The sequence below is a fragment of the Crotalus tigris genome, unplaced genomic scaffold (assembly GCF_016545835.1).
Source record: "Crotalus tigris isolate CLP2741 ecotype Arizona unplaced genomic scaffold, ASM1654583v1 scf7180000020032.448945, whole genome shotgun sequence".
NCBI classification, from domain to species: domain Eukaryota; kingdom Metazoa; phylum Chordata; class Lepidosauria; order Squamata; family Viperidae; genus Crotalus; species Crotalus tigris.
This window is the reverse complement of record NW_024097827.1, coordinates 192,222-448,945: the sequence shown is the minus strand read 5'-3', so window position 1 is coordinate 448,945 and position 256,724 is coordinate 192,222. Positions and strand designations below refer to the sequence as shown.

At 37.1% G+C, this 256,724-nt stretch overlaps 3 protein-coding genes across 8 annotated transcripts; 2 read left to right on the top strand and 1 right to left on the bottom strand.

Moving 5' to 3' along the window:
• Positions 1-16,305: 16,305 nt before the first annotated feature.
• On the bottom strand, positions 16,306-130,526 carry TMEM232 (transmembrane protein 232). 4 transcript variants are annotated; one of them, XR_005559400.1, is made up of 15 exons: positions 129,746-130,526; positions 124,932-125,082; positions 119,582-119,693; positions 118,598-118,703; positions 114,482-114,639; positions 108,853-108,952; positions 106,190-106,359; positions 99,413-99,591; positions 81,651-81,774; positions 81,248-81,467; positions 69,311-69,489; positions 55,444-55,685; positions 28,035-28,128; positions 21,365-21,537; positions 17,203-17,331 (listed from the first exon to the last, which is right to left on the bottom strand). XR_005559400.1 is itself a non-coding variant. In XM_039365309.1 (14 exons), exons 2-14 carry the CDS (start codon positions 125,063-125,065, stop codon positions 17,113-17,115), a joined length of 2,037 nt encoding a protein of 678 aa, XP_039221243.1. In that variant the 5' UTR covers positions 125,066-125,082; positions 129,746-130,524; the 3' UTR covers positions 16,306-17,112. The 4 variants fall into 4 exon arrangements, 3 of the variants coding, with proteins under 3 accessions (XP_039221243.1, XP_039221244.1, XP_039221245.1); XM_039365309.1 differs by lacking the exon at positions 21,365-21,537 and having other exon boundaries at positions 16,306-17,331; positions 129,746-130,524; XM_039365310.1 differs by lacking the exons at positions 21,365-21,537; positions 129,746-130,526 and adding an exon at positions 127,265-127,281 and having other exon boundaries at positions 16,306-17,331.
• Positions 130,527-131,706: 1,180 nt separating this feature from the next.
• SLC25A46 (solute carrier family 25 member 46) lies at positions 131,707-145,353 on the top strand. Of its 2 annotated transcripts, none has more exons than XM_039365312.1 (8): positions 131,707-132,062; positions 132,510-132,552; positions 135,999-136,056; positions 137,627-137,704; positions 137,921-138,021; positions 139,003-139,059; positions 139,891-139,948; positions 142,672-145,353. In XM_039365312.1, exons 1-8 carry the CDS (start codon positions 131,825-131,827, stop codon positions 143,248-143,250), a joined length of 1,212 nt encoding a protein of 403 aa, XP_039221246.1. In that variant the 5' UTR covers positions 131,707-131,824; the 3' UTR covers positions 143,251-145,353. The 2 variants fall into 2 exon arrangements, with proteins under 2 accessions (XP_039221246.1, XP_039221247.1); XM_039365313.1 differs by having other exon boundaries at positions 131,939-132,078.
• Positions 145,354-209,451: 64,098 nt separating this feature from the next.
• WDR36 (WD repeat domain 36) lies at positions 209,452-253,629 on the top strand. 2 transcript variants are annotated; one of them, XM_039365314.1, is made up of 23 exons: positions 209,452-209,708; positions 212,018-212,045; positions 213,301-213,401; positions 214,802-214,919; positions 215,013-215,145; positions 215,749-215,803; positions 216,771-216,903; positions 219,597-219,772; positions 220,629-220,749; positions 222,705-222,770; positions 223,614-223,697; positions 230,816-230,970; positions 231,269-231,383; positions 231,721-231,886; positions 233,291-233,399; positions 236,498-236,577; positions 245,688-245,795; positions 246,465-246,562; positions 247,439-247,581; positions 248,212-248,331; positions 249,015-249,096; positions 250,669-250,856; positions 252,778-253,629. In XM_039365314.1, the coding sequence occupies exons 1-23, from the start codon at positions 209,532-209,534 to the stop codon at positions 252,925-252,927; spliced, it is 2,706 nt and encodes a 901-aa protein (XP_039221248.1). In that variant the 5' UTR covers positions 209,452-209,531; the 3' UTR covers positions 252,928-253,629. The 2 variants fall into 2 exon arrangements, with proteins under 2 accessions (XP_039221248.1, XP_039221249.1); XM_039365315.1 differs by having other exon boundaries at positions 209,573-209,727.
• Positions 253,630-256,724: the final 3,095 nt, after the last annotated feature.

Genomic DNA, 256,724 nt, shown 5'->3' with positions numbered 1-256,724 from the left:
AAGTCTTGGAGCTTACCCACACAACAGGCACTCACGCCTACTCCAGCCAGGGAGTTACCCCGGGGGCATACTCACTTTCCACACACAGCACACAGCACTCCAGCAACGGCGGATACCCGGGGGCATCCCAACAAATCATTCCCCGCAAGAGAGCTGGCACACAATGCCCAAGGTTGGCCTGACCTTACCCCAAATCCTACCGGGGGTCAAACATACACAGAGCTAGTCGAGGAACCAAGTCCCGACTACAACAACCCTAGCACAAATCAGGGAACACCTGAGTTTTGGGAAAGTACAGAAACCCACACGAGCCCGAACACAGAATGGGGTTCAGGGAATGGACAGCCTCCTGACAGGTCTTGGACTGACCTAGGAGGTTCTACAGAGACGCCCAGCAGTGGCTATCACTTCAAGGGGCCTGAGGGTCTACAGCTAGGTAGGACAACCAGGTCACAAAGCAACAGAAGCCCTGGCCTGACGAGCCCGGTGGGCAAGCAAGCAGGCCAGGCATCGGGGCACAGTCCTTGGAAGACACCAGGGCACAATAGAGAGAACAGGCTCACGCCTCCCTCCAGTCAGGGGACTTATGCCAGTAACCCAGAGCTAAGAAGGTCACAGAGAGCAAAGAAATCTCCTAAGTATCTAGAAGATTACATAACATTGCTGGCAAGGCAAAAAAGCCAGTAATCAGTGGGAGCACTAGGGAGCAAAATGTCATATAAAATAAATGTTGTATGTTGGTAGTAGTTTTAGCCCGGGGGAAAGGGGTGTTATGTCCCGAGCCTTGCAAACGGCTCGGGCGTTTGCAGGCAGTCCCGGGCAGGTGCAAAGCTGCCCGGGACCAGACAGGCTGTCGCCAGCGCCGTGCGCATGCGCGGGTGCTGGCGCGGGAAAAGTAACCCATTTACCCGGGAGTTGCCTATATAAGAGGCTGCGAGGCGTTTGGGCGAGGCTGAAGCCATCTTCCTGTAAGCTGAACGCTGAATAAATGAAACTGAGAACTCCAGCTGCTTCTCGTGTCTGTTTTCCCGCCACGGACTCAACAGTTTGGATCCTCTTTTTTCTAAGAACATTCCATGGCTTGATATGGTTGACAGAAATGAAGGCCTTTTTATAGGCACTCAAGCACATATTGACTTGTTTTTGGTATCCTTTGGCCTTCTCAATTATCTGCCATGTGTCAACAATAATGTTTTATGATCCTTAGCCTTTTCTAAAATCAGCTGAACATCTTGTTTCCATTTCCGTATAGGTCTCTAATCTGTATTGGATGATCATAAGCATTATTTGCTAATGTGTAAAATTAAGGATATTAGCTATGTCGCCAACCTCATTAGTATTCTGAAGATCCTCAGCTCTTTCTCAGTATCATATTAGGTATTTTCTGACCTGAGGGATCCATCATTCAGCATTAAACTAACAATCACTTTATCTTGTCTGTCCATGCACTTTTATTGATAAAAGGAAGGAAAGGTTTAACATTGCTTTCTTTTATACATCAAATGATCCTTTGTTGTTGTCACTAAAGTGATCTTCTGCATTCTCCTATATTGCTGCTGCCCAGGATAGATGCTTACTTCCTTTAGTTGGGCAGCTAGGGTGACAATAAATAGATGACAATTAAGGAAGATTATTTTGAAAGTAATATGCAAGCTCCATTACTAAAGCAATGCGGGGTTAAACATGTATTAAGTTCACAACAGACATAATATATACAGAAGTGGCTCAGACAGATACCGCTCTAACTGATAGGTTAGAAGATTAAGTGAAAATATTTGAGATAAAACATATCTGTCTTTAATTTTTTTTAAAAAAAAATTTAAATTACAATATGCTTACAAATATTAAAACATACTTTTATTTTTTAAAAGTATAAGGTTGAAATAAACATATAGGGGAAAATACATGCATCACTCAATTGTGAAAGTAACTCCACGTCAAATTATGAAGAGCTAAAATATCTGATCCAGGATATGCCATGTAATAATTCTTTTCCGATTATCTTGCTACAATATGATGGCTCCTTCCATTTCATATAGAGGAACAAATCTGAAGACACAGCTGGAGTTTGGTCTAAACTGATAAAAGCTAAGCTCTCATACCAGATTTGAACACTAAAAAACAGTTTAAGAAATACAAACCCATGTATATAATATGGCAGAGCACTGTTCTCTAAAACAAAATAATGGCAGAAAAATAAGTGGACTCTTCCATTACTAACCTCAGTACTTCCCCCCTGACTAGTTGCCTTGCTCAGACTTATTTCCTTACTCCTGGCTTCAGTTTGGGCTCTACAACTGGCAGCAAAATGTCTTGAGATTATATTAGTCAATAATTTTTCTCACATATGCTTCCTAAACCTGCTTGCTAAACCTGAATAGATAGAGCTGTGGAACAGAGTTAGTTCTGTATACCTAGATAATTTTAATATAATCCAGAGTAATAAGACTATACTGTTCCCTGGATTGAGTGCCCAGATAAATTCACTATTTTTTTCTACAATTTATTATTTTAATTATCATTTGTTTAAAATAATGTATTGGTCTTCAGCTCTTCTACCCCCGCTTCTCTTCTGTCTTCTTGAATGGGGAATATACTGTATATAAGGAAATCATCAGATATTTTATTTCAGGCAATAAAATTATAAAAGAAATGGAGTAGCCATTATCATTAACAAAAGGATGACAAAGTTAATACTTGGGACACGACGCAAAAATTGATAGAATAATTTCCATTTGCGCACATAGGAAACCAATCAATATTGTAATGATCTAGTATATGCCTCAATCACAGTGACAACTTCCAACAATTTATCAGTGAAAATAATAACAATAACAACAACAATAATAATGTGATTATCATTGTCTGAGATGCTAAAGTGAATAGCATACAACTAATGGAAAATTTGAAGCATGGTCTAAAAACAAAGCAGAGGACACTTAATAACATTCTGCAAAGATAATTCAATGTTTATAGCAAACATCTTGACCCAACAACTCAAAGATGACTCAATACATGGACATAGTCAAATGTGCAATACTGTAATCAAAATTATGAACTCTGCAAGCAAAGTTGGAGAAGCTCTTTCAATCAGAAAAATAAGACCTTAGAGCACAAGCTGCTTTTTGCTGAATTACAATTCTTGAAGAATTACCAGCTAAAGAATACAAGCAAAATAATCAGACCATCAAAACATAATTACCCAAATTCATGGGTCAGGTGCAGGACCACACATACTAACTGATTGCAATGGTGAACATATGACTGAAAGAGAAGGTCATAAATGTGAATACTGATTTTCAAAGTTACTTTTTCATCATATTATAACTGCAAACAGTCACTGTTTGAAGCAGTTGCTAAGTGAGGATAACCTGCTTGAACAAAGCCTCAATCAGTGAACAGTTTCAAACATTCTAGAAACTGTAATTAAGTGCTCTAAAAAATATTGCTAACAATAAAGCTGCAGGAGTTGATGAAATACCAGCCAAACTATTTAAAACCTTGCAAGATGATGCAGTCAAAGGACCACCTGTGGTTGCTAAGCAGACAGGAAAAGCATAGCAGTGGACAAGAGACTGGAAAATACGAATTTAGTTTCCACAACTAAAAAAAGTGCAATGCTAAAAATGTTCGCATCTATGAAAAACAGCATTTATCAAACCAACTTATTAGTGTCATGGAAGGTGAAAAATGGAGCAGAAATCTGAGGAGAAAGATAACGAATTTACTGGGAAATTTGTTGGGTAATTATTACAGAAGGAGGGGAACATAGAACAAAAGAAAAGGAAGGCCTTTAAGAATTTTGAATTGTAGAGTGAGAAATTCTACGGCTGTAATTCGTTGTCAGGATTTTATAACCTTAGGAGATAAACTAGATAAATTTTGATTGTGTACTGAAAGTTGTTTTACTGTTAGGGTCAATCACACTTTTTAAAGGTGGCAATAGTGCTAGAAATAGCCATTGTCTCTTAACAAGCAGAGAAACATTGATGGATTAGGTGTGTCTGCAGTTCTGCCTAGTTATACTGTATTGTTGCCTTTTCTTTATTAGCTTTGCCTTAGATAATTGCACAGCCTGGATCTCCACTACCTCTAGTCGATTTCATTTCACCTTTATTAAGGAGAAAATTTATTTAAGCAAGGAAAGGATGGGGATTTTCTGGGAAGGAGTAATTTCCTTAGTTATGATGGTTTTATACAAATATAAAGCTGAACCTGGTCTCTGTTACATCTATAGGGATAGAGGGAGATTTCCTAAAATTGTATTCTGTTTTTATTTCTGCCACAACATTAGGAAATACTTAAGAATTTGCAATTCAGATTTCAGCATTCCAGATTTTGACAGGACAAAAAATGCCAGTTATATAAACTAGATTTAGAAGAGGCAGAGACACCCAAGATCCTATTCTAATGATGAATGAAAAAAGGCACAGGAAATCCAAAATGGCATATATACAGTATTTTTACTTTGTAGAACATAACACATTGTGAATAGCTCTTAAAAGCATGGTCATGGAGGACAACTTCACTTGCCCCTTGAAGAATTCAAATGATGACTGGGAAGCAACAAATGGGACATAAAGCGATGAAATGGTTCAAAATTGGGAAAGCAGACATCTTATTTTTATAACATGGATAACATATCAAAAGAATGCATAGCTTATTGAGAGAACTGTTGGTTCAAAACAAATAAAATTTGGGATTAAAATTTTCAGACATGCTGATGGTCGAGGTGAGGAAGACTTAAGGAACCTTGTTGTAGAAGGCGAAATAAAAGAGTATAAAAACCAATCTTTTGCTTTGCACTTAAAAAAGCCTTATAGAATTAAATCAACAGTTGATGTCAACCAAATAGAAGTCAGTGAAGAAGTTGAAGTAATAATAAACTTTATCTTCTTAAGTTCAAATGTTCACTGATGATTACATAGCCATAAAACATAGCCCTTAATTTGTAACTGTGAAAACCAGGTTTTCAGAAGGAATGAAAGAAGATAAATTCACATTTTTGAATTGTAGTGCTGGAGAAAATTCAGTTACAGGAAAGTACAATAATGGATATAACATTCCGAGTTTTTTCCAAAGCAGGACATTTTTATTCTCTTGGTCAATTTAAATTTTACAGGGCTCAAAATCCATGAATGAATCCATGTATAAATTTATATATTTAAACATAAATAAATATTATTTTAATGTTTAACATTATTTAATATTTTATTTAATATATTTGTAAGCCACCCAGAGTCAGCTCTGATGAGATGGGAGGCACATCAATTAAATAAATAGATAGATAGATAGATAGATAGATAGATAGATAGATAGATAGATAGATAGATAGATAGATAGATAGATAATACTGTAATGTATTTATTTAATATGTCATTGTAATTAATATTAATATATCACCCAATGCATTGAATATAATATTTCACATTTATATTGTTGAAAGAAAAATCATGTCCACTTCCAAGTTGGGAATAAAATGGAGGCTGTTTGGAAAGGTTAGTTTACTGAAGAACAGAACCAACAGCAGCTTGTGGTTCTGGACAGCTGACAAAATGGAGTTGGGATGGGTAGGCTTTTATACCTTCTTGGGCTTTGTATTTGAGGTTGTTCCTGTTCCTATGCAATGTACTTTGACCTGAGCTTGAGTTTGCCCTTTCGGTTTCTAATGGTGTTGGGTTAATCCTCTTATGCCCTAAAGTTCATGTTCCTGTCTTTGGAGTTTTTCTTTTTCTAATCCCCTCAGCTGTGGAGGCTGAAGGTGTTTTGCTTATGGATGGTGTGCCTGAAATCTGCATTTCTAAAAGCTGGCCTGCTCAGTTTCTGCCTGGGGAAACTTGGGTTGATTTCTACCTCCTCTAAGACTTTTTTTTCTCCATTATTCCTTTGGGGAAATATAATATTCTGCCTTTTTAATACCCCCCCAAAATATTTCCTTTTCTAGGAGAGTGGATGGGTGCTGACTTCCAACAATATATTTTAACAAATGCTTAATAAATCTTGTTTATTGTTGTTACTGTTGTTATTGTACAGGTAATTGGTTTTACATCTAGTGACAAGGTGCTCATCTTTTGAATTCAAGACTTATTGTACAGTTTTAGTGTTTGCTGTAAATATGAAAACAATCAAAAAACAATTGTGCACTGAAGGCAAGGGGTACATTTCATAAATAATGAAATAGCAGTCTCTGCTACTTTCCTCTGTTATCAGCCACATTGAAAATCCTTGAAACAAATGCTGGAGTTTAATAGATTTTGCCTAGATAATTCTTCCCCTCCACCCCTGCTCTCGGTGGAATATTTGCTATGCAAATGTTTGCATTTTGCTATTCCCCCTCCTGATCCAGAAACAAACAGAAGCCAAATGGGAATATAGTAGAAGCATCAATAGGTATGCTTGACATTGCCTTGCTCTGGGTGTTCTCCAACAGCATCTTGAACACAATGGTCCAAATTCAATCAGTGGCACTCTCTCTGTGGTTTTGAACAGAAAGCCTGTTTTGCAAATATCAGACACCTTATAGGATGTCCCAGGCTCAGCACTGCATGTTCCTTTTGTTTGTACTGACAAGAACAAATCACTGTTCTTTCGGAAGAGATGTTTGTTTCTAGCCGTTTGCCTAAAGCATTCAGTGTTTTGTAACTAAAGCATGCTACAGACAGTTGGGAACCTGCAGGGAATTGAGAAGGAAGAGGAGACAAAAGGCTATTTATATTCTTTTGTCCCCTCCATTCCCTTCTTTCAGAATAGATCAATCATTTAAATTTAAATTAGGTTCCAGGGGGGAAAAAAATCCACCAACCTTTCTCCATTCCCATTCCCCCCCCCTTTTTTTTTCCTGGGGATTTTCTAACAGTTACTTTGCACTCAAACTAAATCTCTCATGCACTCTTACTCTGTTTCACAATCTCTTCCACCACAGCAAATATTTCATAACTAACATTGTTCCAGAGAATAATCTACATCACAGATAATATGTGGCCTTCAACCATGAAGACTACACCATGGGAAGCTCTATAGATTTTTCCTACTAGCTATCATTCTGATCAGCTGGCTGGTATATAAAAGAATTTTGGCTTTCTGTTACTAATCATAGCGGGAAGCCATCAATCTTTTTCCTCTCAGAGACCGCAGTCAGCATTGCAATGGAGACCTAAAAATGCCAGGAGACCATTACGATAATGGTTTCTCATTCTTCTGTTCTGTTTTTTTCAGGAAGATGCAGGGCAATGGTTGAGGCTGTAATTAAATACTTCTAGAGTTATTACTTTGTGGGGCTGATCATATAATTTTATATGGAATTGCTTTTACTCTTCTTTTTATTCTTCCTCTTTGTAGTTGTTCTGATTTTAGCAACAATTGTGGCATTTAGTTACCTAATAAAATTATGGAAAGCGGAGGGAGTGGACCTATGCAAGTTCTTTCTTTTGTTCTTACTTTATGTTTATTTTCTATATTTTTATCTTTTATTTTTTTAAATCTTTTATTTTGTTATTCCCCTAAGTATATATATTAGAAGAATTAGAATAGGTAGAACTTTTTATATTTATGGTGGTTATATATCTACTCCTATCAAGGAAGCTTTCACTATGGCATATATTTCTTCTTTTTATTTTGCTTTTTATTATAGCTTATTATTAAGTTATTCACTTGGAATGTTAAAGGCATGCATAATCATATAAAGTATAGGCACTTGTTTCAAACTCTATATATGGACAATCTGGATATATTACAGCTTGTCATATATTAGTATTAATACTAAGGGAGCTGAAGTTATGATTTTATTTAATAAATCCATAAATATAGCTACAGTTCAAAAATATTTGGATAATGAATCCTATTTTATTACTCTGTGAAGAAATATAACTTTCATATTGTTATATTAATTTTTATGGCCTCACAAGAAATTGTCCAGAAGAATTTCTTTGAAAAATAATTCTCAAAATTATTTATCTTTTTATTATTTAATTGTTGCCGGAGATCTTGTAATGGATTTTCAATTGGACAAAAACAATTCCTCCTAAGAATATATTTTTAATTAAAAATAGAAGTGGTGCTAGCTTACATGAACAATGTAATTTAAAGTTGAGATGGGCTGCTCTACAAATTGTTTAAATAAATGACTTGTATAAATGGATAAGTCATTATTTATGCCTTTGAAAAAAAGAAATCTTAGGTGCCAATAAGTGAAAAATTGAATAAGAAATATTTACTGGCATGTGCAAAAAACCCCACAGTGCAGTTATACATTTATCTAGTGAAAAGAGGAAAATTGAAACAACTGAAACAACAAAACATAATACTTAAAATGTTTATAAGTGATTGACTAGGAATTTGAGATGATGAATATAATAGTATAGAAAAGAAATTTGATGATATAATAGATAAACAGAAAATAGATATTTGAGTGAGATTGATATTCAATTATCATCAGCGGATTGCTAAGCACTTTAAAACTATAAGAGATATTAGATACAACTCAATTGATGAAAAACTAAAAGGCCCCAGGCAAAATAGTTTTCCTATTGAATGATATAAATATGCTACAGATTTCTTGATAGAGATCTGCAATGAATTGGTTAAGTCTAGCAAATGGCTTTAACAATCAGTATAGATACTAATAGATCTACTGCTTGTTGGCTAAACAATTGTCAAGGGTGTTATTATATATTATCCATCTTAGTCTAGATTTATTACAAATAGACAAGTATTAATCATATAATTAATAGATATTTTGATATAGATCAAAATCTGACATTTCTATATTCACGTTGCTATTTATAAATAAAATCCCAAGAATGCATATATATCAATTAAGACAGTTGGATTTACTGTAGTATAATCAATCTTCCAAATGTTTCTGATTTCAGGCAACCAAGCTATAGTTTAGATACAGGAGAGAGCTGGATCCATAAGGCACTCCTTTCCGCTTCTGCAGTATGGATATATTTTCCATCTTTCTTTTCCTTTTCTGTAATAGCTGATTATTAAGCATATCATAGCCAGCACAGTATTTTGATATTCAAAATTTAATATATGTACTTCCGTCTGTTTTGAACAGATGGCAGTGGGTTCATAAATGAATAATTGGAGAAATATGTTCTGTGGCTTTGGTTGCTTTTCATGTTTCAAAGAAAGGGGAGAGTACATTCTCAATTTGAAGACAATGTACCACATGCACATCTTCTCATTGGCATATATGTAAAGCCAAGCATATTGGGGACATAAGCATAAAATATTAAGACACATGGTTTCCCCCAGGAAACTGAATGATAGTAATACCAAAAAGGAACAGATCACAGCAGGAAATATATGTTCATCTCATGCGTGGTAATCTTTTAGGTTATTTTTTAATGGAAATGTGTTTAAAGTCACCATTCTACAAGTCTTGATGGAATGAGTTCCATATAATCATTATACTTAGTGACTATATTTGCACATGACATTAAACCTGATTACCTATTTAACCCTTTTAGGGGTTTTCACTACACTTTGAATCAGAATCTTACTGAATGAGCAACATTCCAAATCATAACAAATGAAATAAAGTTAAAACTAACTACCCCTTTATGGATTACTGCCTTGTCGTGGCGAAGGGGCTTGTGTAACTCAATGAAGCTATAAGCTATGCCATGCAGGGCCACCCAAGACGGACAGGTCATAGCAGAGAGTTCTGACAAAATGTGATCCACTGGAGAAGGAAATGGCAAACCACTCCAGTATCTTTAAAAGGCAAAAAGATATGACGCTGGAAGATGAGCCCCTCAGGTCGGAAGGTGTATGGCTATGAAAGTTGGACCATAAGAAAGGCTGAGCGCCAAAGAATTGAGGCCTTTGAACTATGGTGCTGGAGAAGACTCCTGTGAGTCCCTTGGACTGCAAGGCGTTCAAACCAGTCAGTCCTAGAAGAGATCAACCCCAACTGCTCTTTAGAAGGCCAGATCTTGAAGTTGAAACTCAAAATACTTTGGCCACCTAATGAGAAGGAAGGACTCACTGGAGAAGGGCCTAATGCTGGGAAAGATTGAGGGCAATAGAAGAAAGGGACGACAGAGAATGAGATGGCTGGATGGAGTCACTGAAGCAGTAGGTGTGAACTTAAATGGACTCCAGAAGATGGTAGAGGACAGGAAGACCTGGAGGAACATTGTCCATGGGGTCCCGATGGGTCGGACACAACTTTGCAATTAACAACAACAAAACTAACTAACCTAAGCATGTTGTACAAGCGTACTCAGTAGATTTTAAATGATCAGGTTAAAGATACAGTGTAATCTCAATCAAAGTGACTCATCAGTCCTGCAAAGCTCTTTACACAGAGAATATTAGTCAATATGAATTTAAAGGCATGTGTCTTATTCACCAAAGCCCCAAAGTTTTTCCAGAAAAACAAAGTCCAGTTTCCTTTTGAAAAAGCATCTTTGGGACAAGCATGACCTAGATGACTAAGAATCTCCATAGACATATTCATTGAAGCATAAGATTAAAGGAGCCTAATGGATAGAAAAAGAACGTTTCTCTGACCAAACCTATCTGAATCAAATCCCAGGTGGATTTTCCCATGGATTTACCTTATGCTGAACAGTCCCTTTTGGAATTACTCAGAAGACCTGGAATGAGGTAGCCTAAGGCATTAATTGGTTTGTTTGAATTTTTATCCTTGGAAGCTATTTCATCTACTTAGAACCCCATTCCCATACGGTGAACCTGCCTTGTCTTCAAGAGGCTGTTTATAAACAATAGCTAAATCTGGCTAAAAGCTCCTAGGCGATTTACATTTTTATAATATTTATAAAATTATTGTAACTATCTTTGATAAATTAGCACAGCTTAGTTATAGCTGACTGCCTCTGAAGGCAATCTTCTGGAAGACTATTGTGCTTCCTTGTGCAGTTGGTTGAGCACTGTGAGAACAAATGCTGGACTAGATGGGTCAGTAGTTTATTCCAGCAAGGCCCTGCTTATATTGTTATGTTATGGGAAATTTCTGATATTATATTTCCTGCTATTTTAAATAGTAACTGTCCATTTATCTATTCTTTGATCAATTATTTTAAAAATGTACTCAACTGAGAAGAGGAATCATTTTTAGTCTTTTTGATTAGCTTTGGGAGTGGTCTTATCAATGTGACAGCCTGATACATACAGAATACATACATACGGAGAGCAAAAGAAAATTCTGCAAAAGGACTCTAAAGATTTTAACATTTGGCTCTAGATGTTGAAGTGTCCATGCTAATTTATTGTTGTGCCTGTTTTGGAATACATAACAAAGAAGTACAGGAGTGGCAGTAAGGCATACCAGCATTCAACTCTAACATTTCTCCAAATATTTCCTTTCCCCACATACTTTAATAGAAAATGTGTAATGGTAATCATAATGGTGAAGTTCTTATTAAATAAGCCTGTCACAACTTAGCTGAAACTAATTGCTTTAGTATCAGTCAAAAATGTAATCATCAGAAATAACAGTAAAGCTAATCATGTGAAAAATTACAGTGAATCTCAGCTACTTTCTAGAGTACAATAACATTTGTTTTGTCCAGTGGAAAGTATCAGAACTCTACTAGTCCTTTCATACAATTTTATTCTATAGCAATTTTATTAAGCAAATTCCTACATATTAAATACACTTAAAATGTAAGTTCCTTGTATGCATATTTTTTACCAGTTGACATAACCAGATATTGAACATGTAAAAAGCAGCCCTCTATTTCAATCAGGATGAGTACCTGGTTTTACATAGCATGTCAAAGGGCCAAGTGGGTCTTTTCTACTTTCTTGTGGGCCAAGACTCAGTGTTTGGTATGAGGAGATTCAGGGTTTTCAGGTTTTGCAGTACTTAAGCAATAGCAATAGTGCTTAGATGTATATATCGCTTCACAGTGCTCTATAGCCCTCTCTAAGCAATTTATAGAGTCAGCATATTGCCTCCAACAATCTGACTTCATTTTACTGACCTGGGAAGAATGGAAGGCTGAGTCAATCTTGAGACAGTAAGAATCGAACTGCTGAACTGGCGGTAGTCAGCAGAAGTGGCCTGCAGTACTGCATTCTAATCATTGCACCACTACTGCTCTTAAAGCAGCTAAACCATATCCAATCCCCAAATATGTAAACAAGGAGCTTGCATTTTTAGATTTCCCAATTCTTCAGGGTTCTGTGGGTCACAAAAAGAATGCTGATTGACCCTCTTTTTTGCAATCCTGTCTTCAGCTAAGCTTGGTCCAAATGGTCCAAATCAGGAGTTTCCCAAACTTTACAGCATCATGCTTGCTTTTCAATTTTTTGAAACTTTCACTCTAAACTTCCATTTAAGCCAATCCCCTTTTAATACCCAAAATCCATTTACAATTACAAATAGAAATAAACACACAAACATGATACATTTATTTTATTGTTAAAAGTAAATATAAGTATTTTTTATCAAAAATATAAATATAACATTTAAAAATATCAGGAATAGAATAAATACAATGAGAAAGGTTTTCAATCTTTATGAACTGAAAAATTCTAGGCTGGAGAAAGTAGACAACACAGATCCGGATATCTGTTGAATTCCTTTAAGTTTTCTTTTAAAACAAAGTTTTTTTATAAAATAAAATAACAAAACATACTATTTTCATCCAAATTGGGAAATACTTTATCCAAAATTCCTCCAAGCTTAATTTTTCCCAAATTATCTTTTTCAGTCAAATTATGATTTATACTAAGTAGTTCTTCTAGTAATATCTTTGGCAATGCATTGACATCAACACTGAAGAGATTGCATACTAATTTATGAACAGTGTTGCCAGAAAAGCTATTTGGAAAATAGTGGATGAATGCAACTGGGAGATAGTTGAATTGAAATGCAATATTGTACTTCATATTCCCTTTACAATGTTCAATAAGTGATTAAAATGTTGAAAAAGATAAATAGTTAGGCATCTCAGTTTATTTCCAATGTTTCAGAGAGCATTTCTTTTTCTGTGACTGCTTTAATGGAATGGTGATATAATTGCTTTTTGGCAGCTTTAAACTGAGGTTGTTCAGAGAATCAAAACTGTCCACTAAATGTGCCAATGAAAATTGGCACTTTTGGATTGCAAATGCAAAATATAACCCCAATTTCTTAGGTTGCTTGAGAACAAATACTATTTCATTCTTTAGCTCAACTAATCCCAAAAGTGTTCCTTTGGAAAGCTAGTATATGAAACAAAAGTAGTTTATGATCTGCTTCCAAATCCAGATGCAAAAAAAGGCTTATATTTAAAATTCTACTCACAAAATGTATAACTTTGATGGCCAAATTTAATGTATCACACAGATCATCTGGAAGGGTTTTAGCAACCAATACTGTATATGTATATGGTGCAATGAATTATAACACACACACACACACATTTCCCAGCAAAATTGGGAAATAGACACATATCTGTTCTTATGTTGGCAGATGATATTGTGCTTTCTCAGAACACATTGGCCTGAAACAGGCTCTTTATATACTTGCTGAGTATTGTCAAGAAATCTGACTAGAAATTAATTACTCCAAAACTAAGGTCATGGTTTTTGCTAAGTGTCCTAAGGCGCATATCTGGCAGCTAAATAATCACTCAATAGAGCAAGTCAAGACCTTTAAATATCTGGGAATGCTTTCAATGCTATGGACAACCGAAAATTTCATGCTGTTTATGTTAACCTAAATGCACAAAACCCAGCATGGGCTTTACAATCTTTCTACTTCTCCAAAGAAGCTCAGCAAATACTTGCAGCCACTGAAGTCTTCTTGACTAGGATCCAAGCCCAGCTTCTTTTTGGAATTCAGGTGGGCCCCTACTGATCATTTTTTTCTCTTGAAAGAGTTCAATTCAAGTTCTTGAGATCAATTTTTCAAGTGACTGTTCCAAATATGGGGTTTTGCAATGAAGCGGGCTACTTAAAATAGCAATTTCTGTATTTTCATTTCTCCTATTGGCTTAAGGAATTTGATTTTTTTCAGTGTGCTTAAACCCTCTTAATATGACAATAGCTTTCAGCCTTCCTGGTACAAAACAATACATGCCAATCTGCAGCTTTGTGCCTTTTTGTGGCCAGCCATCATCCTGATGGGCTATGAATAGTGGGCCATTGATTTACAGCTGTAAGCAGATTTACCAGTTCTACCTAGAAACGTCTTCCTAAGCTAATCTGCATATCAACAGCCAGATATCTTAAGTCACATAAGAATTCCAAAATTTAGAAGGACCCTATCCTTGACCAGATTCAATGCCCTCCCAACAATGAAGGGAACTACTGAACAAAGACTGTGTCCATGTGGTGGAGAAATAATTGTAACAATGAAGCACATTATTTTGTATTGTCCCCTCTATGCAGATACTTGCCAGGATTTATCTCCATTCCATACTATACAGTACATCCTGGTCATTCTGATTTGTTCCTATTTTCAGATCAATCTGATTTTACTTCTTGGGCCATAACTAAGTACTGTTCTATAGTTGGCACAGTATGCCATAATATTTCTTCTAGGTATTTTTTTCTTTTTCATCCTAAAGAATAACTTTCTTTTCTATTTGCTAGTCAATAACGGAATAACAATTGTGCCAAGTCCATAGTTGTGTCCTGCCATTCTGTTGGGGGGGATGTTGGCATTTCTGGGATGTTTTTGCTTTGTTGAAGCGCTTGGGAATTAGGGAGGGGGATTGTTTTCGGAGATGGAGCAGACTCCCTTCTAGCCAGTTTCAGCCTGGGTCCAAGGCTGTCATGCCCTGAGAGTGACAATACCTAGCACCTCAGCATTCTCAAAATATCTTCATGGCATCACATTGGCTGCCAGTGGACTGGTCAGAGGTTGGGATGAAGGAATTGTTTTGTGTTTTGCGCAGTATCTTCAGATTCCATCTGACTCTTCTGTAACCACTTTCTCTGAGTAAAGGTTATTTTGATTCAAGTCAATAGATTCAAGAGTTTTACTTTTCTGAGGGACCAATTAGGGTAGGTCTTTACAAATTGATTGATACCTAGGTCATGGAATTTGACAATCAGACAACATAAATGAATTCACTGTGCAGATAAGCCTAGATGTGGATAAGCCCTCCCTCAAAATGTTTCTATGTTTTAATTTTCACAATTGACTTATACAGGATTAATCCACAATTGTCCATTTTTCATGGTTAAAAACTTAAGGATCAGCAGATGGGTTTATCCATAAGTATATGCAAGAAATGCAGGTCTTTAAAAAATATTACTGTATATATTTGTGGATAAGCCTATCCACATTCAAGCCAAACCCAGTTCTGGGTGTATATTTTGGCACCTAATATTCTTGGCTTATACATAAGTATATGGTGTACTATAACATCATTCATGTGGATGGAAGAAGAATATTACATCTGCCCATTCAAGATACCTTATTTCAGTAGTAAGGACCATATTGATAGAATACCGTAGATTTAATGGAAATGTATATGGAACAACTGTATGGCTATTATTCTTGTCATACTCAGGATTGTTTTTTGACACGTATTTATCATGATAAAGCTGCCAAATTCAGTTGAGGAAAACAAGGACAATATGATATTTTTCAAGAGGTATGGCAGGTTTTCCTATTCTGCCTCAGTCTTCTTCTGTAAAGACCACTCTACATATTTCTGAATATGTGAAACAGGATTGACAGGATTCTTTTGCACAGATACACTCAAGGAGAAACAAGATACAAAAACTTTGTGTGCTTTCAGATACATGTGCTGGTACTTCAGGTTTTTGTTCTAAGCATGATCCCACAATGGCATGTACTATGCCTAAAATACCTAGAACAGTGGTTCTCAACCTTTTTAATGCCGCGACCCCCAACCGGTCGTAAGTTGAGGACTACTCAACTGGTGCAGCACTGTTTGCAGAATGGGACTTTTGGTGGGCTCAGCAGGGCAGAAGACAGCCTGGACAATTCCTATTGGCTTTTGAAAGCCAATAGAATTAGACTCTATTCAAGAGAGTCTATTCTATTGGCTTTCAAAAGCCAATAAAATAAAAGGGAGTAGCACAGCTAAGGAAAAGGGGGAAAAATGGCGGACTGCATTGTTTGGTGACCCTCGTGAAATGGTTGTTCGACCCCAAATGTGGTCCCGACCCACAGGTTGAGAACCACTGACCTAGAAGAAACTATGGCATACTGTGGCTATTGTAATTTTTAGTGTAGTACTATAAGTTATCAGAAGCTTTAGAGCAACATAATTTGTCCAAAAATCACCTCAAATGTGTGCACAGAAATTAAGTGTAAAAAATAATTCTTTAAAAATGAACACCAGAAGACATGGTATTGCTTTCAGCTGGTTTACTGTATACATTAGACAATATGTCTTGAGTTGCTTGAACAGGCAGCATACTAATATGAATAAATATTAAAACATCCACAAATAAAAAGAAAGCAGTATGGCAAAATTGGTAACACAATTAAGTAGAAAGGAAGGAAAGGGGAGGTAAAAAGTAATGAGAGGAAAACATAAGATTAGGAAGGATTTAATGGCAACAGAGAGACATTAGATAAAGATACTAAGCAACTTTCAGTTGGTTTTCTTGACCTTGTTTAGAATATCTGACTATGCCAAAACAGTAACAAAAACATAAGTGTGAGGTAATCCAGAAACACAAGTTTCAGAAATGTATTATTCCAGAAAAAGATTCCCCATAAACACTGTATTTCATGGGAGACAATTCAATTAATCATTACATATCAGTGTTATGAAACTGAAGGTTGTGAGTATTTTTATTGAAAAGCAGCCCCTGAAAGCTGTCTTGCTGAGCTGCCTTGCTAAGATGAGAGGTAGTGCCTCACCTTTTCCTCATCTTCTGTGTTTATACACAAAAACATTCTCAAGCTGGTCTGATCTCCCTCATAGGATTTCTGATGTATTTTTATTCTTATAAACATATATGTGGAACATCACAATGAAAAACAGTTGGAGAAGCAACTGCAATCAGCAATACAGCAGCAATTATGGCTTTTGCACTTTCTTATCCACATTTCATTACTCAATATGCAGAGCTTTAACTCTAAAAAAGAGGAGGTGAGAAGCTTTAATACATACATTTTCCTTTATCTTCTTACACAGCTGGTTTCCATGTTTCTGACAGTTACACATTTGACAGCTGAATACTGCTGCTTGCTTCTATTGCTTTTTGGTCTTCGTGTTTAAAGGGCAGTTCATATGGCTTGGTTGTCTTGTGCAGCTTTTCTAAGCGCCATATCATTATTTGCCTGAAGTGTTCTTCTTCCAATTTTTGCTTTGCCTGAAGCTCTAGTTCTTGGAGTTTCTCTTCAAGCTGAAGCCTGACTTGCAATTCTCTTTCCCACTATTACAAATAAATAAACAAATACAACATTACTTAATAGAGATTTTGGTATTACATAAAAACACAAAACTTTGATTTAAAATTCATCAGGTAGTGCAGATAATAGATGAAAAATTACAAAATTGGAAACGTATTTCCAATATTTCTTAAGATATTACTTAATTGACGGACAACTTGTGAATAAAATGTTTGAAAAACAGATAAAAGCACCAAATATATATACTACATTTCCAAATATGATTTCACATCATCTTCATCGGCATTTTATTTTAAAACTGAAATCCCTGGAACCAACAATACCAAACATCTGGAAAATTGGGCTGTTGGTTTGATTTCCGAGCTTGGCGATTTGGGGGGGACATCTTCAATGCACTTTGAATTGTGCTCATCAGAGCACTGACCTTTAAATAACTTTTTGTGTGATGTAAATTGGTGTGGGTGTTATTTGTCTGGATGTTTCTGAGTTTCAGGCTGTTTGATTGGCTGGTTGTTGTTGCTGGGCCATAGCCTTCGGTGTTCAATTTACATCACACAAAAACAGTATTTAAAGGCTCTGACAGATGAGCACAATTCAAAGTGCACTGAAGAGGTCTCCCCAAATGGAGATGAAACATTTGCAACCAAATCTCCAAGCTTGGAGATCAAACCAACAGCCCAACTACCAAATTGAGCTACTAATATTCAAACACATCTCAATTTGGAAAATTGTTGAAATAGAAGAACTGTTCTACTTCCCCAGTATGCCTGCCATTATTACCTGAAAGGGAAAGACGTACACAGCTTGCATGCTGTCAACTTCACAGAAGAAATGTAACACATTTACCCCCTATGAACTAGCAAGCATGCTATTTTCCAGCTCATGATTCCTCAATGAGCTACTCAATAATTAATTCTTTTTGAATGCATTATTTTATCATACTCGAGACTAAATGGGCTACTTGGGGGGGGGAGTAAATGTTTGCTGAGAAACAATCACTGTTTTAATGTCCCCTTGTCATTAACTTAAATATTAGAAATGACCAAGGCATAGCTGCAGTACATTTCAAACTTTAGAATACATTACTAAATGAGAACAGGTTTATATAATTTATTGATGGTGACATTAAAAATATTCAGAAAGCAGGGAAAAGATAATAGTTAATTTGAGAAGAGCACACATTTTCTGTGAAATAATTAATAATATATATTGTAATAATAGCTTTTCTCTGGTAGGGCCTGGAATCAGTAATAATCTCTACAGGTCTAAAAAAAAAATCCAATTCTTATTTTGTTATACCAACTGAGAAACATTCATTAGACAGTGAGAGCCAGCAACTTTCCCAAAGATGCTTTAATTCGATAACTTCCAGGGCTTACATAGAAGGCACCTATCATTTGTTATTATCAAGCATCATGATCAAATATGTGTTTCCCTGTGTGCATTATAGTTCAAGGTAGAGAATGAAACTCTCATATCATTCCACTGCTAATATATAAAAATCTCACAAATTGGCTCTGAGTAGGGCAAGTCACTTAATAGGGTTAGTTATATGTATGTAAACATAACAAAATTATGTTTACCTACATGTGTCCCTTTGCTTCTCCATCTCCTTCCTGGTAAAATGACCATGAAGATAAAGCAAGGTACTAAACATTAGACTTTCCTGAATGGCATAATCAATTTCTAAACAAATACAAAAGTATTAGCATGTAAATTAGTATGATAAAATATTTCACAAAGCCATCTTTATGAGAGTAGAAAACGTTAAAATGCAAATGGTGGCAGAAGATCCAAAAAGGCATGTATTCAGCACTTGAGACTGAAGTGAAAGCTAACAACTACGAGTCTTATGTAGGGCATGAGGTGAAACCATAAGAGAGAGAAAAAGAAGCAAAGACATCTTCAAGTTGCCAGGTTTGAAGAACATTGATGTAGACTATTTCTATAAAACTGTACTATTTCATTGATCTTTCCAACCAAGTGTGTCTATGTATGAGTGCCCAATATAGTTTTACAAATAGCACCAATCATGTCTAGTGTATATGTAAGAAAATAAAAGTGTTGAGAGCTACAGTCAAGGAAAAACCCATATAATCAATATTACTGTTGTATTATTGGCAGCCCTAAAGATAGGGTCAGGTGTAAAAACTGAAACTCATAATGATTTCATTATTAAGAGAAAAGTACAGATTAGATTCAAATAGAATAAAGGATTAATACAAAGATTTTTTTTAAAAAGGAAGTAAAATTCTTTGAAAATGTATAAAGAGAGATTTTACATTCAGAGAAAACTATTGTTGGGATACAATTTAATTTTCTGGGATACCCTCCAATTATTTTGTGGACAAACTAATCTTAAATAATAAAATGATCTCTTACTGAAGTATTGTAACTGAACAGGAAGCTTTTAGGCATTTTGCTCTGGTTATCATGGGGTTATAAAATACATTTCAATGCACTTAGTTGTTTGGTGAATTAATGTGTCAGCTTGTTTAGCGTATCAGGAAAAGTATATTTCCTTCTTTCAGTCCTGAAATAGGATGAAAATTAATGGATTTTAAACAGTATTGAAAGATGGGAAGCCCTGCACAGTTCTTCAAAAGATGGCAAGAGTGAAGGCAATGTTTATTGATATTGTGCCTCCATACCGCCACCATCTCAACACTCCATCCCTCCAGAACAATCTGAAATTATCCAATTACTCTTGCAAATCTCAAAATACAGTAAACAGCATTACTGCTTTGTCCCTAGAGAATCAATACAGAAACACAAAGAATGCCCCAGCTGCTCTACATTTTCAGCTCCTATTGTATTTGCTTCTCTGATGATTCCCCACACACAACAAAGCCAGCAAGCCCCTGTCCTTTGGTTGAGTTTAAACTTGATACAAAACTTGATGACTGAACTTCTGCAGAGAAGTTAGAGGATCTGGCTTGAGAACAAGTGTCAGAGTGAAGCAAAAAGTGGAAATGGTCCTTTACTCAGCTGAATTTCAGTGTTCCTAATGGAAAATAACCTTCAATGTAATCCTGGATATGCTACAGCTAAACTGGAAATAAATCAGCTCAGTTGTCAAATACAGAATATATTGTGGGATTGCATAAATAATGGAACTGATTTTGGGAAATATGCAATGACAAAGAGTGGATGTGCCTATATTCATGCTACTCATACCTAGGACTGCATTTCCCTCCACAATTAGGATGATTGAATTGGCCATTTTTGTTTCTAAAGGAATCCAACACATGAGAGGTCAGTTAGTATGCATGTTACTAATGGGGAAGATGCATTGATACATTATGTGCCATCAAATCATGAAACGGTTCATCTAATTTATCACTGAAATCTATTTCATGTATAAACCAGGTTTCTGAAACATTACGAAGATATGAAAAAGAAATAATTTACTATGGCATGCAGGAAAGCACAAGCACACATACAAACTTTTTATTTATCACACATTTGTCATAGTTCAAATAAACGTGAAACTATAAAATGAACGGAAGGTGTTGTGTATAGTATGAAAAGTTAAAATAAGTCTCTTTAATAATGCATATATTTGTTATTCTTAATTAGCCCTTCATCTCTCCTGTTTCCATGGTTCTAAAAAAAAAAGATAATTTTCATGGATCCCAAAATAATATGCAATACGTTTTTTACAATAAAACATATGTAAAAATCAATAATTACCATTCTGAAATTGGGAAGGCAAATAAAACTATAACAAATATTTAAAGTATTTTCAAATCCAATTGTTTAAATTTCCTGTCATGTTGCTATAAGAATTTGGCAATGAAAATATAATAGTTAAGTTCAAATATTTCACTTGGAAATAATATAATATTTTTAGATGCGATGACATTCATCAGTTGTTGTCTTATATTGATGACCATATAGTAAGTACTTTCAGATGCCAATTCCATACCAGATATTGACTACTATAAGCATTGTAGTCTAAAATATTTGAATATAAAATGCTAGCTTCAAATGATGGCACTATATAAAATATATCTATTGTCTCCAATAAACAAAAGAGAAGGGACGTTGTCTTACCTGAATGCCTTTTCTCAGCATGATGATGGAGAATCCACAGTGGGTTGTCTTAGCCTTCTTGCCCAGATGAGACTGTCAGAAAGTTGCCACGCCTCCTGCTGGGCTGGATTGTACCCAGTTTTCAACCAAGGTGAAGTAACCAACAAAGTCCAACGCATTGGTTCCTAATATCCCTGAAACAGAACCAGACGGCCCCTAAAGGGTGGGTGTGGATTCTCCATCATCATGCTGAGAAAAGGCGTTCAGGTAAGACAACGCACCTTCTCCCACATGATGAGTAGAGAATCCACCGGTGGGACATACCAAAGCCGCTCATGTCCCTACAAGGGGGAAACAGTCTGGGCTTGTGTCCCACTAGAGGAAACCACTTGCTGCAACACCCTCCAGCCAAACAAAGCATCCGAAGAGGCAAACTTGTCCAACTTATAGTGCCTGATGAAGGAGGAAGGGGAGGACCAAGTTGCCGCCTTGCAGATTTCTTCAATGGACGTCTGTATAGACCAGGCCACAGACGTAGCCGCACTGCGAGTGGACAGTGATGTAGCCAGGAACCGGTAGGGATTGAGACAGATAAGCGCGGGCGATGCATGCCCTGATCCACCTCCCAATGGTCGAAGAAGAGACCTTCTGGCCCATGGAAGAGGGCTGAAAGGATACGAACAGGGCCTCAGACTTGCAAAAGGCAGAAGTCCATTTGATATAATGTTGCAGGGCCCTGCGCACATCCAGCTTATGCCACCGCTGTTCCAGCCTATAGGATGGATTGGGACTAAAATTGGGAAGTACTACCTCCTGAGCCCTATGAAACCAGGTATTGATCTTGGGAATGAAGGATGGATCTAAATGAAGGACCACCCTGTCCTCATGGAAGATACACAGGTCACTCCTAACTGAAAGGGCAGCCAACTCAGAAATGCGTCTGGCTGACATGACCGCAATCAGGAAGGCTACTTTCGATGAAAGGAGTCGTAAAGAGCAAGACTGGATGGGTTCAAATGGCATTGAAATTAGAGCCTGTAGACAGGTCCCAAGAGGGGTATCGACATATCACCAGTGGCCTGCCATTAGTCGCCCCCTTGAGGAAGGAGCTTACCACTGAGTGCTGGGCTAACGGGACAAGATTGTCACATGTAAGCACCATGGATAAGGCCGCTATCTGCCTGAGGATAGTGCTAGGAGTTAACCCCTTATTTAGACCCTCCAACAAATAGTCCAGAATATTTGGAATGGTCACAGAAAGAGGTTGGAGGTGGTGTTTAGTGCACCACAGGCAGAGGTTTCTCCATGTCGCATCATAAATCCTATTTGTAGAGGGGCGCCTGGAAGCTTGTACCATAGAGATCACCCTCGACGAATATGATTGTCTGGTTAGATTCCGCCACTCAAGTGCCAGGCAGCCAACTGGAGCCACTGGGGATCCGGTGTTGAAGGGCCTCTTGGCTGAGGGAGATGCGTTCTGGAGGGATCCTCTATGGCAGCGAGATAGAAAGGTCCACGAGGTTGGCAAACCACGGGCGTCTCGGCCAATGTGGAGCAACCAATATGATGTCTGCTCGTTCCTGAAGCACCTTGAAGATGGTCTCCGGAATCAGGGGGAAGGGAGGAAAGGCGTACAGCAACTCCTGGGGCCATCTGCTGCGGAGAGCGTCCATTCCCTCTGCACCTGGGGATGGGAACCTGAAGAAGAACCTCGGGAGTTGAGAGTTGTTTGAAGAGGCAAACAGGTCCAACTGGGGCTGACCAAATCTGTCTGAGATCTCCCTGAACAGAGCTGGGTCCAGGTGCCACTCAGAGTAGTTCACCGGAGATCTGCTCAGAGAGTCCACTTGACAGTTTGCCTCCCCCGAAATATGCTCTGCCTTCAGAGAGCCAAAGTTGACCTCTGCCCAAGCATTCAAGTGGCGGGCCTCGCTCATGAGGGACTTGAATTGGGTCCCTCCCTGTTTGTTTATGTGGGCCTTTGCTGCTACTTTGTCGGTGAGTACCAGAACGTGCTGTCCCACTACCCTGTCAACGAAGTGGCGTAAGGCCAGATGTATGGCCCTGAGCTCCAGCCAGTTGATGCTGTGCTTTAAGTCCGAATGGGACCACCAACCCTGAGCTAAATGGGATTGGAGGTGAGCCCCCCAGCCAAACAGGCTTGCATCCATGGTCAAGGTGAACCTGGCTGGCTCCTTGAAGAGCAAGCCCTTGGCCATGGCTGGGGAGGTCCACCACTGTAGGAAACACAAGGTCTGGCGTGGAACTTTTACTCTTCTGTTGGAAGAGCTGCTGCCCAACTTCTGGAAGGGAAGAAGCAACCACTGTAAATCTCTGGAGTGTGACCTGGCTCACGGGATGATCCCCATACAGGAGACCATTTTCCCCAACAACTGTGATAGCACGACTAGAGGGACCACTTTCTCCCTTCGGACCCAGTGTACGAGGATCTGGATGCTGTCCCGACGCTCCTGGGAGAGAAAAACCATGCAGAGCTCCGAGTCTATGACTGCCCCCAGGTGAAGGAGATGAGTTGCAGGGACTGTGTGACTCTTCTGGAAGTTCACGGAAAATCCGTGTTCCTGAAGAGTCCTGATGGTGAATGCCAGGTCTGATTGGGCCAAATGGAAGGAATGGGACTGGATGAGAATATCATCCAGATAATGTTGCACATGCACCAGAATCATTCTCAGGCAGGCTGCTAGGATCTTTGTGAATACCCGTAGGGCCGAAGAAAGGCCAAACAGAAGTGCCTTGTACTGAAAATGCCGGTGGGCATAGCAAAATCGGAGGAATTTACGGTGCTTGGGATGGATTGGAACATGCAGATAAGCTTCCGTCAAGGACAGAAGGAAATCCCCCCTCCTGACACTGGCCAGGATAGACTTGAGAGTCTGCAGCTTGAACCACTTGTAGGTCAAGTGGTAATTTAGTCCTTTCAAGTCCAATATGGCCCTCCAGCCCCCCCCAGGCGTTCGGGACCACGAACAGAATGGAGTAAAAACCCTTTCCCTTCTGTTCCGTGGGCACTGGTTCTATGGCCTCTATCTGCAGTAGATGGGAGATGGCCATGGACATGAGTCTTGCCTTGGTAGCATTCCTTGAGTTGGGACAAGCGAGGAAGCGGCCTGGAGGTATGGTTAAAAACTCCAGGGTCAGACCGTGTTGGATGGTGTCTAACACCCAGTAGTCCGTGGTGGTGGCATCCCATCTGCTGGCAAAGAGAGAAAGCCGACCACCTATAGGGGAGCTGTCCCTGGAGTCACGGATGGCTTCTGGATCCCCAAAAGGGCCGTTTAGACTGGTATTGTGGCCTAGCTCTGGGAGCTTGGCAGTCCTGTTTGGCGATCCTGCCTGGGAGGAAAGGTGCGAGCTGCTCGCACCTGGTCTGGGGGAATCAGCGCCTGAAGCTCACGAAGCCAGATGATGGAAGACCTGGCGAAGAAAGACGACAATGTCGCTGCCCTTACTGACCACGTCGAGGCTTGATGAGCCATAAGGAGGGAAAATTCAAACCACCTTTCCTCTGCTTTCAAGGCCTCGGCCATGTCCCCTGGTACCGTGGAAGAAGAAAATAAAGAGGTTAATGGTGTATCCACAAGTGGCATTTCCAGGAGCGAAGAGAAGGAGGAAGAGACATTGAATAGTTTTTTCTCTGTCCCGCTGGGAGTGGGGAGAGTGCCAAGGGAGGACCATTGTTTTTCCACCGTGCTGCAAAAGAAGGGCAGGCAGGGAATCTGCTTCTCCTCGATCACTAGCTCTGAGAACAGAGGGTTCGAATTCTGGGTGGTGGGAGGAATCGGCTTAGGCTCCTGTTTGGAAGCGATGTTGGCTGAGGTGCACGCTTTCAGGAGCAGCGACCTAAACAGAGAAGGATCGAAGAGGTGACGGATCTGGAGCTGCTTCCTTGTCGTCTGACATAGGCATGCCAGAAGTCTCGTAATTCACGGAATCATCCTCTCCCACCTGAGAGGATCTGTCTGAGTAGACAGAGCTGGGAAACAACTCAGGCTCTGCCAGGGGTAAAGCTGTTGGAGGAGGCACAGGTACCTGAGAAGGTTGTTGACCCATGGAGGAGGTCATGTACTGTGCAAAGGCTTGAGCCATAATGGCCTGAAATTGGTCTGGCCACGCCCCTGTTGCTCTGTCGGGCGAATGCTGGCCGCCATAGGCGTATATGTGACCTCTGGACCTTGCTGAGATATGTGGGAAGGGGAAGCGCCCCGACTACCTGTAAGGGAGGAGAGAGGGAGATCCACCTGTCCAGTTTTCCCCTGAGGAGACCATGCTTTCAGGGCAGTGTTTAATGGTGCATATTGAGGCTCAAAGGGTGAGCGGTCCAGTGGAACAGGGGAAACCAATTCTGCTCCACAGGAGGTGAGCCTCTGAGCTCTGGAGAACTCTCTTTCTAGTGCCTGATGTCTCCTCGAGGCCTCTCTCTCAGCAGCTTTGGAGGGCTTCTTGGTGGACATGGCCTTTGCCTTGGCTTTTATCCTCCACGCAGCCTCCAATTTGGAGGATCTACGCTTCTTCTTGGCGAGGGAAACAGAAGAGCCCTGCGTTGGCTGAGGAGTTGCACTGTCTGCCATTGTAACCAAGATATTCCAGACAGGAGATATCCGGGGTAGGAGCGGATTACAAGTCTGGGTTGTCGGAGAGGGAAGCCCCGGGCTCTGAACAACTACAATGGCTGACAGCCAGATAGTTATCTAAAACTATCTGCTAGGCCCTGCGGCACAGTGCCTGCGGCTAATAAGGACAGGTGGTAGCTGATAAAAATCTCCCTGTAATGAATGTCTAGTTGGTGGGCTCCCCCCCAAGAGGATTGGGCCCACTGATACGCAAGGAAATATAATACCTCTCCCTAACACTTAAGGTCATAAAGGGGAAAGCCCCTGAAGAGCCTGCTGGTGTCTCAAGGAAAAGGCCCAAAGGTCTGTCAGCCAATACAGAGAGTAAGGCTGAGGAGCTTTTGTGCGGTGCCCAAACAGCAGCTTTAAATAAATGAAATTTGGGATAAGCCAATTGACTTAGCCAATTCAGAATGGTGAGTGGAAAGTCCACCAGTTCTCAACCTGATAGCTAAGTCAGAGGAGCCTTAAATTAATGCGTCCTGCTGCGCGAAGACTAAGTCGAAAACTGGGTACAGTCCAGCCCAGCGGGAGGCGTGGCAACTTTCTGACTTAGTCTCATCTGGGCAAGAAAGCTAAGACAACCCACCGGTGGATTCTCCACTCATCATGCTAGAGAACATTCAGAATAATAATTTGTAGGGGGCACTTTATAAGATGATTTTCATTTTTGTATAAATATGCAAAAACTATCGTTCACATATTAACTGGCTGTGTAAAACAATTGAATGTCTGTATGTTGAATTGGGCTACCTTGATGTTGTGAGTTAAAGTTGTATATCGGTTGAACTTGCTAATATTTGCTAATATTTCATTAAAAATGAAGAGAATAATGTTCAAATTTTCCATTGGTTATGAGGTAGTTTCTAAAATATGGGGCAGCAAAGTCAGATAGACTGATTCCAGAGTCAGAATAATAATTTGTAGGGGGCACTTTTTAAGATGATTTTCATTTTTGTATAAATATGCAAAAACTATCGTTCACATATTAACTGGCTGTGTAAAACAATTGAATGTCTGTATCTTGAATTGAGCTACCTTGATGTTGTGAATTAAAGTTGTATATCAGTTGAACTTGCTAATATTTGCTAATATTTCATTAAAAATGAAGAGAATAATGTTCAAATTTTCCATTGGTTATGAGGTAGTTTCTAAAATATGGGGCAGCAAAGTCACACAGACTGATTCCAGAGTCAGACTGCACCCTAAAGTAGCACCTGCAGTCACTCAACATTTTTCCCCCATGGGGAAAACTGTGTGTAATGTAAATAGCTTAAGTAAAGAACGTATATTTAAACAATGTTTTCTATTGCTCATTCATAGTACATCTATTCATTTTAAATTGCTTCTGTTGTGATATGAATAGTGTATATCCATAAGAAAATCTATGTGTTTAAGAGTCATTACCAATTTGATATATATAACCAAAGAAATAATTAATTCATAAGAAGGGAAGTATAGATTTTTTCGTAATCTATTTTATAATATTCTCTTTAGCCTTCTCTTTTCCAAGCATCTGGCAGACAGAGCCCATACAGAGGGCCAAAAAATAAATGGCCTTGAGAATAGTTATATTAGACTTAATGGGCTTGAAACCCTCACTATTATGCTCTATAACGATGGCCCCCAAACTTTTGGGCGCCAGGGACTGCTTTTGTGGAGAGGTTTTTCCATGGACTGGCGGAAGCGTGGTTTCATGTGCTGCCTGCACTACGTGGATGGGGCTTCGCTTGTTTGCATGCCGTGGACCAGTGCCAGTCCACAGACCGGGGTTGGTGACCTCTACTCTATAACCTGTAAAAGATAGTATTTTAGTGTTTTCCTGATGGTTGAGAGTACAACAACTTTTTCCAATTCTTAAAAATATGCATAAATATATCAAAATTTCATATATATGTGAAGTAGTAATGACAAAGTTAAACTTGGTTAAAATACATTATTTCCAAAAAATATCAAGTTTATTTCCCAAAATTCAGGAGTTCCCGAAACTTACTGATAGTGGTAAATTATCAGTTTATGGCTGCATTAATGCAAATATACATTTCAGTTCCCAATCTTACCTGAGCATTTATGATTCTCCTTAGTTCCATATCAGTACGTGTAAGGTAATCGGGATATGGATATTTTGGTACACCAGCTTGCAAAAGTTCTTCCCTTAGAAAAAAAAGAGGGAAAAATGTTATCATCTAAGAGATATCAAGTTTTTCAGTGTTTTGATATATTGCAAAGACTAGTTAGACAGACATCATTACATGCTAATTTTTACATATCTAAAGAAAAGTTATGAATTGGGGCAATATTCTAAATCTGTGTTATATCTCCAGTGCAGTACTGTTTTATGTGCAATCTATTTAGTAGATATAGTATTTTTAAAAAACCCACATTTATAACCTGTATCTCATATATTTTATTTCTGTACTTATGTCTGGCTATATAATTACTCTGAGTTTAAGTTATAATTATAATCATAAAAATTATTAGTTGCTGCAGTTTTGTGACTAAAATATAACACGTGTTCATTACTGACACATTTCCATAATTTCATCCCATCAAAATATGCTGTTTTTCCTTTTCCAAAAGAAAAAAAACTAAACACTAAAACAAACTAAAAAGTGAATACTCAAAATTAACCAATATGCAGATAAAACGTTTGTTCAAATGAACTTAAGTAAATAACAATATGCAGGCAGGAAGTTCCTGAAATTAGATGTCACAGCTAAGAAATCCCTCTCATATATTCTAATCAATTACAGAGTACTATCCCTGCTTTTTTTTTTTTTTAATAAGCAGACAAAATTCCATATGAAAGTCTCTTTAGGTATCCTAAGCCTAAGATGTTTAGGGCTTTAAAACACAGCTTGCTCATCCATCTTCTAGAAAACTATACGAGATGGCTCTGATGTTTATGGGATTTAGGAGAAATTACCAAATTTATCCTCTGCCTATAGGAGCAGCCAGTTGACAATAGGGGAATTTCAAGTGGAACTGATTCATTTCTGCTGTCATAACCTCAGAAATGAATTATAGAAAAGTATAACAGACAAATTGCTATTATAGCTGTTTTATCACCTGTTTTAACAAATAATCAGGTTCTGCTGACAAAATGTTTTTGTTCAGTTTCCTTTTTTTTCACTTCTCATATTTTTGCCTACCTGGTTTATTAGATTCCATTCAGCCCCTTTATACCAATTCTCTAAAAGTTTTGGTTGTATTATTACAGCAGGAGAAATTTGACATATTTTTATTTTGATACTAATTCAATGGCACCTGCCATGCAATTGATCATTATGCACAAAAATGGCTTTGAATTAATTTAAGATGAATCTTGCAAGCCCAGTGTTCATAATTCATGAGTAGAAATAAAGAAAATTACAATATTTCCAATTAAATTGAAAGTAGATATGGACTCTTCAATCAGCTCTTTTAGAGGACTATACTATGAAACAATGAGAGTGAAAGATAGAAACTCATTAGAAATAACCATGATAGAGCTTTTCTTCAATTATTTCATACAACGTATAAGGATTCCAAATTAATGAGAATCTAAGAAAAAAATAGCTACTTCTGGTATCCCTCATCTATTCTGTGATTAAATAGATGGAAGTGCTTTAGTTATGCTTTCTATGAACTTTTGGAGGATTTTGTGCTTTTTGCTGATTCAGCTTTTCTCACACCCACATTAAGAAACTTCCACCCAGTTTGCCAACCATCAAGTTAAAATTCAGTAGTTACTAAATAATTATTCTGAAAAGGTTTAGTGACCCCTTTGTACAAGACACTATTGGACTGAGGTTCAATTGTCTTTTTACGTAGTTTGTAAGTTCATTAATTCATGGTTCAGTAATCAAATTCTGCCAGTTGGCTCTCTTGACATATGTAGGCATGTAATAAACAAACAAACAAAATCCCTTTCAGTCCCTAATCAATATCAGGTTCTTTACCAAAGGCCTAGAAGTTTGAGGGTTCTGCACAGTATCTTAGCTATTTCCACCACTGTCCTCTTCTGGACCGAGAGTTCTTTTGCTGTTCCTGGGATCTGTTGGAGTCGCTCTCCCAGCTTAGGAGTCACAGGCTGAGTCTCCTACCATCACTTTGACCTTTGCTTTCCACATTCTTTCTAGTTCCTCCTCCAGGCCTAGGTACTTCACCAGATTCTCATGCTTTTTCCTCCTGAAGTTGCTGTCATTTGGCACCACTATATTTATCACAACAACTGTCATCTAGTCCTTGTCTACTATCATGATATCTGGGTGTTGGTGAGTACCTGTCTGTCTGGATCTGGAAGTCCCACAAGATCTTAGCCCTGTTATTCTCCATGACCTTCTGTGGAATCTCCCATCTGGACTTTGGAGGGTCTAAGCATATACTGTACAGATACACTTGTACATAATGCCAGCTATTTAGTTGTGCCATTCAGTGAGTGCTGTTCCTGCCAGAATCTTATACTCTGCCACTATGTGTTGGACTGTTTCTGAGGCTCTCTATGTAGTCTGCACCTTGAGTTCGGTCTACTATAGTAGACCGCTATTTCTGTGGATCTAGTACATAGTGCTTAATGATCAGTGCTTCAGTACTGTCTTTTACTCCAACCTTTTCCAGCCACTAGTTGGATTTACCAATATCAGCCACCTCACCTATCTATTGATAGACCATCCCAAGATCAAGGGTATTGTCTTGCCATGGTACTTCCTCTGCTTCATCTTTTTCCCATATCAGGCAGTCTCTCAACAGTTCATCTTTTGGTATCATCTTACTGATTATTCCTGAATGTTCTGAATTTCATCCAGGACAGTTGGCTTTGACACTTATCAGATTCCACCCATCCTCTTTCCAGCTTTATTGTCTTGGGGTGTTGGAATCAGGGTGGAAACTTCTGTACTGTATATTGTGAGGAGTTTTTGAATCAGCAGCCTCCGTGACCTCCTTTGGTCAGCTCACTATACCAGCCATTGACTATCTTACCATACATACCTTTGCATACATACAAATACATACATAGAAATACACAAACAGATATACATACAGATACACATACGGATACACACAAACATACATGCATACCCATCATACAATTCCATTTTGGTATAAGCAGGGTTATAGAATACACAGAAAAGATGTAAGTAAAAGAATGGAGGAAGCAAAAGAAATTGAATATATAAAATCAGGAAAGGAAATATAGCTTCTATAGTGAAACTGGCATACACACACAAATTGGAAGATGACTAGCAAGCAAGTCTGGATGTCTTAAAAGAGATCCTAGACTAGCAGAGATGTGGGTATTTTTAAAGTACCTTTTCCATGATCCTCTGACTCAGCAAAATTTGGGCAACATCAAAAAAAAGAATATTTAAAATGCTGTCGACATACAAACTCAACTGCTATGCCTTTATTACTTATATTGAATGTGAAAGAAATAATCTTAAAATTCTGGAGTAATCTGTAATTCAAATTTCCAAATCTATGCAGCCTTGCAAAAGTGAAGATCTTTAATTAGGATGATAATTAGCAGATCTATCACTGTTCATTTTGCTAAAGAATCTCTGTATTTTTCCCCTCCTTTCAACACAGAAAGGGGAAAGCAGATTGGGCATTTTTTCTGTCTACTTGACAATTTATTATTTCCTGAAATCTTAAAGTAAGAATTTGATTTTGTCCTTTTATTTGCTCATTTCTGCCAAAATATAGAAAAATATGTATTAAATTGCCCCCCAATCATTCAGCAGGTTGGAACACTGGTTTCTGTTCAATTAAGGAAATTCCTCCTCCTCCTCCTCCTCCTCCTCCTCCCAACCTCTTTTACATACAGGAACATACACTTGTTTTCTTTTACATTCTTTTTCCCCAAGAACTATTCCAGGCCCAAACAAAAATGATCTGTCCTACATTTAAGATTTCCATTTATTAATTTACTCAATATTTCATCAACAATGAAATCAGCCATAATCTTAGATTTAAAATCATTCCATTGCCATAAGAATAGCTTTATGCTTAAACAAGATATTAAAAACAGACTTTTTAAACCACTCACCGTCATTCATGTATGTGCGCATACAACACACACACACACACACACACAAATATATATTGATAAACAGCCAGCCTCCTAAAATAAGGAATGTCCCCAGCCTCCAAGCATTGAAAAGGGATTTAAAGATTTTTTTTTTTTTTTTAGCACTATGAACATAGGGATGCTGATGTTACTTCAGCTGCCTTAGTTTGACTTGCTGATCATTTAAATAGTTGTTTTGCCTTGCATTATAAATCAATTCAAGTTGTTTTGGAAGTGGACAATGAATAAATAATTTTATTAATTAATTAATTAATTAAAATAAATATATTTGACATTTGAGAAAGATTGCTGTATTAATGTTGATATTATCAGTAAAAAATGTGACTGACGTGAGTTGTGAATAATTAAGAAAATACCAGATTAAACCCTCATGGAGTTTAGCATAAAAATGAAAAAAATGAGTATGATTTATGATTTTTATGATTAGACAAGATTGGCTATAGAAAGAAGACAATAATGATGAAACTTTAGAGACAGAAGTTAAAATATAATTGTATTTGTAACAGTTGTGAAGATCAGAAGCCATTTCTTTATATCTTTTTTATATTTTATTTTTTCTAATTTTATTCTTTTTCTTCTTTATCTTCCTCTTACTTTTTTGTACTTTTAGCTTCTTCTTTTATTTCTCCCTTTCTCTTTTTCCTATCTCATTCTACTGTAGTTCATATTGTTCTTATTATTATGACACTCAATATATATATTTTAGAAAGGAAATATCAGGCTATACACAAAATGGAAAATAATAATAATGATATATTAAACTTCCAATATGCTCCATTTACCCAAAATTTGGTTCTTTCTTGCTTGCATATATTTCAGGTAGATTTTTTTAAACAAATCCTTGTGTATTGAAATACATAGAGATGTGTGTGTGAGAGAGAGATGATATACGAAAGATATATGAGAGAGAGATGATAGATATGACAAAGATAGAGGGACTTAGTATGATTGTTTACAGAAGTTTAACATTATACTTCAAACGCTCAAGGTATGCCTATTAACTATTAATTTAACTCTTTAACTAACACAAGAAACATAGCAGGAGATATTTTAAAACAATAAAATAATTGGTCACAATCCTATACTTTCCATTAATATATATATATATATATACATATATATATATATATATATATATATATATATATATATGTGTGTGTGTGTGTGTGTGGTGTGTGTGTGTGTGTGTGTGTGTGTGTTTTCTGAGGTTTTCGCGGGTATTTGTATGTAGGTCTTTGGTTGTTCTGGTTTTCTCCCGCGTAAAGTTGGAAGTGTCTTGGCGACGTTTCGACGAAACGTCGCCAAGACACTTCCAACTTTATGCGGGAGAAAACCCGAACAACCAAAGACCTATATATATATATCCATACAATTCTTATACAGTGAAATCAGATACATATATACAAAAAAGAATCTACTGTTAGCAACAGTTGCCTATTTCCTTTTTGTTTTCTGTGAAACCTGTCATCTCAGATATACTTAGCATTTTATTTGTGTTTAGGATATTTGTTGTTTTTCTTCTAATGATAAACTCTCTTAATTATATCCTTTCAATTAAATGACTATAATTACAGTCCACCAGAGTGTGTCTGTGCACATAAAATATTCTTCTAGGGTTTTTTTTCTCATTTCTGGATTTAAATGCTTGATTGTTTCATCTGGGTTCATGATTATAAATTAATGCTCCCCTGAATCTTTTTTGATTGCTTGTCATTGGAACCTAGTATAAAAAGTGTTTTCCTTTTTTTAAAATATAAAGAGATGTGCTGAATTGTAATTTTTTAATTTAAGGAGGGACTTCACATTGACCTCCTGCTAGACTGGTAATTGAAGTCATTTTATTTATGTCAAACATGTCAGATAATAACTCCTTCAATATGTATTATACTACTATGCGCACACAGTATGAGGTTAATGTAAATTAAATAATATGAGGGTGATGAGGCTTAACATCAAGTAGTGAAAAATATGTGTACCTCAGTACAAATGTCTCAATTCTTAAAAGTGAGTGCACAGTTTGCTTTAAATGGACAGGAGTTGATAGCTGCAAACTATGGCATTTTGCCAATAAACCCTCTATAAAATGGCATAATAAATAATAAGCAACTGAAGCACTGCCAACTTTTTCAGCACTTTTGTGCACAGTTGACTACTGGGAAAATGTTATTTAAGTCACAATGCCTGACATCAGCAGTGTCATGTCTATCTCAGCCTTAATTGCAGGTTCAATTGTTCCCTGGCTGTACCTTAGCCATTAAGGGAGTCTGATTAGTTAAAAGCCTCACTTTTATGGACAGGCACTGAGGAGGTTTATGTTTGCTTGAGGAAGAATAGCTCAGTTGTGTTGGCAATGAAAGACGATACAAAATTGGCTCTCTTGCTCTCAAGAGTTTATCATGCAGTGGTTTTCTGAACCCTTATGTTTAACACAGCAGATCTGATCCATCCAGAATGCCAGCATATCATTATGTCTGTTATTTAGAGCCTGGGGCAGTGGGAGGGAAACTCACCGGTATAATGATTTCAATGGTAAGATCAGAATGCTTAAGAGAGGTTGCTTATTCACAGCATGGTCATTTTGCTATCAATTTATTTTAAGGTTTGGTTCACCTAAGCATGATATGTGCTAAATATATTCAATGGAATTTCTAACAGCCTCAGTCTTAAAGTCCATCTTTATACATTTGGACTAATACAAGTAGGAACCAACTCAAATTATAAGAGGCAATAGCAGTGGTATTAAGCAATTATCCAACCACAACTGTGGTACAACTGGCATGTAGAACATATAATGTAATTCTGGTCACGTGATTTGATGATCCAATCCCATTAAAACTACAGTCCTACTGATTTCAAAGGGATCTTCTTCTACCCAATAAAAATTAGCAAATCCTTCTAGAAATTTTGTGTTCAAAATATTCATAATTTCTTAGTATAAAGTAAAAGCTTTTGTGGGCAAGTTATTATTGTTGTTATTTTCATAAATCAACTATTATACAACTTATTATTAGTATGATTTTTTCTTTATTTCCAGCTATTTAGTTAGCAAATTATACAACTTCCTAATTGTTCTCAAGTCATGAATATCAGTTAGTAAGAATTAATTTTTATCCAGCTTTGTTTTGTAGACTAAGAGGTCCTATTGATGCTTGAAAAGTATTATCTCTTCATAGTATTTTCCCTGAGCAGCAGTTTGGTGATATACTGACTGAGAGAATGAATTCTTGGGGTCTTGCACTCACTTTAGAGAAGACCAGTCTTATCAAAACTGTATTCTTACTTTCTACAAAACCATTTAATCTTTCTGTACAAAAACATGAATGTTTAATGTTTTGTAATCCATGAGAAATATGTTCAAATCTTATAATACAATCCTATCCCCAAATTACTCTAGCCTAGCTGGACAAAGTCAAGGGCAGGATATGCCAAGCACAGGTGTAATACTAAGATACTCATATAGTGAATTTATGATGGTGTAGTGATGCTATTATAGTTATAGTATAATTTATGTTACTGTCACTTTGTAATTATTTCACCAAGATCATTCAACTATAAAATTATAATTGATAAGGTTGCTATTATCTACTAACAATAATAATTATATATCAGGGATAGACAACCATTTTGGGTCAATGGGCTCATTTGGAATTTTATCTAATATATTAAGAAAATCTGCTACTTTTCATTATGCCCTTATTATAAGTGCGCCTATGAACCAGCTGCCTATCACAAAATATCCATAGAAGAAAAAGCAAAAGGGGAAGCTTTTAAATGATGAGACATTTCATGGGGTCCTGGTACTTATAATTACATAGCTCTGCTACATACATGCCTACATATGTGCTGTGCTATGCTACATATACTACCTGTGAAATCCAAGGCTACATGCCTCTAATTTTCAGTCATGGGGTGGGGGCAGAATGCTATATCTGTCAGACTGTGTGAGTGATTGAATATATATATGTATATATATGTTCCTTAATTATACCAAAAATGTGAATTCTGGGTAAATCCATATAATAGAAATAAAATAGTCCATGCACCAGGATAATATTAAAACAAAAACTGTTTAATACAAAAGCTAAAGCTAAGCTTTCGTCAGCCAACACTGCTGACATCATCAGAGCACAATACAAGATTACTGGGAGTCCTTTTTATATTGCCGGACTGCTCTGCACCCGGCTTCTCGATCTAGTCATCGGTCCATCCGTTTTCTCTACTTGGTTTCTTCTTAAAGGACACACGACTCTTGCTATGTTGGTATCTTCCGAGGTTACTATTTTCTCTTTCCTGGGTTCAATCTCTTTCTTTCTGCTAGCATACGCCGATTGCTTTCGCTTGCTTACATTTATCCCCTTTTTGGGTTCTATTCCGGGATCCATCTGATCTTCCTTGATGGGGTTGTGCGCATGTGTGCTCGGGGCATTGGGTTTTTCAGTCCCCCTTCATCATTTGCTAGTTCTTTTGCCCTTCTTGCACACATGCAGGGTCCCATGGCACGGCTTTCCATCATTTGCTCATGGATCTCTTTTTTGTAGTCATCAGTGGAGTCTCTCGTCCCCCCCTCTTGTTAGCAGGGGTCGTGGTGCAGGTGCCCCGTGGGTTGTCATCCAGCCGTCCATGTCGTTTGCACCCGTCATTATTTCTCCTTGTTGTGGGGTGGATTGGGGTATGCATATTTGGGGTATCTACGGGGAGGTGTTTTTTGTCTCTTTTCTGTTACCCTTGTAGGATATGTTGTGAGTTTGTTATCGCACAAATGGGCGAGTAATCCCCAAACACTTCTAGTATCAACTGAAAGTTAATTTAATACCTCTATAAATAATCAGATTTCAAGTTAACTTCATTGTTTTATTAATATAATAATAAAGAAATTCAAATATATAATATGATGAATACTTGGTCACAAAGAAATATGATTAGCTGATACTGATTTTATTCTGAGTACTGTACTGATTAATGAGCCAAAATGTGATAAATAAAATGCTTAAAGAATAACCTAATTTTCAGCTTTGTTGGGCAGAAATAATAAATAATAGTTCTGCATAATACCAAAAAGCACAACTAAACTAGCACTGTTGGTTTTCAGCTCCATTCATTAATAAGGCTTGCAGTGAATAGGATTTGGGCTACAGCATTACAGCACTGCCTGACAGATTGCTCTTTAATGCTGCAATTCATTACTCAAGAATATCATGTAGATTTATAGGCTCTCCAAATATGCATGCTTTTATGCTGTAAAAAAAAGTTAAACCACACATGAGACAGGAAAGATTTTTCATTTATATTTAAGTGTTTTTCATGCTTTTTCTTCTTAATTTAGGAAACAAATTAGCTTAATATTATAAGCCATATTTGTGCATCCTGTGGTTTACAATATGGAATATGTAGTTTTCTCCAAGTTTTCCTTTGAAAGTTCTTATTGCAGAACTTTTACTAATTAGAAACAAGTTGAGAAGGATCAGTTAAAATTCACAAATATTACAGGGCAAAACTTAGGTACAACAGACAATTTGAAATACGCTCTTATCATACAGCTTTTCCTACTGAGCTATTATTCTATGGACACAGTTTTTCTTGGAAACTCAAAGAATAAAAATTGGCTTGGTATCTACTAAGAAACACAGGATGGAGGAAACAGGGACTCATTTGCAAACATGCTTGAACAACTATTATTATAACTTCTGCATTATTCTAGGACTGCTTTCTTTCAAATGTTCTTGGGAAAATTGATATATTTGTCTTCAAAAGATAGATATGAGGTTTTCTGCTTTAACATCATTGTTATGCACTATCTACTTAAACATGTATTTGTATATAATTCCTATAACTATTCATGAACAGCCTCAACGGTATCTAAAGGATTATTGGCAAATGAGTAGTTTCAGGTTTCCTTTGACAGTGAATACATTTTTATAACAGCTTACTGGAAAAATGGCTTAAAAGAAGCATATTGAATAGATATATCTGTTTGGGATATATATATCCTTGGGACAGTTTTTCTAATGCAAATTCTCTCTCTCTCTCTCTCTCTCTCTCTCTCTCTCTCTCTCTCTTTATGTGTGTTTGTGTGTTTGTGTGTGTGTGTGTGTACACACCCACAGATGTACACTTAGGATTCAAAGCTATAGCTCAATGCCACTTATTGCTGAGTAAAGATGCATACAATGAACTCTCAAGCTGCTTTTTGAAAATCAGGACTGCACAACCTCATCTCTTTTCTTGTAATGCCAACTTAATATGCTAGAAGAATAACTGATTCTTTAAAATTGAACTCTACAGTGAATAGGAAATAAAAAGCCTTCTTCAACTTACTAAGGAAGAGGAAAATAGGAAACATTCTTCAGCTACATGAAACAGTGAAGCTAAAAAGATTTTGTCCTTTTTACTTCTTAGTAGGATTTATCCCCAAACTTGGTGAAGAACCAAGTGAGCCTAAGATGGAAACAGGCCTAATTAGAGACTGTCAAAGAGTGTGATTCCCTGGAGGTTAAGCTGAAAGAGGCCCTCTCATAAAGAAAAAATGTATATACATATTGAACTTCTGTTAAAATGTAAATACTTGCACTTGTCTGCGATAGAAATAAGATACATATATATATATATACATAAAAAACTTCATCACTACTTTGTTCCACTAGCTTTAATAAGAACATATATTTGAAATATAAATGGAACAGATTTCCCTTTTGGTGCTTGTGATAAAATAAACAGCAGAATTCATTATTATTCACATGCTAACATAAACACAGTAAGCTATGAAAGAGTATATATGGGAATGGATTGTTACTCAGTACAAACTATGTGTGCAAATAAAGACTTAATATAGGTTCAATTCCCTGCACATCCAGCTACAGCTGGAAGAGAGTACAATTATGAAAGTTGTATTGAATCGTTCTTTTCCTACATTGAGAAAATGGATGTGGAAAGCCCATATAGTAGATGTGAATGTAAAAATATCCTCATTCATAGTTTCCCAAAGCAAAAGACAATACAAGATAACAGATAGAAATGACAAGACTTGGATAGAAAACTAGCCTTTAGTGATAAAGTTAAGATTTGGGTTTTTTTCCTTTATGTCAGAGGTGTCAAACGTGCAACGTCATGTGACGTGTCGTGACGTATCATGACTTTTTTGCCATTGCCAGCAATGGGGTGGGCACAGTTTTGCGATGATGCATCTGGCCCGTGGGCCAGCAGTTTGACACCCCTGCTTTATGTAATACTTTTCCTCAAAAAGAGAAAATACAAAATCATACCATATTAACCCAAGATGGTGGTGCTTTATTCTTTCACCTCTGGCATGTACTTATTATCATATTTAAATGATCGCTCAGCATTATATAATTCATATTTATTTATTTATTTATTAAATGTATGTGCCACCCATTTTACTTCAAAAACAACTATAAGACAACAGTACCATGACAACAGTGCCATGAAAAGATATTGATGTATTCATTTCTAGTTAGAATTAAAAATATGACATAAAAATGGACTAAGATAAGATCCCACCTCCTCCCCATGTGCATCTTGTTCCCTTCCTTCCCATCTTGTCAAATTTAAACTAATGTTAGCATCAATATTGTTTTAAGGTTTTATCTTTATAATTGTAAGCTACCTAAAGTCACCCAAAATGGGCAGCATATAAATTTAATAAATAAACAACATTAATTTTGCTAATATTTTCCATTTTGATTATCATCATCATACACGCATGACTGTATGGACAATATGGAATCTCAAGGTCATAGGAGAATTGTACCAGAAATCATTTTATTTTACTACATCACATAATTTTCAACCAAAACCAAAACTATAGCAAGGTAGAGGATTCAAATCTTTACTCAGTTATCTGAGACATCTTGAATCAACCACAATCTCTCAATATAGTCTTTATTATATTGTCCTCTGAAGGGACCATATGGGTGGAGTTATAATCAATACGATACCTTGAATTCTTTAGAGGAAGGAGGTAAATCTAGCAGTTAAGACAGCAGGCTAGTAGCCAGAGACCATGACTTCTAGTCCCACCTTAGGCATGAAAAGCAGACTGAGTCACTTTGGGCCAATGACTCTCATTCAACCCAACTCATCTCACAGGATGGTTGTTGTGGAGAAAATAGGGGATGGAAGGACTATTAGGTATGCTCACCACCTTGAATTATTTATGAAAATAATAAAGGTGGGATAAAATATTTTGAAAAATAATGATTGCCTTTTCTGACAATGAGGTTATGCTTAGCACTGTAGGTAAAACAACTGTGTCAAGCATCTCAACAATTATCTTTGGAATGCCCTGAGTCACATGACTTCACCTTCCTGAGCTGCCATCCTGAACTGCCATTTTCCACGACATCTGGCAAGATCTGAAAGTAATTGCATTTAAAATTGCCAAGAGCAATTAGAATATGCCTGCCATTCAAAGGAACAAAAAGTCAAATATGGGCTTAAGTATGTTGTTGGACAAACTTAAAGTACTCTTTGGATTTCAACAACTGTATCAGAGCATAATATTTCTTACTCGTACAGATGATTTAGAACAGTGGTCCCCAGCCTTTCTGCCTCTGAGGATCGGTGGTGGCTGGGGGGAGAGGGGATGGTTTCACATGTGTGTTTCCCACTACTTGCATGGCCTGGTTTCCCTCTCCCACCACCACCACTGCCCCCACCGCCGCCAGTCCGCAGAGCCAGAAAGGTTGGAGACCACTGCTCTAAATCATTTGTATGAATAAGAAACATTACATTCAGGTACAGTTGTTGAAATCCAAAAAGTACTTTCAGTATGCTCAAGTATGCCTGGCATCAGACTGGGAGTTGGGGAAGATAGTGATTGGAAATACCAAAAGTAAACATGGAGATGATTTGCCAGGCTTTCTGTTTAGGTTGTTATAGATCATGACATGGTGGAATGTAGTATGGATTCCCAGGAAGGAGGGGCTGCATTCCAGAGGGAAAAGAGGCAGCAAAACTTACATAGTTTGGTTGGGAAAAAGAAAGTTAAGAAAATTTGTCCCTAGCAATTTTTCAGAGTATATCTATGGTGATGCAAATGGTTATTTTAGTTTGGCAACATTTCTGTCTATAGATAAGGAACAATAAAAGAAACTGGGCAGAAGTAATTCCACCTGTCTTTTTTTGTTCTTAGGGCCTGACACATTAATAGGTTTTGAACTCGTTATTTTCTCTTAAAACTTTCCTCCCTTTTTAAGAGTCCAATACTATACTCTGATCTCCAAACTAGTTCCAATTCTATTCCCACCAATGAAATTCTGCAGAAACAGGATTGCAACGTTTTCTTTTGGCAGGACATCTTTGCTATAATCAACATAGAGAGATGGATATTGCTCCCACAAACAACATGAATAATATAGTGGCAATCTTCACAATGAATTCCATTCATGAAGGGGAAGAATAGTATTCACATTTGAATAGTGTAGTATTGCTGTGCTCAATTCATAAAGAGCTTATTTTGTAGTGATAATTTAGTTCTGAAAAATGTGCAGAATGAGGCATTATTATATTTTTGAAAATTAGTAATGCCATATGCTGACTATGATAGAACAGAACAAAATTCAATCTGCAGATTAACTTGTCTAAACAATATTCAAATAGGCTGCAAGTTAAATTAATGACAATAGTGCTTTTGTCATTCCACTTCAATCGTTTTGATCTTAGACGTATAATTTGATTTCTATTTTATCTAGTCTGCCTCATTTGAAAATGTGATTTGTGATGTTTATCCATTCTATAAAGCCATTCACAGAATTAATGTGATGAGATAAGCATATGATTGCAGAGTATTCTTTTCTGTTAACAACTGCTTGTTCTTAATTTAAAAAAAATTACATATATTAAGCACATGCAGTGGTTAATTATCCTGGTTAGTTATCCTGACCAATAAAAAATCCTTAATATGATTTTGGAAATCATGCACATGATGTAAAATCCCATTACTATAATGGTTTTTTACTTATAATTCACTGCATTTGACATTGGTTTTATTGATGTTTTGGCATCTAGCATAAATGCATTTATTTTCCTATGTATTTATGTGTAGTGGCTGCTGAAACAAACACAGTGCAACTTGTTGGCAGTTTACTGATTTATTTCTAAATAGAGAGCTCAATCATATATATATCTAGATGCTTCATAATTGAAGTAGAAAAATTTAAAAAGTGGTTAATTAATATTGGTACCTTAGCAAAAAAAAAACCCGAACTCATAAATACAGGTATAAAACAGCCAACTGAAAAAAAATATCTGCTTAGCCTAACAGGCAAAGAAGGGGCTTGCTCCTCCACATTCTAGCACAGTGGTTCTCAACCTTCCTAATGCCGCAACCCTTTAATACAGTTTCTCATGTTGTGGTGACCCCCAACCATAAAATTATTTTTGTTGCTACTTCATAACTGTGATTTTGCTACTGTTATGAATCGTAATGTAAATATCTGATATGCAGGATGTATTTTCATTGTTACAAATTGAACATAATTAAAGCATAGTGATTAATCACAAAAACAAACTGGGTTTGAAGATAAGCAGTAAGATGGAAAGAAAATTAAGCAATGAAACAGAGAGTTCCTGGATTAGAATTTATTACACCATCACATTAAAAATAAAAGTATTTCCAATCTTGTTGAAAAAACAGTGGATTCACTCCTACTGATAATATTATTTAGATCAGGGCTTTTCAACCTTTTCACCGATTGCACCACTTTTAGAATATGGCAACATTCGCGTACCACCAGTCACCTAGCGAGGTGTCAAAAAATTGACCAAAAAAATGGAAAAAAGTGATAAAGTACAGGTAGTCCTTGACTTACAACAGTTTGCTTAGTGACTGTTCAAAGTTACAACAGCACTGAAAAAAGTGACTTATGACCATTTTTCACACTTATGACCATTGCAACATCCCCAGGGTCATGTGATTTACATTTCGATGCTTGGCAACTGATTCATATTTATGATGGTCACATTGTTCCAGGATCATGTGATCACCTTTTGCAACCTTCTGACAAGCAAAGTTAGTTGGGAAACCAGATTCATTTAACAACCATATTACTAATTTAATCTCTCTCTTCCTCTTTCTCTCTCCCTCTCTGTCTCCCTCTTTCTTTCTTTCTTTCTTTCTTTCTTTCTTTCTCTCCCTCTCTCTCTCCCTCTCTCTCCCTTTCTCTCCCCTTCTATTTCTCTCTTCCACTCTCTCTTTCTCTCTCCCTCTCTCCTTTTCTTTCTCTCTCTCCCTTTCTCTCTCTCCCTCTTTCCCTCCCTCTTTCCTCTCTCCCTCTCTCCCTTTCTCTCTCCCTCTCCCTTTCTCTCTCTCTCTATTTCTCTCTCCCTCTCTTTCTCTCTCTCTCCCTATCTCTCCCTCCCCCTCTCTCCCTCCCTCTCTCCCTTTCTCTCTTTCTCTTTCTTTCCCTCTTCCTCTCTGTATTTCTCTCTCCCTCTCTCTTCCTCTCTTTCTTTCTCCTTCTTTGTCTTTCTCTCCCTCCCTCTCTCCCTTTCTCTCTCTCCCTATTTATCTCTCCCTCTCTTTCTCCCTCTTTCTCTCTCTTTCTCCCTCCCTCTCTTCCTCCTTCCCTTCCTCACTCCCTCCCTCCCTCTCTCTCTCTCCAATTGGGGATCGATTTGGAGGCACAGAGGGGAGGGGAGCGGCCAAGGGCTGCCCGTGTGACTTTGAAGTGGCCACCTTTGGAAGCACCAAGGCTGCTCCAGCCAGGCTTGAGCCGGGCAGAGTGAGCAATGGGAGAGGAGTGGGTCGATCATCTTACCAGCAGCCGGAACTCCGGTGCGCCTTCCCGGCTAGCGGAGCCTACAGTATCAGGAGCCCCGCGAGGGGGCAGGCCGGCATGAAGAGCCAAACCCATGTATTGGACTCAATTTCTTTTCTAGACATCCCCACTCCTGCCAAATATTTTTCATAGTTTGGCTTTAAAACCATAGGCTAGGGATTTAAGATTAAAGCTTGGGTGTAGGGATTACTACAATATCTAATCCTCCCTTGTCAAGAGACAATCATGAAGATATAATGCAGGAATTTAGAAAGCTGTTTTCCACCAACTCAGTGCTGGTTCATTCTGGTTTAGGGTTGTCAACAGTTCCCTGAGTTTTCAGACAAGATTTTTTTTTCTTAGAATAACTCAGTCACAATCATCCCTAAGCTTGCAAAGACAAAATAAATGCTAAGCTTAGTACTGTATATGCCGGCGTATTAGGCGACCCGGCATATAAGACGACCCCCGTCTTTATAGCCGGGCTGCATTCCTAGAACCTCGTCTTATACGCCGGAAACTACCAGTATTTCTGGCGTATAAGACGACTCGGCGTATAAGACGACCCCCGTCTTTGGCGCCGATTTCAGCGCTCACGGAAGTCGTCTTATACGCCGGCATTTATGGTAGATAACTTTTATATCCAAAATCAGTTTAGCTATATTGGGGACTTCAAGTTAAAGTGGACAGCATTACTATGCTTATGTGAAAAGGTAATTTGGATACTAACTCATCTTTCTTACAGAAGAGGGGAAATATTAACAATCTTTCCTCATTATATTACAAAGATTTCTATCACTGATTAGCCTGTTACATATATTTCCTTAATCAATGCAGCATGGTTGTTTGGTCTCCCATTGCTAATTAAAGTAACTTGCTATGTATTTCCTCTTCTTAAGATTCCTGGGACTGGAATCTTTTTTATGTGGTCCAGAAATCAATTTAATGATAAAAGATTTTAAATTACATAAAAAAATAGCTTCACTGAACGTAATGGGGCTTATTTTTAAGTGGACATGCAGACATTATATCAATGTTTCTCAAACTTAGCAAGTTCAAGATTGGGGACTTCAACTTCCAGAATTCCACAGCAAGCACGGAATTGGAATCCACACATCTTAAAATTGCACTGTACTACACTGTTAGTTATAAAGTTCAAAATGCTAAAATGAACAGAATAGCTGTTACCTCTTGGCCCAGAAAACTCTACCCAGATTTTTCTGGAAACTTTTTTTTTTCAAAAATAATATCAGTGAAGAAATATATAATTCTAAAACTAAGGAACTTTTCTATATTGGCACAGCTACTTCCCAATAGAGATACTAAAGTCAATTGGAGTGGGGCAGCTAATAAATTCAAATAAATAAATACACCTTTATTTATATGAAATAATGCTTTTGACCCAAGAATCTTTCATTTCCATTTCTAAATGACTGATCTGTTTACCTCATTTATTTGCATTATTTTCACACCATTTGCTTGTTTGTATTGAAATGAAATGTATCATGTTAAATATTCTGTCCTGGTATCTCTTATGGATGGAGAAAGATGGTAAAACTTAAATTAGCTAAACCAAAGTAAGCTAAAACAATTTCATTTAAGCTACAATTATTGCCCGGTTCAGATCTCACTAGACCACTTTTTATTCACCATGCATTAGATGGCCTTATCTCTGTATGTGATTTGTTTCTTTTTGCATATTTATTTCTCTCTGCTATCGTGTACAGGTTGCTTCCTCACTTAGTAAAAACATGGGGGATTCTGTTAAACACTTTTATCTGTGCTTTCTCATCCACAAACATCAACTAAGACACAAAAGAAAGTGACAAGCTCCAGTTACTGTTCTTTGGTCAAGAGTTAAGTGGGTAAGGACAATTCTCTTTATGTATGATGGATGTTAAACAATTACTAATCTTAAATTGCAGAAACACAGCTGGAAAGGGACATGTAAGCTGTTCAGGAAGATAAATGAATATGACAGTTTATTAAATATACATGGTTAGTGTTTGATACTGCTGTGCTGTCTTAGAAAAAAGCATTGGATTAAAATTGCTTAGAGGCAAGTCATAGAGTACCAAAGTGCCGGAGAAAATTTATAGTGTGCAGAATATTTCAGCTACAAATGGATAATGCTGACAGGACAGTGCAACATTTTGAAATGATGTTGCACTTTAGAGAGAATATGACTATCTCCTATTTTTTAACTGGTAAGTTTCGTAATATAAATGAGAGAATGTAGTTTAGGAATGGATTCAGTTGAAAACCTGGAATATTTAGACTGCAATACTTTCCTGGCTCCCGAAAATATATGGATATGATTGCACTTGTTTATGCTGTTATAGGCCATTATCAAGCTCTTATTTAATCATAAGTAAAAGTAGTTTAAGCCTAAAGGTAAATAAGGTAGAAATCTTACATTGATTACTGAAGTCAATAATACTTATTTTTAGTAGAAATATCTTAGTGTCTAATATAATTCTGCCTTACAGAAGATAACAGTAGTAAAACCACTAAATTTAATAAAAGTCATCAAGAAAAGCAGACCTTTGCTTTAGGAAATAAAAGAAAGCAATGGTCATATCCAGAGTGTTGTTGCTTATAATGATGTCAGAGTCCTTCAGGATACATGGATTTCCCAAACAATCCTCTGAATTAATCAAGGCCCATGTAGGAAAAGCCTGAGAATCAATACCGGAGATATCCACAGAGTCCAATGAGGGCAAATGAAGAAAACACCACCTCACCATTGCAAAATAAGCTTCGCCTTATTTTTATGTCTGGCATTGATGTCACACACATCTTCAAAAGGGATAGGTTTGCATCATGATGGCACAACACTGAAAGCATCAGATCGTGCAGGTTTCTGTGATCCAGACCATATAATGGCTTAATGTGGAGTCAAATTTTTGGAAGAGCCTTTCATCAAACATAATGAATGGTAAGAGCTGTAAAAACGCAAGCTTTAGGTTGGGGGTCTTCAAACTTGGCCCTTTTATGATTTGTGGACTTCATCACTAGAATTCCTCAGCCAGGCACATTGGCTGAGGAATTCTGGGAGTTGAAATCCACAAGTCATAAAAAGGCCAAATTTGAAGACCCCTGCTTAAGGTGTTGTTTTAATACAACTGTTGATACAGCTGAAAAACAATGAACAATCTGACAAAATAATCCAAACGTTAATGGAAATTATTCATCTAATCAATATAATTTAGTGTTATATTCCTAAATGCTATTGTTTTTCTCTAAGACACTTTTCAGCTGCATTTTCAGTTATCTATGTATTTCAAAGACAAAACATATCTCAAACAAGCTGTCCACTTAAACCAGGCATGTCAAACTCACGATGTCACGTGACATCACGTGGCGTATCGCGACTTTTTCCCAGCAATGGGGTGGGCGAGGTTTCAGCTTGATGCATCCAGCCCATGGGCTGGCAGTTTGACATGCCTGACTTAAACAAACTCTCTAGCAGGCATTCATATACAAGTAATCCTGTGCTCAATTGGATGGCAATTGAGTCCAAAATTTCCATTGCTAAGTGAAACATTAATTAAGTGAGCTTTGCCCCATTTTACAACCTTTCTTGCTACAGTTGTTAACTAAATCACTGCAATTAGTAACATAGTTGTTAAGTGAATCTTGCTTCCCCATTGACTTTGCTTGTAAGAAGGCCGTAAAAAGTGATCACATGACCCCAGAACACTGCAAGCATCATAAATATGAGACAATTGCCAAGTTCTAATTCTAATCATGTGACCATGGCAATGCTGTAATGATCATAAGTGTGAAAAACGGTCATAGGTCCTGTTGTAACTTCAAACAGTCATTAAACGAATGGTTGTAAGTCAAGGACTTACTGAGGAATGGAAGCAAAATCATGTATTAATGGTACTAGAGAATACTTCTACATAGATTTCTGACTCATCCTGTACCATTTTAGGAATAGCTTTGGATTTCATTGTTTTGGGAGCTGATTCCATTTGATATAAAAAAAATATAGCAAAATATAGCAAAAGTGGTACTTTTCTTTCAATTAGATTTTCAAATTGATTTGTTTTTCCAGTACTGGGAATGCTTATCTTATATGTTCAAGTTCTTGTGTCAACCCAACCATTAAATTGGCCTTCAAAACCGTATTTTTATGTATTGTCTAGATCTCTTCCTTTCCCCAATCCAGCCACCATTGCAACATGTAACAATGGCTACACCAACTGAGAAAAATACTTTTCTGCAAATGTGTTAAAATGCTGGCATTAAGTTCAGAATTCAAGAGCTCTTTTAGAAGATTTTGGTGCTTTTGTTATATTTTTTCCAAGTTGCTATTTCCCTGCACAGTTATCTTCTCAGGAATTCATTTTGCAAAACACTCATGAAATGCACAAAATATTAAGAAAAACATGGAGGGGAGGCACTAGCAACTTAGTAGGGGTGAGGGGATACATGTTACTCCAAAATTTACCGTAGCTAGGAAGACTGGAACAATCAGCTGGAGAGAAAGAATGAGAACAATAATTAGTTCAAGATGTTTTTCACAGATCTTTAACTACCGGTATTGATGGAGTAGTGTTTACTCAGACACAATTTGGCAGTTTTCTTAAATTCATGGTTCCTGTTCTTTACAGCCAAGATCAACATCATCTTATGTGCCAATTGTACAAACTCTTGGATAGTGGCATCCTGCTCAAGGCTGTTCATGACAGAGTCATTTCCTATATGGACTACTGTAATGCACTTTATATGGAACTGCACTTGAAAACTACCCAGAAATTTCAACTGGTCCAAAATGTGACAGTGTATGAAGTTCTGGACACATCACTTGCTTGCAAACAAGCAAGATGTCTAAAGATTAGATTAAGCAGTTTTGATATACACTGTTGGCAATCTCACTTAGTCACTTCACTTTGCTTTTAAAAGTGAGGGGAGCACATTGCTTCACAAATCAACTTAAGTGCCTTACTTCATGCAAAACTTCTTCAAAGCTAAGCATTCCTTTGAAGCTTCCCGCAGCCTTAGTTTATATGTCTTTCAGTTCACTGAGAGCCAAAGACCAAGAAATGCATCAATTTTTGTTCCTTTCAATATTCCCAAGTATGACTTTTATAATTTGAAATAAAATGTAAAGTGCATGCCACCATTGTCAGTACTGGAGTACTGATGTCAAATTTTAATTTACAGTTACTCCTTGCCTTACAATCATACATTTAGCAACCATTTGAAGTTACAATGGAACTGAAAAAACTGACTTATGACCAGTCCTCGCACTTACAACTGTTGTAGCAATTCCAAAGTCTTAAGAACAAAAGTCAGGCACTTGGCAAACAGCATTTATTTATGGTGATTGCAGCATCTCAGGATCATTTGTGTGGGGAAAAATGCATGCGCAGCAAACTGCCGTGCTTTCTCCCCCCACACACAAACCTCATAACCTTTTGATACCCTTTGTCCCAATGAAGCAGCCAGAAGGTCATCCCCTTTTGGCTTAATGACTCACCTAAATAAATAATATGCTTAAGTTACTTCCTATCTCTTCCTGCCTTTGTCAGTTCTTTCTCCTTCTGATCTATCTGTATTTGTTCTTACCTGGTCTTTGATCAGGTAATGTGTTACTAGAAAATAGTTGCTTATATGAAGACATTTTCCAATGAAGAAACCTTTGTCAGCATTTAATGGTAAAGCCTATGTATGTAACAAGTATATAAGAAGCAATAAGAGTTTGTCAAGCTGTGTTCTGCAGCTTCAAACCTCTGCTCAAGACATGCCTGTGTCTTTTTCTTAGCTCTTACACATTTGATTACCATTTGCGATCTTCCCAGGTGGCTTCGTGAAAACAAAGTCAATGGGGAAAGCTGGATTTGCTTAACGGTCATATGATTCACTTAATAACTGCAGTGATTTGGTTAAGCATGGCAAAAAAAGATCATAACATTGGGAATGACTTACTGAACAACTACTTTGCTTCACAAAGGAACTTCTGGTCCCAACTGCTGTCGTAAATCGAGGACCTGTATGTAAATAAGTAGCAGTCTGGTGTCTTCCCTATAGAGCTTCCCTATATAGTTTATTTACTTGCAGAACTTTCAGAACTTCTATTTGGCATGTAAACATGATTATGCCTGAAAGGGAACATAGATCCAGCATATAATATATAAATCAAAAACCCCTTGAAATTTAATAATTTTTTTAAAGGATTAGCTAAAATAAACTTTTAAAAGGTGTAAAGTTCCACACACATGGCTGAGAAAATGAAAATATTTATATGCATCCCATTTATTCATATTCTACTTGCTGACCTGTATTATTTATTTGACATCAGTAGAAAAAAAATATTTTATACTTAACTTTCTTTTCTCCCCCCCTTCTCTTCTCTCCTATTATTTTCTTTTAGTCTGCCAGAAATTTTCCAAAAAAACAGTAGCAACTATCAAGAACATTTATAGTTATGAGAACATTTTTTGTAAAAAAAAAAAAAAAAAAAAAAGGTTTTCAGGTCATATTCCACTATTCTGTCTGATGTTACTCATCATTTATTTTTCATTCAATTCTTTCACAACACAAAGGCCATGATGCAACAACAAATGCAAAATGTGTAATTTCAGAGATGGCATTATAAATACTTGACAGCCTAATATGCAGTCTCAGCTTCTAATTCTACTTCTGCCTTGATGTGATTAGAGTAGTTATCAGCCCTCAGTTTCAGTCTATCACTTGCAATATTAAAATAATAATAATAATGGCATATCTTTACCAGGTTGTTTCAAATGTACTTTGCATGATAAATCCTAGTTCACTAAAGGCTAGCAAGAATATGAAGCTTAATACTTATAGTTTTCAACCTATATGGCAGGATGGACAAGAGGAACATGAAGCCCCCCCCCCAACTCTCAAGGAAAGTGGGTTTTAATGGAAAAACAGGTTTTGCAGAGCACCCCGTAGCACCTTTTAAAACCTTGGATTTCTCCAGTGTGCCATTATCTGAAGAATGCCTGTAAAAGGAGGAGGGGGGAATACTGAAATAAAGACTAATTAGATAATTAATGTTCTTTATTTTCCTTAAAGATTGCAATGATTAAAAATCTTAAAGGGATCTATGAGCTGTGCCTGCATATTTCATGAGTGTTTGGGAAGAGATTTGTTAAGGTCTTTGAAACATTGAATATTCAGTCCATTCCTACAGAGTATTGAAGAATATTTTCACAAAATTATGCTGATGGGAAAGAAAGCAGGACTATTATTATTATTATTATTATTTTCACTTAATGGCTCATATTTTCTGTGAATTTTCAGGCAAAGTTATTTACTAATTTTTTTTAATTGTTTTTTTCTGCTGAGGAAAGGGGCTTTTGCTCATGAATAGAGGACTTGTCTGAATAGTGAAACTGAATAGATCCCAATTGAACCAAACTTCTTTGAATCTTGGGATCAACTATTAGATTCCTTTCAAGTTGTTTGGCGATACTGGTAATAATGTTCTGCAGAACACAGTTTGAGAAATACTGCTATGAGACATAAAGCAACCTTCCCATTACCCATCCTCTCTTCTATGTGCTATTCCATGCATACATTTTATGGATTTACTGAATCAAACAGAGTGTTTTATAAAGATGGATACTATTTAATCTGAGCTTCTAGAATAGGATTTCCTATTTAGAACAAAGGCAATTTGGCAAGGAAATCCACAGAGAACATGTTTACAGTCTGCACAGGGTGGGGGGAAGAGAAATCAGGTATTTCTTTTAAGAACCATACAAAAGAACTAGGAAGCTTCTGGTTGAATCTTTGGATTCAAGGGGGCATTATTGTATTTTGGATTAATTACAACTTGCTATGTTTGCTCCTACTTTGCAATAATGCTTGTTAAGTTCCCTAAGTATAATTAACAGAAATCTCTTCTCAATTACCCTCTATCCAAATAAAATCAATATTGTAATGTTCTTCAGGAATTCCAAGTCAAATTACATGGCATGGTGAGTAATGTTGTACGTTACTACTAGTGTTCTTATTATTCCAACAAAATGCTGTCCCAGAGGCAGAAAATTTGAAGCAAAATATTTTAATAACTTCATTCTTAGAAAAAAAGAAACATAGCTTATTGTAATGTTTTGCTTTTAAATAGGGGAATGAACGATTTCACAACAAAAGCTCTGCCTACAGTTTTCCACTCTGGGCTTTTAAATTGTATTAGGGGTAACTCTGCAGCAAATATGCATCAGATATGACATGATCCTGAACCTTAAGTGGAGAGAAAACGGGACATAAAGCAAACTTACTTGCATATAGGGTTCCCTGCCTGAGCAGGGGGTTGGACTAGATGACCTCCAAGGTCCCTTCCAACATTATTATTAGTTCTAGTACTAGTATTAGTACTAGTATTAGTATTGAATCACTATCCCAAATAAAGCTGATTTCCCAGTACTCACACATATGCACACACCCACCAATGCCCTCCTTCCCTGGCCTTCCTAAACTCACTCCACACAGCACCCTTCTCCCCCAATCACATGCAGCCTGCACTGGGCTTCTGCAATGGTCTCAAAGCCAGGCTTCAACACGCAAATGGATCAGGTCCCACTGGGTCCTGCACCTAGTGATTTAACAGCAACTAAATCCAATATTGATATCCTCTCAGGCCCTTCCTCAGCTAGTACTAATCTTTCTTTTGGCCAACATGGGTGCCAAAAGAAAGGCAAACTTTCTAGCCTGGGAATCTTGCACCCTGGCAAAGTGCCATGCAAACAAACACAAAATGCTGACTTCAAGCAAGCCCAGTTCCTAATTATTGGAAATCACTGGGCAAGAAAGCCTCACCTGTGCATGTTAAGCCGTGAGAGGATGTAAACTGCAGAGTCTATCTCCCACAATAGAAGCAACTTGGGCATCCGGCTTTGTGAATTCTTGTTCTTGACTTCTGCTTCATGTTGATGTTGAAGTGTTACTGACCACTTCAAGTCTCTAGCTCATTTCTTGGTACTTTCAAGCTCTTGTGAGGTATTGGATTATAGAATGTCTAGTTGGATTATACCTTCTCCTTAGCCACTAGTAAGTTGTGCACAGGTGCATGCTTTCTCTTGTTTCTACAACTCCTCTTCAGTTGACTCCACTCTGTCACCAGACAAGTCTTCCTGATGTTCTTACAAGCCTCGCTGTAAACATCTCTCCAGACAAGTCTTCCTGATGTTCTTACAAGCCTCGCTGCAAACATATTGTTCCCAAAATGCTACTGTCTCCCAAGCACCTGTATTATGCCTGCAATTAGCTTGCCAATTGCATGAATGTTTTTCCTATTTGCTAAAGCCAGAACACGAAATCCTTTCCCGTCCCTTCTGCAGCACCCCTGCTCTTTACCTGAAACTTTCTCCACTTCCTGCTTAATAGCTCACATGTCTTGGGTTAAAAGAACAACCTGAATTGCCATCACTAACCAATGTGATCATGTGGCATCATGCTTTATGACCTCATCACTTTGCAATGGTAATCTCAATCCCATTTGCAGTCATAGCTCAAGGACTACCTGTATAGAATGACAATAGAATTGCTTTACCATCAACAAAATTTGTACCTCAGACCATTTTGACTATAGCATAATGTTATCTAATCAACATTTGGACAGTATTAGTATCATTTCAATTGATTTGATTTATATTCACATGAAGAACTACTTAATTGCAAGCAAAATTTAGTCTAGAATACTTTCATATTTACAGTACGATACAATACAATAACACAGTTGGAAGGGATCTTGGAAGTCTTCTAGTCCAACCCCCTGCTCAGGCAGGAAATCCTATACTGTTTCAGACAAATGGTTGTCCATTCTCTTTTTTGAAACTTCCAGTGTAGGAGCATTCACAACTTCTGGAGACAGGTAGTTCCACTGATCAATTGTTCTAACTGTCAGGAAATTTCTCCTTAGTTGTAGGTTGCTTCTCTCTTTTTTGATTAGTTTCCATCCGTTGCTTCTTGTCCTGCCTTCAGGTGCTTTGGAGAATAGTTTGACTCCCTCTTCTTTATGGCAACCCCTAAACATTGGAACACTGCTATTTGTCCTGTAATAAGTGGTCTTCATTTCAAAGATATGTGAGACTTCAAAATATTGCAAAACACTAGTGATGTTCTTACCATAGGATTATCAATTTAATCAGAGATGAACAAATATAGTTTACAGGCTGTTTGTGTACCCTAATAATGTAATACAGGTGTCCAGGCTCTCTCCTAAGCTGTCACCAAAATTCTTAGCATAGTCACTGCCAAAATCATGTAACAAACTGTCTCTTTAAATCACTTTCAATTGTGTATTGATTCACATTTTTGCTGACTAGTTTTCACATTCCTCTATCCAATTTTCTCATGTGGTCATCATCAGATTTGTAATATGTTCTTAAGCACACTCTTCTAAGATCAAATGTAAAAGTAATCCACCTTGAAATCGGCAGGCTATATCTGTGGGCAAGTATAACCTATACTCATTACTAAGCTAATTCCTGAATCTATTTTTACGGTTTCTAAAGACATCAGAAATACTGTCATTAAAAACTAAAGGGATTTCCATATTCAAGCAAGAATTTTTTTTTTTACAAATGTACAAGACAACTATAGGAACAAAAATCACAAAACCATACAACTCCGAAATCTCACCCCTGTCCCCTTTAAATGACATCACCCCTGTCCCCTTTAAATGACATATATTTTACATTTTGCATGTATACTTTGTATTTTTTATTGTTATTTTTTTTCTTTTTTAATTATTTATTTGTTTATGTTGTCTGCTACCAAAAGTTTGGCAGTCTTATAAATCTTAAAAATAAATAAATACAATATTGGTCCATCAACTGCTGTCCTTGTTTCTATAAAATACAGACCCTGCCGCCAAATTGTTTGCTCTGATTACTAATTTAGGGAGAGCCAATAAATCTGACTAAAAAGATAGACAGGTCTACATCCTTCAAGGGCTTCAGTTTGAATGTCAATACTTAATGAAAAGTAAAGGAGATGAAAGAAAGATGAGCATAGAGGATGAATGTGAACAAATTAGTTAGTATGATCAAATAATTAAATGCAAGTTTTCCAAGAAAAAAATGTGTTCTGAACCACAAGAATGTTCTGGGAGAATGTTCCTGAGATAGTCAGGAAGAATAAATACATTCATTAACATAATCATCCTTGAGATGAAAACATACATTTTAATCCTTGGATTAAAATCGTGTATTTGAATCTCTTCTACAGATATGGTCAGAATTAGGCCATAAATATATTATTAATATACTGTATCTCATTTATTTTTCTCGGATTATCACTACCTTTTATCAAACTGTCTTGCTTGAATGAATTCTCAAAAGAAATTTAAAAAGCTTTAATCTTAGATATTGCCATGTCTGATGTTTTTTTTTATTCAAAGACCAGTTTTAAATTTCGTTATCATGCAGAAAGGTGAAACAAGAGAGAGAGAAAAGAGCCTTTATTCAAAGTAGACAAATCTCTACTTCGTCCAGAGTTCTGATCAATATCTATTAATTAATTTCCAGATATTCCTTCCAAAACCTTATAAGCTATGAGGAAGATGAAAATGAGAAGCATTAAAAGGATATCAAAACACATTAAATACTTAAATAAGTAGGTCCAGGAAATTCATACCTTAAAGACAAGCGTTTGTTTTTCTTCTCTGTAACTACTGGCTCCAATTTTTGATGTGGCAATAATACTGGCTTCCTCTTAGGCAGATGAGACAAAGGGATATTAGGCCCAATGGGTGGCAGGAAGTGATGGCACATGGCAGTAGTGACTCTCCAACCAATGCACTGGGGTGACAAGAGATAGATAAAATTTGATGGCTCTTTTGATGAAAGGAAAGTCTTTATTTGACCTTTGGTTTCAACCTAGAGGGGAAAAAAACATACCATTTATTGCCTGAAACAAGAAATTATTGGGCAAGTTGAGCTATATACCTAATACCAAAGGAGATTTTGAATTTTTTTTTAATGCCTTTGAGTCGCTGTTGACTCCTGGCAACTGCCTGCAATTTTCCTAGTAAGATTTCAAAAGTAGCTTACCAATGCCTTCTTTCTAAGGCTGAAAGAGAGTGAGTGGCCCAAGATTACCCAGATGGCTTTGTGTCTAAAGCAGGACCAGAGCTCATGGTCTCACAATTTCTACCTAATGCCTTCACCACTATACTGGCTTTCCTAAAGGAAACACATCATTTTAATTTACTAATGATGCTTTATTCAGGAAGGATGCAAAAGATGTCATGTAGTAGGTGATAAGTACAATATTATTTCTTATTTTGGTTCTTTGAAGCCCAAGCAGATTTAGCTTAATTTGAAATACTAATGTTGATATCATTTATAAACTTATAGAAATATTAAGAGGTTTAGCACAAATCAACAATTTCCCAAAAATATTTCTAAAATAACCTATTTTGAGATATTTTGTCAATATTGCAATTCATATTTCTCATCCTATGTGCTGGTGGCAGCACACATTTTAGGATGTTGCTATGCTTCTATGTTTATCCATATATTTGATTTATTTGTTTTGTTTCTGTTCTGACTAGTACCAAGGTAGTTAACAAAAATATATAGAATATAAAAGGTTAGCAATATATGAAAATTCACATCAAAATAGGCACTAAAGTAGTTCAGAGATTAACACTGTGGCATTTTTTTTATATGCTGAGTGGTCAGTTCCAGTCTTCCATTAAGCTCTGTATTAGGATTCATTTCTATCTGCCACAGTTTTTTTCCTATGAAGTTTGCACTTTGGTCATATTTGGGGAATCCAGGAAAAGGGAGATTTATGTGTCTAAATAGAACCATGTGGAGAGTTTATGTCTCATTAGAATGAATTGAGAAGTGGACATGGATTGTGTGGCACAGTTGTTTTTCTACACTGTCTATGCACTCATTTGGATGCAATTATTTATCTACTCCTTGGAATTACTACTTCCATTTCCAGAGACTGGGCATGCTAACAGTTATATGCAAAAGTGCTTAACCTCTCAAGAATTAAGGAAGCTTAATCAAGCTGCTGTTAGGATACATTATAGCCATACAACGTTCTTCTCAGAGCATAGACCACCATTTAAGGGACTGCCAGACCCAGTTTAAGTATGGAGAATTAGAAGAAGAGAGAATATGGGCTTTCCAATTTTCTTTCAACAATCTGCATCTGAACAAGCCACAGAGCAGGCAAGCAGGTGATCTCATCATGCTCTTAACTATACTGTGATGAAATGGGTTTTTTTCCTTAAAGTACAGAGAGAGAGAGAGAGAGAGAGAGAGAAGGAGGGAGGGAGGGAGAAATGCATATGTACAATGTGCTGTTTTTTGTGAAATATTTCTTTTTTTGAAGTCAAGATGTAAGTGGGCATACACAGAATTCAATAAAATCGCTTTGATTTACTTTACAGAGGGGGAAAAAAAGACACTCCGTCAACCAAGTGCATAAAGGGAACTTCTCTGTATTTATCTGGAATTACTGTCTGGATTCACTGTAGTAATCTGGACAATATTTTTTCTAAATAAAATCCATAGAGATTTAATTATTTTATTTACTCACTGTTATATACTATTTATTTATTATACTATTTACTTATTATACTATTTGCTTATTATACATTATTTAATTATTTACTATTGTATGCTATTTACTTATTTATTTTATACCTTATTTTTAAATAAGATGCTTTTACTTTTTGGACAAAACCCTATTAGGTTACAATAGCTGAACATTTTAACTTCAAAGTGTATGCAGTGTTTTAACCAGCTCCATTGTTATTCTTATAAGGACAATGGATTTTTCTTCCAAGCTGAGTTTAAAATACTAGAAATAACTGATGACTATACTAATACATTAAAAAAAAACCTTTATGAGTCAGTTAGGCTTCCTTTTAAATCTTTTAGCCCTTATAACAGTACACAGGTGGAACAGGAAATGCTTTAAAAAAAACTTCAAGTATCTTTAAATACAAAATATCTCTATTTTGGTATAACATACTTATTATTACAGTTATGTTATGCTACTATTTCAGATTTCAATACTTTTCAAATATAGGAGGATTAGTTTGGGATGGGTTGGTTATCTTGCAATAGCATGATAACCAACTCAATAATAAATCTTGCACAAGAGAAATGTTGAACATCAGAGATTGTATTTTCTGGAATCCACTTTCTCTTAGCACTAGATAATCCTATTTGATTTGTCTTCTATTCTTTTTAGTAGAGCATTTAAAATTGCTTCTGGGTTTGTTAATAGAAAAACGGTCTCTTTTATCTCCTTTTTGTTTTCTCTCCAAATGTTATGTGATTAGCCTAAAAATAGAAATAAGCTTGACATAATTCTTGGTACTTATTCATACTTCCAAACTGGATATCTAAAAATAGTTCATTTCTTTATTTCCAGAAGCTGAGAAAGTCTGTAATCTACATCATGTTCCATTTAAGGTGGACAACCTTGCTCAATTCAAATCCCAGGTACATTCCTCTTCTCTCGTTTTTCAAATTTTCAGACTGTATTCATACATGTTGCACAGCTATCATAAAATATATACCACTGTCAGAGCTTCTGCCAGATGACATTTGACACAATGTTTTACAAAAAAAAAAAAAAAAACAAGTGATAAGACATCACTTACTATAAAAATAGGCAAATTAGTCCTTGGTGGCTAATTCATATTCTTGTTCTTCAGAATAAGAAACAAAAAAATAAACAAAGTCATATTTTATAAAGAAACTCTTGTCTTATTGAACAGTTTATGGTGTGATGAATGTCCAGTTGTTCCTCATTTATTACTTTGGATCCAGCTGTCTTCCCTGCTCCAGGCTCAAACAATATGCTATCACTGGGAAAAATATGAGTATAACTAACATGATTTCTGTGACTGGAAATTTAAGTTATGATTCTAGAAATTTAAGTTATGAAACTAGTTATACTCTGGATTTAGGATTCAACTCTAGATGACTCCATTTCCCCAGAAGGCTCAGTGTATGAGAAATCAGTCATGCTGTCCCATCTCCCAAATCATTTAAGAGTCAGAATTTCTTCCACACTATAAGTGACAATACTGTAACTGGGACAATACCCATATGAAAGAGTTCTCTCAGAAAGAGAAAAATGCACTTCATTTAACTTTTTTTTTACAGTTCTTCACATTTTAACTTAGACAGCCAAGGCTTTCGAATATCCACTCCAAAGAATGGCATATGGCATTCTAACATTAGAGAGAATGAAGCTTATAGTCACAAATAAGGCTCCAAACAATGAGAACATGGCATCATTTCTGCACATAGAAAATAGATAGAATTGTTGTGAGAATAGAAAATTCACAGATGGTGTTCTAGAGAAGTAGGCAAAAACATGGCAACTAGAGACATTCCTTATGTAAAGAAACTAGGCCAGAATGCTTCTGCTGTCTGCTCTGTGGCCAAAATAAACTCCACTGTACCATGCGGTAACCCCCAAGAGTGAATCCAAGAGTGAAAATGGCATACAATACTATTGGCATCAAAGCTGTGACTGAGGGAAGCAGCATCTGCCATTGAGTATTATTCTATAATGATAGGATTTCTTGAACAGCCACTCTCAAATTATGGGAAAAATCACTTGGGGGGAAAAAAAATCCTTGAGATGAGCTCATTTTCCACCAGTATTCATTATAGCTTTTGTTCTTTTGTGCTCAATTCAGCAGTGACCACACCAAGAGAGAGAATGAGAAATAGGCAGGGGGAATAAAAGTAAAAGGATTTACTTAAAAAGGAGTCTCTCTATAATAACCAGAAAGAGAAGGTCAAAAAAGAACTGTCACAGATAAGAAGTGAGAGATCTTTTTTGAAAAAAAAAAACCCAACACTTTATCTCAGTGTTTTGTATATTGTGAGGTAGATGACAGAAAGCACTTAGACATGATTCTTCTTCAGTTTCCACCAGATGCTTTAGGACTGCTCACAAAAGCCAAGTTGTTATTCCAAGTTTCCCAGGAATCATTACTAACTCAAACTATTGTGACTAAGTTCAAAATAGATAGTAATGTTCCTCGCTTCTCCCCCCCAAATATGTTCAAAAACCGGTAAGTGACAACCCTAACTACCCAAACTAAGACCCTAATTTGTTTTTCTTATTCAAAAGTCAGTTGCACTTTGAAGACCTTGAAGTTTGAAAATTGAAATTTGAAGACATTGAAATTGAAAAAAAAAACATAGAAAGACATTGACTTGAAGACATGTTAGAAATTTTTACAGATCCTAAAATGCACTGAAAGTATGTTAATGAAATTTAATGGCAAATTGCCAAAACAATCAAGGTATAATTTTCTGACACATTCAAGAAGAAAACAAATTAAACATCATAAAGATGTTTAATAGCAGTATTTCTCAAACTATAATCCAAGAACCATTAGGGTTTCCCAAGACCCCCTTAGGAGTCTACTGAAAAATAACTGTATTAAAATGCTATTATTCAGATCTAAATAATCTGTAGCAGAGGTTCTCAAACTTTATCAATTTTTAGCACCCTATTTTTACCTGGTGCCCCTAGGTCAGCTTTGTGAACCACCTCAAACAAGTAGTTCATACAGTACCAACAAGTGTCAAATATTGCTGTGTCTTTGCTTAAAAAGTTTGAAATATCCTGCAGCCTCCTGCAAGTTTGCTGCAGTACCCCCAATAGCAAGCACAGTTTGGAAACTATGGATCTATAGGAAAAAGTATGGGTGATCTTAGCAATTACAGTGGAATATATAGGAAGAAAAATAGCACGAAGAGTCTTTATATAATGTTTTCAGAGTTTTATAAGCAGCTTAAGAAAGAAAAGCAACATCTTCAAGAGACATGGCACATTATAAGAAACCAAGGAAAGCCTTAAATATCTAGCATAATGTGTTCCCAGTACATGCTATACCAGTCTCAGCCTTCTAATTGTGCAAAATATTATGGCAACAATAACAGTCTGTCCATAAGAATGATTAGAATTTAAAAAATGCAATATATTTAGTTGTGATAAGATTGGTGTATTTGCATTTTAAGTGATCCAATGTACTGGATTATTCTTTGGGGAAAGGCCTAATTTTTACACAGAGCACTACCACACTTGTTATTTTATTCTTTGCTAACCTTCATTTCTCTGTGATTAGCTCAGCCAGAATCAACTCAAAGATAATCCATCCTGACTCATTCCCACTTCTATAGCTGGATTCAGGCAAACAGAGCATTATGCTTGTTCAGAGGATTGTCCTTCTGGTATTTAAAAGGAAAAATCTAAATCCCTCTCAGTAACATTTTTTCCATTATTTTTTAATTGAGAAAGTGACCAAATGCCAGTTTCTATGAAGCAGAATATATTTTTCTCCCACTATCTCAGATGGCCAACCTCCAAGATTTTCTCTAGACTGGAGTTTTGTATCAACAGATTCATGCCTAAGATTGCATGATCATGAAAGTTCTACAATATTTCAGGTTTCTAAGCAAAGGTAGAATAGATAACTAGTTGTGTAAGGAGAACATGAAAGGTAACATTCTACAGCTTTCTTTTTATAGTCTCTCAACCATCCTTCAGATGGAAGCGGTCCCAGCCTCTTCCAAGCCAGACAGCATACTTTAAGCATGATCCTACATGGTATTTCATACTGCTTGCTCAGATCGTTTCTGGAGTAATTCCAAAGTTTCCAATAATCCCTTGTACTTAACTAGTGTGAAATTAGTCATATCTTTACAGCTAAACTTCTGAGAGACCCTGTATCCATTATCTATCTATTACATCTCTATTTTTTTTTACAAATGAGTGATGCTGAAGCACATATTGTTCTCTCTTTTCAGAGCTTATTGCTATACTACTTAGGGGTGTAGTTCTGTGGTATTCAGAATTATTTGATTCTATATGGTAAGGTACTACTATTTATGGTTTCACAACATTAGAATGGGATGGTATTAAATAGGATAGAGTTTCTATGTTACTACATGTTTATGAATTATCAGTTTATACAAATCTGAGTTTGCTTTAACGATTATCTCAAAGCCAAGATATTTTCTTCTGGATATCAATATCAAAATATAAAATACAAATCTTCCTCTTAACATTTGCAAGTAACATATATATACATGTATTTAAATGTTCTTTGAGGTCAACATTCAAGGAATCATATCCTCCAATCAGAGGACAAATTGATATTTTAAATATGCCAATGTCATTTACATCTTCCCAACAATAAAATATTCAGTTATAAATGAGCCCATAGCGATGATGACAACAGCCATATTTTATATCCCATGTATGCCTATGGCCCCTGATCCTGTTTCTAAGGCACTCTTAGAGAGAATAAACTATATCAAAAAATAAACAGCCATTAGAAAAATTAGCAAGGAAAAATTATATTCATGTTATTATTTAAGAGCCATTTCACTACATGTCAAAGAATTTACAGACCTGATTTTAGTCTTGGCTCATGTCTCAGGCAAATTGACCAATAAGAAATCATATTTCTTTATTAAGTCTTCCAGTGTGCTGAGAGGAAAGGATTCATTAAAAGACCGGATGCATCTATGTTGTCTTAGCTCACAAAAAGCCTTTCCAAATGTCATGTCATGGCTGCAGGGAAAATTAGGCTTCTACAAGAGGATCATTTTACTTAAGAAATAGCTGTCTATATTCCTTACAGGAAATGAGTCACAACCGCTCCCTTATTCTCTTATAAACTGATTGTATGAAAGGACCTTGGTTCACAAATTATATTTTCAGATTTTACATTTTTCATGAATTACAGCTAATCTGATCAAAAACATTAAGAAAACTCAATCAGCAATCCAGTAATAAAGTTACTCTCTACTGTGCAAAATTTTAAAGATGTAGTTCATTGGGATGTAAAAGAAACCAAGCACAGATTTTTTGAAAAAGTAAAATGGCCTGTTGTGTCCCTGTGTACTTTACCAAAGCATCAGTAACAGGAACTCCTGAAATGTAATGGCACCTATAATTCTGACCTTTTATTTTCTTTTGTATGCAGAAAGCAGAAGAAATAAATGGGACTGAGAGTGGTAGCAGCAAGAATACAGAGGCAACAATGGAAAAAAAAACAATAGGTGGCAGACAGTAACAGTGAAAGAAAAGAGGAAACTGTATGTTTTAAAAAAAAATACTGGCAAAGATACAAGCAGGCAGCCAGAAGACATTGTTCCCCACTCCAATCAACCTTGTCTCTTCATACTTAGTGGTCCTGACTGTATTTAACAATCAGATAAAGATGTGTTTATAGACAACTCACTCCAATAATTAACAATCTTAGTTTGCGGTTTCTGAGTTTGAGTTCAATAACACAACACTTAAAACAGGCTGAAATCCTAAAGTAATTTTCAGGCTGCTTTCAGTCAAACCTTTTAATATGCAATGTGCATGGTTGATGATGGTAATTTCATGGAGCGTTAAGAAGATGCCATCCTCTTAGTGCTTCTTCCAAGCTTAATAGTGACTTTGGATGCAGTAATTCCACTATATTCTACATGCAAAGTATTATGTTTAATTCTGGGGGTCACATTTTGAAGAAACTCAAAGAAAGTGGTTCAAATGAGTACAAAAAAGATGAATCAGAGGCTGGAAAATAAGCTTTATAAAATGAAAAAGAGAAAATGTGATATGTCAGCTTCAAAAAAAGACAACTTTTTTGAGAAAGTTTTCAGGTACTTTCATCTGTGTTACATGAAAGGCAATCAAGATCTGTTCTGTATTAATTAGGATGTAATTAAAGCCCATTTCAACTATATTCTATAGATGCTAGTAATACATTTTCTAGGTCAGAGTTTCTCAACTTCAGCAACTTTAAGCTGTGTGAACCAACTTCAGCTTGTTGGCTGGGAAATTTTGGGAGTTGTCATAGCTTATGTCAACACATAACTTAAGGTTGCTGAGGCCGAGAAACACTGTTCTAGTTAGTTCTAGACCAGACATGTTAAACTCGTGACATCACGTGACGTTGTGCGACATATTGGGACTGTTTTGCCATTGCCAGCAATGGGGTGGGCGCAGCTTCCGTGTGGCGCATCCAACCCACAGGCCGGCAGTTTGACACCCCTGTTCTAGACTAAGAAGTCTCAAATAAAACTTGAAAAGAAAATTTAAAAAATTTAAAAAATTTTAAAAAATAGTTATTGTATACATATACTATGCAATAGTATATACAATATGCAATATGATCCCATATTGGATTGCCCTGCAGAGAGAAAACACTGCTTCTTTCCACTCTTATTAAGATAGTGATTTGGAAAAATTAGAAGAACACTTCTAGTTTTTCTGGGTTTATAATTCCCCCAAATCCCAGCCACAATGTATTAAAAGAGCCTGTTTTTTCCAATTTAAAAAAAAATCTGGGAGGCATGGTGAAATAAACATGTCTCTGCAGAGAGTAGAGAAAAAGATCAAGGCAAAGACTGAAGAACTGGAGAATAGACAAGACTCTAGACTCTTCAGACAAGAAAAGAACAGAAGATCACCCATTTGTGCTCCTGGCGGCTGTTTCTCACAAAGGACCACAGGACACAGTCTCTTGTTGGTTTAAGCACTGGGAAACAAAGGGTTAAACATCATACTCATAAGAGCTCTGAAGCCTTTTAAAAGACATTGAGTTACTTTCTAATCACTTTCAGAAATTGCTTATTTACTATTCTAAGGCTGTTAGAGATCTTCGGAGTGACATATTTGAAAAGCCACCTGGTGAGTCTACCTTCCTTCTTAAACAAAAGAAACATTAATTATAAGAATTTAAAGAATTTGAAATAAACAGCAAAAGGCTGAATATGATTTTGATAAGAGAGTTATGCATGAATTAAGAGTCCAGACAAATTGGGAACCCTTAGATGTTTACTATAGGATTTTGAAATGTTATGATTTCAGAAATTGGACAGTAGAGCGGATGAAAAATTCCAAACAGACCTTGCCTTTGTTTTATGGTTAGTATAAAGATTTACAAAATGACACAAAATATTAGAACTTTTAAAATACTTAATGAAATTTTCAAAGAATAGGGCAGTGGTGGCAAACCTATGGCACAGGTGCCAGAGGCAGCACTCAGAGCCCTCTCTGTGGGCACGCGCACCATTGCCCCAGTCCTAGGTCTTCAGCTGGGTTTTATAAAACCTTTTCGCTTTAGGCCTCTGCCGCCGTGTGCAAAAAAGAAAAAGAGGTTCAATCAATCAATTTCAACTTCTCGTGGGGGAAAAAAAAGATCTTGCAAGGTTGGAATTGATTGATTGAACTTTTTAGTCCCACCCAGTCTGCCATTCCCACTGCAGCCATGCCCACCCAATTGGCCACGGCCACCCAATGGGCCACACCCACCTGGCACTCGATGATGCATAAGTGGGTTTTGGGTTGCAGTTTGGGCACTCAGTCTCTAAAAGGTTTGCAATCACTGGAATAGGGCAAGGCATTAACATCTATAATGTCAGAAATGTGAGTAATGGTATCTGCTTTTATGGACAGACTATGTCCAAAAGAGGTTAAATCTGATGCAGATTTAAATTGGTTAAAGTATTGAAAATCAAAGTAGAAATGCAAATGATAGATGAGAAGAATGACTTAAACAATAACTTTTACTGGATTTACAAAAGAAACTAGTTAAAGCCTCAAAAATCCTTTGTAATGGAAAAAAGAAAAATTGAAGAAAGGCCAAATCCTACAACATCTGAATGAATGAAAAGTGAAGATTGTTAGAAATAAAAGGAAAGAATGTAAGTTGGTTGATTTTATCAAGGTTAAATAAAATATGTTTTATGAAGCTCTGGTAGATCTTTTATAGATCTTTTGTTGACATAAGGCTTGAAAAGTTTATGATTTATGGCTGAGCATATAGATATTGTGGGAAGAAAAGATATTTGTAACCTTATAGAGATAAAGAGTTTTCAAATTTGTTTTCACTTGTTGTGATGAAGATCTAAAATGACATTTACATATTTTTCTTTATCTTACATCATTTTTAATTGTTTTAAAGTTTTTTATTTTTTCTATTTTTGCTTTCCTAGTTACAAATACAAAAACCTATTTGGTTTTACCATTGTAACTAAAATAACAATAAATGAAATTTCAAATCACATTGAGGGACAAAGAAAAATCCAGTTAGTGCAACTTACCGGCATATAGAAAAGTGTGTTCTCTGCTGCCACGCCTTAGTAGTGACTTTTACCATGGAAGATTGTTTTTTCAAGCATTCCCATTCTTGGATGCCTAGCCATGTAAGGCTAATTGGCTGGATTAAGTGTTTCACAGTATGTCTGACTGGATAAAATGAATTTAACCCTATGCATGGCTGGATCTATTGTGCTAAATTTAACTTGCTAGAGCTTAAGTGGCTGAAGGTTAATTGCCCCACTGACCCAAATAAGCTATTCCCTTCTTTTTCAGAGATGAGCCCAATGGTGGGATTCAGCCACTTCGCACCAGTTTGGCAGAACCGGAATGGACTTCCGGAAGCAGCATCCACACAGAGAACCAGTTGTTCACATATTTGAATCCCACCACTGGATGAGCCTACATTGTATAAATAGAATTTTGGTTCATAGTTTGCATTTATTCAAATATACAGACAGGGTGCTTATATAGGAATATCTACGGTAGAGTGATCAGCAGGCAAACATCTCTATGATCTCTAAAGCTACATTTAAATATCCTGTTTCCCTTCTGTCAAAGTAAATCAGACTTTCTTATCTAATTTCCTAAAATAATAAGAAGAGGCAGAATGTTTAATGTATAATTACATTTTGCTGATTATAACAAATTTATCTTCCTTATCTGTTGGAATTGTAAATTGCTTTTCTCCAATGTCATTTAATTCTATGAAAAATAAGGTCTGCTTTCAAAAGGAAACACATTCTTTCAAGCTGCCTGACATTTAATGCCCAGATACATTATATACAACATTTTTTGTCCTTGTGAGAGAGAAATATTGCTCTGTTTGGAAATGATATGCTACTCCCACAGCCTTTACATAAGTATTGTGTTACCCTTACATGACATTTTGTGAAATGCTAACATATATTTTATTTCTGCCTGTTTCTTCTCAACTACTCTGACCTAGCTTTAAGATATAGATATATTTGTTGTTGTTGTTGTTGTTAATTGCGAAGTCGTGTCCGACCCATCGCAACCCCATGGACAATGTTCCTCCAGGTCTTCCTGTCCTCTACCATCTTCTGGAGTCCATTTAAGTTCACACCTACTGCTTCAGTGACTCCATCCAGCCATCTCATTCTCTGTCATCCCATTCTTCTATTGCCCTCAATCTTTCCCAGCATTAGGCCCTTCTCCAGTGAGTATATAGATATATAGATATAATCTTTTATAGATAGCAAACAATAAGCAATATATAGTAGGTCAATTATGCTTGTCTTTTTTCACATGCCTATTTTTTAATATTTCAAACGGCATACACTTGTTTGTTTGTTCAATTATATGGCTATACACCTATCAGGTGACTTGATTGTTCAAAACAATTTAACCATTGCTGATTCCAGTGACTAAAAAGTACTGAGAAAGCTCATGGAAAAAGTCCAGATATGCATACTTTTGTATGTAACATACTTCCCCATTCTTTTTATACTCTGAAATATTTTTAGACAATGCTTACATTGTTCATAGCCCAGTATTCATTCCATATGAATGCTGTGTACTGCTTTGGATATTTTTAAAATGTACACTTCACTGTTTGTATGCTCTTTTGTTTGTTTACTTGCCTTCTCTTTATTTCTTCACTAAGAAAAACCAAAGGTAGGAAAAATAATAATTAAAATATTTTGATTATCCTTTAATATCTCATCTCAGCTTTACTATTCAGACTTTGGATACATACATCTATCTGTATTTTATGAAAAAGGTCACCGCTTTGGGGCGAAATAAATGATTTGCAAATACTCCGTTCTTCAACCTTTTCAGAGCAGTCACAATTGCCATTTGGAATGGCATGAAATAGCCTCTGCTGCTCCCAGAAATGGAGGCCTGCTCCTGGGAAGGAGGAAGGCCACACAGAAGATTGGCTGCTTCTCTTTCCCAAAGGCAATCTTTGGAAAAGATAAGTGGCCCAATGTGTGACAGGAGCGGAGGAAGTCCAAGGTGGGGGACCCAGCCAGCAGGAAGCAAAGCACAGGATATCTTCAGGGGGAGAGCTAGGCCCTGGGAGATCCGGGACAAGGCACATGTGTGCTGAATAGGTGCTGCGGTTGCAGGTCTGAATCTGTGCCAGGCCATCCAAGGTCTCTCCCATCCCTGAGGTATTCCATGTTCCACTTCACAAGTGTAATGGGGAGAGCAGGGATTGTGCTAATCAAGCAGGGCAACTACATAGTGCCTCGTTTAATGACTACTACAACTCGTAACCAAAATGATCAGGTTCTATTACAGTCATAAGTCAAGAATGCCTGTATAATATGCTCATTCTAGTTTATACCTGTTATATCCTGGTGGTCTTCAGTCCAAATTCACTAAATCCAACTCTGCTCAAGTGCTGCCACTTGCTAAAATATTTAAATCAAAGCTACATTTGCACTATAAGCTTTTATGTTTATGAGCAGTTTAAAAACTATTGTCGCTTTCCTGAAACTATAGGACACAGGAATGTGATTTATACTGGGGGTCAGGAGAGAGAGATATGTAATTATGGAAAGTGATATGTTATCCAGTGCTTTTTTTGTATGACTCACACACATCATACAATCCACCTTGCCTACCCTACAAGGTTCCATCCCAAAAAGGTGCCAGAACTCCCTTCTGAGCGTTCTATGACAAAAAAAAGCCCTGTGCCTATCTCACAGAAGGAAACATAGCCCAATCAAAAGATGAGAACTGGTTATTTTCATAGCAGCTAATCCAGAAATTTTAGAAAACAGGAATACAGTGATAACATTTCCCTATATTCTCACACTTTCACCTTCTTGTTATAGTAGGGGCTGTTTTTGTAGCTACATCCTATTCCAGTGAAAAGCAAAGTAGGAAATCACTCTTAGCCATGTGCCCTATAAAACAAATACAAAATTCAAAAAGAAGTTAGGGACATTGGCTGAAAAAATAAAAAGACATTTAATAGAAATAAGTGAAAGCTACGTTTAGGAAAGGAAATCAAACATTTTTGCTTTGTTGCATTCTGTTGAGAATGTACAGATTGGGGTGAGTTACGAAAGCTGTGAAACAAGTAAATAAGCAGCCTTAAAAGCTGCTGAGATATGAAGGAATGCCAGCTAAGTTTGGTGTAGTAGTTAAGGGGTTGATCTAGAAACAAGACGACTGTGAGTTCTCAGCCTCCCTTAGACATGAAAGCCAGCTGGGTGACTTTGAGCCAGACTCCTGTCAGCGTAATCCAATTCACAAGATTGTGGTATGGAAAGTAGGAGACAGTAGTATTACATGGAAAATCTAATAATAATGACAAGTTGGTTATGGTTGTTTCTGTAATATTTCTTGAATCCTAAAAGAGCTGTTAAAAGTAATAACATTATTTGAACAATGATTTAAATCATCTATTAAATTTCAAGCTTACCTCTGCTACTTTTGCTGCATCCAGGACTCGACTATCCTTTTCAGCACCCTTTTGTTTTTGTAAAGTTCGCCAGACAGCATTTCTTAATCCTTCTCGATTCACATCTCCTGAGAGTTCACTACGCAGGATAACAAGATTGTAGATCACACCATAACGTATAACCCAGAAGGGATCGTTATCTGAAATAATGGTAGACCAGGGTACCATAACATGACTGCTCAAAATATGAGAAATGTTTTCCTGATCAAATCAAGAGATCCACATAGTCTAGAATTCTGCTTCAAAGGCAGAACGCTGACACCTCTACAAGCCTCAGGCCAAATTTAGGCTTGTCACAGTCCTTTAAACAATTATGGAAAACATTTTACCATGTATGTAATTCAGTTAGGCTGCTAATGTTTTTAAAAGGTACTTCTGTAGGCACCGAGCCTTTGGTATTAGCATCCTAGCAACCATCTTCCTAGACCACAAATGGTTGTATTCTGCTAACAAAGAATAGTTCAGTGAATGTTACAATTTTTGAAAGAGTTGCCAGCAAAGGTAAGCCTCAGCCAGAGGCATTTACAGGCTTTTGTCAAAAGCAACATCTCAACATGTTAAACCCAAAATGGGTTCTAGCCTGGCACCAAAGTCAATAAAGACCACCAGACACGAGAAATGGCATTTTTAGCTTCTTTTATTGGAGTACTCCAGGAAAAGGGTCTCAGCAGCTAAAGGAGCCAAGACCCCGAACAATGGACAAATACAAATTTTATATAGCTATGATTAAGGAAGTTAACACCCTAAGAATCAGTCATTGGTTCCTTGACACATGTTTCTTTTGATTGGTTGCTTCTACTTTACCCTCCTCCTTCATACATCACATATTTATGTAAATAAGCTTTCTTATGAAAAAGGGATGTGTCTTTTACTATTATAATAAGCAAGAGGTTACCAAAGTTTATATAATCTATGTGCATTAGCTAGTATCCTTCTAACGTGTCCTTCTAACTTGTAACTTTCTTGTAACTTTCTTTGCTAGGCAGTAATGTTCCACCACTGTTACACTCATTGCAGCTGCAATTTTCTGTGTCAGCAATTCTTTAACAAACTTTCCTAATTCCAACCTGAGTCTTTCAAACATTAGGCTGAAAGTCCCAGCTTTCAATGAAACAGTGGCATGACTTACACTATGATGTTGCTTACGTCACCCTACTTCCCTCCCCCTTGACTTTCACCATTGGCCTGGCCAAATTATCGCAGGAGTAAAAGTAAGAGCAGTTCCTCTGTAGCTGCTTCCAGTTTAGATACTTAGTTTGGAACACATTCTTTAAACAGAATACAGATTATATCATTAACAGCTGCACACTAGTGTTTATCTACTGCTATTGTTCAATAAATCAGATTTTAAAAAATAAGCCAACAAAATGACAGTGCTGGCTTATCAAATGTTGACTTTCAAAGAACAACTGAAGGTATTTATGATTGTCTGGCTTTTGCTTATTAACATTTTTCTTTGGGTTTCTGATTCTTATTGCTTCCAGTTCAGAACAGCAGCATTTCTATAGAGTGATTAATAATATCTTCATGATTCCCACTCACTCAGTTCCACAAGGATTATTTATTTCTATTTTTTTTTCTTTTCATTGTACTGCAAAATAAAACTGTTTCACCAATTACACTAATTAAGGTGCAATTAAGAAGCAATTCATGAGTAATCCTACTGCTGTGCTGATCAAGAAGCAATGAAATGAAACTGCATGGAAGTAAACTAATAATTCTACTGTATTTTCTAGCGTTCATGATTTGTTTTATAATTGTACATTGTTGTAAATCATCTAAGCACTACCAGTACAATGAAAAGGTCAGTTACACACTTCTGAAATAATTAATACTACAGAGGAGTGTTGCTGAGATTTGTTTATGTTCTAGGCCCAGTGCTCTTCAACATCTTCATCAACGATTTGGACGAGGGGATAGTTGGGGAACTCATCAAATTTGTGGATGACACCAAGCTGGCATGAATAGCCAACACTCCAGAAGACAGGTTTAAGATACAGACGTGAAAACTGGGCACTATCTAACAAAATGAAATTCAATGGTGAAAAAAGGTTCTACATTTAGGCAAGAAAACCCAAATGTACAGGTATAGTATAGGGGGTACCTTGCTCAATAGTAGTAACTGTGAGAGGGATCTTGGAGTCCTAGTGGACAATCAGTTAAATATGAGCCAGCAGTGTGCTGCAGCTGCCAAAAAAAGCCAACTCAGTGCTGGGCTGCATTAACAGAGGGATAGAATCATGTGAAGTATTAATACCACTTTAAATGCCTTGGTAATGCCACACTTGGAATACTGCATCCAGTTTTGGTCACCATGATGTAAAAAAGATGCTGAGACTCTAGAAAGAGTACAGAGAAGAGCAACAAAGATGATTAGAGGACTGGAGGCTAAAACACATGAGGAACGGTTGCTAGAATTGGGTATGTCTAGTTTAACAAAGAGAAGGACGAGGGGGGACATGATAGCAGTATTCCAAAATCTCAGGGGCTTCCACAAAGAAGAGGGAGTCAAGTTATTCTCCAAAGCGCCTGAGGGCAGGACAAGAAGCAACGAATGGAAACTAATCAAGGAGAGAAGCAACCTAGAACTAAGAAGAAACTTCCTGACAGTTAGTACAATTAACCAATGGAACAACCTGCCTCCAGAAGTGGTGAATGCTCCAAAACTGGAAGTTTTTAAGAAGAGACTGGACAGCCATTTGTCCGAAATGGTGTAGGGTTTCCTGCCTGAGCAGAGGTTGGACTTGATGACCTCCAAGGTCCCTTCCAACTTGATGATGATGATGATGATGATGTGTGAACATCAATTCCTAGAATTCCCCAGCCTCATGGCCAATTGGTTTGGGTATTCTGGGAGTTGAAATCCATACTTCTTAAATTAGCCAAGGTTGAGAAGCACTGGTGTAAGCACTGATCTAAATACCTTGCTTGTTCAATGAGCATTGCTAAATGTTCTGTGTGAAGCCAACACTACATGTCTAATATGCAATGACTTAACTTCATTAATCTGTTGCAGCAAAAGTAGCCAAGAGTCATGTGGCATTTTAAAAATTAATACAAATTCATTACAGAGCTCTATAGTCCACAAAAGTGTATGCCATAATAAATTGATTAGTCCTCAACAGACACAACATTCTATAATTTTAATTCCATTACCATCTGAATGCCAGCAATGCCTCATCAACGTTAAAAATGCCTTATATGAAAGCGATTATTATTTTTCCCTCACTTCTGTCACTAAGTTCTTTCATAGCCTCACCAACTTGCCTTCCTCCCATCTTCAAAATGGGACAGAGGCAAACAGTAGCCTCCCCACACCGAACCACTTTGTCACGCATCAACAAAGATTGCTGTTTTTACAGGAGGGCAGTGCTAGTTGCTGCTGTTGTAGGTAGCGTCAGTGCCTTGTACAAGGAAAAGATTGATTTGTTTAATAGCTAGATGAAGCATAATCTTCAGTGAACATTTGACTTGTTTCAGCAGTGCAACTGCAGTTGTGCTGCCTTCATGCACCAAGTGGTTTTGCTTCTTTGCTCACTATTGTCCTGGATAAAGGCAAGAGACACAGTGCTGTTGCCATTAAGAAAGCAATTCAGTGAACTACAGGGGCTGAATTAAGGACCCCCCCCCCCATCCCTTCCCAGGAGGACAAACAAGTGAGCCCCTCTTCCCATAAATAGCTGAAAAGTTTGGGTATTAGATAGTGGAGAGGAAAGGGGCGCCAGGCTCTATGAAAACCCAGAGATTTCTGCAATGAGCTTACCTTGTCCAATCTTATCAACCAAATGTCAGAGTGAAAATCCATAAACAGAATGTGGAGACACAAGAATGTTTCCTATAAATACTATGGCAGTGTCGGAAAGTCCCGTGATGATTTACAACCATGAACAATTTTGTCCTCTATTAAATGTTCATTATTCTTCTAAGTCTTCATAACTAGTAGCTATTTCCATACCTTGAGGTAGCATAAATTAATCATTCTCTTTAACATAATGCATATTTGAAGAATGATCCTTAGATTCTTAGAATTTTTTTGCCTCCCTTCATTTCTATTGCAGGAATTCTAGATAATCATCCAGCAATTAGGAGCTTTTCATACTTTCATTCTCTATCCTTTCAGAAGCAAAGTCAAACTAATCAGTGATTATTACTTCTGGTAGCCTGTGCAAAGAAAGATCACTTCATCTCCTATCGCATACAAAAGGAAGGAAGGAAGGAAGGAAGGAAGGAGGGAGGGAGGGAGGGAGGGAGGGAGGGAAGGAAGGAAGGAAGGAAGGAAGGAAGGAAGGAAGGAAGGAAGGAAGGAAGGAAGGAAGGAAGGAAGGAAGGTCCAATCTTTTTGCATGTTGGCTGTTGCTCTGCTAAAGTGAAGGGTATGGTAAGCTAATTGTCATTTGTACCTAGAAAATTGATACACAGTCTTCTTTGTTGAGCTCAACTCTGGGTGATTTCATGAACATATCAATGTAATCATCTTGGCAACAAGAAGTGGGAACTAATTATCAACTTCTCTCCTGATCATTTTGCCTAGGCTACATGAAAGCTGTTTAGTTACTGGGTTAGCTTGTCCCTTACAACAGAAAGGAGCATACCTGTGATTTACAGGGTACATGCTTAGATAATGTGCTTCACTGCTTTTTTTCCCCCTGTTTTTTAGTAAACATATAAAGGGCTTTTCTGCACCATAGCCTTCAGCTAGTTGTCTCCTGTGTGTAAACTGGCAGAGATTTAAACCAGTTTAAGAAATTATTCCTACATTTCAGTCCTTCCTTCCACTCTGATTACAAAATTCTGCTCAGAGCACAGTTAACATGGCCCTCAACTATAGATTCCTTGTTTCTTTTCTCCTCTCATCCATGCCAGGAGAGCAAATGCCAGTTTCAAAAACAGTTTTACAGTTCTTCCTGTCACTTGGACTGGAAGGGAAAACTTGACAAAAGCCTTGTCAATATCAATATAACTCAGTTAAAAGAAACAGGCAGCATTTCATTATTCTACCATTGAACACACACACAAGCACGCATAGACACAAACACATCACATACACATACCACAAGAAAGATCCAGGCATTCAGGATAGGCATTCCAGCCTGAAATGGCCACTGGAGGCAGGAAACAGTGACTATAGGGACTGCTCTCCAAAGCATATACCGACCATTTGAACTGAAACTACTGTGTAAAATACAATGAAGCACGGCAGGCAGAAAGGAGAAAACATTACTTTAATGAGGACAAAGAAATCACAGGTGGGGGTCACCTTCCCAACAGCCTAGGGCTGGTCTAAAGATGATGAAATTCACTCCTGCTCTTCCAAAATGGAAAATCCTCAGGCAAGGCAAGCAGGAAGTGCAAATCAATCCATGGTATCAAGCTGTAAACTTGCAATTTTACATGGAAATAAGCAGTGTGACTCTCTAATGTTGAACAAGAGCCTCAATCAGCCCAAGCCAGCATGAGTAATAGTTAAGGATTATTGGAACTGCAGTTGTCCATTCCTGCTGCACATATTTACCTAAATTGTAAATCCTTTTAATAAGACTCATTTTGGAGGAAACATGGGTATGTTTTAGCTGCACACCTACTTACAATGATAAGTAACTGAATTAATCACAGGGCACAGTCCTGTTTACAGACAGCATTTGATCAGATGTTTTGCTAAATAGGTAATAGTTTACATTTTAAAAAGAATACAAGGAGTAATAGTAACAATAACACTGCAGTACAATAGCTGGGGAATAAGATTCCTAATTAATTGCTGAAGCAACAAATATAAAATACCAGATTTCCAACTTCCAGCAGCTGTGAGATGCCTGGGGGAAAGTACAAAGGGTGTTAAAATGAATTTCTTTGCTTCTCACTGGGAAAAAAAATCCCAATCTGGCAGGGGTTATTCCAAATAAATGAACTTTTTATGAAAAAAAAAGAGTAAAAATAAGATCAAGCTCATAAAGTTACCAGTTAGCTGAATTGTTGTTTTGCAGGTATAGGAAGCAGCTCCTATTTGCACATATATAAAGAAATGAAAAAATAATAATTCAGGAAAGTAGAGCCAGAAACTATTCCATAATGATTTCTGGATGAAAAATTGTGGTTGCTGGATGGAAAAAAATAGTAGGTGCCTCAGCACAGGCTGGTGAATGGGACACACCCAAATAAACTTTTGCACTTAAAAAAGATAGTCATTTAAATTATAGTAATGTTCTCTATCTTTTATATATTGTATTGCAAAGCAATAGAATATGATAGTGATCAATAGTTAGCAAGTAGACAAGAACAAACAAAATATCAGGTTCCATTATTTCCTAAGTGGATGGATTGGGGAGAGGAACATGCATTGTATTGTAGCAGATATCACACTTTTCTGCAAAATTTTGCAAAGTTTCAACTGTATGACAACAAATAAAAGATAATTTGGCTCTTGAATGTGCTTGATGATTTCATCAAATCCTGTGGTCATCATACTTGCCAAAGAGCTAAAGATAAAGAGAAATACATAGAAGATTGTGGCAAGTAACCTGCCATGACTGAGGTGGTGTCTATTTGCCAGATGCGTGAAAAGTTAGAAAATTATTGACTTACTGTACTTAATTAGCACACTTGTGAGCAAGCACTTCTACATTCTAGTAGTTCAAGATTTATAACTACAGTAGAATATTTGTCAGCAAAGGAGTTTTCATAGTTTCATAGTTGCCTGTCTATATGGACGGGAAGTGCTGCACCTATAGTAAAGAGCAAGGAAACAAGCTACTGGAGGAGAACAAGCAATGCAGTTAGAGAGAGGATCTCCAAAGTATATAATGTAGAAAAAGTTAGGAGCATGAAAGTGCAAATAAATCCAAACTGTTTAGAAAAGAACTAGTGATGAAGTTTATCAATTGTGTGGATAGTGGATACAAGAGGGAGTTACTAAAAGAGTTAATAAACTGCAGGAAACTCTGTAAATTAATTGTGTAAGATTGTTAAGCTAAGACCACAATATACTGAAAAGAGAAGTACATATTCTTTTATTTGAACTGTAACAATAAAAGTTGCTCTCCTTGGCAGAAGAATACTGAATGTGTTTGGATTAGTTCTTGTTCCTTCCCTATGTGTTAATGGAGACACATTCTCTGTATCCTCTTCAAGCAACTGGATGAAGATGGGCTATGGTATGATGCAGCAAGGCTATCCTTATATTCATATCTTGGTAAAACATAGAAATTAAATATAATGAGCTAGTTTTTCAACACTGCCCTTGGATAGGAAAGTGTCCTGCAGTAGAGGGCGAAGAACATGTTTGCATTAGATATCTGCCCTGTTCCGTGCCATGTACTATTTTGCTGATTGTGTTATTTTTATTTGATATTTTAATCCTATTCTATAAGCTACTGATGAAAGTTAGCCCAGAGAAGAAATATTAAAAAGGGCAGAAAAATATATTTTTCCTCAAAAGGACTTTTTAAAACCAAACCTGGCCCTAAATCTATCTCTCTGCCCCAAGCAAGAGCTAGGCCCATACAAATGCAAATGTAAAACCATCAGAAAGTTGGAGTCAGAGCAATCAAGAAGACAAAAGAGAAGATCTGCATACCCCACCCAAACTCTAGGAATCAGCCCCATCACCTGGGAAGAAGGATATGATAATAGAATTAAACCACAGATATCAAGGCCTAGACAAACACTCAGAAACAGCCTCAAGGTTCATGCCACAAGAACAGGAAACTATTCCAAACAAAAGGCTAGGGGGGGGTATAAAACCTACTGCCCATGTGCTCAATCTCTCTCTTCTTCTCTCCCTCTCCTCCTTCTCTCCTCTGCACTTTCCTGAAGAACCATCTTTCTGCAATAAACTGTAACCTTCTTCCCAAAGCAGTCTCCATGTTTGCTTATTTATTCCCGGCTTGGATGAACCAGGATGAAGACTTTACTTCTAACACTACCTAGAGCTACTTTTTTTATTTATCAACAAAACAAGTTGATAAATAAATAAATCAACAAATAAGTCGACAAATGGTAATGCATAAGTTTGGTATACAGCCCAAAACATGATAAAAAAAATGATACTATAGAAAACAATTGGCAGGCACCCAATCAAACCATCAGATACTGATTGGTCAACATGAATTTCTGTCTTCAGAAGCTATTCCCATCTACTCTAATCTCCCTCCAAAATCCAATCTGGATCCAGTTGCTTTTCCTTTTACGCAAGTTGCAGAGTAAAGATTTATATCTAAGCTATGATAATCTCTGGGAATCTCCTTATATAGACATCCCCAATTTATTTTCTCTCTTAAGTCTTTATTTTATGAAAGCTAAGTTACAGCATGCAAAACAATTGCGTTAGCTCAATTCACCTTGAAATTAACAATATAAATTGTAGACCTTACCAATCCAGCCAACCATACTTTACTACTCACAATTAAACCATTTTGTTCTTTTCCAATTGAGTTAAGCACTGATAATTTATTACAGATTTTTTAAAAGAGAGAAAAGAGAACCTAGAATATCCAAGTGTCACATTGTTATTGCACACACAGAGAGATACACAAAGGCAAGCAGATGGTGGTATGCTAGGACTGTCATAAAAAGTGAACTATAATCTAATAAACATGTCTAGACATTTTGAAAGAAATCTGTTACAAAACTATTCATCCAAGTTCCCAACAGCATCACAAGGCTGTCTTCAGTTCTGCTTTGCATGACCTCATGGCAGCTATCAAAACTGTTACTTTAAATATATTGAAAGAAATATGTCCCTGACAACGCAGCAAGAGGGTAGAAGGTGGTATTAAAAGTTCTGCAACAAAAGCTCTTTAAAAAGAATAGAAGAAAAAAAGACTCATTAGATATTCAGGCAAGCTGAAAAGAAAAATGATTCTTTTCATATTCTAATTTCCCTCTGCTCATAGCTAATTGAGTAACCACTGAGAAAAAAGAATGCATTTAGCAATTCTGCAGGTGTTTTACCTCTCTCATTATCTCAAACACCAGTGCTAGGAGAAAAAAATGCACCAAATACATTTAAAACAGAAAACATTTCTTTTTACAAAGACCTAATCTTAACATTTATCAGGTTCTTTTTATCAGGTTCATTACAATGTCCATCCTCTAGATCAGAGGTCCCCAACCTTTTGGGCATCAGGGACCGGTTCCGTGTAGAGAGGTTTTTCTGTGGACTGGAGGGTGCATGGTTTTGTGCGCTGCCTGCATCTCGCGGATGGGGCTTTGCTTGTTTGTGCAGACCGGTTGCTGGCATGCCATGGCCTGGTACCAGTCCATGGACTGGGGTTTGGGGACCCCTCCTCTAGATCTTAGCCTACATATGGCATAGGTAATTTTAACTTTATGAGAAGTTTTCACGGTTCTGCCATGGCCATGTTTCTATTAGCACCCTAGATTTCTTTTATGAACTTGAGCTTTCATATTCTTTATTAAAGACAAAATGACAAAAAGTGGTAGGTAAAATACTAGTTTTATTTTTTTTTTCAATTACTTATTTATTTCCACTTGCATTTGCAGTAAAAGGGAAAAGTAGAAATCCCTGGTAAAAAGAAAAAGTCAAGTCTACCATTTCTCTGTTCCATCAGTGAACAGTTTTACCACATCCCAGTGGTGAACTTGTAAAAACAATTTCCACGTAGGACAAGGGCTGAAGAGGAGAAGGCACTGAAGGCAGAAAGCCTCTTTCTCCAATGGAATGAAGCACAAGACGTGAACTGGACAAGGCTGCTTATGATATACAAGTCAGAAAATGCTACTTTTGAAGCAGAGTGGAAAAAAACAGGTGGAAATTGCTTTTCTAGTGAACTGGAGTAGAAGACGACATTCCTAGTTTTAAGAAGTGGTTGGTGGCTCATACTCACATTAGGGCAAACTGGAATTCTCTTAATTTATTTTTAAGTTCATTTTAACTTTGTATAATAAAATCTAGTATTGCCTAAACCAGCGGTTCTCAACCTGTGGGTCGTGACCCCATTTGGGGTCAAACAACCATTTCACGGGGGTCGCCAAACAACACAGTCCACCATTTTTTCCCCCTTTTCCTTAGCTGTGCTACTCCCTTTTATTCTATTGGCTTTTGAAAGCCAATAGAATAGACTCTCTTGAATAGAGTCTAATTCTATTGGCTTTCAAAAGTCAATAGGAATTGTCCAGGCTATCTCTGCCCTGATGAGCCCGCCAAAAGCCCCAGTCTGCAAACGGTGCTGCAAGTTGTCTGCAGCGAAGGTGAGCTGTCTGGAAGCTTCCACCCCTCCCTGCTGAGCAACTACTAAAAATATAAGTAAAAGAGGGCCAGGGGTGGGAGGCCGGCGGGCTTAGGGAGGGTTGCTGGCGCGGGTGCCTTACCTCCCTTGGGCTGGGCCAGCTGGTGGCCCAGCCGGTGGTCTCCCTGCGCCGTAGCTGCCCCTTATCAGCTACGCCTCGGCTGGCGCAGGGGGCAGCACCACACATGTGCGGTGCTCCTGGGCAAGGAAAGTCCTCGACTTACGACTGGTTGGGTAGTCCTCAACGTACGACCGGTTGGGTAGTCCTTGACTTACGATCAGTTGGGTAGTCCTCGACTTACGACCGTTCGGGTCGCAGCATTAAAAAGGTTGAGAACCACTGGCCTAAACTGATTATGAAGGTGTGTGAACCTTATTGTTACCTGTTTAAATTTGTAATGTCTTTGATTTAGTTGTTCTTAGAATGTAATATCAATGTGAATTTCATCAAGATGACATCTCAGCTTCTGAAATTATTCTCAAAAGCAGAGTATGAAGTGGCTGATTAATTACAAGTTGTCATGCGCTTATAAAAAGAAGCATGAATGGTAATTTGAATATCAAAGTATGGTGGAATATCCAGAGAATTTTTAGAAGGAGGGTAAAATTTACTCCGCAACTATTTTTGTTAGGTATTGTTACAGATTGTGATACAAAGGAGGTTGTACTGATGTTAAATTTGATCACAGCCGCTAGGCTGTTAGTAGGACAATATTGGAAGAAGGAATCCTTGCCTACATTGCAGGAATGGTTTCTTAAAGTAGCTTATCTGGCGGAAATGGCAAAGATCTCGGCTTTCTTAAAGCAACAAACGCAAGAGAAGTTTTTTGCTGTTTGGGATAAATGGATAAAATTTATACAATTTAGATTGGGTATACAAAAATATTATATAGTTTTTTCATAAGTTTTATTTTTATATATATTATAGATAATCTTTTTATATATATAAATATAAAGTTTTTAATTTAATTTTTATTTTTATTTTTTTTTTTTACTTTTTAAGCCTATATTCTGCTCTGGGAAGCTCGGGGGGGGGGAAGGGAGGGGGGGGTTTGGGAGGGGTGGGGGGGTTTTTTTTTTATATATATATGTATTGTTTAGTTTTATTTTTTGTATATGTTGTCTCTTGTTTTGTATTCTTTTTTCTTTTTTGTAAAATTTATAAAACTTTTAATAAAAAAAAAATAAAAAGAAGCATGAATGGTAATTTGAATATTCCTTTGAACTGAAATATGTGTAAGTTTAGGATTTTAATATTCATTTTAGAGAACAGCATATGTTGATGTTATCAAGAGCTATGTGAGGAGAAATGTGCCTTGTAAAAACAACTGAAGTGACAAGTTCAGAACTGCAATATAAAGAAAACAGTATTATCTAAATTAGGCAGCAAGAGCATCGGATTTACCCCAATCCATGATCTTCTGTTGGACCCCTCTCAAATCTTCAGTGGTATGTTTTATAATAATTGTTACACATAAACATATATAATGCAGAATTACAAAGAAGACATGCAACTTAGAAAAAACTAGCAACCAGTTGGCATAAGCGAATTGGCCACGTAGACCACTGAATCTATGCATATGAGCCATAGTATGGTCACTGTAGAACCACACACATACATAATGCAGGAGAAAATTACTACTTTGGTACTTACAGTCATCAGATGGAAGGCAGAAGTTCAAAAGATCAGGAAAATTTGCTCCTCTTAATTCTTTGTCATTATCATATTCCTTTCCACAGTCACAGAATCCAAGAAAAGCAGTTTTTTGTAAATCTGCATTAATGCCATGCAAACAGATTTCTCTCAGGATATTTGTATATATGTATCCTACTTGCCAGTGCCAACATGACCTCTTTTTCTTGTTATTCTTTTCCTGTACAACAAAATCAAATAGGAACCAAAATGTGTAAAAAGACTACAATTCTAAAGTACATATTTAGAAACATTACAGAGCATTGGCTGCAGCAGAATCAGTGCAAATCTTGGAGGAACTCATCTGGGACACCACAATGATAAACACAAGTCCTTTCTACACCAAGATTAACTTGGCTCTTACCTGTTTTTGAAGAGGCACAGAGCTTGAAATAAAATATTTTACTAGGTCCATTAAAACTTTCAGACATGACATGTTTAATTTGGCACTTTCTCCCAGCACCATCAGGGCCAGTACTGATTCCAACCTAGATATTTCAAATAAATAAGGACAAATATCAGTCCACTTTTTCAAATGAAAAATACAACATTATTAAAAAATAATGCTAAATTCTTTTGGATTTAGTTGGTATCACATTCTCTTTACATGAAATTCAGTTGAATGCATGGAATATCCCATGTAAAGTATTTTCTTAAGTGTCAGCCATTTTGAGTAGCAGTTTTATTGATGCATGTTTATACATTATATACATCCATTCCTTGATGCATGCTTATACATTATTAATTCAGCAACAAAATATGTTAAGCCACCAACTACCAATATGCTAGCATAAAAGGCCTATGGTCAAGCACATAGCAAGCCCATTTGAAGAAGGGAAGCAGCTACACAAAATATCAAAGGATCACATGCTCAGGATCTAGCAGTGACAGGAAACACCATAGAGATTCCAGTTTTTTTTTATAGCACTTGGCAATAGGACTTATATACCACTTCACGGTGCTTTACAGCCTTCTCTAAGTGGTTTACAGAGTCAGCATACTGCCTCCAATAATCTGGATCCTCATTTTATAGACCTCAGAAAGATGGAAGACTGAATCAACCATGAGATGGTGAAACTCAAACTGCCAAACTGTTGGCAGTCGGCAGTCAGCAGAATTAGCCTGCAGTACTGCATTCTAACCACTGCACTACCACCACAGGGATAGATGGGGAACTCATCAAATTTGCAGACAACACTAAGCTGGCAGGAATAGCCAACACTCCAGAAGACAAGCTTAAGATACAGAAGGATCTGGACAGACTTGAACACTGGGCACTAACAAAATGAAATTCAATGGTGAAAAAAGCAAGGTTCTACATTTAGGCAAGAAAAACCAAATGCAAAAGTACAGCATAGGTGGCACCATGCTCAATAGTAGTAACTGTGAGAGGGACCTCGGAGTCCTAGTAGACAATCACCTAAATATGAGCCAGCAGTGTGCTGCAGCTGCCAAAAAGGCCAACACAGTGCTAGGCTGCATTAACAGAGGGATAGAATCAAGATCACGTGAAGTATTAATACCACTCTTCAATGCCTTGGTAAGGCCACACTTGGAATACTGCATCCAGTTTTGGTCACCACGATGTAAAAAAGATGTTGAGACTCTAGAAAGAGTACAGAGAAGAGCAACAAAGATGATTAGGGGACTGGAGGCTAAAACATATAAGGAACGGTTGCTAAAATTGGGTATGTCTAGTTTAACGAAGAGAAGGACAAGGGGGGACATGATAGCAGTATTCCAATATCTCAGGGGCTGCCATAAAGAAGAGGGAATCAAGCTATTTTCCAAAGCACCTGAAGGCAGGACAAGAAGCAACGGGTGGAAACTAATCAAGGAGAGAAGCAACCTAGAACTAAGGAGAAACTTCCTGACAGTGAGAACAATTAATCAGTGGAACAGCCTGCCTCCAGAAGCAGTAAATGCTCCAACACTGGAAGTTTTTAAGAAGAGACTGGACAGCCATTTGTCCGAAATGGTGTAGGGTTTCCTGCCTGAGCAGGGGGTTGGACTAGATGACCTCCAAGATCCCTTCCAACTTTACTACTATTATTATTACAGCTCATCATTAGAAATAAAGAAATAATCATTTTAATTATTAGTCAGTTTTTTTCACTTTTCAGTTGATCATTTCTACATTCTTTTATGAGTGAGTCTCTTGCTATGTTCTCTTGGCAAACATAGTTTACTTTATCGTACATTACACATTTTGCCATCTAGACTTGTGTGGTTCTCAAAAGAATTCTAGGTAAGAAAATTTTTACACAATATGATATCTTTCTAATATACAAATATCCCATCCAGGTGTCTAATTATTTTTATCACTCTAAGTTCAAAGAAAGAGCTTATAAACTTGGTTGGCATTTTACCCTCCAGTCTCAGGTTTAAAAAATGATAAATGTCTGTCTGATTATTCTCTAGCAAAGAAATAGTTTATCTGGTTTCACCTGTCTGTCTTTAATCCAGGCACTACAGTCATCTAGCCATGTTTCCTCATATATATATATATATATATATATATATATATATATATATATATATATATATATTTGTTTTCTGACGTTTTCGCGGGTGTTTGTATGTAGGTCTTTGGTTGTTTGGGTTTTCTCCCGCGTAAAATTGGAAGTGTCTTGGCGACGTTTCGACGAAGTCCCATTCGTCATCTTCAGGCTGGTGCTTTCAGCTTCATGCTGCTCGAAGCACGAAGCTGAAAACACCAGCCTGAAGATGACGAATGGGACTTCGTCGAAACATCGCCAAGACACTTCCAATTTTACGCGGGAGAAAACCCAAACAACCAAAGACCTACATATATATATATATATATATATATATATATATATATATATATTCAATAATGATGGTGAAAATGCGACTCCCGGGCATAATTATAAATAGAATGAATAAAGCGCGTTCACCAGGAGAGTTTAAAGTTAAAATACTTTAATTAAAGTATTTTACTATATTAAAAGGTTGCCAAGCTTTCGTTGGGAAAACTCCCCAACATCTTCAGGGCTGAGAGATCGTTTGGATTGGAGGGGTTTAAAGTGGTTAATGATGCAGCTGTGGTCTGGCTTCTGGTTTGTGGTCATGCTTCAACATCGGTGTGGCTTTGGGTTTGCTTTTTGCATGGATGTATGGTGGTGACATCCTGTTGGTTTTTGTGAGTGTGGGTCTGGTGTCATTTTTTGTGTTAGGGAGTCATTTGTCAATAAGGGCGGGTTTCCAAATGGCTGGTAGGCGGGAGGTATCATCTCGTTTGTTCATGCTGTGTGGGCCTTTTTCTATCTCGATGGCTTCTCTGATTATTCTGTTATTAAAATGTTCCGTTTTGGCGATAGTTCTGGTCTTTTTAAAGTCAATTTCATGTCCTGTGATTTTAAGGTGTTGGACCAGGGAAGAAGTTGGTTCCTCTTTTTTGATTGAGTTCTTATGTTCTTCAATGCGTGCACTTATTCTTCTGTTGGTTTGTCGATGTATGTGGTGGGACAAGTGGTGCATGGGATTTCGTATACTCCTTGATTTTCTAATTCAATTTTATCTTTGGGGTTTCTTAGGATGGTGGATATTTTTCTGTTTGGGCAGAATGCTGTCTTAATGTTGTGTTTGTGGAGGATCTTACTGATTCTGTCTGTGGTGCTTTTTATGTAAGGGAGGAGGGCTTTGCCATTTTCTTGTTCTCTGTCTTGGGTTTTAGTGCATCATTAACCACTTTAAACCCCTCCAATCCATACATGAAGCAAACTGACACCCACCATGAAGATGAGGCACGACCACGAACGTGAAGCCAAAAAATAGCAATGCAGCTCACCATTTTAAACCCCCCTGCAACTCAGACTAACCTGAGTACAACAAAGCCCCCACCGAAACAGAACACTCCCCCAGCCAATCAGAGCACAGCCAACCCCCCAGCCAATCAGGGCACAACCAACCCCCCAGCCAATCAGAGCACAGCCAAGCTCCTAACCAATCAGAACACACCTCCATCCAATTAGAACACAGCCAAGCTCTCATCCAATCAGTTCATACCCCCACTGGCAGTTAAAAGGAGGAAACAGTTACAATCACACATTGCTCCTAGAAGCACGAAGCCGAAAGCACCAGCCTGAAGATGACGAATGAGACTTCGTCGAAACGTCGCCAAGACACTTCCAATTTTACGTGGGAGAAAACCCGAATAACCAAAGACACACACACACACACACACACACACACACACACACACACACACACACACACACATATATATATATATATATATATATATATATATATATATATGATTGGAAATAAAAACAAAAACATGACTCTTGGGAATATTCATGTTAGTCAAATAGTAATGATCACCAAGAGAGTATCTATAAAAATAGAATTTTAATCCACCGAGCTTTCGTCAAACACAATTGACATCGTCAGGGATGGTGGTGGGGGGGAGGCTATGAGCAAGGAAGGCAAAAAGATCTGGACTCCCAACTCTGAAACAACTTATGATAGAATGCAGACTAGTAATGTGGGATGTAGGCTGGAGATCCAACCCGATCAGCTGGGGCCTATGACACGCTCCAGGAGCCGGAAGCAGACACTAAACAGCTGTATATAAGACTCTCCCCCGGCGCTTACCTTTTAACCCTGACGATGTCAATTGTGTTTGACGAAAGCTCGGTGGATTAAAATTCTATTTTTATAGATACTCTCTTGGTGATCATTACTATTTGACTAACATATATATATATATATGAAATATAAATATATTTCCACATACATACATACATACATAGATATATAGATATATAGTTATATAATATATATATTATAACAGAGGGAGAACTATTTGATGATTCATGGAAAGTCAGTTGGCAAAGGAAGAAAGCCAGAGTAAGGCTGAAGAAAACTAGGGTTTTGATTTATTAGAGGGGATTTCATATTAGAGGATTGAATATGGTGGAAAATAGATAATTTTTAGAAAATAAAGTAATATAATCGAATAGGTAAGATGTGTAATGACTAATAGACTTTTGGTTTAATATGGTGGAAAATAGATAACTTTTAGAAAACAATATAAGACTATGCAAATAGATAAGATGTGCATTTAGAATATTAGATTTTGTTATGAAAAAGGAAGAAATTGAGATAAGGGAAACTTTGGTTACCTAAAGCTTGGAAATTATAAATACCAAATGTTAATTTGAATATTGATGGGAAATTAAAGCTTGGGAAAAAAGTAATAACAGGACATTGATTGTATATAAGGATTGAATGCAAACACAATTAAGATATGTATAAGCTAAAAATTATTGATAAATGTAACAAAGATGGTTTTACTTAGTTGATAATTATAAGAACTATACTAGCCTAATATGAGACAGTAGATATTAAGGGAAAAAGAGAGGAAATATCTGATGTTGTAACCTGAGATTTGTACTAAAGATTTATGTATGTTATTGAATTATTGATTAACCCAGTCACCACATTGCTTTTTAAATGTTTAATTGTAAAATTAGAATAATAAAATATTATTTAAAAAATATTTAAATGTTCATTGTAAACAGATGGGAAATAGATGGGTAGTCACCTACAAATCTTCATTACATCAAACAGGAAGATAGTTTTACAGTATAATCTCCCCCACTCATCATTACTGAAACTTTTAACTAGCTTCAATAAATCTGCAAGAATGAGAATACAAACCTTAGCCTAGGGTGATCCTGCTAGTATGCTAGATCAAATGCATGCTTAATCAGTCAGTAATAAGAATAACCCAATATACTATATTTGTTTTGCTAACATACAAACCCATTTTTATTAACACAGTTTTGTGCGGTGGTGTCTTTGGAATGTTTAAGAGATAATATGACAAATGGGAGTGCTTAGGGTTTCTGACAATATTGGAGACATGGAACCACTTCCACTGCATACTCCTATAATAATTTAGGAGTAGATATTTTTGGTGGATGCAATGGTATATGAGAATGACCTTAGGAGAAAAGAGGGAGAGCAGCAAACTGGACAACTGGTGCATTAAAAGATCCCTCAGGCCACAGCAGGTGAAAAGCATGGGAAGCATTTCAGAAGGGACCTGCCCTAACTTTCAGCAGAACAAAAGGAAAGAAAGAAATACGTACTTCTGGTCTTGCAAGATTCTGCTAATGTAACCTTACAATAAAGTTAGTACTCACTACCTTGAAGGACTAACATGGTGGATTACTCATAAATTACAGTAGAATCTGCAATTATATCACTCACTTCTTGCTATACATGTCTAGTTTTCAGCTGGTCAATATATTGTGCTCCAGCATCCAAACATTTCTGTTTCTTTCAAGTTAACTGCTCTCACCATTTTTTCTCACATTAAGTTTGAGAAACCTCAAATGTAAAGTATCAGCTGAGAACACCACCAACATTTGATTTGGAGATTCTATTGGGTTTCTCTTAGTTTCTCTGCAAATTATCTCAGTCATGAATCACATTATATGAGTATACCTTTAATTTCTACCAGAAAAAGCATATCAAAGGAATACTCACATAATGTATATTCTATAGATTGTTCATTTGCCTCTACAACATAAATTATCTATTTCATTTGCATGATTATATATATTTTGCATTTGTTTCCACCATAGAACAAACTCCAATGTTTCATTTGAGCAACAGCTGTAAACAAAAGTCTTAAGGACTGGAGATTAATAGTTGTGGCTGTTGATGAATGATGAAGCATAAATTCCCTTCCATTCAAGCACTGGTTGTAATGCTTATCATCCAAACCAAGTTCAAAGCTTTTTTTTCCTATATCATGATGCAAAAACAATAGGACATTCACTGTCATTTTTCACAGCATATGATGTAACCACATTGGTGCCATATTGTGAGGCATCACAAACTTACAAAGGATATCTGTACTATGTCTCATGGCTTTGGAGCATTTATGATTGCTTGAATAATCTATGTTGAATATTATCTATATACTTCTATATGCTTTGTGCATCAGAGATGTAACCACAATAAATAATACTAGGAGCAAAGAATTCATATCTGTTATGTTATGCTTGAAAGCCATCAATTGCCAACCTTTGCAGCACTGTCTTGCAGATGAACCACATCATTTTTTCCAGTGGCAATTATGTCATCTAAATAACACTAGGTGCCTAGACAATCTTGTAATACTTAGTTCATGGCTTTCTGTCAAAGTGCTGGTGCAAATACTGCTCTAAAAATAAGTCTGTTATAATGGATAAGATTATGATGAGAAAATAGTTCAGGATCTTTCTCCTTTTCCATTTGTAAATATTCTGCTAGTTCTAGTTTGTTAAAACAAGTGAGGTTAGCAAAACTGTCCTCATTTCTAACCAAGTGGTATTGAATTAATGGTTCTCTGCATTATACCACATACGGTACTGTATTTTGCTATAAAGGCAGTTTTTGGCTTTAGGTCTTCATTGAACTAATATTTCTGCATAAAATACTTTATCATCTATAATGATAGATGATATATTAGTTTGTTTTGATCTGTTGGTATGCTGTTGTAAGCTTATTTATATTTGCCTTTACTCCTAATTTCAGCTTTATAGTATTTCAGTAGACATTTCCACACAGAGATGGCATTTAATGTCTTTTTGTAAATGTTAACTCTGTCCCACTATGAATCATTTTTTATCTTTTCTTTTAAAATTTCACTATTCTATTTAACTAAGCTACAATTAAGCCCAATTTTTTAATGTTTAGAAAGCTGTTTAAGTTCAGGTAGATGTTTGGTTTGTGCTTATAAAGTGCTTTATAGTAATAGTGCCTTTGACACTAAACATTCTTGCCTTATTTCTGCGGTTCTACAAAGCTATTGCAAGAGTTTTTATGGAGCAATTAAGCTTTTTCAATAAGCTCTATGCTTTGTTTCCCATAACACTCAGTGAAAAGCCATATTTTATTCAGCAATGATCTCATTTGTTCAAGTCTCTGTATATATAAGTGTCAAATCATTTGTGATACTCTGGAGCACATTAGTTTCCCCAATAAAGCTACTCATCTTGCTAAATTCATTGTCCTTTTGTCTTTATTCTCTGACTGTTTCAGCATTATTCTTGTTATTCTTTTATTTATTTTTATTGCCCTTTCTTCCTCCTCCCCCACTCCCCTTCAAATAAGGCAAGATTTAAAAAGGGGGTTGGACTTTTTTGTTTGTTTGTTTACAATCTCACCCATCATGTTGTGCTTTTTCTACTATCAATAAAAAGACCCTTGAGTCTAAAGTGTTTTTTTCTGCTGTTTTTTTTTACTGAAATTCTTTAATAAGCTCCAGCAACTCTGCAAGTTTTATAATATATACAGGTGACCCAAGGGAATCAAGCAATAATAATAGGCCAGAAGTATGTATAATTAATCAATACTAACAACCAAATACACTACACTTTAAAAAACAGTAAAGAAACACCTGAAATAATTGCAATTCAGTATTGTTTATAGGGTCTTTTTAGCATTTCCTCTTATATAATAAACATTCTCTGAAAGATGTATTAATCTTGGCATAATATATGAATATAATTATTTCCTCTAACTATATCCTATTTAAAAAGCTAACTGCAATATTCAGCCAATTAGCTAGCCAGCCAAATCAATTTTTATTTTCCTTAAGATGCTTTTCACAAGTTTATGCTATATTACTGTAATAATTTTTAATTTACATGTTTAAATGATGCAGAATTTTAAAAATTATAGATACTTCATGTTCTAAAGTGATCTTTATACAAATTTAGCATGCTTTATCTTCATAAATTTAATAAAGTGATTGCCTCAGACTTAAATAATAACTTCAGATTTCTTTAATTGGGGAGGCTATTAAATATTTTTACAAGTGATTATAGAAGGGAATTGTTCTCCTAACTTAGCAGACAGAAGTAGATCTATCAGCACAGGACTTCAACTAACATCTTAGTAATATTATAGATCATTCAGTGGAGTCAGGTCTTAAGCTGTAGGCCCTATGGGTTATACAGGGTCATAGTACTTCACAGCAAATACTGTTTGAAAAGAGAATTAACTATGGAAGAATACACTACATTTAGTTCATTTCAACACCTTATATAACAGGTTACAAAATAGGAACATCTAGAAAGAACAAGAAATTATTTTGCAAATATACAAATGCGAACTACAGGTAGTCTTCAGTTAACTAGGGCAATTGTAACTAGAATTGCTGTTGCTAAGCAACATAGTCATAAAGTGCTCCATCATATCACAACACCACAGTGAAGGCAATTTTGGCACTCCCAGTTGTTGTCATTAAGTGAATCACTATCAGTGGTTAAGGAGGGACCTCGTGTGGTCTCTATTTACAACCTACTACCAGCTTCCCATCGACTTTGTCAGAAGCCAACAAAGAAGGTCACAAACAATGACTGCAGGATATTGCAACAGTTAGAACTCTGAGGACTGGGTGTAGCTTGTTCTTGATTTTCAAACACACACATCCAATTCCCAAAATAATTCTTTATGGAATTTTTACCTCAACCCTTTTAGTATCTCCAACTATTTTGAAGATTCTTTCCTACTCACATGGAGAAGCAATTACATTAGTGAAATGTAATGCCCCTATTGTTTAACCATACAAATAACAATATCTTCTATTTACATCATTCTTGTTGAATTTTAAACTATTTTATCTGTTACTTCCTTTGAATCATTCTTCCTCTTAATTCATTTTATTATTATCACTATGTTTTCTTCTGCTTTTTCTTTGACTCTAAATTTACAAGTTTAAAAATGATTCAAATTTTTCTGCTTATATAAATAATGTGTACTTTCTCCAGGTAGGATTCTGTCAGTACTGAAACTCAAGATACTTGCTAGCTATAACTGAGCCAAAGAATTGTAATAAAAGCAGTAAGGGAAAATGCAGATTTGTAAGGGGAAATAACATCAGAAGAGTATGTTAAAAATGTCCATTCTAAGTGTAAAGTAACTGATATATAATAACAGTATATTATACTGGTATAAATAAATCTAGCCTATGAATCTGATGAATTTGGTGAAAGAAATGGAAATTTCATGTTTCTTTCTGTTACGTCTTACACCACAGAGATCCATCAGTTTGAAACTGTGGAAATCAAATTGATTGCATCATCTAACTGACCAGAGGAGAAAGGGAAGAAAGAAATGTTGTATGGTTAAAACCTCTGCCCATTACACCTTGTTTTGTTCCAAATGAAAACACAAATCTTGTCCCAAAGCCTTCAATTCATGAGTTACTACTTTCTCTGTCTCTGTTACATGCCAGTTTTTCATCTTCTATGGGAATAGAGAGAATGGAGCAGCATTATTTCAGAAGTGATACTTGGAGCAAGCATTGGAAGTTATCCACTCTGTTACAATGCCCACACCTTCTCTCAACTGTTTCTTGCTTCCCCACTCTCTTGAAATTGATGACCACCTGCCCAATGTCTAGATGTTATTGTGTCGAAAGAGTAGACCATTCATACAACATGGCTCATTCATGTCAACATCTCACAAAAACTATTGCCTCTAGGAAGAGCAAAATGACTTACCTCATGCTTATTAGTTTTAGGATATATGACAATGCTACTTTGGTCAGCATATATTTATAAAGACACCTAATGCATACCTGGTACTACAATCTATTCTGCCAGAGACAAGATATCCAACCTTTTTAAAGTGAATATACAGTATTTGGACAACTTTCTGAAAATGATGTCTTTTCCACTCCTTTCCTCAGTTAATGATAAGTTGCAAAGTGCACTCTATCCTCTCTGAATCTGAAATACTTTTTTCATATAAATAAATGGAACTCCTTGCAGATTTCAAAACCCTGTAATCTTTTGAAATATTTTTGTTGTTTAGATAAAATTGTTTTGGCTATTGCATTACACCATAAAACTAAGGGATCCGTGTTCTTATATGACTGATATTATAAATCACACATTGTGGAAAAAGATATTGATAGATAAGTTAAACTGTGTCTCCAAATTGATTTCTAAATAAAAAGCAACTGGATGATTATCTACCATTGCCGAATTCCCACCAAGTGTAAGTTTGTGTCTATTTCTGCAGCAAAAAAAGATAAGAGTACACTGGAGTACATGTTGTTGTTTTAATTGGATAAAATCATTCTTTCACATCTTCCTACCTTTCCTAACCAAGGTAGTAGATGAGTGTTTGGGCTGACTTCATGGTGGAAATCACAGTTCATATCATTGTTCTGTCTCATCCATTGGGATTACAGTTACATACTCTTTGACATGACCAAACTTGTTCTTCCTCTTTGTGTATATAGCTTACAGTTATCACAGCACTCGAATTGTCATTTCTTTGTTTTGTTTCTGCATTCAGATTTCCTAGTTAAAGATTTCATGAAGAATGCTTCAGTTATATCCATCTTTATATTGACTTGGAGCTTATCTAGGACAATGTTGAAACCATCTGAACTCTTGGTCATATAGTTTATTCCTTTTAAATAATATAATATTTCTTTTTATTGTTTTAGAAGATTATATTTCTCATTTCTGTGATATTTGCCAGGCATGTTAATGAACTGTGCATTTCCCAATCAACGTTCATACCTTGCTATGAATAAAGATTAAAGTTAATTCTACACCTTGTCATCTCTTTTCTGCCAAAAAGCAAATCTGCCTTCCATTCAGTCAGGGATATAATTCTACACACATTATTACAAACCTTAGAATGCTGTCTGAAAGACCCTTGATCTCCTTAAAAATAATTGGTAGAATTCTGAGGAGTAGCTCCCATTTATGTGCTTCCCAGGATCAGGCAAGAGTCTGGGACTACCTCTTCAAAGATTTTTTAAATGGACTGAACTATCATAAGACTGCTAGGATCTGACAGGGCAGTCCCTGCTGTTTCTATAGGGCTACTCTGTGAAAATGATGGGAAATTATGTACACTATCTTTTTCTCCAAATCCCTTCACAAGGCTATATTGAGTGGCCATTCAAATTTTATCTAACATAGATAAGGGCTTTAGTTGCAGGCCCAGAGGGACCTCGTCTTTCATTTTATGAGCATCTATCCTTTTCTAAATAATAAACCATTTGCCTACTTATCTTTAATTAGAGTTCTTTCGATAATCATTTTTAATTCGCACACATTTTCCATCCATAGCTATTTGGATATATTAACAAATGCAAATATTTTATATGGTTTTCATTGAAAAAGACATTTGATTACCTCTTTGGAAGAATGGCTAACTAAACTGTGGGAGTACACTCAATGTCCACAATAAAATTTTGTATTTAGAAAATAAACCCAACAGGGCACAGGCCCTAAGCTGCCACATCTATATATTCTTGTGCCCATCTTTCAATAAATATTTCTGTATAGCATTTGCAAACTGGAATTAACTATAACTTATGTTGTTCACATTCCACTTTGAATAAGTTCAATTTGCTCAAATCTTTCTGAGAAGAAAAAAAGATTCAACAATTTGTTCCATTCAATTACTCTCCAAAGGCAATCATCAAGTCAACCTATGAATACTGGAAGCAGTACTAAGTCTTTATTGATTTTATTTTGCAAGTGATTTACTGTAGAGACATGATTATAATTAGATGTGCATGAACTAAAGAGGACATGTAAGCAATGAAAACCCTCATTAAGGACTTCTACAATTGCAATTTGACTTCTGCAATTCTGCAAAAGTCAAATTCCCCCCAGGTGATCAAAAGCCAAACTTGATATATGTCACCAGCAAAAATAGAAATATTAAGATTGAGCAGCAGAACACCAAAAAAAGAAAACACTACTAAACTGTGCAATGGGTAAGTAAATAATAATTAAAGGATGCACCAGTACAACTCTGTAGGTAATATATCTTAAAGCAATATAATATTTCCTTGTGCATTAAGTGTATGCAAACTCATGAAATTATTATTTCATGAATGCATTTGGGTCAATATAAAAGGGGGGGAATGACATTGCCATAGGTGTATACTATAGGCAACCCAACCAAACAGAGGAAATAGATGAATGTTTTGCTAGTCAGCTAACTAAGATATGTAGGGAGCACATCACAATAGTAATGGGGGACTTTAACTACCCTGACATCAACTAGGAGACAAACTCTGCACCAAGTGGAAGATCAAACAGATTCTTGACAAACCTAGCAGACACCTTTGTTTACCAAAAAGTAGAGAAGGGAACTAGGGGATCAGCCATATTGGTCCTAATTCTCACTAACACAGATGAAATGATAGATGCTGTTGAAGCCACAGGAACATTGGGGGGGGAGTGATCACGCAATATTGGAGTTCAACATTATGCAAGCATAAGCAATAGAACACAGTCAAACTAGAGTCTTGGACTTTAAGAGAGCTAATTTCAATAAACTTAGAGAGAGATTAGGAAGGATTCCATGGATGAGAATCCTCAAGGGGAAAACAACTCAAGAAGCTTGGGAAATTTTGAAAAGTGAACTTATAAAAGCCCAATCTAGCACAATATCAACGAAGAAAAAAAAATAATAGCTCTCAAAAGAAACCAGCATGGCTGCATAAAGAACTCTCTGATAAATTGAAAGACAGAAAGGACAAGTATAAAAAGTGGAAAGAGGGGTACATAATTAAGGCAGAATATCAGCAAATAGCCTGAGCCTGCAAAGAGGAAAACTAAGGCTCAAAATGAACTAAGGCTTGCGACAAAAGTCAAAAATAATCAAAAAAAAGCTTCTTTCAACATGTGAAAAAACAACAAAAAGGTTAAGGAAATGATTGGTCCAATAGTGGGAAAAAGTGAAGAAGGTGACAAGCAACAGGGAGAAAGCAGAACTATTCAACTCGTTTTTGCATCCGTCTTTACACAAAGAGAAAAAACAGTCCAACCTATAAAAAACAGTACCGTAAAAAACAGATTAGAAAAACAAATTAAGATAGGCAAGAAAATGGTAAGTGAGTACCTGTCCACCCTAGATGAGTTCAAATCACCAGGACCAGATGGATTACACCCCAAGGTTCTGAAGGAATTGGCAGATGTGATCTCAGAACCACTAAACTATATCTTTCAAAAATCCTGGAGCACTGGGAAACTACCAGAAGACTGATGTAGTTCCCATCTTCAAAAAAGGGAAAAAATAGATCCAGAAAATTGCAGACCTATCAGCCTGACCTCAATACCTGGGAAGATTCTGGAAAAGATAATCAAGCAATGAATCAGCAAACACCTAGAGGCAAACAAAGTCATTACCAAAAGCCAACATGGGTTTGTCAAAAACAGATCATGCCAGACAAATATTATTGCATTATTTTCCAGGTGACAAAATTAGTGGACCAGAAGAATGCTGTGGATAAAATTTACTTGGACTTCAGTAAGGCATTTGATAAAGTAGACTACAACCTACTACTTGATAAGATAGAAAAATATGGGTTAGACAGCATCACCACCAGATGAATTTGTAGCTGGCTGACTGGCCCTACTCAGCATGTGGTCCTCAATGGAACTACATCTACATGGAGGGAAATGTGTAGTGGGGTGCCCCAGGGCTCTGTTCTGAGTCCAGTACTCTTCAACATCTTCCTCAATTATTTGGATGAGGGGCTAGATGGGGAACTCATCAAATTTGCAGATGACACTAAGCTGGCAGGAATAGCCAACACTCCAGAAGATAGGCTTAAGATACAGAAGGTCTTGACAGACTTGAACATTGGGGGCTATCTAACAAAATGAAATTTAATTGTGAAAAAAGTAAGGTTTTACATTTAGGCAAGAAAAACCAAATGTACAGGTACAGTATAGGTGGTACCTTGCTCAATAGTAGTAACTGTGAGAGGGATCCCAGAGTCCTAGTGGACAATCATTTAAATATGAGCCAGCAGTGTGCTGCAGCTGCCAAAAAAGCCAACAAAGTACTAGGCTGCATTAACAGAGGGATAGAATCAAGATCATGTGAAGTGTTAATACACTTTACAATGTCTTGGTAAGGCCACGCTTGGAATACTGCATCCAGTTTTGGTCACCACAATGTAAAAAAAGATGATGAGACTCTAGAAAGAGTATACAAAAGAGCAACAAAGATGACTAGGGGACTGGAGGCTAAAACATATAAAGAACGGTTGCTGGAATTGAATATGTCTAGTTTAATGAAGATAAGGACGAGGGGGGACATGATAGCAGTGTTCTAATATCTCAGGGGTTGCCACAAAGAAACTATTCTCCAAAGCACCTGAAGGCAGGACAGGAAGCAATGGATGGAAACTAACCAAAGAGAGAAGCAACCTAGAACTAGGGAGAAATTTCCTGATAGTTAGAACAATTAATCAATGGAACAACCTGCCTCCAGAAGTTGTGAATGCTCCAGCAATGGAAGTTTTTAAGAAGAGACTGGACAACCATTTGTCTGACATATTATAGGGTTTCCTGTCTGAGCAGGGGGTTGGACTAGAAGACCTCCAATGTCCCTTCCAACTCTGTTGTTGTTGTTGTTAGGAATGAGAGCTCCATGCCAATTACCAAGCTAGTATTTGGGGAAGGAAATATTTCACAAATTGGTTGTTGTTAAGAATTAACTCAAACTGTTCATATTGAAAAAGAAATACATCAAGCAAACCCACCATTAGGTCTATATAACAAGATTTTTATTTTCCACAGGTATTCACTCTAATTTTTAAGTAGCAAAGGCTACTATTTTTTAAAGTTTAAATTAAAACCAACACTGAGGCTTAACTTAGTGTATTTCATATTAAAACAAGTTAGCGTCCGGGGGGGGGGGGTTAGCTGAGAAGCAAAGTTAAGAAATAACCAAAAAAAGGTCACTACTCAAGTTTATCCCTAAAGACTTGGTATAGGATAGGATAGGATAGGATAGGAAAGGAAAGGAAAGGAAAGGAAAGGAAAGGAAAGGAAAGGAAAGGAAAGGAAAGGAAAGGAAAGGAAAGGAAAGGAAAGATTACATTTTTTAAGCATTCCATTGTATGCACTTATGAAGAAAGTAGCATGTCCTGTTGCATCCTATAATTCACTATCTCAGATAAAAAGATATCTATGGATAATATTTCTCAGCATGGCATTTACGTGAAAACATGCAATTGTGGATAAATTTCTTATCTCTAATGAACCATTGAATCATTAGCACTTTAAGGTTCATTAAAAAAACTGCATATTTCACAGAATATGGAGCTTTTATTCTTTTCATTTGCTTATCAATATTAAGCCAATAAGTTAGAAATAATTATAGATTCTCACTGTTATAGTGATAACAAGTATAATAGTCTTCCAAATTATCATAATACTTCTATTTGGTCTTATAAAAAGATCGATCAGTTTAATGTATATAGAAATATCATTCTATTATTATGCATACTACTTTTCAGAGGAAAAAGGCAAAAATAAACAAGTATTTTTATGTGTATCCTAGAATTTATGAAGATTTGCTTACACAGAACAGTAGAAATAATCCATCATCTTGAATTTGTTTCACTAAGTTATGTTGATGTTGTGACTCCTTAGATATTACCATTATAAATACTGTCACAGCTATTAGCCTGTAGGCAACATATGGTCTAGCAGGCAATTAAGCAGAGATGAGTATTCCTTACATGAACAAGTCATTCAATAAAGAGCCAGACTAGAATCAGCAAAGTATCTCTTGATGCTTGGGCAAATAGTTAGGGTACTGCCTTCCAGTGCTCAGTGAGATTAGTCTAGTAGGGTGATGGCGAACCTTTTAGAGACCAAGTGCCCCAAAACCACCACCACCACCCGTCGCTGCTCCGTCGTGCCCGCTGGACCACCCACCACTTCCATGGCCTGCCACAGATCACCCAGGCAGCCCAGCAATACTATGGTGGCCATGCCCTCCACCCGTACCCTGCAGCATTATCTGCACACGATGGGGTGCAAGGGCAGAGTCTTTCCCTCACTGCCCGATTACCATGTCCTTGGCTGCGCAGCATTTCATGGGCCAGGCCCAGGGGCGACTGTCTCCGGAGGGCTGCTGGTGAGGAGGGGGCCGTGGGAGGAGGCAGGGCTGGGATGACGGTGCATGTGCCCACAGAGAGGGCTCCGAGTGCCTCCTCTGGCACACATGCCATAGGTTCACCACCACTGGTCTAGTAACTCCTCTGTCAAGTATTTACACTGTGATATGCCTCCTCATTTTTGTCTAGCGCCTCCAGATCCTCAACACTATGAAGAATCCACATTAGAGATGTGCAGATTTCAAGCGATGCTTTGCCTGGTTATAGGATTAAGCTAAGCAAAACAGTGTAACCTCCTCCTTGCATTGCACTGCTGTCTGACACCTAAAATATCTGTAATTGCAGCTTGAATCATGCCAGATTTTTTTCATGCTTCCCTCCTCCATTCAGTGGAAATAAAACTCATGGCTCTACATAAAATTAAAGTTACCATGGAAGTTATTTTTAAATGGAAGCCATGCGCATCCAATTGACATTCAGCTGAAACATAACCTGAATTGGCATCCCTCCATATTGTTAAACATAGGAAATACAAAATTATTCCTCAAAAATCATTGCTTTTACTCCAATATGCCAACTCCTAAACCCACCAAAAAGATCTCAGACCAAGATCACAGAAAAGGGATATAATTAGCTTTTCTGTAAATCCATATAATTTTGTATATCTGAAAAATTTCTTCTTAACAAAATAGTTTAAGCATAAGGCAAAGTTCCAATGAGTGCAGTTTGCAATTATAACTTGTTGAGGCTTCAATTAACAGAAGCAATCAAAATACAGTTCCAGCATAAAATTAATTGTAAGCATGCAAAATTAGTTTTATTACACTTTGCGTAAAGAGCACCCAAAAATGAAGGCAAGTATCGGTCCCAGAAGAAGGATTGGCACATTGCACTGCAGCTGTTTAGCTATGTGACTGATACTGTGCTTTGAAATCATGAAATGAAGTTGCTATCAATAACAGACATAATTTAATAAAAGCAGACTGATAAAATGTCCTAGTCAAAAAGATAGAAACAATTTCTAGATAAAATGAAGCAATACAAAGTACATAAATTGCTTCTCTTTCTGGCACAAAAATTGTAAATCTTTTTGATAAGCAACTTTAGAGTGATTAACATTTAGGCATAAAGGTTATTTAATATTTCAGCACAAAAGTAGTTTCCATCAAGGGTATATCAAGTTATAAGATTGTCCTTACCAGTTTTTTTGATGAAGCTGTTCCTTATAGAATAGGACATGCATGAGGACTGCATCTATTTCAGAGCTGCTGTTATGTACACAAACCCAAACAAGAAGGCTGTGCCAAAGAAATTGCTTAATTCTGAATTGCTTTTGTTTGGAATTTAACTCGGTTGCTGAGCTGGCATTCGTGGATGTCTACCAAAAAAAACCAAAAAGTTAAATCCATTAATAAAACATTGCAAATAAAAAATTAATTGGCAACTCTCCTCACAGATTTGCATCTCTTTTTAACTAAAATTTTATTTTAATAGTATTATATTCTCATGCTGAATTCCTCTAATTTCATTTGTGTTGTTTGCATTTTGTTGCTGTTATTGTTTCCTTCAAAAAACAAAGGTCAAAAGAATAAAATATTTCATTTGCTGTAATTCACTATGTTCTTCGATATCAATTTTTCATTGTATTGCATTAATTTTTAAGTAGAAGTATGTGTGAACTCCCCATCTTGCTTCATGACTGGGACCTCTCTGTGGAAGTTTCCCAATACATCTTGTGACAGATTTGTGTGTTTTACCAGCATAGGATAGCATTAACAGAGAAATTAGATTATTATAGTAGAATGAAAATTTCCAACTGGTGTGTATGTGTTTCAAACTACACAGCTTGCAATATCTGCTGGTTCGGATCACTTCTATAGGAATCTAAAAAGTCCCATTAATACTTGGCTTGCACATTTTGAGTGAGTTCTCTTTTCACTACTATCTTATTCTTTTTGATGGCATTGCCCAATATGTTAACTCAGACATACTTTCAATAGAGCCAAAATAGGATGAAAAGAGAGATAGTGGCTATCACTTAAAAAAACACAGAAAGAACACACACACATCTTTTTGATAGCTTTACGTAGTAAAAAGCTATTTAACAATTAGATTAGTGAGATGATGGATGATACCAATTTTCTTTAAATAAAATATTAGAACCTAGAATATTAGCTGATGTAGAAAAAAAGGAAGGCAAAGAGAAGGGGAAAGAAAAGCAACATTCTGTTTAAAACAATGATGAAGCAAACATTGGTCGAATGAGAATGGAAAATAGGATGAGCATGTAAAAAGAAGAGCATCTTTTTCATAAATGTGGTGGGATATGGGGGAACAAGGTACTTTTGCATTGCTCAAGGAAGAAATTTATGAGCAAAACTACAATTTTAGGTTGATACAAGGCTTCTTCATGGTCTAATTGAAGAACCAATTTTTCACAAAGTACTTAAATTGAAAATTTTGATACACATATTTAATATGAGAAGGCTTTACTAAGTACGAATATTTAGCATACAGACAAAAATCTCCTCATAATCACTTGTGCCTGAAGTTTCTACAAGTAGTCTATCCCCATAGCAATCATGTGAGCTGAATAAATAGATAGGTGAAATCCACCGCCATGTTTCAGTTCCATATACAGCCTGCTTTTATAACTCTTTGTTTTTTGTTTCCTTATTTAAACAACTCCCATTCTTTTGGCATAATTTTGAATCTCCCTATAAAAAGTAACAGAGCAGAAAAGATTTCAGGGATATTATTAAGAGACAGCTAAAAATATCAGAATGGTGATTCAATTACTATTACTGGAGCACGGTTTCTACAATATATTAAATTGTTCTGGGCAATAAATTATTCTTCAAACTTTTCAAAATTGCAGAACGCATCTTTGTAACATCTTCCAGGAAGCCAGGAAGGGTAAAATAGAAGCCCTGAGCCATTTAAAATAAAATAGCTTCCAGACCTTGCATCCCTTGAGTTTTCCATTCCAGCTCATGATGAAATATACAGAAGAGGTCTCCAGCTTCTGCACTGCATTAAAGCCTGTGAAATTAGGATACAAATAAGGGCCTCTCTGGAAGCAGGGATGGCACCATTTTGAATCAGCACTGTTATTGAATGTCTCCATGAAGATGTGGGGTTTTAATCAATTAAATGCAAGAGTTAACTATATCAACTACTGCAGTAGGATACATGCAGGTTTGCTTTGTTTCTTCTGTCCTATGGGGTGAAGGGACCTGCACTGGCAGGAACTCATGCTTTGTCCCATTTCCTACATCATAGGAGTCTCCCATCTCCTTCTGAAGCAAAGGCACAATAGTGTCTTACTATAAACTAATGGGAAACTTACTATCTCACAAAAACATTCATTTCTTCTGGAACAGCAGCTAAGCCAAATAAGAATTTATTCTTTGTTTTCTGAATAGCCCTAAGACAAGTGTTCAAGCCGGTCCTAAATAATAAAAAATATAAATAGATATAAATACTGTATTTAGAGAACAGTATATTTTTATTTGATGGTCTGGACATCTGTGACTCTGCATGTTTGAAGTATGCACAGACCTATTATTTTCAATCACAATATATCAGTCATTTCCAAAAAATATAGCTATCATTCATGCAAGATTTTTATCTATTTTTTTTTAAAAAAACTAACAAATTGAAGAATTGTATTTTGAAGTTCAATAGGGCACCTTGCAAAGAAGATTGGAACAGACAATACAGGTTTAGATGGATAACAGTCTAGCCTAGTACTGAAGCTATTCCCTATGTTGCTAATGTATGCCTCATTACTATGACGTCTTTTAAATTTGTTTTATCTGGGCAAAAAGCAATATTCATCATGGCAGCACAGCTGATGAGAAAAACTCTAGCAACCAATATCATGGTTCACTAAAAAAAATCACCCAGGCCACTTCAGGGTGTTGTGGGAGAATATATCTGCAACCATGCAGAATAGCAGACATTGAATCTGTCAGCACTATACAAGTGAAGGGCTGCTGGTTGGCTAAGCAGAACCTGCTGAAATCAAAAACATATGTCACAGCTACAGCAAATGATTTTTAACAGCAAACAATCTCACTAGGCGCTGTAAATCAGGAGTTGTCATCTCCTAAAACAAAACTGGTGCTCTTAATTTAAAACCTGAAGCTTAGACTCTATCTCTGTCTTATTCTTTATCTGTGGCCCTGAGATACCCTTTAGTTTATCCACTGCTTTTATATCAGAGTATATGTCAAGGCTACCTCTCAATTCAAAGGAAAGATTGAACATGGTTATTTGAGGGACTGTCTAACAGTTTCTGCCCACCAAGTAAGATTGGACACTGGCTAACCGTGCTCAAGGTCCCTTCAATTAAACAATATCATCTAATAAGACCAAAGTAACACACCTTCTCCAATATGCTACCTAAAAGACATCTCTCCAGAGATCCATATGGGTCATACCTGCAATTATTCTGAAACTCTTTGAAAACCTGCCTTTGCTTTAAGTCAGTGTTTTAAACTTCACAAACTCTAATGACATTCCTTCTTGGACTGGACCTGTCTTTTATGCCAGACTTAATGGAACAGGTAGACTTGATTGATAAAAGGCAGTCACTCAAACACCCTGATCACATGTTGTGTAGTTCTTTATAGTCACCAGATGACCCACCACCCATTGAGCCATTGTTTTAGAGATATTTCTTGTTACCTAAATAGACAAACAGAAGGACCATGAGCAAAGGAAAAAGCAATGGGAACAGAAGTGATTTCTGACTTTCTGCCAGCTTCCTCCTTGATTTTGCTTGTGGGAAACTGGCAAGGAGCATCAGAAATCACAATAAAAGGACTGCAGCTGACTGTTTGCAAATACAATTTTATGAAGATCCTTCAATTTTAATTCCATGGAACAATAGATCCCCAATTTTGGACATATTCTTTAAGTTAGCCCATTTGAAATAACTTGTTTCAAAAATTGTTGCCTTGTGATGCACCATTGTGGCTTACAGACAGATAATAGAGGTTAAGTAGTATATAGATTACTAGTACTTTGAATTGAAACTGGAAACAAACTGGTAGCCATCCTTGTCATCACATTTTACCCCAGGTGAAGCTTCCGGATGGTCTTTAAGGAAGGCCCTTGTAAAGCTCATTACAGTAATCCATGAAGGAGGTGACCAGGGTATGAGTGACTGACCACAGTCATTCCAGGAATGGGGGAACTGGTAAACAACCTGAAGTTGTGCAAAGGCCCTCCTAGCCACAATTGTCACCTGCTCTTTGAGATGGAATCATGAGCCCAGAAGGTCCCCCAGATTGTGCATCAGATCTGTCTAGGGCAGTGCCACCTTGTCTAGAAACAAATATAGTAAATTTCCAGATCCTGATGGCCCCAAAACCCAAAGCCCCTTAATCTGAAATCTGTTGGTCCCCATACAGATGCCCACAGCCTCCAATAACCAAGTTAGGATGTCAATGTAAGGGCCTACCTCAGCTAAGCTTCCCAAGAAAGAGAACTCTTGAAACAGACATTGTCTCAAAAGGAACTTTTATTAGAGGCTGACAGTAGGGAATCAAGGTGGAATCTGAGAGAAAAACCTGCGAAGCAATATATTAAAAGCAACATTCAATACTCCTCCCCCCAGAGGCTCAGTGTTCGTCTGAATCCCAGCCAATCCACAGGTGGCATCATTTTTTAGTAACTGGTCATTTTGGTGGGCTCCTCAAGGTCTTTCTCACTTTTGATTTCTCCTGGCTCCAAGCAAAAACCATCTCTTAGATAAGGGAGAGACATTCCTTTCCCTGGGGGAATGGTATCCTACAGACAGTGCAAGCAATCCCAAAAGCTCCCCCCTCCCAACAGAACGGCAGGCCACAAAGACAGGCTTCAGAAAAGGAAAAATAGGCATAGGGTTAAAATACATTTCTTTGGGGACCTGACAGTCAACTAATTCCCTAATTCCCATAACACTGTTTTATGTCTAAGTATTTATCCATCTAGTAGGGCTGTATTATATTATCCTTCTCATCTTTCCTTTTACCTTCTATTATTGGTATCTTATGATTATATTACTTCGTTATTTATATGTACATTGAGAGCTTATGCACTAGAGACAAATTCCCTATGTGTCCAATCATACTTGGCCAATAAAGAATATTCTATTCTGCAGAGAAAAACAGCATCACTAACATCACCAGGGTGGAGATATACAACTTGGTAACAACAGCAGGCTGATAGGACGTCACCTCATGGCTATGGTGGTTTCATGTAGATGTTCAGCAGGAGTGGAGAATCCAACCCAACAGCATTCCCCAAAGTCAGGTTCAAGGGCAGGACCTCACACTTCCATTCAACACTGACTGAAACAGTCCATGGAGGAAGAAAGAGAACCAGCACAAAGCAGTGCCACCCACCCCCAACTTCTGCAGCTAGTACAGAAGAATAGCTTGATCAATGGTATGGAAAGTCACCAAGAGATCAAGGATGGATCCTATGAAGCTGCTGCATGACCAATTTCTCAATAACCTTACCTAAAAAAAAAACACTGGATACTGGTCAAAAATTAGCCAGTATATGTTAGTCCAGCTTCTTGAGAAAAAAATAGACCAATGGCTCTTTAAGGGGTAAAGGAACCATACTCTCTCTCAAAGAAGAATTCACCACTCTAAAACTTAACCAAATCACCTCTCAGGAGGCCTTTGCCAGCTAAAAGGGTCATGAAAATAATAAACAAGTAATGAAGATCATAGTTCATCCAGGCCCATCAGTTGCTAAAAATATTTTATCCCACATAAAATGTGGGTTATTTTTTTCTAGTATTTGAGAAGATTCCCTTATGAGCTAGTTTCAGATAAAACAGATCTTTTAATTTCAGGAAATCCAAAGATTTCTTTTCTGAAATTAAAAGATCTATTTTATCTGAAACTAGCTCATTTGAAAGATGTCAAGATTCCCTACACCCAGTGGTGGGATTCAGCCGGTTCGCACCACTTTGGCAGAACCGGTAGCTAATTTTTTGTTGCCCAGGCCCAGAATGGACTTCCGGAAGAGGCATCCACACAGAGAACCAGTTCACATATTTGAATCCCACCACTGCCTACACCACATAGTTTGATTTATAACTTCTATAAAGCATGGCCATTGAGAAAAATGGGGGGAATGCCAAGTTATCACCAGCAGGGAAAGAGAACCTAAAAAGATAACTTTCAACATTTCTTATCATTGACCTTATTGTCTGGAATGGCCAGAAAATATAATCCAAAAGTTCACACTCTCCCATCCCTGATCTATGGTACACTCCAAGCATGACTAGGAGTTATGTAATGTAGTAGCCATATGCACCTGAAGAAGAGCATAGGTTATAGATGCCAGGTCTATCTCAAAAGCAATTTTCCAGAATTTCAGGCAAGAGTTTTTCACAGTTCCACCTTAGTCACTTCCAACTTTTTGTGACTGAAGCGTATCATTCACTGAGATAGTCTATTAGTACTGATTTTTTCAATACTTGTAAGCTCTTGCTTGTGTCATTAGTGACAGCACTCATGATAACATCTAACTAGGTTGACGTCTATTAGCTTCTTTTTCAATTTGATTTTTTCCAAGCATCAATAGCTCTTACCTTATTATATTATATTATATTATATTATATTATATTATATTATATTATTATTTTGTATTGTATTGTATTGTATTGTATTGTATTAATTATATTAATTATATTAATTATATTATATTATATTATATTATATTATATTATATTATATTATATTATATTATATTATATTATATTATTATACACACACACACACATGACATACTCCTGAGAATATTTCAAAGAACCGGGCTTTGATCAGGATAAGCCATATTTCTTTTTAAAAAATGGCCAATCTGCCACTTCAACTCAGCTTTAATAGTTCTCACTGAATTACTAATCATGCTGATTTAATTGTGGTAATGCTGCTTGATGTATTGTATATCAATTATGTGTTACCTACTGTGTCAAGAAGTGGTTTTTCCTCCATTTCTTCTAAATTTTCCTGGGATTCTAATTGTGATTCAGAAACCACTGCTGTTTCACAGATAATTTCTCCAGCCTTCAGTATAAATTGCACCATAAAAAGAATGTTTGGGTAAAGTTGATAGCACATTTCACATGCTGCTAATGCTATGGCACAAACAACAACAACACCGTGTTAGTTTGTCCTGTTGAATTTTAGATAGTATGTAATATCAAACTTCATTATTAAATGAAAAGAATCTTTAGCAAAGAATTTTCCAGAATGGATATATAAATATTGTGTGACCTCTTGTGGATTGACAAAATACTACATACACAATTCTATTGGAAGAATGTATAATCTATATAAGATACACGTCCATTTTCCTTCCTATATTATTGACATATTTTTCATAAACATTCCCTCGATCTTCTTTTTACATCTCTTGGTGCAGAATTTTTTAAAAATCTATTATAGAAAACAATTGGTTTAGGTTGTAATCTTCTCTAATGGATGTCTTTTTATCTGCAATGTTCCCTAATGTATTTTTTTTATACACCTACATTTATAAAAGAACTGCAATCCAATATTTAGGCAAGAACAGAAATGGAGGCGTGGGTGCATGCTGGTTCATATGTAGAAAGTGCAAATTAAATTTGTTTATATTAAATTACAGATCCGAATTACTATCCCTCAATCTCAGTACATAACATTTTTCTCTGGCTATTGTCTTCTTTATTAAATGGAAGGATTCCATGTGCTTCCTCTAAGCAACAGCTGCTAACAATGAAGTAGACAGAACAAGTTGATACTTTAAGCCATCTGCTTAATACAAACTTGCTGTTTTGTGTACATTTCAGTATACAGTAGGTCAATGAATTTCAGTGTCAGCTTTCATCCATCTTAAAAATATTATAAATTAGAACATTTAATGCACAATACAATGTAAAAAAAATAGCTGTCCAATAACATCTAGTGAAGGAACACACCCTTGATCATTTCTGTACTGGCACAAGTGGAACAAGAACCTTCTTTTTAAATAGATTTTTCTATGGCAAAATGCTGCAATATGTAAAGTTTTCTAAAATTATACTTTACAATAAAGATAGCCCAAAACTGTGAATGGTATTTCTAATGAAATGTACGTATTGCTTTTAATTAAATATTTTGTGGACCAAGTTTTTTTCACTGCCATTTTTTCAATCTATATCCAATATTGTATCATAGCAGAGGTCCCCAACCTTGGTAACTTTAAGACTTGTGGACTTCAACTCCCAGAATTCCTCAGCCAGCCAACTTAAAGTTGCCAAGGTTGGAGACCCCTGTATTACAGCATTTCTTGAGAAATATATTGGGGGATGTAATTATCTTTTTATATTGGCTACTGCACATGGAGGAGGGGGATCTTTTAATGAGGGAGATATAAATATATCCTTGATATAGTTTTCAATTGTCTGACTTTATAGTCTTGATTTTGTGAATGAATGTGTGGCCATGACAACCAACAACAGTGGCAAGTTTGCAACACCACTGCAATATTAACAGCACCACCACCGCCCCAGCCTGCTGAGTCACTGTAGGCTATGCGTATATACGCCAAAAATCTGATGTCTGTTAGGGAAATCTTTAGCATTCATTAGAAATACCAGCTTTGTGAGCAAAAACTGATCTGGTGTCGTCAAACGCCATTAGCTGCTCTTTCAGTCACATTAACCAGCATGAAGTTCTCAGATTGTCACATTTACATTTCAGGGAACGCTTAAGAAAATAGTGCAATGCTACATTATTTAACCTGCTGCAGTATCCCTTTCTTGTGGAACATGATAGATCATGGCAGCACAACAAAAAGCCTTCAGGGTAATTCAGGTTGAGCAAATTCTATTTATAATTTGGAACTGATCTTTGTGATAAAACCATATTGTTCCAACAATTATTTTTACTTCCAATGAAAGGTTTATTGGCAAAAACAACTTTATTTCAAACCGCAAAATGAATCCAGACAAGACTGTGGAAAACAACTTCTTCCTACAATTAATTTTAGGAAACCAATTATGATCTTTGTATGAAATCCTCCCACATGCTGTCATAAACATTATTTCTAAAACAGATTAAAAGCAAATTAAAGAAATAAAAGTCCCCAAGAAAGGAAATTAGAATTGGTGGTAATAAACAGAGTGGTGAGTGCCAATATTGTCTTGACCTGCCCCTTTTAAAGAGAACTCCTTTCTGTTAATGCCTATATTCTCTTGAGGTCAAGAATAATCAGATTAACACAGTTTGTGTTTGCCAGCAGAAGAGCAACAAATGAGCAGTGCTGCTCTTTCCTGTCTTTCTCCTCGCTTCACCCCTATGCTTTCCCATGCTTACTGGAAAAGGCTAGGTTGCTTTTGCAAAAAAATTTAACCAATCATTGTAGACAGCTTGTAGAAATAGGCTAAGGATGACATAAAATATAAATATAGGCCAGGTACACTCCCTATGTCAACGGTTGCATGTTCCTACTAAGTAGGCAGGAGTAAATAGAAGATGTCAATCTGGATTTGCCCTCAACTTTCTTTTGATGGTTTTTTTTTGGGGGGGGTAACATAACTAGATTAGTCACAGAAGATTCTAAAGTACTTTACAAATATAGCAAAAATAAACAGATTATTTTTTTTTACCTTTCAAGCCAGTGTTAAGCCTGGATTTGTGTTCTTCGGAAAATCTCTGGTAACCAAATAAATATAGCAGAAGTAGTCTTAAAAAGACTAAAAATCCAAGCTGTCAAAAAAAACAAAACACACAAAGTGTTTATTCTATAACTTTCTGACCATATATTTGTCAGTGTCCCAGTACACTAGTAACATTTTAAAAGTTTTTCCTGATTTAGTAAAATGTCTTTATGTTCAAGGAGTCAGATTCCCCCCATCACTCCCCATTTCAAAATTGTGGCTAGAGAAACCATTATCCTCAGGATATTTTTCCATATATAAGTTGTCAGAAACAATTTAGTAAATATCTATGTATTCAATTACACATTCTCATTTGGCTCACTGTTGTTCTATACTATAACTTTTTAACTAATTATGTTTTAAGTATACTGTTTTAGAACTTTTGTTGACATTTGCTTTGTTTTCAATTATTACCAATTGTTTTTAATTGATTGTGGAGTCTGTTTTTAATACAAAGAAGCAACTCTTTAAACAAACACATTTATATTAATTATTGACCTCAAACCTAGTATTATTATTAAATGACATGTTATTTTATCACTCTTTTGAAATTGTTTTGTAAAATAATACCTCTTCTATTTAATTAAGTTTTTAATTATTCCAACATTTTAGATCAAAATTATGCATCAAAGGTCTTTGAATTGTGGATTTTGTCTTTCTTACTTCTGTCAGACTCCAAAAATCAAGAAAGGCATACTGAGATTCTTCTAAACAGTTCCCTTATTGTTTCTCACCTATAGACAGAAATTTTGCCAAATTAAAGCAGACTAATTTAACTACTAGGAAGAAACTGTCTTCAACCCTTTTTCTCCCACACAAGCTGTGCTGTCTCTTGCTACTTTGGAATGCACTGCCTCCTGTGAATCCAGACAACATTATATCATATCTTCTAAGATCACTCGCTATCTAACAAAGTAGGTGTTGCTTAAAGTTGCCATATAAAGCAGTTATGACAAATATTTAATTCTATATGTTCTACAAAACCGGTAAAATAGAATTATTTTATTATTTATTAAACATATTTATATGACCACCAAACTAACATACTATGTCTCCAGGAGACTTACATTATCTTACAACAGGTAGTGTTGTAGTGTATTTAAAGAGAGGGAAAAGTAAAGAAAATTATCAGAAGTCTCGCTTTAGCACTTCAGACTGTATCATCACAGTATCATACAGATGGTCAGAGGAGAGGAGGGAGACCAAAAGTGAATTGAACTATAAAATTGGCCAAGTAAGACATTGCTCACATTTTGGAACTAGGTTAAAGTCAGCAGCACTGTTTGTTTCATTAGTTCGTATTACCTAGTGCTCACTGGACTGAACATCACTAAACTCTTCAGTTCAGTTCCACTCTTCCAGTTGCCTTGTGAAAAAGCACCTTTGGGGTAACTAAACTCTTCAGCTATCATACAGAGGTGGTGCTGCAGTATTTACAACTCCTGCCTGTGAGGGGGAAAAATGATAGTATCTACCTACTAGTCACCAAGAATTAAATCAGTATATTATCTTTGACAAAGAAACAGCATGTGTTCGGAGTTTTCTCTAAAAATAACTACAAAAAAACAGATGTGATGAGACAAGAGTTAGGCTGCAAAACATTCTGAATTTTTCAGTATCTACCATTCGCCTGCTAACCCAAAATAGAGATTAAAAATGTTTCTCTTTCTTGAGGAATTATACTATTTTGCTTCATTAGCATACTAAACAACCAAGAGGAAGACAAGAATCAGTAATGTCTATGACAGTTGAGTGCCTACATCATCATCATTATAGAAAAGAAAGTGATATAAAAAAGTCAGTAGAAAATGTCAGAATAATTGAGCTCCTCAGAACTGATAGACTTCATTACTTGTCTTCCAAATGAGTCTAAGTGCATATAAGATTGAATACAATGTTTTTAACACTCCAACGGCATAAAAAATAAGCTGATCAAAATTATCTGGACAAAAATATAGATGTTAGTACATGATAGACAAAACAAAGCATCCATTAATGACAGAGCAAATTTGTTGGCTCTTTGTGTTGAAAAAAATATATTATTTACTCTCAGCTTCTAAAGTCAATCCAATTCCTGAGGATTTCTTGGGCATAACTACAATATGTACTTTTATGTATAGGGGAAAAAATGACCATTATCTTTTGGGAATTTTGTTTTCTCTTTCATATCTAGTCTATATAGTTTTAGAATGTCCTAGTGAATTAGCATCCAGGTTCTAAGCTGGTCCATCCCCGCTCAGCCTTTTGAGACCAAGAATGGCTGAGTGCTGCCACCTAGCTGGGTTTCAGGCTCTTCAATAGCATAACTATCCGCAGGCAAGTAATTTTTCTGAATTCATAACTCTTTGGTTATTTGCAAGGTTGATTTTTTTTTATTCTACACCTTTCCCCCCCCCCAATTGTTTCTTTGCGTTCTAGAAAATGAAGTTACATTTTGTGAATTATCTGATGAGTAGTGCAATGCTAATCATGTAGGTTCTGTTCCAATATATATTCAGTTTGATATTCTGTAAATTGTACAATGCTTCATGTTTACTTCCAGTTAAGGCAGTGGTCTAGAAACAGGAAGATTGTGAGTTCTAGTCCTGCCTTAGCCATGAAAACCAACTGAGTGACTTTGGGCCAGTCACTCTCTCTCAGTCAACTACCTCAAGAGCTGTTGTTGTATGGAAAATAGGAGGAGAAAGGAGAATTATGTTTGTTTGCCGCCTTGAGAAACTTATAAAATAATAAAAGCAGGGTTTAAAAAAATCTAATAAAAATAAAACTAATAGCTTATTTGCTAAAGTGAGATGCTCAAAAATATTTAGTAGAAAAATTAGTGAAGTCAAGGTAAAATGAATTATTTAAGAAAGCTTAATAAATGGTAAGAAAAATATATGTGATCAAAGCTCAGAACTACATTATACCATTAAGCAAAATGTCCCCATAAGCCCTTCAATTTTTATGGAAGTTCTATTCAGCTTTAAAAAATAAATGTCTTCATTTGGAAATTTTCTTTTATATGGCATCAATTTCACCCTTGAATATTTAATTCTCTTGCTGCTTCTTTAAGATATGTGACCTAACAAAATATATTATAGCTAATGATATCCACGTGGAAGGATAAAGAGACCTATCACTTAAATACTGAGAAGTTTATTATGCAGGGCAATATTAGTTACTTCTAAGAAAAAAACATTATTTTACAGGATCATTTTAGAATATTTAAAATATGGATTAAGTATAGATTATTTCATAGTTTTATAGACTATTCAAAACCAATGAATTTAGGAAAAAGATGCAAAGTTGATAGTTTAATCCATCTGCTTCATATGGAACCATTTCATTACATACTACTGTTTCAGGTGAGGACACAAAAGAATTTCCAAATATGTAAATGAGAAAGATAGGATCTCAGAGACAGTTTTTTTCAATGTCAGACCTCATCCTATGAAATAATCTCCACCCAGAGATTCAGTCAATTATAATGTTCCCTCTACTTCCCGACTTGTTTGTTTGTAAAACTGTGTATGGCCACCATTCTCTCTCAGTGACTCTGGGCAGCTTACAAAAATAAAAAACCCAATATACAAACAATGATATGTATGGTAAAATTTTGCTTTGTACAACTATTTCCGAAGCAAGCACTAATTTGTGCCCCACAATGTAAGCATGCAAGTAAATTGTAAATATATGGAACAATAACAATTTAAGTTTAATATGTATTTTTCTTGATGTAAATAAACTAGAAAATATAACAGTAGGCCACATACAAATTTAAAAGTTGTGTCCTCAAATCATTTTTAACTCCAGACAACTGCATCCTGCAGGTTTTTTGGCAACCCTTTCAAAAGCAGTTTATTACTGCCCAGGGCTGACAGAATAAGACTAGTTCAAAGTCATTTCAGCTTCCTTTTTTTTTTTTCCTTCTTCACCTCCTTTATCCAAGCCACATTTTTGTACATCTAATGCAGTGGTTCTCAACCTGTGGGTCGGGACCCCATTTGGGGTCGAACGACCATTTCACGGGGGTCGCCAAACAACGCAGTCCGCCATTTTTTTCCCCCTTTTCCTTAGCTGTGCTACTCCCTTTTATTCTATTGGCTTTTGAAAGCCAATAGAATAGACTCTCTTGAATAGAGTCTAATTCTATTGGCTTTCAAAAGCCAATAGGAATTGTCCAGGCTGTCTCTGCCCTGCTGAGCCCGCCAAAAGTCCCATTCTGCAAACCGTGCTGCACCAGTTGAGTAGTCCTCGACTTACGACCGGTTGAGTAGTCCTCGACTTACGACCGGTTGGGGGTCGCGGCATTAAAAAGGTTGAGAACCACTGATCTAATGACTGGAATTGTCCAAGTGTTGAAGTGATTGTTGTTGTTGCCATTATTTGGGGAAATGTAATTTTGCACATGCTTTTTTTTTTTTACTGTGTGTGCAGGTTTGATGGGTGGGTTGGGTACCTATCCTAGCATAATTTTGAAAGTCTGAAAACATAGCTTATGCACAACGTCTTTGAAGTGTAATTGTTGCCTAGGTCTTAGTTGGTACTTAGTTTGGGTTTGAGTTCAAAAGCAACAGCAGTCTACAAATTAATATATCAAGTTAATCTATACTTGGATCTTCAGAGAGTAATTATATGCAGTATATCTGCTAAAGTGTAGACTTATTTTAGTTTATCCTAATGTAAAGTATCATTTTAGCAATTACACTGTTTCATTTTGTCTGGAAGTTGAGTCATGGCAACTGGACTTCTTTTCTTTTTTGGTTTGAAAGATTTTGCTGCTTATTTAAAATCTTTCAAACCAAAAAAGAAAAGAAATCCAGTTGCTATGACTCAACTTACGACAACGCTACCTAGTTGACTGAGAATCTTCATCTTCATCGACAAATGTTTCATTTTATTTTTAAAAGGGGGATAATGTTTCTTTATTATTTTTCTGGAATATTTCTTTAAAGCAGTAAACATAAAAATCATTACTTACTAAAAAAAATGTCTAAATGACATTCCAAAGCAAAAAAAAGCAAGAAGTAAATAACCAGAAAAGCAAACAGTTTCAAGTACTATCTGAACTTGTGATCTCCAGATGCACTTCCTGAAGTAAGAAATCTTTCCAAATCCTAATGTCATGGTTCTGATAGATGAGACCAGTAAAAACAGAACTCCAAGGCAAGAGATTTCCTTAAAGAACATATTTATTGGCTACAAAGTATCAGCACGATCAAAAGTGAAACCAAGACTGAAATTCCCTCCCAAAGGTTACAAAGTAACAAAACTGAACTTCCCACCCCAGTAACATGTCACTAATCACATTCCCCAATAAACCAATTTGGCAGGCTTTCTAACGGAAAGCGCAACCCACCAAAACCCCAGTAGCAATGACCTTGGTTCCCACAGGACAATTTATGGTTTTGTCTAACCTTAAAAGCACACATCTCCCCTCTCAACTGTGGCAATCAAAAACAAAGTTGCAGTGTTGACATCTGCAGAAAGAGCAAATCTAATAGAAACTAAAGGGATATTGGCATATCAGATTTATATAATCTCTGAAGATCACATATCTATATAAGGAACCAGTGTGTTAATATTAAAAGCATACCTTCAACAATTTGATTTCACATGAGAATAGATACGGTTTCTGTGCTGCATCATAACAGAGTTTATACAAAATGCATTCAGCTACAAAAAATAAAATACTGATGTGTTCTGGAGCAATAGGAGCATGATCCAATGAAATTCCAAGAATCTCAAGAGCTTCTAAAGGAAAAAAGGAAAGGAAAAACAAATTCAGTTTGGTCTAACTATTTTACAAGTCTACAAAATCTTAATATTTCATGCAATACTTATCACACCTGCAATACAATGCTGGTCAAATTCTAAACAAAATAATAAGTGTTAAATCAATTTCCTCCAGATTGTTTGCCTGTTCTGATTATCATTTTGATGAAAATGTAATTAAGACTCAGCCCTCTCATAATTTTGATCAACAGTTCCTGAAATATTTATGCTAGAATGTGAATTAAATGCTATTGCATAATAAAGCCATCTAATAAAGTTGAATGGGCCACCAAGAATGTGCAATGTGAGGCCCTGGAAAGCAATGAAGAAGACAAGATGTGATCTCCCATCACAAAACCTACTGACCACACTAAGGCCTTATAAGCAGAAGAACACCAATACTGACATCCCCTAAACTCCACTGAAGATGTTACCTAACCTGGTAATGAAATGTTTGGAAACCAATTCACAAACTCAAAGAACGAACCTCCACCCTCAACTCAAGATGACTCCACTGAAAGTGGAGCTTATGATCGTAGCAGAATGAGGAACTGTGAAAAGATCAGATCTTTGAAAAAAGAGAGGACTCAGATTACCCCCAACTATTGTAGGCAGTAGTTCCCTGCAAGGAGACTGTAAGATCAGCAGTCTCCAGTGGCTTTAGAGTTCTGGAAGCTGAGGGAATCACCATCTCTGCTTTCTAAAAACTATTAAACAATAGTCATAACAAATCTGTCAAATTTTTTCTCATATGGCTGGAAATTCTGATTATGGAAGATTCCAGGATAAGAAAAATGAGAAAATATGGAGTCAGTTAGGACAAGTGAAGTAAGGCACAAGTATCCCTCCCCTATTATCATCCCAGAAACTTAAAACCCAGTCAGTTCAGCCATAAAACATTTAGGAGGCCAAGGAATGTTAATAAAGCTAGAAAGTTGAACACATGCTCTGGGAAGCAAAATCACCATGATGTAAACCAGTAAAAATAGCTTTCTGGGGGTGAAAAAAACCATATTTAGGAGAGTACTGCCTTTGTTCCATCTATGTACTATAGCTTCTACAGTTCCAACCGATTGTTTCATAGAAACTACCTCATTAATATGATATTCTGCTTTAACTCATAATTTCCCATCAAAGAATCTAATCCTATGTATATTTTAATTTGCATAAATACATATAGAGCTGTTGCAGCCCCACCCAGTATTGTACAGGTAATCAATGTTTTATGACCATAATTGAGCCCAAAATTTCTGTTGCTAAGTGAGACATTTGTTAAGTGAATTTTGCCTCATTTTACTACTACTTGCCTTGCCACAATTGTTAAGTTAATCACTGCAGTTGTTAAGACAGTAACACAGTTGTTAAGTGAATCTGGCTTCCCCATTGACCTCGCTTGTCAGAAGGTCACAAAAGATGATCACATGACTCTGGGACACTGCAACTGTCATAAATATGAGTCAGTTGCCAAGCATCCTATTTAACATTTACATGAAGCCGCTGGGTGAGATCATCAGACAGCATGGGGTGAGGTTTCATCAGTATGCTGATGATACCCAGCTATATATCTCCTCCCCGAGCTGTCTCAGTGAAGCGGCTGATGTGATTGGCCATTGCCTTGAAGCCATGAGGGTCTGGATGGGGGTTACAGACTCAGGTTCAATCCTGACAAGACCGAGTGGCTTTGGATGTTGCCTCCCAAGGATCATGTTAACTGTCCAGTGTTGACTCTAGCAGGGGAAAATATACCCCCTTCGGAGCGGGTTCGCTACTTGGGTGTCCTCCTTGATCCACAGCTGAAATTGGAACATCATTTGACGGCTGTGGCTGGGAGGACCTTTGCACAAGTTCGTCTGTTGCACCAGCTGCGACCCTACCTGGACCGGGAGGCTCTCCTTACAGTCACTCATGCCCTCGTCACCTCACGCTTGGACTACTGCAACACACTCTACATGGGGCTACCCTTGAAAAGTATTCGGAGACTACAGTTGGTCCAGAATGCAGCCGCGCGTGTGATTGTGGGTGTTCCTCGGTACACCCACGCTACACCTATCCTCCGCGAGCTGCACTGGTTGCCTATTGGTCTCCGGGTCCAATTCAAGGTGTTGGTTATTACCTTTAAAGCTATATACGGCTCAGGGCCAGGCTATTTGCGAGACCGCCTACTACCTCATAGTACCCTTCGTCCGGTTAGATCCCACAGGTTGGGCCTCCTTCAGATCCCGTCGGCCAAGCAATGCCATTTGGCGGGGCCGCGGGGGAGGGCTTTCTCTGTGACGGCGCCATGTCTTGGAACCAGCTCCCCCCGGAGATTAGGACCGCTCCCACCCTGTTGATTTTCCGCAAGCTGCTTAAGACCTGGCTTTTCCGGCAGGCTTGGGGTTTATAAAATCTGACCCTTGGATGAATGTTACTGTATTGTTTGTCTTGTTAAGTTATATTGTGTTTTTATTGTTAGCCGCCCGAAGTCCTGCGGGAATGGGGCGGTCTATAAATTTTAATAAATAAATAAATAAATAAAATCTGAATTTTGATCACATGACTCTGGAAATGCTGGAATGGTTGTAAGTGTGAAAAACACTCAGAACTCACTTTTTTCAGTGCTGTTAACAATTGCTAAATGAACTGTTGTAATTCAAGGACCATCTGTATTAAGCAGCCTGTGCTTCATCAGAATTGCATGCTGGTTTCCAGTTTAAATAAACTATCTGGGAAAAGCTGTGGCCTATTCTAAAGCCCTATTTCCTATCCATAATAAACCATAACAAACCTATTCCAGATCTCTTTGAATGACATCCCATTTTAGTTCTGCAGTGAATAAATACATAAACTAACAAAACAAAGTAGCATAGTTATGTATAGAATATGGTCACTATTCACTTTGAATAAATCTCCAACCACTTATTTTTCATTCAGCGTATATATTTCAGATAACATGGAAGGAAATCTCAAATGTGGCAATCATTATTACTGCTCTTATCCAATCACCTTATTACTTATCTCCCTGTATTTTGAAAATTATTATTTTAATTCTACTGTGAATTTTAAATAAAAGCTTAGGTGTGAGATATACACTAGCATTTTTTTAAAAAATAAAATATTCTGTTCTCCAAGGATTTTAAGACAGAGAACAAATCATATTTTAGAGAATGTCCCATAATCTTTAGGGTCAATTATCATTTTATTTATTGAATAATTGAGGGGGGGGGAACTAAAGCCTTTCATTATTTAAGGCAAATTATTTCAGTAGTTTACACGTGCTGAATTACAGCCGATTCACATCTAATTTCAGAAAAGAATTTCTAAAGCAATCTTATTTGAAAATGAAATCAAAATGAAGAATAATGAATGTACATTGTTTTGAAGTTGCAAAAACAATAAGAATCAAAATGCAAGCTGTTAGATAGAATCAGAGTTCGGTATGGTTTTTCACTGAAGGAGTGGAATGTTTGCAATGGTTAACCTCTGTCTATCTTGCTCAGAAGAAACATGTGGGGAGGGCAAAGACCCCCTAAACATTATTTAACAGTACTACTTTTAGCCGATGTTAGATACAATAGCATAAATTTCCTTTTAGGTGCCCTCCCCAAATGGATTTATTGCATCCAATGTAGTCCAGACAAGACAGCTAAATGTATATTGATCTAATTTTACAATATCTGTGTGATTTACTTCTTGTGAAGAAACAGGGCAACATTTTGCATGTAAAGCAAATTATGTCTTGTGCATCAATTTAAGTCATCTGCATAATGACATCATTATTCCAATAGCATGTTGATGTATTTTAGCTAATTGTGTATTTTTATATTGAACAAACAAACATAATAGCTTCTTTCCACCAAATACTTTATTAAAATGAGGTCCCTGTGTTCATAATTTAGCAGTGTTTGTTCGGCAGAAAGAGAAAATGTGTATCAATTAAAATGGAAAAGCAACATACCTTCACTAATTTCTCCTTTGCATTGAGATAACATTATTGCCTCAGTCCATGCTACTGGAAGATTCACATACTTCCCACAGCCTAATACATTGAGTCCCAATCGTCTCTATCCAGAATATAAAATAGAAAGAAGCAAAAGATTATGATACCACTTCCCCCCTCCCCCCAAAAAAACTAACAATAGACTTGGGGCTGAACTAAAGACTAATGAAATGAGCACATTCGGAAGGAATTCAGAACAAATTCTTCAGACCTTGCACAAGTGTAGTGCCTCTGAGTTATTCATTAAAGCAGCTTGACATTTTTCAGCCTTCTGCTTGGAATACATGTTGCTGATGCTGCTTAAGTAATGCATAAGTCTCTTAAAGAACTTTAAGGCATTTTTTTAACCTAAAAAGCCTTTATTAGTATTACAGTGTCAGCACGGCATGGTGGAATGCTAAGATCTGAATTTCCCTTCCTTTGCACATAACATTCCAGGCATTTCTCCTCCCCTATTCTGGGGTCATGATTCACATCTTCCAATTAACTTGGAGGGCAAAGATTCACTTCTGTTCTTTTTCCCGGGCTTTCCTTATATTCTCCTCCCCTTTTGCTGTCACCTGATTTAACTCTAAAAATACCAGACAGTTCTGCATATATTGTCAAAGCAAGAATATTCAATATTAGCAGCGTTGACACTTTCCTTACCCCAAGATTGTTTTCATGAAATTACTTCAATGTGACTACATTTAAAAAGAAAACAAGTATTTCAAACATTTTCAACCTCGCAATTTCTTATACATTTTAGATGTTAAAATACAAATTATTTTAACATTGTCCTTTCTGCACATCTGTGTATGAATAACTTTAAAAAGAAAATGAATATGATCTGGTAAAAATTAATATTTTTATTAATTCTCAGGTCTTAAACAGCATCATAAACATTTAGGTTCAACAGATGGTCTTTATAAATGACTTTTTATAAATCCTATATATACAAACCTTGCATCTAGCAAGCATTTTTTTAGCCAGATCTATGAATGCTACCTTTCTTTCTGTTTCTGAGGCATTATTGAAATTCTCAATGAATTTTTCAGTAAGTTCAAATGGATTTCTAGAAAGATACATGGAAGAGAATATCAATTTAATTGGACAAATACATAGAATTAACTTTTCAAGCATAAAAGAACATAAAGCTTATTTAATTTTAAAAGATCCATTGTGTAAGGTCAGTCTTTAAGATTATCAGCTGCTGTCTCACTTTTACAAAAAAATTTATAGCTTCTACACACTTGAAAATTCTGTCCTGGTAAGATCAGAACAATTTATCCTGGTAAGATCAGAACAATATATCTATGTGACAGGACACTCTTCTATCTAGATGGAAATACTAGTTTTCTATCCTGAAAGTAATCTAGCTTAAGAAGTTGCTGTCCAGAATTCAATCTGTTCATTAGTTCTGGCAATGAAATAGGCCAGGCTTTGGCCTAGATGGAGGTTACCAAAGCTCCTAGCTGGTACACTCCTGTGCATCTTTACCACTTCCATCTTAAGATAACATCAGTTGTTACCAGAATTACTATTACTAAGTGATGCAGTTGTAAACCAATATCACATGACTCTGCAATTTAGCAATGGCAAATCTGCGTGTCCAGTTGTTAAAACAAATCCCACATCATCATTAAGTGCAATCTCACATGGTCGCCTTTGCAACCTCCTGCCAGCTTTGCCAGTGACTTTGCTTGCAGGAAGATAGCAAAGAAGGTCACAAATTCTGATCGTGTGACTGTGTGACACTACAATGTCATAATTGCAATCCGGGTGCTGAACAATCACATGCAGAGATGCTGCAATGGCTGGAACTTTGAGTACAGATCATAAGTATCACTCGTTCAGCACTATTGTAAGTTTGAATGATCACTGAACAAGTGTTATTAAAGTTTGAATGGTCACTAAACAAATGGTTATTAAATACTGGGAAAACAAGAGCCAGTCGTTTGTCTTCTGAAGAGTGGGTCTTTCAGGATGCACACTTTCTGTACAAGATATCTATTATTGTCTCTCCCTTGTACTTGACATCTTTCAACTGTAACAGGTACATTATACACTGGGAGGGTACTGGTTTAAGCTCTCTCAGCGTGACTGTGAATCTCTGCCTACAGTTAACAGCTCATTTGGAATTGTTCAAAATACTGGAAGTCACGAAAACAATGTGATCATCAACAAGTTCTTCCTCCTACATTTCCACTGCTATTGAAAACCTTCTTTGCCCAACTATTTTCTAAAGGAAAGAGAATTCACTATCTCTGCAAGTACCAAGTGCAATTAATTTCAAATCTCTTCCAGGATAAAAACTAAGTAAATAGCTGGAGCCACAAAAGTACAAACATATGCAAGGTGAAGGAAGAACATTGTTGATTTCACAAAACCAAAACAAAAATATAAAGCCAGATTCTTATATGAAGTGGACACCGTGGATGGGACAAATTAGTAAGAAGGGGATTATGCAAAAGGATTAATTGGTAAGTCCACTGTGAACCTGGACTAGCTTTTTTTAAACATACATTTATAAATGATACTGTTGTCATTAGGAGGCAGTTCCTATTCTCATCTCTCTTGGATTAAATGGGACCTAGTGAACTAGAAAAGAGGTTCTCAATTCTGTCCTTTCATTTCTGGCATGTTTTCCCTGAGAGTCATTTAATATCAATTATTGCACATAACAATGCCATGCTGTAAGCTTCAACCATATTATTTTGACTATTTTGAATTTTTTATCAATTGTGTCCTATATTTCCTTTCCTATAATTTCATTTTTAAACTTATTTTGCTTCCTTATTTTTCCACAGTTGGCTTAAGACTGCTTACCCAAAAAGGAAATAAATAATGTAATGGATTTGTAGGTGTGTCTGCATCAATTTTGCCGGATTTTATCCTCTGCTGTGAATGCTTCTATGATTCTCACTGATTTGCTTTTAGTAAAGAAAGGAGCCACCCTGTGGCAAGTTTGGATTTTTTTCTGGAGGAAAGTAACACTTAGCTAGGAATGTTGTTTTTTTTTTAAAAAAAAAATCTCAAATACACTCTTAGTTAAGGGGTATATATTTACTACAGAAAATATTCCTATGTTTGTTATGACATCTCAGGTTTGTGCAGTTATGCCATGGGAATCACTTGAAATTCTAAAGTAAAACTATGCCTTTTCCTTTTTGTTTAATCAGTTGTTTGACTAATATTGCCTGAAGTAATTGGTTCAGTTTTATTTGTAGATGTTAAATGTTTGATATAATATTGTAATTCATATCTATACGTATTTATTAAGAAACTAATATAGAAAGTTTTAATCAATAACTAAACTTGCAAAAATTAAATAATTGATACATAGGCATACTAGAAATCAGGGACAGAACAGAATGTCTTTGAAAGAGTAAAAATCATATCTATTAGCAGACTAAGAAAAAAGACTAACTTACACAATGCTATCTCTCTCCTTTAATTCTTACAAGGCAGAATAGTAACTAGAATAGTTCCACATAGATCATTAAGCAAGGACCTCAACTGATCGTGACTTCCAAATTCTTGTCAACCTCCCTGTTGTGGAACGTTGTGGAAAGCTAGCAGAGAACGTTGCAAATCGCAATCACATGACTGCAGGAGTGGTGCGCCAGCCAGAATTTTGAGGACCAATCATAACTATCACTCATCTGAATGAGGTCAGCACCACGTCACGTTCGAATAGTTGCTGAATGAGTGTTTGTTAAACAAGGGCCACCTGTACGAAGCTAGTAATATGTTATATCAGTGGTCAACAGAAATATATTAATTAAAGTTATGGTTAACCATCATGCTGCTTTGAAGTTAATGACATTACTTCATGGATTGCATTTTTATCAGAAATAACCATTAATAATGTATGAATGTATCTAAGTCTATTGCACTAAGCGTATATTTGCTAGGAAGTCATCATTGTATAAAACTATGACATATACTATGATGATATAGTGTAAGGCACCTTGATGTATGAATTTAATTATGCACGTAATAATCAATTGTCCACAGTCTTGGAATAACCTGTAATGATAGACATAGGATGCTATGAACTCTTCATGATAAGTGTACTGTATTCTTCTTACATTATTAATCTGCCAACTGATAGCAATATATTTACGATCAGATGGATTTTGTGTATCTGTGTGTCTGTATGTGTGTCTGTGTATGTGTGTCTGTGTGTGTGTGTCTGTGTGTGTGAGAGAGAGAGAGAGAGAGAGGGAGGGAGGGAGGGAGGGAGGGAGAGAGGGAGAGGGAGAGGGAGAGAGACTATACCTTGGCTGAAAAAGTCCAGATGACTAACAGGGACTAGAGAAGTATTAAAGGTGGTGGAATCTCTTTTATCTCCTCTATTGTTTATATAATTATTTATTGCATTTATATTTTGCCACAATTAAAAACAACTCTTGGTGATTTATACAATATAAGTACAAATTAAAAACCAAAACAAAGCAATATAAAAAAGCTATATGAAGAAATCAATGAAAAAAAATTGATGGCAAGATTTAAGCTAAAACACTCTGCAAAATAGCTGATTTTCAGCATCTTACTATGTGACGTCAGGAAAGGAGCAAGTCTGCAGAAGAAAGGTTATTCCAGATTATGCCTAGTGCTTGTCATTTGTCAAGGAGGTGTATTTAAGTAACATTATCACCCTCTTCAAATAGTAATTTATCCAAGCAATCTTCTGTTTCCTTTATTTTTTAAGAAGATATCACAGAAATTAATTTTATTAGTTCTCATCAAGAAAATTAATGTCATATAAAAATTCCATTTAATGGAACCTTAAAATCATTTTTTAAAATGTATTTAAATTCAACTGACAGGACACTGCTGATAATGACTCACAGATGAGATTCAATATGGATTCTACTATTTCATTTAGGCAACAGATAATATTATTCTAAGTAATTATTCTAAGTTTCACTCCATCTATTATAGTTATAATAGAGAGCTAATTCCTTAAGCATGAATCTTATTAATAGTTTCCAGTAAATTCCAGGACATGGGATAATATTCTAGTTCCTAAATGCGAAGGACAGGTTTATTTTTGCTAACTCAATTTAAGTGCTAAGGTTATTTTGGTTTCTTATTCCCCTTTTTCCTTAAGCAGATAGTTGTTACATTTCCCTATTATTTATATAAAGCTCTTCAAGTATTAACGTTTCCTATCTCTGACTGAAATCCAATAGTATGGCCTGTCCACAAGTGGTACAGATACCACCATTAGAACAAATCACTATTGTACCTATGGAATGTATTATTTACATACAGTAAATAACATGCACCAGAAAATGATCCAGAACAGATTTACACGTATTCCTCAGTTAATATCAAAAATTGGAACCATGATTTCCATCACCAAGTGATGCAATTGTAAAGCACAATATCGCATGACAGCACTGCTTAGCAACAGCAATCCTGAAAGTCCCAGTTGTAAGGTCATTAAGCAAGGTCATGGGTCATCAAGTGAAATCTTCCTCACAACTTCCCCCAGCTTCTAAAAAGCAAATTTAATGGATAAGACAATAGGAAGTTGCAAGTCCTGGGCAGCTCACAAGCAGGTTAGTGGGCAGGTAAGTAGTTGCTATGGCATGATGAAACCACAGCCAAGCATCCGGGGGGAGGTGCTCTGGAAGGTAAAGAGGGAACACAAGCCACAGCCCAGCCGGGTCAGGATAACTGCTGCTGGTGGCAGGAGGGTATGTGTGTGGCTGCTGTGGCACCACACAAGGCATGTCTGCACTAAAGAATAGGAGAACGCTGGGATCTTACACTCCAGGCTAGGTTCTTTGGGAGAAAAAGTGATGGAAATGGGAGTGATTTACAGGAGTGACATGTGACCTTCCATGCTGGCTTCTCCGTTGATTTTACTTCTGAGAAGCCAGCAGAGAAGGTCACAAATGGTGATCATGTGACCAGGAGACATCACAACCATCGTTAAGTGCAAGCCAATGCAGTTTCCCAATGCTCAGATGACCGCAGGAGTACTGGGATAGGCAGAATTTCAAGGACAGATCATAAGTACCATTCATTCAGTGGTGTCATAACTTCAAACAGTAATTGAATTTATGACTGTTAACTGTGCAAGGAATCTATTAGCATAGTCTGAAAAGGCAAAGGTGAAGTCATGTCCCATCTATCATATTGTACACCATATCTTTCATTTTTTATATTTTGAGGACACTTTATTTAAACGTTAACAAAGTGTTTCACCCACTTGCTCTTTTGTTTAAGACATGGGTTGAGAACCGTGAAAACACTGAAGGTATAAATTGCATCACTTATCAATATTTAAACTTACCTAAGTGGTTTTATCTTGAAATCAACTGAACATTTTTTCAGATATTCAGTCATCAGTCTCTGTTGGAGCTTTTCGTGCTCTTCAGGGGACACAATGCCAAAGTTATAACGCACCGGCACTTTTAAAATAGGCATGGTGTTGTAAATTCAGTCTTAAAACAAAAAACAAAAACAGTACAGCCAAAAGGAAAGATTACGATTTCCTATACAAGACTAAGCTTTAAAAGTTTTTTGTTATGTCCTCCAAGGAACTGAAGAACAAAACAAAACAAAACAAAAGCAATAATCTAGATATCCTAAAAGGAACAAGCAATTTTTAAAAACTTAGGGTTTTTTAGCACTCTACTTAGAAAACAATTTAAACTGCATTTATGTTAATCAAATATTCATAATAGAATAGTTAAAATAAAATTGCAATATGTTATGCTATTTACATTAAAAATACAATTGTTGAATTGCATCTGGATTCATGCCAAACTGTTTGATTTATTCCAATCTCTCTATTTCATTATTACTTCTTGATCAGTTAATTAGCCAGCACAACAGACTAGCTTGATGTTTGATTAATCAATTTACATGTTATTAAGTGATATGATAGGCAATATAATATCAAAGAATTACATTATCCACAAATAGAACTAAATAATGGAAATGTCCATTAAAATTACATCACTATTTAAAATATGAAAATTCCTAAAATATAATTTAAACTATGCTGTTGATGAATGTAAAAATAATTGCTTATAAACTTTACAAGTAAAACATATCCCCAGATATATATTTTATTATAGCCCCTCCAAAAAAGGCAGACAGTAATCATCACATCAGAGATACCTTATAATAAAATTATGCCTGTAGCATTAAGGAAACCACATGATAGATGATCCACTTAAAATCATTCTTTGGTTTTAAGGCTGTTGCTATTTAAGGACTTATAGTGGAGATCCTATGCTATCATCAGAAATACAGGTAATCCTCAGATTACAGTGGCAACCGGTGATGAGGTTATAAAGTGTGAAGTCATGTGATTGTATCATACAGCAACAGCAATCCCAGCAGTCCCAGTTCCGGTCATAACCCCAGGACTGCACATGTTGCTAAGGAAGAAAAGGCAGGAGTCCCAAGCAAGCAGGGCAGTGGGTGAGAGTGGTGGACGTCAGGTGTCCCAGGCAAATGCTACAGAGCAGAGGTTGGTAGGTGGATTCCACAGACAGGCAAGCGAGAAAGTAGCAATAACAGAAGTGCCTTGCAACCTCCTGCCAGCTTTCCCATTGACTATCCATGTGAGAAGCTGGCAGGAAAGGCTGCAAATGTTGATCATGGGATGCTACAACTGTCATAATTGTGACCCGGTTGTCAAGTGTCCATATCACAATCAAAGCATTGCATATTATAAGTTTCCCTTGTGGAACATTGTCCCAAATTTGCTGAACGGTCATGACTTGTAATCATTCCATAAGTTCAACAAATTTACTCTATTGTATGGTCAGGATTACAGCCTCTTCTCAGCATACTCTAATGCAGGGCTTTTCAACCGGTGGATGTGTACCACCGGTGGTATGTTGGCACCTGGCAGGTGGTACGCGACTGTCCTAGAGAAATGGTAGCGGGGGAGGGGAGTGAGTGAGCTGAAGCGGCAGCGGCACCACACAAGCCTGAGCGAGAGACAGCTGGAGCTACAGGGCTGTCAGGGCTCAGCAGAAGCGCCAGGATAAACGCCAGACTCCAACTGATCAGTGCTTCTGCAGGGCGTTTCTGCAGGGCTGTCTGGGCTCAGCAGAAGCATCAGGATCTGCGCCAGACTCCAACTGATCAGTGCTTCTGCGGGGCTGTCAGGGCTCAGAAGAAGCACCAGGATCAGCTGGAGCCCGGTGCTGATCCTGGAGCTTCTGCTGAGCCCTGACAGCCCTGTAGAAGCGCCAATTTGCTGTCAGGGCTCAGTCCCAGGATCAGCGGCAGAAGGAAGGAAGGAGATGGGAATGAGAAGGAGGAAGGCACGGAGGGGAAAAAGGAAGGAACCGCCCCAACAGTAACCACAATGCTAATGCAGCCCTCAATGAAATTGAGTTTGACACCCCTGATATAAAAGGTTGTTAAGTGAATCTGGTTTCCCCATTGAACTTGCTTGTCAAAAGAGTACAAAAAGGGATCACATGACCTTGAGACACTGCAGCCATCATAAATATGAATCAGTTGCCAAGCATCCAAATGTAAATCACATGACCCTGGAAATGTTGAAATGGTCATAAGTGTGAAAAATGGTCATAAGTCACTTTTTAGTGCCATTGTAACTTTGAACAGTCACTAAGTGAACTGTTATAAGTCGAGGACTACCTGTATTTTATCACTTTTTTCTTTTCTTTTTTTGTTCATCAAGTCTTTGACACCTTGTTAGGCGACTGGTGGTACTCGGATATTGCCATATCCTAAAAGTGATACAATGGGTGAAAATGTTGAAAAGCCCTGCTCTAATGCATATTTACTCTGAATAAAATCCAATACAGTTCATTGTGGCATTTTTCATTGGAGCTCTCTTTAGGACTGTGTTCAGAAGAATCTCAAAGACAGTAGAATTACTATGAATCCCACCACATAAACAGATTAGAAAACTAAAATTGCCATTGTTTATACCACCAATGGGATTAGGAGAATGAAAATAAAGGATACTTCCAGAAAGCACCAATAATCAAGAAAAATAATGCAGCAATTCCACTTTTTTCCTTAATAAAAAAATCTTCCTTATGAAAAAAGCTAGGAGTGTTATAAATTATTTATTTTATTTTTTCAAATTTATATAGATGCCCATCTCACTTACATGATTCTGTGTACCTCACAAATTAAAACAGCAAAGACAAACTCATGTAAATATCAAAACAATTAACCAGAAATATAGAAGCATCGGTAAGTGCCAGCCAACAGACAATACAGATATCTTGCAGACTCCCACATGCCCACATTATAACGTGAGGAAGAAGAATCACAGAATAAAATATTATCTGGAAATACGTAGAGAAGACATTTAAAATAGAGGATAAGCTCCTGAAAGTGCCAAATAATTAATACTTTATTGTGATAAGCCAAGCCATAACTATGCCTATAGCTCGAATATTCCTCAAATAAAACATTAGATGCCTTACTGTCTGCCAAGAAATCCTGCTTGGTTTTTTTTTTTTTTAATTTAAGCTTTAGGAAATTATAGATGCTCCACTTCAGTTATAGAAAACATGATTAAATCCATAGTATAGATTATTTCACACTCATAAATTTCCTCTTATAAAAACTGCTTCATTCTGGAAATAAAAAACCAGTAAATTGTGCTATGTATCAATCTGATCCAATTTTATCAGATAAATACAACTTTAGAAACAGGCTTCCACCAAATATTCTATATGAGAAATTAAAAAGTGTTTATGCTTATAATGCAGATTTTCTCAGGAAAGGTCATCTGCACTGACTGATTTGTTTTTACTGGGGTACATTTCTAGAAAGGGAACTTTTATCATTAGACCTGCACACTCCTGAGTCTGTCTGGTGACAGGTTAGAAAAAAGACACAGCCTAAATGTTCAAGATTCTCCCTCCCATCCTAACATCAAATAACTGAGAGCATTATCAGTTGCTCAGTATTCCAACAGCAATCACAGCTGCTATCAGGATTTACTGACATTTCTCTCACCGCCTATAAATTTCAAAGGCGTAATTTCTCTGCAGTTCTGAAGTTCTTCTGTTGTGAAGGACACTGAGGCTACAGCTTAGACCATTTTCCTTCTATTCACTTACAGCACCTTATAACATCTCTGTTGGCAATGTACACCAGTGAAGACTTCAAATCACCATAACAATGATTATGTGATAGCAGTGTAAGGTCCCAGTCCCTTACTTGAACTTGAGATACCATATCAACCTAATCAGATAACCCAAGCGAAGACTTCTTGATCAAGCAGCACTTTATTTGATCAAATTAAGCAGCTGGGTGGAACGCTGGCAGAGTTACATCCAGAAGTGCCATGCATTAGGAAATTGGTAGCATTGCTTTATAAACTTTGTTAGCCAATGAAAATCAGACAACAGCCATTACATCATAAGAAAGACATCAATCATTCCTGTACACTCCCTTATTTCCTTCTTCAGTATATCATATCCATGTACATGTTTCCCAAGCTTGCATGAAATTTCTCTGGTACAAAAGCTGATTACAAAAAGCAAGAAAGCAACAGTTAGACTAAACAATTTCCCTTTGTATATTTAGCAGAATATACAAACACTGTCGGAAGAGAGCCATCTTAGGCTGTATTGGCAAATAATCAGGAGCCCAGGAACGCCTTTTCTGTCTAAACAAATGACATTTAATAGCATGTAATGTCATTTGTGAATGGGGAAAGGAGCCGATTTAAAATATGCAGAAATAGATAGCAATAACAGGCTATGCTAATTGCTGCCCTCTAGCGGGTCTTCAGAAACTTCTCAGGCCAGAACCCCCACCCTCACCCTCACCCAAGCAAGCTCTTCTATTGACTTTGCCGACCAATCAGCGTTGTTCTCTCAGCAAAGGATGGAGGTGATTTCCCAGCGCTTTCTTCAGGGATATTTTCCGTCTTTCCAGTCCTAATACCACAGATACGAAGCAGGTCCGAACCTGTTTAACTTTTTCAATTCCGCCACAGTCCACTCCTGCTGCTGAGCGGGCATTAACAGCAGCTCACAAACCAGGGATATGGACAGCTCTAACGGGTACGAGGCAACCTGCCGGGATTAAAACCGTTCCCTTGGGAGCTCCCGACTTTGGATCATATTCGCGACCTTCTTGTTAACTTACCGCATTCGCAGGAGGAGGCGAAAAGCGCCCAGGCCTCGGCCTCAGGCTGCCACCTTCGCGGGGTTTTAATGAGTCGCGGCAACCGTTGCCATGGACGCAGCAGGACGGGATTCCACGGAGTGAGAGAGGGAAACTTATCTGTACCGCTGGAGATCCCGGCTCCCTGGCTGCTATTCCAGCGCCGTGTTTTGTATATGCCGCTGCTGTAAACCGGAGCTAAGTGTAGCGGGGATCAATAGAGGGATTGTTTTCATGACGAATGATTGTAAGTCGAGGACTAACTGTATTACCTACAGCTCGTGTATCATCTATTATCATATATGATATGCAACATTGTAATGATTTTTGATTGATAAGAAAAGTCCTCATGAGTAAAAGTAATAATCCTTAGATAAATTGAAATATCACAGTCTATTTTAACACCTTCAACCACAAATATTTCAGGCAGATCAAGTTTCAATAGATTTTTTTTCTCTCTGTATAATATTATTTATTGGCCAAATGTAATTGGACAACCAAGTAATTTGTCTCCAGTGCATAAGTTCTCAGTGTGCATACAAACAACAAAGTAATGTAATCATAAGATACCAATGATAGAAGGTAATAGGAAAGATGAGAAGGATAATAGTAATATAGCCTTACTACATAGGTAGTAGTTTATGTCCATGTTTATGTCTATGGAGAAAAGTTTATTTCTATTCTCCATAGGACAGAATTGAAAACAATCCTTATTAATCATTGAAGAAACTCAGAGGTTTAGTGCAAGAGTCTATCAGAAACAAAAGACAGTAGCTAAACAAAGCGCTCCTATTCAAATTGTAATTTATGTGGTTTTTCCCTTTTTGTATGGGGTAAAACATAAGCTCATAAGTGAGACTCATACAGCATGTTAACTCATAATATAATGTGCTATGGCTTAGCATATTGTAATTTGTATTATTTATTAGATGTATAATAAATACACATCCTCCAGTTTTTCTTCCAAACCACCAGATAAAATAGGTTGGGCTAAGAAAGGCACCCAATATGCCTCCATGGATAAGAATGGGTTTCAACCTCAGTCTGCCCACTAGTTCTTAACCATTACTACACTCTGGCTTTCTGATCTTGCAGGTACTGCACAAATTGTGTCAATAGCCACCATTAAGCAAAGTATGGATTGATAAAGGCAGGTAAGGCAGATTATTGCATTCCAATGGCTTTTGAGTAACTGAGTGCTTAAAAGTATTATAGAGGAACTGTAACTCAGCTTTGTTATAAATCAAGATCAGTTTTGTATCATGAGCATTTATTTGTAACCCCTAGACCCAATTACTAAAATAAATTACATTGCAGAATTGTATTACACTAATCTAATTGTCAAACTGTAATAAAATACTAAATTTACAATACTGCAGAATTGTTGCAAATTGCCCTATGTTAAAACATTGGAAAACGTTATGGGAATCACTAGACTCGTGTCAGTTTGCTTAGCTCCTTGCAAATTCAAAGAAATTCGTATGTACTCACTTCACATAAAACATGATTAAAAAGTAAGCAGTTCACCAATGTATTTTTTTCAGCTGTGTTACAACTCTGATCTCACTGTTCACTTGTACGAATCTCTTCATATCTCATGCAACATTTAAAAATGAAAAAAGACCAATGAGAAACAGTGAGAATTATGATTCGTACACAAAGGTTTTCTTAGCAGTATTACAGAAGTGTGCCGGGATGGGGGATTTCACAGCAATTTTGTTTTGCAAGCTAGAGTGGAGGCAGAAAACTATTCCAGAAGAATACATGGCACTTGTATTCTTCTGGAATAGTTTTCTGCCTCCACTCTAGCCTGCAAAACCGAATTGCTGTGAAATCCCTATCCCGGTCTTAACCAACGACCCTCAGCTTCTCGCTAGCTGCCAAGCGCAGACAAATCCTACGCCCTAGCTAGGCGAAGTCAAATAGCTCGGCAATCTGACGGGGGTTTGCTTCCGGTTGACGCCCGGAAGTGAAGATTAGAAAGTGGGAGTCGCTGGTCTTGGTTCTTCCCGGTTCTGCCTCTTGCTCGTTTTCCCCGATTCGGTTTGTTTTCGCTGCCCAATGCATCCGCGGCGCCCCGAGGGCTTCGACGGCCTGGGCTATCGGAGCGCCCGAGAGGAGCCCGGAGGCTTCGCGGCCAAGCCGGACCTAGGCCACTGGGTCACTACCCCGCCTGACATTCCTGGCAGCCGCAATCTCCATTGGGGTGAAAAGACGCCGCAGTTCGCCGCAGGCACACCTTTAGTGGCGGCTGGGCTCAACGAGGACCCGTACCTAGGAGGCGCTGGCACCAACTCCGGTGCGTAAAACAAATCGTGAGTGCGGGAGTGGCACGCGTAGATTAAGAGCCTGGCCTCCGCCCTTAGGCAGCAGGTGCTCCGGTGCGTCAGGCAGGTCTGCTTTGCAGTCCTCATTGGTTACGTCTGGCTTTGAATGCTGTCCAGCACTTTTTCTGTAATCCATGTCTTTAAGTGTGTCTCTTTTTGGAAGCATTTTGTCACTTGAGTGGCATATGCTAGGCACTTCCAAAAAACAAGTTATATAGTACCTGGAATAATATAGATATTATTTAAGAGATATGAGGAAATTAAGTATTTAACTTATTTAGAAACACTGTATTTTCTGCAGTTAATAAGGATGCCTAGTATGCTAAATTTCTTGGATTTACTATATAATTTATTACAATGAATAGTAAAAATTCTATACTGAAATGTGTTTCTTAAATGTGTGATTATCTGTCTTTTAGAACAATTAAATCGGTTTGCAGGCTTTGGGATTGGATTGGCAAGGTAAGAGGTCTAATCTTCTGCTAATGGCATTTTTTTTAATGCAAAAATACTTTATTTTTTCAAAATTCATACCCGCTATTTAATTCAGAAATTGAATATTGCCATTAAACTTTAAACAAAATGTTACAGTTGAATTTTCATAACTAACACTTAGTTATTAATATTGTTAAGTAACTTTAATACTAAATTGATATTTGTTCAGTTTGTGTGGCCGCCTATCTCAGTCAGTGACTCTAAGTGGCTTACAATATCTGAATCTATTTGATATTGCTAACTAACCATCTGAATCTATTTGATATTGCTAACTAGGCTATTCATATTGTTCTTGCCTAGTCTTTGGCTATTGATACTAATGTTTGCAATAAAGCTACATTAGAAAAAAAAATACTCATCTGGAAGAAATTGTGTTTATAGTCTCAATCTGAACCAACAATTCTTCAAGTTGGTCTCAACCTAAATAGTGAAAATTTGGAATGATAAATTTGCAAAACATCTGCTCATAACTGAAGAAGTTCATCTCTTTAGAAAGAATAATTAAATCATCTGAGCAAATGGGTGCTTAACTATGACAAATTAGCCATAACTTGCCTGTGTATATGTATCCAAACCTGAAGTCTTGTTAACTGTTTGTCAACAAGATGTAAATGGATGAATTGGATGACAGTAAAAGAAATTTCTATTATCTATAAAAATCCAATTTCTTTCAGAAATTTTACGTAAGAAGTTCCTTAAGAGTGTTTATACTTGACGTTGAGCCAAATAAATGTTCTGAAGATTCTGTTCCTATACCTTTCCCACAAGCTGTCTTTTAATGTAGTTTTTTTTAAAAAAATAAGACAGGAGTTATGGATGATTTCCATATTTTATTTAGATTATATACATTTTTAGCCTTTTAAACCTACATCCACTATGAATATAATCTCATCAATTTCTGGTTGCTAAAAGATAATTGAGCACTTTCAATATATCATTTCAATGCATTCAGCATTTTGTTCTGAACTAAATGAAAGCTAGAGATCTGAAATTAGTTGTACTTTTTATGGCCTCATTGTTACCATCAATCTACTTTCTAAAATCTCAGCAGACTTAAGGAAATAAAGAAAATTTTAAATATTTTAAATAATTTCCATTCAAAATATCTGATGTTTACTGAAACTTTAGTTTCATTATTATAAAGTAAATTGGAATAAAAAAGTGCCCCAAAATATTGTTAGAACACTATCATATACGGAGATATATAGTATGATATAAAACCATGAAAAGCAATAACTAGAATGCAGTTGACATAAATTATTTATGGTTGCTTCTGAATATAAATTAAAATTCTTACTCATGACTACTATTATACTCAATAGTAGAGCAATTTGACAACCAAAGAAACTAGTAAAGACATCCCAACAATATTTTGGAAAACTTGGGCTTGTAAATATAGGTTGTCCTCAACTTACAACCATTTAGTTAATGACCATTCAAAGTTACAATGGGATTGAAAAATGTGACTTACAACTAGGTCTCACACTTACAACCAACACAGCATCCCAATAGTCATATGATCAGGGCTGCTTGGCATCTAGCATTTACAGTGGTTGCAGAGTCCTGGGTTCATGTCGTCATCATTTACAACTTTCCTAGCTGTCTTCTGCCCAGCAAAGTCAATGGGAAAAATCAGTTTTGCTTCAAGGCCACATGATTCAACAACTGCATTAACTTGCTTAACAGCCATGGCAAACAAGCTCATAAAATTGGCTGTGACCCACTTAATGACTGCCTTAATGTAAATTTTAGTCTCATTTATGGTCATAAATTGAGGACTACCTGCATATCCCAATTTGAATGGATCTTGCTTAGGTAACAACCAGCTGTATCATACTAGAAGCAACTGTTGTATCCATAATTAGTAAATACTGCAGTTAACTAACTACATAATTTTGCAAAAACAATAGCAGAAGGAAAAAGAGGATATATTTGTCCTATTGCAACCCTTTTATAGCCTTACAAATTAGCTTGTCATGCTGTGCTATTCATACTGGTTTTGCAATCATAAAAAGAAATTTTTACAACACATATATGGATTTTCTTTAATAGCGTCATTTTACTAAAAGCAGAATTTTGAATAATATAATCACAAAATAAATAGATGAAGTGCATTTTAATTCTATCTAGGTACATATAAACTTTTTGTTTCTTGGTTGTAACTGGTATAGAAATTGCTTGAGGGGATACTCACTATATGAGATTTTTTTATGAGTTGGTAGGTCCAATTGGTCATGCAAAAAACAGTATAACTATCAGATTAATTTCTCACGAGAAAGAACACAAACCACTTGTTCCCTCACTTTCCTAAAACAAAACGACAAATCTAATAAGATGGGCTTTGCCAATTGGCCATTGTGGTTTTTAACTGCTGCTTTTTAAAGGTTCTATTGTAAGCATAGGGGAGAATAACCCCTCCCCTTAGAAGTGTGGTGCCTAGCAACTAGTGCCAATAGTGCAGTATGCTTTCCTTCTTAGGTAGCAAGGCATTCTCACACAAGTAGTCGAACCAGCTACAGTTCTTGCTGCTTACATGTGGCAGGGCTGACTGATGAAGTCTTGGACACGGATCATAACGTACAATAAGTCCTGTCTGGCTGTTTAATGTGATCTGCTGATTTGTTTTGTTTTTTGTGGCTCTGTGTATATATAAATGGATTGCATAGCTCATGTAAACCAAATAGAGAACAAGTATTTCACATTTCACTATTTCTAGATGTTATCAAACTGATAGTTCTGATAGTTTAGTTTAGACAGTTATCAAACCTGTCTCGTACCTATGTGTATTCATTTCTATAAATTGTAGGTTTTATTCTTCTCTATGTTTGTATTGCGGGGCTACCTACATGTTATAGTAGCCTATCTCTGTCTTTCAGCAGAGATGGACAACCTGGATTCTTTCAAATGTAAAAAAGATTGTGGAAGTTATATCAGAAATTCATAAGTTGCCTATTAGAATGAGCTTATTTTGGGAAGGTATTTTGCTTCATCAGAATTCAGAACACTACGTCAAAACAAAACAGTACCCATCTTCTACTCAGCAGAGTAGTTGCTTGGTTTTGATCTAATAAATAAATGGGGCTTCTGAACATATGCAGTGCATTCAGTGCAGATTGTTACTGAAAGAAACATATTAACCTAGTCCCATTATCCCTGCCTTATTTTGTAGAAGCAGAATGACTCATCTTAACAATTTTCCATATTAGAACAAACATTTTGTATTTCTCATATATGCAATAGACGCTGTAGTTCAGTATACAGCTTAGATTTTTGCAGAAGGCAGATGTATGTGAAGCTTATTGAGACTTGTCTATATGTTATAAATTTTAATTTATAGACATCACAGTTGTACAAATTAGAATGACTAATGTTCTAATGAAAGTTGAGCATTTAAAATAATTGTTTCTTCACAGTTTATTCACAGAAAATGTACTGGCTCATCCTTGCATCGTTTTGCGTCGGCAATGCCAGGTAAATTCTTTGGGCTATTGTGGACTATTATTCAAATATTTGTTTTGTGTTTCTCTGTTGTAGTTATATAATTAGGACAGCTGGTTCCATGCATATTTAATATTAGATTTTTATAATTTTTTTGATTTTAAAAATGTATTTCTTCCTTTTGTAAAATAGAAAAGAGGTACAAGGGGTATCAAAAGATTGTGAAGTTAGTTTAGCATGGCAAAATATTCATACAGCCAAATAACTCACATTTCTACATCAAGTATTGTAAATAAATTGTTTTACTGCTCTATCTGAACCACTTAGTAAAATAGAACTGAATTTTCCATTTTAGATAGCTGGAATAGCTTTACCCTAAGTTCATCTTTTATATTACTCCTAGTTTAAAATTTATTTAATAATTCAGATCTACTATTTTATATATTTTAATGAATAGATAAATTGAGATAGCATCCTCCTTTTTTCCAAAATTATGAATTTGTCAAAATCTTTATCAGTGTAGCCAATCTTAAGGTAAAATACTTAAGGAAATTCATTCAAGCTGTACAAATCTTTTGAAATAAGTATTTCGGAAACTCTGGGAACACATAAAAACCTCTCCTTGAATCAGTACACCATTGATAACTTTACAGCTTCATGAAATTGCTTCATAAACCACTGCCAGTTGTTTCCCTATGTCAGGGGTTTTCAAATTTGGCCCTTTTATGACTTGTGGACTTCACCTCCCAGAATTCCTCATCCAGGAGGAATTCTGGGAGTTGAAGTCCACAAGTCATAAAAGGGCCAAATTTGAAGACTCCTGCCCTATGTGGTGCATGTATACCAGCTTTGGACATATATACATATGGAGACATCTCAGAGCAGCTTCCAAAGCAGCAAAACAAGCCTAGGAAAAAACAACAGGAAATTCATGGATTTGAAAAAAGATTCTTCATTCTTTCATGTTCTGAAGCACCTCTTCTGAAAAATCTGCACATTCCTAAAAATCCTCCTCCTAATATTTTGAAGACAGGCATTTTAGTACTTGGATCTGAAGTAGTCAAAGCTGCTGTCCCTGTTGGTGAATCTCTAAAGGAGCTTTTGCCTTTTGCTGGCTTTACTCATAGCCATAATGGCTCAGAAAAGTCCATGTTTTCCTTGAGGCAGTGACATGTGGTCAGGCCCATTTCTGTCTCCTTGATGGCCCATAGTTTCTTCAGTCTGTGCTACTACTATGCAAAACAAGAAAAGATAGATAAAACAATGTGTCAATGCCACTTTTGCACTCTTGGATCCAAAACCTGGAACTTCTAACGTGCAATGAAATATAAATATCGATAAGATTGCACCATTTGTTTTGAATTTATTGTCACTAATATACGGAATTTGATTAGATTTTTGCATGTAGAAGTATTCATACAACATTTAGTACATCTAGAGCTTTAAGAGATCCAGTTCATACACATCATTAAAAATTTGTAATCATGATTTGTCTACACAAAATAAGCAATAGTGATTTAGCACATATATGTGTGTGTATACACACACACACACACACACACACACATATTTTTACACTTGTGTATATATTTTATATTTTCAGGTTAATTATCATGCCAAGAATTATCACCTTACTCCGTTTACAATCATCAACATTATGTATAGCATCAATAAAACACAGGTTAGTACTTACTGTCAGTTGGAGATTATTTATTTATAAAGTTAGCTTACAAATTTTTAAAGAACAATAAATTTGTTATTGTTTTTTTATTTATGTACTGTGATTTTCTCATATATTGTAATAGTATAAAATGGCAATATGTAAAGAGGTTATTACTTGGTAACATTGGCCTTTTCAATACATCCAATATTGAACCAATTATAACTTAAATTTTAGGGCCCCAGAGCTCTTTGGAAAGGAATGGGGAGTACTTTCATTGTCCAGGGTATAGCCCTTGGAGCAGAAGGGATCATCAGTGAATTCACACCCTTGCCAAGGTATAATCGTTTTCTGTCTCATTGTGTTAAATAAAATATTAATAACTGTTCCTATATATATGGGAGCTTCTTTGATTTAATTAGTTATTTTAAAAAATAAGCTACTCTAACAATTGTTTTATGATGAGAAACATGAATAAAGCTATATGGATTAGGATCAGCACTACAAAACAGCATGCTCATATTCTTGGATAAACCAGATTTTTGAGCAAATTATTTTAACATTCTAATAAGAATACAGTATAGCATTGTTATCTATTGTATATTCAGATATAAACTAATAATAATATATGCTGAAATTATATTAGTAGGAATTCTTAAAAAGGATAGACTTTGTTATACAAAATTACCAGTTAATAAGATTTTCTGCTCTATAAGATAAAAATGAATACACATCTTTTCTTATCCTTTTGGGGCTCTATAATTATGCCTTTATAATGCGTCTTTACCTCCATTACCAGTTCTGTATTATTCTTAACATAAGCGTGTCTTATTTTTTTCTTCAGTTTTAATGTAAGTAATGAGATTGTGGAAAGGTCCAATAAGGATTAATAAATAAAACAAAATATAGCATAGGTAATCCCCAACTTACAACCATACATTTAATGACTGTTCAAAGTTACAATGGCACTTGGAAATAGTGACTTGTGACCAATTGTCACACTTATGACTCTTGCAACATCCCCATAATCATGTGCTCAAACTTTGGGTGCTTTACAACTGATATGTAAATGTTTGCATTTTACCCAATACCTTTATTTTTATATTACACGAGTTTTTATATCTCTCAAACAAAACCCAATGTGACAGTAACACTGCTGTGTACATAATTTATTTATTTAGAGTACCGTGGGAAACTGATGCTTCTCCAGTTTAACTTTAGATTATATGTGACTCCTTACTGTAAGCATAGCATAAAGTAATGATTTGCTGTATATTCTAACTGCTGCATGAATAAGAGATCTTTTTAAAAATTTTCAGAGAAATTTCATACAAATGGAATCCCAAGCAAATAGGAGGACATCTGACCCTAAAAGCGTATGTATGATTGATCATACTTTCAAATTAATAACCATACAGGCAAAACAAAAGTGAATTGTAAGCATAATAAGACTCTCTCTATTATAGAATAGCAACATCAATTTGAGCAGGATTATCTGGATTTGTTGGAGTACCAATTCCAGAATTCCCAGTTATAGAAAAATACCATTCTGACTGAAAATTCTGAAAGATAATCCAACATTGTGAATGGATCAATTTGTGGAAAATTCTTGAGACTTTCAGGTTGTAGAATTTTTTTAATACTAAAATCTGTTTTCCTCATTTTATTCTGATGATTTCCTTGAATAGATGCACACACACACACACAAATGCAACATAGTTGAATTCTCATTTCTTTTTACTTCTTTCCAATTAAAGAATTTAAGTAGCATTCAGAAAATGATATACAATGGTTTTGAAGAAATACAAAATACAAATACTTGTTGACTTACAACGATTCATTCACTGGCCTCTGATTTTTGGCTGTCCCAGTATTCCCATAGTCAAGTGATCGCTGTCTGAGTGCTTGGCCACTGGTTGCCATTTAGGACCAGTTGCAGTACCCCATGATCATGTGAGCATCCTTTATGACATTTCCTAATGTTATGAAGCAATGTGACATCACATTTTTATGACCATATGACTTAGTGACAAAAATTCTAGTTCCAATTCCCCTGGCAATCTGAGGATTACCTGTATGGCTGAAATAGATTAAATCCTAAAGACTTAAGGTAATTCTTGAGTGGGATGTTTGAAATAAAAATATGTGATTGGATTTAGCAAACTGGATTTTGATTATCGAAATAGTAACTGTATTTATTCCTCTAGGTTGACTTGTATGATAGCAATGCCTTTTTATTCAGCAAGTTTGATTGAAACTGTGCAAGTAAGTTTTGTCTTTATGTATATACATATTTGCATATTGTTTTGTATAATTCTAGGGGAATCAAAATTGGAAGTATCATAGCCTTGGAACTGAGCTTTTATATTCTGTTTTATATCTATTGCTTCTGAAGGAAAATAGTTAAAATTTCCAAAATTGTTAGACGCACCTCAAGATCGGGTTTGATATACTTGTTTTTTAATAGAATAAAATACTTTGTTTCTTTCAGGAGCTCATTCAATTTCTTTAAATCAATTAATTTAATCTCTAATGTGGAAAACATATTAACTATAATGAATAACACGTTTTTTGGAGACTAATGTGGCCCACAGATCAGCAAGTGGTTGCCTTCCTATGTATTGCTTTTCAAAGTGTTTACCACTTGGTGGCACCCTAAGAACTTCATGAGCAATTTTGATCTGCATTGGAAAGATAATAATTGCAGAACTGTGCATTCCAGTCCTCATTTATTGATTTGATTTGATTTCTATAGCCACCCATGTCAGTAAATGACTCTGGACAGCTTTCAATTCAAACACACATTACAGTCAAAAACTAAAAAAACATTTTAAAACAATAAAAACAGTAAAAACATTAAAACCAATAGAGAATGTTAAAATCTAATTTACACATAAGAGCAAGCTATCTGGCTTATTAACAATATAACCAGGAGGAAGGGCACTTGGCTCATGTGGTGCTTCAGGCTTGGGAGAACAGCCAGATTTTACAAAAGCTTTACAAAAGGCTAACAGGGTTGGGCCCATTCTAATCTCTGAAAGGAGGATGTTCCATAGAGTAGGGCGTCCTGCAGAAAAAGCTCACCATTGACATTCTTTGGCTGAAGGGATCTGCAGCATGCCCATTCTGTTTGACCTAGTTGGATAGGTAGAAACTCTGGAAAAAAGGCAATCCTTCCGGTACCCTGGTCCCAAACCACCGCACCTTGAATTGCACCCAGAAACACATTGGTAACCAGAGCAGCTCACACAGAAGTGTTATATGTATCATATATCTGACACCAGTTACTACCTGACGCCCTTGCATTCTGACCACTTGAAGTTTGCTAATGGACTTCAAGAGCACTCCAAATAAAGTGTGTTACAGTATTCTAATCTGGAGGTCACAGGGGTATGAGTTATTGTAAGCAGAGCCTGCCAATCCAGGTATGAGCACAAGGTATGGGCACAAGATCAGCCAAACAGTCACTTGCTGTTTGAGCAGGAGCTGTGGGTCCAGGAGGACCATACCAGATTGCGCACCATATCTGTGTGGGACAGGTCTACCCCATCCAGAACCAGAGTTGAAAGATCCTTATCTCCAGGGGGTCCAAATACCCACAGCTACTCCGTCTTCCAGAGATCTTGAACTTATAGATAAAAAAATAAAGCTGGCAAGTATTGCGTATGTTTGTTAATCATCTAGAACAGTGTTTCTTAACCTTAGCAACTTTAAGATGTGTGAAGTCCACACATGTTAAAGTTGCCAAGGTTAAGAAACACGGTTCTAGAATCCTTCAAACTATGTCTGATCCATTTTACTACTGTTAAGAGATTCACTATAGTCCGTAAAGCATGAGTCACCCAGAAATTAAACTTTTGAATACAGAGAAGACCTAATTTCATATAATTTTCATGGATCAGTTACAGAAGATAATATAAGACAGCCTTCCATAATGTGCAGATGATTGGGAGTGGGTTTGTTTATGTGTGATACGAGATTTTAAAGATTTATAAAGATCGTTTGAGTAAGCCAGCTAGTGCAGGTAGCCTCAACTTATGACCAAAATTGAGCCCAAAATTTCTGTTCTAATCAAGACAGTTGTTAAACTGGTTTTGTCCCATTTTACAACCTTTCTTGCCGCAGTGAATCACTCCTGTTGTTAAATTATTAACACAGTTGTTAAGTGAATCTGGCTTCCCCAGTGACTTTGCTTGTCAGAAGGTCACAAAAGGTGATCACATAACCCCCAGGACCCTGCAATGATAAATATGAGCCAGTTGTCAGGCTTCCAAATTTTGATCACATAAACGGGGATGCTGCCATGGTTGTAAGTGTGAAAAATGGTCATAAGTGACTTTTTTCGGTGCCATTGTAATTTTGAATGGTCACTAAATGTATGGTTGTAAGTTAAGGACTATCTATACTGCTAGTTTGCTATTGAATTGCACGTCACAGTACAGTATGAAAACAAGCTTATTCATTTTGTTTTGTCCCAAAGAAGCATCTACTTAATCTACTAAGCTTGAAATACCTGAAGCATAATTAAAGATAAATATCATAATCGCCCAAGGATGGCATAATATAAAGCAGCCTACCCCTTTTTGAAAAGAAGTTTTAAAAAATAATTTCATAAGCTATAGGGCAACCATTTGGCATAATATTTAAATCATGGATGTCCAACCTTTGGGCTTGCCTAGGCCACACTGAGTGAAGAGGAATTGTCTTGGGCTGCATATAAAGTATATAATATAGTTAATGTATATAAAGCATGCAATAATGTTAAAAGTTTAAAATCTTGTGGAGCCACATTATAGGTCTCCAAGGTTGCCTGCAGCTTCTGGGCCGTGGGTTGGATACACCTTTAAATCAAAGCCTATTCAACCTGAAATACAATAGGTTTGAAATCTAATAGGTTCTATAGAAGTCTATTTCTCTGAATAAGTTTAAACTAGTCACAGTAATCATAAATTCTGGGTATTTAGTTGAAATACTGTGTTCTCTTACAGAGTGAAATCATTCGGGATAATCCTGGAATTTTGGATTGCCTGAAAGAGGGCATAGGCAGAGCAATGGGCTTTGGAATTCCCCATAGCAAGCGGCTACTCCCTCTATTGGCATTGACCTTTCCAACAGTTCTGCATGGAGTTCTTCATTACATAATCAGCTCGGCAGTCCAGAAACTGGTCCTCTTCTTCCTAAAGAAAGAGAATTCTCCAAGCTTCCCAGCTGAGAACTCTAATTCTGTACAAAACATGTTGGATGCTTATTTTCCTGAACTTATTGCAAGCTTTGCTGCCAGTCTTTGTGCAGATGTTATGCTTTATCCACTGGAGACAGTTTTGCATCGCCTTCATATTCAAGGGACACGCACCATCATTGACAATACAGACCTCGGATATGAAGTTCTCCCCATCAATACACAGTATGAAGGGATGAGAGACTGTATCAATAGTATAAAACGTGAAGAGGGAATGTTGGGGTTTTACAAAGGTTTTGGGGCTGTAATTGTACAGTACACGCTGCATGTAGCTGTACTACAGCTTACAAAAGTTCTTTACTCCACACTGCTTCAGAACATTTCTTAATAACTAGTGGACATGGCCATTTAGTTGGCTACATTTTCAGAAAATAAGTACAGTAGTGAAATCTGAAATATTAAATATATAGTAATGGTTCCTTCATAAAAAAAACAAAGGCAAATGTTTCCTTTACACAGGCTATGGTAAGAGGAAATTGAAATGTGTAGATCAACACAGGCTTTTAAAATATTGAAATGTAAATAAAATATTAGAAGGCATTTTATATATCTGTGCAGAGTTGTGATTTTCAGAATGATGACAGATAGTAGATACAATTTCACTGGCAATTTCTGCTGCATAACTCTTATAAATAAATTATAGCTACATAGAAATAAAGCTGTGTCCTGTTTAAAGCCTTGTCTCTTCTTAGAGAGACCTACACTGAAGATTGTTAATGTGAAATTAATTTGGCAGTCTTGGAGTAAATTGAGAAAGCTATGTACTTCGTCAGTTTTGTTGAAGGATTATTGCTAATATCAATAGTACAAATGTGAACAGCATTTTTACACACTGTAGTCTTGTTTTACAGAGTACTTTTTTCCCCATATTGTGTTGATTAAACAGTATGTGGTACTCCCCAAAAAATCAAAGCCGAAAATTGTTCCATAAAAGGAAACTGGTTGAAATCGTTCTACTTAATTGCTGAGAAGAATATTTGTTATAGTTGGCACTACTAGAATTGTTCATACAGTATTGGAATTCTGCCTCACCACAATATGAGCTCTCAGAAGAATGTCATAAGTGGATATTAGTTTAGCTGTGTACCTTCCCTAAGACAACATCAAAATACATTCCAGTGCAGGTTAGTTAAATTCAGTTAAAGTGAATATATTCCAAATAAATATAAGTCATTTATATATAACATATGTAACATATGACAAACATAAGATCTGTCATATATAACAAAACAAGGAATGTTTTGTTGATAATTGTCTCAGCACAATATCATAGCTTTTCATTAGAGCTATTATTAATTTGAAATACCCCATTTCAAATGTGAAACAGGTAGGAAATATTTTAAGCTTGAAGCACAGAGATTTAAACTCAGAATAGTGCTGTTTTAAATTAAGAACAGAAATGCTTCAAAACACTTCAAAAGTGATCAAAATAACCCGCTTTCTACTTGACAGTTTTACACTAAAATAGCATTTTGAATTCAAATGGGTTGAACTGGAAATAGTTGCACATCGCTAATTGTTTTCAAATTTTAGACCAAAGTAGAAGAGAGGTTGCTTTCAGTATTGCTGATATTTTTTCAAGAATTGAATTGAAATTCATCTAGGAAATCTGGCTGAATTTGGTGATCTTTATATTTCCCAACCACAGCATATATTGTAATTTTAGCTATTTAAATCCTTGCTTATTTTTTTTTCTGGAATAGCTGGGGGTAGAGCAGAATTCTTTTACCTATCCGTATAGTATACAACTCTGGACTGCAGTCCATAGTATGTTCCCTTTTAAAATGACCTAATTTTATTTCAAAACCTAATACATTAGATATCTATTTGCTTCTATGTCCGGGCTTGATCTAATGGAAAATGTACAAAGATGTATTTTACAATGCATAAGTGCTTTGGAAAAGTTCCTGTCCCTTCCAGCAATCAATGTGTGGTAAAATACTATGTGTGTCTTATGATTTTACAAAACAATATTTCAGTTCAAACTTTATGTACAAAATTCTAATTTATGGGATATGTCTACTAAATACACTCATGAATTATGGAGCACTTCAAATAATTTTTGAAAAGAAATTGAAATGGAACAAGTTAACCTTATTAATTAATTTTGTAGTTATCAAAGAATTGGTGTGAGAATTGAAGACATCAGGCAATTTCTCTTGTATCTGGACTGTTTTGCCAAAATAAATGTTCCAAACAAATGAATTGAGAAGAGGGTAACAGTAACACATTTCAGCTTTTCAATGTATCTCATAGATGTAATTTTTTCACAATGCTTCTGCTAGGTTGAATGCTAGTATCCTAAAGGAATTGTACACTTTGTAAGCTTTAATAAAGCTGTAAATTGTGCTGTGATGAACTTGTGGATCCTCACTTTACAAAATATGTTTCTCAGAATTCTGGAGAAAATTTAAATAAAAATTAATACAAATTTTGTTTGACATATTGGAAAAATATTTGGTTATGTGTACAATAAAGTATCACTTTACATATTATGCAGTTGATGCATGTGCTATCTGTGTAACAAACTATAGCAAATTAATTTGGAAATGGTGTACACAGATTTTTAAAAATTAAGCTCTGTGTCAACTTTAGTGTATTACTATAAGCAAAAAGGTGAGGTTTGGGGAGTCTTGTTCATTATTAGTCAAGTAATTTTTAAAAGACTTTTAAAACATGCTGAAAATAGAAGTATTATCATCTCAAAGGAACTTGGTATTGAACATTTTTATACAATAAGAGATAAAATGCCATCCTTGGTGCTACAAAGAAATCTTTAATGCAGTAATATGTTCTAAGGCACTACTACGGCTAAATTTCTTAGAAAATGCTGGCTTCCTAGTTACTATAATTACTTTCTGTGCGCTTAATGCAAACAGCTGGGAAAAACAAAGGGAAAAAAATACTAAAATATGCTATGATGCATTTTCCTAACTTTACTAGTCTTTAATAATATGTCCAAAATATAGTAATTATTTGTGCCTCAACTGACAAAATTTGTTCTTTGAACCATGGAGTTGGCTATCCTGGTGCTGTCAGAAATTTTCTGCAGCATATTTTGAAAGCGTCAATATACTTTCTATCCTTCAAAACTCAACTTTCAGTTCCATACACTGTCATAGGGGAAATCATTGTCTACACAATTCTGATCTTTGTAGCTACAAACAATCATGCATCTGAGTATCTTTTCCAAGGCTTTCATTATTTCTCTAGTGCTAGTATGGCATATTTATTGACTGCTGGTTTTCTTACTTCAATGACTTCATTGTCAAATTTTGCTGCATTATAAACCTTATTCTATATTAGTATCATTTTATGCAGAATAATATTAATACAATTTTAACTTTGGCTGAGCCTTAGGGATATGAATTTCAGCCATAAAATGCCTATATCAATTCTACATATAAAAATACTACTGTGTTTACTTATTTCTTTGAGAAATGGCAACTTGTAGTTATGTATCAGAATTTAATTTATTTACAGGAGGACCTTCCTATAACTAAAATTCATTATTCCGCAACCTATTTTCTGGAATGATAAAGAACAAATATCTATGTGACAATTTTCTGTTATTTTCAATCTTATTTTCTTTCAGCCTTCTCAGGCTAAATTAACCTACTACATTCAGTAAGTTTTCATAAAGATTTAACTTTTAGCCCACTAACTACCTATAATGATATGTAAGAATGACCTTGAGAGATGGGGAGAGGCCACAGCCAAGGGGATGATGGGATAAGAGGGAACTTAGCTTGCAGAAGCAATGAGGGCATGGCAAATATCTCAGAAGAGATCCTTTCTAGTGTCTTAGGCTTTAAAGGCTGAGAAATACACTTTCAGATTTGCAAGATTTGATTAATGTCACTTTACAATAAAGTAAAATTAGTTAATCTGGGCATGCTTTCTGTTTGGACTGCTTTGCAAGGCCAACAGCACTCTTAGCACCCATCTCTGCACTTGCTTCGATTCCATTTGTGTTCCATTCCCTTTTAAATTATCAGAACTGTACACTATACTCAAAGTATGCTCAGACCAATAAGAAACAAAGTACTACTTTATGAGATTTCAAGATTAAACTTCTGTTAATGAAGCATACAATTAAATTTGTCTTTTTTGCAACTATCACTTAGGTCACTCATATTTGGTTTGTAATCAATTACAATTCTAAGTCCCTTTTCACAAATATTGTTGCCAAACCAAACATTTCCCACACTAGGTAATATTTCTTTTGTTTATATAAAATATTGCTGTCTCTGTTAAATTTAATTATAAGATTCAACACATTTATATAAACTACCAATTTAATTGTACATTTTATTTCTGATGTCTAATGTATTAGGTATCCCCCTAGGCAAATAAATAAACCTCTCTAATATTGACATGGGCCAGAAAAAGGGAATCTCCCAGTATTACTATCTATCCTGAGTTCTGACCTTCCTTCAAAGAGTCACCGACGATGATTACTAACCTGTAGGAAGCCACAATCCTGGTAAAATACAGGTACTTAAAATTAAAACCTTGATAAAACAATCCTGTTTGCTAAAAGTTTTCTTAGCAACATTTTCTTTTGTCTTCTTCCCAGAACTAAGAGGGAGTCACTGGCATGTCACCCAGCTGGCTTTGTGCCTAAGGTGGGACAAGAATTCTCTATCTTAGATATCTCACTTAGTGTTTTTAAGTACCACACCAAACCAGCTCACACTTCCCTTAAAATTAAGAACTTCTGGGAATTATACAGTTTTTATTCCTAAGCAAAGTCTTTGTGTAGCATTCTTTTTTCTGGAACAAATAATTGTAGTAGTTTTTGGGGGTGTGTTTCCTTTTTGAGTCATACATCAAATGTTGGCTAAAAATAACATAAATGAAAACTTTAAAAAAAATTCTTACATTAGATTTAATGCATAAACAAAGGAAAACCATCACACATTAAAAAAATATGAGGAGGCAGGGGGGGAAAAGAAATAAAACCCATCCCCTATCCTTTTGCATAGAGCAGGGCCACTTGGATGATGTCAGCACTCTGTCCATTAAGGCTGTTGATAGCCTTACTGACCCTGAGATACTTAAAGATAGCTCACTGCTGATCAATTTTTTGACAAGATCCTCCTAAATGCTGTCATGAAAAATGATGATTTAGGTTTTGTTGGGATGAAATAATTCACCAGTTTCCTGTTCCAATAGCTGTGTCCATCAAAAATGTGACCTGCTGACTTTTACATACGTACAGTACTTCATATGGATTATTATAAGTAGGTCTCCCCAGTTTTCTCAGAACTTTAGCTACCATGTTTTCCTGAAAATAAGACCCAATGGGAAAATAAGCACTAAAATGATTTTTCAGAATGCTCACAATATAAGCCCCACCCCAAAAATAAGCCCCAGTTAAGATTGTCAGCCAGAAAGATGCATTTAGTAAGGTATTTCCAATAATAATAACAATAACAACAACTACAACTGGTGTGGTAGCTGATGCAGTACAACAGCATCTAGTTGAAAACAATCTCTTTCCACCTGAGGAGAAAGGAAACCGCCCCAATAGCAGAGGAACAAAATATCAACTCCTAATGGTCAAAATGATCTTGGAAAACTGCAAGAAAAGGAAGACCAACCTGAATGTAGCATGGATTGACTACAAAAAGGCATTTGACTCTCTGCCACATGACTGGATAATCAAGTGCCTAGAAATAACAGGAATCAGTAGAAATATCAGAAAAGTTGTGCAAAGATTGATGGCACAATGGAAGACACAGTTGCAGGTTAATGGTGAGAAACTGGGAGAGGTTAACATCAAGAGAGGAATATTTCAACGAGATTCATTATCACCATTACTATTTGTTATTGCACTGTTTCCTCTGTCAATAATATTGAATAACTCAGGATATGGCTATCAAACATCAAAAACAACCCAAAACAACTGGAGCACCAGTTGAATACCATTGGCATTGACAAATTCGCCGTTAGTCGATTGCAAAAGGCGGCCTTACTAGGAACTGCTTCCATCCTGCAACGATATCTGTAATATCATCAAACATCCACATCTGCCTATCCCAGGTCCTAGGTAAGGACTCGATAGGTAGACAAAAATGCCAAATCCAGTCTGAACATCTGGCTGACTGTGCAATGATCATCAATAACAATAATAATAGTTGGGACTTTGGAGGTCTTCTAGTCCAACCCCCTGCTCAGGCAGGAAACCCTATACCATTTCAGACAAATGGCCGTCCAGTCTCTTCTTAAAAACTTCCAGTGTTGGAGCATTCACAGCTTCTGGAGGCAGGTTGTTCCACTGATTAATTGTTCTAACTGTCAGGAAATTTCTCCTTAGTTCTAAGTTGCTTCTCTCTTTGGTTAGTTTCCATCCATTGCTTCTTGTCTTGCCTTCAGGTGCTATAGAGAAATATAAGCCCTAACCAGAAAATAAGCCCTAATGCATCTTTTGGACCAAAAATTAATATAAGACCCGGTCTTATTTTGGGGGAAACATGGGTATTAAAAAGCTATTATAGCTGTTAAGCCATTAAACTATTATTGAACATCTTGATGCATTGTGGAACTCCAAAAATGAAAGCATAATTAATGCCCAGTCAATATCATATAATAAATAATATTTTAACCTAAAGATATATAACAATTAAATAATAACAATTTTATGCTAGTATATGCATAAGGCAATTCAATAAGAAGCAGTGAATAATCTATGAAAATTTAGCACATTATTTCATTCAATGAGGGGGCTATGTTCCAACACCATCACCCATCAGCCAAGAAAAAATTGTGAGGTTGGGATAGAAAAATGTGTCAAAGACAAGCTCTGGGATTTTACCCAAGTAAGTGTATTTCCCAATGCCCAGAGTGTTTGATTTAAGTAATAGATACCTTGATGTGAATTACTAAAAAGTAAAGTCCTTTATTCAAGGGTAGCATTGGTTTATTAATAGCAGCTTGGAATATTATTAAGAAAAAAGGGCACTTCAATTGATTTTTTTGTGTTCAACAATAAAATTTATTTTTATCCTTTTTTCTCTATTTCGTATCTCTATTTCATATATCATCTGGTACTGATCCGTGGCCTGTTAGGAACAGGGCTGCACAGCTGAAGGTGAGTGGCAGGCAAGTGAATGAAATTGAAACCATCTCCCCATCCCAGTACATGGAAAAATTGTCTTCCACGAAAGCGATCCTTGGTGCCAAAAAGATTGGGGACCACTGCCATATAATAAACTTGCCTATATTCTCCCCAAATACCACTAAGCCACATTACTAAAATAAAGAGAAAGATTGGTAAAATTCATAGTAATATCAGGGTGGATCTTATATAATGCCTTAGAAGAACATATATCCTATTATTTCTTTGGGAATGCCAAAGTGACTGATCAGTTCGTGACAGGTTTTCACTATAAATGTGCAGAATGTAATGATTTAGAAAAGAAATGTTCCAAAGAACTCTGGATATTTCATTCCCTTCAGAGTGTGAAGGAACATCTTCTCCTGTAAGTACCTTCTGGAACTTTAAGATCACTAAATGAAGCTCTCTTTTAGGTCCCTTCTCCAAAGGAGGGCAATCTTTATAATGGGGAGAGCTTTTATCTTTGGTAAACTTTATAAGGAAGAATGCTTTTCTGTTGTGGAATTTATGGAATTCCTTTCCCAGAAGGCTCAAACAACACCCACACTAGCCTTATTTCAGAGGCAGGTGAAGACCTTTCTATATTCCAAGATTTTTAACTGTTTTTAATTGCATTTTAATACATGTCCTGTTAGTTTTTGAGCAACCACCTTACAGCTGCCTATTTAACATGGTATTTTATGTTTTTATTCAGTGTCTTTTAAGAATATTTTATTATAAGCCCTCAAAACAGCTGAAGCTTTATTTTTTATCAGCATAAATACTACATACAAACACACCCCAACTGGAAGCAATTCAAGAAATCATTGTTGCCAAGTGTAAGAATCACAAGAATAACCTTGAAAAAATTATGCAACAGTGTTAGCCAAATATCATTTAAGTTCAGAATAGGAAGAGAATATTAAAAAGAAACTCAAACTGGCTCTGCCTTAACTCTTTCTATATAAGAAGAGGGAAAGGAAAATGCTGTTAGGTTTTCAAGATTCTATTACTACAAGCCTATCTAAATAAAACAGAATTAAATATTACTTGGGAAATCTTTTTCCTGACCTAGCCTACCTCAGAGGGCTCACATCAAGAAAAACATATTGGAGTGTCTATGAAGTCACCTGAAGTTGAGCTGGATTCAGAGGAGACTTTATTGTCCTAGAACACGGGTGTCAAACTCGCCATGTCACGTGACGTGTTGTGACATATCACGACTCTTTTTGCATTGCCGGCAATGGGGTAGGCATGGCTTCGGTATGATGAAACCAGCCCACGGGCCAGCAGTTTGATACCCCTGTCCTATAACTACTAAATAGAGCTGCAACAATTACCATTAGATGGCAGCAAAGAGTTATTAGTTTTTTAGCTCTTTCCCAAATTCCTGCTTGTCTACAATTTTGTTATCCATGGATTATAAACCTAATTAGGCTGGATGGGTAGCTTCCCACTAACTAGACTTTGCACTTACCCCTTTCATTTGGAGGTATAGAATAGATAAGACTGTCATACTCAAGAGAGAATTGTTTGTTTGCTTATTATTTATTAAATAGCATTTCTAGCCACACTGAAAGATGCTAGTTGTGAAGGGCAAAAGCAAAGTAATAATTAAAAAATGCAAACTTGTGTACAAGTAGTCCTTAGCTTACAACAGTTTGCTTACAACAGCACTGAAAAAAGTGACTTATGACCCTTTTTCACAGTTACAACCTTTGTAGCAACCCCATGACCATGTGATCAAAATTCAAATGCTTGACAACTAACTCACATTTATGACAGTTGCACTGTCCCAGGGTCATGTGATCACCTTTTGCAACCTTCTGACAAGTAAAGTCAATGGGGAAGCCAGATTCACTTAACAACCATGTTACTAATTTAACAATTGCAGTGATTCACTTAAACAAGGTGGCGAGAAAAGTCGTAAAATGAGGCAAAACTTACTTAACAAATTTCTCATTTAGCAATATAAATTCTGGGGTCAATTGTGGTCGTACGTTAAGGAGTACTTGTAATACATTTGCTTAAAAACTACCCTGTCATGGAGCTACTTGGATGAATGGCGCAATGAAATAGGAATCCTTTCACCTCTCCAAAATGCAAAAAGTCTTGGGCCCATATGCACACCCAGGGAAAGTTTTCCATAAAGTGGAGCTACTACCAAAACTTGGTGTAGCTCAATATTTTTGTTTGGAAAATAAGCATGTTCTTTGAAAACTAGAACAACTACCTCTTGATTTAATGTACATCAAAGAACTCTGGCTCTTTCTTGTACCAGTGTCTCTGATAGTTTTATCAGACAATGGTAGCAAATTGCAGTACTTGTACAGGTAATTCTCAACTTACAACAGTTCATTTAGTGACTTAGGACTGTTTTTCACCCTTACAACCATTGCAGCATCCCGGGCATGAGATCAAAACTCACACAGTTAGTAATTGACTCATATTTATGATGGTTGCAGTGTCCTCAGGTCATGTGATCAACATTTGCAACACTCTGACAAGCAACATCAATGGGGAAGCCAGATTCACTTAACAAACATATTGCTAATTTAGTCTATTGGAATCAAGATTCAGATAATGAATGGCGGAAGCATGAATCACTTTGTATGAAACTAAGAGGCTGTGGCAAAATAAAGATATTTGTATTGCTTATTCTTTTACTAGAATTGGCAGCCAGAAAAGAAATATAATATGTAATGTGGGATGCACCATTCTTTAGGCATGACTAATTCCTCTGAAATGCAGGTGATATGAGGTGTTTGATGTCTTAGACATTTTTGTCTCCTGAATGTATTGTATTGCCACATTAGTCACTACTAATAATCTTTGGCAATAATCTTTGAAGGCAGTGTTTAAATTCTTACTCATCCAATACCTTATTTGGAAAACTAAAATACCTTGACTCACCTAAGGTGTCATTTTGATAAAGTTTGGAAAGAATCACCAGCTTAGAAGTATAATATAAACAGAAATCGGTGCTTATGATTAATATTGACTTAGGTTGACAAAATTACTCATTTGGTTCCTCCTGTTTTGGCACCTTCAGTAATCCAGTATTATGTATCTATTTTTCTGTAAAAGATAATTCATGAAAGCCACTCCTCATCCTTAGTCAGGAGCTTTGTGAGTATTAATAGTTTTGGACAACTCTCAATATTCTAACTCAGCATAACTAAGTTTCACAATAATTGAAGTTCAACACAGTCAGAGGATTACACATGTAAAATAACCAAACTATATGTAATTGGCCTAAAAATATCATGGTGCAGAACTAGCTGGTTAGAATATAAACCAGACAGTTAGATCAATATAGCACCTAATTGTGCTTTTAAGCAGTCTTTTATTTTTAAAATCTTATGCTAGAATCAGTAATGGAAACCCCTTCTCTGATTTACTTCCTAAAGCTAGGCTGAATCTGATAAAGTACAAAAGCTTTTTCTACAGAGATTGCATAATTCTGGAATACATTATGATTAGACTAAGCTAAGGGATATAACAAGAGAAAAAAAACTGGACAAACCAGGATAAACCAGAGAGAAAATTGGAAAATCATGGTTTGTGAAAATCCTTCATTGTTTTGATTTCTTCAACACCTTTCGGGAGATAGTTTAAAAAATGTACTCATAACAATTATGTTTAATATATGTAGGGATCAACAGAATCAAGTATTCAACCACCCATACATAGCGAAGTACAGTATACATCACAGATTGAAGGAACATAATCTGACTTGGCTTCAGTTTGAATCAAGCAAAGTAAATATTTTCCAGCTTAAATTGTAATAGTTGCTGGGAAATGTGGATAAAAAAAGATTTTGAGCAGGAATGTAAGGAAATCCATCATCATGATAACCTTTTAATGTCAAATGTGAGAAGAAAATGCAGCAAAAAGAACATCTATTACACATAAATCGATTATGTGGAAAAGAACAATTTTCATGGAAACATTTGCTATTTCTGAATCTCAATAAAAATAAAGCCAACTTACTTTGTCTCCCAGTTTTAAATTATTTTTGTTCTGTGTCTTGAGTGAAGTCTTACAATGTGACTAAATACAATAGAATTTTAATTTTACTACTAGAGTCCAATACAGGTAGCTCTTGTTTAGTGACCACAATTGAGACTGGTAACTCAGTTGTTAAGCAGAGTAATCAATAAGTGAAACCACAACTGTATTTAAGGTCTTAGTTCAGATTCCCTTTGTTTTACAAACCTGCAAATGTCATAAATGTGAGGACTGGTCATAAAGTTACCTTTTCATCATCATCATATCTGTTGTTGCTACATGAAAAAGGAGTTAAGTAAGGATTATTGTACTGGGCACAAGATGGCTTCTCTTTATGCATACACCTAAATGTGTGAAGGTGGATAGGACAGGAGTTTCCAGACTCGGGTAGGGGGCTGGTAAGTGGGAAACATCCTCTAGAAGAAACTGTAAGAATTTCTTAGAATTGAAGATATTCTAAGGGGACTGAATATAAAAGAAAGAATTTCTCTCTTCCCCCCCCCCCCCCCCGTGTGCATGTATTGTACTTACCTTACTAGTAGGGATCCTTGGGCAAAGACCCTCTAATGCTTCACTTGCCCACTTCAGAATATGAAAGTGATACAAACTAGGAAAGCCATGCTGGCTCAGATGCTGCCCAGATTAACAAGGTCCATGTCACATGTTGGGGAACCAAGACAATCTGATCATAAGGGAGCTACTGAAACAAACTGTACATATACAAAACAAGAGAAACTAGAATTGAGGCCTAATGAGAGAGGATATATGAAACATATGAGGGAACTTGTCATGCCCCTGTCAGAGCCTGAATCTGCTGAGAAAGATGAGCTCGAACTGGAGCCGAGACCAAGGCCTTTCAGGATTGAGATGGCTTGAAGGCAGGGAGGAACAGGTGCAGGGTGAACATGAGAGACAGAGCTCAGGCAATGAGCAAGGGCCACCCCCTCCTGATCCTAAAGATCGTAGAGTGGAGAAAAGGAGGGAACAACTCTCTGATCCCTTGTTCTGTGTTGTGATTTCTACTTGTAAACCCTGAAACTCTGACCATTGGACTGACTGAGAAACTTGATTTGGTGCTCCAAACCTCAAATTGAATTTTGGTTTCTCTTCTGAAACTACTCAGGCAAGCTTGGATTTCCACAGGCTCGTTAGATTTTGATGTATGTTCCTTTCTTTGTTATCTACTTGGCCTTGAGTAAATAGCTGTTCTAATCTAGCCACCGTGTGTGAGTCAAAAACCTGAAAGAGGACTGTTTGTCCCATAGACACACTTTTCCTGCCTGAGAGTAAAAAACTTTTGAAACTACTTGCAGCCAGAGTCTGCTAAAAGTGTGTGTGTGTGTGTGTGTGTGTGTGTGTGATCACTTGTTCTGGGACTTGCCAGAAACGTATGAACATTTGGGGAACATTTGGAGCAATAAAGGGACAGTTTGAACTGCCAGCTGACTATGTTGCCTCTGCGCCATGCCCTGGATCATCACAGAACTATGGATGGACCTGGATCCACACTAACTGAGAAACAGCTAGTTACCCAATGCTTTAAATAATGAAGAGGAAGCTTCTCTCACAATTTCAGATAAACTAGCTACAAATTACATCCCATACTCAAGAAGACATGGAAGAACAACTGGATGTGCAGTCAACACATGAAAATGGAATTCTCCAAAGCACCTAAAGGCAAAAAATGAAGCAATGGATGGAAACTAATCAAGGACAGAACTAACCTAGAAATAAGGAGAACAATTAATCAGTGGAATGGGGTTGCCTTTAAAAGTTGTGGAGGCTCCATCACTGGAGTTTTTAAAGAAGAGATTGGACAACCATTTATCTAAAATGGTATAGTGTCTCTTGCTTGACCAGGTGTTAGACTAGAAGACCGCCAAGGTCCTTCCAATTCTGTTATTATGTTATATCACTACCATCCTCTGCATTACAGAGCACAGCTGCTGATATGAGGCATAGGTTCATGGATAAACTAGGGACAGTCAACTCTCAAGATCAGTTACCAAGGCTCAGTGATGAAATAGTATACTAGAATTATGCCAATAGAGCCTCATGATAATGTCTACTATCATCATAACTAAACCAATAAACTAGTATATGCTAGAGTTGCTGTAATCCTGGAGATGCTTGGCTACAAAATCAAGAATAACAGCAGTACATACTCCCCCTGGAAAATAAGATTTGAGGCTAAGATCAAGTCAATTCAAAGAAAGGCTAATCAACTGATGGAATTACAGAAGGATATGAAGTCCTAGAGACTGCTAAACAAAGGCTCATAGGACTGGCTTCTAAGCTAAGGACATACACTAGAAAAGCAAAGGCCAATAAGATAAATACACTGTTCTCCAAAGAACCATCCAAGGTGTACTTCCAACTGCAGTGCAACAACACAGTAACAGCAAAGTCATAAACAGTAGAAGTTGAACAGTACTGGAAGAACATATGGGAAAAAGAGAAGACAAATAATACCAGTACAAAATGGCTGCAGGATTTGAGAGCAGATCACAGCAATCTCCCAGAACAGGAACCAATCACAGTAACTGACATCCCATAGCAGGTCAAGAACATAAAGAGTTGGACAGCTCCTGTTCCAGATATAATTCACAGGTACAGTGCCTTCTATTTTTCTGCATAGGTTTGAACTTCTTCAGTCAGATCACAAAGACTGGATATAGATACTACTTCAAGAGTGAAACTATTATCACCCACCTCCTCTATATGGTTGACATCAAGTTGTATGCTAAGATTAAATGAAATATTGACTCACTGATCCATCTGACACCTATCTATGGTGAGGACACTGAAATGTCATTAGGACTGGAAAAGTGTGGCCAGGTGGTAGTCAAGAGAGGGAAAGTAGTTACGACTGATGGGCTGGAAATACTAGCAGGCCACACAGCAGACATACAGACCAGTTACAAATACCTGGATACTCATGGGAATCACAATGAGGAGGCAATAAAAAAAAAGCAACAGCCAACATCCAAGAACAACCAAGGGATAAGATAGATCCTGAAGCTCAATGTGAAGAATACGATACATGTCAGTCACCAGATACCCTGCCAGTATAGTGAGTTGGCCAAAGAAGGACATAGAAGCTGCCAATTTGATGACCCAGAAACTCTTCAAGTCTAACTAACACTTAGAGACTATGCACCCCTACAAAGAGGAGAGTTTGGATCTGGTGAGTGTCAGAGTCACTGTCTTGGATAAAACCCAGAGCATTCAGGAATACTTGTGTGATTAATGATGAAACTGTTTTTGGAAGGAATTGATTAATATATAATCTTTGTTATTATGAAAATGGTTTCTGACTTTTTTTGAAGAAAATAGAAATTCTTTTTATAGTAATTTTATTAAACATTACAATTAAAAATAAAAACTAATACAAACTACAAAAAATAAAAGAATAAAAAGAAAAAATATACATGCAGAAAAGAATAAAAATAGAAAGAAAAATAGAAAAAATAAAAACAGGATTACAGTAAAGAAAAAGAAAAGAAATATATAAAAAATTCCTCCCTCCTCACAAGAAATATAGCATTTTTAGTAACATTTCTTTCTCTTAAAATGATCTCTTCCCATATCTCATCTCCTATCTGTAAACAAATCCCAAAGTCTCAAATCAACTTTGTGTTCCTTTCTTTTACTTTTGATAATCTTGATCTTTAGTCCCTTCAAATAATGATCTAAGGTTTGATTTCTTTTCATTTTTTTCTTTGTTCCCTTAACAATTTTTTTTGAAACTTTAACAAGTCTCTTTTGTAACAGGAAAGGGAAGTTATCCGATCACTCTTTTGGTTTTATTAAGATATCAGTCAGTCTCATTTGTATGTCCAGTATAGCACCTTTTTCCATATCATGCTGTAGCCTATCATTTTTAATTCACTTCAAATCCGTCTCAGTGTTGTCTGGTAAAATCTGTTCCTCAACCATACCATCTTTTAAACACAGTCTATAATGGCACATACTCTTAAAATCAACTTCTGGGTCCATTGTTCACAAATATCTTTCAATGCAACCACCATTAAAGTATTTTGCTCCATTCTGTATTAGTAAGCCAAATTTAGGTGTACTCTTCCTTTAATTGTAATATTAGGTCCTTTCTGGTTTTCTCTAGTGTCCAGTGTTCAAAGTCTCATCCTCGTGGTTATTGTTTGCTTTTAAGAATTCAGAATAACAGGATTTTGATAATAGAAAGAAAATAACAGGAAGAAAATAGACTTTCATTGAAAAAACTAGATGGGGTATCTACAGGAGTTGCACAGACAGTTCGTCTCTCCCTGTGGATTTATTATATTGTTAAAAATATAAGTTATCATTATATATCAGTTATCATTATGACCCCATTATGTCATACACAGACAAAATATTGGCTGCTAAAAACTCTTTAGATCAGGGGTGTCCAAACTACAGCCTGTGGGCCACATGCAGCCTGAACAGCTACAAGATCGTAAACATTTAACAAAATTATGTGCATTTGCATACTGTACATTAGCTATATTATATATTTTTATATGTGGCTCAAAACAATTCCCCTTCTCTCAGTTTGGCCCAGGCAAGCCAAAACGGTTGGACACCCGTTTTAGTTTATCTTAATGATTAATTGAATCAGGCCTTCAAAATTATAAAATTTATGAAAACAGCACTTTTAATATAACTTCTTAATATAAACTTGGGAGTAGATGATAAAACCACTTTGTTTCATGCGGTGTTGTGATGGTTTTCTAAGAGAATATCTTCTGAGTTGAAAGGCAAGTTGAAAATTGTCTTCAACCCGCAAAAGAATTAGTCTGAATTTACAGATCATTTCAGCTTTCACTGACATATTAGGTGGACATTTCTGAACCTCTGAATAATGTAAATATTCAAGGAAAAATTCCAAAAGTGCTTTTTTCAAAAGCCAACTGGACTTTCTTTGTTTTTCCTTAAAGATGTTGCATTTCTCATCCAAGAAGCTTCTTCAGTTCTTCAGCACTTTGGGACAAACATGACCTGGATGACTGAGATCTCCATAAACATTCAAGAAAAAAATTTCAACAAATATTAAAGTGGACTTTATTGCGAAAGAAGTGTTTACAGAGAAAAATATACTTGATTGGATGGAGGGGGCAGTCATCTTTTCTATATGTTTTCTTCTTATTTTTTATTTTCTTTTTTCTATCTCTTTGCACTTCACTTTTTCTTTTTTTTAACTTTTTATACTTTTCTTAGTTTGTATTAGTTTTTTAATCTTTGTAAACTTTAATAGAATTATTGTAACTGCAAATGTTCAATAAATGGAGCAGTCACTAAACAAGGACTACCTATAATCATTGCTCTTCTTTTTGGATTGGAATGACAGAAAATAAATTCTTATGGCCATATCAAAAAATACTTTACTCTCAAGACTCCAGCATAGGAAAACTATTTCACCACAATTCTATCTTTTCTCCTGTCTCTGTCAGAGTCCAAGCAAGTATACTATGCTCCTTTTTTTTTAACTTATTTGCCAGCAGCAAACAACTAAAATATTTTTTAGATTTTCACCCATCTGGTATGAGAGCCAATGTTGTGTGGCCCATATGTACAACACTTTGTGTCAAGGAAATACACAAATAAACTTGGGAATGCTTCCTCTACCCACCCTTTATCTGTAATTTAAGCAAGATAAGATGCATTTATTTCAGCAATGCAAATTTAAGTGAAGCATCATTTAAGCAAAGGTATTTAAACAACCATCTCTTCCAGTCTCTCCTCCATTCTTCCTACAGCTTTTGCCATAAACAGGTAGTAAAATAATAATTCATATCTATCTTTGCCATGGAAACTCTCTGAATGACCTTTAGCCATCCCTCCCCAGCCCAATCCATATCATAGCATGCTTTGCATGGGGATAAAGGGGTTTCCCCTTATAAGCTACCTTATACACTGGAGAAAAGGCAGAATATAAATCTAAGAAATATAATAATAAAAGCTAATAATTAAAACTTGAGATAGCATACATGGAGAGAAGCCACAAAAGGGAGAACAGGAAAAAAAAACCTCAAGAGAATCTGAAGAAATCCACAAGGAAGTAAAACAGAATATTGCTAAAGAGGTAAAGTGATCTAATTTTTAAAAGTTACTTTAAACTAAAAGATCATAGGACAATTTTCTGAACTTTTGTGAACTCATTGCTTAAGATTCATACACTGTTCTTTGAATGTATGGAATTTCCTGATGATCGTATTCAAGCTTCCTGGATGCATAGTTTCCACAATACACAATATACAACAGTAGCCATGAGATCAGTGACTATGAGAACATCCAAGAGAGGCAACAATTTATTTGGCTAATCTATTATATAATTGCAAAGTGCTGAGCTATTTTTTAAAAAAATTAGAAAAAAGGGAGGAAGCTGAGACTAGGAATCATTGTGTTTCCAACCACATTCTTAGAGAGCCCCAAGGAATGCAACAGAGTGTTAACTGGTAAAAAGGATAATACAATTTACTGTATTTGGGTTTTGCTAAAAAGAATAGGATAAGAGTGATGATAGAGATAACTTCCTTCTATGTGAGATTTAAACAATTACAGAGAAATCCACATAGGGATATGGGGAGGGGGAGAGAGAAATTAAAGCATTGTCCTGGCATGCTGAATGGGCATGGTGACTTCACATGAAAACATGAGTGGGGTAGAGCTTGCAGAACTTGTGCCCAGCAGCACAATATTGCTTTGACAAAAGTGCTCAATCCTGCAGATACCTCTGAATAGTGTAAGCATATCTGTTTGTTAAGTTAAAATAGATTCACACTTTAAACTTTCATAATGGATTCCTTGATGCACACTTTTATCAATGAACTGTTGTCCTGCACACTGTTCTGAAAAACTCAAAATCTTACTTCTTTCTACCTAAAGAATAAAAAAAATTAGCCATACTCCTTAGAAGGCATGAGGAATGCAATGAACCATAATCATTCAGAGTCACCTAGGCAACACGGGCACCATTAGAGTTTAATAATAAACAAAAAATCCCACCATTCAGTAATTATTCTATAGATGGTGTGGAAGAAAACGAAGTTGCATCTGCTGGCTCTGATTCTCACAATATGATTTCTGCCAGTTCACAGAGTCAGCCTACAAACCTTTGTCATAGGCATCCCTCATATTTTCAGACTACAGGGTGAAGCCAGTTGGAGTGCAATGGCAGAAACACCAAACTACCTTTTCCCTAAGCAATGTTAGGCTTAGGGGCAAAGAACATCTAAATGTCTATATTTAAACCCTTTTATTGAGTCAAGAATTAGGATAAGGATGCACTGATTTTGTTTATGGATCTATTTTATTTTTAACTATAACCAAGATCATCTACTGCAGCCAAGGCAAAAGAGTGATTTAGCAAAGCAGTACATTGTATCCATATATAATGCCATGCTAAAATGATTAAGCATGGTTTGTTGAACAAGATAGAAAGACAGTGTTGTGTTCTAAAAGGAGTGGGGCTAACTCAGAAAATAGTTTGAGGAAGTGGGGGTACTCAAAATAGATGTATTACGTCTACCAGATGGCACATCAGAACATTCCACAATTTCACCCTGAAATCTCTCATTATTTCAGGACACTTTGAAGATACTTCCTCAAATTGCAACCTTCATTTCATTCCAAGCCACAGCTTAAAAAGTTGCTTAACTTCAGATTACAATGATATCTTATCTTCTCCCAGCACAAACTTTACTACATGCATAATTTGTAGCAATTCTACATGCATAATGTGTAGCAATATAGTGCTGGAATCTGCCCAGCTCCTATTAGTTGTTATAGCCTGCTGTGAACATACTCTGTCTTTTCTGGCCACTGGTAATTTTCCTCCATGACCAATCTGCCTTGGGCAGCAAGAATGATCAAGCATTGTCCATCTAACACCTGACTGGAGTGGAGCCAAATTGGCTACTCCTACAGGTTTGCACTTTACTGTATGAAATGAGGTGCTGCATATTTTTAATTCTATGTGTGTGCATGTCTTCAGGCAATGCAATGCACATTTATTTTCAGAAAGTTCTTTTTTGCTGAGTCAAGTTTCTAAAATCTGTTCAAAGTTGCAGCCAGTACTAAGTGGTTCTTGTAGTTATCCAAGCTGAGTAGCCAGAAAAGAATTTCTAACAATAAGAGCACTGTGACAAAATCCTACTGGCAAGGACTCAAACCTTTCACTCCATTGCTTAACACCAGGGTGTCACAACATGACTTTTTTTGCCATTGCCAGCAATGAGATGGGTGCAGTTTTGCTATGATGCAGGCTGGCAGTTTGACACCCCTGGCTTAACACATACATGAAGCTACTGATGATAATCTATTTCATATCAATTTTACCATCTTTTATCAAGGTTTTTATAATTGATAGAGTGGGTTTACTCTCTTAGAATGTACAACAGTGATTAAGCACATGAATTTACTTACTAAAGAAAAAACTGAAAAGCAAAAGGAATATGAATAAATGAAATGCAAGATTTATGTATGGGTGATGGAAGGGACTGTGATTCATGGGAAATCTATCATCCTCCCCAAGGATGCATCTAATATTAGATTACAGTGGAGATATAATGGAGATTGTCTCTTTTTTAAATAAATATTTTATTAATTTTCCATTTTTACAAAAAGTGTTTAATAGACAATGTGTTGACTAGGTCCATTAATAATTCTGTGATACATATAAGCTTCTTCAAACAAAATCCAATATTACACCATCCAATACCTCTTCTCTTCTTCTGGTAATAAACATTTTTCCAATTAAGCAAATTGTTATTGTTATTAATAGATATATAGTCGAATATCAGCAGTTATTACAGTTTTCTAATAATATCAATGATATCATTTAAAAATATCTTTTCTAATCAAAACATATCTTAATTGCATTTGTACTCAATATCTATTTATTCAGTCAGTATCCTATTTTTGCTTTTTTTTTCAGTTTTAATTTCCCATCCATATTCAAAATATCCCAAAATATCCCACTAAACTAAATCAACTAGCTGTGCCTGACCACACCTGTAAATGGACTGTAAGCTTTCTAACAGACAGGAAGCAGCAAGTGAAGCTAGACAAAATCACATACCTGTATAATTAGCACAGGGCAACCCCAGGACTGTGTGCTCTCTCCACTTCTCTTCTCTCTATATATACCAATGACTGCATCTCAAAAGATCCCTCTGTTAAAGTACTGGTTTGTAGATGATACAAAAGTACTGAAGTTTGCAGATGATACAACAGTGATTGGTCTCATTTGAGACAACGACGAATCTGCATACAGACAGGAGGTTGAACAACTAGCCTTGTGGTGCAGCTGGAACAATCTTGAACTGAACAAACTCAAAACTGTAGAAATGATAGTAGATTTTAGGAGAATCCCTACTATTCATGTACCACCTCTTACAATACTGGACAACACACTATCAACAATAGAGACCTTCACGTTTCTAGGTTCTATAATATCTCAAAATTTAAAATGGACACCTAACATCAAAAATGTCATCAAAAAAGCACAACAGAATGTTCTTCCTGTGCCAACTCAGAAAGCTCAGCCTGCCCAAGGAGCTGCTGATACAGTTCTACAAAGGAATTATTGAGTCTGTCATTTGCACTTCTGTAACTGTCTAGTTTGGTACTACAACCAAACAAGACAGACATAAACTTCAACGAATAGTTAAGACTGCAGAAAAAACAATTGCTACCAGCTTTCCTTCCATTGAGGACCTGTATACTGCACGAGCCAGAACGAGGGCTGTGAAAATATCTACAGACCCTTCACTTCCTGGATAAACTCTTTCAACTTCTTCCCTTAAGGTGTCAGTATAGGTAGTGGTGGGATTCAGCCGGTTCGCACCAGTTCGGCAGAACCGGTAGCTAATTTTTTCTTGCCCAGGCCCAGAATGGACTTCCAGAAGTGGCATCCACACAGAGAACCCATTGTTCACATATTTGAATCCCACCACTGACTATAGGCATTACACACCAGAACAAGACATAAGGATCGTTTTTCCCCCCATGCTGTCACTCTGCTTAACAACTAATTCCTACAACACTGTCAAATTACTTAGTAAAGCTGTTTTATTATTACTCTCATCTTTCCTATTACGTATCTTTATGACTATAACTTTGTTGCTTCTATCTTGCAATTTATATTGTTTTTAGTATTCTAGTATGATTTATGTTGTTTGCTTAGCTAGTATTCTATGACTATCACTAAGTGTTGCATCTTATGATTTATGATGAAGTGTTATATTTTATGATTTATGATGTATGTATTTTTATGTTGTTTATGGTCATGATTTATCACTATTACTTTTATGTACATGACAGCATGCACTGGAGACAAATTCGTTGTGTGTCCAACCACACTTGGCAAATAATGAATTCTAATTCTAATGCTAATTCTAATATTATACTAATATTATGAATTCCCATAGGCTTGGTACCTGACAATCTCACCTCAAGGACCTCTCTTTTAATTCTAAATATATTCAGGGTAAAGGAGGGTTTTGAAAATCAATATAATTTTTATATTACAAGGCAGGGAAGAAGGAAAGAAAGCAGCCACTCCACATCTGGATAATTTCATTACATTGGGCAACATAGCAAGTCTTAGATAAGATAGGAAAATTATGGATTCTGAATTCTTCCTAATCTCTTGATGATCAATGGTCATTAAAGATACATGTAGTTTCTTCTGTGTAACCAAATAACATAGTGTATGTGGCATGCATGTACATTTTCTCTCCAAATCTAATTCAAGTGACTGCATATGTGAGTCTAATCATGATAGGGTCCTAGGTGTTGTATTCATGTTTATGTGTTTCTGCCATCTATTCTATGTTTATGTATGTTGAGGAATATAGGGAAAGCTATATAGGCCCCACTCTTATTCATATAATCAGGAAGGAGAGGGGCCAGATGATGAAATCACGAAGCAGCATTTGGACCCACTGTCTAATTGTCTCTTCAATAGGAATACACTGGGGGGAAGGGTATTTTTTCTGACCTGATGTCAGGCCCAAGCCAAAAATTGAGAGTGAGGTCTAATCAAATTCAATATTTTATTTGCTTGCATCTGATAGAACAGTGATTCTCAACCTGTGGGTCGGGACCCCATTTGGGGTTGAACGACCATTTCACGGGGGTCGCCAAACAACGCAGTCTGCCATTTTTTCCCCCTTTTCCTTAGCTGTGCTACTCCCTTTTATTTTATTGGCTTTTGAAAGCCAATAGAATAGACTCTCTTGAATAGAGTCTAATTCTATTGGCTTTCAAAAGCCAATAGGAATTGTCCAGGCTGTCTCTGCCCTGCTGAACCCGCCAAAAGTCCCATTCTGCAAACGGTGCTGCCCCAGTTGAGTAGTCCTTGACTTATGACCGGTTGAGTAGTCCTCGACTTACGACCGGTCGGGGGTCGCGGCATTAAAAAGGTTGAGAACCACTATGATAGATGGAATCTTGCCAAACTAAAACTATAACATTCTAAGCTGCTAAATACTGTATATTCTGAAAGATTCTAGGATGTGGTTACCCTGATCTACTTCCACTATCCCCCATCTATTTCAGAACTGCACAGTCTCTTGACCCAGGTCTCTTTCTGGGAAAACTCTGAGTTGACAAAATCCTTCTTCTCTGCTGCTGAAGGTGCATACTCCATCACATCTAGGTCACTTTTAAGCTTGATCTTTTTCCTACTGGTTTGTCTTGCCACATTAAATTTGGTCCTGTTACATTTTGGGGAAAATATTCATCACATGAATATGATGGTGTGAACTGACAGATTACCATTACTCTTGTGATGATCAATCCAATTTTGCAATTTCAATTATTTTTAATACAATAAAAAAACTGTAAGAAATATAAGAGTTGGTGTTTCTTAACTGAATGTTAAATGAATGAATGTTTGCTGTTCTTTATATGTTGACTGGAAAAATTCCATTCAAGTACTGGAATTATCAGAGTGGAATTCTCCTAATCAAAAAATTTATGCTATTAGTTGGATTAAGAAGTGAAAGAGAAGATTCTGCCCCATTTAAAAAGTTAAAAAGTTACTTGAACAGGAAGTGTTAAGCCTGCACACCATAATTAGAAGCACCAGGCAGAAGGTTTTGACACACTTTAGAGCACAGAGAAAGCCAGAGGAAGGAAATGTCATATTTAAAAACGACATTTGGTTTCATCTATCGGAACCATGACATTAACCCAATCAATGAGAAGGGATGACAAGCGTCTCCAAAATCGTTCCCAATCCAGGAGAAGTCCCAGTCCCATATTTGGGCCCAGGGCCGCCTCCCCGCGTCCAAAGCCACCAGCTTTAACCTCAAGCCCAGTGTGGAGGAAAAGCTGGATTATCACCAATGACATGCTAGCCCCACCGTTGTCAGCAGCCACTGAGCCCTGGCCGCCATCAATGTCGTGACAGCCCTGAGCTTCAGGAATGGTATGTTAGCCCCAAATGGCAGCGCCCCTATGCGAGCCCCAAAGGGCACCCACGGCACCTTAGCCCAGACTGCCATTGGTGCAGGGAGAGTCCTGATCGTTACCAATACCGGGCCAGCCCAGACCTCCGCTATTACCAATGAGCCCTGAGCCTCGCCATCGGCGACTCAGCTCTGAATACTGCCACCGACGCTACACCAGCCCAGGGCCCATGCCAAGGTTTGATCAGGCAGGGGGCATCCAACATGACCTGATGGAACAGTATGGATGGCTGCACACTTTATTGGACAGACAGCACCCCATAATAGTTCCTCCTTTCAAACCAATGTTTGATTGGGATCCTGAGAAGTTAACCTTCTTTCTGAACCAAGTGCATTCCTACATGAACCGAAATGCCAATGCCTATCCAGACCCTGCTGCAATGGTCGATGTCATAGCGGCAAACCTACAGGGGGAGGCATTGGAGTGGCTGAATAGCTTGCACAATGAACAAGCGCCTGAGCTATGGGACTACGACCTATTCATCCAAGGGTTGAGAGCCAGGTTCAAGGATGAATCAGTAGCTCTACAGTCAAAGAAGGACATTCACAAAGTAAAACAGGCAGGTAGACCAGCAAAGGAATATGTGCACGAATTCCGGAGAGTGGCAGGTTGACTTGAGCAATGGCCAGAACGATCCCTGGTGCACCATTTCAAGAATGGCCTGGACCCCAATCTGTGTCCACCATGGAATTCCTGACCAACTGTAGAAGATGGACATTGAGCTGACCCATTATAAGAAGCCGACAACTCCCAGACCTGGGTCAAGGCCAAAACAGGCTAGATGACCACCTGCCTGATGAACCCCAGTGGCAGGAGTGGCAGAACCTCCAAAACTATCTTCGGGCTCACTGATCAAATGTTTTAGATGTGGTCAGCCTTGTCACCGGGCAGCAGTTTGCCCTGTCCCATTCCTGCAGCAGAAAAGCGGCTCAACCCATCAGAGAAAAGAAAAGTAAGCCAGCTGTCTGCCAGAGAGAAGTCAAATTGGATTGCTCAGGAACCAATTGCCCAAGTCGCCTTGCCTACTCAAGAGAAGGTTGAGACCCCAACCAAGCTGGCCACTGCACTGGCTCCTTATGACAGTGATGGCGAGGGGGAGAGTGACCCGATGGTGAGTCAATCTATTCCACCTTTTTCCCTCTCTGCCAAATTTATAGTACCAAAGATAGGAGCTCAAATGGACTTAAGGGTGTTGGTAGACTCAGGGTGCTCACGATGCATTATCAGCCTGCCGATAGCTCGCAAACTAGACATTCGGGTGAAGTTATTCTCCAACCCTATGAAATTTGAACAGCAAATGGATCTTTAATGGGACGAACCTTAATCACCCAGCTAACAGAACTGGTGTGCCTAGAAATAGGTGAACATTGGGAGTTCATCTGATCTGTGGTGGCTCCAAAAATGACTGAAGCAGTGATTCTAGGTCAAGATTGGTTAGACAAGTGGAAACCCTTTATTTGGTGGGAGAAGGGGATGAGGGCCCTGAGATTACCCATAGGGCCATCTCCCCCCAGTTCCCCCCATAACGTTAATGGAGAGACGAAGCCACCAACCGATACAATAAAAATAGCCACCCTCCCCCTGACAGGAGAGCCACTCACTCCAAACGAATATCAAGACTTGGCAGAAGTGTTTAGTGAAAAGGAATGCAATGTCCTGCCACCCCACAGACCGAATGACTGCGCCATTGAGATTTTACCAGGAACCACCTGCCTCTCAGACTTTAGATCAATGGTGTCAGCTTGGAAGGAAGTGTGGGACAATGCAAAGAAAGCTTTGAAAAAAAGCCTCAGAGACATATAAGAAACAAGCTGATAAGAAAAGGGCACCCCAAAGGTCATTTTGTGTGGGGGAAAAGGTTTATCTGTCCATGAAGTATTTAAGACTCAAATTGCCTAGCAGAAAATTGGGACCAAAATATCTGGGACCTTTCCCCATAGTGCAAATTTTAAACCCAGTTATTGTAGAATTAAAGCTCCCTCGACTCTTAGGGAAGATTCACCCAGTATTTCACTGCAGTTTGTTGAACCTTTCAGAGAATCGACTCTGAGGCCCCCTCCCAAGAAAGCCCCTGGTTCCCTTGTGGTGGCCGGAGACTCATTATGAAGCAAAAAGTATTCTCGATGCTAGGTTGTATAAATGGAAATTACAATACTTGGTGCAATGGAAGGGCTACCCATTATCAGAGGCTACTTGGGTGAAATGTACTGATGTAAAAGCTGAAATTCGTAAATTTTATGATAAACATCTGAATGAACCAAGGGGAAATCCTTAACTTACGCTTTTGTTTGATTTGCAGGACTTCTCCTTTCTGTTAAGGGGGGCCAGATGTCAGCACTGTGATAACTGAGAAACTGTAGCTATTTTACCTTTTGTTTTCATTGTGCTTTTTTCTGTTGGGGAATGCTTGAGCTGTTTCAGTTAGCCATAGCAATTGCAACTGTGTGAGAATCAAGGTCAATGTTAGAAAAAATTTTGAAAAGTTGGGAAGAGAGGCGGCATTTTTGGAGTAATTGGTGAATGCGATTTATGACAGCCTTTCTGGGGTGGGAATTGCAACTTCTTACTTTGTAACAGGGGGAGGGAATTTTAGTCTTGGGTTCCCACTATGTAAGTGCCGATACTTTGTTTTCTGAATAAAATGTTCTTTAAGGAAGAAATTTTTGCCTTGAAAATGGTTTCATCTATCGGAACCATGACACCAGTGATAGATAACTATGACCCATGGCATGGACATTTTCTCCAATGTTGCAAAACATTATTTGTTGTTGACTCCAGATTCACTTCTGGGACCACCTTTCTTCTTCATTACAGAAGAAAGATAGAAAGATAGAAGTTAGAAAGCCACTGCACAGACAAAGACATCCTGAAAAGAAATGTCTTCTATGTAGTTTTCTTGTTGTTTGATCAAATGCTGTTACAGTTATTTAAATTGTTTTATTGCTGCTACAATGCTTCTCTGATGAGTTATGATTTATACTGCTATGTTTTCATTGTTGTTGAGATCTGTCCATAATTTTTTTTTTTTTTTTTTTATTGAAAATTTTTACATTTTACAAAAACAAATCCCCTTCCCATACCCCCCCCTACCTCACCCCCCCCCCTTCCCAACCTCCCAAACCCTCCCCTGGACTTCCCAGAGCTGAGTACAGGCTTAATTAAAAAAAAAACAAAAAAACTTAAGACACTTTTAAAACCTAAACAAATTTAAATACAATCATCATTCTATATAAGCTCCCTCCAAAAACACAAATTTAAACATTACTTTCTTTGAATATCTATATCTATAGTATAAAATCTAATTTCTCCCTCTTTCTTTATCCTAAAACGAAAAAATAAACATACAAATCTTTGTTATACCATTAAAGCTAAATACTCTTAAAGAACTTAAAGTAAGTACATATTTCCTTCAATCTTCATAATCTTCTCTCCTATCCAAAAAGAAAAAAAAACTTAAAAAACCTATAAGTCCTAAACAAATCTAAGCACATTTAATTAAACAAATTATTTTGTCTTAAAAATATTAATAATAATATTTAAAAACTAAAAACACTTTTAAATCCTAAACAAATCTAAATACAATCATCACTCTATATAAACTCCCTCCAAAACCACAAATTTTTAAAATTTAAAACATTAGAATCCACTCACTAAAATAAGCAAATTATAATCCCTTCAAAACACAAATTTAAACAATATTATCATTAAAGGTTCAAAACTTAAAACAACAAAGTTAATAAACACATTAAACATTTCAATCTTCACCAATAACTAATTCCATCCGTAAAAAACTACATCCTTATCAATCTCAATTATATTAGTATTATTAATTATTCACATTCCAGTTTTTTCCATTCTCCATTCTTCCATTCTTCCATTTCCCTTCTCCATTCTTGTATCAAACTCGTAAGAAATGCTGCAAGTTCTGCCTTAGGAGACTGCTCCAAAATTCCTGAATCTCCCATCGACTCCGAAGCCAATAAGGGTTCCTTAAATTCCTCCTTGTATTGATCTTTACAATTGTAAGTTGTACAAGTTATCCTCTGCCCGTTCCTCTCTTGTTGATGCCCCTCAGACTGAGATTTCTCAATTTCCATTTCAGGCAACAATTCCACACTTAAAGATTGCTCCAAAGACTTTGTAGGTCTAACATCTCCCAGAGATTCAGAAACCACTAAATATGAAACTTCCTTAACCTTCTTCTGTTGCTGCTTTTCTTTGGGATTATATACTGCACAAGTTGTCTTCTGCTCCTCAACCTGGGCTTGTTGAGGCCTCTCACACAAAGATTCTCCAGTTTTCATAAATATAGGCTCTTCAAACTGTGATTCTACATTCTTTTCTTCCAAAGCTTTAAACTTAATTGATGGCGATGCACATACCCCCAGGACCGAAGTATAAAAATCTTTTGCTTGAGAAACAGTATTAAGTCTATAACATGTCCCCAGGTAATTCACCACCATTCCAATCGGAACATCCCATCTGAATGAAATTTTTCTCTTTTTAAGTTCATTTGCTAAAAAAGCAAACTCCTTTCTTCTTCTTAAAATTTTAGATGGGATCTCTTTAAAAATTATAACATCTTGTGAAGCAATTTGAAATCTCTTCTTATAATAGGCTTGCACAATTTCATTGCGTAAAGATCTTTTACCAAAGTAAATTACCACATCTCTTGGCAGATTCTTCTGTGCTGCCACCACAGAGTTAACCCTAAATAATTTTTCAATTTCATTAAGTATTCCCTCTTTTTCTTTATTCAAAATCAATGCAAAGTCCTTTGCAACCATCTCCTTCAGATCTCCTTGCAAAGACTCTCCCAGGCCTCTAATTCTTAAGGCATATTCCATTTGTCCATATTGAAGCATAAGAATCTCATTTTCCATTTCTTTTTCCATACTTTCAATTTTCCCCTCCATTATGTCCACTTTTTCAGCTACCTCTTCCACATGGGAGTTCACCTTTTCAAGAACAGAAGCAACACCTTCTAAAGCCAAAACAAAATCTTGTCTCAAGATCTTATTGTTTTCCTCTAAAATCTTTTTCATTTCTGCCCTAATTTGAATTATAACATCTCCCATCATGTCTTGCAAGTCCTTCATAGTTATTAGCTGACCCCCAGAAGAGGGTGAAACTGTTGATTTAGAAACTGTAGAAATCCCTGGACGCTTTGGAGCCATCTTAAAGAAAAACCTTTAGTCCTTCTTAAGAAATTATAAAAATTCCTTCAAAAATCATAACTCCCTCCAAAGAAGGTCATTATAATAAAAAGAAAAAAGGGAAAAAAAGGAAGAGAAAAAGAATTAAAAAAAAGTTTTACTCCTTCTTAAAAATTACAAAAAATTAAACAGAAAAAAAGTCCTTCAAAAAAGGGTCATTACAATAAAAAAAAAAGGGAGTTCAAAGGAAAAAAAAAGGGAGAAGAAAAAAAAAAAATAATTAAATAAAAAAAGTCCGTTCCAAAAAAAATACTTAGAGATACCAAAAACAACCATTCCAATCATAAGGAAATAAAAAGAGAAAGGGAAAGGAAAGAAAGAAAAACACCAAAAAGCCTGCCGGTCAGCATTCTAACTTCCAAAAAAAAAAACACCGAGGAGTTTGCCGATCGCCATTTTACTTTCCCTTTCAACAAAGAAAAAAAATAAAAAGAGAGAATAAAAATAGAAACAAATCTTAAAACTTAAAATCCAAATAAGTCAAAGAAAGCAAAAACTAAATCCTCTACTCAGCTCTGTCCATTTAAAAAAAAAAACTCACCAGTTCTCTTTAAGCACGGAGGTGTTTGCGGCGGCTCGTTTTGTCCCTGAGGACAAAAACAGCTGGGAAGCGGAGACAAGTCTGAACTCCGTGGGAGCACTCCTTTCACCCCCCCCAAAAAAAAACTTGGGGGGTGCGAAAGAGGCTCTACCACTATTCAGACACTCTCTACCCCCCCCCCTTTGCCCGGGAGGGGGATTTTGAACCGCTGAACAGCTGATATCTGCTGTTCATAGCGGTTCTTACACTTACCCAGGAGGACGGCTACAAAGTAGCCGCCATCACGCACGCAAAATCCACCGGAAGTCGAGATCTGTCCATAATTTTATAGGGGGTAGGCAGAACAAAAAATAAATGAATGAATGAATGAATGAATGAATGAATGAATGAATGAAATATTAGCAACCACTGATAAAACCATTCATCCCAGGGAATTATTTAGGACAGGTGTCCCCAATCCCTGGACTGCTACCAGCCCATGGTCCATTGGAAACTGGTCCACACAAGCATTGGGCAAGCACACAAAACTTCATTTGCACATGCACGAGATTAGATTGCGTATGTGAAACCATCTCCTCCCTCTGCCACCGCTGCCTGCTGCTGCCTCTGCTCGTCCATAGAGCCAGAAAGATTGGGGCCACTGGTGTAAACACATGAATAAATGTTTCATTTTGATTCTAAAACAATCAATTGCATCCTGCAAGTTCTACTGAACCATTGTGGGTTCATTTACTATGATATCAGAAAAATAAATCAGGAATGTGGAGGGGTTGTTCCAGGTTAGCTTAACACAATATTTGGACAAAGTGAATAGTGAAAGTACAGTATGCATGGTCCCATAGTCTATCCAGTTGCTACCCCAGTATATTTCACTGACCCATTCAACCCCTGATCTTCTCAGTTGCCTGTACTGTCTGTTACTTCCCAGATGCAAAAATGCAAGAGAATGGTGATCATGTTCCAGAGTGCACTCTCTATTCCAATACTTCTGAACCTTGGGAACTTTAAGATGTATAGACTCCCAGAATTCCACAGCCAGCTTGAGGCCTATGCCCTTCACACATCTTAACGTTCCCAAGGTTGAGAAACACTACTCTATGCACTTTAGGTAACCAGAAAAGTGAGAGTCTTGGCCCATATCACACAGAAACTGAATGCATATTTTTCAGCAGTCATTTAATTGGGTGTCTCCTAGATCAGTGGCCCTCAACCTTTTGGGCACCAGGGATCTGTTCCATGGAGAGAGGTTTTTCCACGAACTGAAGGGGTTGTGGTTTCATGTGCTGCCTATATTTTGTGGTTGGGGCTTAGCTTGTTTGCACGGTCCAGTTTCTAACATGCCGTGGCCCGGTACCGGTCCATGGACCAGGAGTTGAGGACCCCTGTTTTAGATGTCTTTAACCTTCCTTGCTATTTATTTGTAGACTCAGATCTGGATCAAAGCAAGCCTCTGCCAGCGGTATCTACAGTCCAAGGTCAAAACCAATAAGATGCCAAACACAATATTGCAAACCAAGCCCTTCCTCTTTTATGTGTACCAGCTATGATTTTTGCTGATTTTCTTCGAGATGTTTCACTTTCTTCTTTATTGAATTTCTTGATTCACTTATCTTTTTTGCCCTTTTCCTTAATATTGAAATAATTCATTCAGCTGCTGGTTTTATTGTTGCCCAAGGCTTAATCTTTGTCTTTTTTAGTGTGTTAACATTGATCTTATTCTGATTTTATGCCCTCCACATCAAATCTTGCTGGCATGCTTATAGTTTTTATTTTGTTAGATTAAGTCACTTTGCACCACAAACTGGAAGTGATTTCACTGAATTGTGCTTCTCAACTTTCTTTCCTAATATGTAATCCATTTGGCTATACACTTGTATAGCCAGGTGTAAAGACTGCATGCATATTACTCAAAACACATAGTAGCAATAAACTAAGAATTATCTTTCAAAACTCTATTAATGTGTGCCCTGCATTGTTGTGTTTATGTCATGCAAATTTCTCTACCTTTTGCATTCCAATCACACAAAATAATACTATGTCCTCTCTTGATGCTGCATTTAATAGCCATTGCAATTTGACACAGAATTCTTCAGTCTGTTCCATCATTATCTGTCATATGGGCAAACACGTCTGAAACAAAATTATGATTGTATAATTTAACAGATTATAGTTTAGCATACTTTTAAATACCATTGCCACTTTATTCTTTCATTCTTTCTTTCATTAGCCTCATGCCCTGAATACTATGTAGCCATCTGATTTAAAATACAAGTAGTCCATGACTTATGACTGATTGCCTGTTCAAAGTTACAACAGACCTCCCCCTCCCCAATAAATTATGTACTGTATATGAGTTGGTTTCAAAGTTATGGCTGCGGTAGCATCTCCACAGTTACATGAACAAAATTTTGGTGGATTCATCCTTATGGTCGACCACAGGGATGCCATGCTTACCTCCCCCCACCATTCTCCCCATTGGGTCCCCTCAGACCTTCAGCCTGCTTCCCAGCCCCCTTGGTCCCACACCATCCCCCCACCTCCAATCACTCCCTGACCATCTTCCAGAACTTCGGAGCTCATACTGGGAAAGTAGAGCAGGTCACTTCACCCACTGGTTTCCCTTGGCCACATGACTCTGTCCCAGAAGCAGTGACATTTTCAGAGCAATCACAATTTATCTCATACCCCAATAAAATATTTATGCCACGAAGTGTTATTTCCTTGGCAGCGATGCAGGATTGTTTGCTATTGCCATTTTCCAGGTTTGATTCTGGAGTGCTATTACTCACCTGCTGTGAGTAATCCAGTTGTGGATTGCTCTTTTCTTTTCTCCTCCCCTTTTGACTTCGCTAGCAAGGGTGACCTGAGCATGAACTTACATATCTGCTAGCATCATTCTCAGCCATCTGAACTATATATCACATTGGCAGTACTTGTCATTTAAAAAAAATTAAGAATAGCTGATATTCATCTATATATTTTGTAAACTTCCTTAAGACCTTTGGAAATTCTTTAAAATGTGTGTGCTTTTCAGTTGAAGAAGACAATGCCTGAATTTCAAAACATTTAGAATTCTTGCATTACCACTATTAACCAGTCAATCAACTATGAAATAACAAATGTTGACTTTAATTAACAAACTTGGTGGCTATATGACACACTATGGCTATATTTTATTTCACATTAATTTTAAGTTTTGCTGACTGCATTTTACATTTTATTATCTATATCTTCAAGTTAGTCTTGATTCCTGGTGGTTACACAAACCAGTCTGTGCTTACTTCACACTTTTGGAAATTGGTTTACAATTCCTCATAGAGAGGAAAAAGAATAAAAAAGTCACCCAAAGTCACCCAGCTGACTTCATGCTTAAGGCAGTTGTTAAGTGAATCATGCAGACATTATGTGAATCTGGTTTTCCCCCATTGACTTTTCTTATCAGAAGCTGGTTGGAAGGGTATAAAAATGGTGATCCCATGATACCAGGAGAGTGCAACTGTTATAAATAATGGCAGTACATGCTGTTGCCAAGCACAAAAATTTTCCTCACATGACCATGGGGATGTTGCAATGGCCATAAGAATGAAAACCGGTCATAAGTCACCTTTTTCAGTGCAATTATAACTTTGAAAGGTCATTAAACAAATAATTATAAGTTAAGGATTACGTGTATCAATTTCAAAATTAAAAAAAAAAGTTTCTGTGACAACCATGGACATCTTTCAGGAAAACAATTGCTCCCCCTTTCAGATAAACCATATTCTTCAGCTTTACTTCTTATATTTCTTTAAAAAGAGCTAATCTCTACCCCAGCTAGAAATCAAGATATCACAAGGCAAAATATGCAGTTATATTTTTTTTCTATTTTGTAATAAAGGTCTCTTCCTGTTCCTATGGTTTCAGACTATAAATAAACATTCCTAACAATGACTGTTAGACATGATGTAGAAGAGTTCTTCCTGGAAGACTTTTTTTTTAAATGTTAGGAAATAATAACTGCCTTGTTTTTGTTTTGTTTTTTTAAAAATTTTTAAAAATCCTAGTCTCTGCTGAACCTTTTGTTTGTAGAGTAGTGTATTTCCCTCATTCCAAAAGAGCAACCAGAAGAGCTGTCAACAGAAGAGCTGTTCAAACTTTGGCTAAATATATCCATTTCTCCACAACCTTGGGGGAAAACAACACCATCTACATTCCACTGTTGCTTTCTATGGAAAGCTTGTTAGTGACTCTAAGAAGTGTTATCTCAGAGATGAGCCAGCATTGTGCAGCAGCAACCAAAAAAGCTAACACAATCCTGATCCAAGAATATACAATATTTGCAGCGTTGACACCTGAGTTGTACAAACAGAGGCATAGAATCAAGATCATGTGAAGTATTAGTACTGCTTTATAAAACCCTAGTAAGACCACACCTGGAATACTGCAGCCAATTTTGGTCACCATATCACAAAAAAGATGTTGAGAGTTTGAAAAAAATTCAGAGAAGAGCAACTAAGATGATCAAAGGCCTCGAGACTAAAACATACAAAGAATGGCTGCAGGACTTGGGTCTGGCTACTAAAGAAAAGAAGAAATAGGGGAGACATGATAGCAGTATTCCAATACTTGAGAGGCTGCCACAAAGAAGAGGGGGTCACATTATTCATCAAAGTACCAAAGGCAGGACAAGAAACAATCGTTGGAAACTGAACAAAGAGAGAAACAACTTGGAATTAAAGAGAAACTTCCTGACAGTGAGGACAATTAACCAGTGGAACAGCTTGCCTCCAGAAATCATGGGTGCTCCATTACTAGAGATTTTTAAGAAGAGACTAGACAGTCACTTGTCTGAGGTGGTATAGGTTCTCCTGCTTGAGCAGGGGGCTGAACTAGAAGACCTCCAAGGTCCCTTCAAGTTCTATTCTGTTCTGTTCTGGGTCTGTTCTGTTCTGTTCTATAGAGGTAGTCTCTGCTTTGCACATAGAAGGATTCAGGTTTAACCTCTGACAATCTGGAAAAAAATAAAATCTAAAGTCAAAGAGTTCTTGACAGGCAATGTAGCCAGTACTGGCTCAAATGAACAAATTAGGATTGTGGATTACCTTTGGAAGATCTTGTAGAGCAGAGCTTTTCAACCGGTAGTACACGTACCACCAGTGGTACTTTAACACAACCCCTACCAAATGTAGCGGGGAAGGGAACCAGCTAAAGCGGCACCGCACAGACCTGGAGGAGATCAGCTGGAGCTGCAGAACTTGGCAGAAGCCCCAGGATCGGCACACATGGCAACATGGTAATTGGAGCTTCTGGAATACTTGGAAGAGAAAAGGAGGAGGAGGGTGGAGAGAAGAGAAGGTATAAAAGGGGCAGGTTTTGGCGGGAGAGGGACAGAAAGAGCGAAAAGCAGAGAGATTTTTCTTAGCAAAGCAGTGAGGAGAGACAGAATAAGCAGCCTGTTTTTGGGGGAAGGGTGAGCGAGTTAGCGGCCTGTTTTTGGGGGAAGGATGAGTGAGCGAGCTGGGCAGGAGCTCAGGATCGGCGTGCGCTTCTGCAAGGCTGCAGGGGCGAGACAGAAGCCCCAGGATTGGCACTTCCGGCACACACAGAAGAGAAAGCAGGGAGAGTGGAGAGGCAATAAAAAGAGGTTTTGGTGGGAGAGAGAGAGGGAAAAAAAGACAATGGGGGGGAAGAGAAGGGGACTGCAAAAGAGATATGGAAAAGCACAGCCTTGAGTCAGCTGGAGATGCACGGAAAAGAAAGGGGAGGAGAGAGGAGAGGATATAAGAAGGGGGAAGAGAAGAGAGGATATAAAAGAAGGAGGGGAGAGAAGAGAGGATATAAAAGGGGGAAGAGAAGAGAGGATATAAGAGGAAGGAGAGAAGAGGGGATATAAAAGGAGGAGTGAATCTGGTTTCTCTGTTGACTTTGTTTGTCAGAAGTTTGCAAAAAGGGATCACATGATCCTGGGACACTGTGACCATCATAAATATGAATCATTTGCCAAACATCCAAATGTAGATTCACCCTGGGGATGTTGCAACTGTCATAAGTGTGAAAAATGATCATAAGTCACTTTTTTCAGTGCCATTGTAACTTTGAACAGTCACTAAGCAAACAGTTGTAAGTTGAGGACTACCTGTACTTTATCACTTTTTCCTTTTTTTTTTATTTTGGTCATCAAGTTTTTGACACCTTGCTAGGTGACTGGTGGTACTCGGATATTGCCATACCCTAAAAATGGTACGAAGGGTGAAAAGGTTGAAAAGCCCTGTTGCAGAGTGTCTAAGAGCTGCTAGCTGTTCTTTTGAGCACCAGACATTGCGTTCTTATTATGGGATCAATGCCATATGCCACAGATATAGAACTCTTTTGCAAAAAAGACAAACTGTGCTATCCTTTAACTCTTCAAGAAGCAGCATTTATTTATTTATACAATTTACTTCATACTCCTGATGATTTTAAAAAGCTGACAATTATAAATTAAAACAAAAACAAAACACAAAAGAGATCATGAATGGTCCCATAATCAGCGCACAGTGGTGCTTAAAAGTTTGTGAATGTGTTTGAATACCCAAATGTACAAATATGGCCTAGAACATGTTCTGTTCTTCACATAAGTATTAAAACTAGATAAAGAGAACCCAGTGAAACAAAGCCAACACAGTGCTAGGCTGCATTAACAGAGGGATAGAATTAAAATCATGTGAAGTGTTAATACCACTTTACAGTGCCTTGGTAAGACTACACTTGGAATACTGCATCCAGTTTTGATCACCACGATGTAAAAAAGATGTTGAGACTCTAGAAAGAGTACAGAGAAGAAAAACAAAGATGATTAGGGGACTGGAGACTAAAACATATAAGGAACGGTTGCTGGGATTGGGTATGTTTAGTTTAATGAAGATAAGAAGTAGGGGTGACATGATAGCAGTGTTCCAATATCTCAGGGGCTGCCACAAAGAAGAGGGAGTCAAGCTATTCTCCAAAGCTCCTGAAGGCAGGACAAGAAGCAACAGATGAACACTAATCAAGGAAAGAAGCAATCTAGAACTAAGGAGAAACTTCCTGACAGTTAGAACAATTAATCAGTGGAACAACCTGCCTCCAGAAGCAGTGAAGGCTCCAACACTGGAAGTTTTTAAGAAGAGACTGGACAGCCATTTGTCAGAAATGGTATAGGAATTCCTGCCTGAGCAGGGGGTTGGACTATATGACCTCCAAGGTCCCTTCTAGCATTATTATTATTATATCGATCATCGCACAGTCAGCCAGATGTTCAGACTGGATTTGGCATTTTGTCTACCTATCGAGTCCTTACCCAGGACCTAGGATAGGCAGATGTGGATGTTTGATGGTATTACAGATATCGTCGCAGGATGGAAGCAGTTCCAAATAAGGCCGCCTTTTGCAATTGACTAATAGCGAATTTGTCAATGCCAATTGTGTTCAAGTGGTGCTCCAGTTGTTTTGGGATTGCACCAAGGAGCCTATGACTATTGGTACTACCCTTGCTTGCTTTTGCCACAGTCTTTCTATTTCTATTTGTAGGTCTTTGTATTTTGTTATCTTCTCCAGTTCTTTCTCTTCTATTCTGCTATCTCCAGGCACTGCCACATCCACTATCCAGACTTTTTTGTCTTCCTTATCGACAATTGTTAAGTCTGGGGTGTTATGTTGCAGGTGCTTGTCTGTTTGAATTCTGAAGTCCCAGAGCCGTTTAATTTTATCATTTTCTATGACTTTCTCTATTTTATGATCCCACCAGTTTTTGCTTACAGGCAAATGATATTTTTTGCAGATCGTCCAAGGCACCATTGTTGCTACTTTGTCATGCCGCTGCTTGTAATCAGTCTGTGCAATCTTCTTGCAACAGCTTACCAAGTGGTCCACTGTTTCTTCAGCTTCTTTGCATAGGCGGCACTTACTGTCTGTTGCTGTCTTCTCAATTTTGACTTTGTATGCATTTGTCCTTAAGGCTTGGTCTTGTGCAGCCAGAAGTAGTCCCTCGGTCTCTTTCTTCAATTTTCCTGCTCTTAGCCATTGCCAGGTTTTATTATTATCTGCTTTCCCAGCTATTTTTTTCATGTATTGGGCATGTAGTGCTTTGTCTTCCCATGCCTCTATTCTGTTCTTCATTTGGTCTTTCTTGTAGGCCAGTTTGGTCTCTCCAGTAGTTAGTAAGCCTTCCTGATATACTAATTTCAGTGCATCTTCATCATTATTCTTCAGATATTCTTCCAAAGCCATTTTTTCTTCTTCAACCATCTGATGTACTTGTAGCATTCCACGCCCACCTATTTGCCTTGGTAGATAAAGTCTATCAATGTCACTGCGTGGATGAAGGGCATGATCCATTGTCATTATTTTTCTGGTCTGCCTATCCATTGCTTTTAGTTCTGCTTGAGTCCAGTCCACTATTCCAGCTGTGTACCTAATGACTGGGATTGCCCAGGTGTTGATTGCCTTTATGTATTTCCTCCATTGAGTTTGGACTTTAAGATCTTCTTCACTCTCTTGATGTATTCACCTCTAATCTTTTTCTTAACTTCAGTGTGCTTGATGTTGTCAGCTTGAAGAATACCCAAGTATTTGTAGTAATCTTCCTCATCCAGACTCTTAATGTTATTTTTGTGGGGCATCTTGATTCCTTCAGTTTTCACTATTTTTCCTTGTTTGATAGTAAGTGTGGCACATTTGTCCAAGCCAAACTCCATTACAATATCTTGGCTATATACACGGACAGTGTTGAGCAGCGATTCTATTTCAGATGATGTTTTTCCATACAGCTTCAGATCATCCATGTAAAGGAGATGGGATAGTCTGGTAGATTTATTATTATTATTTATTATTATTATTATTATTATTATTATGGATCATCGCACAGTCAGCCAGATGTTCAGACTGGATTTGGCATTTTGTCTACCTATCGAGTCCTTACCAAGGACCTGGGATAGGCAGATGTGGATGTTTGATGGTATTATAGATATCGTCGCAGGATGGAAGCAGTTCCTAGTAAGGCCACCTTTTGCAATTGACTAATAGTGAATTTGTCAATGCCAATGGTGTTCAAGTGGTGCTCTAGTTGTTTTGGGATTGCACCCAAGGTTAATAATTATTAATAATAAGGTTAATAATACTACTACTAATAATAATAATTATTATTATGAGTCAAAAATATTGTTCATTTTATCAATGAAGAAAATGGTCCAAAGCTACATATTTATGGGTGGCAAAAGTGTGCAAATCTTTCTTCAGTAATTGGTATGGCGTCTTTGGGTAGCAATAACTGCAGCTAAACTTTTCTAAGAACTGAGGAGTCCTGCACATTAGCCTGGAGGAATTTTAGCCCTTTCCTCCTTATAAAGCTGCTTCAACTCAGAGATGGTGGGGTTTTTTTTATTTTTTGTTTGCATGAACTGTCTGCTTCATGTCCTTCCATAACATTTTATTCAGGATTAAAATCAAGACTTTGACTTGGCCATTCAAAAGCATTAACTTTTTTCTGCTTTAACCATGCTTCGATTGTTATGACTAGACTATTTTCTTGCTGTGTGACCCATTTTCTCTTGATGTCAACTCTACGATGAGCATGGCTGCAGCCATTTTTTCTTCTCATTCTAGGTTGCCACACAGAACAGAGGGAGGGGGGTTGCCCAGGTGCTTCATTAGTCAAAATAATATTTTGTCCCATGGGAACCAAGGTCATCTACTGCTCCCATGGCCAGGGACTGGGCATTGCATAAAAAGCCCACCAAATGAAAATACTGTGGAACGTAGTTGCTTGCATAGTTTTGTGGGTGGGACATTATACTTGTAATTAGGCAATTGTTACTTGGTTTCACTTTTGACTGTGCTGATACTTTGTATCTAATAAACATTGTCTTTAAGGAATTTGCAAGCCTTAGAGTTCTGCTTTATTTGTCTCTGTCTGTTGGAACCATGACAGTTAAGCTTCAGTTCAACACATTTTCTTGTAGAATTTGCTAGGACAATTCAGAATTCAGTTTCATCAACTATGGCAAGCTACAGTATATTTATCCAGAGGCAGGCTAAGAGGCTCAAACTAAGGTACTGTCACCGCCATGTTTCATAGATGGGAACAGTTCTAATAGTGGAATTCACCAAACAGTTCTGTTTTTATCTTATGGGTAGAATGTTCCTCCAGTAGCTTCCGGATTGGTCTTTCAAAACTGTAGGCAGGCAGCAATGTTCTTTTTGGAGAGTGGTGGCTTTTTCCTTGCAACTCCTACCATGAACACCATTGTTCAATGTTCTCCTGATGGTGGTCTCTTGAACACTGGCATTCCCTAATTCAAGATAGGTAAGTCCACATAGCTGAGAGTTGCTAAAGTTGAGAAACACTACTTGAGAAAATGACAGTGAAATTCTGAAGGTATCGCCTCCTATCCTGCAATGTAAAAACAGAAAGAGAATTGAAAGTGCTACACTCACTAAAACAGGCAGCATGAACTCAGATTCCCCCTTATATTTACAACATTTGTGTACTGTTTATTCTTATGAAAAGTTATTGGTTGTAGTATATATAGAGGAATTCCAGCTGGTAATGTTTAGTGTAGAATCATCCATGAATGCTCCAACTACACGCAATGCAAAGTTCTGTCAGTTTTCCTCTGCAGTTTTTGAAAAGTTTAACTCAAACAACCCAGACAGTTTGAATACATTAGCAAGAAGAGGATGCTTATCTCTGGTTTTGAGTGGGATAATTTTTCCAGTTCAAAACAGAAGATTCCTAGATGTCCTCAATATATTCCTTTTATTAAATACAGTAAAAGCTAGAAAATTCTTCAGAAACCGCTTTCTAAACTCTCATCTTCATCAAGATTCATATTCATTGCACAAGTCACTTTGTGTCAAAACATTCACAGAGTGCAACAAGAAGAGACAAAATCCTGTAATTTTGATAAAGGGATAGCAGAGCTGGACTCATTCAATGTATTGCATGAAAAAAGAAAGTACATTTGTTAACATTAGGGTTTTTTTTAAAAAAAAAAAAAACTCTCCAAGGCTCTGATTTCTGTAAAAAATGGACTTAATGGACCTTTTAAAAATCTGTAGTATTTGTTATGTAGCATCTTAAATTTATCTGTCATGATTTGAAAGGTATTGGCTCTTCCGTACCCTACCCATTTTGGGTGGAGTTTTTAAGAATCAGCATTGCGGTCACATTTATTGCAGTTAATAACTTTGAGGGAGGAAGGAGACTTAGTGACTTAGTGACTAAATCACTAAGCTATTATTGTAAGATGAATATAACAGTTAGAAACATTGTTAGAAAATCAACTGACTTCTTTATCCTGGTCATCACAGCCTACAAAATGAAGCATTTCAGACTTTCCCTTTTTGATCTTACTGCAACTTTTGTCTAGACCAAATAAAACTGAAACCATCCAACTGAAGAAAAGCTTTGGAAAAGATTGTTTGTGAAAAATGTAAGTAATTTACTATAATTTAGATAACATATTTATAGAATTTGTTGTCAAAGATTGGAGTTAAAAAGGCTGGCTAAAAGGATTTTAAGTAGAAACTAGATAAAATAGCAGAAGGCTTTATTATTATGGTTCTCCTGTTCCAAGATCCTAGACAGACAACCATTTTCCTTGTTTTCTCTTTTAAGGTTTTCCCACTATTTTCGTTTTGCTTATCTTAGGAAATCTGGATTTCTTCTAAGTCGTCTGACATCTTTCAATCGACTATGGAAGGTTCCATTTTGGCCATAAACAAATCCAGTTGCAGAGGAAGAAGTTGCTCTTAGCATAAAGACTGCAACTTTACTTCACCCTTCCTTAATTCTGGGATCTAATTTATTTCTCTTTCAGCAAATGCTGTGTAAGTATGGTATAGAAGAATGTATTAATGTTTTCCTTTTCAGTAAAAGTAGTCATCAAATTGTCAGTTTCCACAAACTGGTGTTCACTAAGATTTCATTCCTCTTCCATCCTTCCTCATCTCTACCTCCAAATATTAGGTACAGAGAAATAATTTAAATATTTTTCTACAACTTTATACACATATTGCAATACGTAAGAGTAAACCTATTAAATCCACATGACAAACAAGCTTAATATAGTATTTTGTAAAATTAGGAATTCCTTTGGAATGATTATCTCCATGGCAGTATGTAATGCAATGTGAGCTGCAATTTACAAAAGCCAATGCCTCTTAAAAAGTGTTGCAAGTTTTAAAAAGGTGCTAACAGATGCCTTGAATTTTTAATATAACCTACAGTTACTATTCACAATTGATTTATATTTCATGCATTTTAAAACTATTTGTTTTCCGAACTTTGCTGATTTCATGACATAGAAACAAGCATTGTTCCTGCTAAAATATGGGAAGTGGAGCTAACAAAGGTAATAATTTTTTCTGAGTTGTGACATAGTTGTCCATTCATAAGGATATATATTGACTTTGCTTGTCAGAAGGTCACAAAAGGTGACTACATGACCATAGGACACTGCAACCATTATAAATATGAGCCAGTTGCCAAGCATCTGAATTTTGATCATGTGACCATGAGGATGTTGCAACAGTTCTAAGTGTGAAAAATGGGCATAAGTCACTTTTTCAGTGCCATTTTAACTTTGAATGGTCGCTAAACAAACTGTTGCATGTCGAGCACTAGCTGTATTCATTATCTCTTCCTTTTTTTTAGGACTAATATCTTCTAAAATCAGCCTCTCAGTATTGGATAACCCCCAGACTTGTTGGGATTACAACTCCCAAACTGGAAAAGAAACTGAATTAAGTCAATTTTCTGGATTTGCATGAGACCCTGAACCATAATCTAATTACATCACCTGGATTCATTCTAGGCTAAAGTATGATAGGCTAGTTTATGGCTTAAGCAAAGCCTCCTTTAAGTCAAGTTTGATGCCTGAGGTTGCTATGAAGCACTTTTGTGTAACTTTCATGGAGTTAGGGAAGTAGCTAGCCGTTGCTTTCTTCTAGATTTTGTTTCAACAGTCTGGTCTGGTTTATAAGGCTGATCGTCTATTGTGGTTTCTCATTGCATCAAATCAAGTCTAAACCTACTTGGCTTCTGAATCAAAACAAGGTAGGTCAGGACTTTAACTTATTAAGACTTTGTATGTGGTTCAGTTCAGCAATTACAGATAGTCCTTGACTTAAAATCACAGTTGGGACCAGAACTTCTGTCACTAAATGATGCGGTCATTAAGTTAGTCACACCTGATTTTATGACCTTTTCTGCCATAGACATTAAATGAATCCTATAGTCACTAAGCAAATACAGCTTCTTCCATTGATTTTGCTTCCTGGAAGTCCCCTGGGAAGATCGAAATGGCAATCACATGACCCTATGAGACTTCAACCATTACAAATACATGCCAGTTGCCAAATATCTGAATTTTAATCACATGATCACAAGGATGCTATTATGGTTATAAAGGCGAGGACTGTCATGTCACTTTTTTTTACTGTCGTAGCTTTGAATAATAATTAAAAGAATGATCATAAATTGAGGACTACCTATAGTTATTTAATCAGTTGATAAGCCATAATTTAGCATAAACTTAATGCGAAGCCTGTATTTTTTTTAATTAAGGGCCACAAATTTGTGCCTTATTTATGTGCATCTAGTTTTATTTATTTATTAAATGTATATTTCACTCATCTCACTATCAAGCAACTCTGAGTGATTTACATATGTATTATATATGTATAGTTTGCACTGAGGCTTTATTTTTGAGTTATCTACAAAGTACAGTAGTCCTCATTTAGTATTATCTCTTTTAGCAACCATTTGCAGTTAGTGACAATGATATAAAAGTAACTTTTTAGCCAATCCTTGCAGATAGATAGATAGACAGACAGACAGACAGACAGACAGACAGATAGATAGATTATTGTCTCTGCAGGCACAAAGGCACACATTAAAAATGAAATTTATGACCTTTACAGATCTGTATGGCAAAGGGAATCTGAAGTAAAATAATCAGCACAGTTATAGTTTCCTTTAGCAACCACTTTACTTAACAACCAAATTGCTGGTCTCAGCTGTGGTCACTAAACAAGGACTACCTATAATCAAATCCCAGTTCATGAATAGGCTATACTAGCCTTAGAAATGGAGATTGGATTGAAAATAAGGCTGAATTTCTTTTGTATTAAGCTCTTTTTATACAGCATAAAGCATATGCATTTTTTAAAAACACGGGTTTGTTTTTCTTGTCTCGGCATGTAAGCATTTGCATATACACAGCTGCTAAAAGAATTCATCCTGTAAATAATCTGTTCCAAAATGCCAAGAGGGGCCCTGTTGTGTCTCTCAGAACCAACTGTGTCAGCTGTGTAGGAAAAGGGCAGTGATCAAACAGGCTGTCTTCTCTATTCTTCACAATTAACAATTACATTTTATATGCCAACAAAAAGTCAAAATGATGGGCACAATGGTGAAAAGAAATAGTGGGAAAGTATTGTAATCTTACTATCTCAAAATACTTATTTTGGAAAGAATGCTATATAACCCAGCCAGAGAGTAACACAAGGTTATTAGCTGATTTTGAAAAATAAAGCAGAATTGGCCCTGGTTAGTAAAGTTGCACAAATCCTTCAGATGGTATACAGCACATCTAAAGCATCTCTCTTCAGTTTATTAAAGCATCCCTGATATCTTCAGCTTGCACAATTGCTTTGTCAGCTTAACCCTGTTTGTGTGCGCATTTATACTCAGCCTTAATAATAATGATTATATAACCCCACCAGTGAAATAAAATATAATAAAACATATTATAATAGTGCACAGGTTCATACTTTTTGCAATGCTGCTTAATTATGATTGTTAATTAAGCCAGAGTTGAGAGCATGTCATGGTTAAAGTGCTAAGCCAGAGATTGTGAGTTCTAATTCCATTTTAGGGAGAAAATCAGGGGTCCCCAACCTCCAGCCTACTGCCCATTACCGGGCCATGGCCTATTTGCAACCGGGCCATGCAAACAGTAGGCCAGAGCACATGCGCAAGTGCATGCAGCTTGACTTGTGCAAGTGGCGGGCCGGTGCACATGTGCACATAGCTCAACTTGCAATTCAACTATGTGTGTGCGCCAGCCCGCCGCTCATGTGAGTTGAGCTGCGCACACATATGCATGCCAGCCCACTGCTCCCACAGTCTGGTTCCCCTCTCCCCCCTCCATCCAGGCTGCCAAATCTCAAAGGTTGGGGACCGCTGCCCTAAATCATGGATGTGAAGCCACAGTAACAATGTATACACATGCTGAGCTAGATTGAAAACCAAACATTACATTGTAAAGTAATTTAAGCCTAAATTGTGCAATGAGAAGCTCATGATCTGAGCCAGTCAGCTCCTGGTCTTGTTTTTACTGACTGTATAGAGCTTCTCCATCTTTGGCTGCAGAGCACATAGTCAATCTGATTTCTGTGTTGACTGTCTGTTGATGTCCATGTGTAGAGCCGTCTCTTGGGTTGTTGGAAAAGAGTATTTGTTATGACCATTGTATTCTCTTGACAAAATTCTATCAGCCTGTGCCCTGCTTCATTTTGTACTCCAAGGCCAAAGTTGCCTGTTATTCCGGTTATCTTTTGGCTTCCTACTTTAGCATTCCAATCCCCCATGATGATAAGGACATCATTTTTTGGTGTTAATTCTACAAGATGCTGTAGGGCTTCAGAGAACCGGTCAATTTCATCTCTTCAGCACCAGTGGTTGGAGCATAGATTTGGATTACTGTGATATTGCCTTGGATTCGCACTGAGATCATTCTGTCATTTTGGGGATTGTATCCCAGTATTGCTTTTCCTATTCTTTTATTGACTATGAAGGCTACTCCATTTCTTCTGAGGGATTCTTGCCCGCAGTAGTATACCTGATGGTCCTCTGAGTTAAATTCACCCATTCCTGTTCATTTTAGTTCGCTGATTCCTAAAATGTCAATGTTCAGTCTTGTCATCTCTTGTTTGACTACATCTAGCTTGCCTTGATTCGTGGATCTTACATTCCAGGTTCCTATGGAGAAAAGATCTTTACAGCATCGGACTTTCCTTTCACCATCAGATATATCCACAGCTGAGCATCCTTTCGGCTTTGGCCCAGTCGCTTCATTCTTTCTGGCGCTACTAGTACTAGCCCTCTGCTCTTCCCCAGTAGCATATTGGACACCTTCCGACCTAAGGGGCTCATCTTCCAGCGTCATATCTTTTTGCCTTTTAGTACTGTCCATGGGGTTTTCATGACAAAGATACTGGAGTGGTTTGCCATTTCCTTCTTCAGTGGATCACATTTTGTCAGAACTCTCTGCTATGACCTGTCCGTCTTGGGTGGCCCTGCACAGCATAGCTCATAGCTTCATTGAGTTATGCAAGCCCCTTCACCATGACAAGGCAGTAATCCATAAAGGGGAAGAGAATGTTATAAAACCATAAATAATTTTTGAAGCTGCCACGTCATAAAATTGCCTCTTATTTTGTGGGATGGTATCACATTCACAAAGTGATAATAGGTCATTTACAGACAAGAGTTTTAGTTTTAAAAACTATCATTTAAACTTTTTAATGAATGGAAAGCTTTTAATAGCAATTCAGTTTTAAATACTTTGGAATTGTTATGATACTAAAATGTACTAAATTTTGTGTTTTTTAAAGCCTGGGAGACTAGAACCTAGCTGGTCTAAAGGCATGTAAACATATATATAGATGTGCATATAAAGCCCTCACAAATCATACTAATATGACTAGCTGATGTCTACTTAATGAGATCAGACAAGTAGAGCCACTGTCACTGTGATCTATAGCTTAACACAATTTATAAATCAACTCAAATCATGATTTATTTAGCAATCTGGGATTAAATCAGTTTAGCAGTACATTAAGAATCCACTCAGTAGAGATACACATACATTGTGCTAAGTCATAGTGTATTTTGTCATTACGATAAACCCAGCCATTATGGTCCTTCTCCTTTACTGACTTATGTCTATCCAACATTCAGTCAGCTGGAAATTATCAGCCTGCTTTCCCCATTGTGTTCCTGATATTTGCCTCTATTTATAACACTGCCAGTCATCTGACTTCCCTTCAAACATCAGATAACAAAGTCTAACCATTTTTGCCCACCCTAACTCAGCGGCCGGATAAGGGTAAAACACTACTTGATCAATTCCACAAAACAGAATACTAAATGGCCACCCAATAGAGAATATTATGGGATAGGATTAGAATGTCACTATGGCTGCAAAACAAATTGCTTAAAGTACAGTCCTGAATTGCAAAACTATAAGAAGTAATGCGAGTACTGTTTTTATTAACAAGACCTTTTAATTTTGACATATATTTCTATTTAAGGAATTTATATTTTTTAAATATAAAGGCAATTTTCTAAATATTAAATCATCATTCCTGGGACTGCCCACTCTTTTCCCTTGAAGATTCTATGAATCATTCTCACTTTTTTTGCAGTAAGACGTTCTGATGGGTGGTGTGTGGGGAAATGACTTTTAGTTACTGCCAGAAGACTGGCTTCTTTTTTCTCAATTTCTTCTTCATGAACTATAAATTCACATAGAAGTAAATGAGCAGTTTCAATCAGGCCCGAAATATACATGAACGGAGAGCAGAAGTAAATCCATTTCCTTCACGCTCTACCTTGCACTTTCCAGACCCATTTCTGATTATGTAAGAAACCAGAGGATGAAATACAATGGAATGCTAGTCAGACCCATGGACAGTTTGTTGTATAAACTACATTAAATATTGAAATTGGTTGTCATTTTCTTTTTAAATACTTCATGTCAGCCCTTAGAGGTAGTCCAGACCAAAAACACCAGCCTTGAGAACTAGAACTCCCCTTTATTGTAAAGTAACAGAAACAGAATCTTGTAAGTCCAAAAGCACATCTTTCCTCCCTTGCCTTTATAGTCCCAAAAAACTAGGGAGGATCTCTTCAAGATACAGTGTTTACCACGCCCCATTATTTCTGGTGGTGCCATGGTGGCACAGTGGTTACAATACAGTATTGCAGGCTAAATCTGCTCACAGCCAGAGTTCCATCCTGACAGGCTCAAAGTTGACTCAGCCTTCGATCTTCCAGAAGTCGGTAAAATGAGGACCCAGATTGCTGGGGGCAATATGCTCACATTTGTAAACCACTCAGAGTGCTGTAGAGCACTATGGAGTGGTATACTGTATAAGTCTAAGTGCTATTGCTATTTCTGCAGGCTAAATTGCCTCTTATTTGACCTTTGTCTAGGCTGCTGCTGCTGCTGCTGCTGATCTTCCTGTCTCTCAAGGATATTTTCAAGATTATTATATTTCCTTTTTTGTTTGTCACACAACCTTTGAACATTCCTAAGTACAGCAAGATTTTCTCTGGGAAGAAAAATTAATAAATGATTGGCCAATGGGACTTGACTTTTTGAATGCCTATTTTATTACATGTGTTCATCTTTGCATGCCATTAAACACAAATCCATTTTTGTTGTCATATAAAAGATCTTCCTTTGCAATGCTATCCAACCACTCTCACGGAAGATGAAAATATTTTGAAAATGCAACTTGTTGAAATCTGACTATTGAATTAACAAATGCAATAAAACAAAATCTCCATTGGCATATTTTTCTGGGGTCACAATTAGATATAACAAATGAAAAAATGATGCAATATATTGAAGAAGTGATATTAATTGTTCCTTTTTATTATGGTTGGTCAACTGGACTGAACTGGTATGAATTTTATTGACTAAGTCACAGATAAAATTATAGTACTTAGAAAACATATGCCACAATGCAGAGCTTCTGTGGTCATACCTATTTTCATTATCAAATGATATCAGATAGTCCTTGCTTAACAATTATTTGTTCAGCAACCATTCAAACTTGCAACAGGGCCGACCACATGGTATTTACAATCAGTCACGTGATCACAATATGGGCACTTGATTATTATGATGTTGTTGCTTCTGGCAAGCAGTCAATGGAAAAGCTAGCAGATTGCAAATGGTGACGTGATATCCTAGCTTAATGACCTGCAAAGTCCTCCCTTAACAATAGCAACCTGGAGTCCTGGAATTGCTGACGCTATGCAACACTTTACAACCACATTACTTAGTGACGGCAATTCCAGTTCCAATTGGCATTGTTCATTGAGGTCCATCTCTACTGAAAATTTGACTGGATTTTACAATGTATTAAACCAAAATGTAATTAACTGGTTTTTGGTTCAGTATATTGTATGAGTAAATATACTGTAGAATTTAAATCTTGATTTGTGGCCATAAAAGTAGTCCTTGACTTCCAATGGTTCATTTAGTGACCATTCAAAGTTAAAACGGCACTGAAAAAAGTGACCTATGAACATTTTTCACACCTGTGATCTTTGCAGCATCCCCATGGTCATGTGATCAAAATTTGGGTGCTTGGCAACATTTATGACAATTGCACTGTCCCATGGTCATGTGATCACCATATGTAACCTTTCTAACTGCCTTCTGACAAGCAAAGTCAATGGTGGAAGCCCGACTCACTTAATTACATGATTCACTTAACAACTGCAATGATTCACTTAACAACTGGGGCAAAAAGATCATAAATGGGGCAAAATTCACTTAACAACTGCCTTTTTTAGCAAAGGAAATTTTGGGCTCAGCTGTGATTATAAGTCAAACTCTACTTGTACATAATTTATCTATCTTGGCAATTATTGACAGAGTTGTATACCACCTATAAAACATACTGTATCAATTTTCTTTTCATTCAAACTTGGAATTTTATTGACTCATTCCCATAGTTCTTCCAATTGTTATATTGTGATTGTTTCTAAACTGTTGCTAAATTGTCAGTAGACTGATTCAGTTTATGTAATGCATACAAATAATTAGCATATATGATTGTTATATGTTATATATCAAAATGTATCAGGAACGTAATTCCAGGTGTTCATAATTAACACTCCTTTATATTTGACTTCTATGTAATTTATATAAACATATCCTATGTATAATATTTTACATCAGTTACTGATGGAAGAAATTGATTGTAAAAAGGCCAACATATTTAAATTGAATAATTGTTGATAAGCATGTTTGCATGTTTCAATGAAAGCAGCATATCAAATTGTGTTTGGCAGTTGGTTTATTTTAAAAAGAGATACAAAATTCTCAGCAAAGGAACATATTTATTGGTTTACTGTTAGATTTAACAGATGTTATTCTTGGGTTGGACTGATGGAGAAAGACGGTATGTGCAAACTAGATCTTTTCAGATAGAGGAATTGAGTTATATGTAACAAAGAAATAATTGTTGTTCAACGTTTTTGAAAACAGAAATTTCAGCTGTTAAAGTCAATTCTATTTCTATCTTTCTATCTATCTGCACAGCACACAACAGACAGAAAATAGAAGAGAGATATACTAGGGAATTTTGATGTTAACAGGTTTTATGGAGGTTTTGTAATCTGTTCTGGTTCATTAAAAAAATCAGTTACAGAAATATTAGGTAGGATTAATTAATAGAGGTGCAATCTAGAAAAATACATTCTCAACTAAACAGAATAAAATATTTTCTGGTATATAAGAATGTAAATGTGCTGCATTTTTCCAAAGACACACAAAACATAATTGTAGCTGTGCTAACCAAACAAAAAACAACCCTACCCACAAAGCTATCTTATATGAGATTGTGAATTCAAGTCTTGCCTTAGCTCTGAAAGTGAGCTCTGTGGCCAGTCACTCTCTCTCTCAACCCAACTTATTACCAACTTATTGCCAAATCATACATTCACTTCATTCATTCAGTCTGTCAGGAAGTGTAACAGCACCACCTAGTGAGAAGTCCAAAGACAACCAGAGATCCCTCACATATACGGAGCTACATGCAGGGTTAGAAAAAATAAATTAAAAACCCCTCCAACATATTTGATAATGAGAGCTTTTGCTTCCCTAACCCAAAACAATTTGAAAAATTTGCAAAGCTAACCTCAGTGGCAAAAAAAACATGAACTTTTAAAGTTGAAATTTAAAGTGAATTGGGTGCAATTGAAGGGTTCTTCCCCCCCCCCCCATTTCAGCTTTGTAGATATAATTATCCAGGAAGATTCTTTACCTATTTTTAAAATTGATGGTAAACTCCTGAAAGAATCATCCCCTGCTGGTAGCTTGTCCAAGATTGCTTGGTATTTAGTTTCACCTGTTTCTAGGAAAATTAGTAATGGGAAATGTACCACTTATGAATTATTTATTTGCAGGCAAGGATGAGACATCCAATACTACTATAACCTTGAAATGGGGAATACTCATAGGCAAAACGGTAAATATATATATAGGGAGATCCCTACTGCAGGGAAATCAGAAACAAACTGATATTCCTAAGAGTCATCATGGGTAAATGGATGCATTTGATTTTCTCATATTTTGAGAATGGGAACACAACTGCTTCATTCTTTTATTTCTAGCAAATTTTATTCTAATATTTTAGATTAAGGTGTATATCCAATAGATAGATCATGGGTATTGCTTTTAATGTTTGTTTTTTTTCTCCTCCTTACAGTAACTTCCAAAGTGATTTTTTTCCTGCATTGTACTGGCTTGGCTCAATTGTCCTTCTATTCTTCTCTTGTGGGAGCTTACAATTTCACTCTATGTAACCATACAGCTATTAAAACGGACTATCAAAATATGTTACAGGTATGGTACTGGTGGGGATAAGGGGAGAATGTATAGATATAGCTGATTAGACAGTGTCTGCAATAGTTGAAGTCAGTGACTATATGTCACTTAAGTCATATGTCTTAAGACTTAAAATTCATGTGGCATCTTCAAGTGGAAATAGCTTCACCATCATCTGTTACAATTCAGGCTGTGCTGGATTTTATACCAAAAATGCAAATGTCTGTTTATTCTTAATGAATAAAACTAGTACAATGAAGAGTCATACGTTTTTATATCTCCATACATTAAAATTTTAATAATTAAAATCAAATTTTCCATAATAAGGAATAATTTATTCTGACAGTCCAGTTTTAAGCACTGCTATTGGGAAGCCTCATTGAAATTCAAAAGGGCTTATTTTAAAGTAGAAGTGACAGAACATTAAACTTAGGCTGACTGCATTTTTTTAAAAAAAAAAATATTCATTTTACCTCTATAGGAACTATTGGCAGTAAAGTATTCCTAGCAATTTTTACTCAAAATTTCTCAAAAAATGTTAAACAAATACATTTACTTAATTTCTTCTGTAATTTCTTTTAGATCATTATTACAAATCAGTTGAGCAAGGTTTGTTTTCTTCTACTCTTTTTCATCTCTTTAACTGAATCATAATTCTCTTGGGGATTGTACAGATGCAGAAGTATTTAGCATCTATAAAATGACTTCAATTATAAATTGGTGTATGTATAGCATATTTAAATAAATCTATACATAAGTCTATAATGAATTGTCCCAAGAGAGAAAGGGGGAAAGGGGGAAATCCTTTTTATACATGCATGTTAAAGAAGCAATGTTACTAAATAATTAATAATACTTTAATTTTAATATACCTTAATTAAGCTATTGTTCTTACTTTGTAACATAGCACATTATAAAATTCCTTATGGCTTGGACAGATTCCCTGAATATTTTGGTGTATAATTATGTGCATAGTAATTTTTTTTCCTATCAATACTTAACAATCTTGTTTAAAATGTATGTGGCAGATCATACTATATGTGTATCATACATTTTTCTTCCTCTCTAGGCAAGTAATATTAAACAACATATTAAGAACTGGTGTATATGGAAGGTAAGATTTTATGTTACTTGGAAAACAGAATTTCAAGGGCTTAAGGGGAGAAGGATTAACTAACCACAATACAAATCCATTATTGCAAGTTTTACTTGTTCTCTTTGCAGCCTTCTGAACATTATAAATTGTATATCTTTAAACCACTGTAATTAATCCTGTAATTCAGTACATAGCATTGGAGAGAGAAAACTAACAGCTTACTGGTGGTCCCAACCCCCTTGGCTACTAACAGTACCCAAAACGCATTTCACATTTTTCAAAACAGTAAATTAAAATGGTAGAAGAAAATTTCTATTTTTAAAAAAAAAACATTTTCCAACGAAGAAGTGTGAAATGACGGGAAAGTTCGGAGCTTCTTTATCCCGCATTAATCCATATATTTCTTTTCCTTGGTGTTCTACATAATTGGCAGGATCCTAAAGCTTACCTGGAGCTAACTAAGGAGTGAATTCAAGTGGAGCATGCACATTCCTGTAGTCAGAATCACTGAAAGCTAACCCCACCTTTTTTCAAATTCTCAATACGCTGATGAGATTGGGCGCTCATTGGAGGAGTTTGCACGGGGTGGGGGGAGCAGCCAGTTCCCGGCCAATAGTCTGCAGGGATTCTTCGGTTTAATTATTCTTTTCACGCTTTGTCTTCTCTTCTTTCCTCCCGGAATAAGCGCCAGGCTGAAGTATTGGGTTGCATCTACCACTTCACCAAAACCTGCTTAGCTGCATCGGAGATCTGGAATTTCACCCATATCCTCCTAAAAGAACACTGCCACGGCAACTCCGAGGTAAAAGAACGGCCTGTCAAAGAGGTTAGAAAATCCGCGCCAAGCAGGCTTACGATGTTCCAAATAATGCTTATTGACCGAGGAGCCGCCCTTCCAATGAATAGAAGGCTGAAACAATTGTTTATAGCAATTGTCGCGTAGTTGTGACATAGTCTGATCTACAATTCCTGGTTTCGATGCCAGAAAGGAATACTTGAGTAAGGAAAAGAGAACTTTGTTCACAGATTTAGAAGCTGAATCCATTCCAGATAAAGTTTACCACCTAATGAGGTCCACAAATGCGCTGTCTTTACCAGGGTAGGAAGAAGACTGAGCAACTTTCTGTATGCGTGCTTTGGGATAAAAAAAAAGAAGAGGCACATAGGTTTGAATCTTAACAATATCCTGATTGCCTACGAAGAGTAAGGCTCACTGACTAGCAAATAATGTTTAGGGTCAAGGTATAAAAGTACATTTTTATCATGGTCTCCCTTGAAGAGTATAAAGCCGAGCAGGAGAAAAACGGTTTTAGTTAGCATTGCAGAATTCAGCTTGGGCGTTTTATATCAGAGATGTAAAGGTTTGTCCTGCGTAGCGGACGGGCATTGTGGCTTTATAGGCAGCTTGAAGGAATCGGAGTGTATAGCAACTAAGTCCTACCATATTTCTATCAATGTATGCAGTTAATGTATAGTGTTGGTTAGAGAATTTAGAGTTTTTCTTAGTGCACATAATCCACATGAGAGACCACAGAAGGGTGTAGAAAGTTTAAAATATAGTAAATTTACAGCTTTGTCTGGGGGTGGGGGTGGTCTGAGAATAGGAACAGAATAGAAATAGAACAGAATAGAATGTTGGAAGAGACCTTGTAGGTCATCTAGTCTAACCCCCTGCCCAAGCAGTAGACCCTATACAATTTCTCACAGATGGCAGTCCAGTCTCTTCTTGAAAGCTTCCAGTGATGAAACTCCCACAACATCTGTTCCATTGGTTGATTGTTCTCATTGTCAGAAAATTTCTCCTTATTTCTAGGTTGAATCTCTCCTTGATCAGTTTCCATCTGTTATTCCTTGTCTGACCTTCAGATGCTTTGGAAAATAGATTGACCCCCTCCTCTCTGGAACACTGCTATCATGTCTCCCCTGGTCCTTCTCTTCGCCTGACTAGCCATGCCCAATTCCTGTAACTGTTCTTCATATATTTTAGCCTCCAGTCCCCTAAACATTTTTTTTATAGTGTGGAAACTAAAACCTGGTTGCAGTATTCTAGGTGTGGTCTTACTAAGGCTTATAGAGTGGTATTAGTACCTCATGTAATCTTGATTGAATCCCTCTGTTAATGCAATTTAGGATTGCATTGGTTTTTTTGGCTGCTGTCACATACTATTAACTCATATTTAATTGATTGTCCACTAAGACTCCAAGATCCCTCTCACAGTTACTGCTATTAAGCCTGGTTTCACCCAATCTATATGTGTAGATTTTGGTTTTTCTTGCCTAAGTGTAAGACTTTACTTTTCTCTACCCTGAATTTCATTTTGTTAGATAGGGCCCGGTGTTCAAGCCTGGCTGGTACTTAATTGGGAACAGCTCCCCCTCCCTAGAATTTCAGGCTTGTAGGTTAGAAAGGAAAGTTTAAAAAAAATCTCTCACAAAAATAGCAGAGGCAAATTACTTCTTTCAATTGGCAAGAAAGCTGTATGAATTTATTTGTATCCTGTATTTATTATTTTTTATAAATAACACAAGACAGCAAACATATCCAGCACGCTTTTCTCCTATTATTTTCCCAACAACAACAACAACTCTGTGTGGTGGGTTGAACTGAGAGAGAGAGTGACTGGCCCAAAGTTACCCAGCTAGCTTTCATTCCCAAGACAGGATTTGAACACATAGCCTCACACTTTCTAGCCTTGTGCCTTAACCACCAGACCTGGGCATTTTATGGGCCATATGTGATCCATTGGTTGTCACTGTCCACTCCACGTGATGTCAATCTGAAATTAGAAATGAAATATAAATAGGTACGTCATGCACACAATGTAATGGCATTGTTTTTTTTCAAGGCGACTGCTATTTTTTTTTTCAATTTACTTATGTGTGTTCATGCATGCCTATGCACTTTCATAGCCCTATTAGTTTGGCTGACCACAACAGTTCCAGTTTCTCATGTGGCCCCTTGGGAAAATTAATTATCCATCCCTAAACTGGATGGACATGAAATCAAGAACCATGGTGGTGCAGTGTTAGAATGCAGTACTACAGGCTAACTCATTGCTCACCTCAAGAGTTCGATTCTGAGTCGCTCAAGGTTGACTCAGTCTTCCATCCTTTTGATGTTGGTAAAATGAGGAGCCAGATTGTTGGGGGCAATACGGTGACTCTGTAAACTATTTAAAGTATTGTGATGCAGTATATAAGTCTACGTGCTATTGCTATCCACAGTCAAGCACAACTCAAATTAAAAAAAATAGTAGGAAATGTTACATGGATTCAGGAACAGAAGAACATAAGGTTCACCTAACACAATATTAATCACATTTTTAGACTTAGATTGATGGATCAATTTAATGATACAATCATGCTAGTAATTATTAATGAATGAAGACAAAGCAGCTTTGAGTGAACATGCAGAACTAGGTTCAACTAAAAATTAACTATAGAACAGGGTTTTGGTTGTTGTTTTTAGAAAACAGGACTTATTTTAGTGATTCATATAATGTGCAAGTAATACTTAGAAATATGTGATTTCTGACTCCTAGGTCAATGGATCTCAGAATCAACAATGGAGAGGAAGAAAATGTAAACAAACCTCAAAGTATTCAAATTATATTCGTGTACTTCTAAAACTCAGAGAAATGTGGTACACCTATGAAGCATATGAAGATACTGAATTGGAAGTAAATCTTTACTAAACCATGTTTAAACAAGTTTATATTTTTTTACAAAGTTTATTTTTAATGATATTTATTTTGTATGAACATTTAAACATACTTGTATGTCATAAGATCACCTGTAATACAATAAATACTTTAATTACCTGCTGTATAATTTAGAGTCTGCTGGCTTATTCATTGGGTTGCACTGCCCAGACAGACCCTACATGCAACCTGGGAGGGGGGGGGGCGTTCTCCTAGACCAGGGGTGGGGAACCTTGGCTCTTTTATGACTTGTGGACTTCAACTGGCTCAGGAATTCTGGGAGTTGAAGTCCACAAGTCATAAAAGAGCCAAGGTTCCCACCCCTGTCCTAGACTTACAACCATGTGTTTAATGATGGTTCGGGATTATGATGGCACTAGAAAAAGTGACTTATAATTAACCTTTGATATTATATCACCCCTCTGGTCACATGATCACAATTTGGGCACTTGGTTCACATTTCAGACTGGTTGCAGTGTCTTGCAGCCATATGATCGCAATTTGCAATCTTTTCAGCCAGCTTCTGACAAACCAAGTCAATGGGGGAAGCCAGATTTGCTTTGCTTCACTTAATAATCACATGGTCTGTCTTAAAAGTTATTCTAATTCACTGGATCCATTCATGCAATGACCTGCTTAATAATCACATCATTTAGTGACTGCAATTTTGATCTCAGTTGTGGCCATAAGTTGAGGGAAACCTGTACAGCAATTAGGGCTTTTTATGTTTAGAGGGATGGTAGGTAAGGAGAGATATTATGAAGATTTGCAAAAGCAAGCATAATATGGAAAATGTAGACAAAAGTTTTCTCTCTCTTCTACCTATTTGTAGAACTTGGAATTGTCCATTAAAACTAAATGCAGAAAGCTCCAGATCAATAGAAGAAAATGCTTTTCTTTCTGTTGTTCTTAAAAGAATTTTTGTTACTGAATGTAGGCATGTCATATTTGCTTGCTCAGATTCCATAGTGGATTTAGCAGGCTCCAGAACACCGGGCCCAATAACTAGCTGGCCCACAGTCTGATGCAGTTGAACCTATTTTCCAAGATATATGTGAATAATTCAAGAATAGAGATTAAGTAATAATGTCTGCCACATGCACCAAAAACACTGCTCAGAGTCCATATAAGGATTTGTGCCTTATGTATGTCACCTTACAGTTAGTCCTCAATTTACTGCTGTAAATTGTAATTGAGTCCAGAATTACGGTCGTAAGTCATTATGGTCATAAATTGAGGTATTATGTGACAGGACCTGATTTTTCATATTGTTTGCAGTGGTCATAAAGCAAACACCAAGGTAATTAAGCAAATCAATTTTCCCTAATGGGCATTTTTGCAGGAAACCATAAATAAATAGTGGAAATCAGCAGAAAAAGTTGCAAATAGTAGTCACATGACCATGGGATGCTGCAAAAAATTGTTAAGGTGAGCCAGTTGCCAAATACCCAGATGCAATTGTGACTTGGGGGGGGGGGGTGAGAAGTAGCCACTGCAACTGAATAATCACTGAACGAATAGTCATAAGTTGAGGACTATATATATATTTAGTTAAATTGATCTGCATTTACTATTTAGCTAACAATTCCATTTAAAGAAATCCTTCAGGAGTTTTTCATAAAGGCTTTTTATAATTAAAGTGTTTCGTTTACTACAAGTCAGCTTCCTAATAAGAGCATTTCTTAAAATCTAATATAATAGTTATAAGAATTTCACAAAATAAACATATATGTATATGCATCACAACATTCCTTTTGAAATAATCAAAGTTATGTAAGCACTAAAAGAATTAAGAAATATTAAGTAAAAAAAGATATAACAAGAAAATGGTGATGTTTTCATTAAGCAGCTATTGTTTGCTTTTACAGACAAAACTAATTTCATTGTTTTGCAATATATACTTTTTCTGTTGCAGTTGAGCATTGCAACAGGAAGAAAGGAATTAGAGTGGGATATTCATATATGTCATTAAAATGACTTTAAGGAGATTAAGGATATTAAACAAAATACTATGCTCAAATTTTATTAGAGCAGCAGACACAGACCTACTCCAATCCCTGTTATGAGCCAGCCTTTTTTTATTCTAGTGCTAAAAATGTAATATGTATTTATTTGCTGGTGCTTACATACATTCTAATCATGAGGCAATCTGTGATATGAGCTGTAACCACTTTTTTTGGAGGGGGGAGCCTAATGTTAGATGCCAGGTTTTTTTTTGTTAGTTCATTTATTTATTCTTTTACAATATCAGGTAGCTGCGCTGACATAATTCCAACATACAAACATACATACATACATAGAAATATAGAAAATACAAAAAAAATCTTACCATGTAGATCAGTGGTTCTCAACCTTTTTAGTGCTGCGACCCCCAACCAGTCGTAAGTTGAGGACTACTCAACCGGTCGTAAGTCGAGGACTACTCAACAGGTGCAGCACCGTTTGCAGAATGGGACTTTTGGCGGGCTCAGCAGGGCAGAGACAGTCTGGACAATTCCTATTGGCTTTTGAAAGCCAATAGAATTAGACTGTATTCAAGAGAGTCTATTCTATTGGCTTTCAAAAGCCAATAGAATAAAAGGGAGTAGCACAGCTAAGGAAAAGGGGGAAAAAATGGCGGACTGCGTTGTTTGGCGACCCCCGTGAAATGGTCGTTCGACCCCAAATGGGGTCCCGACCCACAGGTTGAGAACCACTGATGTAGATCAAACTGCCGTGCTGTGGGTTGGATGCGTCATGGCAAAACCGCACCCATCCCATTGCCGGCAATGGGAAAAAAGATGTGCTACGTCGTGACATGTCACGTGACATCGTGAGTTTGGCACCTGTGATGTAGATAAAAAGTCAGATAGCACACATATGAAAATTTATCACTTATAAGAAGTATACCAGGTTATTATCTAGTACTATTCAGATAGAACATAAAATCCAACCAAGTTTGATAAGACTGTAGTTCCTACTTCTGAAATCTCTTTACTTAATCTGTGATTGTTTCCTAAGGTGGCAGCTGAAGAGGCTTATTAAGCTAGAAATGTTTTATTGCTTATAGAATCACTTTTCTGTGAAATGGGCAACTATAGAAATATGAATAAGTAAATGAATAATGAATAAGATTGAGTATCATTAGCATGAAGGGCACAATGGCTCAGTTATTACAGACTCTGAGATTGTCAGCTTAAAGTTGACAACCTGGCAACAAGGTGAGCTCCTGTCCTTGACCCAACGTCTGCCCACTTAGTAGTTTGAAAACATGCAAATGCGAATAGATAAATAGGTACCACTTTGGAGGGAAGGTAACAGCATTCCATGTGCCCCAGCGTATAGACATGCTGGCAACATGACTACAGATATGTCTTCAGACAACTCCGGTTTCCTCAGCTAAAAATGGAGATGAATGCCACCCCATAGATTCAGACACGACTAGACAGGGAAAACCTTTACCTTTATCATTAGCATATTAATAGTACTGAATCTCCACCTATCATATTGATTCTCTTACTGGTTTTAAGTATTGTGTTGTAATATTTCTTACCCCCCAAAGATAGCAAAGTAGAAATAACTGGCATAAGAAAAAATGCATGGGTGGACATATTTCAGTAATCCGAAACTGACAAAACACCATTTGTGACCTTCCCTAGCTTCTCACATGCCAAGTCAATGGGAAAGCTGGCAGGGAAGGTTGCACGTTGCTCTAATAAATTCTCACAGCTTCCTGCATTCACATTTCACTGTGCTATACACACACACACACACACACACACACACACACACCCTCTTTGCCTTGCATTGTGCCACTCACTCCAATCTTCCTGTTTTCAAGCCCTTCCACACCATTCATACACTCTCACTTTTCTATATTTGCACTGTGGGAAGTCAGAGCCCCCCAGAGAAGGAAATATTAAAAGGGCAGAAAAATATATTTTTCCTCAAAAGGATTTTTAAAAGCAGAAACCAACCCTGACCCCAAATCTCTCTGTCCCCAAGCAGTAGCCAGCCCTATACAAATGCAAATGTAAAACTATCAGGAAAGCTGGAGCCAGAAGACAAAGACCTAAAATCTACATACCTCACCCAAACTCTAAGAGTCATTAGCCCAGCCCCAGGGAAGCAGGATATGACTTTTGGGACATAATAGGACTAACCCATTACCATCAAGTATACCAGAAAGGCACACCTAGACCCAGGTCAGAATACGTGACACAGGAAATAGCCTCAAAGTTCATGCCATAGGAACAGGAAACTATTCCAAACAAAAGGCTAGAGAGGGTATAAAAACCCCTTGCCCATGTGCTCAGGCCCTTCTCTCCTCTGGTCTTTCCTGCAAGAACCATCTTTCTGCTTCTTCAATAAACTGTAACCATCTTCCCAAAGCTGTCACCATGTTGCTTATTTATTCCCGGCTTGGATGAACCAAGATACTTACTTCCAACAGCACCATGCCTCAACACTCTCCTCCTCTAGCCTCCAACTTGGGGGCTGCCTGCACTAAGCCTCCCACAGCCTCCTTCACCCTCCTACAGACCCCCACCCATCCTCCTTACCTGGTCTCCCGCTGTTTCCACTTAATGACCCTCACATCTTGGGATTATGATGGCAACCTGGACTACAAGGACTGTCATTGCTAAGTGATGTAGCAACAGCAGTCCTAGTTCCAGTTACCATTTAATCCAAGGTTGTGATTCTGTTAAGTATTCTGTGCATCAGAATTGAGAAGCATAAAGTGGGCACTGTACTTGTGTACTGTGGTATGGAATAGTGTCTAGCTATAGGTACAGTAGTCTTCACTTAATGACAGTTGGGATCAGCAACTCCATCATTAAGTGATAGAGTTGTTATGTTAAGTGACACATCATGTGACCACAATAGCCTTACTCCACTACAGTTAAGTGAGACATTGACTACAATTTGGGATTTTATTGCTGGCCTCTCCATTGAGTTTTTTTCTTGGAATCCAGCTGGAAAAGGACACAAATAGTGATCATGGGACACTGGGATGGTTGTAAATGTCCATCAGCTGCAAAGTGCCTGATGTTGCAAGAGTCATAAATGCAAGGAGATGTTGTAAAATTACTTTTTAGCACTGTCATTACTTTGAACTGTTGCTAAACAGGACAGTCCTTAAGGACTTAAGCAAATACTACTTGTACTGCCAAATAAATATATATTTGTTATTAATTTTTGATGTTCAAGTAAATTCATTGGAAGTTCTTATTCACAAAACTCCTTGCTTTGATTTTTTTTCAGTTCTGTAGATAAATTCTTAGAAAATAAGATAGATGCTTTTTTGAAAATATGCTCAACTATGTAAGAAGAATAATTTGGGGTTCCAACTTGAGCCAGGGCTGTGTAATAATAAATAAAAATGAGATCCAGGCAGCTGTGAGGAAAGAAAAAATATTTATTCTTAAAAGCAAACAGTTTGCTTTTAGGAACAGGCTGTAAAGAAATGAGGTACAGTAGGAGATTTTTATAGGGGGAGCTTGTCAGTGTGTCACATGCTGATTCTAGGGCAGTGGTTCTCAACCTTTTTAATGCCGCGACCCCCCCCAACCGGTCGTAAGTCGAGGACTACTCAACCGGTTGTAAGTCGAGGACTACTCAACTGGTGCAGCACCGTTTGCAGAATGGGACTTTTGGCGGACTCAGCAGGGCAGAGACAGCCTGGACAACTCCTATTGGCTTTTGAAAGCCAATAGAATTAGACTCTATTCAAGAGAGCCTATTCTATTGGCTTTCAAAAGCCAATAGAATAAAAGGGAGTAGCACCGCTAAGGAAAAGGGGAAAAAAATGGCAGACTGTGTTGTTTGGCGACCCCCGTGAAATGGTCGTTTGATCCCAAATGGGGTCCCAACCCACAGGTTGAGAACCACTGTTCTAGGGTGATACTTGAGAGGCTTGTGTGTGTGTGTGTGTGTGTGTGTGTGTTTATTGTGAACATTCAGTTCCTCTGGGAGACCTAATTTAATTAACTCTGTGTTTGCAGATCTTATTCTTTGATATGTGGATTAGATCTGGGCAACTTATTTGGGGGTTTGAGGAAGTTTGAGAAAGGGATTTTCTCGTTTGTTATCTTATTGATATTTTACTTGATTAATTTAGTTTCAGCTTGACCATCAATTATCTAGTAGAGACACTGATTCTCAGACATTGTTGATTCTGTTAATATTTTAAGGGGAAGATGAAAACAGTATAAAGAGTAAAATATACTTTGATATAAAACTTCTCACATCCCTATAAAAAGTCCAAAGGTTAACTAATGGGGGGGGCAAGCAACCTTCCCAGTTTGACTTCTGATAAATGGGAATCTTGTATATATTTGTTTAGAAAATTTATATTGCTGCCTATTCACACATGGCAACTCAAAGCGGCTTACACAGATATAAAACTCCATATAAAAGAAGCAGATAGGAAAGCGCTCCAGAGGGTCATTACCATCGCCCAGAGGATTATTGGCTGCCCTCTCCTCTCCCCCCCCCCATAAACTGTACAGTTCCCGCTGTCTTAGGAAAGTTGAAAACATTCTTAAAGACTCATCTCATCCCGGACATTCTTTTTTTTTTTTTTTTTTAACTATTACCATCTGGCAGACAGTACAGGATAATTAAAAGAAAGACAAATAGGTTGAAAAATAGTTTTTATCCCAGAGCTGTAACCATATTAAATACTACTGTATAGTGCAATGTTGAAGTGCATTAGGGGCAGCGCAATAGTGAACAGAATGTGAAGGGTGTATGTATATTATGTTTGGGGGTTTTATACTTGTGGTTTTTACTTGTGTGTAGTGTGCACTGTGGACAGCATTTAATTTTGTTGTGGGATACACAATGACAATAAAGATATTCTATTCTAAAAATAATAAGAAAAATAATAATTACCTGAGTAAAATTTCCTGACTGTAAGAATAATTAATCAGTGGGATAATTGTCTCCAGAAACTGTGGATGTTTCATTACTGGAGGTTTTTGGGAGGAGGTTAGAAATTGATAGGGTCTGAAATGGATAGAATTTCCTGTTTCAGTAAGGAGTTGGACTAGAGGACCTCTAATGTCCCATCCAACTCTGATATTCTGTTTTTGTATGTGTGGCATGCTTCAGTGATTTTCCTTTGTATTTTAGTTTGGATTTATCCTTAATAATGCATTTGAGGGTATTCTTGTCAAAGGAACAATCTTATGATGTTTTATTTAACATCTGATAAATATGTGTCTTTGGGACTCCTTGCTACTGCTGAAAAGATGATTAATTGCTGCATACTGTGTGTGTACAATTTGTTTTCCTTTTCCTTGGAGCCAAGGAGGGGGAGGGAAATCTTTATAGAAATCCAATTTGGTTTCAGGGTTATAGCCACAGGCTGCAAGGCTGGATTTGAGTTCAAATCCTTCTTTAGCCATGAGGGTTGGCTGAGTGTTTTGGGGCTGGTTTATTTTTGTTCAGCCCTAGGAGGGAGGTATTGGCAAGCCACTTCTGTAAATGTTATGGCAATTTTCCTCCTGAGGGCTGTTTCAAGCAAACGTTTTGTATAAATTTTTATTCTGCCTGGTTTAGTGAGTGGGGGAAGGGGGAGACAATCTTTTGTCTTCTTAGCTATCCTGGTGTTCTTTGATGTGCTGCCACAAGAGGATTTGAATGTTATTTGCCTGAGACAAAAGGCATTCCAGAAATGTTGGCCCAATGCTACTTGGTGAGCCTATGTGCTTTACCTTTTAGAATCCTGAATGTGTTATTTACAATAAGTTCATTGAGTTATATTTTTGTAACATAGTATTTAATCAGGGTGAAAGGGGGAGGAGAAAGAAAAATGTGACAATTTTTGATAGAGCTTCCATGGACAAGTATAGTCTATCTGATACAGGACAAATAGTTTTTTTTTCCTTTCTTTTCTTTCCTCCACTTTTAAGATGTGGAAGCAAATGCATTTTTATGTAGCTTCCCAATTTTGTAAGATCTTATTCTGGGAATTATAAAGAAATGGGAAAGCAACTTTTTGGCAGAAGAAAGGATTGAGGGTGTTTAGCAAATAAAGCCCAATTGGTATGAAAGGAGGTAAAATATCTAGAATGTATTATAGTTGAAGGGGAAAGGAAAATAGATAGTAAAAGGATTGAGGATATAGTAGATTTATAATTACCAAACAACAAAAATGGTTTTAAGGGGATTCTGTGGTTATCACAAGGTACTGCAAGAATGGTGATCCAAAAATTACATGAGGGGAAACATTGGGGAATTAAAGCATAGGTAGAAATGTATTTGAAATTCTATGCTACCCTTGGAATTTATGGAATAGCCCAAAGGGCTACAGAGGGATGTTTGATATGTAAAAGGGTTAATAAAGGGTTAAGGCTCCCAAAGGAGGGAGACAAATAGCTAAATGTAGAACAAGTACTGGGGTCTCTGTCTTCTCTTTGACAGAAGGCTTGGTGGTGCAAACAACTCCTTTTGGAATTTCCAGTCCATAAGATCCAGCCGGGACAGTGGGTGCTGAATCGTAAATGGAAGGAGGAATTTCTACAACCAAAGAAGGGAAGTTCCTTATATTAAATCTGCTGTCTGGAGGGCTGAGAAGGGTTGGATTCACTACACATGAGCAAAGGTGGTGACTGAACCTGAAAGAGGGTGGACGGTTATTCCAGAACAAGGACTAAAAGCCACGTTTAAAAGGACTTGAATGGGTAGTGGACCAGAACCCCTACCTATTTTGAATATCTCTTTTAGAATTTCAGGTGACCCCAGACGAAGAACAAAGATGTTGGTGGTGACTCATCAGAAAAATAAAAGTTGTTTGTTACAAATAAAACGAATAACTAAGTCAGAAGTCATACCATTAGAAACTGAAAATGTAGAATTGTATATTGTAAGAATTAGGTGGTAGATGTGTCACCTCTGTAATAGCTAGTGATTATTGTTATTGTTGTAATTGTGGATCAATTTGTGGGTGTGAAATACTGTGTAATAATCATGAGGGGTGGATTCTACTTCTAATATTACTGAAGACAACACACCAGAACAGCCTGGGAAATAAAGGTAAAAATTTGTTTGTGGGATTTAAAGGTAGATGACAATCATGAAACAGAATGGATATTGCAAAAGGAATCAGGAATCAGAAAGCTCCTGAACAAAAATATGAAAATATGTGGGGTGATTGGAGTTGGTTAACAAATTGGCTTCCCAATTTTGGGTGGTTAAAACAAATATTTATAGGACTAGTGTTTATAGTTGTGATAGGTATTATGTGTTGTGTTTGTCTCCAATGTTTACCCTGCTGTGTTTCATTTTGCACCAAAACATTGGGGTCAGTAGCGAAAAACATCTCTGGAGAAGATGTACAGATTCAATTTATGTTATCTAATATAGCCAAAAATGAAGATTCATCAGAATATACAGAAATACCGGGGGGATTGATAAATATACATCAATATGATAAATCTTCAGAGTCAGTTAAACCTACAATACAATGGAAACTAATTGAATAGAAAAATACAGATGGTGAGAGTCAGGAAGAGATAATATTAAGGAAGTAAGATAAACCATATAGGCAAAAATAGCTGGGTCTGAGAAAGGGAAGCCATAAAATAGATAAATAGTTTTTTTTAAAGGAAATGGCTAGCCAGGAAAAGACGGGTTGGAGAAAAGGAAAATAAGCTGAATAAGATAAGAGGAAAGGCACACTGAATTGAAAAGCAGGAAAAGAACTTATTGTTTAAAATGGGGACATAAATATCTACTGAGTTTAAAATAACCATTTACATGTCTAATTTTTCTTCTTATTGTATATGTGAATATGATTTAGTATGTTATCAGGAAATGTGTATAGGCGGACGGAAAGAGTGTAACCTCATACTACCTCAGCCAATGGGGAAAGAGGAGGGCTGTAGCGGCCAGTGATAGGGATGAATAAAAGAAGGAGATATTTTGGGTTAAAACTTTGGAGAGAACCAAGCTTTGATAGCTTCTCTCCCCGCTTATTGCAATAAACGAAACAAAAGGCCTTCACTGTGTCTTGGTTGGTTATTGGTCAGGCGAGCTTGCCTCTGGTCACAAAGGAAAGTAGCCAGGAGCACATAACATTACCCATTCCCCCCACTACAGTGACAACACACATTGATACTATTTATTTAATGGGTTCCATCCCGCTCTTGGTTCCCCAGGCTTGTAATCTGCCTCATGCTTTCAAAATCTCCAAAGTGCTGCAGCCCCTCCCCCCGCAAAAAAGTGGGATTATTGTTCTTATTCTTCCTTCATGGCAACTAATAATGTTGAAAATTAGTCTTCTCATGGAATACATTCTACATTTTGTAATAGAAAAGTAACAATACATTTCCTAGATAATTTTTGTCGTATTTGTATGCTGTGTATCGAACTGTATGGAAATCCTAAATAAATTGTTCTGTTAAGTAGGGATAAATGAATGTTTAAGGCTCATTTACATCGAATTTGGGGGAGTTCGTTCTCAGAAAATTCTTTAATGACCGCTCTTAAAAGAATGTGTGAAATAATTGCATTTTTAAACAAGAAATCACGGTAGCGTGTAATTGCTCAGTAATCCGTAGACCGGGTTACATGTTTATTCTGAATAAAAGCAGCTTCATGAATACATGAAATGAGTGTGCGTACAAAACGGAAAGAAAAGCAAATGCGCCCACTACCCGCTTTTGGAAAAGGCGGACTACACAGCACGCGGAACTAGAGAACCCATTCAGCCAAAACAGCAATCCGTTTTTGTGTACGGAGTTAGCAGAGAGAGCGCCGGAAGTAGCCGGGAGCACTTCCGGAAGTCCTATAGGTCTAAAACAACGTGGTTGGGGACCGTTGGTCGGCGCCGTAGGAGGTTCAGGGATGTCAGCTGCTGGTGCTGTTGACTCGGAGGAGCTCAGCAGAGGCAGCGGGCTCTTTGCCGGTTTCCGCGTGCTCGGGCTCCACTGCAATCATCTGGCGCATGTGCTGCGCTACCACCGACGCCACCGCGAGTTCTACCTGGTCACCGCGGTGGGGAAGAGTTTCCACACTTACAACGTGAGTCGGCTTTGCTCCTGTACGTAGATTCAGCCTCCCTCCCCCCGCGCGCTAGACGCCCGGCGGAAAGCGGTTTCCCCCTTTTCCCGCAGCGTCATTTTCAATAGCTTTCACCTCGTCGGGGCTGAGATTAAAACTCTTAATTTCCGCTCCGAAAAGAAGTCTCCCTTAAGGGAAGACTCCATTAAGACTACTCTGTTCTGAACTGCCTAAATCCCACTTAAAATGAATCTGACAGATCTGTTTCCTATAAGAGTGGATAGGGAAAGACTCGAGGGTGCTTGAACATCTTACTCAGGTAGGAGACACGTTGACCACCGTCACGTCTTCTGGCTCTGCTGATTTATTTTTCTTCCACGAATAGTCATGTTTATGGTCTCCTATTATGAAGCAGGAACCACTCCTGCCTCTAAGAAAGAATATCTAACTGCCTTGACTCACACATGACACTGCCTCTTTCATTTAGATGTTCTGACCCATGTGGGGTTGCTGCTTTGATTAATAGTCATGCAGATTGTTAATAAATCTGGAATCCATAGCAGAAGAATCACTGTTTATTAATATTGCTAGGCACAGCAGAAAAAAAGCACTTGGGTGTTTCTAGTTCATTTCCTGGCTAAAGAATCTGCTAAAAGGCTCAGAGGGCTTTAGACCAATGAGTCCTAGGTTTAATTTGACACGGCCCTAGCTTTGCACCGTAAAATGAACAGACAATAATGTCCACTCATTGCACCCACCAGTTCCTTTGTGGCACTATACTCGCATCCTCTTCACTTGGGATTCCAGCTTCTTCCCACTTAACAATCCATGCAATTCTGGGTTATGACAGCAACCAGAACTACTGGGATTGCCATTGCTAAGAGATGTAGTCATGGGACATCACATTTTATATCGCATCACTTAGTGACAGAAAATCCAGGTCCAATTGCCATCGTAATCCAAACCTCCTCATTTAGGTGATCTGTTTCTTGTTTTTCATATTCAGTGTTTCTGTGTTCAGAGTTGTAATATTGCTTCTTATCTCTAATAGTTCTATGAAACTCTGCTAAGTTCCTTTCAGAAATGTTTGCCTTTTTGGCTTTGGCTTCTGTTCCATAGTTTGTTTTGATATTCAGCTTGCTTTCTTCTGTTTCTTGATCTTTGGCAATTTCTTATCATTCATCCTTAGCCCAGCTTTAATGATCAGTTAGGTGGTAGCTAAATGTCTGTGGAGATTCTCAGTCCTCCAGTTAATAGTTATCCCAAAGATGCTTTTTCACAAAGCAACTGGACTTTTTTCTTGTTGTTGTTTTCTTTAAGATGTTTTGCTTCTCCTCTAAGAAGTTTCTTCAGCTCTGAGTGGATGGTGGGGAATGGAAAGATTTATACTCCTGCAGACAGCTGTTCATTTGCATTCTTTTAGCCAGTTCTTAAAGCTATCTGGAGGCTTATCTGTGTCTTCAGGGTCACCTAAGTAATGCAAATGGGTGTGGAACCTTCTTGGAACTGTTGAAAAGACTGTGTTTTAGACTGGAGATAGATGATGTCGGATCCCTCCCCCTCTGTTGAGAGAGGGCCCTCCTTCAAACCAGCGGTCCTCTCTGTCCAAAGTGTGAACTTTGCTGGCTTCGAAAGAGTAGCCTTTGTCTTTTAAATGCAGGTGGACTTCTTGGATGAGAAGCTAAACATCTTCAAAGAAAAAACAACAACAAGAAAGTCCAGTTGCCTCGTGTGAAAAAGCATCTTTGGGATGTTAGGTGTGCATTGTAACCAACTTGAAATAGGGGTACCTTTTGGCATGATTTATATTCTCAAGAACCAGTTTGATATACATTTCTGGAAATGCAAGCAATTGTAATGGGAGAGAGAACTTGTAAAAGTTCTCTCATAGTGTTCTGTGAGAGGGATAATAACTTCAGTAGAATTCTGCTGAGATTCCTCAATTAAACTTTAATTAGGACTTCAAATAGCACCTTTATTGTTTTCAGATCATTTTGTTTATTTACCATTTAATGCATAATTTGAAAAATAAAATCAAGAGTGTGCCATAATCAAAATTAGTAATGGCCCACGAATACAAAAAGTATCTAAAATCAGTAATTCAGTTGCATGAGTCATTTTTGCACATCATATTTTAAAACAAAATTACAGTATAGTTTATTACCTACCTCCCTCCCCAAACAGAGATGCTTCAGTCTTCTGTTTTTATTCTTTCTACAATTTTAGATTTTTAGAAAATTGCACATTGTGGTGTTCTATGAAGAGTTTCTGAATTTCAAGATATTTGATACTTTTATCAAATTACTAAAGTCTCTTTATTAATTTCTCAGGTAAAGAAGTTGGGGATAGTAGCTGTTAGTAAGTATAAAATCAAATACGCTTAAATGTGCAACTTTTAAATTTTTTCTCTATAAAAAGTGAAAGTTGCATTTAATACTACTGTTATACTGAAAAACCTCTACAAAATATCACATAAAAGAAATCTTTCTGTAATCTAATTTAGGGGTATATTTTCTAAATAGTTTGATCTTTGTAGTATGTATTGTTCATTAATGAACATATTAATATATTACAATTTCCTCTTAAAATATAACTTTTTAATATCATATAAACACATTAATGACCTACATTACAGCATATCAGTATTGATGGATCCTAGGACAATCTCTATAATACCCACATACATTGAATTTTATAAAATTTCTATCAAGTTTTTAATTTTTGGTCAGGTCTTTGAAGGTCTTGATAATATTATAGCTAGTAGATACATTTTTCATATGGAGGCTGCAGTCCCAAAATAGGATCTGTGCATATAAGAGAGTATTCGGAAAGTAGACAGCACTTAGGCTGGGATTCTGACTAGCCATTAGTCTGATAATATTTTTTGTTGTGACATAAATGATGCCTATTGTGCATATCCTTAGTTGATTGAATTGTATTACATCCTTTATTCCCTGGATGAAATGGGCATTGCTAGCCAAATGGATCGTTCCATATATCACTGACCATGTCCCTGCCACATAGTTCTGGAAAATTAGGAGGCTTTCTGGAGTTATTTTTGAATTATGTAAAATTTTATTATATGATTAGAAATATATTATAATGTTAGTCTTATTAGTTGCACTAGATAGCAAGATGCATAGCATATACATTTAATGATTGAAATAATAAAATTATGCAATAATTAACTATCTTCATGTATTTATATAACTTTTATATCTGACAGTTCATTTTCAATTGTGTATTTTCTACTTATTGGCAATGCCAGACTTTTTGAAAAGTTATACAGCTGCCTTAAAAATTAAGATGAAGGAGTAAATGGCACTGAAGACAGTGGTTCCCCCAAGTCAGTAGATGTTGGATTATACTGCTATTCCACAGACTTTAACAGAAAAGTAAATGGGGTGCCCCTTATCCAGATAATTAATGTAACTTTTAGTAATTAATCTGTTTTAAATCTACCTATAGTTTTATATGCCAGTATATATACTCCATAGAAGCAATATATATAGATTGCAGTGTTGAGAAAATCATAATTACGTCATAAGTGTTTCCTGGTAATATGTACTTGAAAACAGATTATTTGCTTTGCTTTGTTCTATTATTCTTTTAGGCAATGCTTTGCCACAAAATATTACATGTTTGGCAGCTGATCGAATGCTGGTCTTTGCATCATGTGGTGCTTTTTTGTATGCTTTTGCTCGCAACAAAGAGGTTTGTACTGATGTCAAATAATATGCAGTGATTTGTACCTTATACTAAATTTAATGACTGTAAAACCTCAATTTAGTGGAATTCTGTTTTATGAGACATCAGATGCAGTGAACAAAATGTGTATCTGGATATTTTACCAAAATATGGAATGAGTCCATTATATCTAAAGTGGTATAAATCTTAAATTTTTATTTATTTCATTTGCAAGCTGATGTAGTTATATAAATGGTGTCATGCCATTTGCATGATTATACAAAACAACATAAATTTAGATTCAGTGGATATTCAGGAGTAATGGGGACACATGTCTCCCCCCAAATGGTCCTTTAATTTGAGGGTTTGTAATATTTATGTTTAAGATATAGATATTGAAGATATTTTAGTTTAGATTACTTAATATTTGAAGAAATAGGCTCCAGGGCCATATAGGTTACTTTAAAAAATCTTTAAAGTAAATTCAGCTGAAATTAATAGGATAGATCCAAGAAAACATTATTGAACTCTTGCTTTAAAACTATAAAATAGGTATTTAAACATTGCTTTTATGACATAGCTGATTAGAATACGTTAATAGAAATAACATATGATATCCGTTGAAGAATGATGTTTCCATGTATATTCTTAGTAATATTAGAGCATAATATTACACTTCATGTCCCTTTGAAAAGAAAAGGTGGAGGATAGGTTCAAAAAAATTGTTAGCAATTTTGATAAGCCAAATCTGTATTGAAATATTTTGTACAAAAGAAGTAAGGATACTGTGAAGTATAGATGCATATGAATAGAATGGATATGTAACTTGGTCTTCTTACCACCAGATAGAAAGATGCCAGGAAGAAAGTAAAATAACAGAACTGAAAAAGATCACTGTTGTTTAGAATATTAACTTAGGAAACTTAGGAACCAGCAACCATTTCAAATACATTTCATTGTGTTTGAAATGATTTCATTTTTCATAGGGATTCACAATTATGCTTCCCTAGAAAAGGCATTCCTTTAAAAATATTCTCCCAAGTTCAGAGGAGAGCTGAAGGATTTCTCTGGCCTCACATGAAGGCCAGAGCATCAGAAGGACATCTGCTTTTAAACATGCTCATTATGACATCATAGACATTTACAGCTAACAACTGAGTAGAAGAATGATGATTTGTTTCAGTATTTGGCAATAGACTGCTCACATAATCAAGGCCTAGTTTATTTTTGCTTAGGAAAGGAGCCTAAATTCATACTTGATTTATCTTTTGAATTCTGTAAAAAAAAAAAAATTAAATCTATAGAATTAAAATTTTATGTGAGACATATTAGGGCTTTTAAAAGACGTCTGATGTATTTAACACGCTCCTATTGTCCAAATACAATGCATTATTTTATTGAAGTAACTGCAGTACTTTGAATTTTAGGTGGTTCACACTTACTCAGGTCACCCGACAGATATCCTTTTTATATTGCCATTTGGGGATCATGTCATCTCTGTAGATAATGAGAGCATTCTTATTATTTGGGATGTGCAATCAGAAGGTAAGACTAGTCTTTTTAATGTAATAACTACTGGAAAAAAAGTAAAAAGATATTTGTGATGGACAGGGACTAATGCTATTCTTTGTTCTGCAGAAGAATACTTGCAGCTGGATTTTGATAAGACTGTATTTGCCATTTCTGCAGTTTTACACCCATATACTTACATGAATAAAATACTTCTTGGTAGTGAACAAGGACCTTTGCAATTATGGAATGTAAAATCCAAGTAAGAACTGTTCTCTCTAGAGAGTTAAATCGTTTGTTATTACTTAGCTCTTATATTTTAAAATGGGTCCCCTGGTCCGTGGACCAGTACCGGGCTGCAGAATACCAGCAACCAGGCTGCACAAACAAGCAAAGCCCCATCCGCAGGATGCAGGCAGCACACAAAACCATGCAACCTCCGGTCCCTGGAAAAACCTCTCTCCAAGGAACCAGTCCCTGGTGTTCAAAAGGTTTGGGACCTCTGTTTTAAAACATGGAATGTGTGATGACCCAGGGCACAGCACAAAAGCAATGAAGTCAGCTGGCAATGTACACAGTTTTTTAATTGCTGCAAAGTTCCTCCAAATGCTCCCACGTTTGCTGGCAAGCCTCCAACCCAAGCACACACACACACCTTCCAGCAATTCTGGCTGAAGGCAATCTCCAGGTGTGCTTTGTGGGATGGGGCAGGACACTTAGTAGTAATTTAAATGGAAGGTAATAACTTTTCATCCTCTGGTGCTTGTAAACTGAGTAACAAATGTCCTTTACTTAAAATTATTTTGGATACGATTGTGAGTATTTTTGATCATTTAAGTAATTCTTAATATATTTCTTTCCTCAGCAAACTCTTATATACATTTCCAGGTTGGGGTGCAGGAGTGACAGTCCTTGAACAGGTAATTATGAGTTACAGGTTTATAAAAAATGAATATGTAACTGTTATATTACATTTTGTTCATTAATAGTACTTTAGAATATTTTAGAAACTGTTGGCTTAGTCGGATCTATTCCACCAAGTCTTTCTCTAAATAACACTTAACCCATATAGTGTAGACCAGTGGTGGCGAACTTATGGCACAGGTGCCAAAGGCGGCACTCAGAGCGCTCTCTGTGGGCATGCATGCCGTCGCCCCAGTCCTAGGCCTTCAGCTGGTTTAGTTAATTTTTTTTTAACTTGATGCCTCTATGTTTGTTTGACCATAGTTCCCATAATTTCCAGTTAATATATATTTGGGAAACATAATACAAGACAAAAAACGTAAGACTACTTTTGGATCAGATCTTGGCCTACCTAGTCCAGAATTTTCTGGCACACAATGACTTACTGCATGCATTTGGACTCACAAATCTGTCCTGGTAAGAAATACCCCCTTCAACTTTAGTTACGCAATAACCAAAATGTTACTATGAATTAGGGCTACGAAAAAATTAATATTTGTAGCTGATTTTAGCTGACTTCTATGAACATGCTGCCTTTTAACCATCCAAAATGATTATCTTTACTGTACACCACATCTGTTAGTTTTCCATAGCAATAGTAGATAACCAGTTTCTTCTTGATAGTTTACATACAGTTAGCTGGATTAGACTTGTTTTATGATAGGATGTCTTTAGAACTAAGTCTCATTCTAATTTTTGTAAATATTTATTTACATGAGCATCTTCTCATTCTATTTTTTGTAAATATTTGTTCACATGAGATTGGTTTATATATTGCCATAATCAACAAAAAGAACGGAGGAATCAATATGTCTAGAAAAAAAATTCTGCTAGAATCATATTTCCAGTGTTTTCAACATGATATTTATGTTATATTTTAAAATCAAAAGAGTGTTTTATTATGCATACTAATTTTCTTTGCAGGCACCAGCAGTGGATGTGATTGCAATTGGGCTTGTGACTGGACATATAATAGTGCATAATATTAAATTTGATGAAACACTGATGAAATTTCAACAGGATTGGGGGCCAATAACTGCAATATCATTTCGTACAGGTAAATTTCAGGATTTATTAAATAATAATAGGAATTGGAAAATGTTCAGGGAATCCAGAGTATCTCCTATGTTCTGAATTAAAAATCCAAACAGAAGATAATATTGATTTGTTTGTTAGCTTAATAACTCTTATGCTTCTTTTAATTTATTCTTTTTTGCTGCTGGTTTTGCATGCTTGCCTTGGTTGTGCCTTTGAGTCAGCTTTGACTCCTGCAAGAAATAGTCCCTGCAGTTTTCTTGGCAAGATTTCAGAAGTGGTTTACTCTTGCATTTTTCTTAGGCTTGAGACAAAATGACTAGCCCAAGGTCATTTAGTTGGCTTCATGCCCAAGATAGGATTAGAACTCAGAGTCTTCCAGTTTCTGGTCTGAGACCTTAACCACTATACCAGTGGTTCTCAAACTTCCTAATGCCGCAACCCTTTAATACAGTTCCTCATGTTGTGGTGACCCCCAACCATAAAATTATTTTCGTTGCTACTTCATAACTGTAATTTTGCTACTGTTATGAATCATAATGTAAATATCTGATATGCAGGGTGTATTTTCATTGTTACGAATTGAACATAATTAAAGCATAGTGATGAATCACAAAAACAATATAGCAATGCTCGCTGGAGAAGCTTACTCTTCCTTGCTCAAAAATGTTGGGAGGGAAGGGGAAGGAAGGAAGGAAGATTGAAGGGTAAATGAAGGAGATAGAGAAGGAAGGAGATTGAACGGGAAAGGAAGGAAGGAAGGAAGGAGAAAGAGTTTGAAGTGGAAGGAATGGAGATGGAAGGAAGGAAAGAAGGAAGATTGAAGGGAAAAGGAAGGGGATGGAGAAGGAAGGAGATTGAAGGGGAAGGAAGGAAGGAGAGATTGAAGGGGAAGGGATGGAGATGGAAGGAAGGAAGGAAGATTGAAGGGGAAAGGAAGGAGATGGAGAAGGAAGGAGATTGAAGGGGGAAGAAAGGAAGGAGAGAGAGATTGAAGGGGAAGGGATGGAGATGGAAGGAAGGGAGGAAGATTGAAGGGTAAAGGAAGGAAGGAAGGAGAGAGATGGAAGGGAAGGAGATGGAGATGGAAGGAAGGAAGAAAGATTGAAGGGGAAAGGAAGGAGATGGAGAAGGAAGGAGATTGAAGGGGGAAGGAAGGAAGGAAGGAGAGAGAGATGGAAGGGAAAGGGAAGGAGATGGAGATGGAAGGAAGATTGAAGGGGAAAGGTAGGAGATGGAGAAGGAAGAAGATTGAAAGGGGAAGGAAGGAAGGAAGGATTGATCTTTGGAGAGTCATGTTTTTCCAGATGTGATGAACTGCAACTCCCAGCATTCCCCACTCTTGCCCTCTCCCAACCCCCCCCGGGACCTGCCCGCCCCTCCAGCCTCCTGAGTGCCATCGCAGCGGGGTCATGGGAGCCCCTTTTCATGCCGCTCAGCCCTTCACTGCCACGATCTTTCCCTGAGAGGAGCGCAGCCGGAGCGCCAGCTCCTGCTCAGAAAGCGCCACTTCTTCCCACTCAGCCCGGCCGGCTGGCCTCCAACACACATGCAGGCATCGCCGCTGCCTGGCCACTTCCGAGGCCCGGCGCCTGGCGAGCCAGGAAGGAGCCATTCCTGCCTGCCAGTCCCAGGGCTGCGCCGGGCGCCAGACGGCCGAGGCGGCCCCCAACGGCGAGGGAGGCAAGCTGGGCGGTGTGGGGGAGGCTCCAGCGCAGCATGGAGGGCGGCCAGGGAACCAGGAGGCGTGGGAACTGGCTTGGCGCTGCAGCTCAGCCAGCAGCAGCAGCAGCAGTGCGTTGCCAGAGCAGGGCAGGAAGAGAGGAGGCAGTGGTGGCAAGTCATGAAAGCAGCGTCCACCCGTTGAGGGTGCAAATGCCTTGGATGGTTTGGCTCCCCGACCCCTTTATTTACTGATCTGCCACAAGCTCGTGCAAACAAGCCCCCAGGAGTTCTGAACGAGCAGTCGTTTAAAAAAAAAAAGCTTTAAGCAACGAGGCAGAAAGGGGAACTCGCTCATGGCTCTTTTTTTCCCCTTTCTCGGCGACTGGGAAGGCAGCAGCCAGAGATGCCACTGCACAAAGGGAAGCGGAGAGAGGGGCGAGGGGGAAAACCTCACTCAACTTTCCTTATCAGACCCGGTTCCCTTCTGGTCGACCCCCACCCATCCACCCGCCCACTTCACCTCCCACTACAGATTGACGCTACCCCTCGGGAGTATTTCGCCAGACCTTTTTTTTTTTTTTACCTTATCCCTTTGCTTTTCCCAGACAGAAGCCAGGCAAGAGGACCTGAAAGACGCCGAGCAGGAGGTTCATAGCCGTGGCAACGCAGCAGTAGCTGCTCTGCGATGAGTAGTGCAGCCGCGCCATGCTGCTGAGGTGGCTGCTTTCCTGTCTGCCCGAGCTGGCTGGCAGAACTAGCCTTGAGCAGAAATTCTAACGAGCTTCTCGGTTCCTAAGACCGTCAGAAATATGTGTTTTCCGATGGTCTTAGGGAACCCCTGTGAAAGCGTCGTTTGACCCCCAAAAGGGTCGCGAACCACAGGTTGAGAACCGCTGCACTATACCAAACTGACTCTCAGCCATACTATAATTTTGTGAATTTGAATATACCTGTTTAAAAGATATTTTAAAGCTCCTTGACTTTTTTTCTTCCAATAGTAACTGTTAAGAATTTACATTTCTTCCCCCCCCCCCCTATTTTTTGGATCAGATGGGCATCCAGTTTTGGCTGCTGGAAGTCCTATTGGGCATATTGGCTTATGGGACCTGGAGGAAAAGAAACTTTTGGGCCAGATGCGAGATGCACATTCTACAGCAATTTCGGGTGCGTCATTTGTCCAAGGAGAGCCACTTCTCATTACTAATGGTGCAGATAATGCTATACGGGTAAGTTGCGTCTGTTTATATAATCTTTCTCCAAAAATGTTTATGTACTTTTCATCTACGTTCTTTATTTTGTTCTAGGAAACAAACATGTTTCATATTTTCAGTTATATATATAATTTTCAGTTACTGTTTGGGTTGTTAAAAGTGGCAACAGACAGTTTGTACCTTCAGACTTACAAGATATTGTTAATATGGCCTTAAAATAAAGTAGAATTAGCTCTTGTAGGCATGTTCCTGTCTGCTTTACCTGAGAAAACTACATGCAATAAGGTGTATCTGTATATGCATACACACAGAATTACACATCAGAATTTTTTTTCAGGCTATGATGCAGTCTTGTACAGATGGCTCATTAAAAATCCTATTGGGTCAAATTTTGTATAATTTCCTTTCTCATCTTGAACTTGTGCAAGATGTCAGTATTCTCACTCAAAATCAAAAAGATTTCAGCTTTTTAAGTTTTTTCTTCAGTATCCTTTTTATTTTTAAATTTGTGATGTTAGAGGTGCCACTGAATTTGGGGCTGACACAACACTGCAGCCCCTGGCATAGGTTATATCCAGTTCATGTTCATAATGGCTTAATGGCTTCTTTCAGTTAAAAATTGAAAGAGGTTAATTCTCCCGGCATAAATAGCTTGAATGTGATATTATTTTTTAACAGTACTGTGTTAAATATAGCAATACTCGTCCAAATAATGAGGGGAAAAAATCATCTCAAGAGAAATATACACAAAACTCCTATGCATTAATACTTCATTATGATTTTGTTTAACATTATGGAGACCTGATGTTACGTTGCATAGGAAAGCTTTCCTTTTATTTTGTTGCTTACAGTTTGTTCATTTATTTAATAGGTATGGATCTTTGATGGCCCTGGAGGAAGTGGTAGACTACTAAGATATCGAATGGGGCACAGCGCACCTCCAACAAAAATCCGGCATCATGGGCAAAATGGGCAGCAGATTCTTAGTGCTAGTAAGAGTTCCATTTTCTGTTGAAATGACTACAGGTAGTCCTCACTTAATGACTATTCAGCAAGCATTCAAAGTTATGGTGATTCTGAACAAATGGTACAGGTAGTCCTCAGGTTATGGCCCACAATTGAGCCCATAATGCATGTTGCTAAGCGGGACGTTTGTTAAGTGATTTTTGCTCCATTTTATACGACCTCCCTTGCCTTGGTTGATCAGCGAATCACTGCAGTTGTTAAGTTAGCAACATGGTTGTTGAGTGAATCTGGCTTCCCCATTGACTTTGCTGGTCAGAACGTCGCAAAAGAGGATCATATGACCCCGGGACATTGCATTCTGGTTGCCTATCGGACTCCGGGTCCAATTCAAGATGTTGGTTATTACCTTTAAAGCCCTATATGGCTCAGGGTCAGGCTATTTGCGAGACCGCCTTCTACCTCATAGTTCCCTTCGTCCGGTTAGATCCCACAGGCTGGGCCTCCTTCAGGTCCCGTTGGCCAAGCAGTGCCATTTGGCGGGGCCGCAGAAGAGGGCTTTCTCTGTGATGGCGCCCACGTCTTGGAACCAGCTCCCCCCGGAGATTAGGACGACTCCCACCCTGTTGGTTTTCCGTAAGCTGCTTAAGACCTGGCTTTTCCGGCAGGCCTGGGGTTTATAAAATCTGACCCCGGGATGACTGTTATTGTATTGTCTGTTTTGTCATGTTATATAGTGCTTTTATTGTTAGCCGCCCAGAGTCCTGCGGGAGTGGGGCGGCTTATAAATTTTAAAAATAAAAAATAAATACATAAATAAACCATAAATATGAATCAGTTGCCAAGCATCCAAATTTTGAACACGTGACCATGGGGATGCTGCAACAATGTAAGTGTTAAAAGTGGCCATAAGTCGTTTTTTTCAGTGCTGCTGTAACTTCAAACGGTCACTAAGCAAATGGTTGTAAGTTGAGGACTATGTCTGTTTATAACCAGTCCTTGAAGTCAGGGCCATTGCAGTTCCCCCATAATCATGCAGCAAAATTCAGATGTTTGGCAACCTCCTACATTTATGACCACAGCATGCACTTTAATGCCCTCCTTTGCGCGCGCGCGCGCACACACACACACACACACACCCATCTCTGCCCTTTTGGACACAGCACTCAGATGCTCTTGCTGCCACCCCACCCCCACTGCCTCAGCTACCTTTCCTGTCTTCCACCTCCAACTGCTGACCCAGCCTAGCTCTTCAGGAGGCAAAAGCTGGCTTGGCCTGCCTTAGCTGCAGGAGAAAGAAGACAACAAAGGTAGTTCATAATGGTGGATGGTAAAGGAACAAGGCCTTTGGAGTGCTGGGTGTCCAAAAGGGCAGACATGGACAGTGGGGATAGACAGATGGAGAAGAGTCAAAGCAAAAGCGATTGGGGCAAGTCATGAAATCAAGAGGTCCTCTCTTAACAACAGTGCAGTCTTAACTTAACATCCACAACCAAGACTTCTAGAACTGCTTATCGTTAAGCTGCTTTGCTTAGCAAGAGAATTTCTGATCCTAGTTAGGATTGTTAAGCAAGGACTACCTGTGGCACTGTTTTAGATAAAGTGGCATGATATTTGCTTACTACATTAAGTGTCCCATATTAAAGTTTAGTTTTAAATGAGTTTGCTAAATTTGTTTTGGCTTTGTCTCTGATACAAATTTAACTGGAATGTATCTTGACATTTTTCATTGTTTACACATTTCTAAAAAATATTAGGGATTTTGTACCTGCTTCTCACGGAAGGCTTTGCTTTGTAAATTTCCTAATATAGCTTTGGAGTAAATGTAAAAGTTGTTGAGTAACCAAGCAAATTTGTATTTGTAAATGCCAAGCTTTATTCAGTGGTTTATATATGGGCTTGTATTTCATAGATAAATGAAAATGCCTAAAATAAACATTTGCACAGGAAATACTTTCGCTCTCTCTTTTATATTTTACTACAGGTCAAGATGGTACTTTACAATCATTTTCCACAGTGCACGAACGATTCAATAAAAGTTTAGGACGTGGTGAGTGCTGTAAATGCCTTTTTTTGAAAGAAGCATATAGCTAGCAATAAGAGATATAATGTTTAATCTGGGTAACGAGGGAGGAAGTTGGACTTTTATAGAAAACGTTTCTTAGTCCAGGTGAGGTAGAAAATATGAAAAAAATGCCTTAATTATCAGTCAAATTGCTTTGGCAGGATTTGATTACATCTCCTTGCTAGTAATAAAGATCTTTCCAGAAAATGAAATAATTCTTGTTCTCTGGGTTTGCCAGCCTTGCAGATCATGACTGCAGAACCAGCAGAAATTATGTGCAGAGAAATATGATTGGTTGAGAAGGGAGAACTTCCTAGTTAAAAGCGTGTCTTCTTTATATTTGAAAGTATTCATTTTTATATGTATCATCTGTTCTGATAGAAAATAAATAGAATTGGATAGTCTCCTAGTAGGAACTTGCAATTTCCATTGACCTGAGGACCACACTAGTTTTGGGGGGATTTTTTGCATTATTTTGCGTGGTGCATTGCAAAAGTAGGCAGGGCCATGGCCAAGTGGATCTTGTTTATTACTTAAGTGGAGTCATGTATTTTAGGTTTGAATTTGTTATGTTAAATTTTTGCAATACTTATATCACCCAATTTGCCCACTAAATGTCTTTTAAAAAAGTGGAAAAAAAATGCAAACAAACCCCCAAATTATGGCTATACCCTCAAGGGGCTTTGGGGCCTACGGGTGGGAAACTAGGTAACTGGCGGCATAAGGCCACACTTTTTATACCACTTTTGAACACATAGGGATGAGAAATCTTCCATAGGTATGAATATTCTGTTATATACATAGCTGTTTCATTTATCATGTTTCAAGGTTCGATAAATAAGAAGAAATCAAAAAAGAAAGGACTTCGTTATGATACAATGGCACTTCCCCCTATTACAACATTTGCAACAGGTAACTGCTGCTTAATTTGAATGAACAAGATTATAATCCATCATATCAAATACTTTTTTTAATTCATGGGAATTTTATAAATATTCTTCACTAATAGAATTGCTAGTACTGTTTTACCTAGGTGAGCTGAGGTTATTTATTTTTGTCACTGCCAATAATGAGAGCCAGTTTGGCATAATAGTTAAGGCATCAGGCTAGAAACAGGAAGACTATGAATTCTAGTCCCACTTTAAACCAAAGCCAACTAAGTGACCTTGGTCAGTCACTTTTTCTCAGCTCTACAAAGGAGAAAATATCAAACCACTTTTTTGCCAAGAAAACTGCAGGACTTGTCCAGTTAGTCTCTAAGAATCGGACATAATTGGATGGAAGAAAAAAAAAGCCAACAATGTATAGAGAAGTGAAATTCTTGTGCTTTTTATTCTTGAATAAGATTTGTCTTGTCGATGTGAGCTATAATGTTCTCATTGTGTAGAAAAGCATTTTGTAGATAATTTAATCCAGGCCTGCACAAGATATAGCCCGTATATCACATGCAGCCCATTGAGCAGCCTTCTATAGGCCGCCTGCATTTTAAAAATAAATTCGGCACTGCCCCGAAAGACACGCTGCTGAGCATCTCCAAGCTTCTAGGGCTGCCACTGCTCCATCAGCTCTCAATAGCTGCTTAGTATGCTATGTATGCTTTTGCAGCCTGTGATGATTTTTAATTTATTAATGTAGTTTTCACTCTACATTTTGTGCCAGTAGAACCCAACATTGCAGCATTTCTGACAGATGGCTGTCCAGTCTCTGTTTAAACACTTTTAGCAAAGGAAATGCCATCATTTCCAAAGCAATCTGTTCCATTGGTGTGAAAAACTTAACCATTAAGATTTTTTCCCAGATATCTGACCTAAATCTATTTTCTTATAATTTAAACCTTTTTCTTTTCTTTTTCTTTTTTTTTTTATTTTTATTCATAATACAATTAAAACAACAATGGACAAACATGACATTCCAGAATGAATTTTCCTATCAGTTCCTATCATGGTACAAAAGTTTAATACATCGTTCTTAACCTCTGTATAAGCCTCATCTTCTATACAATACAATTATATATACAATTATATGTACAGTTATATATATATATCTTTTAATTCTACCATTAACTTGAAGTCCGAGCAGTTCTTAATTCATACCAACGGTAAAATTTGCCCCAGATTTCGAAGTATTCGTGTTCTGTCTTGTCTTTCATAATCATTGTAAGCCTGTCCATCTCAGCACATGATAAAATTTTATGCAGGATCTCTTCTTCTGTTGGGGTTCCCTTATTCCTCCAATTTTGAGCAAAAACCAGTCTGGAAGCCGTTAAAATGTGTAGCATTAAATAAAGTACGCCTTTGTCATGCTTTTGCGTAGTTAAACCTAATAGAAAGAGTTCTGGTTTTGGTTCTACCACTTGCTCTAATATTTCTTCCAACCATACTTTAATCCTGTTCCAAAAATCACGAGCTCGCGTGCATTCCCACCACATATGATAGTAAGTTCCACTTGTCAAATTACATTTCCAACATTTAGGGGAGACATTGGTACACATTTTAGCCAATCTTGTGGGTGGGAGATGCCATCTATAAAACATTTTGTAAAGGTTCTCTTTGTAAGAGGTGGCCAAAGTAAGCTTCTTGTTTCTTGCCCATAGTTCTTGCCAGATGTGCAGATCAAAATTAAGACCAAAGTCCTTGCTCCAATTCAACATAGTCACTTTTACTTGTTCCTCATACATTGCCTGATCTAACAAATAGTAGTATAATTTTTTAATCATTTTATCCTCCGACCCCAAAATTATTTTATCCAATTCTATTGGTTCTAATTTAATGCCTAACTCTTTTTTGTCTTTCCGATATCTCGCCTGCAGTTGCAGGTATGCCCACCATTCTAATTCTATCCCTTCATCCTGGAGGGTTTTCCTGGATTTCAATTCCCGTCTTTCATCTAAGATATTTTTATATGTTATGGTCTTGTCTAATTGGGTAAATTTTGGGTGTACATATATTTCTAAAGGTGAGATCCAACTAGGTACTTGGGTATAATTTGGTTGCCAAATTTTTGTCCATACATCAATAAGAGCTTGCCTAATATAGTGTCTTCGAAAATATTTATGTACTTTATATTTATGATCCCATAATATGGCATGCCATCCTATTTGTAGATCATGGCCCTCCAGACACAATAGTCTCCTGTTTTTTAGTAATATCCAATCTCTTACCCATACTAATGCTGTAGCCTGGTAATATTTCTCCAAGTCTGGAAGACCAAATCCCCCCCTTTCCTTTGAGTCCTGCAATAATTTTAATTTAATCCTTGCTCTTTTTCCTTGCCAGATGAATTTACACATCATTTTATTCAAATTTTGAAAAAATTTCTTGTCTAATTTTATAAGTATACATTGGAACAAAAATAAGATTTTTGGCAACACATTCATTTTAATCACCGCAATTCTGCCCATAAGAGAGAGCTGTAGGTTAGTCCAAATATCAAAGTGCTTTTGAATCTGTTCTATTAACTTATCATAGTTATCCCTTTTAAGCATATCGCATTTGGCAGTCAGTTGTATCCCTAAATATCTAATTTTATTTGTGATTTGAACACCTATTCTGTCAACCAATTCATTTTTCTGTATTTTAGTCATATTTTTGACGAGCATTTTAGTTTTTTCTTTATTTATTTTTAAACCTGCTATTTCCCCATATCTATTCAATGTTTCCATCAGTCTAGTCCCTGATTGTAGTGGTTCTTCAATTATAAAAACTAAATCATCTGCAAAGGCTTGTATTTTAAATATCTCTTTCTTGATTTCTAAACCTTGGATCTGTTCATCTTGCCGGATTGCTCTAGTTAGTACCTCAAGAGATAATATAAATAACAGTGGTGATAGTGGGCAACCTTGCCTCGTGCCTTTTTGAATTTGGAAACTCTCAGTCGGTTCTCCATTGATTATTACTTTGGCCACCTGCTTAGAATAAACTGATTTAAACATATTTAAGAAATTTCCCCCAAAGTCCATATACAATAATTGGTTGAACATAAAATCCCATTTTACATTGTCGAATGCTTTTTGTGCATCAAGAAAAATTAAACACATTTGCTTTTCATTATGTACTTCATAATACTCCAATGTGTCCAAAACAGTCCTAATATTGTTTCTTATATATCTTTTAGATAGAAAGCCGTTTTGATCAGTATGTATAAAATCCACTAAGAACCTTTCAAATCTTAGTGCCATTATTGCCATGAAAATCTTGTAATCCGAATTCAAAAGAGAAATGGGTCTATAGTTCTTAATTTGCGTCAGGTCTGTGTTTTCTTTAGGAATCAAAGTGAGGAAGGCTTCTTCTCATGAAGCTGGTATTTTAGCTTGGGTTAAAACCTCATTAAGTAAGTCCAACAGCATTGGGTTTAAAGATTCTTGTGCAATTTTATACATTTCTGCAGGTATATCATCTGGCCCAGGTGCTTTATTATTCTTCTGTTTCTTAATTGCGCCCGAGAGCTCTAAATGTGTTATCTCTATATTTAGAAGAGTTTTAAATTCTTCTGGCACCTTGGGTAAATCGGCTAATTGTAAATACTGTACTATGTCATAGTTATTTCTCTTTTCGTCGTCCTTGTATAAATTCTTATAAAACTCATATGCCACTAGCTTCTTTCCTTCATTCTGGCATACCATATCACCTTTGGCGTTATAAAGTTTAGTAACCCTCTGCTTATTGTTATGTTTTTTGATTTTATAAGCCAACCATCTCCCTGGTTTATTGGCGTTTTCAAAGAAATTTTGTTTAGTACTTTTTATCTGCTGTCCTAGATCTTCCTTCACAATAATATCCATCTTATGTTTAATTAAATCTATCTGTTGTTTCAAATCACATATTTGTTGTTCATTTTGCAGGTTATCCTCAACTTTACGCAGTTCTTCTAGTTGTCTTTGGCATTGTGTTTTGATTTTGTGTTGCCTAGCCATATAAGAAATTACAACGCCTCTCATGTAGGCTTTGGTTGTATCCCATAGATTTTGGCAATTTGTATCCTCCTTCTTGTTTGACTTAAAAAACAGATCCAATTGTTCTTCTAATTTTGATTTGAATTCTTTATGGTTTAAGATTGCCCTTTTTAGAGTCCATCTCCTCGTGTTTTTTTGCCCCTTCCATCTAATTCTAATCGGATTGTGATCAGCCCAGGTGTTCGTATCAATTACAATCTCCTCTACTTCTAAATTTAAGTCAACTGACATCCACACCATATCAATTCTGGACCAAGATTGATTACGTCCAGAATAGAAGGTAAACTGTTTTTTCCCAGGATTCCTTTCTTTCCAAGTATCCTGTATATTAAACTCATCTGCCATTTTTTAAAAAATATCAGATATTGTTCCTGTAATTCTTTTTCTACTCTTTCCACATTTATAATCTAGGTTATTATCCACAATTGCATTATAGTCACCCATTATGCAAATGCTATCATGTTCCAACTGGCTAATAATGTTATAGAGCTTCTTATAGAAGCAATTTAAACCTTTTTCTTGACTGGTCTTCTGGAACTACTGCCTCATTATCTTCCTGAAAACCCTCTAGACACTTGAAAACAACAATTTGCAATCTTTTCTTTTGGCTTAACACATCCAACATTTCCAACTATTCTGCAAGTTTTGCTTTTCTGATCATCCTGGTTTGGATAGGCTATAGTTTGTCAGATGTTTTCCCTACAATACAATGCCCAGAACTGGACACAACATTGCTAAATGTGATCTGAGCATCCAGAATAGAGAATTGCAGTTTCTCCTGATTTGGCACTGCTGATGCATTTGGGTTTATTTGTTTTTTTTTTTTTTTTTTTTTTTTGCAGCCACCTATACTGTTGGTTCAACTTTCAATTCATCAAGTTATCCAGATTATTTTGAAATGTACTGCAGTATGTGATTTTCATCCCCCAAATCCTATGTTCATCCCTTAGATATTTTTTTTTAATCCAACGTTTTCATTCATAGCATTTTGAAGTTGGAAAGCTGGAAAGAGTCATAAGCTTTAGCAAAGATATATCAGGCCTTAATCAGGTGGCGCAGGAGTTAGAATGCAGTATTGCAGGCTAACTCTAACTCTGCCCATAGCCTGGAGTTTGATCCTGACGGGGCTCAAAGTTGACTCGGCCTTCCATCCTTTCATAGTTGATAAAATGAAGATCCAGATTGTTGGGGGCAATATGCTGATTCTATAAACTGCCCAGAGAATGCTGTAAAGCACTATGGGGCAGTATATAAGTGCCATTGCTATAGCTGTTAATCCTGACCAAAGCATATGTTTCAGATTCCCTCAGGGAATAATGTCAGCCTGAAGGAAAACTGCTGGTTTTCAATAATGTTGACCTCTAAGTTAGAGTTAGCACAAGAAAATATTATTTATTCTTGGTTCCAATATAGGCAATTATCAGATAGATGGAAGATGGACTGTAAGGTGGGTTTTCTCAGAGAAGATGAAAATCTTATTAAGCAAGTGAAGGATCAAAGACAAACCCACATTAAGAGAATTTATGGGGTTTTAGTTGAATTGGATTCAGAAACGGAACTAATTAAAGATTGTATGATTAGATGGGCGCAGAATTTTGGCGAGCCAGTTCCATTGGACACCTGGGAAACTATTTGGGTGAGAAATGTCAAATTTACACAAGCACAGAACTTAAGGGAGAATTTTTATAAAATGTTTTATAGATGGCACCTTGATCCACAAAAAATGTCTTTTATGTACCCTGACTTACAACCTAAATGTTGGAGATGTGGTTGTATGGACGCTACTTATTATCATATTTGGTGGTCGTGTAGAGAGATAAAAGCATTCTGGATTAAGATATGGTGGAATATCCAGAGAATTTTTAAAAGGAGGGTAAAATTTACTCCACAATTATTTTTGTTAGGTATAGTTATTGATTGTGATACAAAGGAGGTTATATTGATGTTAAATTTGATTACAGCTGCGAGGCTGTTAGTAGGACAATATTGGAAGAAGGAATCTTTGCCTACATTGCAGGAATGGTTTCTTAAAGTGTCTCATTTGGCGGAAATGGCAAAGATTTCGCCTTTCTTAAAGGGACAAACGCAAGAGAAATTTCTTGCTGTTTGGGATAAATGGATAAAATTCATACAATTTAAATTTGATATAAAAAATACTATATAGTTTTTTCATAATTTTTAACTCTCTCTATATATATATTTTCTATTTTATATTCTCTTTTTTTATAAATATAATTTTTTTTAACTTTTTTTTAATTAAGCCTATATTCTGCTCTGGGAGGCCCTGGGGGGGGAAGGGGGGGTTTGGGTAGGGGTGGGGGAAGGGGGGGCTTGTTGGGTAATGTTTGTTTTTTATTTGTATATGTTGATTTTTGTTTTTGTATTGTCTTTTATTTTCTGTAAAATTTATAAAACTTTTTAATAAAAAAAAAAAATGTTGACCTCTAAGTAGGAAAGCAGTAAGAAAACATTTAGCTGGCTTACTTCAGCTGTTTTAAGACATTTCATCATTTGATGTATAAGAGAATTATTATATAGTAAATATTATTTCACTATAAGGATAAATGCTTTGGAATGCTCTTCACAGTCCTCAGACTGAGTATTACTGAAAATCTGCGAATAGTTCTCAAATAGGCATTGCATGCAAGGAGAGTTTCTGAAGTTCAAGAGGGGAAAATTCCAAAAGAAAGAACTGAGAGGTTCTTGTCTAGCTCTTGTCTAGTTTACTTATGGATTCATTAAAACATAAAATTTGACATAAAATTAAATCTAAACTTTAGCATACAAGTAGTTGGTGAAAATGCTGCATATGCTGCTGGATCGGGTAGCACTGTGTTTATTCTAGACTTATATTTGTTCCTCTTAATATATTGTCATAAGAGTCTGCTTAAAAATATGAAACATATTATAGATAAATGTACTATAACAATTTCAAGCGCATCGTTTTAAATGTGACATAGTCCAATTAGTTTAGAATTTTTATTACATTATAATTTAGAAAAAATATCACAATTACTTGTGTTTTAAAAATCTGTCAGTTAAAGAGTTTTATATATAATGAGTATTGATTGCATTGCAGAGGTGGCCCGTCAAAATGACTGGGATGGTATCATTGCTTGTCATCAAGGTTCTGTAACTTGTACTACTTGGAATTATCAGAAATCTTCAATGGGAATCCATAAACTGAAACCAAAAGACATAAGCAAAAATAAATCTCTTGGTATATATGCAACAGTAAGTTTTTTTCTTAAATTATTGGAAGCAATTCTTAAAATTCACGTAAAGCTGAAATTTATTCAAGTACAGCTCTTCAGTTTTCTTTGTATTTAGACTACATAGCATGCATTGTTACCTTCATCTTCCTAAGCTCATTTGTATGAACATCTAAACATTATTTGAAAATAAATCAGTTTGAATGAATAGTACCTATAAAATATTTAAGATTTTGACAGTGTGAATCTGTACATTTGCTATATTTCAGAGATACTCCTTACTATAAATAATTTGATTTTTTTTGTCTTTTTCTTGAAAGGCAGTAGACATTACTTCTTGTGGAAACTTTGCAGTAATTGGACTTTCAACAGGGCATGTGGATAGATACAATATGCAGTCTGGTATTCACAGAGGGCGTTATGGTGAAGTAAAAGGTGAAAATCTGACCTTTTTAAAAAAATATTGTAATCAAAGCTTCAGTAGCTGAATTTATAACTTGTGGAGTCAATATATATATTGCTTCATTTTCATAAAAAAATTTTGTCCTGTATATCAGGACTAATCTACATAAAACTAGGATTAAAGTTGGTAATGCTACTTAGGTAATAAATGCTGGATGACTACCAACATATGGTTCTTACTACTTTGTTGTGGTATGTCTTGTCCTTGGAAGATTTCTAGTAATTAATGTCAGATCTATTTGAAGAATTTGAAGCTCATAAAAAAGGCTAACAATTTATTCATTTTTTCTTTGTGTATGTATAATTAAAGCTCATGAAGGCTGCATAAGAGGTGTAGCAGTGGATGGACTCAACCAGTTTACAGTCACAATAGGAAGTGAAGGATTGATCAAGTTCTGGAAATTCAAGACCACAACATTTGTTCACTCTATTAATCTCTTAACGTCTCCAAATAAAATGTTGCTTCACAGAGATAGGTGAGATGGTGTGATATATTCAGTAAAGGCTACAAACAAAATTAAAGCTCATAGATAAATTTTAATGATTGGTTTGTTAATCATTTTAATATTGATACTTTAAATTTATATTTCATGAATATGTATATGATTTTGTGTGCGGGCATGTTGCTCTTTAACCAAGCGGTGCTACAGATGATGGAATGATGTTCCTCATTGATACTGCAAGTATAATTTCCATCTTATTTATTTATACTCTATGCATACTTTATAGATTTTTATATTTATATATTTTAATGTATATTGTTTTTACAGGTGCAGTCATGCATGCCTACAAACATAATTTTATCATATATCACTCCTTTTTTTTAATCAGTCCACATTCATTGCTAGCCATTCATTTTTTATCCTATCTCTATTTCACCCTACAAACCTATTAGGCACTCCACTCCCATGATGTTCAACATAACCGTTATACTTTTAACATGATAGAGGGCCAGTTTGGTGCAGTGCTTGAGGCATCAAACTAGAAACCATGAGTTCTAGTCCCACTTTAGGGACAAAGCCAGTTGGGTGACCTTGGACCAAACACTTTCTCTCAGCCCTAGGAAGGAGGCAATGTCAAAAATTCTGAAAAAACTTGTCAAGAAAACTTTAGGGACTTGTAAGGCAGTCTCCAAGAAACAGACATGATATGGAAGAAAACAAAAACATAAACTGCCCTTGCGTCCATGTGACAAAGCAGCAAAAACATAATGCTATCCATAGCTATTTGCACTTCTTTTGACAAACATTCATTCCTTATAATGGACCACATACTTCTTGCAGACTTCCTACCTGCATTTGTACATCTTTTTCCACCTTTAGTCAATTTTCTGCCAAGGTAAACAATGCATTTGTTCTGTTCTTTTGCCATTTATATATAATTTGCCATTGATCACATCATTATATTATATAAAAGACTGTTTTAGTCTTTTATACATTATTTTTCAGATTTATACTCTTCATTTCTCACCAAGAAAGTGTCATCTGATTGCAAAAGTACATGTATATTCATAGCCCCAACCAACAGACTGTGATCTCACCTTATATATTAATCTATAAGTACATTGAATAATCTTCTTGAACATTAATAATAAATAATTCTCATCTATTGGAACATTAAATAATACTTTCAGACTTTTCTACCCTACTCTCTCTCAGTGCTGAGGCACTTGCATCCAGCAACCAACTAACTTTCAATTTGTATTTATGCAAAAATTCCAAAATTCAATTCTGTTCACATCATCATATTTTTTTTCTAAATAAACATCTGTGGTTTTCTCTTAGAAATATGCTAATATGATTGAAGCATCAGCAATGAGTAAACATGCAAGGTTTTTTTTACCATATTAAATGTTTGGTTATATTATTAAATTTTAACAGTGGCATTCTGGCAATAGCTATGGATGATTTTGGCATCAAAGTTCTGGATATAGAAACAAGAAAAATTGTGAGAAAATATTCAGGACACCAAGGGCAGATAAATGACATGGTAAGTAAATTATAAACATATATTTATATTTATATTCTGGGAATAGCTATGGATGATTTTGGCATCAAAGTTCTGGATATAGAAACAAGAAAAATTGTGAGAAAATATTCAGGACACCAAGGGCAGATAAATGACATGGTAAGTAAATTATAAACACTATGAAAATGATGTGTTTCCAGAAGTGTTCTAGATTTTGCTGTTTTTAAGTTAACACTAAGCATAATGCTTGTGAAAGTTCTCTGTATTTCTATAAAGAAGCATGAAGGTATAGCTACTAAAATGACTTGGCATATTTGTCAAATAACATATTTATATGCAAATCTATTGAATGTTTTTTTTTTTATTTAACACAATGTCCAACTTTCTGTTATATTGAAATGAGCTCTTAATTTCTATTGAAAAAAAGATTTGGCAAAATTTCTAAACCATTAAATGCAGGGCAAGACATGCTTAAAAAGAACTCTGCAGACCTCAGAAAACGGATTATTGATGTTTCAAAGACAAGCTACCATCAGCCCATGTTCCTACATTCCAGAGGTTGCAAGAATACCTAGAATAGTAGCCAATGATCTGGAGACCACCCTTGCACTTCTTGATAATAACATTGAACAATGTTCTATATGGGAGAACACTGAGGAAAATTTCATTTTTCTCCGGAAACAACATTGCTCTGTGCCTTGAATTTGCCACAGAGCATCTGGATGTTCCAAGCTATTGGAATGATGTTCTGTGAGCAGATGAGACAAATCTAGAATTTTTTGGCGTTAATGAGAAACTTTTATGTTTGGAGAAAATGAACCAAGTGTTGCAGTGAAAGAACCTCATCATAGCCATGAAGTAAAATTGTGAGAGTATCATGCTTTGCAGTCTCAAAATACAGGTGGTATGCAGTTTTTGAGGAAACAACTGAGTCTGAATTGTATCAGCTGGTTCTGCTGAAAAATGTCAGGGCATCCATAAGATGAAGCTTAAATAAATGCATCACAACATCAGTCCTAAAGATAACAAGTAAATCTACAGCATAATTGTTGAAACAGAAAAAAATAAATCATTTTGCAATGACCAAATTGTGACATGATCTGAAATGAGCAGTTCATGCAAGTCAGCCCTAAATGAGTGAAATGAAACAGTTCTATAAAGAAGAATAGGCCAAAATTCTTCCAAAATTGGTCAACAAGTACTGGAAATGTTAAAGGTATCTGGCTCTAATTTTAAATTGTTTGCCTACTTTTCCAAACAGTGATAGTGATTTTTGACTCAGTGGGTTAAAACATGAAATGATTCAGTACAGTGGTTTGGGGAGGGGTATCTGTTTATCCAGAATTGTTTATTAAAATGATTTAGATGGAGCTCAAAGTACGTTGTAGGTTATAATATTGCAAGACTACAATAGTTCTAAAGAGTTCACAAACTTTCCCTTATCACTGTAGATATAAAACTGGTGAAGTCCATATTTTTGCCAGCCAAATTAAGGTGGTGGGCTAAATCAGTGGTCCCCAACCCCCGGTCCATGGACCAGTACTGGGCCGCAGTATGCCAGCAACCAGGCCGCACAAACAAACAAAGCCCCATCTGTGGGATACAGGCAGCACACAAAACCACGCCCCCTCCGGTCCGCAGAAAAACCTCTCTCCACGTAATCGGTCCCTGGTGCCCAAAAGGTTGGGGACCTCTGGGCTAAGTCATATGTGTAATTACAATGAAAGCATTAGAGACTACTATTAGCATCACCAGTCTTTTCTGCGTAGTTTTGTGCCTTTTGTAGTTTTTTCTCATTACACAATCTGATCTACTTCAGGACTATCAACACAGTGGAAAGTTTAAACAGGTGGATCAGCCAGTGATCCTCACACTGGAACTTGAGGGAGACATTGCATTCAATTGCAAGTAGTCCTCATATTACAACCATTCACTTGACAATGGTCTGAAAGGATGCTTTATAATCTGTAAAGCATTCCAGCCATTGCGAAATACAGCCATGTGATTGTGATCTAGGTGCTTAGCAACTTGTTCGCATTTGCAATGGGTTGCAAAGCACTCGATGATCATGTGATCACCATTTGCAATATTCTGTGTCAACTTCCCCAGAAAGTCAGCGGGGAAGCTGACTGGGAAGGCAGCAAACTAAAAGGACTCTTGTCTTTGGCTAAAAGAACTATCCAGAGCTTGAATTGCTCTAGCAGTCAGTCAGGACTGAATTGCAGCAGACAGCTGTTTGAGAGCAAAAAGGTGTCTGCTGGAGAAATTCCATTCTATATAGGTGTGAAACTGTCCAGCACAGTTCACTTTCACTCCTAAAGAATTGTCTGCCAAAGGATTTCGATTCTGTGTAGAGCTGAAATCTTTCAGCAGGCATCTCTTTCACTCCAACTACTTCACAATCCAGGAGATTGCTTGATAACTGCAACCGGAAGTGCTAGGATTATGCTTGTTGAGTGAAGCTGTCATGTGACTTCTCAATTATTGCTTTGCTCAATCATCGAGAATCCAGTCCCAATTGTGGTTGTACATCAAGGACTCCCTCTACTGTTTAAGAAAATGGATTGAAAAAGAAATTCACCACAGTTAACACCATTGAAAAATCATAGAGACAGTAAAGAATCTAGCTTTATCTAAAGATTTGCCTGAAAAAAATAGCAAACAAGGAATTTATCCAAGCCAAAAAGTTGACTTTGTGTTTGCATTCAAAGTTCATTAAAGGTTTCAAAGGGTTAGATGTTCTAAGTTCAGTCAAGCATGATTCAGTACAAAGAGAACAGTCGGAGCTCTAGATTAATGAGTTGAAAATACGAATGGTACAAATATTTATTTATTTATTAAAATTTATAGACTGCCCCACTCCCACAGGACTCCGGGCGGTTAACAATAGAAAGAATATCTTTCTAACAATAGAGCAGCAAGCCTTAGAAGTATAAAAAAAACTTGGGACTTTTAAAAAATATTGTAATATTGATAATGAGGTTGCTTTACAATTTGTTCTGGTTCCAAACTAGATCAATTATAAGACATACTGTTATAAGTTTGAGCCGAACTAAATTAATTTTATCAATGAAAAGGCCACTGTTACCCAATAAAAGTTTAATTATAATTTTTTGTAGACTTTCAGTCCTGATGGCCGTTGGCTAATAACTGCATCAATGGATTGTACCATTAGGACTTGGGATCTACCATCTGGCTGGTAAGTAAACTTTACTACAGAAGTTTACATGTTACCCCTGTATATTGTATCATATTTTCAGAATTGAAAAAAACAAAAGTTTCTGGTTTTGAAAGATGTAGCAAAGTAAGTTGTTTTATTTTGCACAATGTAAGAAAACTATAAATAAAGGCCAGGAATAGCTGCTAATGGATCTGACATCCAAAAAGTGCTTCAGAATATATGGGGATTTGAATTTATTTTATTTTTATTTTTAAAATTTATAAGCCACCCCACTCCCGAAGGACTCTGGGCGGCTAACAATAAAAAACACATAAAACATAACAAACAACAATACAAAAACAATCATCCAGGGGTAAGGTTTTATAAACCCCAGGCCTGCCGGAAAAGCCAGGTCTTAAGTACCTTACGGAAGACCAACAGGGTGGGAGTGGTCCTAATCTCCGGGGGGAGCTGATTCCAAAGCGTGGGCACCATCACAGAGAAGGCCCTCCTCCGCGGCCCCGCCAAATGGCACTGCTTGGCCGACGGGGCCCGAAGGAGGCCCAGCCTGTGGGATCTAACCAGACGTAGGGAACTATGAGGTAGTAGGCGATCTCGCAAATAGCCTGGCCCTGAGCCATATAGGGCTTTAAAGGTAATGACCAACACCTTGAATTGGACCTGGAGACCAATAGGCAACCAGTGCAGCTCACGGAGGATAGGTGTAACGTGGGTGTATCGAGGAGCACCCACTATCACTCGCGCGGCTGCATTCTGGACCAACTGTAGTCTCCGAATACTTTTCAAGGGTAGCCCCATGTAGAGCGCATTGCAGTAGTCCAAACGTAAGGTGACAAGGGCGTGAGTGACTGTAAGGAGAGCCTCCCGGTCCAGGTAGGGTCGCAACTGGTGCAACAGGCGAACTTGTGCAAAGGTCCTCCCAGCTACAGCCGTCAATTGATGTTCCAAATTCAGCTGTGGATCAAGGAGGACACCCAAGTTGCGAACCCACTTTGAAGGGGGTATATTTTCCCCCGCACGAGTCAACACTGGACAGTCGACATGATCCTTGGGAGGCAACATCCAAAGCCACTCGGTCTTGTCAGGATTGAGCCTGAGTCTGTTAACCCCCATCCAGACCCTCACGGCTTCGAGGCAACGGCCCATCACATCGGCCGCTTCACTGAGAGAGCTCGGGGAGGAGATATATAACTGGGTATCATCAGCATACTGATGAAACCTCACCCCGTGCTGTCTGATGATCTCACCCAGCAGCTTCATATAAATGTTAAATAGGAGGGGAGAGAGGACCGACCCCTGTGGCACGCCACATTCAAGGGGCCTCGGGGTTGACCTCTCCCTCCCACCAATACCGATTGCGACCGGCCAGAGAGGTAAGAGGAGAACCACCGTAAAACAGTGCCTCCCACTCCCACCCCTTCGAGTCGTCGCAAAAGGATACCATGATCGATGGTATCGAAGGCCACTGAGAGGTCAAGTAGCACCAAGACAGAGGAATAACCTCTGTCTCGGGCCCGCCAGAGATCATCCATCAGCGCGACCAAAGCGGTTTCTGTGCTGAAGCCGGGCCTGAAGCCAGATTGAAAAGGGTCTAGATAATCCACTTCATCCAGAGACCGTCGGAGCTGGAGCGCCACCACTCTCTCTACAGCCTTCCCCACAAAGGGGAGATTGGAGACTGGACGGAAGTTATTTAAATCAGCCGGGTCCACGGTAGGCTTCTTGAGCAGGGGCCTCACAACCGCCTCCTTCAGGGATTGTGGAAAAGACCCCTCCCTCAACGAAGCGTTGATCAACACCTGGAGCCAGCTTCGTGTCACCTCCTTGGCAGCCAAGACCAACCAGGAAGGACACGGGTCCAATAAACAAGTGGAGGCGCTCATTGCTCCCACCACTCTGTCAACATCCTCAGCGGTCACAGACTCAAATTCATCCCATAAAACTGAGCTAAGACCTGCCCCAGTCATCTCGAAAGGCCCTGCCCAATCGGAGTCTAGGTCTGTCCGAATCCGAGCGATTTTGTCTGATAAGAATTGCACAAATTCCTCCGCTCTACCCTGTAAGGGCTCCCCAGCTTCCCGAACATTAAGTAGGGAACGGGTCACCCTAAACAGGGCGGCAGGGCGAGATTCTGCAGACGCAATAAGTGCGGAAAAATGCGAACATTTTGCCTCTCGTATCGCCACTAAATACGTCCTAATATAGGCTCTTAGAAGTGTCCAGTCGGATTCGGAGTTACTAGCCCTCCAGCGTCGCTCTAGACGTCTCTTCTGACGCTTCATCTCCCATAGTTCCTCGGTAAACCAAGGTGCCCTCCAGGATCCACAATCACGGAGAGGTCGCAAAGGCGCGATCCGGTCTAATGCCCCTGATGCCGCCTTATTCCAAGCAGCGACCAAGGACTCAGCCGGTTCGTGGAGGAGGGAATCAGGAAAACCCCCAAGCGCTATTTGGAACCCCTCCGGGTCCATTAAACGCCTGGGGTGGAACCACCTAATCGGTTCCGCCTCCCTGCGGTGGGGGAGTAGGACCGAGAAATCTAACCTCAACAGGAAGTGATCCGACCATGACAAGGGAGAAGTGACTATACCCCTTAAATCGAAATCACGTCTCCACTGCCCCGAGAGGAATACCAAGTCGAGCGTGTGTCCTCCCCTATGGGTCGGACCCTGAATTATCTGGGTCAGGTCCATGGTTGTCATGGAAGCCATGAACTCCTGAGCCACACCAGAGGATTCGCCGAGTGACGGCAAATTGAAATCCCCCAGCACCATAAGCCTGGGGAATTCCACCGCCAACCCGGCTACCCCCTCCAGCAGCTCAGGCAGGGCTGTTGTCACACAGCTGGGAGGCAGGTATGTCAACAACAAACCCGACTGAACCCTTGAATCCAACCTCAAGAAAAGGGACTCACACCCAACAACCTCTGGGGATGGGATCCTGCGAGGTCTCAGGGATTCTCGGACAAGAATCGCCACTCCCCCACCCCTTCCCTGGAGTCGCGGTTGGTGCATTATCTGAAACCCGTCTGGGCACATCTCTGAGAGAGGAACACCTCCCTCTTGGCCCAGCCAAGTCTCAGTAATACATGCCAGGTCGGCCTCCTCATCCAGTATCAAATCCTGGATGAGGGGGGCTTTATTAATAACCGATGCTGAATGCAGCATCAACAGTTATATAAAATAACAACAACACATGACATGTCATCAGATAATGCACCAACCGCGACTCCAGGGAAGGGGTGGGGGAGTGGCGATTCTATAATGCTACATTGCAAACCGTCTCTTCTCTTCTTCCCTCCCTTTTGCATCCCAATTCCTTGCCCACCCCTCCAGAACTGCGGATTGGTAGTGGCCATCCCCGGATTAATTCATTCAAAGGAAGTAGAAAGGGATGGCCCATGTAATGGGGAAGGGGGGAAAAGAGTTGTAGGGTGGTTTTTTTTATATAATGAAAACAAACCTAAGCATCTGCGTCCATTCGAGGCACTTCTCAGTGCTTCTTCATGCAGGCTTTTCAGCGTTTACCTCTCACTGCCTGTGAGAGTAGCTTGGGGGAGGCGGAGCTTATGGGTCTGGAAGGGGAGGGGTGTCAGCTAAATTCCTCTCGGATTTACGAAGCAGGAATGGAGTGGGGACAGAAAACAGCTACACAATCCTTTCGCCTCTCGACTTCCACCGAGCTTATGCAAGCAGTTCCCCCCCCCCGCCTAAATAAACTTGCATGGTGCATTTGTGGTGTTATTTATGACAGATCCTGGCTGGTCAATCTGGCTCCCATCTATAAGTACTGTAGTGCACTGAGTTTTAATAACAAATTAAAAGGAAAGCATTTACTCCCCCCCATTACCTGAAAAGGGGGCAACTTATCACATTTGTGGAAATGCAAGTTTTCAAAGGGCGAATGCCTTTCTTACTTAGTTTATTAACTGCTTCCTTTCCTTCTTCCCTAAACATTCTGGCTGTCTCCAATTTCATTCTTGGTAGTGTTGCTTTAAAAAACTGCTGAGAAGTCCTTTTGCAGGCAGGGCAATTTTCATCAAGGTGTGTGTGCGATTGACAAGGCAGAGCCTTTGACAAACAGGCAGGCTTTCTGCTCACTCAGCTTGGAGAGGCGGTGGAGGATTCGCAGGGTGGAAGACTGAGAGGAGGAGATCCCTGTGTGCAGCCTGCTTGCTCCAAGCCAAAGCTTGCTACTGGGGGGGGGGGCAATGGAAGGGACCCGGGGAGTCACACGCATGCCTACACGTGCACGCACACACCCTGAACTACTCATTTGGACTTATAGGTGGCCAATGAGAACTCAGAAACTGTGCTCCCTTTCCCCCTCCCTCATGGAAGAGGGGTAGTCTTATATGGCGAGTATAGCCCAAACTATATATTTTAACTGGAAAAGTTGGGGGTCGTCTTATACGCCCAGTCGTCTTATACGCCGGAATATACGGTACTTTTATGAAAGATGTGAAACTGGATCTCAGCCATTCAGTAGCAGAAGCAGCCATTTGCCCCCAGGTGGGGGAAGGAAGTCTCATCTGAGTTACTTTCCTTTTCCAGGCATTACTTTGCCTAAAATTAAAAAAAGTAATTAAAATTGGATACTTCCAAGCCTCACTCTGAGTGAGAGAGAGAGAGAGGGGGGAGAGAAAACTTGCTGAGTAAATATTTTTCCGGCGTATAAGACGACCCCCGACTTTTGCGAAGATTTTAAGTGTTTAGAAAGTCGTCTTATACGCCGGAATATACGGTACCTACTTTTAAGAATCAAAAGTTGGAATTAAGATTGCCGGGAGAAATATCAACAACCTAAGATATGCAGATGATACCACTCTAATGGCAGAAAGTGAAGAGGAACTAAAGAGCCTCTTGATGCGGGTGAAGAAAGAGAGTGCAAAAGTTGGCTTGACACTCAACATTAAGAAAACCAAAATCATGGCATCCGGCCCTCTCAATTCCTGGCAAATAGATGGGGAAGAAATGGAGGTAGGGACAGATTTTATTTTTCTGGGCTCAAAGATCACCTCAGATGGGGACTGCAGCCAAGAAATTAAAAGACGCTTGCTCTTGGGGAGGAAAGCTATGGCAAATCTAGACAGCATACTAAAAAGCAGAGACATCACCCTGCCAACAAAAGTGCGTATAGTCCAGGCCATGGTTTTCCCAGTTGCAATGTATGGCTGTGAAATTTGGACCATAAGAAAGGCTGAGCGCCAAAGAATTGAGGCCTTTGAACTATGGTGCTGGAGAAAACTCCTGCGAGTCCCCTGGACTGCAAGGCGTTCAAACCGGTCAGTCCTTGAAGAGATCAACCCCGACTGCTCTTTAGAAGGCCAGATCTTGAAGTTGAAACTCAAATACTTTGGCCACCTAATGAGAAGGAAGGACTCACTGGAGAAGGGCCTAATGCTGGGAAAGATTGAGGTCAATAGAAGAAGGGGACGACAGAGAATGAGATGGCTGGATGGAGTCACTGAAGCAGTAGGTGTGAATTTAAATGGACTCCAGAAGATGGTAGAGGACAGGAAGACCTGGAGGAATGTTGTCCATGGGGTCGCGATGGGTCGGACACGACTTCGCAATTAACAACAACAACTTTTAAGAACTGCTAAGACCAGATGATTTTTACTATGACCCGATACATAAAATCATAGAACTCAAAGAGGGTGTACTTCCTTTTTCATGTGACTGCATGTGCAATAGCTTATAGCATGTATTCCAGGGATCATATTCCTTCTCTGTATTCTGTACTGAAATATTTCTTGCAAATAGAATTTTCAAATTTAATAGTAAAATATTTTATTACATTTTTAGAACTGCTGTAAGTTCATTACACTGTATCGAATGCATTATCAATATAGTGTATGGATCCAGAAAAAGATAGCAAACAATTTGACACTATTAAAGCAATAAATACATGATATGCACAATCACGTTTCTGACAGACCTCATTTCACATAAAATAATTACTTGATTCATATCAAAATTGATGTCAGTAAAAGATGTTATCAAAAGGACTGTTTAGTTTACAGATATGTAGAAATGATACAACATTCAAATATTTTTTCCATACATTCAATCATATTTATTCAACAAACGTGCTGTTTGAGTTTACATTCACTAATACATACTTAATTCCTAATCCTTTATTCTTTCCTCTAGCCATCAATAAAATAAGTCCCAAGTTTGGTAATATTCCATTTCTTCTTTTTCTTTCAGTCTCATATTCTAGTATTTTTTTAATTATTTCTTCATCTGGTGGTATTCCTTCATTTTTCTAATATTGCACAAGTATAATTCTTGCCGCTGTTGTAACATGCAAAATCAAATATACACTTTGTTTATCAGTCTTTTCTGGCATTATACCTAATAAAAAAACGTTCAGGTTTAAAATCTACGTGTTCTCCCAACCTCTTTTCTAGCCAAGTATGTATCTTTTTTCAATAACTCTTTACTTTGTCACATGTCCACTACACATGATAATAAGTGCCTGACTTATGTTTACAATTCCAACATCTATCTGACATGTTTTTGAACATTTTTGCTAGTGGCAAGTGGCATTTTGCTGATGGCAAGTGGCATCTATAAAACATTTTATATAAATTTTCTTTGTAGGAAGTTGACATTGTCAGTTTATAATTTCTTTCCCATAGATTTTGCCGCTTTTCTAATTCTATATTGTATCCAAAAATTTTCGCCCATCTTATCATTGTTTCTTTAACTTGTTCGCTTTCCATTTTCAAAGTTAATAGAAAATTATACATTTTATTAATTAATTTCTCATCAGAAGTTAACAATGTCTTATCAAACACAGTTTGTTCCTTATAAAATCCATACAGTTTAACATCTTTATCATATCTACCTTGCATTTGTAAATGTGCCCACTATGATAAATTGATACCCTGATTTTCCATTTCTTGTTTAGATTTTAAATTCCCTTCAGAGTTTAGAATATCTCTGTTATGTCCAGATTTTTTCAAAGTCCAATAAATTTGGTTGTGCAAATGCTTCCATTGTTGACAGCCACCCTGGAATTTCCAAATATATTTTACATTTTATTTCCTCCCATGTTAATAATGCATTCGTATATAGCAGTGGTTCTCAACCTTTCTAATGCCGCGACCCCATAATACAGTTCCCCATGTTGTGGTGACCCCCAACCACTTATACATCACCGGGTACCAGGGGTGTGACCAAAGAAAAGGGGAAAAAATGGCGGACAGCCTTGTTTGGCGACCCCCATGAAATGGTCGTTCGACCCTAAATGGGGTCCCGACCCACAGGTTGAGAACCACTGGTATATAGTGATTTAGGAAGTATTTATGAATTTTATTTTTCCTGTACCATAAAAAGGCGTGCCACCCCAATTGTAAATCGTGCCCTTCCAGATATAACAACCTTTTGTTTCTAAGAGTTATCCATTCTTTTATCCATATTAATGCAGATGCTTGATAATATAGAACCCACTCTGGTAAACCAAGACCTCCATTTTCCTTGGCATCTTGTAACATTTTCATTTTAATTCTAGCTTTCTTTCCTTTCCAAATAAATTTCAAGATTAATGAATTTAGATCTTCAAAAAAAAAAATTCTCAAGTTTTATAGGTATTGTTTGGAATAAAAAGTACTGGTGTTTTTCTTTTCTTTTATCAAAGCAGTCAAGTTAGCCATCTTTGTTAACTCCATCAGTGAACCACTGGATAGCCATTTGTCTGAAATGGTATAGGGTTTCCTGCCTGATGCAGGGGTTGGACTAGATGACCTCTAAGGTCCCTTCCAACTTTATTGTTGTTGTTATTATTATTAAAGTTGAGTTTCGAGGTTACTTATTCTACTGAACCAAAGGGAGTCAGAAGTCAGTGCCTTTACTTTCTTTTTCCCTTCTCTACACTTTTCTCTTTTCCCTCCCCTACTTTTTCTATTATTTGCTTTGTATTTTTGTATTTTATATTATAAACTAATAAAAAGGAACAACTGTTGAATAAGAAAAAAAAAGAATAAGAAAAAATACAATACAGGTTCACCAAGGACACTTGGTACAAAGCAAATATACAATTAATCTTCAAGGCTAAATTAAGTTATCCTTAGCAAAAAGGAATTATCCTTTCTGGAAACTATGCAACACACAAACAAAACAATGATTAAAGGAAAATCAAATATAAGAAGCAAGACAAATCACATTTAGAAGACACAAGTTCAGATCACAAAGAAAATGTTTAATAGAAAATAAATGCTACAGTTAGACTAACACTGCAGGTTTCTCATAGGCTACCACATATTCTTGTTTAGCATTTTGAGTCTAGAAGAGACAAAAGAAGGATGATTTTTAAACTAGACAGTTCTCAAAAGACATCAGATAGGTAATATTGGAATGATGCTTATATTTAGAAAGTGATTTTAATATGAAACTAAATGAAAGCTATGATTTATGAAGAAAAGTATAAATTTTGAAAGGTTAAATTTTAAAGAAGGTGATCTTTCATAATGATCTTTTGAGCATGAAAAAAGATGGCAAGAGAATATGGATATTTGCTTGCTTACTTAACTCTCAAAGGTCTTGGTTAGATATATCAAATATCCCCCTACTAAATCTGTTATTTCGTTAAAATTCAGCTATCGGCAGTACAAATGGAAACAAATTGGGAAGATGTTTGAACAACCTTGGATTGGCAAAGTCATCCCTGAATCCTTTTACAGTTGTATTTTATTCATGACAAACTTTTATTTAGGCAAACATTGAGCCAAATTGGAGATGTGGTTTAGGAAGGAGGAAGTAGATCTTACTGCTTAATGTAGCTCTGGGCTATTGGCTGAGTTCCCAGAAAATAAACTTTCCCTTTCTTTTTACAGCAAACCATCCATATCTATTCCAGATAGACATCATCTTCCATCTCAGATTCAGTAGCTAGAAAGAAAAGGGGAGAGTGGATTGAATTTGGTGTGTGGGGGGGGGAGGGAGGGAGAGAGAGAGAGAGAGAGAGAGAGAGAGAGTGTTCAGGGCCTGTTCTTTTTTTTAATATTGATATGAACAGCTTTGAAAGACAGCATTTGTCTGAAAGTGGGGAAAAAAAGAACAGATTTATTTTCATGCATTATCTACTATGCGAATGGATTTTTTTTTTTTTTTATCTTGCAGCCAGGTTGATTGTTTCCTACTAGATTCAGCAGCAGTAAGCATTACTATGTCTCCTACTGGAGACTTCCTTGCTTCCTGTCATGTAGATGATCTTGGAATTTACTTGTGGTAAGTTCCTCAGTATCAGATTAAATTACTTTGCAATTCTGTTTTTTAAATGATTTGACTATTTCTATTCTGTGGACTGTTACAATTATGTGATGATTTCTCCCTTTTAAAAAGTGCTTTCTAGTGTGCTAGGTTGCTACTAATCAGATAAGTATGGACCATTTTCCTAATGTAACTGAAATGTAAAGGCTTTCATATTTAAGACATATCTGGAGTATAGACATTTATTTCTTGTGTGTGTATGTGTGTGTGTGTGTGCATCTAGTATCTGTCCAGGGTTTTTGAAAGATGGTCAGTATACTCATTTAATATTGTAGTTTATTTGTTAGAAATTTAGACTAAATTTGCAATTTTAAGTTTCATGCAATTAGTTGGCTACTAAAGTAAAGCCTAGAGTTTTTTCTTTAACAATATTGATCTTTAACCAGCTCCTTGTGGTATTATTATTCATCAGCCATAATAGCCAGATATTTAGATTTGATTTGGCATTTTTAGCTATCTATCAAGTCCTTCCCAAGGACCTGTGATAAAGAGATGTTGTTGCTTGGTGGTGTTAAAGATATTGTCACAGGATATCTGTTCCAAGTAAAGCTGCCTTTTGCAATGTACTATTATTATTATCATTATCATCATTATTATTATTTATTGCTTTTTAAATTTTCTTTTTAGGTCTAACCGTTCCCTGTTTTCACTTGTTTCCTTGCGCCCTCTTCCATCTGATTATGAGCCTTCTGTTGTAACACTTCCTGGTACCTGTTCAACTGAAGGTAGTAATGCATGTAGAGAGAGGCCTTGAAATAATTTCAGAGAATCACATTAACAAAATATATAACATTGTTGAAAATCACATTAATATAATTTGGGACATATATGCTGTATTTCTATCTATTTTGATAGCAGGATCTAGGTAAATTGTTAGCTTAAACTTTTTACAACAGTAAAAACTTGACTCTACTAAAAGTTTTTGTTTAGTAAAACAATATATTCACTGGAAAATCATGAGTCACTTGTGTTACTAGCAATGCTGCATTTGAAATCTTATTTAGGAAGTAGTCAACAATAGTAAGCCTTAGCATGTTTCTTAGCTTGAATTGCAGTGGGCTTAATTAAAGATTGGATTCTATTTTATTGTTTTAATCTTTCCCTTTCAAGTAAAATAGAGCAAATAATAATGTAAAAACTTTGTAATTACACTAATTAAAATTATCAGATTGAACGTTTGTCAAAAATTGATAGCCGAGCACTTTAATAAATTATTACAGTGCAAAGCCAAGATCTTATAATCTAAAATTCATTGATATAAGACAGTATTTCTCAATATCAACAACTTCAAGAGCTGTGGAAATCAATTCCCAGAATTTCCCATCCAGCATGGCTGGCTGGGGAATTCTGGGAATTGACTTCCACACATGTAGGTGTATTGGTGAAAATAGTGATAATGGGATAGAACTGGACAACCAGGCATATTGTTTGTGTAGATCTACAACCCCTGGCAAAATAAATCTTATCCAATTAATTTTAGCCGCAAATGATTAATTTCAGGGAAGACTTTTGTTGTGTTGTAGTAAAGATTAGAATATACATTCTTAGCCATTGTCTGGATTGGTGTTTGGTAATATACTCTTTTCCTTTACAATTGAAAGTTGAAGATGTTACAGAAGAGGATGAAACAAATGATGAAATGATACAATATGAATCTCCACAACAGCTGGGAGAAACAATTGTGACTCTTTCTTTGCTGCCAGAATCTAGATGGAAAAACTTGCTCAGTTTAGATATTATTAAGGTACCCATTTCATGACTTGTATATAAAGTTACTAGGAGTTGTTTCTATTATTGTAAGACAGTTATTTTAATAAACTGTCTTCAGAATAATCGGTTAGGAGAACATTCAAGTTTTAAGTTTACAAAAATTCTATACTGGGTATATCAGAAAGTAGACATCAAATTATCCTACAGTATTTTCACTTACAAAGTAGTAATATCCCTCAAATGTAATATATAGACCAAAAAAACACATTTTCCCCCAAAACAGAAAAGATAGAATACCTATTAAGAAAGTATTATTTGCCACAGGAATACTTTTTTGTCTCAGCCACACAGCCAGGTATGATAATGTTCCAGTGCAATTAAAAAAAATGTTTAACTATGAAGCAGAATTAAATACCTTCTTGTATTCATACACTTCACCAAATCATAATATTTTTGCAAATATAATAGTAACAGTTCCAAAATACTGATGACTCGTTTTGATTTATGATTATTCTGTGTGTAATATTTTAAATGGGTTTTCAGTGTTTTTAATAGCAAGGAAGTTAATAACTTTGCTTCTTAATATAAGTAATAATAGTATGATTGTGAATATTGGATTTCCATAAAGATGTGACAATGATGATGTGATAATTCCCATTCACAGCAAAAGAATAAGCCCAAAGAGCCACCAAAAGTACCAAAATCTGCACCATTCTTCATTCCCACTCTTCCTGGTCTTATACCACAGTTTGCTTCTGTTGAGCATGAAAGTGATGGACAGCAGGTAAAAAGAGAATTGATTGTACAATTTTTTTGCCTTTTTTCTTCAGAGTTCCTAAGTGTCTCAGAACTATTTCTGGTATAAACTTAATCATATCTTTCTGTTAGCCATGTGAGGTTTAAGTGCTAGATCAGGGGTTACTTGCACTATCTGGTCTTGGTGCATCCTGTATTTTTTCAGCTCTAGTCTCTTGTACCTTTAGTATAACAGCATAATTTTTGAATATTAAAAGTGGGGCTAATATTTAAAGCAGATGTTTTATGCTCCATTTGAGTCCTTTGTCAGTGGTACAATTTCCTTGACCTTTCCCGTGCCCTATAATCTATATATGTTTCTTCAGAATAGTGATGATGAGATAGAAGCCAACCACTAATATTATGTTAATGAATTACAACAGTAAAGAGGGCCAGTTCCACGATAACTTCAGCATAATTCATTCATATCATTGTAGTGCCCCCAAAGCTGAGTTCTTCTATTGTTGTGGATTCTTGCTCTTCCTCATTCATAACTCTCAAAATCTGTTCTGAATATGGGAGAGGTAACACTTGAGCAGAAGGAGGAAAAATTACTCATCTGTAGGAACTGCTTTGTGGTGATTCCTAACTTACATTTTTAAACATTCCATCAAAATATTTTTCCCTTGAATGTACTTACAAGTGATGTGATTTTTTTTTTTTAAATTCCAGTCAAAAGTGGTAAATCTTGGAATATTGGCTCAAAAATCTGAGTTCCACTTGCAGCTTGAAGAAGCATTAAAAAGTAGCAACTGTAAGTTTTTATATGAAATGACAGTGTACTTGATGTAGTTCTAACTCTGAGAGCTTATGCACCGGAGATAAATTCCCTGTGTGTCCAATCACACTTGGCCAATAAAGAACTCTATAATGTAGAAGGAAAGTATTATATTTTCAAATGGCATTTAATTAATATATTTTAACTAACTAGTGTCATTATTATATTGCACCATGTTGAGTCCTTTTTATTCTACTACTGTATATCATTCTGATGATGCTTACATAATTATGAGCATTTGTTATGTGCCAGTGCAATGTCTTATTGTGTAAATGTATATCAATAATTTTGGTACCATATGACCATACTCCTTTGCACCTTCATATCTACCTGTCTGTCTGTTCATGTATCTACCCATCATTCTATGTATTGTGAGACTGCAGTTCATATCCCAGACAGACATGAATACCAGATCAGAAATGAAACAACCATAAGTACATTGCTTAGACCAGTGGTGGTGAATCTATGGCACTGGTGCCAGAGGCGGCACTCAGAGCCCTCTCTGTGGGCACATGCGCTATCACCCCAGTCTTAGGCGTTCAGCTGGGTTTTATAAAACCTTTTCGCTTTAGGCTCCGCTGCCATGTGCAAAAAAAGGGGGGGGGTTCAATCAGTCAATTTCAACTTCTCACGGGAAAAAAAAGATCTTACAAAATTGGAATTGATTGATTGAACTTTTTAGTCCCACCCATTCTGCCATTATCACCACAGCCATGCCCACCCAATGGGCCACACCCACCCGGCACTCGATGCATAAGTGGGTTTTGGGTTGCAGTTTGGGCACTTAGTCTCTTAAAGGTTCGCCATCACTGGCTTAGACTATCAACGGACTGGTAATAAACACCTACATATGATGGCTCCCCCACATATCCTGGGGGCCAAAAGTACATTGGCTTGCAAAATGCAAGAAGGGATGGGACTGAACATGCCAGTGAGAGAAAGTTTTGGATAGTAATGTGAGAAATCTGCACAGATCATGCATTTCAGATAATGACCTAGAACACAATCTGTGTGTGTGGTAACTAAGGGTGACAAGAGATGCTACTCAGCTCTAGAGGCCCCTTGGTGTTGTGTTTTCCCATTGACAGATTATCAAATAGTGTCTAGAGAAATAAATATGACTTTTTCATTGTTAATTTTATGTAGGTAGGTGTGTTCTCTGTATTATGTCCTACACCCCTTCCCCCAAAAAACTCAAGAATTTTGGAATGGCTTGCCTCTTGAAAATAGGATTTTTTTTTCTCTTGCAAAAACAATGTGAAAACTAATCCTGATGAAGTAAGTGTTCTGGGAGAGAAGCAAAACCACAGATTAAAATTAAATATGATAGGGTTTCTGTGATATCTAAAATATCTAAAATAAAATTGTGGGCACTCCATCACTGGAGATTTTTAAGAAGAGGCTAGATAATCACTTGTCTCAGACGATATGTGTTCCCCTGCTTGAGCAGAGGGCTGGACTGGAAGACCTCCAAGGTCCCTTCTAGCTCTATTCTATTCTATCTAGAATATGTTCTACCCTTTTCACCATTGTTTAATGTTTTTACAGATAAGTCTCCATTGGATATTCTGAAGGACATGGGACCATCTAATATTGAGATAGAACTGAGAGGCTTGTCACCAGATGGTGGTGGCTCTATTGAGGTGATGCAGAGTTTCCTAAGAATGATTGAAGCAATGCTGAATACAAAGTGTGACTTTGAACTAGCTCAGGCATACCTTGCCTTGTTTCTAAAGGTAAATACATCTCTGGGAAGTGTTTGAAGAAGAAGAAAAAATAGGGATTTTATTTATTTATGCACAGAACTTATATAGCATTATAATAGATCATTCTGGGTAGCTTATAATTAAAAATGCAAGTAGTTTAAATTAAAGTTATTAACAAACTGAAAACTTAAAAGATCTGGTCTTTTCCTTTTTTTCCAATAACGTTTTCCACATATATTTTTTTATTTGTTAGAAACTCATTTGTACATTGCTTATTCAAAAGACTGCAGGCAGTTTACAGTTATAAAAATAAAATCGATGTGTAAGCTTGGTGGATGGCATTGGTGAAATTTCTACCAATGCCATCCATCTAAGTGGATATTTCTACATCAGAGGCCTTGCAGAAGAAACCATTTGTATGTGTGTCTTAAATGTTAGCAGGATTGGGCCATCCTGACCTGAGAGACTTGCTACTTTTTTTTTTATCTTTTTGCATCTTTCAAACTTCTGCCCCCTGATTTCTCAAGAGGGGAGTGCAATTGTCTCTCCCAGCTGTTTCATAGATTCCACCTCAAGCAAATGGTCACAACAGTAGTTAGAAAAAGTCATGAAAACTTTGAACAAAGATCAACTTGATGTAGTTCCAAAAGGCTAATGACAATCAATGTTGCTGTAGTTTCCAAGTTGTCTTCAAAGGCAGCCCTTTGTTGAATGAATTGAAGTAGTCTAACCAAAAGGTAACAAAAGCATGACCCACTTTATTCAGTACTTCCTGAACCCAGAAAGGTCACAATTATAGGACAAGCTGAAGCTGTTTGAAGATTCTCCTGGAAATAGCTTTCGTGTATTGCTTTAGTGGAAGCCTCAAATCCAAGAGAACACCCCCTGTCCCAGACTGCAACCCATCAAGAACAACAGATAGCATATCTATGGTATCTAAGGGCTACCATACTGACAGCAATTCTTTCTCGCTGTGATTCTGTCAGTCTGTTCCGCTTCATTCAGTTCTCACAACTCTCAGACACAAGGCCAAAACTTCTGGGTTAGAGATGCATAACTGGATGTTTACCAACTTGATAACACCTCACCTCACATCAAGAGAAAACCTTTCCCAAAGATTCATGTTAAATTCTGTGAAGGAGAAGGTAAAGCCGTCAGCATCATATACTGACGTGCCCAGTGGCCTGACCTCTTCCCCAAAAATTCTAAATGGAGCCACCTATTTAGGAAGGAATAGAACCATCGCAGAATAGTGCCTCTAATACACAACCCTTGCAAACAGTAAAAAAGGATAATATAGTCATTGTATCAGATGCTGCTGAGAAATCTTTTAGGGCAGGGGTCTCCAACTCCTGGCCATGGACCAGTACCAGGCCGTGGCATGCCAGCAACCGATCTGCACAAAAAAGCAAAGCCCCATCCGCGAGATGCAGGCAGCACATAAAACCATGCACCCTCTGGTCCGCGGAAAAACTTCTCCACAGAACCAGTCCCTGGTGCCCAAAAGGTTGGGAACCTCTGTTTTAGGGCAAGCAACAGAATCCCATTGCTGTCCAAGTACTATCAGAGCAGTCAGTGTCATTTTCATCCCATGCCCAGGAATAAACTGTAACTATTGTGTTTAGTGCAGAACCCTTTTATGTTACAATTTTCATTATTATAAACAAGGATTGAGCAATTTTAAATAGCATTTAGCATTATCTGCAGTACTGCTACTTCCCTGATGCCTTGTTATATGCATTAATGCTCCTTGATAGATAAATGGGACATGCTTAGATTTTAATATGATTTATGAAAGATTCGCATCCTCTTGAGGAGAGCTGACAAGTTTATTAGCTAATACAGGCACAGTGATGTAATAGCTTTCTCAAACAGCTAGATCAATTTGCTTATTCTTATCCTGTTAATGCCATTTAAATGAACTTACTTTTTTTATTTTTGTTTTTTTTAGTTGCATTTTAAAATCATTTGTTCCGAGCCTACTTTGTTGGCAGAAGTATCCAAGCTCTCAAACCAACTTGAAGAAATCTGGATTCATTTGCAGACTCTATTCAACCAAAGCATTTGCATTTTAAATTACATTAAGACAGCTCTCCTATAAAGTACCTTTTGTTCTGTGAAATTCAAGATGTTGAAGTATATCTAATAATGGGTATTGTACATCAGTTTTTAAAATATCAGTATAATTTGACTTTTTATTCAAATTTAAATATAAATCTAGTATCTTCATAAACTAATAATGGGCATTCTATTTAAATAAGTACAGAGTTAATAAAATACTTAAAAGAAGTATAGTACAGAAAAATATTCAGTATGCAAAAATGAAACAAATTATAAGGTTCATGAATGTTTTGGGATTCTTTTCTGTGAAGAGAACTATCGTAGTGATATGAATGAGGACCAGTGAGAGCCCTTTGAAACTGGGATAAAAAATGGAAGTGAAAATGTGAGTGCTTGAATGTCGAAAAACATTTTTTTAAACAATTAAACAGATAAAAGTAGCAGAATTTTTGAACTGCAAAATTCACATCAGGCTAACTCTTACCATATTCCAACGTAGAACATAGTTACATAACTCTTACCATATTCCAACACACACATAGTTACATTCAGACATATACAGAGACAGTGCACATAACAAAATTCTAATTGTATTACAGCAGAAATTTGAGACTTATTTTCTTTATCCCAAAATGGTAGGTAGATCTACAGTAGTACATTTGTACCATTATTAAGATATTACTCTACAATCTCTGTATTAAAATTGATTTTAAACCACTCACTTTGTGGATGAACAATCTCACCAAATTTTAAGACTTTCTTGCTTTTTCTCAATCCCCTATTTTTTAAATGTCCTCCTGCTGAATAGTTTGGAATAATTCAGAGCCTGTACACCAGTGTTTCTCAACCTTGACAATTTTAAGGCATGTGGACTTCAACTCCCAGAATTCCACAGCCAGCAATGCTGGCTGTGGAATTCTGGGAGTTGAAGTCCACATGCCTTAAAATTGTCAAGGTTGAGAAACACTGGTGTACACATTTGTGCATTTTAGTTGGTCTTATTAATTTTGGGTTTTGTATGGACCACCACAGCTGTGATAATTTTATCAAAAATGTATATATTCCTTGATTTTAATTCAGTACATATTTGTAAATTTAAAGTGCTCATTTATCACATTAACAATGAAAAGTATTTCTTCCTCTCTTCAAGGTGCTGCCCTCAAGGACAGAGCCTTGAGGGTGGCATCCGGAAGACAAGACTTCTGAATGGTCTTATTCTGACTGTGACCTTACCTTGACAGGGAAGCAGACTTTGTTGAGGAAAAACTAGTACTGTCTATAGTTGCAGATAAGCACCTCTTGGGTATATATTGGAATCTAAAATTTTGTTGGTGTTTTGAAGGGGGGCTATTTTATCTCCCCACAAACTAATTATGACTTAATCTGGGAGCCCAATCATGCTCTGCACACTGCAAAAGCATCTCCATACAAGATGGGATTCAGATAGATTTTTCAGATAGGATGTTACGATTCTGTTCACCAGAGGGTCCCAAATCCCTGATGCAGCTTATATTAGCCAAGTGTATCTGCCAAGAAGTGTTTCTATTGTGGCACCATCCTATTCGCACCAATCTTAAAAAAAAAATGTCTCTTACCTTCAGTAAGGGGTAGTTCTTGTAAAAAATTAGGCCAACAAAGTGTACACATGTTCAATTCATTCCCTAAAGTGTTTTATAGAATAAGTGCAAGCAAAATTATTCATATTTACTCCCTGGCATCCTAAACACAACACATCCCCACATATCCAAACACTTTGTAGAGTTTCCCTGGCTTCCAGCCTTACACTAACACAAGGTTTGTGGGGAAAGATTGGCCTTGACACCTTTTCAGAAACTTTTTTTTGTAGGCTGCAAGAATAGCCTTCAGGGACGAGAGGAAGAGCAGCAACAAAGCTAGTGGCCAGAAAAAAGAAATCTGAGGCTAGGGGAGAAATAAAATTTGAGAAAATGTCTCGGACTTTCCATCCTAATTCTCACAAATATAAAGGGAGAGGGGGAGGAAGAGTATTCAGATTTACAAGATTGTTACTGTAGCGATATAATAATGATACTAATATTCATAACTTGGGTTTTCTAATCTGCTGAACCTGAAAGGGCTGACAGAAGGCCAGGAGGGTGGGGTCTGCTGGATCTCAGGAGGATGTTCCACAGGGCAGAGGCAATTGCCAAGAAGAGGTGTTGTCTATTCAGCATTCAGATTCTTTCGTCACATTTAAATCTTCACTAATCCTCTTGGTCTTTAAACATATATCTGATGGAAACCAGATATACTTGCCATGGTTATGCATGAATAGAAATATTTGAACCACATGCATATATAATTTTATATTTTAAAAGTTCCCTTCTGATCTTTTGAGCAGTATGTGTATTCCTCAAACTCAGGTCGTTTTCCCCATGTTTCGCCAATAGGGCAACATATTCATGTCATTGCACTGAAGAAACTCATAAAACAGCTATATTGGTGACATAGTACCATTTAACCATTTAAATAGGTATGAGATTCAAAATTCTAGCAGTCCATTACGTGCTCTGGTTTTAGAACTACAAATATACTGCAATACTGTTAAGCTACAGTAGCTTATATTAGCTACGTATCCTAATTAGCTATGCTAGCTACATACAATAAAGAGCACCATCAGGAGGCCTAAACAGCCCCAGGTTCAGCCTAGGTTGAAAGGCCTCAGCTACCAAAACAAACTGAATACAAGTGTATATGTCACCTTACTGTTTCTAGATGTATGGCAATTTTTCTTTTTAAATGCAGAAAAATGCATGTTGCAGAAATTTAAAAACAAAAATTAGAAATTGAAGATGAGAAACTCCAAGATAGACAACTTTCTTGCTGGGCCACATTTTGAAGTGGAAATGATAGGGAATCCTATTTGCAACAACAAAAGAGAAATTAGTTACACTGCATATGTTGTCTTCCCTCTTGGAAACAGATTCAGAGAATGGGAGAACTTTGGATCATGTGGCTTTTAATTTTTCTCACCTTTCCATTCTTAAGAGATCCTTTTTGCTCTTTCTGAAATTGGGACAGAATTGTTGGATAAGAATTAGGAGGATTTCTTTACTAAAAGTCTGGTAGGTTTAAAGGGCAGACACTCTGCTCTAACCTTAGAGAGAGAGAGCCAGCTTTTGACAGCTCTACTAGGATTTTAGTCTTAGGGTATGACTAGCTTTAAAGTTTATAGTGTATTTCCAATTAGTCATTTTGTCACAAACATATATCCTACTTGAAAGCAAGACCATGAATCTTCATAACAGTATAGATTGATGGATATCTAACAGATTCCAGAATATTAAATAATAACAACAACAATAATAATAACAATAGCTGTATGGAAAAACATCTAAAATAGAATTGCTACTCAACACTGTCCGTATATATAGCAAGATATTGCAATGGAGTTTGGCTTGGACAAATGTGCTACACTTTACTATCAAACAAGGAAAAATAGTGAAAACTGAAAGAATCAAGATGCCCCATGAAAACAACATTAAGAGTCTGGATGAGGAAGATTACTACAAATACTTGGGTATCCTTCAATCTGACAACATCAAGCACACTGAAGTCAAGAAGAAGATTAGAGGTGAATATATCAAGAGAGTGAAGATCTTAAAGTCTAAACTCAATGGAGGAAATACCATGAAGGCAATCAACACCTGGGCAATTCCAGTCATTAGATACACAGCTGGAATAGTGGACTGGACTGAAGCAGAACTAAAAGCAATGGATAGGAAAACCAGAAAAATAATGACAATGAATCATGCCCTTCATCCACGCAGTGACATTGACATATTCTATCAAGGCAAATAGGTGGGTATGGAATGCTGC

Coding starts and splice junctions, on each gene's coding strand:
- TMEM232 (XM_039365309.1), bottom strand. CDS start 125,065: ATGCCTATTTTAAAAGTGCCGGTGCGTTATAACTTTGGCATTGTGTCC. Junction 118,704..119,581: donor AAATGCTTGCTAGATGCAAG/GTTTGTATATAT, acceptor TATTCTGGATAG/AGACGATTGGGACTCAATGT. Junction 69,490..81,247: donor CTGCCTTCCATCTGATGACT/GTAAGTACCAAA, acceptor CCATTATTTCAG/ATAACGATCCCTTCTGGGTT.
- SLC25A46 (XM_039365312.1), top strand. CDS start 131,825: ATGCATCCGCGGCGCCCCGAGGGCTTCGACGGCCTGGGCTATCGGAGC. Junction 137,705..137,920: donor ATAGCATCAATAAAACACAG/GTTAGTACTTAC, acceptor CTTAAATTTTAG/GGCCCCAGAGCTCTTTGGAA. Junction 139,949..142,671: donor GTTTGATTGAAACTGTGCAA/GTAAGTTTTGTC, acceptor GTTCTCTTACAG/AGTGAAATCATTCGGGATAA.
- WDR36 (XM_039365314.1), top strand. CDS start 209,532: ATGTCAGCTGCTGGTGCTGTTGACTCGGAGGAGCTCAGCAGAGGCAGC. Junction 219,773..220,628: donor GTGCAGATAATGCTATACGG/GTAAGTTGCGTC, acceptor TTTATTTAATAG/GTATGGATCTTTGATGGCCC. Junction 230,971..231,268: donor CTCTTGGTATATATGCAACA/GTAAGTTTTTTT, acceptor TTTTCTTGAAAG/GCAGTAGACATTACTTCTTG.